Below are 227,500 nucleotides of genomic sequence, written 5' to 3'. Positions count from 1 at the left end.
TTCATGCTCCATTTCTGTAGAAAAAATAAAGTTTTGAATAGATTTTGTCCTTTTCATTATTTGTTTTTACACAATGTAGCAAATTAGTATGTATATATGCAACAATACTTTCCATTATAAACAAGGATTATTTTAAGTGTATGCATATGAACACACTGATTTACAACATTTAAATGTCCATCTTGGTCTCAAACCACCTATATATTATTTATATATGTGTGCTCAGACTCAAATGAGAAGTACAGACAACTCTCATCTTTTACCAAATATCTTGATGAAAACTTTTTCCTCCGGACACAACTTTTAAAATTATAAATATAAGATTCTTTAGAAAATTTATATGAACTTGAAATTCAGTTATCAAGATGTATGGTGAAAGATAAGTAGTATTCACATACTTTTCAAATTAGATGTATATGCAACTTTTCTCCAATATTTAGAGGGTATACATGCAGAATGTTATACTGCATGCAGCAGCTACCACAGGCATCTGAAGTGTGGATACCCCCCATTTATTTAAAAAAAATAAATACATTCTTTCAAATAAAAACATTCTTTTAATGTGTTCAGTCAATGGTCATTTATACTTAATCACAATCTGATTTAAAAGTTAATTTCAAATAATTTGTGTTCATGAATTTTCTTTGTATTTTTTTTTTTTTGCATTGTAATGTGTAATGTAATTCATTACTTTACCAAAGTAATTGTAATTTAATTAATTACTTATATGAATGAAAGTAACAGTAATTGTAAAGGTGAAAATTCCAATGTAATTGTAATTTAATGCGTTACATTTTAAAGTAATTGACCCCAGGTCTGGTCATGTATAGCATAATGAAAATACATTAGGTAAAAAACAAAATTTGAAGATAAAAGGGGGAAGAAAAAACAGGTATCCCTTTAAGACATATTTTCAAGGTAATAACTGTTAAAATAATGGGAATATTGAAGTCGATTGAGTACACTAAATCGACTTTTGATATCATATATATACAGATATATATGTGTATTATATATATTTGTATATATATATGTATATTGTATATATACACACACAATAATAATAACAATAGATATATCAAAGTCAATCGAGTATACTAAATTGACTTTTGATATATATATATATATATATATATATATATATCTTTAAAATAATGGGAACATCAAAGTCAAATGAGTATACTATATCAACTTTTGATGTTATACACACACACAGAGAGATATATATTAGAAATATCAAAGTCAATTGAGTATATATACTAATTTGACTTTATATACCATATATCATATTTAATATACTAATCTCTGAGTGTTGCATGTTGGTTTTAGTGCAGTATTTTCTATATATATATATATATATATATATATATATATATATATATATATATATATTATATAGTCTATATATAATAATTTATGTGTACTATTTCTGTTTTATATATTATATAGATATATATATATATATATATATATATATATATATATATATTTGAGTATGTACATGTGTGAGCTAATGATATAAGAGAGGGAGAGAAAATTTATTACACTATACAATATATATATATATCCCCCCCCCTCCTACTTCCTCAGTGAATGCTGGCAGTGCAGTTCTGAGCAATAAAGGATCTTGTTCATATATGTGATATTTCATGTATTAACAATTTTGCAGTGTCGTCTGCGCGGCTGGGGGCAATGTGTTTATGAGATTAATTTGTATTGTTCCTCATGTTGTTAAAATATTCAGCACATTACTTCATTATGTCATTTTTCTGTGCCAGACTTATGATTTTCAGTCAAAGTGTAACCTGTAATACGAACGTGTACCCCCACAAAAAAAAATACCAAAAGAATCTACGTATCCTCTATAACCATGAAAAAATTATCGTTTTATTCAACAAAATTCCATTAATGAGCAATAAAATTCTGCAAATATATATTCTTTATCACGATTTGAACTGAAAAAACTAGCGGAAGTCAACTGATTCGAATTTAAATTACCGTAGATAAAATTTTTCTCGCACGATCAGACTTAATTTCATACCGCCGGGCTCGACATTTTGTGTTCTTTCGGAATCTGATGTGTGCGCATACATTTAAAAATAGACTAATTTTCGATAGCCCTCGCGCATGTACCATATCCTAATAGAAAGAAACCGAAGCGAGATAAATAGAATACCCGTGACGTCACAGTTTCAGACGCAGTATTTCAAATATGGCTGACTGAGCAGGAGACGGGAAGTTTGATAGTGTCACATTTCCTCTGCTATTTCACAACGCGATTTATAATAACATCTGTAAGTTTAAACACACGACATACAGTAGATATATTATTTTGTATGTATATATGTATTCCATATGTGCATAAAATATAACTCCCACCTGTGCATGTGATTGTAAACGAACGGATGTCATGTAAATGTATACCACATTTGTAAACATGGGCTCTCACAACTCTTTTATTAAGAAAATAATAATATCATTATGAAAATAACTGTTACGAAAATAACATACCTTGAACTACATGTATAAAAGTAATGAAAAACAAATATCTGTATAGACCTACTATCTAGGGGTATGAGGGAACCGGATAAAAAGTGGAAGGGGGGGGGGCATGTGTTGAATTACAATTCCCTAGACTATAGTATACATATACTATTACTTTGAAATTTCAGTGACCTAAGAAATATATCAAACCTGAAATTTCGTGTTTCACACAAACATGTAGGTTGGCAAAACCTTTTTAAATAATGTAAATTAATCACAAGTCTGCATATGCCCTCTCATAGGCAAATGTATGCACTGTATGTATAAGTAAGATATGTATACTACACGTATGCCCTTCTCTTGACCCACATTTTGTAAATGAAACAGATATGATAAGTCTATCGCAGTTTATGAAAACATATATACATGTCATCTCATTGCAATTTATAATTTTGAAACATCAGTATTTAAATTTTAACTGAATATGTGTTGAGACACAGTTTTAAAATTCACATTGTCTGATGCAATCTAATTACTCAATGGTATAATATAGACCTAACTGTGCAAATATCAATTATGATGATCTTTTTTCTAGGCATCAGCCTGAAGACCGAGGGAGGTTAGATATGACCAGTGCAGGTTGAAGTGGATTTCGAGTCAACAAGTATAACAGCAAGAGAGGTACTATATTTTTTTTGATAAACATTTGTAAAGACAATTCTGAGTATATCAGATATTCATCTTTTTTGCTATATTTAAATATATTTATCTATATTTTGAACAGGTACTCCATTTACAGTGATGATGACATATCCCCTGGACCCCCACAACTCCACAAATTTAAAAATGTTTGATCAAGTTCCGAAGATTAAAGAACTACTGCAAAATTTGGGACTGGATGAAAAACATTAATTCACTTATATGAGCTCAGAGCAGTGGATGTTATACAACATACTTTAAACTAAATTGTGAATTTAAGGGAAAACAAGTACATGTCATGTACTCGTATATTACAAACTGTACATGCCTTTTGAAAGACAATAATATTGCATAGATGTAAAGGAAATTTCAATGTTGATTATTCTTTCTTAGATATATTAGTAAAAAATGTGCACATGATAGAATATCAATTTTATAACTTCAATCAATGTGTTTGAATTTTCCTTGTAATTCAAAATTTAGTTGAAACATACATCATAGATACATTAATGTATATCAAATTTTTAGAAAAGTTTCATAATGGAACTAATTCACCCCCCCCCCCTTATACATACAGTGAACATAGACCTTCACCTGGGGAAAACTTCAGTTAGTTAATGCAATATACATGTACATGCATTCTCAGTTATCCAATAGTGAGTTTTTGGTTCCATGTGAAACTACAATGAGAAATTTTAAACTTATGAAAGACACACCTATCTGTGAGGGTAAGATGACTCAGATGAACTTAAATGTAGTGATCCATGGACAGTCCATGGGTCTCTTTCCATTGATATTAATTATTTATTGAAATATGAAATGGTTATTTAAACATATTTGGTGTATTATACTGTATAGTGATATAAATTTCTATCAAAAAATATGTATAGGTAATAGATTTGGTCCAGTTATTACAAGAAATTGTATGAAAAATAACTAAATATTTAGGCAATCATTGTGAGTGCGAAAAGGTCAACTGCAATAGCACACACTATATATCATTCTTAAATGGCTCATAGAAACTTCTAGTATTGTGAGTTTGAATGCTCAATATGGTAATTTGGGAATGCTTAATCATTCAAGGTCAATAGTTTATCTCTGCTGACTGTATCTCTTAAAATTCATTTCTAGAAGGGAGGGGGTAGGGTTACAAAATCTGACATAGTTTCAGATTAAACCTCATTTGGCATATTTTTTTCTATTCAATATTTTAGATACTACTTGACTTATTGTAAAAATGAAATAAAATCAGAAATTTTATGAGCAGAATTTTGTTGTTGTCAGAAAACGTATGCCTGATAGTATTTGAGAAATGTCATATTTTGGGTAAATTTGGCCAATTGCCAAGTCGAATCATGCCAATGTTTTCCTTAGATGCATTTTGAATTTCTAATCCATGTTGATTTTTTATCTGTTTGTGTTTAATTTACATAACTATATATGAAAAACAATATTTCTGGTGTCAATAAAAAATTTTTATTGGCTTTTGTGTTAATTTGCTCAATTTTGGCATTTTTGCCTTTTGGGGCTGCAAAAGAGGGGATTTCAATCTCGCTTTCCTCGAAAATTAACCTGATTACTTTTGTTGATTTTTTTATATGTTTTAGGATAAAGTCAAAATGTTACAATAAATAAAATTGAAAAAAATTCAATGAGCGGTTTTTTGGGGGCTAGCTATCAATAGCTACTTTAATCAAACTAAAATATGATAAAATGAAGTCGAGATTCGAAAATATAAAGGATTTTGAAAATAAAGATAAAAAGAGGGTCCAATCCTGAACCAAAATCGAGGTCCAATCCGGCACGTTTATCGTGGAAATGACCACAGTCCAATCCTGCACATTAGCAAATGTTCAAGTCAAGATATCTATCTAACCAAGGCAATTTAAGGGACAAATCGCATACACTGGTTCAAGTTTTCATCAAAAGATATGTGCAGAGTCTATTTTACCGAAAGTATCTTTCTTAAAATGCATGAAAACATGATTAGAAACATCTTCGCCCGCTTCGAATTCTATCGAGGCAACATCGTCAACTTCGATCAATGAATTTAGAGTTGTACGTGTACATGAGTAAGAATTCCAACAACCAATCAACTTAATGATGCCTCCCTGGCCAGGCAGTATTTTAAATTCATAAATTCGTCGTCTAATAAGTCGGTAAAATGAAGAGTTTTAAGAGCCTACCTTTGTTTGGAAATGCCGTCTGCCATCTTGTTTTGTCCAATCCTGCACACGATCATGACAGTGATCCTCCAATTTTCAAAATAAAAAGGAGATATTTTGATCAATGTAGACCTACGCTTTGTGTAATTTTTCGCGAAGCACTACACATGAAATAAAATAACCCTCGTTTGTTTTTGTATTGCTGAAATACATACTAAAATTCTTGATCACTCGCGAATTCCTTATCGCGAGATTAGACGCCCACGACGCATTTCGCGATTTTTCGAACTCGCGAAAAATAAAGAATATACAGTAGTAGTTCTTCAGAATTTTATTTTCTTATTCTTTACATCATCGCTATATTTGGACTAGATCTGTCGTATTAAGATTATTTACTCGAACAATCGTCAAATTCGCTTGTGTACCTGTTATAAATATATTTTCTCAGGTCACACAATAAAGGTGCAAGCCACAGGTACGATTGCACCGAAAAAAAATTAAAAAGAGGGTGCGTGTTTTTTATCAATACACAAGTGTAAGTTTATTATCTAAACAGAGAATTGTTTTACATGACTTTATAGATAATCAAACGACAAAACTAGTCGCTTTACAATCGATAAATTGAATAAAAATCCCACAACTGGCCACTCGTGACATGTCATTTATTGCGGAGCCTTCTTTTGTAAGGCTGGGCTTTTGCAGGAAAGATTTCAAAAGTTGATTATCTCTTAAATTATAAAGTAATACAATAGATATGAAAACAAAAGTTTATTTTCTTAGATAACATCTGAGCTGGTTTAGAAGGTGTAGCGCGCTCGTGCTGTATAATATACAATGTACATAATTTATATTTCAAAATAATATACATATGTTCCGCAAAAACTAGAAGTTGCAACAGTCACTTACCTTCGTTATCCAGAGCATTACTTAATCAACAAAACTAAAAATTAAAATTAAATAAAACGAACACATAAAAATGTAACTAAAACTTGCAACTTCATAAGTATCGTTTGTATTTAAATTTGGATATCAGTTCGATTTGTTTGGTTTTTTTAATTCGATTTCATATCGCAGTTTACAGGTATCCATTTAAACATAGTAATACAAAATGAAATATTCTATTGCAAAGAGGAAAAAACTAATATGATTTGAAAAGTAAAGTTTTCAATACAAATTTTTAAAAAACCTTTTTATGACTTTTATTGTAAAAACTTATATACATGTATATGTTAAAGGTGTTGAGAATCACACGTAAAATGGCACAAATTCTGGTAAATACAATTATGGCCTTTTAAAACACGATCCTAGTGAAGGCCCTTACGGAGTCAATTCTTTAAATGAAAGGTGAAGATAACGAACAGTGATCAATCTCATAAATCCCATAAGCAATACAAAATAGATAGTTGGGCAAACACGGACCCCTGGACAAACCAGAGGTGGGATCAGGTGCCTAGAAGGAGTAAGCATCACCTGTCGACCGAACACACCCGCCATGAGCCCTGTACATATATTTGAAAAGACAATTAAAGATATGACTACAACAAGACAGGGATTTGTGTAAGTCATAACAAACGACATTGTCCGGCATCACACGCTATTTTCTCTACTGGAACAGAATCCGACGTCTCTGTTATTATAATTATATGCGATGAAATATACACAAAATTGTGTACTGAATTTTAAAAAAAAACAACGTTCTATTCATATTCATGCAATAAGCTATCTTGTCCCCATTTAATCTGAATAGCTAGTTACTGAACTGTGTCTGGTTGTTTTTACACACCATAATTCCTCTACGTCACTGTACGAGTACTGTTCATTCTTAATTGTGATTCGACCAAATTAATTCTAGTTTCCGTAGCTATCTGTATTTTGTTATCTGGTTTCTGTCGAAGTGACTCTTGATAAGACTGTAACGCCCCGTGTAAGTCCCCCACAACATGTTGACAGATCCCCAGTATCTGCCAGGACATGTCTCTACCTTCTAAATCTACATATCTCCCATCATCATAGAGCAGTAGGATGTGTAGGTCTGTCAGTGCCTGTAGATATTGTGACCTGTTACCTAGTCTGTAGTGACATAGGACAGATAACATGTGCACGGTCACAAAGGGAGATAAATATAAAGCTGTCATTCCGTTCATTTGACTGACTTCTTGTTCCAACCTTAATTCTTCAATAAAGGTTAACTTACTGTAGTACTTAACATTTCTTGCCCAAGCCTTCCTAAACTTAGTTAACATAGACTGACCACCTACCGCCTCACTGTATCTCTGTATGTTTACAGTATTATACATGATATGAGGCTGTGAGAGTCTCTGCTTCACTGTATATGTGACAGCTAGCGCTGTTTGATATCTACCGGTATCGTACAAGTATAACGCTAAATATAAACCATCAGATACACAACCTAACTTTAAAACTAGACCCAACATGTGAATTATTGACCTCTCATTGCTGTGTCTCTTTTTCTGAGACACATACAAACATTGTGCTTTTAGTGACATGGAAGATGATACAAGTACATTTACCAAACTACCATGGTATGCAGTATTTTGACAGGTTGAGAATAACTGATTTATAACATTTAAATGCATCATGTTTGAAAGGAAATCCGATACAAAGACTATACCTCTACCACTACTGCTTTCAATAAAAAAAGCAATATCAATATCTATTTCTGACTTGAGGTAACTTTCCCCTGTCTGCATTACAAAGTATGGATCGGAGACGGCCGGGATCAGAATCTCTCTAAGAGTGGGACTACGTAACAGGAAGGCAACGCCAATGTTGTAAAATGTTTCTAATTTTTGATACAGGAATATTTGTTGCGCCCCGACAACTTTTCCTGCAAACATGTTGTTCTCTGGAATAAAGAAATTTGGAAGGTAACCGGTATATACACACTGCAACAAAGATTTGAAACAAAACCACACATGTTGGAGCAATGTTGATGGTAACCATGGAGTTGAAGAGCTCTCTTGAATTCTCCAAAATAATATTGTTTTCATAAAATATGAACATAGTAAATCATCAAAAATCACTTCCTTCAGAATTATTTTCATAATTCCGTAACAGAGAAACTGGCAATGGTTCATAGAGTACACTAGCCTTTGCTCTGCTTGTGAAAAAGAAATTCTCCACTCCAAGTCTGAGTTTTCATGTGTCTGTCTGTTTCCGATAGGAACAAAATGAAATCCTTCATCGATAATTGATTTCAGTACACTACACGATGGCCATACGCGAATCAAACATCTATCAACCCAGGGAAAGGCTGGTAAGGGCCAATGACGGGAATGGAAACACAGGGCGACATCAGTCTCTATAGATCCATAAGTGTAGTTGTGACATGGACCGTGCAGTTTCTCACCTTCATCGGCTGGATTCAATCCATTCATTAACTGATGGAAACTCATCCGGAGTAATGAACTTGAAATGTATTCAGTATTGTTTCTCTCAAGTAGTGAGGACATGACAATTTGGCGATTTGATGGCGTGAGTAGTTGTAATCTGGCAAATCCCGGGGGAGTATCGGAGGTCTCCATATAGATAAGTGTATGTCTGGGTGGGTGATAAAACGTTGACTGAGACATCCCACATATCACCTTATGATCAGGGAACCATACCATGTAATCCCTGTCAGATGATTTAAACCTAAATCCTTCCCTATAACTACCACTCAGCATCCTTCTATCTCCTTTATATAACTGTGAAGGTTTCCGTATCATTTCCCCCGTGTCCCATATATCCCTTCTGAAGGTCACTTCTGTCGGTGTCCCTATCTCACGACACACACACACATACAGGGTTTCTGATACACGGGGAATCTGGTCCATCCTGTAACGATTCTTTAACGTTAATTGACACAATACAATGTCATGTTCACAACCAGTATATATCACATCCTTCCTCGGACTTTGCGAATTTTATTTATAGACAATAGGAAATACCCGTCTTCGGTTACTTTCCTTTTGAACATAAGATCTATCTATATTCTATTTATAGAATGTTAAAAATTACCAGCTACGGTTTATCTATGCTGCTGTCTGGTATATATCGATCACAATGATCAGTAGAATACAAAGATAGATAAAGTGCAGTTTACAATGTTAAATCATAGACATAAATCACCTGATCTTGTTTTGTTTTTCAATCTACATAACTTGTTTATATTAATTACTAAAAAATTCAAAATTATCAAAGCTTCTGTGTAGGTTACATATAATTCTACATTTTAGTGTGTCCCTGATGTACAGCGTTTTACCCAGCTCATTCCAATAATAGACAATGCACTATTTCAAATAAAAATAATGAATTAAACAAATATCAAAAGAACACGGTATATATTACTGTTGCATGCAATATTTCATTTTCAAAATACACATCAAAAACATATACATGTATATTAGTGTTATAAGCAATATTGAATATTACAAAAAATACCAGATACATGATTAGTATCCCAGGCGCGGATACAGAAGACCCCCCCCCCCCGCCGCACCACTACAATTAAGATTAAGGAGGTATGCTACACCAGAGAAATTTGATGTAGATGAAAAGTGAAGGATATGTACAACAATATATATAAGTTGAAAATTTTCAAATTTACTTTATTTTGTCAAAAAATACAGTTTTTGTAGAAGGTAATCTGAAAAAACTTTAAAACCCCTGCTGGACTCGAACCTGCGACCTGTAGTTTAACAGTCGGTATTCTAACCTACTGACCTACTCGGTTAGGTATTTAAATGGAAAAGGAAAAGTCAAATATTGCTGATATCGATTTTTTCATCCATGTTTTTAAAGGAAGTCAGCCATTATGACTATGTAGAGTACTACCTTAACAGAAAATACTAGACAATACTCATGAATATTTTCATGTAGTTTCAGATTTAAATTTCTTTAAGTTCTTATGTGGTATACATTAAAACAACCCTGAAAATTACTTTAAGCGATCCTCATGTCATGTGAAACATTTCTGGATCCGCGCCTGTATATATAAACTCTCTTTTTGTGAATTTGGAACGGTTTATTAGCTCCACCAGTCTGCATCCAGTACCATCCACTCAATAAAATTCTGATACATTTCTTTCCAATCCTGGAAATTTGTAATGTTAGATTACAGGTATCTGAATTTTAATTACTAAATATAAATTAATCAATATCAATCCAAAACCAAGTTGAAAGTAAAAATGCATTGTATTTCAAATCATGATTCACTCCTCGTTTGCTACTCCAGCATGCTAACTAGAGGTTTCTTCTTTTGACTTTAAAGCTGACATGAATTCTTAAATGCAATAGAATTCTCGGGTTCACCATATTTCTCTGCTGACCTGCTATATTAGTGTGACCACTACTATTAAATTCAAACTCAAACGATACAATTGTCTGTGAGAGTGACACATGAAAATGTGATGATAAAGAAGTCATCGATCTCATAACTACTATGGGAAATACAACGGCGAAGAACCGCAAGACTCAGCATGATGTACAAGTTTCATAACAACAAAGTGAAAGTAGACGTAACCAACAAACTGATACCACTGAACTGAACAAGAAATAGTAACAGTCAAGACATGCAGATTCCATCATGTAGAACCACAGGCAGGAAAGAATCTTTTTTATTCACGTACCATCAAAAAATGGAATATTTTGCCCATCTCAATAGTGCTGACGCGAAGTTTTGATTCCTTCACGACTCGGTTATGTTCATATTATATGCTGTGTGTATTCTGTCCAATTTCTATTGAATCCCAGTGCTTGTCATTTACAATACAGACAAATTTTGTGTCAGTGTAGTTCTGTTTTTCGTGCCGTCCGTCCGCGTATGAATACCGGTATGTACATTCCATAATCTCCACAGCATGGTTGACATTGCTTCGTGTACCAGCAACATCAATGACTAAGGCGTGTTATAGACACAAGATATATACATGCTATCCATACTTCAGGTGCCTGTGATCATAATTAGGAATGGGAAGATGATTTAATTAGGAGTATTATTGTCACCTCCTTAAAAATGCCTACAAATGAAGACTATGGAGTTTGAAAAAACAAAAATCTTTTAAAGGTCTTTACTATGTAGACATTGTACATATATATATATATATATATATATATATATATATATATATATATATATATATATATATATATATTTATATATATATATATATATAAGTTGAATAATGACATCTTCAGTTGCTTCTTGTCGCGGTGGACTCGAGGTTAGAGTATTCGCCCTGCATGCCGAAGGCTGGGGTTTGAATCCCGGTCTCGACAGACCCAAGTTGTTAAAACAGGTAATGACAGTTCCATCGTCAAACGCTCGGGATCAAGTGTGAATGTAACGGGTTCTTGGTTGAATAATGACATCTTCAGTTGCTCCTTTACACCCATACCAAGGATTTGTTTGTTTTAATATCTATATATAAATATATGTATTATATATAAAGCCCTAAAGGCCAACAACACTCAACCTCCAACAAAGTGTTGGATCTGAATGAAGATAAGAGGTCAAATAATCAAATAAAGCACTTAAAATGACCAACAACACAAACATTAGAAAATTGTCAAACTTTGAGATGCTTTGTTCCTTCTTCAGGACCACGGGATATTTACATAGAAATGAAAACTAACTGAATAAGAATATAAACTATCACAACTACAGAACCTGAGAACAGACTACTACATATTAAAATTATCGAGTGCAAGATGAAGCATATTGTTCCTGTCGTTGGTCAGATTAGTGCTTTATAATATATAATATAGCTAAATAACAAGGAACAATATACAATTATTATTAAACGTATTTAATAGAAAACATTGTTCACAATATATAAAATTATCAATGATCTTAAATATACTGTATCTACACAGGATTCCATGCATCATATGATGAAAATCAAAATTTAATTTAATTTTCATTAATATTTTCTAGTCTTAATTTTTTTATATGCATTTGTGTACAATATGTCAAACAAAAAAACAATGTTCAATTGTGTGGTCTTATGCACATAATAAGTCGGACTTAATCATAATGATAGAAGTTGGAAAGCAATACAAGTAAGTTTATACACAACAATACCTACAAATAAATTTACTAGATTTTGCAACACCATCATTTGACATTTTCAAACAAATTAAAGAATTCTCACATAATTTATTGTAGAGGAGAGAGAAAGAGCAGGGAGAAAGGCGAGTGAGAGAGAAAACATACATGTATATGGTGCTATAATCTTTATTAGTTAGTTCTAATTATCCCTTTTTCATATTTAAAAAAATTCTTGTTAATGAAAATATGATGACAAACCGAAGACTGATGCATAAACTGTACAGTGAGATGAGATACGACACAGTTAAGTAGAAATCACTTACACGAGAATGCTTCACAGAAATAAAATCACTTTCACGTAAACCTTATCGCGCCAGCACGTGAACTCACATAAACCTTATCACGGCAGCACGTGAACTCACGTAAACCTTATAGCGGCAGCACATGAACTATAACACACAAGTTATCCTAACACAGGTGTGCTGTCCGTAAACATTCTGGTGCGCACATTACACGTGAAATAAAACCACTCACTCTACTGCAAGCTTCATCAAATCTGAATGCAACCAGAGATGCATTGTCAATTTAAATAAAGATTCCTATTGAGTCAACACCAGAGTTCTTTAATTTAAGCCAGGCTTGAGAATCGGTGAATTCCATATAGCAGAACTTGTCCTCTTGTTGAATCGAGCTTTTTTCTTGACAAACAGTTCATTGAGATCAGGTGGCTCAATCTCTGTGAACAGAATATTCAAATCCGGCGGATGATAGTGTTGTTGAATTAATGCAGCCTTTAGAGATGCCCCTGAAAAAGAAGAAGCAAATTCACACTATTTATTTTTCTTCCTTGAATTTCTAATCGTAGAATATCTCAGACTCCTCTACAGTTGAGCTAATAATCAAATAACACAGCAGTGTAATATGGAATACTGCACTCAAAGTATCTGTTATTTGGAGCAGAAGTATTTCATTTTTATTAATAGTAAGAGCGTAGAAAGTTAAGCATCTCTACAAGTGTACAGGTAACTTTTCAATGCGAGAAGATACAGAAAATGTACATATTTTAGCGCATTTAGAATTTGGGGAAGTCGGAGCTGGAGTACTCATTGGTGTACATATGTAGCCATGATTTAAAGCTTACTCTGTGTTTGATTATGAATGAATTGAGATTTTCGTAATTAAGTGAACTCTTAAATTAGTGTTTTTGATTCACTGCAAAATTCAATCTCGCTTTAAGTAGCTATAGATACAATGAATTCATTATTAACAACACTGAATGCTTTGCAATGTTCCGATAAATGAACTGTAATAACTACGACTGAAAACAATCATTGATTAATTCATTCTGTTCCATACGTTTTATGTCATTTCTTTGAGAAATAAACAAAGTCAATGAAACAAGATGTGTTTGTAAAACTCTGATTCCCCAGAATTACAACAGTGGAATCAGGTCAAAATTAAGGTCACAGATTGAGGTGTCAATGGAAAGGTCTTGCCACAATCAATGCACATTCCAAATATGAAAGCACTACCTCTTATGGTGTACAAGATATGACCAAAATTAAACAAAGTTCAAGATTTTTGCCATAAAATGAAATTTAAAGCTGCATGATCCAATGTTGATGTATTATTTTTGTACATAAATTACTTTCAAGCAGATTAATTAGTGTTTAAAGTTATAAACTTTCCCTTCATTACATACTTGAAAACATTTGCATGTAAAAGAAACAAGGGCCACATTGCTCACCTGAGTTACCTGATGACTTTCCATATATATTTGCATGTAAAACCTTAGTCCGTATTGTGACCCCAACCTACCCCTGAAGGCCATGATTTTTACAAACTTGAATCTGCACTACGTCAGGAAGCTTTCATGTAATGTAAACTTTTCTGGCTCATTGGTTCTTGAGAAGATGATTTTTAAAGATTTTCTATATTTATTTTCATGTAAAACTTTGATCCCCAATTGTGACCCCAATCTACCCCCAGGGGCCATGATTTGAACAGACTTAAATCTGCACTAAGTCAGGAAGCAATCATGAAAATTTCAGCTCCTCTGGCCAAGTGGTTCTTGAGAAGAAGATTTTTAAATGACCCAACCCTATTTTTGTGATTATCTCCCCTTTGAAGGGGGCATGGCCCTTTATTTGAACAAACTTGAAAGCCCTTTACCCAAGGATACTTTTGGCCAACTTTGGTTATAATTGGTCCAGTGGTTTTGGAGAAGAAGATAAAAATGTGAAAACTTTATGGCGACGCCGACAGACAACGGACAAATTTTGAATTTTGATCAGAAAAGATCACTTGAGCCGAAGGCTCAGGTGAGCTAAAAAGTGAAAAGATTATTTAGAATGGTACGCATAAATCATTCGGGACACTGGGGCCTTTCACCAAAACAGTTTTTTCGGTCAGAGACTCAAGGAGTGCGTTAGAGATAGCCGTTCTTCGTATGAGTACAAATTCCTGTCGATCTCGAACGCCGAGTACGTAACCCAACAACGGGTTCTAGGTGCAAGAATTCATACCACCTCTGTAAGTAGTGTGGTCGAGGAACAAAGAACACGTTCATGCGCACATGTTCTCGTCGTTCGTGACTCTAAGAACGGAGCACGAGAACAACGGGAAGTGTGACCTCGAACGCACTCAAGGTGTTCCGGATGAAACATAAATTAGACAGTGCTAAACAGCCCTACGCGCATCAGGGAAATCCCAACATAATGTATTAACTTAGATACAACTGTCTAATTCTAAGGCTGAAAAAGCGTAAAACAACGAACTACTAAGAGGTATTTGCTATTTATTTCTATTAAACTTATGACACGGTACTGTAAATACCAGCTTTACACAGTTAAGACCACTGATGATCTGAAAGTTTGAACTGCAGACGTGACTGTTATTTGAAATGGCTGAGATACGGTTGTTTGTAAACACCGATTTCAAGTCAAGTAGTTCTGGTTCAAACAGGTAAAATAATATATCTATCACATGTCGTACAACATCATAAATACTTATGGGCAATGAATTAACAGCAGTTTAACAAGGTGGAAAAAATTGTCGAAATTCGGACCATACAACTTTAGGAGTAAATTTGTTATTCATGCAAATTTATTCTTAATGGTATTAGGGTAACTGGGTAGTACTCTCGCCTCTCATCGCTGCGACCCGAGTTCGATCCCCGTGATTGACGGTGGTTGTATGTCGCGGTCGCCCGCTTGGACACGTGGGTTTCCTCCCACATAAATGATCCCCTAGCGCAAACATCCATGCATCAAAAGATCCCATTGGAAGTGAACTTTCCAGTTTTCATGGGTAATCCTTGGTATTTATGTATCTTTATACCGAATAAACATTTATTTATTCATTTAGACAGACAGGCCAAAAATCAATCAGCTTTTCTCCGCGAGTCATAGTCACTAAAATTCTAGAACAGGGTTAATAATTTTTTTAAAACATCACCCCTATTCAAAGGTTCAAATATAATCTATTACCTAGGGCCCAAGTTGGGACTTTCTTTTTCGGAGCCTCATCTTCATCAGTGGAATCGTCTGAATGCAGATCAGATATATCGTAACTTTCTAGGGAGACCTTTTTCGGAAAACAGGTCTTAACACACATATTAAATTACACAGAATATTATGTATACTAAATTGGGGAAAAAAACACCTGCAAAAGCATGAATTTCAAATGCTTTATTATTGCAGGTTTCAGTCAATATACTGTACATTCTATGAAGAACAAATCTACACTTATTTTGTACAATTTAACGTCCCCTTTCTCTTTGGGAGAGAGCATTTTAAGTTGAGAATTGTGCCGAATCCATTTGCAAAGCTTATATTATGATAGAATTTCTTCAAATTGAAACTTTATTTCAAAAGAACTTTTTGATATAGGAAGAAAGAACGTTTTAAAAAAAACTTACGAGTCTGGATTGGATATTTTCTCCTGGCTGTTGATTGGTTGTTCGACGATCAGCGTGGAATTGAGATTGGGCTTTGGTAATCCCGTGATGACAGTATGGGCAGTCATGTTGTGTTTATTTACTATAGACTCTATGGCTCTCTCGTGTTCCTTCAGGTCCTGTCTGAATCTCTCTTCTTCCAGCATGTGCTTCTTCTCCTGCAAAAGGCAGAAAACAAAAGAATTCAAACACTGGATCATAACACCATTTAAGACCAAGGCAGGGTGTCATGCCACTTTTGGTCTAAAAAAATATAGGATTATACGATTATTATTTTTTTGCAGTTTATAGGGCAAATATAAGAATTTTTACAGCAGATTTAACCACAAGTTTGTTATATTGAGCTGACAGAAGGACTGACATTGATCAGCATGACAATTTCAAAATGTTAGAAGTGGATAAATTGAACATTTAAAATAAAATAGAAAGGTTTGAAATTGCTTATTTGAAACTAATATTAATGAATTGGAGAAAAATATGATCTAGATGACATGGTATAATTTAGTTCATAGTTGCCCAGGCCATTTGGTTTTTATAAGCCAGCCATACTTAAAGTGACAATCATCAAATGGATTGCCGATTCAGTAAATGTTATTCATAATAAGAATATGCTAATATGTAAATTTAAGAAGATTCGAGATAATTATTTCAGTTTCTTTAAAAAAGCCATTTTCTTAGTATTGCTTTGTCAAAATAACAAAAAGACATATTTGAATGTATCATTGGTATGATTGTATCAATAAACATTGCTTAAATTTTGCTGCCCTGGCTACACCTGATAGATGGTATCAACTACAAGGTACTTTTCCAGAAAGAGTTTATCTGATCTTAATGCAATTATAATGTGAAGAAATAACTTTTTTATCAATGATTAACACATTCATATATATTCTTTTTATCATTTTTGAAAATAGGACTGTCATTTCTATGGATATATAGCGCTTTATATAGATTTTAATGATTTATAAGGAAATTATAGGAACCTTAAAGTTTATAGGTAATATAGGAATAGATAGGGACTTGACTCCTGCCAAGGTGTGTCATATCCTTTTTTTCTCTATATTTCACGTAGCCAACTTTTTTATCATTATTTTACAAGAAACACTTGCAATAATCAAAAACTGGCTTTCTTTAGAGTACAAGTTCTTCATTATCAGTGATGCAATTGAGATGCCAGATTTCTTTATAATGATACATGCATTTTACAGAAAAGAACAAAATAATAAACAAAATGTATTGGCGACAATTTGTGGTTTTTCCTCTTTCGTACTGATTTGTAATTTGCAGAAAATTATTTTTGGAAGTTTGTTTGGGTGTGCCTGTGGGCTTTTCCATGGCTCGAGATTTTTCAAACGTGGCTGGATGGAGAAAAAGCATGCAATGGTCTATGCCTTTTTAACAAAGATTCACTTTTTCACTTTCTCCAAATGCAGAAATCAAATAATGATATTCACTGAATCAGTGTTCGAAATTAACCATAGACCGATAGACCAAGTCTATGTCAAATGACACCAGTCTATGTCATTTGTAATTGAAATTTCTAGATTTAAGGCAATAAAGTTATACCAAAGGACCCAGCATGGTCAGGAAAGGAAGATATTGTTATGGAAATTGAAAGAAAATTGCTCTCTAAGTACATTAGAAGTAAATGAAAATGTTATAAATTTGTGTTATTTTTTTCAATGTTGCGGTCTATGACGATTCCATGAGGTCTATGTCATCTTGTTTTGGCATAGACCTGTGGTCTATACCAAGTTTCAAACCAATTTCGAACACTGTTGACTCTCCTAGAAACCCTTGTCATACCAATTCCTTGATTTTCTCCATCTTCTGTTTCAGCTCCAGGTCCTTCTGTTTTCATTCGCCATATCAAGCCTTTCTCTATCTCTCCTCTCCTTTGCCAGCTGCCTCTCTCTGTAGTAGAAAAAAAGGAAATGATCAACATTCTCTGAAGTTTCTTTGATAACATTTCAGCATTTATCAGGCATATAATTACATGTGCACCCAGACCAGTGAACGCAAGTCAGAGTCAGGTAAAGGCAGCAAGTCACAGTCAGATCTAGGTCCACAAGTCACAGACAGATCAAGGTCCAAAAGTCATAGTCAGATCAAAGACTACAACAAGTAACAGTCATATTAAGGTCCAAAAGTCACTTAGATCAAGGTCCACAAGTTACATTCAGATCAAGGTCCACAAGTCATAGTCAGATCAAGGTCCAGAAGTCACAGTCAGATCAAGGTCCAGAAGTCACATTCAGATCAAGGTCCACAAGTCATAGTTAGATCAAGGTTCACAAGTCACAGTCAGATCAAGGTCCACAACAAGTCACATTCAGAACAAGGTGCACAAGTCACAGTCAGATCAAGGTCCACATCTTCTGTTTCAGCTCCAGGTCCTTCTGTTTTCGTTTCGCCATATCAAGCCTTCCTCTATCTCTCCTCTCCTTTGCCAGCTGCCTCTCTCTGTAGTAAAAAAATAGGAAATTATCAACATTCTCTGAAGTTTCTTTGATAACATTTCAGTATTTATCAGGCATATAATTACATGCGCACCCAGACCAGTGAACGCAAGTCAGAGTCAGGTAAAGGCAGCAAGTCACAGTCAGATCTAGGTCCACAAGTCACAGACAGATCAAGGTTCAAAAGTCATAGTCAGATCAAGGACTACAACAAGTAACAGTCAGATCAAGGTCCACAAGTCACAGTCAGATCAAAGTCCAAAACAAATCATATTCAGATCAAGGTCCACATGTCACAGTCAGATCAAGGTCCACAAGTCACATTTAGATCAAGGTTCACAAGTCATATTCAGATCAAGGTCCACAAGTCATAGTCAGACCAAGGTCAACAAGTCACAGTCAGATCAAGTTCCACAGGTCACATTCAGATCAAAGTCCACAACAAGTCATATTCAGATCAAGGTCCACAAGTCACAGTCAGATCAAGGTCCACAACTCACAGTTAGATCAAGGTCCACAAGCCATAGTCAGATCAAGGTCCACAAGTCACAGTCAGACCAAGGTCTACAAGTCACATTCAGATCAAGTTCCACAAGTCACAGTCAGATCAAGGACCACAATAAGCCACAGTCAGATCAAGGACAACAAGTCAAACGCATGTCCTGTGGACCAGAACTTATTCCGGTGGATAATGTTTCCACTATTAGAGTGTGATTCCTGGTAGAAAATCGGTGAAACAACCAGTTCTCACAGAGGAAAAGAAAGTTGACGCTAAAAAGTATGAGGAAACAAAGCTACAAAGAAAATAATAAGCGTGTTTGACAGAAGAACTACCCCTGGCTTATATACAATAATGATCTCATATTTTGCATCTGGTGCAGAAAGGAAAACATTGCAAATGGTGAGTTTGTGTCTAGCACGGATAATTTCACGAAAATAGAAAATTGTGTAAGCATTTTACCCTATTTAAAAAAAACCCACAAACGGCCGCATCAGACATTGAGAATGTATGAGCATCAGTTAACAACCCTAGTTTTTACTTGCTTTAGGATGAGAGTAATGATGAAGAACTAGAAGAATTAAAACTTTGGAGGATTCCGAGGAATCTGACTGAACTGACAGAATTAAAGGTTCAAAAAGGTATTCAACTCGCATCTTAAATGCTTATTGTAATATTTAATAAAAATGTTCAAACTTGAAATTTTCAATCATGTTGAATCATTCTTGCATAGCATTTGGGCTAGTAGATTTTTGTTTGGGCTACCAAATTTTGAACTTTTGCTTACCCAATGGGCTTGTGGTAAAAAATCACCAAAGACCCAATTATAAGTTAACGCCCCCAATTTTTACCTGTATGATAATCAATGGTAAGCCGACTGTCAATCAAAAATTTAACAATATACCTCAAGGGGAGTGACATCTGCAGAGTGGTTCTTCAGAAGATTTTTAAATGACCCCATCCTATTTTTACATTTGTGTGATTATATCCCCTTTGAAGGGAGCATGGCTCTTCATTTGAACAAACTTGAAATCCCTTCCCCCAAATATGCTTTTTGCCAAGTTTGGTTGATATTGGTTCTGGAGAAGAAGTCGAAAATTTGAAAAGTTTACAGACAAAAAACAGACAAGAGACGATCAGAAAAGCTCATTTGAGCTTTCAGCTCAGGTGAGCTAAAAATGTAAACATGTGACGTAGATGTGAACAATGTGTGTATCAATATTGAAAAATGTAGTACATTTTTCTAATGGCTGAGAATTCTGACAAAAATGTAAGTAGAATGTAAATATTAAAAATAAATTTTATTTTGAAAATGCATGAGGATATGAATTGCAACACTTCATGCTGGCATTTCTAATCTAAACATTTCTATAAGTAACCTTAAGGAATGCTGTAATGTTAAACTCTATGTACATACACTGTAAATATGACTGAATGTCTGCTGTTTACATCTCTTACGATAAATTATCACTACTGGTATCAAATGATAAATGTTTTGATAGAGGTGTTAGAAAAACTGTTGTGGTTTTGAATTATCATAAAAAAAATATATGATACAGTTGTATCCTGTCCTGATAATCTATTTGGAACATACTGTGTCCATTCTTACTGATAGTTTGTCTGTGGTGGAGATACTTATTAAAAATTTGTCTTTGTTGGAGATATTTTTTAATTATGTGTCTGTGCTGGAGATTTTTATTAGTAACTTGTCTGTGTTGGAGATATTTATATACTTATTGATAATTTCTGTGTGTTGGATACTTATTTAAAAATTGTCTGTCTTGGAAATATATGGTACAAGGGGTAGGGGTTTTGGTACCACGTTGAACCCAAACTGGCCATACTCATTAAAGGACAAATCTCATGTTTTCAAAGTATACAACATTACATGCATTTCGTCTTCTTTATGCTTATAGTAATTAATTCTAATAGATTGTTCTTCGAAATTTTGCGATAATTAACAGGTAACAGTAAGATTAAGGTCCACAAGTCACTTAGATCAAGGTCCACGAGTTACAGTCAGATCAAGGTCCAGAAGTCACAGTCAGATCAAGGTCCACAAGTCACAGTCAGATCAAGGAGCACAAGTCAGAGTCAGATCAAGGTCCACAAGTCACAGTCAGACTAATGTCCACAACAAGTCACAGTCAGATCAAGGTCCACAACAAGTCACAGTCAGATCAAGGTCCACACGTCACAGTCAGATTAAGGTCCACAAGTCACAGTCAGATCAAGGTACATAAGTCACAGTCAGATTAAGGTCCACAAGTCACAGTCAGATCAAGGTCCACAAGTCACATCCAGATTAAGGTTCACAACTCCTAGTCAGATCAAGGTCCACAAGTCACAGTCAGATCAAGGTCCACAAGTCACATTCAGATCAAGGTTCACAACAAGTCAAAGTCAGATCAAGGTGCACAACACGTCACAGTCAGACTAATGTCCACAACAAGTCACAGTCAGATCAAGGTCCACAACAAGTCACAGTCAGATCAAGGTCCACAACAAGTCACATTCAGATCAAGGTCCACAAGTCACAGTCAGATCAAGGTCCACAAGTCACAGTCAGATCAATGAGCACAAGTCACAGTCAGATCAAGGTCCACAAGTCACAGTCTGATCAAGGTTCACAACAAGTCACAGTCAGATCAAGGTCCACAAGTCACAGTCAGATCAAGGAGCACAAGTCACAGTCAGATCAAGGTCCACAAGTCACAGTCAGATCAAGGAGCACAAGTCACAGTCAGATCCCGGTTCACAACACGTCACAGTCAGACTAATGTCCACAACAAGTCACAGTCAGATCAAGGTTCACAACAAGTCACAGTCAGATCAAGGTCCACAACAAGTCACAGTCAGATCAAAGTCCACAAGTCACAGTCAGATTAAGGTCCACAAATCACAGTCAGATCAAGGTACATAAGTCACAGTCAGATTAAGGTCCACAAGTCACAGTCAGATCAAGGTCCACAAGTCACATCCAGATTAAGGTTCACAAGTCCTAGTCAGATCAAGGTCCACAAGTCACAGTCAGATCAAGGTCCACAAGTCACATTCAGATCAAGGTTCACAAGTCCTAGTCAGATCAAGGTCCACAAGTCACAGTCAGATCAAGGACCACAAGTCACAGTCAGATCTAGGACCACAAGTCACAGTCAGATAAAGGTCCACAAGTCACAGTCAGATCAAGGTCCACAACAAGTCACAGTCAGATCAAGGTCCACAAGTCACAGTCAGATTAGGGTCCACAAGTCACAGTCAGATCAAGGTACATAAGTCACAGTCAGATTAAGGTCCACAAGTCACAGTCAGATCAAGGTCCACAAGTCACATCCAGATTAAGGTTCACAACTCCTAGTCAGATCAAAGTCCACAAGTCACAGTCAGATCAAGGTCAACAACAAGTCACAGTCAGATCAAGGTCCACAACAAGTCACAGTCAGATTAAGGTCCACAACAAGTCACAGTCAGATCAAGGTCCACAACAAGTCACAATCAGATCAAGTTCCACAAGTCACAGTCAGAATAAGGTCCACAAGTCACAGTCAGATCAAGGTCCACAAGTCACATCCAGATTAAGGTTCACAACTCCTAGTCAGATCAAAGTCCACAAGTCACAGTCAGATCAAGGTCCACAAGTCACATTCAGATCAAGGTCCACAAGTCACAATCAGATCAAGGTCCACAACAAGTCACAGTCAGATCAAGGTCCATAACAAGTCACAGTCAGATTAAGGTCCACAACAAGTCACAGTCAGATCAAGGTCCACAAGTCACAGTCAGATCAATGAGCACAAGTCACAGTCAGATCAAGGTTCACAAGTCACAGTCTGATCAAGGTTCACAACAAGTCACAGTCAGATCAAGGTCCACAAGTCACAGTCAGATCAAGGAGCACAAGTCACAGTCAGATCTAGGTCCACAAGTCACAGTCAGATCAAGGAGCACAAGTCACAGTCAGATCACGGTTCACAACACGTCACAGTCAGACTAATGTCCACAACAAGTCACAGTCAGATCAAGGTTCACAACAAGTCACAGTCAGATCAAGGTCCACAACAAGTCACAGTCAGATCAAAGTCCACAAGTCACAGTCAGATTAAGGTCCACAAATCACAGTCAGATCAAGGTACATAAGTCACAGTCAGATTAAGGTCCACAAGTCACAGTCAGATCAAGGTCCACAAGTCACATCCAGATTAAGGTTCACAAGTCCTAGTCAGATCAAGGTCCACAAGTCACAGTCAGATCAAGGTCCACAAGTCACATTCAGATCAAGGTTCACAAGTCACAGTCAGATCAAGGTCCACAAGTCACAATCAGATCAAGGACCACAAGTCACAGTCAGATCTAGGACCACAAGTCACAGTCAGATCAAGGTCCACAAGTCACAGTCAGATCAAGGTCCACAACAAGTCACAGTCAGATCAAGGTCCACAAGTCACAGTCAGATTAGGGTCCACAAGTCACAGTCAGATCAAGGTACATAAGTCACAGTCAGATTAAGGTCCACAAGTCACAGTCAGATCAAGGTCCACAAGTCACATCCAGATTAAGGTTCACAACTCCTAGTCAGATCAAAGTCCACAAGTCACAGTCAGATCAAGGTCCACAACAAGTCACAGTCAGATCAAGGTCCACAACAAGTCACAGTCAGATTAAGGTCCACAACAAGTCACAGTCAGATCAAGGTCCACAACAAGTCACAATCAGATCAAGTTCCACAAGTCACAGTCAGATTAAGGTCCACAAGTCACAGTCAGATCAAGGTCCACAAGTCACATCCAGATTAAGGTTCACAACTCCTAGTCAGATCAAAGTCCACAAGTCACAGTCAGATCAAGGTCCACAAGTCACATTCAGATCAAGGTCCACAAGTCACAATCAGATCAAGGTCCACAACAAGTCACAGTCAGATCAAGGTCCATAACAAGTCACAGTCAGATTAAGGTCCACAACAAGTCACAGTCAGATCAAGGTCCACAACAAGTCACAATCAGATCAAGTTCCACAAGTCACAGTCAGATCAAGGTCCACAAGTCACATTCAGATCAAGGTCCACAAGTCACATTCAGATCAAGGTCCACAAGTCACAGTCAGATCAAGGACCACAAGTCACAGTCAGATCAAGGACCACAACAAGCCACAGTCAGATCAAGGACAACAAGTCAGACGCATGCCCTGTGGACCAGTATATATTCAGGTGGATAGTGATTCCACTATTAGAGTGTGATTCCTGGTAGGAAATCGGTGAAACAACCAGCTCTTACAGAGGAAAAGAAAGTTGGCGCTAAAAAGTATGAGGAAACAAAGCTACAAAGAAAATGATAAGCGTGTTTGACAGAAGAACTGCCCCTGGCTTATATACAATAATGATCTCATATTTTACATCTGATGCAGAAAGGAAAACATTGCAAATTGTGAGTTTGTGTCCAGCACGGATAATTTCACGAAAATAGAAAATTGCGTAAGCATTTTTCCCTATTTTAAAAAAAACACAAACGGCGCATCAGATATTGAGAATGTATGAGCATTAGTCAACAACCCTAGTTTTTACTTGCTTTAGGATGAGAGTAATGATGAAGAACTAGAAGAATTAAAACTTTGGAGGATTCCGAGGAATCTGACTGAACTGACAGAATTAAAGGTTCAAAAAGGTATTCAACTCGCATCTTAAATGCTTATTGTAATATTTAATAAAAATGTTCAAACTTGAAATTTTCAATCATGTTGAATCATTCTTGCATATCATTTGGGCTAGTAAAGTTTTGTTTGGGCTACCAAATTTTGCACTTTTACTTGCCCAATTGGCTTGTGGTAAAAAATCACCAAAGACCCAATTATAAGTTAACGCCCCCAATTTTTACCTGTATGATAATCAATGGTAAGCCGACTGTCAATCAAACATTTAACAATATACCTCAAGGGGAGTGACATCTGCAGAGTGGTTCTTCAGAAGATTTTTAAATGACCCCATCGTATTTTTACATTTGTGTGATTATATCCCCTTTGAAGGGAGCACGGCTCTTTATTAGAAGAAACTTGAAATCCCTTCACCCAAATATGCTTTTTGCCAAGTTTGGTTAAAATTGGTTCTGGAGAAGAAGTCGAAAATTTGAAAAGTTTACAAACAAACAACAGACAAGAGACGATCAGAAAAGCTCATTTGAGCTTTCAGCTCAGGTGACCTAAAAATGTAGACATGTGACGTAGATGTGAACAATGTGTCTATCAATATTGAAAAATATAGTACATTTTTCTAATGGCTGAGAATTCTGACAAAAATATAAGTAGACTGTAAATATTAAAAATAAATTTTATTTTGAAAATACATGAGGATATGAACTGCAACACTTCATGCCGGCATACTGTTCATGAAGCACCAATATGTTTCATGAAGTATGTTGGGGTAAAGCGATGCAGTTCATGTCCTCATGATGTGTTTTTCAAAAATGAAATTTAATTCTTTAATCTCTCCTTCCCATGAATAACCACGTTACCTCCAAAGTATCCCTCTGGGTCTTTATATTTCAGAACTTCTATGGCAGGGGATTCCCCATTGAGATCATCTTGTCCAGCGTAGCTCTCCCGTTCTTCACAGAATATGAAACTCATACACCACTGCTGCCAGGACTTCCAGGATAAATATCTCTCTTTAAAACCAGCAGCATTGTTGAATAAACTAAAGGACAGATAAACATAGTTCAATTAATAGCTTGCTACTGACTATCAATAAAACTACTGTACAGAAGGAAACATTCGCCCCCTTTTTATTTTTGCCCCCTTTGACCTTGTTGTCAGTGAGTGAAAATAAGACTGGACGAAACTATTTTCTCTATTATCTCTTCTTTACACAACTGTGTATGGGTGAATCTAAAACTGGGCGAAACCATCTATAAGTGTAGAGAAGTAACCCTGTATACAGTTTGCAAACTTTCACTTGGAAAATACCTGTGAAATAGGCGTATTTATGAATGGTTTCTAATCTAAATATTTCTATAAGAAACCTTAAGGAATGCTGTAATGTTAAACTCTATGTACATACACTGTATATATGACTGAATATCTGCTGTTTACATGTAAAACTTATACGGTACCAATTTTGATGCACCAGATGCGCATTTCGACAAATAATGTCTCTTCAGTGATGCTCAACCGAAATGTTGGAAATCCGAAATAACTATGAAGTTTTAGATCTAAATATAGCCAAAAACAGCGTGCCAAACAAGTGGAGCCAAATTCATCTCAGGATAAGAGCTGTGCATGAGGGAGATAATCCTTAATTTTGAAGTGAATTTCTAAATTTTATAACAGCAATTAAATATACATCCGTATTTTCAAGCTAGTAACGAAGTATTTAGCTACTGGGCTGTAGAGACCCTCGGGGACTAACAGTCCACCAGCAGAGGCCTCGACCCAGGGGTCATAATGTAAAACTTATACGGTACCAATTTTGATACACCAGATGCGCATTTCGACAAATAATGTCTCTTCAGTGATGCTCAACTAAAATGTTTGAAATCCGAAATAACTATGAAGTTTTAGATCTAAATATAGCCAAAAATAGCGTGCCAAACAAGTGGAGCCAAATTCGTCCAAGGATAAGAGCTATGCATGAAGGAGATAATCCTTAATTTTGAAATGAATTTCTAAATCTCTTACGATAAATTATCACTACTGGTGTCAAATGATAAATGTTTTGATAGAGGTGTTAGAAAAACTGTTGTGGTTTTGAATTATCATGTAAAAAATATATGATAAAGTTGTATCCTGTCCTGATAATCTATTTGGAACATACTGTGTCCATTCTTACTGATAGTTTGTCTGTGGTGGAGATACTTATTAGAAATTTGTCTTTGTTGGAGATATTTTTTTAATTATGTGTCTGTGCTGGAGATTTTTATTAGTAACTTGTCTGTGTTGGAGATATTTGTATACTTATTGATAATTTCTGTGTGTTGGATACTTATTAAAAAATATCTGTCTTGGAGATATATGGTACAAGGGGTAGGGGTTTTGGTACAATGTTGAACCCAAACTGGTCATACTCATTAAAGGACACATCTCATGGTTTCAAAGTATACAACTTATTTCAAATTCAAGTTTACACCCTGTATTTCCTACAGCTATACTTCTACTATTGCATCCAAACTTTTTAATTATAAACAAACTTTGCAGTGCTTAGATATAGACCATCTTATACGTAATCCACCAACATGTTCTTGTTCTTCATTTTCGTTCAACTACAGTCCAGCTGGACATGCCATTACTGGTGATGTTGATATAGTTGAAAATGAGGACCTCAAATCACTTATTCTTAAAGGTCCTAAATACAGAGAACCTCGGTCTTTTAATTGGCGAAGGAACTTCATCTCTATTATGAGTTCTGTCGAAGATGATGCCAGACGATGGGCTAAATATGAAAAAGAAGAACTTGATACATTGTCAGAATGGGTTAAAAGCATAAGAGGGATATTAAAATCCCGCATTAGACACATGAAAACAAAATTACGTACCATCTATCCTTCTGTGTTTAGTAAACCAGAAGTGATAAAAGAATTAAATAGGTTACATGAGGAATATGTTTTGGTTCCAGCTGACAAAGCTAGTCACAACATTGTCTTTGTTTGTAAGGCTCATTATTACAACTGTATTTTAAATGAACTTGGCATTAATTCCACTTTTGGTAATCATACTTATACTCCAACTGCCCTTTCAAAAGACGAAATTCTTCAAAACCATGCTTCAGTTTTAGACACATTTAATATTCCAGTCAATGGGTCGAATGAATATGAGTTACCGTACCTATACTGGATTCCTAAACTACATAAAAACCCTTACAAACAAAGATACATTGCTGGATCCAGTAAGTGCTCTACCAAGCCCCTATCTTTGCTCCTCACGAAAATGTATACAGCTGTGAAGGAGAAACTTCAAACTTACTGTGCGACTACATATGCCAGAAGTGGTGTTAATCAAATGTGGATTCTAAAAAATTCTAAAGAACTTTTAGTAAACTTGAAATCACAGAAATTTTCCCAAATCAATAGCATTAAAACCTATGACTTTTCAACAGTATACACGACCATTCCTCACGATAAATTAAAGACTAGACTTTTTGACATCATAGACAGTTGCTTCTTCAACAAAAACGGAAAACGGAAATATTCATATCTAGTGATCAGTTATTCAAAAACTTACTTTGTTAAACACCACTCTGATTCCACGCAAAAGTACTCTGCAGTTGAAATAAAAAATATGCTAGAGTTCCTCATTGACAATATCTTCGTGGTCTTTGGTGATCAGGTCTTCCAACAGTCTGTTGGAATTCCCATGGGCACGAATTGTGCTCCTTTGTTAGCTGACCTGTTTTTATATTCATATGAAGCAGAATTTATTCAAAAACCTCTACGTGAGAAGAAAACATCTCTCGCTGTGACCTTCAATTCGACTTTTTGATATATCGATGACGTTTTGTCTATTAACAATGATAGCTTTCATTCATATGTCGATTTGATATATCCCCGTGAGCTCGAAATAAAGGACACCACAGAGTCGTCCACTTCTGCTTCATACTTAGATATTTTATTGAAAGTAGACATTAACGGCAAACTAACAACTCAACTGTATGACAAACGGGATGATTTCAGCTTCTCCATCGTCAACTTCCCACATTTATGTAGCAATATTCCATTATCACCTACATATGGTGTTTATATATCTCAACTGATTTGATATGCAAGAGCTTGTTCTGGGTATAGTCAGTTTTTAAATCGAGGTAAGCTACTGACAAACAAGTTGATGGTACAGGGATTTCAACAGTCTCGATTAAAGTCAGCATTTCGCAAATTCTATGGTCGTTATAACGATCTAGTTCGTCAATACAACCTCGCATTGGGTCAAATGCTGTCTGATGTGTTTCATACCGATTGTTAAGCCGTTCTTGGCACACTGATTTTGACTGCGGATAACTCCGTCTACCTGATCAGGATATGGGGCTCACGGCGGGTGTGACCGGTCAACAGGGGATGCTTACTCCTCCTAGGCACCTGATCCCACCTCTGGTGTGTCCAGGGGTCCGTGTTTGCCCAACTATCTATTTTGTATTGCTTGTAGGAGTTATGAGATTGATCAATGTTCGTTATCTTCACCTTGCATACAACATTACATGCATTTTGTGTTCTTTATACTTATAGTAATTAATTCAAATATATTATTCACCAAAATTTTGCGATAATTAACCGCTATATAGACTTAAATCTAAGCCCCCATTTCAAAAAGTCTAGTTAATTAGGTAGGTAGTCACGTGGTACAGTGACGTCACATGCGCACTTCGGATAGTGAAAGTACTGCGACATATTATTAAAAACTCAACTTTTAGGGGCCTAATTTATTTACCATGGGCAGCATTTAAATCAATGTTCACAAATTGTCCAAGTTTTATATGTATTCGCCACCAGTACACACATATAACGATGTAAATGCTCAAATATAGCGAGTAAAGCGTGTATGAAATCGGCAATATTGTGAGTAAATAATGTTTATATGGATCGCTGTCTACAAACTCTTTGGTGATGTTATTTCTTTATACATCTGTAACTGGCGCTGTTTTTCTAAAATAAACAGTGCAATCATTATTTACTTTTGGATTAGACAAATTATGATACGTTAAATTGTTGACAACTAGGCCCTATGCCAAGCTATTGTCACGAGTGCATTTCGAAAAGAAAAAGACAGCACACACACAAATCATTAAAAATAATCAAATTTTATTTTGATAAAGCAATCTTATTACTATTTTTGAATTGTGATCTGCACGTCTTTAGGAAGTACGAAGTGGGAGCACGGCGTTATAGCACTCAAGATGCTATATATACGAGTTCAATAAGGAAATTATTTTATAATTCAATTTAAAGTTAGGAAATACAATATTCTATTATTTGTATAATTACAAGTTCAATTATTTTGTATCTTTAATTTTGTTTGTTTGTAAATCTACCAGTTGGTAGAAGTTACATTGTATCGTCGATATATGTTGTTCCAAGGTGAAGGTCAGTTGATCCGAGTGTGTATTGAATTTGAAGAGCAAAACAGAATGTATGTCATAGGCCTACCAGTGCTTATAGCTTCAATTTATCCATTTTCTCGTAGTTTATCAGGATCTCTGTACAAGCGGTTTTTGAAAAGGTGACTGGGTGTGTTTTTTAAGGTAAAGTTCTTGCTCCAACAACAAAATTTAAATTATCCACGTCTTTTTTCTCGTACCTTCCTTCGAAAAATTGAAAAATACTCAGTCTAAATCCTTTCTACCGACAACTAGTACACCCAAGCACGACACAAAACATCTTAATGCGTTATTATTTACAAGCCGTCAACGTGATAATTGGTTTTTTGTCGATTAAATCTAATCTCTTTATGAAATGGCTAATAGATGTTTTCAAACCCGAGGGCGCATATGACGTCACACAAAATGGCGCGTAAACTAGCGAAAGAAAATATGCATATCACAAGATTTGAATTTCATCGCTTTCAAACTCGAAAACTACGCAGAATATTTCATTTAAAACACAAAGTAGTTTTAGGCATAAAAAGAGTTAATTTTCCTGAAAAAATGAAAAAGTTTAGAAAACATGCGTTGGGTCCTTTGAATATCTTTATCATTTGAGAGGCTTGTTTGATGTGACTGATCCTCTTACTTTCTGATTGCATAGCTGCGTTGAGATTCATTAGTAGACATATATCTAGAGACTATGTACTGCAATGGAACTGCCATCAACAGTAGTCCCAGCTGTAAACCTGCTATTCGGTCTATAGGCATTGTGCTTTATTACCAATCCATTCTTCTGAAACAAAATGAAGGATACAATATGAAAATCATTCTAAATTTCTTCTTTATGTATGAAACAGTTCAGATTTGGAGTTTAAAAATTTTCAGCAATATAGATTCCTTTTTCAAAATTTTCATATTTTGCTGCAATGCATTACAAACACACACATATATATAGTATGTATTTTCTCAATAAACCAGATTATTGGCCTGAAGTAAATTTTTACAATGGACGATTCTATTTATTATGGAATTTTTTTTTATCATTTTGGCAGTGTTCAAGCTTGAGAAATATGTTTCTAAGATGATGATTGTGTTAGAAGTTTTAGTATATAGGGTTTTGTAGGCTGTGCACCATTCCCAGACAGCATGAACAACCAACCCACTATGACTCTGACATTCCTCAGCAGTGATGAAACACTATTCCCACTATACACCCATTTTAACACATACACTCATGTCAGTGACAGGAAGGGACAAAATGCAATGGACAACACCAGCATTCGACCCTGAGCCCCGTGAATCTCTAGTCAGGCACTCTTCCTATGGAGCTATCTGGCAAACCGGAGATCGGACCCCACTGACCGCCACATTCCTCCCTCCTTAAATGTCTTCACACTTAAAGACCCAAACCCAGGATCTTAATCCTTTGGAAGGCATTTTCACTAGGGGTGAAACGATGCATCGCGATGCGGCTAAATCGCGATATAGTGGTCTCGATTTGATGTTCGATTTATTCTGGGTCTGTTTCGGTTCGATACGGTTCTAGAATCATTGCACACATTGTTTTTGATAACATGGTTTCTGATTGGTCAATGGAATAGAAAATTGTCTAATCAACGTATGAGTGAACTTTGCTGAGTCAAAATGGACGCAGTCGGGTTGAAAAATTTACCCCAAACATATAGATCTTGGGTATGGCGACATTTCAGCTTTAGGACGAATGATAAGAGTGTTGCTTTATGTTAAACTCTTTTATATTATGTTGAATTTATTTGTAGAGAGCAATAAATACAATGAAACATAAAAGTCTTAGCATTATAAAGAATGTGTTACTTGCTATGGTATAATTGGTATCGAATCGAAAATCATCGAATCGAGAGTGAAGTATCGAAAAGGCCACTATTAGAAAATTGTTTTTTGGGCGTTTGCCTACTCTACCCCTTTGATGATGGGTAGGTAGGTAGGCTTCTTTTTTTGGTCTGGATTAATTTTTTTGTGTGCATTAAATATTGTTCTCCCACATACGTCAGTGCTGCTTGAATTTTTTGTACATCGTCTACAGATATCTGTATATTTTGTTTGCTATATTATATCTCTTCATTAGCGAAGTTCTTTGTCATTAATTAAATATGCTTTTAAATGTACATATGTGCCAGCCTTATATTCAGCTCTATCATATTTATATATCTGCTTTGGTATATAACATCATTATTCATCAGTACACCACTTTGCACCACTTTATAAATAAGAATTAGTTTTGCTTTGCACTTTTGTATTGTTCTGTGTATGCAAGGTTACTGGAATCTCCGCTATACCCCAGAAAAACCGTTATACACAGAAAAAAGTACACTATACCCAATACTGCGATCACATACTTAAGGAATCCTAAGATGGGTTGAGAAATGGCTATCTGGAAAAAATGGTACAATGAATTGGTACCGTTACCGTTATACAGCCAATTCATAGAAAAATCCAATACATCCGGCGCCATATGCCGGCGCCATTGTTTGTGACGTATTATAAGGTATACCACGCCCGATTAAATTAAAGAGATACAAATACACACTAATATAAATAAGGAAGTTAGCCATAAGGAAAACATGAATTTGAAGTTTATTTAAACATGCATAGTTTCCATATGTTCCCAGCTCTAGCCACGTGGAGGCCTCCTTTCTGTAGAGTCATAATTTCTTTCTTTTTTTAACGAAAAAATTTAAAGCCAAAGGACCAAAATCATGAAGAACACAACATACAAAAATTTAAAACACATAAAACATCTTTAAATCTACGTTTATAAAGAAGAAATCCATTTATAATTTATTTTTTGCTTATGTTAAAATAAACAATTTTGAAACCAAAGGAAACCAAACTATAAAGAATATAAGAAACAAAAATTTAAAACATCTTTAGTTTTACATTTACAAACAAGAATTTCATTGGCAAGTTGTTTTCTGCTTATGTTAGATAAAAATATTAAAACCAAAGGACAAAAACTATAAATACTAGAGACAAAAATTAAAAATACACGAAACATCTTTAGTTTTACATTTACAAATAAGAATTTCATTGGTATTTTATTATTAAAACTGTTAAGTACCCCGTCTATTAAGAAGATTTTTATTGGAAGTTTATTTAGAAGACTTATTAGTGATAACATGCTTCCAGCTAAATATAATTCAGTATCAACAACGTTCTTCAATGTATTTATTCCATGTCAAAAATTGTTACTTTCTGGAAATGCAGGGGTTTGATAAAACGAACAAAACATATATGGCAGGACAATGGAATTTCTTTGAATAGCGAGGCTTTAAACATTTACGCAATGCAAATTCGTTTGGTAGAAAAATCGAAAACATAGCTCATTTTTAAAGTATCTTCCTTCAACATGTCAGTCAGTATATTAAAAGATCTACATTGGAAATGGTTTGGAGACAGGTTGTGGTTTTAAATGGATTATTCATTTTTTAAAATAATAATGTAGTAAATTTTTAGAACTTAGAGTAGGGTTACTTTCAGGCTTATTCCTCCCCCGCCGGACGGGTGTGTCCAGTGAATACAGCTTGATATTATGTAGGTTAGAACTTAGAGAAGGGTTACTTTCAGGCTTATTCCTCCCCCGCCAGACGGCTGTGTCCAGTGAATACAGCTTGATCTTGTGTAGGTTAGGAAGAAATTCAATTGTTTCATTAAATGTTTGTAATTCTATGATAATGTTATTGTACAAATATAGTATTTACATTTTTTTATCTAGTGCATTTTTATGGCATTGGTCCTTTGGCTTTAATACTTTCTTTTTTACAAACATAGATAAAACAGAAAAAATGTATTATGTTAATGAAATACCATAGATTTTTTTGTGTAATTTACATTGTTGTTCAATACATTCTTTATGGTTCTGGTTATTGCGCTTCACTAATTTTATTTCACACAATAGAAAAACAAATTATCAACAACTGAAATTGGTTAATGTTAGTATCACAAAATTTATTTACTTTTGATATAATTTTTTTATATGTTCTAGTCTTCATGGTTTTGGTCCTTTGGCTATATTTTTTCCATTTCAAAATCAGAAAGTATGGCTCTATAGAAAGGAGGCCTCCACGTGGCTAGAGCTGGAAACATATGGAAACTATGAATGATTCAAAAATTCATATTTTTCTTATGGCTAACGTCCTGATTTGTATAAATATGATGGTGGTTACAAAGTGGTAAATTGCTTGCTTATTAAAAACCATTTTATTATAGAGCAATGCATTGAAATCACTGACTGATTTATGTATCATTATTTTCTTCTTTTTTTTCCCCTCATTAATATACATTTGACTATATTCCATATAGCACAAAGAAATTTATATTACTCATCAAATCATACATATTTTATGTATAAAAATAGCAAAATACCAAATGCCTGAGGTGTCATTGGAGGTTTATATAGGGTTTCAATACACAGGGTCTTCTGTCAGTAGTTGTGTATACACAAAGGGGTGTTAAACAGGCTACAGTAACAGGATATGGGAGTCATGTGTTGGTAGCTGTGTATACACAATGGGGTGTCTTCAAAGAGTCAAGTTGTATCATTTACTTTCAATAATAAATGGCCTTTATTGCGATCAAAAATATGATAAATGAAATCAATCACTTCTCAGCATTAAATTTAAAACACGAGTCAACTCATATGTATTTTACTATCTTATTCATTGAAAACAACTGTGATATCACAAAGCTGGCTTGTTTCTTGTCTGGTGTCTGAACAACAGCTTTAGTGAGCATTTTTGTGACTTTTAGTCCAGTGAGGTTTTGTCCTGTGACTTTTTATCCTATCTCATCAAAAGTCATCATTGTGACTTTTTATCCTATCTGATTAAAAGTCATCATTGTGACTTTTTGTCCTGTGACTTTTTGTCCTACGGATTTTGTGACTTTCTGTCCTGTGTCTTTTTGTCCTGTGACTTTCTGTCCGTAATCTAAATAACATTATACAGATTTTTAGCGGAATTTTATACTTTGATGCATATATTTTTTCTTTGAGCAGTCACTTACAATTCGCATCTTACAGTTCAACCATCTCGTGCTTAAAGAAAAAAGGTTTTAATGACTGATCCATACACAAATAAAGGAATCAGCATTATGATCTTCATGAGATGGCATGAAATTCTCATCGTTGGATAAAGCAGAATTATATATATATACACACAATACAGAGTGTCTAGCTAAAACCCAGATTTCTTTTTATGCTGATAGATAGATAGATAGATAGATAGATAGATAAATTCTCAGTTAATGTACACAAATCTTTTTTCTGAAAAAGCAATTAAAGAATTCCAAAACTGTCCTTCTATACTTATTCATATTGCTAAATGTTTGCAGAAAAGACAAGATAAATATAATTATATGCATGTAATTATAACGCGTTTCATTTTTTACACAATGTCAAACATAAGCACCCTCAATACCAAGTAAATTAACACAATGTACGTTTCCCTGAGATCATGCATTCATTTTTGAAAGAGGATATTGCGTTAGTGTCTCTATCAATACGTATAATGTCTGATACGAAATTATGCTGCCAGAATATTGAACACATCAATGGAAACCGTGTTAAGATATTGTTGTCAAACATTATAAACTCAGATATAAAGGAAATCATACACATTGTAGAAACCTCAAGTGTCTGCACTCATGGGGTTCCAAAACAGATAACGCACACGTTACGTACATTTCACGTTTGCATAACTCATTTTCCATACTTAATTTTGGTAGGTGTCGACTTTCGTCATTATTACCGCTCTGTTGCGTGACATTTTCTGCAAATATGAATAGAGATGAAATTGTCTATATGGGGCTATTATAATCATCAAATACTAGTATTGCCTTAACAATAAATATCCGTTGACCAGGGGGTATCATCGTTTTTCAAAGGAAAGGGGGTCGGAATCACAAATTGAAAGTTTATTGGCTTCTCAAAACATCTTGACAAGCAGAAAAAATGGTGGATAATTTTTATATAAATGCTCAATCGTCTTTATTCACAACTCTCAAGCACAGGCACTCGACGTTTTAAATATCTATAATAAAAATAATGTCTTCCTGTAAACATAATATTGTCAATATATTATGTATACAGGAAGACAATTTTTAATATAGATATTTAAAACGTCGAGTGCCTGTGCTCTCAAGCTATAAATCGTATTTGTAAAGGATTTCATGGGATCACATTGAAACATCATATCTAATAGGAAAACCATCATTTACAACTGATATTTCATACAACATTTTTACGTTCCTTCAATCTAGCATTGCTAACATACGTACGTGTATGTTACAAACAAATATTTTATAATCTAAATCTTGATTATAATCAATGCAAACAATACATATTAATGTTTGGAATATTTGACACTATCATTCTCTGACAGTGGAAATAATGTATCATGATTGATGGAATGTAAACGTCGATCTTCAATACAATTGAGTAGTTTATGATACTATAAGAAATGTACGCACCATCCCCCCATAATGTCGTAATTATATGTAGTCAGAACCATCATCTACAATTTCAGAAATGGGAAGAATATCGTCTAAAAATTGGCATATCCATGTTCAATTTGTTTCCATCACCAGATTTCAAAATCAGTGATCTCGTCAAACTTGTATCCAATTACTAATGTTTGCATCGTTTCTCATTTCATTCGAATCTTAAACATAAAGAACTTCAAAACCACACGGTCATATACTTTGTGCAAAGTTAGACAAATTTTTAACACAATTTCGTATGATTTGAGAACGTATACTATTCAGTAACGTAGGTTTCGAACAATGCATTGTTGCTTAAACAAAGGTTAAGGACATTTCATATTTTTTTATATTCGATAACAAATACGCAAGATGAATGAAACGTACAGTATTTCATGTTTCATGTATTATACTATTTTTACCAGGCATATATTGCATTGAAAAACTCGTTTTTTCAAAACATGAAATACTGTACGTTTCATTCTTATCCATACGCTAAGAGAACACAATATTAAAATTTGGATAAATCAAAGGCTATATTCTCTTTTAAAAATGAAACCTATGGATCGGCGACATGACTTTAGAAGATACACATTTACAGAGCTCCGGTTAATTTCTTACCACAAAAAGTATTTATCTCCTGATTTTCAAATCACTGAGTATTTTGCTTTTCAGAAAAATTCAAAAGTGTATTTTGTTAATTTACTGATTATCTTTTGCACAGAAGATGTCACCAGATAAACGATACTTCTTCTGTTAAACTTGAACTTAAAGTTTATACTAAAAGGCCGCTCCAGCTATTTACGGGGAAAATCCTTTGTAGTTCTTTTTATTAAAACTATTCATTGTCATTTGGAATTTGATATTTATCATTGATGCATTAAATTTGAATATGTCAGACACTCAAGTCACATGATTATGATCCAATTTTGTATATCATTCGTCCACGATTGATAATACAAGGTTTTTTTCCCCTGTGCTTTCGACCGCACACTAACTCTTTAAGAAAGAAAGTATAACAAGTAGTCCTATATAATAGTGTTTTGAGTTAACTCTTCCAATTTTTCAAAATTGTGATTGTCATCCAAACGTATTTCATATCGCTAAATATCATGTATGATCAAGCCCTGGGCTAACCTCAATTCATATAAATAGATATTTCATATTTATATCATACTACATGTATCACAAATACGCGGACTAATAAGCATTACTTTGGGAGTGTAAAGCGTATTTACATTCACTAATGAGTCATTATACGCAGGATTTTCAACTTAAATGCGTGTTTGGTAAAATTGAATGAGTATTTACGCTGATACGCACCTTATCTTGAGCTCTGCGGCGATTTACCAAATTGAAAAATACACAATAGAACTTATTATTTTTAACTCATTCATGCTATCTAACTTCATCAAAAAATCTCACATAATGTTGTTATGCGTACCTTTTATATATCACTGATAATGAAATATAAAATACCTGCTCTGGCTTGTAACGTACGTTTCATTTCTGTACATAACGGTATTCCTTACTACAGTAGTTGGCCATAAGTAAGTTCACAAAGAGAATTTTCTCTATATATTTAATGCAAATCTATCTTTTTTTTCTAATTCTTCTCTTACACCCCCCCCCCCCCCCCGCCAAAAAAAAATACACATACTTATATAAAGAGTATATACTCTCAAATTAAGATTCGTGTTAAAATCGTCATATCTTTACAATATATTATAATATATTTATTCTTAAATTATTCGATGCTACTGTGAATACTTCTGAGATCAGTGCTTTTGATTTCATCAAAATTGATGAAGAAATGCATTCAGAAAAATTGTTTAAAAGTCTATGATTTTGTATTAAATATATAGTGGACATTTTCTTTGGAAACTTATTTATGGCCTAGTACTGTATATTATATTTACATACCAATGGATAAATATATGTTAATTTCCAGTTATGGCAACCATTTCTTTTAAAAATGCTCATTGAATTTCTAAATGGAATAGGTATGTACTAATAAAACAATTTCGGTTTTTTTAACCCCCCAAAAAAGAGAAAACAAATACTACGTTAAAGGAGCCTGCATGTACATGTCTATTTTATACTTGCATACTGTACTTACTAAACTATAATTATACTGATTTGAATAGTTTTATATGCATTCACGCAACAATATCATTTTCAGCTATTTCTGAAACAGTTGGGTTAACTTATCTAATATATCATGTTGTTAATTTAAATCCTGTCTAAAATCAGTATTTCAAGTATAAATGTAATTATAGATGTGTGCAGTGCAGAAGTGTTAAGTTTGCCAGTATCAGTACCTCTGAATGATTGTTATTTATTTTCATTGTTATAATTAATTGCTTGTTTAACCTGTGGTGCATGCCCTCCTCCTCCCCCCCCCTCCCCGGGAAATAAGCAATATACATAGCTTATAGTGTAAACAATTTGTAAGGAAGAAATCTTGTCTTGCATGAAAATTATTAAATTACATACTCATGCCTGTTTTTGAGATTACAAAGTGTTTGAAATAATTAAATACTGGTGATATTTAATTTTAAAAAAATTAAAAATCCATTGAATTCATTTTGGTGACAAAATGGCAGGTGATGGGGCATCAACTTACATTAAAAAATAAAAAAATAAATAAACATATATTTGAATTATAAACTTAAAAAAACCCACCAACATTTAAGCTAGATCATCGTCTTTAATTTAATCGGGCGTGGTATACCTTATAATACGTCACAAGCAATGGCGCCGGCAAATGGCGCCGGATGTATTGGATTTTTCTATGAATTGGCTGTATAACGGTAACGGTACCAATTCAGTGTACCATTTTTTTCCAGATAACCATTTCTCAACCCATCTAAGAGGATTCCCTAGGTATGTGATCGCAGTATTGGGTATAGTGTACTTTTTTCTGTGTATAGCGGTTTTTTGAGGGTATAGCGGAGATTCCTAGCACGGTGTATGCACCCTTTACTTCTTAGTCATCCTCTGCTTTCTGCTGGTAGGCATGCAGTGTTATATATTCCATTGAACATGTCTGACACATGGAACTAGTGTGACAACTGTTTTATGTAGATTTGAAATTTCTAAATGAAATATATAAGTACTACTCAGTAACATAAAAACATGATGAGTGGATTTTATTTCAGAGTTTTTCTTCGGTATAGAATGTAAAGTAGCAGTCTAAAACATTGCAAACAATATGGATTTTGTATCTTTTTTCAAATTCTAAGAAAAGCTTTGAAATAAATGTTAGATGCATTTCTGCATGAACTATTAACCAGGCACTGCAAGCATCGTGTAACCTGGTGGTTCCAACTAGCATAGAATCTGTTATAATGCCTTTGTTTAAGAAAATAAATTTAACAGATGTAATAGAGTGAAATTTTACATGTTTTTAATACTTTATTTCAGGGATTTTATTTATTGAAAATAAATTGCTTTAATTCAATTTCTTTACAGAGTTTTGAAATTTGATATGAGAATAAGGTTTTATCTAATTGAAATCATTATTATAACTATGACTTGTGTTTGTCTTGTTATTTCATTACTTATTAAATTTTACTGCTTACTATGCAGAACAGGTTTTTCTTTAGGATAATTGTTACTATTTATAGATCACTCTAGCTTGGTCACATGGTTTTTAGGAGGGAAATTTCTTTTGAGGACAGGTATTCTTGTTTTCATGCTTAAGTGGCACAGAAGGGTTGTTCGATAAAAGTTTCATATAGTAGCTTGTTCTTTACTAGTGGATTGATTTATTGGATGGAGATTTATTCTATTTGATCAGTTAGAACATCAACACATTCTATAAAGTAGGAGGATTTCTTAATGTTTGCACCGACCTTTGCACCTCATGGGAGGGTCATGCAACAATCATCACCACAATAAAGATAAAACCCACGACACCGGAGTTATTGTTATTATTACACCCGGTTACACAGATATGTACTTCGACATGTGCTCTATGTTGTGTCTACGTTCGTCAGCCGCAGTTGAATCCGTGTCAAACTCAAGCAGTCTATTGGCTTTGCTTCGTTCCTTTGAGTTTTTAAACTCTATATTTACGCATAAAGTTGCGTACGATTTTCTCCTCTTCAGGTCGGACATTTTGAAACAAACCATCAAGGAAGTGCTTGAAGCGAAGCAAGGTGACTGTCAAGCGCTTTACTGACTCGGACGGCTAAAATCCGGCTCGAACTCGGTTCTGTTCCGCACCGGACAATAACCAAAAAAAAAACATCGCTGTTGGACCAATAAATTTTTTGGGGTCGGCGACCTTTTGAGAGGGTCGGGCGGTTAACGCCCAACAAACAATTTTTAATAGTGGCCAAATTGAATCGAATCGAGAAGGTACTGTATCGTTTCACCTTTAAATTTCACCTCAATCGGAACTCCTCGAATGTCTCGCACACTCGACATAAATCTCGGATGTAATACGATGGCATCCATGAGCGAATTTGATGCATTGCTGTGACGTCACAATTGACAATGCATCAATTTCGCTCATGGATGCCATCGTATTACATCCGAGATCTATGTCCAGTGCACGAGACATTCGAGGAGTTCCGATTGATCTTCACCTGTCAGTTCCAAGGGCTGGTGCACAACACCAAATACAACAAGAAAGGAGAAAATGCAACAGACCAGACTGAGATATGAACCCAGATCCCAGAATCTCTAGTCTCATTTGCACAATGCACAGGAGTTTGAAATTTTATCAATAAAGTCAATAAAATTCACTTCATTGACCAAGCCATCAGCTATGTGTGAGCATAGCGAACAGGAATGAAACGCCGTTTTGGAGAAATCAAGAATTTCGCTTTGAACCGCCGCGCAATGAATGTAACACGTCAGTATTTATCACTAACAACATTTGCCAACTTAAATTTGCCTCCTAACCCCTCTCTTATGCTGTCAGTATTTACTTTATTCGATTCCGTGTAAACAATGACTTTACCGAGGACCCATTGCAATACGTCACATTCACTCCGGGCCTGACATTTTTGTAATCCAATGATTTCGTGCAGATGCAACTTTCTCCACAATTATCACCCTTTGTTTTTAAACTCTGAACATAGTTTCTGACCTCAAAATATAATAATTGATATGACTGAGGATTTTATATGTTGTGATTTATTTCATTTGATTAAAATGTATGCTAACGCATAGCTCATGGCTTGGTCAATCAAGTGAATTTTATTGACTTTATTAATAAAATTTCAAATTCCTGTGCACAATACGTTAAATTTTATTGATTTTATTGATAGTGACACGTGAGTAGAGAGAAGAGAACAATAAAATAAGGAGACTAAAATGGCTTGATGTAGAGCTAGCACCATGTCTATAGAAATGATAAATCTTTTAAAAACTAAACCATAAAAATCATCAACAAAGAATACAAAATTATTTATTCCAAACGGTAGCCATGTAGTTTTATTTGTCTTCGAATCTAGTATCGCCGATGTGTTGCGCTTAAAAGAAAAAGATTGTCTCGGCTCAAATACGACATAAAACAACATACCTCTAGGCTCATCAATCTTTCACAAGCATTGATAACGTATCAATTATGTAAGAATTTCTCTAACCTGTTCAAATTCCCCTCCGTCTTATTGAAATTGACACGATAATATCCTCGGTTTTCCAATTTTGTTAGTCTTCCATAATCAACAAAGTCGTCGGTAACAAATAAGTTTGGACTAAAATGTAACTTTCAATCTTAATACTGCTAAATTCAGGAACAAATCATGAAATGCCACGATATTGTTGACATCGACTATTTTCTGGTTGTCGTAAATTTAACTGGTTCCCTTCTAAGAGCCTCCTAAATACAGTTTTTAATTAAGCCTAGCACACATTTGATTTTGTGGGGCATTTATAGCTTTAAAAAAACTTCTGAGCCACTATTTATTGTTGAAAGTTAGTTTGAATGTCGTAAGAATTCTTGAGTACTACCATAAACCCCCAGAACAGAGGGCATGTGAAGCTCACGTACGTGTGGTAGCCTATTTTAAGGTGATCCTCATATGACTTATCAATATTAATGGTTAAAAGTGCAAAATCTGTTTTAATTTTCATTCAATACAGCGAAATTTAATCAATAACCAAAGAAAATATATATGTTGCCACATTTTTAAAGACGTCAGACATAAAAAAAAACAAAAAAAACTAAGGCTATGTTAACATCAGAAAATTACACATTTTCGTTATATAGAATAATTAAAATAGATAAAAACTTGTTAAAATTACAAATTTTAAATGTCAACAGTTTGAAAAAGGTTAATTCATAAATATGTATAAATTAATTGTGGATATCAGGGAAATCATGTATGATAGACATACAGTAGAAGAAATACCAGTATAGAAGCTAGTGCCCTTAACAACATTTTTTTAATTACAAAGAACTGATTATCTATGGAAAATATAAACTTTTTCAAAATCAATAGTTTACCAATTTTTTTATTCTATGCAGTGAATAAATTTCCTCTGAAAGATATATTTCTATCATGCACAAAATTTGATTTGATAAAGATTTTTGCAAAAACCTATGACATCACATGATGATCGATTAACCTTAAGCAACGAAATACCGTGTAACAAGCTTCATTTGTGTGCATAGCTGAATAACACAGATCGGTTCTTGCATAGTTTTATCTTCGTCATATCTGGACAATGACCAGGGGCGGATCCAGGAATTGCAGTTACGGGGGGCGCCACTTTATGAGGCAGGGGGTCTGGGGGCCGCCTTGAGGCCCCCAGTGGGTCCAGAGCGAACCCCTGGTGGGGGCCCAGGGGGCGAAGCTACCGAAAGCTCTTGGATTTTATAGGGCTTGAAATATGTCTCCTATTTAAGTCATTTGTACTATTTTCTATCATTTTTAATAAGGTGAAATTAATAAAATGACGCAAATTTCAAGGCTTTTGGAAAATATTAAGTTCTCCCAATTAAAAAATTCAAGAAATTAAAAGATTTTGTCATTTATTTCTTCGGGAGTGGAAGAAATTATTGCTTCTTTTATCGTTTAGTACATTTTTCTAAACAAGATAGGCCAATACCACGATTTAACTTAAATTTGAAAATTTTAGGGGGGGGGGGGTAAGCCCCCCGCCCCCTTAAATCCGCCACTGATGACAACGTTGAACAAAATTAACCTTCAGGTCACAAAATGAAAAACTTAACCTTATCTACAAAGTAATTTATTAGTAGAGCTCTTCTAATTGGGTAAACTCGATTAAGATTCGGCTTGGCTGAATATTTGGACTGACGCCTTCACCGAACCTCGGAGGAGTTCATCATAATTCATGTCTATCAAATTTCAGAGTTTAAAAAGATATATTAGGAGTAATGTCAATTTCTAAAATTTCACATAGGCAAATTTTCAAGGTCTTGTCTTAAAATTTAAAATGGAACAAAAAAGTGGGACTGAAGACCAAATTTTTAAATCATTGGCGAAAATAATGAATTTTTATACAAAATTTCGAGTAAATTAATTTAAACTTTATTTTAACAATCAGGATCCAGTTGCACGAACGTTAGTTAAAGTTAACTGGCCGTTAAAATTGAGTTAACGCGCCGTTAAAGTTAACTGCAAGTTGAACGGGTTGCACGAAATTTAACTGACAGTTAAAACTCCGTTAAGTTGCTGATTTAACAGACAGATTTAACTGAGGTACGGGAGGTACATTAAACTATTTAACTAACAGTTAAAACAGGAATGGCGGACTTTTTATTGTTTGACAACTTGTGAGAGGAAAGAAAAGAGCGGGTTTACAGGGAAAGACAAAGCATGGGAGACCTCAGCGATAAACGAATAGCTTCAAGATTTCGACTTAAGCGCGAGTCTATATATTTAATTTATCTCGGACCTTTTGCGTAATGACTTAATGAGAGCAACAGGACGTAGCCAGTCCATCTCGGTTGAGATGTAGCTAGTAATTCTTTTCTTTTTAACTCTCATAATATAGATAGTTTGAAGCTACAAATGTACACATTCAACAATCCCATGTACAAAACAACGAACTAGCATATTTTTATATGAAAAAATGAAATTCAAGTGACGTTGATTAACATGAAATATTATGAAAACATAACCTCAATAATACAATATTTAGTACAATGCTAGCTTGTACAGTTAGTGTAATTTAGGCCTTTGTTTCATACTATGATAATTGCTTAATCTTTTTTCTCCGAATATATGCATACATGACGTAGATCTACCTTCATTTCTTATTTGAAAGCAGTTTACGTGCACATATACAACATTTGAAATTCGATTATAAAGGGGTCTTAGCAGATTGTGTATTAGGGCCTACCTTAGAAGTACATGTAGCTTATAGTTTATCGATATTTTGAACACGTCAACCGTTTTTGTTGTTGTTGTTTTGCAAAAATATTACGTCACTTTGAAGTGAACAGTGACTTCACATCTGACGTAACAATTGTATTACCTTGTAAGCTTATGATCAAATGTACTTCTCTTTTTCTAAATTACTTCATAAAACGTACCCGATAAGGCATTCCATAAAAAATCAATCAGAAAAGGAGTTGAGGGGCTGTAAACCAGAATTTTCCTTTTCCACGTGAAGCTGAAGTGAAGTGTTTGTGATATACAGAAATAATTGATCACAGGCACCTGCATGGAGTATGGATATTATTCACACACACCCCCCCTTCCGATTTTTCTTTGCGGCGATAATTTTCCCCTATCTATTTCATTTCATTTCATATAAATGTTTAACGTGTTGTTTATTGGTGTTTTGTTTTTGTTAAGCTTTAGAGATTAGCCGGGAAGCTTCTAACGGTACAGTATATAATAAATGTGTATTTCATACCGCGCCGGTGTTGTAGTGTAGGCTTTTGCCCCGCATAGACTTCCCCCCGAAAAAAACGGATCCGGGATGGATTTTCCCCATAGGAAAACCGCACCAACATATGATTCCCCCTATGTTCAAAATCAGTATAGAGTTTCCCCCCAGGCGGAAAAACCGCCCTGGTATTGAATTTTTCCCCTCCTATTCTATACTGGGACGGTTTTTCCTAGGGGGGGGGGATTGGGCCCGGAATAATTCTTCCTAGGGGGAAATTTTATGCCAGGCCCAACTTTCTGGGGGGAATGTCTATCCCGGACCCGTTTTTCCGGGGGGGGGGATCTATGCGGGGAAAAGCCTATACTACAACATAGAAAGTCAATCTCCGTTGAGTGTACATATGTAGTAATTTTTATATCCATGTTGTAGGTAATGCTTGCTCTTCGATTTTATGCTTCGGGGAGTTTTCTTGAGGTAATTGGAGAAACGATGGGTGTAAACAAAGGCACGGTAAGCAGAGCTATCAAAAATGTCACCGAAGCTTTCCTGTCTAAAAAAGACCAGTTTCTGCGGTGACCTACACAAGATGATATAATGAAGTCGAAGAGAACCTTTTTTATGCGTGGAGGATTCCCAGGGGTAATTGGATTTGTCGAAGGTACTCATATAAGGATACAAGCTCCAACTCTAGACGAACCAACTTACGTCAACAGAAAAGGGTGGCACTCAATCAATGTGCAAGCTATATGTGACCATGAAGGTAGGTATACTTCATGCCACAAACCGTGAATTTCATACTTTCCTTTTCAACCGGTTATGATTATACATCTTATATGTAATCATTACAATACGTGTTACTGTACCATATCCATCATCGTCGTATCAGGACAAATAATCAACATACTTCGTGTAACAAAAAGATATTGTATTTTAGGAAAATTGATTAACATTGACGCTAAATGGCCAGGAAGTACACATGATAGTCACATCTTCCGAATGCCCGATGTCAGTTTGTATCTCGAGAGCCACAATCGAAGCGTTGATGATGGAATTCTATTGGGCGACAGTGGTTACGCATGCTCTGGGTATCTGTTAACACCATACCTGCACCCTGCAACACCCTCACAAGAAGCATATTCAATTCTATTTGGAAAAATATAACAACCAAAGTAATAAATTACAACATTTGATTTAGTTTCAAGTCTCAGCTACCCCTTCCCTTCAAGATTTCGGAATTGAGAGCTTTGATATTTATTTTTCTTTGCGCTTGTTAAGATTTTTAGACAATATTGTGAAGTTAACTCTCCCCCCCCCCACCCTGAAAAACAATGACACGTGTCCGATTAGATCTATATTGTCACATACTTTCGTCGTTCTTTTTACTTCCAGATTTTCAGTTATTTTTTCAATTTCTTGGTAGTAATTGTATCATTACTTGGAAAGAGTAAACATCAAATACAACCATACAATATGACGAAATGTTATAAATTTATTTTAAAAAGTGTTCTCTATAAAATAGAAGAAACTAAACTTTAATTAATTTACGTGTATTCATCATAAGTATAACACAACCTCCTGAAACTCAGCACAAATAAAGAATTTGTCTCCGTAAGCTGCACTATCTCCTGTTCTTAATATTTATATTATCTCCCTCATGCATAGTTCTTATCCTTGGACGAATTTGGCTCCACTTTTTTGGCAGGCTGTTTTTGGCTATATTTAGCTCTAAAACTTCATAGTTATTTCGGATTTCAAACATTTCGGTTGAGCATCACTGAAGAGACATTATTTGTCGAAATGCGCATCTGGTGCGTCAAAATTGGTACCGTATAAGTTTTACATATATGTAACAGCCTGCATGTCAATGATACCAAATCTCAAATAATTAAAAGTTTATTAGAATATCTTTTTACACCCAGTGACGCCATTTTTCTCTCAACACTTCTATCCCCCTATTGTACGTCCCAGTACAAAGTATAAGAAAAATTGACTGAAAATATTTGAAGGTCGTAAGTGCCAGTTACTTTCATTTTAAGTTTGCCCCTTTCCCTCAGGATTTCTGAATTTAGAGCTTTGATTTTTAAACAGATGAGTTTCTAAATCTTGTAAGGTAGATCTAATTATTTTTGCCTCATTATCCCTGGAACTGAGTTTCAAAATAAAATACTAAAGAAAATAGTTTAGTTCATTTTTCAAAAATAATGACATTGATCTGTAATATCAAGAATACAAAGAATATACATTTTGTTCTTCTCTCTTAACAATTTTCCCCATTTCCTTCAAAGTTTGAAATTCCAAAAAATCTCGACATAGGACCTTCTAATACTACAGCGTCGAAATATGACTTAACTATCTACTAGTCAATATTACGTTTTAACTCTATCAGGGAGAGGGTACTAACCTCATAAGCAGCAATTCTTCATATCCATAGTTAAATGATTTCTGACGTTCTAAGTTTCAAAATGAAAAGGAGATATTTTGATCAATGCAGGCCGTTTACGCTTTTGATAATTTCACGAGAAGCACTACACATGAAATAAAATAACTCTCGTTTGTTTTTGTATTGCTGAAATACATACTAAAATTCTTTATCACTCGCGAATTCATTATCATTTGACGCATTTCGCGATATTTAGAACTCGCGAAAAATAAGGAACGTACAGTAGAAGTTCTTCAAAATTTTATTTTCTTATTCTTTGCATCATCGCTATATTTGGACTAGATCTGTCGTATCAAGATTGTTTACTCGTACAATCGTCAAATTCGCTTGTATACTCGTTATAGATATATTTTATCAGGTCACTCAATGAAGGTGAGAGCCACAGGTACGATTGGACCGAATTTTTAAAAAAGAGTGCGTGTTTTTTATCAATACATAAGTGTAAGAGAAATGTTTTACATGACTTTATAGATAATCAAACAACAAAACTGGCCGCTGTAAAATCGATCAATTGAATGACAACCCCGCAACTGACCACCCGTAACATGTCATTTACTGCGCGCCTTATTTTGTAAGGCTGGACTTTTGCAGGTAAGATTTCAAAAGTTGATTATCTCTTAAATCATAAAGTAATAAAAGAGATATGAAAAAAGTTTATTTTGTTAGATAACATCTGAGCTGGTATAGAAGGTGTAGCACGCACTGTATATAATTTCTATTTCAAAATAGTATACATATGTTCCGCAAAAACTAGAAGTTGCAACAGTCACTTCCCTTTGTTATCCAGAGCATTACTTAATCAACAAAAACTAATAACAAAATAAAACGAACAAATAAAAATGTAACTAAAACTTAAAACTTCCTATGTCTAATTTGTATTCAAATTTGGATATCAGTTCGATTTGTTTGGTTTTTTTCAATTCGATTTCATATCGCAGTTTACAGGTATCCATTTAAACATAGTAATACAAAATGAAATATTATATTGCAAAGAGGAAAATCTAAAATGATTTGAAAAGTAATTTTTCAATACACATTTTTGAAAATTCTTTTTATGGCTTTTATTATAAAAACTTATATACATGTATATATACATCCAAATTGGTACCGTATAAGTTTTACATCCTAAAGGTGTTCAGAATCACACGTAAAACGGCACAAATTCTGGTTATACAATTATGGCCTTTCAAAACACGATCCTAGTGAAGGCCTTTACAGAGTCAATTCTTAAAATGAAAGGTGAAGATAACGAACAGTGATCAATCTCATAAATCCCATAAGCAATACAAAATAGAGAGTTGTGCAAGGCATTTAAAGATATCACTACAACAAGACAGGGAGTTTTGTAAGTCATAACAAACGACATTGTCCGCCATCACACGCTATTCTCTCTACTGGAACAGAATCCGACGTCTCTGTTATTATAATTATATGCGATGAAATATAAACAAAATTGTGTACTGAAAATTCAAAAAACGTTATATTCATATTCATGCAATAAGCTATCTTGTCCCCGTTTAATCTGAATAGCTAGTTACTAAACTGTGTCTGGTTGTTTTTACACGTAACATAATTCTTCTACGTCACTATCCGAGTACTGTTCATCCTTAATTGTGATTGAACAAAATTAAGTCTAGTTTCCGTAGCTATCTCTATTTTGTAATATGGTCTCTGTCTAAGTGACTCTTGATAAGACTGTAATGCCCCGTGTAAGTCCCCCAAAACATGTTGACAGATCCCCAGTATCTGCCAGGGGAGGTCTCTATTGTCTAACTCTACGTATCTCCCATCATCATAGAGCAGTAGGGTGTGTAGGTCTGTCAGAGCCTGTATATATTGTGACCTGTTACCTAGTCTGTAGTGACATAGGACAGATAACATGTGCACGGTCACAAAGGGAGATAAATGTAAAATCTCCATTCCGTTCATTTTACTGACTTCTTGTTCCAACCTTAATTCTTCAATAAAGATAAACACACTTTTGAACGTAACATTTCTTGCCCAAGCCTTCCTATATTTAGTTAAGATAGACTGACCACCTACCACTTCACTGTATCTCTGTCTGTCTACACTACTATACATGATATGAGGCTGTGAGAGTCTCTGGTTCACTCTATCTGTGACAGTTAGCGCTGTTTGATATCTACCGGTATCGTACAAGTATAACGCTAAATATAAACCATCAGATACACAACCTAACTTTGAAACTAGATCTAACATGTGAATTATTGACCTCTCATTGCTGTGTCTCTTTTTCTTAGACACAAACAAACACTGTGCTTTAAGTGACATGGAAGTTGATATAAGCACACTTATCAACATATCATGATATACAACATTCTGAAATCCGATTCAGCGACCACCCTTGTACAACTAAAACTTTCACCATAAAAAGCAATATCGATATCTATTTCTGACTTGAGGTAGCTTTCCTCTGTCGGCATTACAAAGTATGGATCGGAGACGGCCGGGATCAGAATCTCTCTGAGAGTGGGACTATGTAACAGCAAGGCAATGCCTATTTCGTAAAATCTTTCTAACTCTTGATACAGGAATATTTGTTGTGCCCCGACAACTTTTCCTTCAAACATGTTGTTCTCCGGAATAAAGAAATTTGGAAGGTAACCGGTATATACACACTGCATCAATGATTTGAAACAAAACCACACATGTTGAAGTAATGTTGATGGTAACCATGGAGTTGAAGAGCTCTCTTGAATTCTCCAAAATAATATTGTTTTCATAAAATACGAACACAGTAATTCGTCAGAAATCACTTCTTTCAGAATTATTTTCATAATTCCGTAACAGAGAAACTGGCAATGGTTCATAGAGTACACTAGCTTTTGCTCTGCTTGTGAAAAAGAAATTCTCCATTCCAAGTCTAAATTGTCATGTGTCTGTCTGTTTGCGATAGGAACAAGATGAAATCCTTCATCAATAATTGATTGCAGTACACTACGCGATGGCCATGCGCGAGTCAAACATCTATCAACCCAGGGAAGGGCTGGTAATGGCCAATGATGGGAATGGAAACACAGCGCGAAATCAGCCTCTATAGATCGATAAGTGCAGTTGTGACATGGACCGTGCAGGTTTTCACCTTCAATGGCTGGATTAAATCCTTTCATTGCCTGATGTAACCTCATCCTGAGTAATGAACATGAAATGTATTCAGTATTATTTCTCTCCAACAGTGATGACATGACAATTTCTTGATTTGACGGTGTGAGTAGTTGTAATCTGGCGAATCCCGGGGGAGTATCAGAGGTCTCCATATAGATAAGTGTATGTCTGGGTGGATGATAAAACGTTGACTGAGACATCTCACATATCACCTTATGATCAGGGTACCACTGCATGAAATCAAAGTCAGATGATTTAAACCTAAATCCCTCCCTACGACTACCACTCAGCATCTGTGTCACACCTTTATATAACTGTAAGGGTTTCCGTATTATTTCCCCCGTGTCCCATATATCTCTTCTGAAGGTCACTTCTGTCGGTGTCCCTATCTTACGACACATACCCACATACAGGACTTCTGATACACGGGGAATCTGATCCATCCTGTAACGATTCTTTAACGTTAATTGACACAATACAATGTCATGTTCACAACCAGTATATATCACATCCTTCCTCGGACTTTGCGAATTTTATTTATAGACAATTGGAAATACCCATCTTTGGCTACTTTTCTTTTCAACATAAAATCTTTCTATTTATAGAAAATTGAAAATTACCAGCTACGGCTTATCTATGCTAATGTCTGGTATACATCGATCACAATGATCAGTAGAATACAAAGGGATATAAAGTACAGGTTACAATGTTGAATCATAGACATAAATCACCTGATCTTGTTTTGTTTATCAATCTACAGAACTGATTTATATTAATTACTAGAAAATTTAAAATCATCAAGGCAACTGTGTAGGTAAGAGGGAAAGGCAACCCAAAAGATTTTTACATGAAAAATGATAGGATTAATCATATGATAAAGATTTGTCATAAAATTCTGTTGATATATGGCCTAGATAAGCTTCAGTACTAATTTGAAAACGTCAAAAATTGAAATTCCCGTTATCTATAGAGGCTGCCATGATGTGTAACTCTTTTGTATTCAAGATCACAAAAATAAATAATTTTGACGTCACACCGTCTGTTCCGGTTTTGATGAGATTTTAAGATCATCCACAGGTGCTTGGGTTCAGGATACATGAGTTGAATTATTGTTTTTCTTGAAAATATTTCTAATGCATGTCAACAACGTCCTGCATACCCATTAAGTCCAAAATAATTCAAAATAAGCCCTTTAAAAATACCCTCACTGGTTATTATAGGCTAAAAGAACTTATAATAACTAGTGAGGGTATTTTTTTAACAAGAGGCCCATGGGCCACATCGCTCACCTGAGTCACCTTGGTCCATATCAGAAGATTTTCCATATCTATTTGCATGTAAAACCTTATTCCCTATTATGGCCCCAAACCTACCCCTGGAGGCCAAAGTTTTTGCAAACTTGAATCTACACTATGTCAGAAAGCTTTCATGTAAATGTGAACTTCTTTGGTCCAATGGTTCTTGAGAAGAAGATTTTTAAAGATTTTTCCTATATATTTGTATGTAAAACTTTGATCACCTATTGTGGCCCCATCCTACCCCAGGGGGCCATGATTTTAACAAACATGAATCTGCACTATATCAGAAAGCTTTCATATAAATCTCAGCTTTTCTGTCTTAGTGGTTCTGGGAAGAAGATTTTTAAAGATTTTTCCTATATATTTGCATGTAAAACTTTGACCCCTATTGTGGCCCCATCCGACCCCCGGTGGCCATGATCTTAACAATTTAGAATCTGCACTATATCAGGAAGCTTTCATAAAAATCTAAGCTTTTCTGGCTCAGTGGTTCTTGAGAAGATTTTAAAAGATTTTTCCTATAAATTTGTATGTAAAACTTTGATGCCCCCCTTGAGGCCCCATCCAATCCCCGGGGTCCATGATTTTAACAAACTTGAATCTGCACTATATCAACAACAACAAAAACGAAAAAAAACAACAACAAAAACAAACAACAACAAAAAAACTTTGACCCCCTATTGTGACCCCATCCGATCCCCGGGGGCCATGATTTTAACAATTTAGAATCTGTACTATATCAGGAAGCTTTCATATAAATCTCAGCTTTTCTGGCTCAGTGGTTCTTGGGAAGAAGATTTTTCCTATATATTTGTATGTAAAACTTTGATCCCCTATTGTGGCCCCATCCGACCCCCGGGGGCCATGACTTTAACAATTTAGAATCTACACTATATCAGGAAGCTTTCATATAAATATCTGCTTTTTAGGCTCAGTGGTTCTTGAGAAGAAGATTTTAAAAGATTTTTCCCTATATATTTGTATGTAAAACTTTGATCCCCTATTGTGGCCCCATCCGACCCCCGGGGGCCATTATTTTAACAATTTAGAATCTGCATTATATAAGGAAGCTTTCATATAAATCTCAGCTTTTCTGGCTCAGTGGTTCTTGAGAAGAAGATTTTTAAAGATTTTCCCTATATATTTGTATGTAAAAACTTGATCCCCTATTGTGACCCCATGATTTTAACAATTTAGAATCTGCACTACCTAATAAAGCTTATCTATAAATTTCATCTTTTCTGGCCCAGTGGTTCTTGAGAAGAAGATTTTTTAATGACCCTACCCTATTTTTACCTTTTCTTGATTATAACAATTTAGAATTCCCTTTACCTAAGGATGTTTTGTGCCAACTTCGGTTGAAATTGGCCCAGTGGTTGTTGAGAAGAAGTTGAAAATGTGAAAAGTTTACAAACGGACGGACGCCGGAATACGGGTGATCAGAAAAGCTCACTTGAGCTTTCAGCTCAGGTGAGCTAAAAAGGGCTTATTTTGAATTACATGTATTTTGGACTTTATGGGTATGCAAGACGTTGAAATGCATTAGAAATATTTTCAACAACAAAAAATAAATCAACTCATGTAGCTTATTTGTAGCTTATTTGGAGGGGGTCCTGAACCCAAGCAACTGTGAGATCATCAAAGATGTGCATGTGGTAGATCTTACGAATAAATAGGTTGATGCCTTCCTGGCAACCAGTTAATTACACTAATGCGAAGGGGAGATGTGAAAAAAGGTTGGGTTTTCTTTTTCGAAATTCCCGACTCAATCAAGTCATTTGAAAAGAAAAGACTACGTAAAATGTCGATCCATCATTTGCGTAATGACAAGTTGAGGTTCAAGACATTTGTATGAAGAACGTTTACCGTCTGCCTTGTCTGCGATTCGACTGAATGTCTTCCTTTCTCAATTTCTTCTTGCGAAAGAACGGGCTCAAATCTATACGACTCCAAACGTAACTGTTCGTGACTTATCATGTTTACAGTGCTGCTGATAAAATAAACCGGAATGGACGATGTGACGTCATAAATTAAACTTAAATGGCCACTCCCTTAGCGGCGGGTAATTTAAAATACATGATAGATTAATATTGATTTAATTGTTAAGCAAGGATTTTTGTTGTTAAAGACTGTCAATTACGATATCAGTAAGTAATACTTTATTCATAAAAGCAACTATGTGGTTAGAGTTGCCTTTCCCTCTACATTTTAGGATGTCCTTGATTTACAGCGTTTTACCCAGCTCATTCCAATAATAGACAATGCACTATTTCAAATCAAAATAATGAATTAAACAAATATCAAAAGAATACGGTATATATTACTGTTACATGCAATATTTCATTTTCGAAATACACATCAAAAGCATATATATTAGTGTTATAAGCAATCTTGAATTTTACAAAAAAAATATCAGATACATGATCAGTATCCCAGGCGCGGATACAGAGGATCCCCCCGCACCACTACAATTAAGATTAACAGGAAATACTAGACAATACACATGAATATTTGCCTATTTTCATGGAGTTTCAGATTTAAACTTCTCTAACTTCTTACATTAAAACAACCCTGAAAAAATTACTTGAAGCAAATTTCATCTAATGTGGCACATTTCTGGATCCGCTCCTGTATATTTACATGTAAAATCATTTTGTGAACTTGGAATGGTGTATTAGCACCAATATAATTCTGATACATTTGTTTTCAATTCTGGAAATGTTAGATTACAGGTATCTGAATTTTAATTACTAAATATAAATTAACCATTTCAATCCAATAAAAATACGTTGTATTTCAAATCATCATTCACGCCTCATTTGCTACTCCAGCATGCTATCTAGGACTTTCTTCTTTTACGTTAAAGCTGACATGAATTCTTAAATATAATAGAATTCTCGGGTTCACCATATATCTCTGCTTATTTGCCATATTAGTGTGACCACTACTATTAAATTCGAACTCAAACGATACAGTTGCCTGTGAGTGTGACACATGAAAAGGTGATGATAACGAAGTCATCGATCTCATAACTCCTATGGGAAATACAACGGCGAAGAACAGCAAGACTCAGCATGATGTACAAGTTTCATAACAACAAAGTGAAAGTAGACGGAACCAACAAACTGATACAATCTAATTAAAATTAGACCTTTCATCTCGCTTTCATCTTACGAGCGACAAACAGAAACGAAGAGCGAGATGAAAGGTCTAATTTTAATTAGATTGCAAACTGCTACCACTGAACTGAACAAGAAATAGTAAGTAACAGTCAATCCATGCAGATTCCATCATGTAGAACCACAGGCAGGAAAGAATCTTTTTATCCACGTACCATCAAAAAATACAATATTTTGCCCACCTCAATAGTGTTGAGGCCAAGTTTTGATTCCTTCACGGCTCGGTTATATTCATATTATATGCTGTGTGTATTCTGTCCAATTTCTACTGAATCCCAGTGCTTGTCATTTACAATGCAGATAAGTCTTGTGTCAGTGTAGTTGTTTTTAGTGCCGTCCGTCCGCGTATGAATACCGGTATGTACATTCCACAATCTCCACAGCATTGTTGACATTGCTTCGTGTGAGGGGTGGATTGTATGTACCAGAAACATCAATGACTAAGGGGTGTTATAGACACAATACCTAAACATGCTATCCATACTTCCGGTGCCTGTGATTAGGAATGGGAAGATGATTTAATTAGGAGTATTATTGTCACCTCCTTAAAAATGCCTAAAAATGAAGACTATGGAATTTGAAAAAACAAAAATCTTTCAAAGGTCATTACTATGTAGACATTGTACATGTATATATATATATATATATATATATATATATATATATATATGTGTGTGTGTGTGTGTGTGTGTGTGTGTGTGTGTGTGTGTGTGTGTGTGTGTGTGTGTGTTGAATAATGACATATTCAGTTGCTTCTTGTCGCGGTGGCCTCGAGGTTAGAACATTTGCCCTGCATGCCGACGGCTGGGGTTTGAATCCCGGCCTCGACAGACCCAAGTTGTTAAAACAGGTAATGACAGTTCCGTCGTCAAACGTTCGGTATCAGGTGTGAATGTCACGGGTTCTTGGTTGAATAATGACATCTTCAGTTGCTCCTTTACACCCATACCAAGGATTTGTTTGTTTTAATATCTATATATAAATATATGTATTATATATAAAACCCTAAAGGCCAACAACACTCAACATCCAACAAAGTGTTGGATCTGAATGTAGATAAGAGGTCAAATAATCAAATAAAGCACTTAAAATGACCAACAACACAAACATTAGAAAATTGTCAAACTTTGAGATGCTTTGTTCCTTCTTCAGGACCACGGGATATTTACAGAGAAATGAAAACTAACTGAATAAGAATACAAACTATCACAACTACAGAACCTGAGAACAGAGTACTACATATTGAAATTATCGAGTGCAAAATGAAGCATATTGTTCCTGTCGTTGGTCAGATTAGTGCTTTATAATATATAATATATCTAAATAACAAGGAACAATATACAATTAATATTAAACGTATTTAATAGGAAACACTGTCCACAATATATAAAATTATCAATGATCTCCTTAAATATACTGTATCTACACAGGATTCCATGCATCATATGATGAAAATCAACATGGAATTTAATTTTCATTAATATTTTCTAGTCTTAATTTGTTATATGCATTTGTGTACAATGTGTTAAACAAAAAACAATGTTCAATTGTGTGGTCTTATGCACAAAATAAGTCTGACTTAATCATAATGATAGAAGTTGGAAAGCAATACAAGTAAGTTTATACACAACAATACTTAGAAATAAATTTAGTAGATTTTGCAACACCATCATTTGACATTTTCAAACAAATTAAAGAATTCTCACATAATTTATTGTAGAGGAGAGAGAAAGAGCAGGGAGAAAGGCGAGTGAGAGAGAAAACATATCTGGTGCTATAATCTTAATTAGTTAGTTCTAATTATCCCTTTTTCATATCTAATAAATTATTGTCAATGAAAATATGATGACAAACCGAAGACTGATGCATAAACTGTACAGTGAGATGAGATACGACACAGTTAAGTAGAAATCACTTACATGAGAATGCCTCACAGAAATAAAATCACTATCATGTAAACCTTATCGCGGCAGCACGTGAACTCACATAAACCTTATCGCGGCAACACGTGAACTCACGTAAACCTTATAGTGGCAGCACGTGAACTATAGCACACAAGTTATCCTAGCACAGGTGTGCTGTCCGTGAACATACTGGTGCGTACATTACAGGTGAAATAAAACCACTCACTCTACTGCAAGCTTCATCAAATCTGAATGCAACCAGAGATGCATTGTCAATTTAAATAAAGATTTCTATTGAGTCAACACTATAGTTCTTTAATTTAAGCCAGGCTTGAGAATCGGTGAATTCCATATAGCAGAACTTGTCCTCTTGTTGAATCGAGCTTTTTTCTTGACAAACAGTTCATTGAGATCAGGTGGCTCAATCTCTGTGAACAGAGTATTCAAATCCGGTGGATGATAGTGTTGTTGAATTAATGCAGCCTTTAGAGATGCCCCTGATAAAAAAGAAGCAAATTCACATTATTTATTTTTCTTCCTTGAATTCCTAATCGTAGATTATCTGCAGGCTCCTCTACAGCTGAGCTAATAATCAAATAGCACAGCAGTGTATCATAGAATACTGCACTCAAAGTATCCGTTATTTTGGAGCAGAAGTCTTTCATTTTTATTAATAGTAAGAACGTAGAAAGTTCAGCATCTCTATAACAAGTGTACATGTAACTCTTCAATGCGAGAAGATACAGCACGTGTACTTATTTTAGCGCATTTAGAATTTGGGGCAGTCGGAGCTGGGGTACATATGTAACCATGATTTAATGCTTACTCTGTGTTTGATAATGAATGAATTGAGATTTTCCTAATTAAACGAACTCTTAAATTAGTGTTCTTGATTCACTGCAAAAGTCAAAATTTCAATCCCGCTTTAAGTAACTACAGATACAATGGAATAATTATTAACAACACTGAATGCTTTGTAATGTTCCAATCAAAGAACTGTCATAACTACGACTGAAAACTATCTTTGAGAAATAAACAAAACTCTGATTCCCCAGAATTACAACAGTGTAATCAAGTCGAAGGTCAATATTAAGGTCACCAATTGTGGTGTCAATGGAAAGGTCTTGCCACAAGCAATGCACATTCTAAATATGAAAGCACAACATCTTATGGTGTATAAGATACGGCCATAGTTAAACAAAGTTCAAGCTTTTTGCCATAGAATGAAATTTAAAACTGCATGATCCGATGTTCATGTATTATTTTTGTATATAAATTACTTTCAAGCAGATTAATTAGTGTTTAAAGTTTTCAACTTTCCAGGGTTTGACACTAAGGCACGTCCGACCGACCGAGTCTACTAAATGGAAGGTCCGGTCAGGTAAAATGTCGATTTCCTAGTCCGACTGGTCGTGTTGAGAAAATAAACAAGAAACTTTATTTTAAACCATAAGATATCTTATTTTTAACTTAAAAAAATAACTGTAAAAAGTTTGCGAGCAATTTTGAACCGCGTGATAACAAAATCTCTATTTTTAGTTCTAATATATAAGTCGCTGTCGGAAGTGATGTTTTACGACATTTACTCTTTGTTAATGGGTGTAAAGTTATATTTCGGATAAATAAATATAAACTGAATTTATTTTCATTTGAAGGGGAAAAAAAACTCCAGTTTATTTTAATTGAATATAAGAAAGTGTCTATCAAATGAATAAATTAAATCGTAAATAGCCATTTTTCGTTGTTGACACATGTGGGGGAATGTCTCGACTTCTCGTCCTCAGGAAGGATGTTCCGAGAAGAAGAAAAAGGAGTAGGTTGGGAAGAAACAAAGCAGGACTTATGAAAAAGAAATTTTAAAAAAGCTGTTGATGTCATTTTATTCTAACAAAAGACTAAAGAATTTCTGTGCCGGGTAGAATTTAAAGAAAAAGAAAATGCGTTTGAAAATAAAAGCATCAAATTGAATGACGAGACTATAGATGTTTTTGAGACAATTAAGTACGTTTTAGGTTAAACTTAACGTTTGTCATCAGGGTTTCTTTTCTCTGGAAAGTTGGTCAGGGTTAGTGGATGTAAGGTTAGGTCTAGTAAAAATCATTTGAAGTAGCCCGACTGGTCTAGTGCTCAAGAAAGTAAATGTCGAACCCTGCTTTCCCTTAATTACATGCTTGAAAACATTTGCATGTAAAAGAAAACAGTGAAAAAATTATTTAGAAAGTAAATACAGTGTGATACACATAAATCATTCGGAACAACAAAAACTGTTTTTCGGTGAGAGACCCAAGGTGTTCCGGATGAAACATAAATTAGACAGTGTTAGGCATCTACACGGATAAATAGATCCACGGCCCACGCGCATCAGGAAACACCAACATGATGTATTAACATCTATGTCTAATTTTAAGGCTGAAAGAGCATAAAACAACAAAATACTAAGAGGTATTTGTTATTTCTTTCTATTAAACTTATGACAGAGTTACTGTAAATACACAGCTTTACAGAGATAAGACCACCGATCATGATGATCTGAAAGTTTGAACTGCACACTTGACTGCCACTTGAAATGGCTGAGTGACGGTTGTTAGTAAACACCGATTTGAAGTCAAGTAGTTCTGGTTCAAACAGGTGAAATAATGTATCCCATATCGTACAGCCTCATCAATACTTACGTGCGATGATTTAACAGCAGTTTAACAAGGTGGGAACAAAATTGTCAAAATTCGGACCATTCAACTTTAAGAGTAAATTTGATATTCATGCAAATTTAGTCTTAATGTCATTAGGGTCTCTGGGTAGCGTTCTCGCTTCTCACCGCTGCGACCTGAGTTCGATCCCTGTGATAGGCGGTGGCTGTGTATGTCGCGGTCACCCGCTCGGACACGTGGGTTTCCTCCCACATAAATGACCCCCTAACGCAAACATCCATGCATCATTAAAGGACCCCATGGGAAATGAGCTTTCCAGCTTCCATGGGTAATCCTTGGTATTTATGTATGTATATACCGAATAAACATTTATTTATTCATTTAGACAGACAGCCCAAAAATCAATCAGCTTTTCTCCGCAAGTCATACTTACTAAAAATCTAGAACAGGGTTAACAATTTTAACCCTTTTTTAAAACACCACCCAAATTCAGAGGTTCAAATATAATCTATTACCTAGGGCCCAAGTTGGGACTTTATTTTTAGGAGCCTAGTCTTCATCAGTGGAGTCGTCTGAATGCAGATCAGATATATCGTAACTTTCTAGAGAGACCTTATTCGGAAAACAGGTCTTAGCTGGCGTCATTTCATATCTGCAACACACATTTCAAATTACACAGAATAATGAATACACTAAACTGCAACACACATATCAAATTACTCAGAATCTTATTTATACTAAATTCAGGGCGTCAAGCCACTTTGGTCTAAAAAATATAAGATTATGGGAATTATTTTTGGTCGTTTATATGGCAAATATAGGGATTTTTCAGCATATTTATAGGAATAAATGAGTTTTTTAATGAAAGAATTTGTATAAAAATCTAGCAAGCATAGTATCTTACAGGAGAAGATATCAAACATAAACAAAGACAAAATCCTTTCAGATGTGGACAGTTTTCCATCTAATAGACAGTTCTTATACAATCATCATAGTTATTCTCTTCATAACAATCCCATTAAATATCAATCTGGCATCAGCTCCTGAATTTCTTGTTTTCATTTTTGAAAATAGGACTGTCATAGTATGTATGATGGATATGTATATATGCTACATATATAGGGCTTTATAGGGATTGTAATGACTTATAGGGAAAACATAGGAACTTGACACCCTGTAAATTGAAAAAAAAAATCAACAAAAGCATGGATTTCAAATGCTTTAGGTTTCAGTCAATATAATGTACGTTCTATGAAGAACAAATCTACACTTATTTTGTACAATTTAACATCCCCTTTGTCTTTGGGAGAGAGCATTTTAGTTGAGAATTGTGCTGAATCCATTTGCAAAGCTTATATTACAATAGAATTTGTTCAAATTGAAACCTTATTTGAAAAGAACTTTGATATAGGAAGAAAGTACGTAAAAAAAAAAAATAACTTACGAGTCTGGATTGGGCATTTTTTCCTGGCTGTTGATTGGTTGTTCGATGGTCAGCATGTAATTGAGATTGGGCTTTGGTAATCCCGTGATGATAGTATGGGCAGCTATGTTGTGTTTATTTACTATAGACTGTATGGCTCTCTCGCGCTCCTTCAGTTCCTGCCTGCGTTTCTTTTCTTCCAGCATGCGCTTCTTCTCCTGCAAAAGGCAGAAAACAAAAGAATTCAAACTCTGGATCATAACACCATTTAAGACCAAGGCAGGGTGTCATGCCACTTTTTGTCTAAAAAATATAGGATTATAAGAATTTTTTGCAGTTTATAGGGCAAATATAAGGATTTTTACAGCAGATTTAACCAAACGTTTGTTATATTGAGGTGACAGAAGGACTGACATTGATCAGCATGACAGTTTCAAAATGTTAGAAGTGCAGTCTTCGAAATTAAGCGGTAGCCCGATGGCTAGTAAAATCGGGATACCAAAAATTATTAACGCGCATGCCCGTTGGGCCAGTACATATTTCCGGCGGAGATTATGATTCCGAAATTAGCTCGAAATTAGAGTGTGATTTCTGGTTGAAAATCGGTGAAAAACCAGTTCTTACAGAAGAAGAGAAATTTGGCGCTAAAAAGTATGAGGAATCAAAGCGACAAAGAAAATGATCAGCATGTTTGGCCCATGGCTTGAATACAATGGTCTCGTATTTTGCATCTGGTGCAGAAAGGAAACCATTGGAAATTGTGAGTTCGTGTTCGTCTCAGATAATTCTGAATTGATTCTGTAAGTGAACACGAATATTGAAAATGGCGCAAGCATTTTACCCCAAAGTGAAAAACAACAAGCGGCCGGATCAGACGTTCAGAATGTATGAGAATCAGTTGACAACCCTAGTTTTTTGTTTGTTTTTTTACTTATTTAGGACGAGAGTGGTGATGAAGAACTAGACGAATTAAAACATTGGAGGATTCCGGAGAATCTGACTGAAAAGACAGAATTAGAAGTTGAAAGAGGGCTGTTCTGAACTCTTGTCTTAAACTTGTATTGTAATACCTAATAAAAATGTTCAAACTTGAAATTTTGAATCATGTTGAATCATTCTTGTATTGCATTTGGGCTAGTAAATTTTTATTTGGGCTACCAAATTTTGCACTCTTACTTGACTGATGGGCTTGTGGTAAAAATCATTAAGCGCGAGGACTGGAAGTGGATAAATTGAACATTTAAAGGGACTGGGTCACGATTTTTGAGAAAATTAATTTTCATTTTTGATGTTAAACATTATAAATATAACTCATTCAATGTTGACAGCCAAAATTTTGACCTTCTGAATGCAAGAATAAAAGGAATATTTTAGCCTTAAATCTGTGTTGTGTAAACAAAGACTCGAGCTTTTTATGTAAACAAACAAACCAGTGAAATATTAATTTTGTAATATAAAGCATCATAATTTTGCATATTCACAAATTTTAACTTTTAGATGTCGCATTTTACCCAACGATTGCTTGAAATGTGAAAGTTATGATAAACTTGGATGGATATCCATTTCTTTTGAAAAATTCGTAAACAATAACATACCACAATCTTTGTTTACAAAACAAATGATAAACTCTCTAAAATGAGCTTCTATAATAATGTATAACATTAATTTTCATGTGAAATCTTTTAAACACCTTAGACAGTAGATTTTGATTATTAAAAGTGAAAAACAAAATTTTGGGGAAATTCGTGAATCAGTCTCTTTAAAATAAAATAGAAAGGTTTGAAATTGCTTATTTGATATTAATGAATTGGAGAAAAATATGATCTAGATGACATGGTATAATTTAGTTCATATTTACAGTCCATTGATTTTAAAAGCAAGCCATACTTAAAGTGACAATCACCAAATGGATTGCCGATTCAGTAAATGTTATTCATAATAAGAATATGGTAAAATTTAAATTTAAGAAGTTTCGAGATAATTATTTCAGTTTCTTAAAAAATAACAAAAAGACATATTTGAATGTATCATAGGTATGATTGTATCAATAAGCATGGCTTCAATTTCGCTGCCCTGCCTACAACTGATAGATGGTATCAACTACAAGGAACTTTGCCAGAAAGAGCTTATCTGATCTTAATGTAAATATAATGTGAAGAGGTTTGAAATAACTTCTTTATCAATGATTAAGACATTCATATATATTCTTTTTATCATTTTTGAAAATAGGACTGTCGTTTCTATGGATATATAGGGTTTGATATGGATTTTAACGATTTATAGGGAAAATATAGGAACCTTAAAGTTTATAGGTAATAGAGGAAGAAATAGGGACTTGACTCCTGCCAAGGTGTCTCATATCCTTTTTTCCCTACATTTCACTGTGCCAACTTTTTTATCATTATTTTATAAGAAACACTTGCAATAATCAAAAACTGGCTTTCTTTAGAGTACATGTTCTGCATTATCAGTGGTGCAATTGAGATGTCAGATTTCTTTATAATGATGCATGCATTTTACAGAAAGGAACAAAATGATAAACAAAATGTATTGTCGACAATTTGTGGTTTTTCCTCTTTCATACGGATTTGTATTTTGCAGAAAATTATTTTTTGTTAGTTTGTTTTGGGTGTGCCTGTGGGCTTTTCTGTGGTTCGAGATTTTTCAAACGTGGCTGGATGGAGAAAAACATGCAATGGCGTATGGCTTTTTAACAAAGATTCACTTTTTCACTTTCTCCAAATGCAGAAATCCACTGAATCAGTGTTCGAAATCAACCATAGACCGATAGACCAACTCTATGTCATCTTGTTTTGGCATAGATCTGTGGTCTATACCAAGTTTCAAACCAATTTCAAACACTGCTGACTCTCCTAGAAACCCTTGTCATACTAATTCCTTGATTTTCTCCATCTTCTGTTTCAGCTCCAGGTCCTTCTGTTTTCCTTTCTCCATATCAAGCCTTTCTCTCTCTGCCCTTTCCTTTGCCAGCTGCCTCTCTCTCTGTAACAAAAAAAGGGGGAAATTATCAACATTCTCTGAAGTTTCTTTGTTAACATTTCAGTATTTATCAGGCATATAATTACATGTGTACCCAGACCAGGGAATGCAAGTCAGAGTCAGACAAAGGATTGCAAGTGAGTCAGATCAAGGACCACAAGTGACAGTCAGATCAAGGTCCACAACAAGTGACAATCAGATCAAGGTCCACAAGTCACAGTCAGATCAAGGTCCACAAATCACAGTCAGATCAAGGACCATAAGTCACAGTCAGATCAAGGATTGCAAGTCATAGTCAGATCAAGGTCCACAAGTCACAGTCAGATCAAGGTCCACAACAAGTCACATTCAGATCAAGGTCCACAAGTCACAGTCAGATCAAGGATTGCAAGTCATAGTCAGATCAAGGTCCACAAGTCACAGTCAGATCAAGGTCCACAAGTCACAGTCAGGTCAAGGTCCACAACAAGTCACAGTCAGATCAAGGTCCACAAGTCACAGTCAGATCAAGGTCCACAACAAGTCACAGTCAGATCAAGGTCTACAACAAGTCACATTCAGATCAAGGTCAACAAGTCACAGTCAGATCAAGGTTCACAACAAGTCACAGTCAGATCAAGGTCCACAAGTCACAGTCAGATCAAGGACCACAAGTCACAGTCAGATCAAAGTCCACAACAAGTCACAGTCAGGTCAAGGTCCACAACAAGTCACAGTCAGATCAAGGTCCACAAGTCACAGTCAGATCAAGAACCACAAGTCACAGTCAGATCAAAGTCCACAACAAGTCAGTCAGATTAAGGTCCACAAGTTCAAAGCATTTTTTTCTTGACTTTTGTTGATTAAAAAGCACAAAGTGATAGTTTTCAAATTTTCCCAATCTGAACATTTCATGCGTCAATTTTCCCAATACTCCAGACACTGGACCAAATTTGAAAATGATAAGAAAACACATTTATTTTGTTACCTTCTAGAGTGAAGTGCATATTTTCATGTACGTTAAAATATGAAAATCATTTTTACAACTAAATGATACCAATATCAGTGTAATCAGTATAATTGTTCATTTATTATTATTATAGCATGTTAGAATCATTGTGATACATATCGTACGGTCTGTAATGTGAAGTAAGCATATTGTTGCACCCCTACAATGATGAGACTTTTAAAAGATTTTTTATGAGACAATTAAATCCCTTTTACTTCAAATGTAACGTTTGTAGTTTGAGATAAGTATTTAGATATATAGAAACTATCAGGGGGTTTTCAGGATGTTGGTCAGGGTTAGTGGATGTAAGGTCAGGTCTAGTAAAAATCATTTGAAGTAGCCCAACTGGTCTAGTGCTCAAAATAGTAAACGTCAAACCCTGTCTTGATTCACATTGTTTCTAATCAAGCTATCTCTCCGCTCTAAGTTTCTGTCTTTCTCTGATTTTCTCTTCCTCGATCTTCTTCAATCTCTTACCTCTCCTCTCTAAGTTTCTGTCTTTCTCGGATTTTTTTCTTCAATATCTTACCTCTCCTCTCTAAGTTTCTGTCTTTCTCGGATTTTCTCTTCCTCGATCTTCTTCAATGTCTCGTGTTCCGCTACTCTCTCCCGCTCAAACTCTGCCATCCTCTCCTCGAACTTCTTCCTCTCCTCTGCTTTCTTTTTCAGTCTCTCCTGCTCCTCAAATTCCTTTTTCCTCTGCATGAACTCGATATTTCTCTGCTCCATCTCCTCCTACAGTATAAATACATGCACAGTAAAGATGTACTGAAGGTTTACTCAAGATTTCTCTCCATATATCACATACAAACTACTGTAAATGTGCCTATTTCCAATGCAATGTGTAGTGTCTAATTACGTGATGTCAGTATTTTTAATAGATAGCTTAACTATGGAAATGGTGTAAGAGGGGGCAAGTTACACGATAATCTTGTAATCATGAATTTAGTGTAAATTATCCCCACTTGTAAATTTCCACATTTACAGTAATCATAATCCTACATTTAAAACACCTTTCGTTGTGATTGTTTAATATATTTCAGTGGTACAGTAGACCCTGTTTAATCTGTCACTCGTGTAAACACTTTCACTGAATATTTCAACTCTGTTTCCATTGTTCTCTACATCCCGTTTTATCATTGACCTCCCAGCGCATGTAACTAAACATGAATACTATTTTGTCAACTTACTTCCAATATATCAGAACGGATGGGCATATTCCTATGAGAATGTACACCAATCCTCATTCCTACATATAGAAACTTTTTTGCCTGATTTATATATTTGAATGTCTATTGAAAACTCATAATAGCTTGTTATTTTGCTCTTATCCATATCTCCACTTCAAAATTATAGAACTGTCCAGGAAAGCATGCACATTTTATTTAATCAGAATTCAGTAGATTCAGGGGACTTGGACCCTTGGGTTTAACATCGAGTTTGGTTTGTTACAACTATTCATTGGATTAATCTTGAGCTATCGTTTATCGAATTTGGCAATGTGCGAGATGTTGAAGAGGTCAAGTTCAGGAGCCACGTTTCGGAGGGATGTACCGTATTTGCTAAATGCAATGGCGTGACACCCCAACCCACCCCAACCCCCAATTAATTGTTTTTATGCGCGTATTGTGATCAGCACATTCAAATTAATGACAGTCCCTGTCTGATCTAGATAATTCTGAACGAAAGGATGTCTGGGGTCTGTCTTAAGACACCTAGTGAGTCCAGGGCAAACCCTAGATATGGGGGTGGGGGAGAGGGCGAAGTCCCCTGAAACAAGTGCGTTCTGACAAAATAAAACGTACATTCATGCTTTTTCGACATTTCTATACAAAATAAACAAAATATCATGTTTGTGAAGGGAGGGGAGTCGCCCGGCGCAATATTCGTCATTGCTAGCTATACATACAGGTATGTTCTACTAGTCCTTATATGGAACCGGTCGCGGTAGTTCAGTGATATACGTAACCGTGAGGTCGCATGTTCGAGTTCTACTCGTATCACGGCTGCATCAAACCTTAAACATTAATATATCTAATACTTCGCCAAACGCATAGCTACTTAAAAGTGAAAATCGCCGATAAAGTGACCTTAAAAGCAGACACCCGGTGTTGCGACTGACGTTGGCACGTTAACGTAACTGTGCGCTGAGCATAGTAAGTCTATTTATGTTACGTCACCGGCCTACAGCTGGTGACGGCTAAGTATAAATGGGACCTAAACTAATGAAATCCTTCGTAACAAATCAACATAAACAATCCCTCGGATACAATACAAATGAAAAATTTTGCAATGCAAATAGAATGCAAAACCAAAAAATTAGATAATACAAATGGAAAATATAGAATACAAATGGTAAATTATACAATATGAATAGAAACTAGAGAATACAAATTTTTTTAAAAATGACAATGCAAATGGAAATTATAGAATGCAAATGAAAAATTATACAATGCAAATGAAAAATATAGAATACAAATGGAGAAGATAAAATATTGCAACGTTTGACATGTCATAGGGAGGTCTGCCTCCATTTTTGTTCGACAGAGTTTTTTTTACGTTATTATTACAAATGCAAGTTCTAAAGTTGGCTATTTATATTTGAAAAGATCGATATGTTGTTGTTTGGTTGTATATTGATTAACATCCCACTCGAGGATTTTTTTTACTCGTATGGAGACGTCACCATTGCCGGCGAAAGGCTGCAAAATTTAGGCCTAAGCTCGGCTCTTACGACCTCTGAGCAGGGAGGGATCTTTATCGTGCCTTATGTGCTGCACATGTCACGGGGCCTCGGATTTTGTGGTATCATCCTAATGACCCCCCCCCCCCCCCCACACACACACACACCATTTAGTCGCCTCTTAAAATCAAGGAGTACCAGGAACCTATTCTAATACAGAACGATATATAGTATTAGTAAATAGTGTTGGAAAAGTAAGATTCACTCGATGAATTGAAGTGAAGGGTGAACTCTTGCCCCTTTCCTTCAGGATTTTGGAATTTAGGCCTTTGATTTTTTTTCCATAATACATGTACGCTTGTTAATTTTTAAAGACAATATTGTGACGTTAACTTCTCCACCCCCATCCCCGGAATAGACAATGATAAGAGTCTTATTAAATTTATATTGTCACATACCTTCATCGTGCTTTTTAGTTCAAGATTTTTCAGTTATTTTTTAAATTCTCGGTATCAATTGTATCAAAACTTGGAAAGAGTAAACATCATCTACAACCCTGTTTATTGAAAGGTGAAGATAACGAGCAGTGATCAATCTCATAACTTCTATAAGCAATACAAAATAGATAGTTTTTTTTTTTTTTTTTTTTTTTTTTTTTTTTTTTTTTGCTAAACACTATATATTATGAGTTGTTAGCAAAAGATCATTTCTAAATCTTTAAGGTCTAATAAAGAACAGAAATCATTCATAAATCTTTAAATTTCTCAATGTTTGAAGGCGTAAAAGATCAAAATATCATATTTGAATTTTTAATTTGCAAAATGTATAAAACTGCACCCTAGTACACAGATAACTAATAAATAACAAGTCAAAATAATAATCCTTTATTTGCGTAATACGTTACATTCACATCAATGGAAATGTAATCAACGAGAGACAAAGCTGTGTGTTGTGGGGAAAACAGAAAGTATTATTTTCTCCCTCACTTTGTTCGTCCGAATAAAATACTCTGAATTTGTATGTATAAATATGAAAAACATAAAACACCATGTTTGGAATGCTGCTCGTTAGAACGTTTTTATTAAACATAAACTAATCCCAACCGCCTTATAAATACACCAACAGCACATATATCATATCAAAACTAACTGGCTTCCATAATACTTGCTATACCTGACTCACGTTCTAACCGAGCTGTAGAGTGACCTATTCGAACACGCATTCCTATTTAATATCTGATCATACCACGTGACACACAGACACCAGAATGCTCACACAGCACTTTGCATTGAAAGTCAATATCCATAACGAAAATAATATTAAATGCATGCATTTGGAAAGGCAATTAAAGACATGAACACAACAAAACAGGGATTTCTGTAAGTCATAAGGAACGACAATGCCCGGTATCACACGTTATTCTCTCTACTGGAATCCAAACTCTCTGTTATTATATGTGAAAGGTTAGGGTTAGGGTTAGGCTAACCCTAACCCTAACCCTAACCCTAAACCCTAACCCTAACCCTAACTGAAATGTTTGCAATTTTTCTATTCATATTAATGCAGTAACCAATTTTGTCCTCGTTTAATCTGAATAGCTAGGTACTAAACTCTGTCTGATTTATTTTTACACATACATGTACCATAATTCCTCTACGTCACTGTCCGAGTACTGTTCAACCTTAATTGTGATTTGACCAAATTAATTCTAGTTTCCGTGGCCATATGTATTTTGTGGCGCGATATCTGTCTAAGTGACTCTTGATAAGACTGTAACGCCGCGTGTAAGTCCCCCACAACATGTTGACAGATCCCCAGTATCTGCCAGGACAGGTCTCTATGGTGTAAAAGTACGTATCTCCCATCATCATAGAGCAGTAGGGTGTGTAGGTCTGTCAGTGCCTGTAGATATTGTGACCTGTTCCCTATTCTGTAGTGACAAAGGACAGATAACATGTGTATGGTCACTAAGGGAGATAAATATAAAAACGTCATTCCGTTCATTGTACTGACTTCTTGTTCCAACCTTAATTCTTCAATATAGGTAAAGTCTTCAGATAACACAATAGTTCTTGCCCAAGCCTTCCTCAACTTTGTTAACATTGATTGACCACCTACCACTTCACTGTATTTCTGTCTGTCTACTGTATCGTGATACATGACATGGGACTGTGAGAGTCTCTGCTTCACTCTATCTGTGACAGTTAGCGCTGTTTGATATCTACCGGTATCGTACAAGTATAGCGCTAAATATAAACCATCAGATACACAACCTAACTTTGAAACCAGACCTAACATGTGAATTATTGACCTATCATTGCTGTGTCTCTTTTTCTTAGACACAAACAAGCACTGTGCTTTTAGTGACATGGAAGTTGAAACAAGCACACTTATCAACATATCATGGAATACAACATTCTGACAGGTTGAGAATAACTGATCTATTATGTTTAAATGCATCATGTTTGAAAGGAAATCCGATACAAAGACTCTACTTGAACAACTAAAACTTTCACAATAAAAAGCAATATCAATATCTATTTCTGACTTGAGGTAGATTGCCCCTGTCGGCATTACAAAGTATGGATCCGAGACGGCCGGGGTTAGAATCACTCTGATAGTGGGACTATGTAAAAGGAAGTCAACGTGCTTTTCGTAAAATCTTTCTAACTTTTGATACAGGAAAGTTTGTTGCGCCCTGACAACTTTTCCTGCAAACATGTTGTTCTCCGGAATAAAGAAATTTGGAAGGTAACCGGTATATACACACTGCATCAAGAATTTGAAACAAAACCACACATGTTGAAGCAATGTTGATGGTAACCATGGAGTTGAAGAGCTTTCTTGAATTCTCCAAAATAATATTGTTTTCATACAATATGAACACAGTAAATCGTCAGAAATAACTTCCTTCAGAATTGTTTTCATAATTCCGTAACAGAGAAACTGGCAATGGTTCATAGAGTACACTAGCTTTTGCTCTGCTTGTGAAAAAGAAATTCTCCACTCCAAGTCTGAGTTTTCATGTGTCTGTCTGTTTGCGATAGGAACAAGATGAAATCCTTCATCGGTAATTGATTGCAGTACACTACGCGATGGCCATGTGCGAATCAAACATCTATCAACCCAAGGAAGGGCTGGTGAGGGCCAATGACGGGAATGGAAACACCGGGCGACATCAGCCTCTATAGATAAAAAAGTGTAGTTGTGACATGGACCGTGCAATTTCTCACCTTCATTGGCTGGATTAAATCCTTTCATTGACTGATGTAACCTCATCCTGAGTAATGAACTTGAAATGTATTCAGCATTGTTTTTCTCCAGTAGTGAGGAAATGACAATTTCTCGATTTGACGGTGTGAGTAGTTGTAATCTGGCGAATCCCGGAGGAGTATCAAAGGTATCCATATAGATAAGTGTATGTCTGGGTAGATGATAAAACGTTGACTGAAACATCTCACATATCACCTTATGATCAGGGTACCACTTCATGAAATCAAAGTCAGATGATTTAAACCTAAATCTCTCCTTTTGACTACCACTCAGCATCTCTTTCTCTCCTTTATATAACTGTGAAGGTTTTTGTATCATTTCCCCCGTGTCCCATATATCCCTTCTCAAGGTCACTTCTGTCGGTGTCCCTATCTCACGACACACCCCCAAATACAGGACTTCTGATACACGGGGAATGTGGTCCATCCTGTAACGATTCCTTAATGTTAATTGACACAATACAATGTCATGCTCACTACCAGTATATATAACAACCTTCCTCTGACTTTGTGAATTTTATTTATAGACAATCGGAAATACCCGTCTTCGTCTACTTTTCTTTTGAACATAAGAACTATCTATATTCTATTTATAGAAAATTAAAAATTACCAGCTACGGCTTATCTATGCTGTTGTCTTGTTAATATTGATCACAATGATCAGCAGAATACAAAGGTAGATAAAGTACAGGTTACAATGTTAAATCATAGACATGAATCACCTGACCTTGTTTTGTTTATCAATTTACAGAACTGATTTATATTAATTACTATAAAATTTAAAATCATCAAGACTACTGTGTAGGTTAAAGGGAAAGGCAACCCAAAAGATTTTTACATGAAAAATGATAGGATTAATCATATGATAAAGATTTGTCATAAAATTCTGTTGATACAGTGTATATGGCCTAGATAAGCTTCAGTACTAATTTGAAAACGTCAAAAATTGAAATTCCCGTTATCTATAGAGGCTGCCATGATATGTAACTCTTAGGTATTCAAGATCACAAAAATCAATAATTTTGACGTCACACCGTCTGTTCCAGTTTTGATGAGATTTTAAGATCATCCACAGGTGCTTGGGCTCAGGACCCCCCCCCCCCCCCCGCCCAATAAGCTACATGAGTTGAATTATTGTTTTTCTTGAAAATATTTCTAATGCATGTCAACAACGCCCTGCATACCCATTAAGTCCAAAATAATTCAAAATAAGCCCATTAAAAAAATACCCTCACTGGTTATTATAAAAGAACTTATAATAACCAGTGAGGGTATTTTTTAAAAAAAGGCTCATTTTGAATTACATGTATTTTGGACTTTATGGGTATGCAAGACGTTGACATGCATTAGAAATATTTTCAACAAAAAAAATAAATCAACTCATGTAGCTTATTTGGAGGGGGTCCTGAACCCAAGCAACTGTGAGATCATCCAAGATGTGCATGTGGTAGATCTTACGAATAAATAGGTTGATGCCTTCCTGGCAACCAGTTAATTACACTAATGCGAAGGGGAGATGTGAAAAAAGGTTGGGATTTCTTTTTCGAAATTCCCGACTCAACCAAGTCATTTGAAAAGAAAAGACTACGTAAACTGTGGATCCATCATTTGTGTAATGACAAGTTGAGGTTCAAGACATTTGTATGAAGAACGTTTACCGTCTGCCTTCTCTGCGACTCGACTGAATGTCTTCCTTTCTCAATTTCTTCTTGCGAAAGAGCGGGCTCAAATCTATACGACTCCAAACTTAACTGTTCGTGACTTGTCATGTTTACAGTGCTGCTGATGAAATAAACCGGAATAGACGGTGTGACGTCATAAATTAAACTTCAATGGCCACTCTCTTAGCGGCGGGTAATTTAAAATACATGATAGATTAATATTGATTTAATTGTTAAGCAAGGATTTTTGTTGTTAAAGGCTGTCAATTACGATATCAGTAAGTAATACTTTATTCATAAAAGCAACTATGTGGTTAGGGTTGCCTTTTCCTCTACATTTTAGGGTGTCCCTGATTTACAGCGTTTTACCCAGCTTATTCCAATAATAGACAATGCACTATTTCAAATCAAAATAATGAATTAAACAAATATCAAAAGAATACGGTATACTAATGTTACATGCAATATTTCATTTTCGAAACACACATGAAAAGCATATACATGTATATTAGTGCTATAAGCAATATTGAAATTTACAAAAAAATATCAGATATATGATTAGTATCCCAGGCGCGGATACAGAGGATCCCCCTGCACCACTACAATTAAGATTAACAGGAAATACTAGACAATACACATGAATATTTGCCTATTTTCATGGAGTTTCAGATTTAAACTTCTTTAACTTCTTAAATTAAAACAACCTTGAAAAAATTACTTGAAGCAAATTTCATCTAATATGGCACATTTCTGGATCCGCTCCTGTATATTTACATGTAAAATCATTTTGTGAACTTGGAATGATGTATTAGCACCACCAGTTTACATCCACTCAATAAAATTCTGATACGTTTCTTTTCAATTCTGGAAATGTTAGATTACAGGTATCTGAATTTTAATTACTAAATATAAATTAATTATTTCAATCCAATAAAAATACATTGTATTTCAAATCATCATTCACGCCTCATTTGCTACTCCAGCATGCTATCTAGAGGTTTCTTCTTTTTACGATAAAGTTGACATGAATTCTTAAATATAATAGAATTCTCAGGTCCACCATATTTCTCTGCCTATCTGCCATATTAGTGAAACCACTACTATTAAATTCGAACTCAAACGATACAATTGCCTGTGAGTGTGACACATGAAAAGGTGATGATAACGAAGTCATTGATCTCATAACTAAGATGGGAATTACAACTACGAAGAAAAGCAAGACTCAGCATGATGTACAAGTTTCATAACAACAAAGTGAAAGTAGACGGAACCAACAAACTGATACAATCTAATTAAAATTAGACCTTTCATCTCGCTTTCATCTCACGAGCGACAAACACAAACGAAGAGCGAGATGAAAGGTCTAATTTTAATTAGATTGCAAACTGCTACCACTGAACTGAACTATAAATAGTAAGTAACAGTCAATCCACGCAGATTCCATCATGTAGAACCACAGGCAGGAAAGAATCTTTTTATCCACGTACCATCAAAAAATAGAATATTTTGCCCACCTCAATAGTGTTGAGGCCAAGTTTTGATTCCTTCACGGCTCGGTTATGTTCGTATTATATGCTGTGTGTATTCCGTCCAATTTCTACTGAATCCCAGTGCTTGTCATTTACAATGCAGATAAGTCTTGTGTCAGTGTAGTTGTTTTTAGTGCCGTCTGTCCGCGTATGAATACCGGTATGTACATTCCACAATCTCCACAGCATGGTTGACATTGCTTCGTGTGAGGGGTGGATTGTATGTACCAGAAACATCAATGACTAAGGGGTGTTATAGACACAATACCTAAACATGCTATCCATACTTCAGGTGCCTGTGATTAGGAATGGGAAGATGATTTAATTAGGAGTATTATTGTCACCTCCTTAAAAATGCCTAAAAATGAAGACTATGGAGTTTGAAAAAACAAAAATCTTTTAAAGGTCATTACTATGTAGACATTGTACATGTATATATATATATATATATATATATATATATATATATATATATATATATATAAGTTGAATAATGACATCTTCAGTTGCTCTAGTCGCGGTGGCCTCGAGGTTAGAGCATTCGCCCTGCATGCCGACGGCTGGGGTTTGAATCCCGGCCTCGACAGACCCAAGTTGTTAAAACAGGTAATGACAGTTCCGTCGTCAAACGTTCGGTATCAGGTGTGAATGTCAAGGGTTCTTGGTTGAATAATGACATCTTCAGTTGCTCCTTTACACCCAGACCAAGGATTTGTTTGTTTTAATATCTGTATATAAATATATGTATTATATAATATAAAGCCCTAAAGGCCAACAACACTCAACATCCAACAAAGTGTTGGATCTGAATGTAGATAAGAGGTCAAATAATCAAATAAAGCACTTAAAATGACCAACAACACAAACATTAGAAAATTGTCAAACTTTGAGATGCTTTGTTCCTTCTACAGGACCACCGGATATTTACATAGAAATGAAAACTAACTGAATAAGAATACAAACTATCACAACTATAGAACCTGAGAACAAACAACAACATATTCAAATTATCGAGTGCAAGATCAAGCATATTGTTTGTGTCGTTGGTCAGATTAGTGCTTTATAATATATAATATATCTAAATAACAAGGAAAACTATACAATTAATATTAAACGTATTTAATAGGAAACAATGTCCACAATATATAAAATTATCAATGATCTCCTTAAATATACTGTATCTACACAGGATTCCATGCATCATATGATGAAAATCAACATGGAATTTAATTTTCATTGATATTTTCTAGTCTTAATTTATTATATGCATTTGTGTACAATATGTTAAACAAAAAACAATGTTCAATTGTGTGGTCTTATGCACAAAATAAGTCGGACTTAATCATAATGATAGAAGTTGGAAAGCAATACAAGTAAGTTTATACACAACAATACCTACGAATAAATTTAGTAGATTTTGCAACACCATCATTTGACATTTTCAAACAAATTAAAGAATTCTCACATAATTTATTGTAAAGGAGAAAGAAAGAGCAGGGAGAAAAGCGAGTGAGAGAGAAAACATATCTGGTGCTATAATCTTAATTAGTTAATTCTAATTATCCCTTTTTCATACCTAAAAAATTCTTGTCAATGAAAATATGACGACAAACCGAAGACTGATGCATAAACTGTACAGTGAGATGAGATACGACAAAGTTAAGTAGAAATCACTTACATGAGAATGCTTCACACAAATAAAATCACTCTCACGTAAACCTTATAGCGGCAGCACGTGAACTCACGTAAACCTTATAGCAGCAGCACGTGAACTATAGCACACAAGTTATCCTAGCACAGGTGTGCTGTCCGTGAACATTCTGGTGCGCACATTACAGGTGAAATAAAACCACTCACTCTACTGCAAGCTTCATCAAATCTGAATGCAACCAGAGATGTATTGTCAATTTAAATAAAGATTTCTATTGAGTCAACACTGGAGTTCTTTAATTTAAGCCAGGCTTGAGAATCGGTGAATTCCATATAGCAGAACTTGTCCTCTTGTTGAATCGAGCTTTTTTCTTGACAAACAGTTCATTGAGATCAGGTGGCTCAATCTCTGTGAACAGAATATTCAAATCCGGTGGATGATAGTGTTGTTGAATTAATGCAGCCTTTAGAGATGCCCCTGATAAAGAAGAAGCAAATTCACATTATTTATTTTTCTTCCTTGAATTCCTAATCGTAGAATTTCTGCAGGCTCCTCTACAGCTGAGCTAATAATCAAATAGTACAGCAGTGTATCATAGAATACTGCACTCAAAGTATCCGTTATTTTGGAGCAGAAGTATTTCATTGTTATTAATAGTAAGAGCGTAGAAAGTTAAGCATCTCTATAACAAATGTACAGGTAACTCTTCAATGCGAGAAGATACAGAACGTGTACTTGTTTTAGCGCATTTAGAATTTGGGGCAGTCGGAGCTGGGGTACATATGAAGCCATCATTTAATGCTTACTCTGTGTTTGATAATGATTGAATTGAGATTTTCGTAATTAAACGAACTCTTAAATTAGTGTTTTTGATTCACTGCAAAAGTCAAAATTTAAATCCCGCTTAAGTAACTACAGATACAACGGATTCATTATTAACAACACTGAATGCTTTGTAATGTTCCAATCAAAGAACTGTAATAACTACGACTGAAAACTATCTTTGAGAAATAAACAAAACTCTGATTCCCCAGAATTACAACAGTGTTATCAGGTCGAAGGTCAATATTAAGGTCACCGATTGTGGTGTCAATGGAAAGGTCTTGCCACAATCAATGCACATTCTAAATATGAAAGCACTACCTCTTGTGGTGTATAAGATACGACCAAAGTTAAACAAAGTTAAAGTTTTTTGCCATAGAATGAAATTTAAAACTGCATGATCCGATGTTCATGTATTATTTTTGTACATAAATTACTTTCAAGCAGATTAATTAGTATTTAAAGTTTTCAACTTTCCAGGGTTTGACACTAAGGCACGTCCGACCGACCGAGTCTACTAAATGAAAGGTCCGGTCAGGTAAAATGTCGATTTACTAGTCCGACTGGTCGTGTTGAGAAAATAAACAAGAAACTTTATTTTAAACCATAAGATATCTTATTTTTAACTTTAAAAAATAACTGTAAAAAGTTTGCGAGCAATTTTGAACCGCGTGATAACAAAATCTCTATTTTTAGTTCTAATATATAAGTCGCTGTCGGAAGTGATGTTTTACGACATTTACTCTTTGTTAATGGGTGTAAAGTTATATTTCGGATACATAGATATAAACTGAATTTATTTTCATTTGAAGGGGGAAAAAAACCCAGTTTAATTTAATTGAATATAAGAAAGTGTCTATCAAATGAATAAATTAAATCGTAAATAGCCATTTTCGTTGTTGACACATGTGGGGGAATGTCTCGACTTCTCGTCCTCAGGAAGGATGTTCCGAGAAGAAGAAAAAGGAGTAGGTTGGGAAGAAACAAAGCAGGACTTATGAAAAAGAAATTTTAAAAAAGCTGTTGAGGTCATTTTATTCTAACAAAAGACTAAAGAATTTCTGTGCCGGGTAGAATTTAAAGAAAAAGAAAATGACTTTGAAAATAAAAGCATCAAATTGAATGACGAGACTATAGATGTTTTTGAGACAATTAAGTACGTTTTAGGTTAAACTTAACGTTTGTCATCAGGGTTTCTTTTCTCTGGAAAGTTGGTCAGGGCTAGTGGATGTAAGGTTAGGACTAGTAAATATCATCTGAAGTAGCCCGACTGGTCTAGTGCTCAAGAAAGTAAATGTTGAACCCTGCTTCCCCTTAATTACATGCTTGAAAACATTTGCATGTAAAAGAAAACAGTGAAAAGATTATTTAGAAAGTAAATACAGTGTGATACACATAAATCATTCGGAACACCTCCGGCCCTTCACCAAAAACTGTTTTTCGGTGAGAGACCCAAGGTGTTCCGGATGAAACATAAATTAGACAGTGTTAGGCATCTACATGGATAAATAGCTCCACGGCCCACGCGCATCAGGGAAACACCAACATGATGTATTAACTTCTATGTCTAATTTTAAGGCTGAAAGAGCATAAAACAACAAAACACTAAGAGGTATTTGCTATTTCTTTCTATTAAACTTATGACAGAGTTACTGTAAATACACAGCTTTACAGAGATAAGACCACCGATCATGATGATCTGAAAGTTTGAACTGCACACTTGACTGCCACTTGAAATGGCTGAGTGACGGTTGTTAGTAAACACCGATTTGAAGTCAAGTAGTTCTGGTTCAAACAGGTGAAATAATGTATCCCATATCGTACAGCCTCATCAATACTTACGTGCGATGATTTAACAGCAGTTTAACAAGGTGGGAACAAAATTGTCAAAATGCGGACCATTCAACTTTAAGAGTAAATTTGATATTCATGCAAATTTAGTCTTAATGTCATTAGGGTCTCTGGGTAGCGCTCTCGCTTCTCACCGCTGCGACCTGAGTTCGGTCCCTGTGATCGGCGGTGGCTGTGTATGTCGCGGTCGCCCGCTCGGACACGTGGGTTTCCTCCCACATAAATGACCCCCTAACGCAAACATCCATGCATCATTAAAGGACCCATTGGAAATGAGCTTTCCAGCTTCCATGGGTAATCCTTGGTATTTATGTATGTATATACCGAATAAACATTTATTTATTCATTTAGACAGACAGGCCAAAATCAATCAGCTTTTCTCCAGGAGTCATACTTACTAAAATTCTAGAACAGGGTTAACAATTTAAACCCTTTTTTAAAACACCACCCAAATTCAGAGGTTCAAATATAATCTATTACCTAGGGCCCAAGTTAGGACTTTCTTTTTCGGAGCCTCATCTTCATCAGTGGAGTCGTCTGAATGCAGATCAGATATATCGTAACTTTCTAGGGAGACCTTTTTCGGAAAACAGGTCTTAGCTGGCGTCATTTCATACCTGCAACACACATTTCAAATTACACAGAATAATGAATACACTAAACTGCAACACACATATCAAATTACACAGAATCTTATTTATACTAAATTCAGGGCGTCAAGCTACTTTCGTCTAAAAGATATAGGATTATGGGAATTATTTTTGGTCGTTTATATGGCAAATATAGGGATTTTTCAGCAGATTTATAGGAATAAATGGGTTTTTTATGAAAGAATTTGTATAAAAATCTAGCAAGCATAGTATCTTTCAGGAGAAGATATCAAACATAAACAAAGACAAAATCCTTTCAGATGTGGACAGTTTTCCATCTAATAGACAGTTCTTATACAATCATCAGAGTTATCCTCTTCATAACAATCCCATTAAATATCAATTTGGCATCAGCTCCTGAATTTCTTGTTTTCATTTTTGAAAATAGGACTGTCATAGTATGTATGAAGGATATGTATATATATGTATATATGCTACATATATAGGGCTTTATAGGGATTGTAATGCCTTATAGGGAAAACATAGGAACTTGACACCCTGTAAATTGAAAAAAATAAACAAAATCATGGATTTCAAATGGTTTTGGTTTCAGTCAATATAATGTACATTCTATGAAGAACAAATCTACACTTTTTTTGTACTATTTAACATCCCCTTTCCCTTTGGGAGAGAGCATTTTTAGTTGAGAATTGTGTCGAATCCATTTGCAAAGCTTATATTACAATAGAATTTGTTCAAATTGAAACCTTATTTGAAAAGAACTATATAGGAAGAAAGAACGTGTAAAAAAAAACCAACTTACGAGTTTGGACTGGGCATTTTCTCCTGGCTGTTGATTGGTTGTTCGACGGTCAGCGTGGAATTGAGATTGGGCTTTGGTAATCCCGTGATGACAGTATGGGCAGCCATGTTGTGTTTATTTACTATAGACTGTATGGCTCTCTCGCGCTCCTTCAGTTCCTGCCTGCGTCTCTCTTCTTCCAGCATGCGCTTCTTCTCCTGCAAAAGGCAGTAAACAAAAGAATTCAAACTATGGATCATAACACCATTTAAGACCAAGGCAGGGTGTCATGCCACTTTTTGTCTAAAAAATATAGGATTATAAGAATTTATTTTGCAGTTTATAGGACAAATATAAGGATTTTTACAGCAGATTTAACCACAAGATTGTTATATTGATCTGACAGAAGGACTGACATTGATCAGCATGACAGTTTCAAAATGTTAGAAGTGCAGTCTTCGAAATTAAGCGGTAGCCCGATGACCGTGGCTAGTAAAATTGTTATTATTAACGCGCATGCCCGTTGGGCCAGTACATATTTCCGGCGGATATTATGATTCCGAAATTAGCTCGAAATTAGAGTGTGATTTCTGGTTGAAAATCGGTGAAAAAACCCAGTTCTTACAGAAAAAGAGAAAGTTGGCGCTAAAACGTATGAGGAATCAAAGTGGCAAAGAAAATGATCAGCATGTTTGGCAGAAGAACTGCCCCTGGCTTGAATACAATGATGGTCTCGTATTTTGCATCTGGTGCAGAAAGGAAACCATTGGAAATTGTGAGTTCGTGTTCGTCTCAGATAATTCAGAATTGATTCTGTAAGTGAACACGAATATTGAAAATGGCGCAAGCATTTTAACCCAAAGTGAAAAACCACAAGTGGCTGGATCAGACGTTCAGACTGTATGAGAATTAGTTGACATCCCTAGTTTTTTTTTTAACTTATTTAGGATGAGAGTGATGATGAAGAACTAGAAGAACTAAAACATTGGAGGATTCCGGAGAATCTGACTGAAATGACAGAATTAGAAGTTGAAAGAGGGCTTGGACTCTTGTCTTAAACTTGTATTGCAATACCTAATAAAAAGTTCAAACTTGAAATTTCGAATCATGTTGAATCATTCTTGTATTGCATTTGGGGTAGTAAAATTTTATTTGGGCTACCAAATTTTGCACTCTTACTTGCCTGATGGGCTTGTGGTAAAAATCATTAAGCGCAAAGACTGGAAGTGGATAAATTGAACATTTAAAATAAAATAGAAAGGTTTGAAATTGCTTATTTGATATTAATGAATTGGAGAAAAATATGATTTAAATGACATGGTATAATTTAGTTCATATTTACAGTCCATTGATTTTAAAAGCAAGCCATACTTAAAGTGACAATCACCAAATGGATTGCCGATTCAGTAAATGTTATTCATAATAAAAATATGGTAAAATGTAAATTTAAGAAGTTTCAAGATAATTATTTCAGTTTCTTAAAAAGCCATTCTCTTACTATTGTTTTGTCAAAAATAACAAAAAGACATATTTGAATGTATCATAGGCATGATTGTATCAATAAGCATGGCTTAAATTTTGCTGCCCTGGCTACAACTGATAAATGGTATCAACTATAAGGTACTTTGCTAGAAACAGATTATCTGATCTTAATGCAAATATAATGTGAAGAGGTTTGAAATAACTTCTTTATAAATGATTAAGACATTCATATATATTCTTTTTTGAAAATAGGACTGTCATTTCTATGGATATATAGGACTTTATATGGATTTTAATGAATTATAGGGAAAATATAGGAACCTTAAAGTTCATAGGTAATATAGAAATACATAGGGACTTGACTCCTGCCAAGGTGTGTCAAATCCTTTTTTTCCCTACATTTCACTGAGACAACTTTTTTATCATTATTTTATAAGAAACACTTGCAATAATCAAAAACTGGCTTTCTTTAGAGTACATGTTTTGCATTATCAGTGATGCAATTGAGATGCCAGATTTCTTTATAATGATGCATGCATTTTACAGAAAGGAACAAAATAATAAACAAAATGTACTGATGACAATTTGTGGTTTCTCCTCTTTCATACTGATTTGTATTTTGCAGAAAATTATTTTTGGAAGTTTGTTTGGGTGTGCCTGTGGGTTTTTCCATGGCTCGAGATTTTTCAAACGTGGCTGGATGGAGAAAAAGCATGCAATAGACTATGCCTTTTTAACAAAGATTCACTTTTTCACTTTCTTCAAATGCAGAAATCAAATAATGAAATCCACTGAATCAGTGTTCGAAATCAACCATAGACTGAAAGACCAACTCTATGTCAAATGACACCAGTCTATGCCATTGTAATTGAAATTTTCTAGATTTAAGGCAATAAAGTTATCCCAAAGGACCCAGCATGGTCAGGAAAGGAAGATATTGTTATGGAAATGGAAAGAAAGTTGCTCTCTAACTACATTAGAAGTCAATGAAAATGTTATAAATTTGTGTTATTTGTTTTAATGTTGTGGTCTATGACAATTCCATAAGGTCTATGTCATCTTGTTTTGGCATACACCTATGGTCTATACCAAGTTTCAAACCAATTTCGAACACTGCTGACTCTCCTAGAAACCCTTGTCATACCAATTCCTGGATTTTCTCCATCTTCTGTTTCAGCTCCAGGTCCTTCGGTTTTCGTTTCGCCATATCAAGCCTTTCTTTATCTCTCCTCTCCTTTGCCAGCTGCCTCTCTCTGTAGTAAAAAAAAAAGGAAATTATCAACATTCTCTGAAGTTTCTTTGATAACATTTCAGTATTTATCAGGCATATAATTACATGTGCACCCAGACCAGTGAACGCAAGTCAGAGTCAGGTAAAGGCAGCAAGTCACAGTCAGATCTAGGTCCACAAGTCACAGACAGATCAAGGTCCAAAAGTCATTGTCAGATCAAGGACTACAAAAAGTAACAGTCAGATTAAGGTCCAAAAGTCACTTAGATCAAGGTCCACAAGTTACAGTCAGATCAAGGTCCACAAGTCATAGTCAGATCAAGGTCCACAAGTCACAGTCGGATCAAGGTCCACAAGTCATAATTAGATCAAGGTCCACAAGTCACAGTCAGATCAAGGTCCACAACAAGTCACAGTCAGATCAAGGTCCACAAGTCACAGTCAGATCAAGGTCCACAAGTCACAGTCAGATCAAGGTCCACAAGTCACAGTCAGATCAAGGTCTACAAGTCACATTCAGATCAAGGTCAACAAGTCATAGTCAGATCAAGGTCCACAAGTCACAGTCAGATCAAGGTCCACAAGTCACAGTCAGATCAAGGTCCACAAGTCACAGTCATATCAGGATCCACTAGTCACAGTCAGATCAAGTTCCACAAGTCACATTCAGATAAAGTTCCACAAGTCAAAGTCAGATCAAGGACCACAATAAGCTACAGTCAGATCAAGGACAACAAGTCAAACGCATGCCCTGTGGACCAATACATATTCTGGTGGATAGTGATTCCACTATTAGAGTGTGATTCCTGGTAGGAAATCAGTGAAACAACCAGTTCTTACAGAGGAAAAGAAAGTTGGCGCTAAAAAGTATGAGGAAACAAAGCTACAAAGAAAATGATAAGCGTGTTTGACAGAAGAACTGCCCCTGGCTTATATACAATACTGATCTCATATTTTGAAATCTGGTGCAGAAAGGAAAACATTGCAAATTGTGAGTTTGTGTCCAGCACGGATAATTTCACGAAAATAGAAAATTGCGTAAGCATTATATCCTATTTTTTAAAAAAAAACACAAACGGCCGCATCAGACATTGAGAATGTATGAGCATTTGTTCCTAGTTTTTACTTGCTTTAGGATGAGAGTAATGATGAAGAACTAGAAGAATTAAAACTTTGGAGGATTCCGAGGAATCTGACTGAACTGACAGAATTAAAGGTTGAAAAGGGTATTCAACTCGCATCTTAAATGCTTATTGTAATATTTAATAAAAATGTTCAAACTTGAAATTTTCAATCATGTTGAATCATTCTTGCATAGCATTTGGGCTAGTACATTTTTGTTTGGGCTACCAAATTTTGCACTTTTACTTGCCCAATGGGCTTGTGGTAAAAAAATCACCAAAGACCCAATTTTAAGTTAACGTCCCCAATTTTTACCTGTATGATAATCAATGGTAAGCCGACTGTCAATCAAACATTTAACAATATACCTCAAGGGTAGTGACATCTGCAGAGTGGTTCTTCAGAAGATTTTTAAATGACCCCATCGTATTTTTACATTTGTGTGATTATATCCCCTTTGAAGGGAGCATGGCTCTTTATTTGAACAAACTTGAAATCCCTTCCCCCAAATATGCTTTTTGCCAAGTTTGGTTGAAATTGGTTCTGCAAAAGAAGTCGAAAATTTGAAAAGTTTACAGACAAACAACAGACAACAGACGATCAGAAAAGCTCATTTGAGCTTTCAGCTCAGGTGACCTAAAAATGTAAACATGTGACGTAGATGTGAACAATGTGTGTATTAATATTGAAAAATATAGTACATTTTTTAATGGCTGAGAATTCTGACAAAAATATAAGTAGACTGTAAATATTAAAAATAAATTTTCTTTTGAAAATACATAAGGATGTGAACTGCAACACTTCATTCGGGCATACTGTTCATGAAGCACCAATATGTTTCATGAAGTATGTTGGGGTAAAGCGATGCAGTTCATGTCCTCATGATGTGTTTTTCAAAAATGAAATTTAATTCTTTAATCTCTCCTTCCCATGAATAACCAGGTTACCTCCAAAGTATCCCTCTGGGTCTTTATATTTCAGAACTTCTATGGCAGGGGCTTCCCCATTGAGATCATCTTGTCCAGCGTAGCTCTACCGTTCTTCACTGAATATGAAACTCATACACCACTGCTGCCAGGACTTCCAGGATAAATATCTCTCTTTCAAACCAGCAGCATTGTTGAATAAACTAAAGAACAGATAAACATAGTTCAATTAATAGCTTGCTACTGACTATCAATAAAACTACTGTAGAGAGGGAAACATTCGCCCCTTTTTTATTTTTGCCCCCTTTGACCTTGTTGTCAGTGAGTGAAAATAAGACTGGACGAAACTATTTTCTCTATTATCTCTCCTTTACACAACTGTGTCTGGGTGAATCTAAAACTGGGCGAAACCATCTATAAGTGTAGAGAAGTAACCCTGTATACAGTTTGCAATCTTTCACTTGGAAAATACCTGTGAAATAGGCGTATTTATAAATGGTTTCTAATCTAAACATTTCCATAAGAAACCTTAAGGAATGCTGTAATGTTAAACTCTATGTACATAAACTGTTGTGGTTTTTAATTATCATGTAAAAATATATGATACAGTTGTATCCTGTCCTGATAATCTATTTGGAACATACTGTGTCCATTCTTACTGATAATTTGTCTGTGGTGGAGATACTTATTAGAAATCTGTCTTTGTTGGAGATATTTTTTAATTATGTGTCTGTACTGGAGATTTTTATTAGTAAATTGTCTGTGTTGGAGATATTTATATACTTATTGATAATTTCTCCGTGTTGGATACTTATTAAAAAAGTGTCTGTCTTGGAGATATATGGTACAAGGGGTAGGGGTTTTGGTACCACGTTGAACCAAAACTGGTCATACTCATTAAAGGACACATCTCATGTTTTCAAAGTATACAACATTACATGCATTTCGTCTTCTTTATGCTTATAGTAATTAATTCTAATAGATTGTTCGCCGAAATTTTGCGATAATTAACCACTATACAGACTTAAATCTAAGCCCCGATTTCAAAAAGTCTAGTTAATTAGTTAGGTAGTCACGTGGTACAGTGACGTCACATGCGCCCTTCGGATTGTGAAAGTACTGCGACATATTATTAAAAACTCAACTTTTAGGGGCCTAATTTATTTACCATGGGCAGCATTTAAATCGATGTTGACAAATTGTCCAAGTTTTATATGTATTCGACACCAGTACACCCATATAACGATGTAAATGCTCAAATATAGCGAGTAAAGCGTGTATGAAATCGGCAATATTGTGAGTAAATAATGTTTATATGGATCGCTGTCTACAAACTATTTGGTGATGTTATTCCTTTATACATCTGTAACTGGCGCTGTTTTTCTAAAATAAACAGTGCAATCATTATTTACTTTTGGATTAGACAAATTATGATACGTTAAATTGTTGACAACTAAGCCCTATGTCAAGCTATTGTCACGAGTGCATTTCGGAAAGAAAGAAAAAGACAGCACACACACAAATCAATAAAAATAATCAAATTTAAAGTGGTAATCACATTATTTTATTTTGATAAAGCAATCTTATTACTATTTTTGAATTGTGATCTGCACGTCTTTAGGAAGTACGAAGTGGGAGCACGGCGTTATAGCTTATTGACGCACTTAAGATGCTATATATACGAGTTCAATAAGGAAATTATTTTATAATTCAATATTTCAGCAATATACATTGCTTTTTCAAAATTTTGATATTTTGCTGCAATGCATTACAAACACACACATATATAGTATGTATTATCTCAATAAACCAGATTATTGACCTGAAATAAATTTTCACAATGGACAATTCTATGTACTATGGAAATTTTTTATCATTTTGGCAGTGTTCAAGCTTGAGAAATATGTTTCAAAGATGATGATTGTGTTAGAAGTTTTAGTATATAGGGTTTTGTAGGCTGTGCACCATTCCCAGACAGCATGAACAACCAACCCACTATGACTCTGACATTCCTCAGCAGTGATGAAACACTATTCCCACTATACACCCATTTTAACACATACACTCATGTCTGTGACAGGAAGGTACAATATGCTATGGACAACACCAGCATTCGAACCTGAGCCCCGTGAAGCTCTAGTCAGGCACTCATCCTATGGAGCTATCTGGCAAACCGAAGATCAGACCCCACTGACCGCCACATTCCTCCCTCCTTAAATGTCTTCACACTTGAAGACCCAAAGCCAGGATCTTAATCCTTTGGAAGGCATTTTCACTAGGGGTGAAACGATGCATCGCGATGCGGCCAAATCGCGATATAGTGGTCTCGATTTGATGTTCGATTTATTCTGGGTCTGTTTCAGTTCGATACGGTTCTAGAATCATTGCACACATTGTTTTTGATAACATGGTTTCTGATTGGTCAATGGAATAGAAAATTGTCTAATCAACGTATGAGAAAACTTTGCTGTGTCAAAATGGACGCAGTCGGGTTGAAAATTTTGCCCCAAACATATAGATCTTGGGTATGGCGACATTTCAGCTTTAGGACGAATGATAAGAGTGTTGCTTTATGTTAAACTCTTTTATATTATGTTGAATTTATTTGCAGAGAGCAATAAATACAATGAAACATAAAAATCTTAGCATTATAAAGAATGTGTTACTTGCTATGGTATGATTGGTATCGAATCGAAAATCATCGAATCGGGAGTGAAGTATCGAAAAGGCCACTATTAAAAAATTGTTTGTTGGGCGTTTGCCTACCCTACCCCTTTGATGATGGGTAGGTAGGTAAGCTTCTTTTCTTTTTTTTTTTGGTCTGGATTAATTTTTTTTCGTGCATTAAATATTGTTCTCCCACATACGTCAATCCTGCTTGAATGTTTTGTACATCGTCTACAGATATCTGTATATTTTGTTTGCTATATTATATCTCTTCATTAGCTAAGTTCTTTGTCATTAATTAAATATGCTTTTAAATGTACATATGTGCCAGCCTTATATTCAGCTCTATCATATTTATATATCTGCTTTTGTATATAACATCACTTTTCATCAGTACACCACTTTGCACCACTTTATAAATAAGAATTAGTTTTGCTTTGCACTTTTGTATTGTTCTGTGTATGCAGGGTTACTGGAATCTCCGCTATACCCCAGAAAAACCGCTATACACAGAAAAAAGTACACTATACCCAATACTGCGATCACATACCTAGGGAATCCTCTTAGATGGGTTGAGAAATGGTTATCTGGAAAAAATGGTACACTGAATTGGTACCGTTACCGTTATACAGCCAATTCATAGAAAAATCCAATACATCCGACGCCATTTGCCGGCGCCATTGCTTGTGACGTTTTATAAGGTATACCACGCCCGATTAAATTAAAGAGATACAAATACACACTAATATAAATAAGGAAGTTAGCCATAAGGAAAACATGAATTTGAAGTTTATTTAAACATTCATTATTTCCATATGTTCCCAGCTCTAGCCACGTGGAGGCCTCCTTTCTGTAGAGCCATAATTTCTTCTTCTTTTTTCGAAATGAAAAATTTAAAGCCAAAGGACCAAAATCATGAAGAACACAACATACAAAAATTTAAAACACATAAAACATCTTTAAATTTACGTTTATAAACAAGAAATCCATTTATAATTTATTTTTTGCTTATGTTAAATAAACTATTTTGAAACCAAAGGAAACCAAACTACAAAAAATATAAGAGACAAAAAATTGAAAGATCTTTAGCTTTACATTTACAAACAAGAATTTCATTGGCAAGTTGTTTTCTGCTTATGTTAGATAAAAATACTAAAACCAAAGGACCAAAACTATAAATACGAGAGACAAAAATTAAAAATACACGAAACATCTTTAGTTTTACATTTACAAATAAGAATTTCATTGGTATTTTATTATTAAAACTGTTAAGTACCCCGTCTATTAAGAAGATTTTTATTGGAAGTTTATTTAGAAGACTTATTAGTGATAACATGCTTCCAGCTAAATATAATTCAGTAGTTAGTGATGTTAACAACGTTCTTCAATGTATTTATTCCATGTCAAAAATTGTTACTTTCTGGAAATGCAGGGGTTTGATAAAACCAACAAAACATATATGGCAGGACAATGGAATTTCTTTGAATAGCGAGGCTTTAAAAATTTACGCAATGCAAATTCGTTTGGTAGTAAAATCGAAAACATAACTCATTTTTAAAGTATCTTCCTTCAACATGTCAGTCAGTATATTAAAAGATCTACATTGGAAATGGTTTGGAGACAGGTGGTGGTTTTAAATGGATTATTCATTTTTTTAAATTATAATGTACTAAATTTTTAGAACTTAGAGTAGGGTTACTTTCAGGCTTATTCCTCCCCCGCCAGACGGGTGTGCCCAGTGAATACAGCTTGATATTATGTAGGTTAGAACTTAGAGAAGGGTTACTTTCAGGCTTATTCCTCCCCCGCCAGACGGCTGTGTCCAGTGAATACAGCTTGATCTTGTGTAGGTTAGGAAGAAATTCAATTGTTTCATTAAATGTTTGTAATTCTATGATAATGTTATTGTACAAATATAGTATTTACATTTTTTTTATCTAGTGCATTTTTATGGCTTTCGTCCTTTGGCTTTAATACTTTCTTTTTTACAAACATAGATAAAACAGAAAAATTGTATTATGTTAATGAAATACCATAGATTTTTTTGTGTAATTTACACTGTTGTCCAATACATTCTTTATGATTTTGGTTATTGCGCTTCACTAATTTTATTTCACACAATAGAAAAACAAATTATCAACAACTGAGATTGGTTAATGTTAGTATCACAAAATTTATTTATTTTTGATATAAATTTTTTGTATGTTCTACTCTTCATGGTTTTGGTCCTTTGGCTATATTTTTTTCATTTCAAAATCAGAAATTATGGCTTTATAGAAAGGAGGCCGCCACGCGGCTAGAGCTGGAAACATATTGAAACTATGAATGATTCAAAAATTCAAATTTTTCTTATGGCTAACGTCCTGATTTGTATAAATATGATGGTGGTTACAAAGTGGTAAATTGCTTGCTTATTAAAAAACCATTTTATTATAGACCAATGCATTGAAATCACTGACTGATTTATGTATCATTATTTTCTTCTTTTTTTTCCCCTCATTAATATACATTTGACTATATTCCATATAGCACAAAGAAATTTATATTTCTCATCAAATCATACATATTTTATGTATACAAATAGCAAAATACCAAATGCCTGAGGTGTCATTGGAGGTTTATATAGGGTTTCAATAAACAGGGTCTTCTGTCAGTAGTTGTGTATACACAAAGGGGTGTTAAACAGGCTACAGTAACAGGATATGGGAGTCATGTGTTGGTAGCTGTGTATACACAATGGGGTGTCTTCAAAGAGTCAAGTTGTATCATTTACTTTCGATAATTAATGGCCTTTATTGGGATCAAAAATATGATAAATGAAATCAATCACTTCTCAGCATTAAATTTAAAACACGAGTCAACTTCTATGTATTTCTCTATCTAATTCATTGAAAACAACTGAGATATCACAAAGCTGGCTTGTTTCTTGTCTGATGTCTGAACAACAGCTTTAGTGAGCATTTTTGTGACTTTTAGTCCAGTGAGGTTTTGTCCTGTGACTTTTTATCCTATCTCATCAAAAGTCATCATTGTGACTTTTTATCCTATCTCATCAAAAGTCATCATTGTGACTTTTTGTCCTACGGATTTTGTGACTTTCTGTCCTGTGTCTTTTTGTCCTGTGACTTTCTGTCCGTAATCTAAATAACATTATACAGATTTTTAGCGGAATTTCATACGTTGGTGCATATATTTTTTCTTTGAGCAGTCACTTACAATTCGCATCTTACAGTTCAACCATCTCATGCTTAAAGAAAAAAGGTTTTAATGACTGATCCATACACAAATAAAGGGATCAGCATTATGATCTTCATGAGATGGCATGAAATTCTCATCGTTGGATAAAGCAGAATTATATATATATACACACAATACAGAGTGTCTAGCTAAAACCCAGAATTCTTTTTATGCTGATAGATAGATAGATAGATAGATAGATAGATAGATAGATAGATAGATAGATAGATAGATAGATAAATTCTCAGTTAATGTACACAAATCTTTTTTTCTGAAAAAACAATTAAAGAATTCCCAAACCGTCCTTCTATACTTATTCATATTGCTAAATGTTTGCAGAAAAGACAAGATAATATAATTATATGCATGTAATTATAAGCGTGTCATTTTTTACACAATGTCAAACATAATCACCCTCAATACCAAGTAAATTAACACAATGTACGTTTCCTGAGATCATGCATTCATTTTTGAAAGAGGATATTGCGTTAGTGTCTCTATCAATACGTATAATGTCTGATACGAAATTATGCTGCCAGAATATTGAACACATAAATGGAAACCGTGTTAAGATATTGTTGTCAAACATTATAAACTCAGATATAAAGGAAATCATACACATTGTAGAAACCTCAAGTATCTGCACTCATATGGTTCCAAAACAGATAACGCACACGTAACGTACATTTCACGTTTGCATAACTCATTTTCCATACTTAATTTTGGTATGTGTCGACTTTCGTCATTATTTCCGCTCTGTTGAGTGACATTTTCTGCAAATATGAATAGAGATGAAATTGTCTATATGGGGCTATTATAATCATCAAATACTAGTATTGCCTTAACAATAAATATCCGTTGACCAGGAGGTATCATCGTTTTTCAAAGGAAAGGGGGTCGGAATCACAAATTTAAAGTTTATTGGCTTCTCAAACCATCTTGACAAGCAGAAAAAATGGTGGATAATTTTTATATAAATTCTCTATCGTCTTTATTCGCAACTGTCAAGCACAGGCACTCGACGTTTTAAATATCTATAATAAAAATAATGTCTTCCTGTTAACATAATATTGTCAATATATTATGTATACAGGAAGACAATTTTTTAATATAGATATTTAAAACGTCGAGTACCTGTGCTCTCAAGCTATAAATCGTATTTGTAAAGGATTTGATAGGACCACATTGAAACATCATATCTAATAGGAAAACCATCATTTACAACTAATATTTCATACAACATTTTTACGTTCCTTCAATTTAGCATTGCTAACAGACGTACGTGTATGTTACAAACAAATTTTTTATAATCTAAATCTTGATTATAATCAATGCAAACAATACATATTAATGTTTGGAATATTTGACACTATCATTCTCTGACAGTGGAAATAATGTATCATGATTGATGGAATGTAAACGTCGATCTTCAATACAATTGAGTAGTTTATGATACTATAAGAAATGTACGCACCATCCCCCCATAATGTCGTAATTATATGTAGTCAGAACCATCATCTCCAGTTTCAGAAATGGGAAGAATATCGTCTAAAAATTGGCATATCCATGTTAAATTTGTTTCCATCACCAGATTTCAAAATCAGTGATCTCGTCAAACTTGTATCCAATTACTAATTCTTGCATCGTTTCTCATTTCATTCGAATCTTAAACATAAAGAACTTCAAAACCACACGGTCATATACTTTGTGCAAAGTTAGACACATTTTTAACACAATTTCGTATGATTTGAGAACGTATACTATTCAGTAACGTAGGTTTCGAACAATGCATTGTTGCTTAAACAAAGGTTAAGGACATTTCATATTTTTTTATATTCGATAACAAATACGCAAGATGAATGAAACGTACAGTATTTCATGTTTCATGTATTATACTATTTTTACCAGGCACATATTGCATTGAAAAACTCGTTTTTTCAAAACATGAAATACTGTACGTTTCATTCTTATCCATACGCTAAGAGAACACAATATTAAAATTTGGATAAATCAAAGGCTATATTCTCTTTTAAAAATGAAACCTATGGATCGGCGACATGACTTTAGAAGATACACATTTACAGAGCTCCGGTTAATTTCTTACCACAAAAAGTATTTATCTCCTGATTTTCAAATCACTGAGTATTTTGCTTTTCAGAAAAATTCAAAAGTGTATTTTGTTAATTTACTGATTATCTTTTGCACAGAAGATGTCACCAGATAAACGATACTTCTTCTGTTAAACTTGAACTTAAAGTTTATACTAAAAGGCCGCTCCAGCTATTTACGGGGAAAATCCTTTGTAGTTCTTTTTATTAAAACTATTCATTGTCATTTGGAATTTGATATTTATCATTGATGCATTAAATTTGAATATGTCAGACACTCAAGTCACATGATTATGATCCAATTTTGTATATCATTCGTCCACGATTGATAATACAAGGTTTATTTCCCCTGTGCTTTCGACCGCACACTAACTCTTTAAGAAAGAAAGTATAACAACTAGTCCTATATGATAGTGTTTTGAGTTAACTCTTCCAATTTTTCAAAATTGTGATTGTCATCCAAACGTATTTCATATCGCTAAATATCATGTATGATCAAGCCCTGGGCTAACCTCAATTCATATGAATAGATAATTCATATTTATATCATACTACATGTATCACAAATACGCGGACTAATAAGCATTACTTTGGGAGTGTAAAGCGTATTTACATTCACTAATGAGTCATTATACGCAGGATTTTCAACTTAAATGCGTATTTGGTAAAATTGAATGAGTATTTACGCTGATACGCACCTTATAGATCTGGAGCTCTGCGGCGATTTACCAAATTGAAAAATACACAATAGAACTTATTATTTTTTAACTCATTCATGCTATCTAACTTCATCAAAAAATCTCACATAATGTTGTTATGCGTACCTTTTATATATAACTGATAATGAAATATAAAATACCTGCTCTGGCTTGTAACGTACGTTTCATTTCTGTACATAACGGTATTCCTTACTACAGTAGTTGGCCATAAGTAAGTTCACAAAGAGAATGTTCTCGATATATTTAATGCAAATCTATCTTTTTTTCTAATTCTTCTCTTACCCCCCCCCCCCGCCAAAAAAAATTACACATACTTATATAAAGAGTATATACTCTCAAATTAAGATTCGTGTTAAAATCGTCATATCTTTACAATATATTATAATATATTTATTCTTAAATTATTCGATGCTACTGTGAATACTTCTGAGATCAGTGCTTTTGATTTCATCAAAATTGATGAAGAAATGCATTCAGAAAAATTGTTTAAAAGTCTATGATTTTGTATTAAATATATAGTGGACATTTTCTTTGGAAACTTATTTATGGCCTAGTACTGTATATTATATTTACATACCAATGGATAAATATATGTTAATTTCCAGTTATGGCAACCATTTCTTTTAAAAATTCTCATTGAATTTCTAAATGGAATAGGTATGTACTAATAAAACAATTTCGGTTTTTTTTAACCCCCCAAAAAAGAGAAAACAAATACTACGTTAAAGGAGCCTGCATGTACATGTCTATTTTATACTTGCATACTGTACTTACTAAACTATAATTATACTGATTTGAATAGTTTTATATGCATTCACGCAACAATATCATTTTCAGCTATTTCTGAAACAGTTGGGTTAACTTATCTAATATATCATGTTGTTAATTTAAATCCTGTCTACAATCAGTATTTCAAGTATAAATGTAATTATAGATGTGTGCAGTGCAGAAGTGTTAAGTTTGCCAGTATCAGTACCTCTGAATGATTGTTATTTATTTTCATTGTTATAATTAATTGCTTGTTTAACCTGTGGTGCATGCCCTCCTCCTCCCCCCCCCCACCCCCGGGAAATAAGCAATATACATAGCTTATAGTGTAAACAATTTGTAAAGAAGAAATCTTGTCTTGCATGAAAATTATTAAATTACATACTCATGCCTGTTTTTGAGATTACAAAGTGTTTGAAATAATTAAATACTGGTGATATTTAATTAAAAAAAATTAAAAATCCATTGAATTCATTTTGGTGACAAAATGGCAGGTGATGGGGCATCAACTTACATTAAAAAATAAAAAAAATAAACATATATTTGAATTATAAACTTAAAAAAACCCACCAACATTTAAGCTACATCATCGTCTTTAATTTAATCGGGCGTGGTATACCTTATAACACGTCACAAGCAATGGCGCCGGCAAATGGCGCCGGATGTATTGGATTTTTCTATGAATTGGCTGTATAACGGTAACGGTACCAATTCAGTGTACCATTTTTTCCAGATAACCATTTCTCAACCCATCTAAGAGGATTCCCTAGGTATGTGATCGCAGTATTGGGTATAGTGTACTTTTTTCTGTGTATAGCGGGTTTTTTTGTTTTTGTTTTTTTTAGGGTATAGCGGAGATTCCTAGCACCGGTGTATGCACCCTTTACTTCTTAGTCATCCTCTGCTTTATGCTGGTAGGCATGCAGTGTTATATATTCCATTGAACATGTCTGACACATGGAACTAGTGTGACAACTGTTTTATGTAGATTTGAAAGTTCTAAATGAAATATATAAGTACTGCTCAGTAACATAAAAACATGATGAGTGGATTTTATTTCAAAGTTTTTCTTCGGTATAGAATGTAAAGTAGCAGTCTAAAACATTGCAAACAATATGGATTTTGTATCTTTTTTCAAATTCTAAGAAAAGCTTTGAAATAAATGTTAGATGCATTTCTGCATGAACTATTAACCAGGCACTGCAAGCATCGTGTAACCTAGTGGTTCCAACTAGCATAGAATCTGTTATAATGGCTTGGTTTAAGAAAATAAATTTAACAGATGTAATAGAGTGAAATTTCACATGTTTTTAATACTTTATTTCAGGGATTTTATTTATTGAAAATAAATTGCTTTAATTCAATTTCTTTACAGAGTTTTGAAATTTGATATGAGAATAAAGTTTTATCTAATTGAAATCATTATTATAACTATGACTTGTGTGTCTTGTTATTTCATTACTTATTAAATTTTACTGCTTACTATGCAGAACAGGTTTTTCTTTAGGATAATTGTTACTATTTATAGATCACTCTAGCTTGGTCACATGGTTTTTAGGAGGGAAATTTCTTTTGAGGACAGGTATTCTTGTTTTCATGCTTTAGTGGCACAGAAGGGTTGTTCGATAAAAGTTTCATATAGTAGCTTGTTCTTTACTAGTGGATTGATTTATTGGATGGAGATTTATTCTATTTGATCAGTTAGAACATCAACACATTCTATAAAGTAGGAGGATTTCTTAATGTTTGCACCGACCTTTGCACCTCATGGGAGGGTCATGCAACAATCATCACCACAATAAAGATAAAACCCACGACACCGGAGTTATTGTTATTATTACACCCGGTTACAATGGCGCCCAACGTGAATATTGTGCATTTGATGTAACAACGCCCTCTACGCATTCCGGAAATAGCTGTTCCACGGTTCAGTGTCGAGGACTTCTATTCAGTGTACACTTCCGGTTGTGATTTGGGACAAAACGTGTTGACAGTTTCATACTTCATCAGAAGACAGGTTTGGAAATTAAACAAACAAACAACCGTAGACTTATTGATTTTTATGTGATTAGTTTATGCTACGACAACGTATGTACTAGCTTGCAAGCTGACATTTCTTCAGTTCTAAAGAACATTGCATTAGTTGTGTTATTGCCGTTGTGGTAAACAACAAATTTGTAGTGTCTTTGAACATAGTTTACATTAGAATTTATTTACAATTATCGTTTTGGTGAATGTGAATATTTCTGATTCTTTTCCTGAACAATTTATTTTGTTTAATATTTTGTAAGTACTTTGATTATCGATTTGAACTTGATACTTTAGTGATATATATTACTTGTATTTTTCTTTGATACCTTACTACACCAACAGACATACACTTACTACAAGGTCAAGGTTACCGGATCCGGAAGTAAGGGTAGTTAATATAAACAAGGTAAACAAGTGTAGTTGCATACATATCTTGTATATTTTTGTATGTTATTTTTTTCTTTTTTTCATTTTTTTGTTTTTTTTTTTTTTTGGTTTCTAAGAATTATATTGAACATTTCATGTTAGGAAACACAGTTTGCATATCATTTTAAAAGTAAACATTTTTCACATTTAATTTAAATCAATTTTGTTTACATTTAAACATTCATAAAATCTATTTTGGATATAAGATAAACTTAAAACTCCTAGCAAAAAATAAATAAAACTCGGTTATGATTGAGATGTGAAAGTGGTTTAGTAAATTGCATGCATTTAAGAAATAACAGTTTGTTCATCTAATCCTACCCATGCACATATATTCCTTCCTTACTTTCCTGTAATCTGCCAATCCAAAACAAAACTTTGTGGTTTGTGTTAGGGAATTTATTTAGTGTCTAGTTTGAGTATTTGTCTATATTGCCAGGTGAAACTTTGATTAGTTGGTGTTTAGAGTATATTTGGTCTTAGGATATTGTGTATTTTGTGGATTTCTATTCAAGGTTAGACCAGAGTGACCAGCTTAGTCATTTAGTTTAAAATTATTTTCTGAAATCTTAAACCTAGTACCGATACACTTATATCAAACTTAAAGTCTATAATTTTTCGTGGTTTGCATTCGCGTTTGTATACCGGCATATTTGACGTGTACCTGTATATACAATCGAAGTGTAGCAGGACAGCAGAGATCTTTTTGACTAGGTAAGCTTATTTTTTTGTCTTTGTGTTGTATACATATTTGATTATTCAGAACTATTGATAAATGTTTGAATGGTGTTTAGTGTAAATATCTTGTAAATATTTTGTTGTTCTGAATTTATACATTGTACTCTATTTTCATTTGTTGAAATTTGGATCATTGTACGGAGTCCATCATGGCTGAAGGAGGAGAAAAGCCGATAACAAAGCAACCAACGAGTCCTACTACGACGCAACCTTTGGACATAATTATGTATGACCAGATGCTGAAAACATTTAAGGCTATGGGATTGAATCCGAAGGGAGATAACCCAGTTGAAATGGATAAATGGATTAAGGATTACATTGAGCATTCGAAAGGTCAACCTGATGTCAAACCGAAAGTTCCAGCAATCAGTCTTCCAACAGATGGAACAGGAGCAATACCAAAGACTAAAGCTGTTACTTTATCTCCATACCCCCCAAAGGTTAGAACTTTTTCTGGTGGTGATAACAAAGGAGAAGTGGCTTATGACATTTGGCGTTACGAAGTGAAGATGGTGTTGAGAGATTCAGGTTACACCAAGGAGCAGAAGGAATTCGCAATACGTCGTTCTTTGACAGGATCAGCAGCCCGTATGTTGATATATCAAGGACTGGACAAGCCATTAAGTGAAATCTTAGAAACTTTAGACAGTGTTTATGGTAGTGTGGACAATAAGGAACAATTAATGGCAGAATTCTACAGTGCAAAACAAAGAGAAGATGAAGATATCTCTGCATGGAGTGGCAGGCTAGAGGATATCATTGGAAAAGGCTTAGAAAAAGGAATAGTAAAACATTCAGAAGTCAACAGTATGTTGCATGGAATGCTTTGGATGGGATTGAGAGATAACTTGAAGGATATTAGTGGACACAAATACGACACCATTAAAGACTTCAACAAGCTGCGCATTGCGTTACGACAGTTAGAAAAAGATCACATGAAGCCAGCAAAGCCAAAGACAGCAAAAGCAGCCATTACTACAGATACGTCAGATAAAGATGAAATCTTAGAACTCAAGGGAATGGTACAGCAGCTGACGCATAAAGTCACCGAGTTACAAGGACAACAGCAGCAATACAGAGGAAATAATTATAGAGGCAAAGGAAAAGGAGGAACAAACAGACCACCTAGACAGCAACAAGATAATGCAGATTATCAGTATCAACAGCAAGACACATCACAAGGAGGAGCTGCAGAAAATAGTGACAACACTGTCTACTGCTACAAATGTAAGCAGCCAGGTCATATTCAGATTGGATGTCGTGTGAGATTGGACCATACAAAGAAGCCTTTAAACTCGAGGAAGCCTGGACGAGGGGGCCAGTACTAGGCTTTAGTAGAAGGATTAATGGTCCCACTATAACGAACAATAAAGTATGCACATCTATACCTCCAGGAATGTTTGGAAAACCAACAGAGACAGAAATTATCTTAGAAGGAAAGAGAATTACAGCTCTGTTAGACACGGGATCAACAGTATCAACTATTAGCAAATCATTCTACACAAAACAACTATCACACTTTATCGAGATGAGACACTTGAATCAGATTTTGAATATTGAGTGTGCAGGAGGTACACAGTTACCCTATGAGGGATATATTGAGGCAGATATCAAAACGCCTGGAAACAGTAACATGGAGACTAGAAACATAATGCTGATAGTACCCGATACTCAATACAGCCAACATATTCCAGTACTGTTAGGTACAAATGTATTGCAGTCAATGATTGAACACCTAAAAGAAGAACATGGTGTTAGATATCTACAGACAGCTTCTCTTACCACACCCTGGTTTATGACATTGAGATGTTTGACACTCAGAGAGAAGGAACTTAAGAATAATGATAACAGACTGGCGGTAGTGAAAACTTCTTATAGAGTAACTTTACCACCGAATTCAGTGACTGAAGTTGAAGGTTTCTACGACAAGGAGTTACCATACCAATGTACAGCTTCTCTACTACAATCAACTGTATTGTCACCAGACTATAGAGATTTTGATGTCGAGCAAGCTCTAAGACCATATCACTACAGGAACAATGGAATCGTCTCTGTGAAGCTTGCTAATACTACAACAAGGACTTTGACAATTCCATCAAGGGGTATTATATGCGAAATCCAACCAGTCACGATACAGAAACAGCCCATAATGTCTGAAGTATCTGAGATGTTCAACCCATTAGAGGATATTAACATAACAGAGAGTGACCTATCAGATGACCAGTTGGAGAAGGGCAAACATCTACTATTGCAGTTCTCGGATATCTTTAGTAAAGGAGATCAGGATGTAGGACATACAGAAAGAGTGAAGCATAGAATAGACTTGCTGGATGATACACCTTTCAAACAGAGGTATAAGAAACTTCCTGCATCCATGTACGATGAAGTGAGGTCACATCTGAGACAGCTACTTGACATTGGAATCATACGACCATCACATTCTCCATATGCATCTAATGTTGTACTCGTGAGAAAGAAGAATGGAAACCTACGACTATGCGTCGATTACAGGCAACTGAATCGATTGACCAAGAAGGACAGTTATGCACTGCCAAGAGTCGAGGATCTTTTAGATTGCATAGCGGGAAATAAATTCTTTTCCATCATAGACATGAAATCCGGCTACCATCAGGTGGAGATTCTGGAGGACCATAAGGAGCGTACAGCATTCTCCGTTGGACCATTAGGATTTTATGAGTACAATCGTATGCCGTTTGGACTTACAAATTCACCAGCGACATATCAGAGATTGATGGAGAACATTCTAGCTGACCTCAACTTGAAAATATGCTGTGTGTTCATAGACGATGTCATCATATTTGGCAAGACATTTGAGGAACATCTCCATAACATACAGCTTGTATTCAACAAAATACAGGAGGCCACACTTAAACTTGCACCATCCAAGTGCCAATTTTTCAAAAGGAAAGTTAAATTTATTGGTCACATTGTTTCGGAGAAAGGTATTGAGATAGATCCAGACAAGACCGAGAAAGTAGTAAACTGGCCAAAACCCAAAACACCAGAGGATGTACGCAGATTTCTTGGTTTTGTCGGCTATTACAGACGATTCATAGAGAACTTTAGCAGAGTAAGCAGACCATTGACCGACTTAATGCCATCACCTCTCTCAAAGAAATCTAAAGGAAAGAAACTAAAGAAAGAGTGGCATTGGGAATTTGAACAGGACAAAGCTTTCGAGACGCTCAAGACTCACTTAGTTTCTTCACCGATATTAGGATATGCTGACAGCACCTTACCTTATGAGCTGCATACAGATGCATCAGGTGATTCTCTAGGAGCAGTCCTTTATCAGGAACAGAATGGAGCGAAGCGAGTCATTAGTTATGCCAGTCGAGGACTCAACAAATCAGAGAAAAATTATTCTCCACATAAGAGAGAATTCTTAGCGCTGAAGTGGGCAATCTGTGACAAGTTTAAAGACTATCTCTATGGCCAACAGTTTACAGTCTTAACTGATAACAATCCAGTTACATATGTGTTGACAACAGCCAAACTAGATGCGACTGGACATCGATGGTTAGCAGCTCTTGCTTCCTTCAACTTTGACATCAAATATAGAGCTGGAAGGAATAATACAGATGCTGATGCTCTTAGCCGTTTGCCAACTATCAACATCGACACTGTACAAGCCATTTGTCACTCTACTGTACCAGTCTATGTGGAAACTCTTACTCTGTCACCATCAATAGTATTAGATGATGAAGATCCACGAGGGACCAGCACAGGAAACATCATTGATTGGTGTAAAGCACAGGATCTGGATCCTGATATAAAGAGGATGAAGGACTATGTACAATCCAATGTGAAACCTTCAAGGAAAGAAATAGGATCTAACTCCCTACTGCGACAATTTCAAAATTTAAGGTTAATAGATGGAGTTTTGCATCGAGTAACAACAACAGATGAAGGAATTAAACATCAACTGGTTTTACCCATTGCTCATGCATCAACTGTAATGGAAGCTCTTCATAATGACATGGGACACCCTGGTAAAGACAGAACCCTTTCACTCATTAAAGATAGGTTCTATTGGCCTGGAATGCATAGTGATGTTGAGACGTGGATCACCGAATGTGGAAGATGTACTAGGAGGAAGACACCAACTAATCAACGAGCTCCTCTAGTGAACATCGTGACCAGTGCACCACTAGAATTGGTATGCATGGATTACCTGACTGGAAGCATCCAAGGGAGGTTATCAACACATGTTGGTGATCACGGATCACTTTACTAGGTATGCATTAGCTATCCCAACCAGGAACCAATTAGCAAGGACAACTGCAGAAGCATTCTTTAATCATTTTATTGTTCATTACGGAATACCTGCCAGAATTCATTCTGACCAAGGTGCCAACTTTGAGAGTAAGGTGATTAAAGAATTATGTACCATTGCAGGGATGAGCAAATCAAGGACCACCAGTTATCACGCGATGAGTAATGGAATGTGCGAGAGGTTTAACCGGACTCTGCTTGATATGCTTGGTTCACTTCCATCCACCAAGAAGGCTAATTGGAAGGCATACGTCAATCCGTTAGTACATGCCTATAATTGCACTCGCCACGAGAGCACTGGACAAACGCCATACTTACTGATGTTTGGTAGAATCCCAAGATTGCCCGTGGACATGACTTTTGGCCTTAGAGAAAATGAGAAGGAACCTACTACTCAGTATGTAACCGACTTGCGGAGTAAAATCCAAAAAGCATACGAAATAGCAGCAGAAGCATCTGAGAAAGCAAGGACCAAGCAGAGAGACACCTACAACACTAAGGTGAGAGGTGGAACGGTGAAAGTTGGAGATCGAGTACTAGTAAAAATAGTTGCTTTTGATGGTAAGCACAAGTTGGCTGATAGATGGGAGCAGGAGCCTTACACAGTCATTGCACAGCCAAATGGTGATATTCCTGTTTTTACTGTCAGAAGAGAAAATGGTGAAGGACGTACTCGAACTCTACATCGCAACCTTTTACTTCCAGTGGGTTTCATTCATGATGCACCAACACCAGCTCCAAGGAAATCAAGGGTTAAGCCTGCAGCAGCAAAAGTTAGTGAGGAACCAGAGAATACTCATCAAGAAGAATCTGGGGAGAGTGACTCAGAAGATGATTCTTCATGGGGATTCATAGTTAGTCAGGTAGAGCAAGGAGACAGCAGTTCAGTGATGCTGATGATTCTGAGATTGCTCATGAGACTAATAACGTTTCATTTCAGAATGCTAGCGCTAGCGATACGGAGATTGCTCAGGAAGAAGTTCCGGATGCAGCAATATCTCAGACAGAAGCAAAACAGACCGAAGAAGTTCCTCTAAGGAGATCTACCAGACAGCGGAAATTACCTGTCCGCTATCAAACTGACGACTTCCTGCTGAATAAATCTGCAACACTTGTACCATCTACTCGGAAAGAAGATTGGGAAAAGAAAGTATTTTGTATAACTTCTTTAGCATCAAATTCTTCTTTACTTTCCAATTTGCAGGAAGAAGCAGGCAGAGCAATTCTTGAAATTCTATCAAACAAATAAAAATTGTTGTGCAGTTTAAAAGGTACATGCCGAGACGTCATTTTTCAACACAGGGGAGTATGTAATAGAGTGAAATTTTACATGTTTTTAATACTTTATTTCAGGGATTTTATTTATTGAAAATAAATTGCTTTAATTCAATTTCTTTACAGAGTTTTGAAATTTGATATGAGAATAAGGTTTTATCTAATTGAAATCATTATTATAACCATGACTTGTGTTTGTCTTATTTCATTACTTATTAAATTTTACTGCTTACTATGCAGAACAGGTTTTTCTTTAGGATAATTGTTACTATTTATAGATCACTCTAGCTTGGTCACATGGTTTTTAGGAGGGAAATTTCTTTTGAGGACAGGTATTCTTGTTTTCATGCTTAAGTGGCACAGAAGGGTTGTTCGATAAAAGTTTCATATAGTAGCTTGTTCTTTACTAGTGGATTGATTTATTGGATGGAGATTTATTCTATTTGATCAGTTAGAACATCAACACATTCTATAAAGTAGGAGGATTTCTTAATGTTTGCATCGACCTTTGCACCTCATGGGAGGGTCATGCAACAATCATCACCACAATAAAGATAAAACCCACGACACCGGAGTTATTGTTATTATTACACCCGGTTACACAGATATGTACTTCGACATGTGCTCTATGTTGTGTCTACGTTCGTCAGCCGCAGTTGAATCCGTGTCAAACTCAAGCAGTCTATTGGCTTTGCTTCGTTCCTTTGAGTTTTTAAACTCTATATTTACGCATAAAGTTGCGTACGATTTTGTCCTCTTCAGGTTGGACATTTTGAAACAAACCATCAAGGAAGCGCTTGAAGCGAAGCAAGGTGACTGTCAAGCGCTTTACTGACTCGGACGGCTAAAATCCGGCTCGAACTCGGTTCTGTTCCGCACCGGACAATAACCAAAAAAAAAACATCGCTGTTGGACCAATAAATTTTTTGAGGTCGGCGACCTTTTGAGAGGGTCGGGCGGTTAACGCCCAACAAACAATTTTTAATAGTGGCCAAATTGAATCGAATCGAGAAGGTACTGTATCGTTTCACCTTTAAATTTCACCTCAATCGGAACTCCTCGAATGTCTCGCACACTCGACATAAATCTCGGATGTAATACGATGGCATCCATGAGCGAATTTAATGCATTGCTGTGACGTCACAATTGACAATGCATCAATTTCGCTCATGGATGCCATCGTATTACATCCGAGATCTATGTCCAGTGCACGAGACATTCGAGGAGTTCCGATTGATCTTCACCTGTCAGTTCCAAGGGCTGGTGCACAGCACCAAATATAACAAGAAAGGAGAAAATGCAACAGACCAGACCGAGATATGAACCCAGATCCCAGAATCTCTAGTCTCATTTGCACAATGCACAGGAGTTTGAAATTTTATCAATAAAGTCAATAAAATTCACTTCATTGACCAAGCCATCAGCTATGTGTGAGCATAGCGAACAGGAATGAAACGCCGTTTTGGAGAAATCAAGAATTTCGCTTTGAACCGCCGCGCAATGAATGTAACACGTCAGTATTTATCACTAACAACATTTGCCAACTTAAATTTGCCTCCTAACCCCTCTCTTATGCTGTCAGTATTTACTTTATTCGATTCCGTGTAAACATTGACTTTACCGAGGACCCATTGCAATACGTCACATTCACTCCGGGCCTGACATTTTTGTAATCCAATGATTTCGTGCAGATGCAACTTTCTACACAATTATCACCCTTTGTTTTTAAACTCTGAACATAGTTTCTGACCTCAAAATATAATAATTGATATGACTGAGGATTTTATATGTTGTGATTTATTTCATTTGATTAAAATGTATGCTAACGCATAGCTCATGGCTTGGTCAATCAAGTGAATTTTATTGACTTTATTGATAAAATTTCAAATTCCTGTGCACAATAAGTTAAATTTTATTGATTTTATTGATAGTGACACGTGAGTAGAGAGAAGAGAACAATAAAATAAGGAGACTGAAATGGCTTGATGTAGAGCTAGCACCATGTCTATAGAAATGATAAATCTTTTAAAAACTAAACCATAAAAATCATCAACAAAGAATACAAAATTATTTATTCCAAACGGTAGCCATGTAGTTTTACATGTCTTCGAATCTAGTATCGCCGATGTGTTGCGCTTAAAAGAAAAAGATTGTCTCGGCTCAAATACGACATAAAACAACATACCTCTAGGCTCATCAATCTTTCACAAGCATTGATAACGTATCAATTATGTAAGAATTTCTCTAACCTGTTCAAATTCCCCTCCGTCTTATTGAAATTGACACGATAATATCCTCGGTTTTCCAATTTTGTTAGTCTTCCATAATCAACAAAGTCGTCGGTAACAAATAAGTTTGGACTAAAATGTAACTTTCAATCTTAATACTGCTAAATTCAGGAACAAATCATGAAATGCCACGATATTGTTGACATCGACTATTTTCTGGTTGTCGTAAATTTAGCTGGTTCCCTTTTAGGAGCCTCCTAAATACAGTTTTTAATTAAGCCTAGCACACATTTGATTTTGTGGGGCATTTATAGCTTTAAAAAAAATTCTGAACCACTATTTATTGTTGAAAGTTAGTTTGAATGTCGTAAGAATTCTTGAGTACTACCATAAACCCCCAAAACAGAGGGCATGTGAAGCTCACGTACGTGTGGTAGCCTATTTTAAGGTGATCCTCATATGACTTATCAATATTAATGGTTAAAAGTGCAAAATCTGTTTTAATTTTCATTCAATACAGCGAAATTTAATCAATAACCAAAGAAAATATGTATGTTGCCACATTTTTAAAGACGTCAGACATAAAAAAAAAAAAAAAAAAAAAAAAAACTAAGTCTATGTTAACATCAGAAAATTACACATTTTCGTTATATATAATAATTAAAATAGATAAAAACTTGTTAAAATGACAAATTTTAAATGTCAACAGTTTGAAAAAGTTAATTCATAAATATGTATAAATTAATTGTGGATATCAGGGAAATCATGTATGATAGACATACAGTAGAAGAAATACCAGTATAGAAGCTAGTGCCCTTAACAACATTTTTTTAATTACAAAGAATTCATTATCTATGGAAAATATAAACTTTTTCAAAATCAATAGTTTACCAATTTTTTTATTCTATGCAGTGAATAAATTTCCTCTGAAAGATATATTTCTATCATGCACAAAATTTGATTTGATAAAGATTTTTGCAAAAACCTATGACATCACATGATGATCGATTAACCTTAAGCAACGAAATACCGTGTAACGAGCTTCATTTGTGTGCATAGCTGAATAACACAGATCGGTTCTTGCATAGTTTTATCTTCGTCATATCTGGACAATGACCAGGGGCGGATCCAGGAATTGCAGTTACGGGGGGCGCCACTTTATGAGGCAGGGGGTCTGGGGGCCGCCTTGAGGCCCCCAGTGGGTCCAGGGCGAACCCTTGGTGGGGGCCCAGGGGGCGAAGCTACCGAAAGCTCTTGGATTTTATAGGGCTTGAAATATGTCTCCTATTTAAGTCATTTGTACTATTTTCTATCATTTTTAATAAGGTGAAATTAATAAAATGACGCAAATTTCAAGGCTTTTGGAAAATATTAAGTTCTCCCAATTAAAAAATTCAAGAAATTAAAAGATTTTGTCATTTATTTCTTCGGGAGTGGAAGAAATTATTGCTTCTTTTATCGTTTAGTACATTTTTCTAAACAAGATAGGCCAATACCACGATTTAACTTAAATTTGAAAATTTTAGGGGGGGTAAGACACCCCCCCCCCCTTAAATCCGCCACTGATGACAACGTTGAACAAAATTAACCTTCAGGTCATAAAATGAAAAACTTAACCTTATCTACAAAGTAATTTATTAGTAGAGCTCTTCTAATTGGGTAAACTCGATTAAGATTCGGCTTGGCTGAATATTTGGACTGACGCCTTCACCGAACCTCGGAGGAGTTCATCATAATTCATGTCTATCAAATTTCAGAGTTTAAAAAGATATATTAGGAGTAATGTCAATTTCTAAAATTTCACATAGGCAAATTTTCAAGGTCTTGTCTTAAAATTTAAAATGGAACAAAAAAGTGGGACTGAAGACCAAATTTTTAAATCATTGGCGAAAATAATGAATTTTATACAAAATTTCGAGTAAATTAATTTAAACTTTATTTTAACAATCAGGATCCAGTTGCACGAACGTTAGTTAAAGTTAACTGGCCGTTAAAATTGAGTTAACGCGCCGTTAAAGTTAACTGCAAGTTGAACGGGTTGCACGAAATTTAACTGACAGTTAACACTCCGTTAAGTTGCTGATTTAACAGACAGATTTAACTGAGGTACGGGAGGTACATTAAACTATTTAACTAACAGTTAAAACAGGAATGGCGGACTTTTTATTGTTTGGCAACTTGTGTGAGGAAAGAAAAGAGCGGGTTTACAGGGAAAGACAAAGCATGGGAGACCTCAGCGATAAACAAATAGCTTCAAGATTTCGACTTAAGCGCGAGTCTATATATTTAATTTATCTCGGACCTTTTGCGTAATGACTTAATGAGAGCAACAGGACGTAGCCAGTCCATCTCGGTTGAGATGTAGCTAGTAATTCTTTTCTTTTTAACTCTCATAATATAGATAGTTTGAAGCTACAAATGTACACATTCAACAATCCCATGTACAAAACAACGAACTAGCATATTTTTATATGAAAAAATGAAATTCAAGTGACGTTGATTAACATGAAATATTATGAAAACATAACCTCAATAATACAATATTTAGTACAATGCTAGCTTGTACAGTTAGTGTAATTTAGGCCTTTGTTTCATACTATGATAATTGCTTAATCTTTTTTCTCCGAATATATGCATACATGACGTAGATCTACCTTCATTTCTTATTTGAAAGCAGTTTACGTGCACATATACAACATTTGAAATTCGATTATAAAGGGGTCTTAGCAGATTGTGTATTAGGGCCTACCTTAGAAGTACATGTAGCTTATAGTTTATCGATATTTTGAACACGTCAACCGTTTTTGTTGTTGTTGTTTTGCAAAAATATTACGTCACTTTGAAGTGAACAGTGACTTCACATCTGACGTAACAATTGTATTACCTTGTAAGCTTATGATCAAATGTACTTCTCTTTTTCTAAATTACTTCATAAAACGTACCCGATAAGGCATTCCATAAAAAATCAATCAGAAAAGGAGTTGAGGGGCTGTAAACCAGAATTTTCCTTTTCCACGTGAAGCTGAAGTGAAGTGTTTGTGATATACAGAAATAATTGATCACAGGCACCTGCATGGAGTATGGATATTATTCACACACCCCCCCCCCCCTTCCGATTTTTCTTTGCGGCGATAATTTTCCCCTATCTATTTCATTTCATTTCATATAAATGTTTAACGTGTTGTTTATTGGTGTTTTGTTTTTGTTAAGCTTTAGAGATTAGCCGGGAAGCTTCTAACAGTACAGTATATAATAAATGTGTATTTCATACCGCGCCGGTGTTGTAGTGTAGGCTTTTGCCCCGCATAGACTTCCCCCCGAAAAAAACGGATCCGGGATGGATTTTCCCCATAGGAAAACCGCACCAACATATGATTCCCCCTATGTTCAAAATCAGTATAGAGTTTCCCCCCAGGCGGAAAAACCGCCCTGGTATTGAATTTTTCCCCTCCTATTCTATACTGGGACGGTTTTTCCTAGGGGGGGGATTGGGCCCGGAATAATTCTTCCTAGGGGGAAATTTTATGCCAGGCCCAACTTTCTGGGGGGAATGTCTATCCCGGACCCGTTTTTCCGGGGGGGGGATCTATGCGGGGAAAAGCCTATACTACAACATAGAAAGTCAATCTCCGTTGAGTGTACATATGTAGTAATTTTTATATCCATGTTGTAGGTAATGCTTGCTCTTCGATTTTATGCTTCGGGGAGTTTTCTTGAGGTAATTGGAGAAACGATGGGTGTAAACAAAGGCACGGTAAGCAGAGCTATCAAAAATGTCACCGAAGCTTTCCTGTCTAAAAAAGACCAGTTTCTGCGGTGACCTACACAAGATGATATAATGAAGTCGAAGAGAACCTTTTTTATGCGTGGAGGATTCCCAGGGGTAATTGGATTTGTCGAAGGTACTCATATAAGGATACAAGCTCCAACTCTAGACGAACCAACTTACGTCAACAGAAAAGGGTGGCACTCAATCAATGTGCAAGCTATATGTGACCATGAAGGTAGGTATACTTCATGCCACAAACCGTGAATTTCATACTTTCCTTTTCAACCGGTTATGATTATACATCTTATATGTAATCATTACAATACGTGTTACTGTACCATATCCATCATCGTCGTATCAGGACAAATAATCAACATACTTCGTGTAACAAAAAGATATTGTATTTTAGGAAAATTGATTAACATTGACGCTAAATGGCCAGGAAGTACACATGATAGTCACATCTTCCGAATGCCCGATGTCAGTTTGTATCTCGAGAGCCACAATCGAAGCGTTGATGATGGAATTCTATTGGGCGACAGTGGTTACGCATGCTCTGGGTATCTGTTAACACCATACCTGCACCCTGCAACACCCTCACAAGAAGCATATTCAATTCTATTTGGAAAAATATAACAACCAAAGTAATAAATTACAACATTTGATTTAGTTTCAAGTCTCAGCTACCCCTTCCCTTCAAGATTTCGGAATTGAGAGCTTTGATATTTATTTTTCTTTGCACTTGTTAAGATTTTTAGACAATATTGTGAAGTTAACTCTCCCCCCCCCCCACCCACCCTGATAAACAATGACACGTGTCTGATTAGATCTATATTGTCACATACTTTCGTCGTTCTTTTTACTTCCAGATTTTCAGTTATTTTTTCAATTTCTTGGTAGTAATTGTATCATTACTTGGAAAGAGTAAACATCAAATACAACCCTACAATATGACGAAATGTTATAAATTTATTTTAAAAAGTGTTCTCTATAAAATAGAAGAAACTAAACTTTAATTAATTTACGTGTATTCGTCATAAGTATAACACAACCTCCTAAAACTCAGCACAAATAAAGAATTTGTCTCCGTAAGCTGCACTATCTCCTGTTGTTAATATTTGTATTATCTCCCTCATGCATAGCTCTTATCCTTGGATGAATTTGGCTCCACTTTTTGGCACGCTGTTTTTGGCTATATTTAGCTCTAAAACTTCATAGTTATTTCGGATTTCAAACATTTCGGTTGAGCATCACTGAAGAGACATTATTTGTCGAAATGCGCATGTGGTGCATCAAAATTGGTACCGTATAAGTTTTACATATATGTAACAGCCTGCATGTCAATGATACCAAATCTCAAATAATTAAAAGTTTATTAGAATATCTTTTTACACCCAGTGACGCCATTTTTCTCTCAACACTTCTATCCCCCTATTGTACGTCCCAGTACAAAGTATAAGAAAAATTGACTGAAAATATTTGAAGGTCGTAAGTGCCAGTTACTTTCATTTTAAGTTTGCCCCTTTCCCTCAGGATTTCTGAATTTAGAGCTTTGATTTTTAAACAGATGAGTTTCTAAATCTTGTAAGGTAGATCTAATTATTTTTGCCTCATTATCCCTGGAACTGAGTTTCAAAATAAAATACTAAAGAAAATAGTTTAGTTCATTTTTCAAAAATAATGACATTGATCTGTAATATCAAGAATACAAAGAATATACATTTTGTTCTTCTCTCTTAGCAATTTTTCCCATTTCCTTCAAAGTTTGAAATTCCAAAAAATCTCGACATAGGACCTTCTAATACTACAGCGTCGAAATATGACTTAACTATCTACTAGTCAATATTACGTTTTAACTCTATCAGGGAGAGGGTACTAACCTCATAAGCAGCAATTCTTCATATCCATAGTTAAATGATTTCTGACGTTCTAAGTTTCAAAATGAAAAGGAGATATTTTGATCAATGCAGGCCGTTTACGCTTTTGATAATTTCACGAGAAGCACTACACATGAAATAAAATAACTCTCGTTTGTTTTTGTATTGCTGAAATACATACTAAAATTCTTGATCACTCGCGAATTCATTATCATTTGACGCATTTCGCGATATTTAGAACTCGCGAAAAATAAGGAACGTACAGTAGAAGTTCTTCAAAATTTTATTTTCTTATTCTTTGCATCATCGCTATATTTGGACTAGATCTGTCGTATCAAGATTGTTTACTCGTACAATCGTCAAATTCGCTTGTATACTCGTTATAGATATATTTTATCAGGTCACTCAATGAAGGTGAGAGCCACAGGTACGATTGGACCGAATTTTTAAAAAAGAGTGCGTGTTTTTTATCAATACATAAGTGTAAGAGAAATGTTTTACATGACTTTATAGATAATCAAACAACAAAACTGGCCGCTGTAAAATCGATCAATTGAATGACAACCCCGCAACTGACCACCCGTAACATGTCATTTACTGCGCGCCTTATTTTGTAAGGCTGGACTTTTGCAGGTAAGATTTCAAAAGTTGATTATCTCTTAAATCATAAAGTAATAAAAGAGATATGAAAAAAGTTTATTTTGTTAGATAACATCTGAGCTGGTATAGAAGGTGTAGCACGCACTGTATATAATTTCTATTTCAAAATAGTATACATATGTTCCGCAAAAACTAGAAGTTGCAACAGTCACTTCCCTTTGTTATCCAGAGCATTACTTAATCAACAAAAACTAATAACAAAATAAAACAAACAAATAAAAATGTAACTAAAACTTAAAACTTCCTATGTCTAATTTGTATTCAAATTTGGATATCAGTTCGATTTGTTTGGTTTTTTTCAATTCGATTTCATATCGCAGTTTACAGGTATCCATTTAAACATAGTAATACAAAATGAAATATTATATTGCAAAGAGGAAAATCTAAAATGATTTGAAAAGTAATTTTTCAATACACATTTTTGAAAATTCTTTTTATGGCTTTTATTATAAAAACTTATATACATGTATATATACATCCAAATTGGTACCGTATAAGTTTTACATCCTAAAGGTGTTCAGAATCACACGTAAAACGGCACAAATTCTGGTTATACAATTATGGCCTTTCAAAACACGATCCTAGTGAAGGCCTTTACAGAGTCAATTCTTAAAATGAAAGGTGAAGATAACGAACAGTGATCAATCTCATAAATCCCATAAGCAATACAAAATAGAGAGTTGTGCAAGGCATTTAAAGATATCACTACAACAAGACAGGGAGTTTTGTAAGTCATAACAAACGACATTGTCCGGCATCACACGCTATTCTCTCTACTGGAACAGAATCCGACGTCTCTGTTATTATAATTATATGCGATGAAATATAAACAAAATTGTGTACTGAAAATTCAAAAAACGTTCTATTCATATTCATGCAATAAGCTATCTTGTCCCCGTTTAATCTGAATAGCTAGTTACTAAACTGTGTCTGGTTGTTTTTACACGTAACATAATTCTTCTACGTCACTATCCGAGTACTGTTCAACCTTAATTGTGATTGAACAAAATTAAGTCTAGTTTCCGTAGCTATCTCTATTTTGTGATATGGTCTCTGTCTAAGTGACTCTTGATAAGACTGTAATGCCCCGTGTAAGTCCCCCACAACATGTTGACAGATCCCCAGTATCTGCCAGGGGAGGTCTCTATTGTCTAACTCTACGTATCTCCCATCATCATAGAGCAGTAGGGTGTGTAGGTCTGTCAGAGCCTGTATATATTGTGACCTGTTACCTAGTCTGTAGTGACATAGGACAGATAACATGTGCACGGTCACAAAGGGAGATAACAATGGAACTGGTATTCCGTTCATTTTACTGACTTCTTGTTCCAACCTTAATTCTTCAATATAGGTAAAGCCTTGAAAGAACATAATATCTCTTGCCAAAGCCTTCCTAAACTTAGTTAGCATTGATTCACCACCTACCACTTCACTGTATCTCTGTCTGTCTACTGTATCGTGATACATGACATGGGACTGTGAGAGTCTCTGGTTCACTCTATCTGTGACAGTTAGCGCTGTTTGATATCTACCGGTGTCGTACAAGTATAACGCGAAATATAAACCATCAGATACACAACCTAACTTTAAAAATAGACCTAACATGTGAATTATTGACCTATCAGTGGAGTATCTCTTCTTCTTTGACGGAAACAAACACTGTGCTTTTAGTGACATGGAAGTTGATACAAGCACATATATCAACATATCATGGTATACAGCATTCTGACAGGTTGAGAATAACTGATCTATTACATTTAAATGCATCATGTTTGAAAGGAAATCCGATACAATAACTATACTTTTAGTACGGTCGCTTTCATCATCAAAAGCAATATCGATATATATTTCTGACTTGAGGTAACTTTCCCCTGTCGGCATTACAAAGTATGGATCGGAGACGGCCGGGATCAGAATCGCTCTGAGAGTGGGACTATGTAACAGGAAGGCAATGCCTATTTCGTAAAATGTTTCTATCTTTTGATACAGGAATATTTGTTGTGCCCCGACAACTTTTCCTTCAAACATGTTGTTCTCCGGAATAAAGAAATTTGGAAGGTAACCGGTATATACACACTGCATCAATGATTTGAAACAAAACCACACATGTTGAAGTAATGTTGATGGTAACCATGGAGTTGAAGAGCTCTCTTGAATTCTCCAAAATAATATTGTTTTCATAAAATACGAACACAGTAATTCGTCAGAAATCACTTCTTTCAGAATTATTTTCATAATTCCGTAACAGAGAAACTGGCAATGGTTCATAGAGTACACTAGCTTTTGCTCTGCTTGTGAAAAAGAAATTCTCCATTCCAAGTCTAAATTGTCATCTGTCTGTCTGTTTGCGATAGGAACAAGATGAAATCCTTCATCAATAATTGATTGCAGTACACTACGCGATGGCCATGCGCGAGTCAAACATCTATCAACCCAGGGAAGGGCTGGTAATGGCCAATGATGGGAATGGAAACACAGCGCGAAATCAGCCTCTATAGATAGATAAGTGCAGTTGTGACATGGACCGTGCAGGTTTTCACCTTCAATGGCTGGATTAAATCCTTTCATTGCCTGATGTAACCTCATCCTGAGTAATGAACATGAAATGTATTCAGTATTATTTCTCTCCAACAGTGATGACATGACAATTTCTTGATTTGACGGTGTGAGTAGTTGTAATCTGGCGAATCCCGGGGGAGTATCAGAGGTCTCCATATAGATAAGTGTATGTCTGGGTGGATGATAAAACGTTGACTGAGACATCTCACATATCACCTTATGATCAGGGTACCACTGCATGAAATCAAAGTCAGATGATTTAAACCTAAATCCCTCCCTACGACTACCACTCAGCATCTTTCTCTCTCCTTTATATAACTGTGAAGGTTTCCGTATCATCTCCCCCGTGTCCCACAGATCCCTTCTGAAGGTCACTTCTGTCGGTGTCCCTATCTTACGACACACACCCACATACAGGACTTCTGATACACGGGGAATCTGATCCATCCTGTAACGATTCTTTAACGTTAATTGACACAATACAATGTCATATTCACAACCAGTATATATCACATCCTTCCTCGGACTTTGCGAATTTTATTTATAGACAATTGGAAATACCCATCTTTGGCTACTTTTCTTTTCAACATAAAATCTTTCTATTTATAGAAAATTGAAAATTACCAGCTACGGCTTATCTATGCTAATGTCTGGAATACATCGATCACAATGATCAGTAGAATACAAAGGGATATAAAGTACAGGTTACAATGTTGAATCATAGACATAAATCACCTGATCTTGTTTTGTTTATCAATCTACAGAACTGATTTATATTAATTACTAGAAAATTTAAAATCATCAAGGCAACTGTGTAGGTAAGAGGGAAAGGCAACCCAAAAGATTTTTACATGAAAAATGATAGGATTAATCATATGATAAAGATTTGTCATAAAATTCTGTTGATATATGGCCTAGATAAGCTTCAGTACTAATTTGAAAACGTCAAAAATTGAAATTCCCGTTATCTATAGAGGCTGCCATGATGTGTAACTCTTTTGTATTCAAGATCACAAAAATAAATAATTTTGACGTCACACCGTCTGTTCCGGTTTTGATGAGATTTTAAGATCATCCACAGGTGCTTGGGTTCAGGATACATGAGTTGAATTATTGTTTTTCTTGAAAATATTTCTAATGCATGTCAACAACGTCCTGCATACCCATTAAGTCCAAAATAATTCAAAATAAGCCCTTTAAAAAATACCCTCACTGGTTATTATAGGCTAAAAGAACTTATAATAACTAGTGAGGGTATTTTTTTAACAAGAGGCCCATGGGCCACATCGCTCACCTGAGTCACCTTGGTCCATATCAGAAGATTTTCCATATCTATTTGCATGTAAAACCTTATTCCCTATTATGGCCCCAAACCTACCCCTGGAGGCCAAAGTTTTTGCAAACTTGAATCTACACTATGTCAGAAAGCTTTCATGTAAATGTGAACTTCTTTGGTCCAATGGTTCTTGAGAAGAAGATTTTTAAAGATTTTTCCTATATATTTGTATGTAAAACTTTGATCACCTATTGTGGCCCCATCCTACCCCAGGGGGCCATGATTTTAACAAACATGAATCTGCACTATATCAGAAAGCTTTCATATAAATCTCAGCTTTTCTGTCTTAGTGGTTCTGGGAAGAAGATTTTTAAAGATTTTTCCTATATATTTGTATGTAAAACTTTGACCCCTATTGTGGCCCCATCCGACCCCCGGTGGCCATGATCTTAACAATTTAGAATCTGCACTATATCAGGAAGCTTTCATATAAATCTAAGCTTTTCTGGCTCAGTGGTTCTTGAGAAGAAGATTTTAAAAGATTGTTCCTATAAATTTGTATGTAAAACTTTGATGACCCCCTTGAGGCCCCATCCAATCCCCGGGGTCCATGATTTTAACAAACTTGAATCTGCACTATATCAACAACAACAAAAACGAAAAAAAAAACAACAACAAAAACAAACAACAACAAAAAAACTTTGACCCCCTATTGTGGCCCCATCCGATCCCCGGGGGCCATGATTTTAACAATTTAGAATCTGTACTATATCAGGAAGCTTTCATATAAATCTCAGCTTTTCTGGCTCAGTGGTTCTTGGGAAGAAGATTTTTCCTATATATTTGTATGTAAAACTTTGATCCCCTATTGTGGCCCCATCCGACCCCCGGGGGCCATGACTTTAACAATTTAGAATCTGCACTATATCAGGAAGCTTTCATATAAATATCTGCTTTTTAGGCTCAGTGGTTCTTGAGAAGAAGATTTTAAAAGATTTTCCCTATATATTTGTATGTAAAACTTTGATCCCCTATTGTGGCCCCATCCGACCCCCGGGGGCCATTATTTTAACAATTTAGAATCTGCATTATATAAGGAAGCTTTCATATAAATCTCAGCTTTTCTGGCTCAGTGGTTCTTGAGAAGAAGATTTTTAAAGATTTTCCCTATATATTTGTTTGTAAAAACTTGATCCCCTATTGTGACCCCATGATTTTAACAATTTAGAATCTGCACTACCTAATAAAGCTTATCTATAAATTTCATCTTTTCTGGCCCAGTGGTTCTTGAGAAGAAGATTTTTTAATGACCCTACCCTATTTTTACCTTTTCTTGATTATAACAATTTAGAATTCCCTTTACCTAAGGATGTTTTGTGCCAACTTCTGTTGAAATTGGCCCAGTGGTTGTTGAGAAGAAGTTGAAAATGTGAAAAGTTTACAAACGGACGGACGCCGGAATACGGGTGATCAGAAAAGCTCACTTGAGCTTTCAGCTCAGGTGAGCTAAAAAGGGCTTATTTTGAATTACATGTATTTTGGACTTTATGGGTATGCAAGACGTTGAAATGCATTAAAAATATTTTCAACAACAAAAAATAAATCAACTCATGTAGCTTATTTGTAGCTTATTTGGAGGGGGTCCTGAACCCAAGCAACTGTGAGATCATCAAAGATGTGCATGTGGTAGATCTTACGAATAAATAGGTTGATGCCTTCCTGGTAACCAGTTAATTACACTAATGCGAAGGGGACATGTGAAAAAAGGTTGGGTTTTCTTTTTCGAAATTCCCGACTCAATCAAGTCATTTGAAAAGAAAAGACTACGTAAAATGTCGATCCATCATTTGCGTAATGACAAGTTGAGGTTCAAGACATTTGTATGAAGAACGTTTACCGTCTGCCTTGTCTGCGATTCGACTGAATGTCTTCCTTTCTCAATTTCTTCTTGCGAAAGAACGGGCTCAAATCTATACGACTCCAAACGTAACTGTTCGTGACTTGTCATGTTTACAGTGCTGCTGATAAAATAAACCGGAATGGACGATGTGACGTCATAAATTAAACTTAAATGGCCACTCCCTTAGCGGCGGGTAATTTAAAATACATGATAGATTAATATTGATTTAATTGTTAAGCAAGGATTTTTGTTGTTAAAGACTGTCAATTACGATATCAGTAAGTAATACTTTATTCATAAAAGCAACTATGTGGTTAGAGTTGCCTTTCCCTCTACATTTTAGGATGTCCTTGATTTACAGCGTTTTACCCAGCTCATTCCAATAATAGACAATGCACTATTTCAAATCAAAATAATGAATTAAACAAATATCAAAAGAATACGGTATATATTACTGTTACATGCAATATTTCATTTTCGAAATACACATCAAAAGCATATATATTAGTGTTATAAGCAATCTTGAATTTTACAAAAAAAATATCAGATACATGATCAGTATCCCAGGCGCGGATACAGAGGATCCCCCCGCACCACTACAATTAAGATTAACAGGAAATACTAGACAATACACATGAATATTTGCCTATTTTCATGGAGTTTCAGATTTAAACTTCTCTAACTTCTTACATTAAAACAACCCTGAAAAAATTACTTGAAGCAAATTTCATCTAATGTGGCACATTTCTGGATCCGCTCCTGTATATTTACATGTAAAATCATTTTGTGAACTTGGAATGGTGTATTAGCACCAATATAATTCTGATACATTTGTTTTCAATTCTGGAAATGTTAGATTACAGGTATCTGAATTTTAATTACTAAATATAAATTAACCATTTCAATCCAATAAAAATACGTTGTATTTCAAATCATCATTCACGCCTCATTTGCTACTCCAGCATGCTATCTAGGACTTTCTTCTTTTACGTTAAAGCTGACATGAATTCTTAAATATAATAGAATTCTCGGGTTCACCATATATCTCTGCTTATTTGCCATATTAGTGTGACCACTACTATTAAATTCGAACTCAAACGATACAGTTGCCTGTGAGTGTGACACATGAAAAGGTGATGATAACGAAGTCATCGATCTCATAACTCCTATGGGAAATACAACGGCGAAGAACAGCAAGACTCAGCATGATGTACAAGTTTCATAACAACAAAGTGAAAGTAGACGGAACCAACAAACTGATACAATCTAATTAAAATTAGACCTTTCATCTCGCTTTCATCTTACGAGCGACAAACAGAAACGAAGAGCGAGATGAAAGGTCTAATTTTAATTAGATTGCAAACTGCTACCACTGAACTGAACAAGAAATAGTAAGTAACAGTCAATCCATGCAGATTCCATCATGTAGAACCACAGGCAGGAAAGAATCTTTTTATCCACGTACCATCAAAAAATACAATATTTTGCCCACCTCAATAGTGTTGAGGCCAAGTTTTGATTCCTTCACGGCTCGGTTATATTCATATTATATGCTGTGTGTATTCTGTCCAATTTCTACTGAATCCCAGTGCTTGTCATTTACAATGCAGATAAGTCTTGTGTCAGTGTAGTTGTTTTTAGTGCCGTCCGTCCGCGTATGAATACCGGTATGTACATTCCACAATCTCCACAGCATTGTTGACATTGCTTCGTGTGAGGGGTGGATTGTATGTACCAGAAACATCAATGACTAAGGGGTGTTATAGACACAATACCTAAACATGCTATCCATACTTCCGGTGCCTGTGATTAGGAATGGGAAGATGATTTAATTAGGAGTATTATTGTCACCTCCTTAAAAATGCCTAAAAATGAAGACTATGGAATTTGAAAAAACAAAAATCTTTCAAAGGTCATTACTATGTAGACATTGTACATGTATATATATATATATATGTGTGTGTGTGTGTGTGTGTGTGTGTGTGTGTGTGTGTGTGTGTGTGTGTGTTGAATAATGACATCTTCAGTTGCTTCTTGTCGCGGTGGCCTCGAGGTTAGAACATTTGCCCTGCATGCCGACGGCTGGGGTTTGAATCCCGGCCTCGACAGACCCAAGTTGTTAAAACAGGTAATGACAGTTCCGTCGTCAAACGTTCGGTATCAGGTGTGAATGTCACGGGTTCTTGGTGGAATAATGACATCTTCAGTTGCTCCTTTACACCCATACCAAGGATTTGTTTGTTTTAATATCTGTATATAAATATATGTATTATATATAAAACCCTAAAGGCCAACAACACTCAACATCCAACAAAGTGTTGGATCTGAATGTAGATAAGAGGTCAAATAATCAAATAAAGCACTTAAAATGACCAACAACACAAACATGAGAAAATTGTCAAACTTTGAGATGCTTTGTTCCTTCTTCAGGACCACGGGATATTTACAGAGAAATGAAAACTAACTTAATAAGAATACAAACTATCACAACTACAGAACCTGAGAACAAACAACAACATATTCAAATTATCGAGTGCAAAATGAAGCATATTGTTCCTGTCGTTGGTCAGATTAGTGCTTTATAATATATAATATAGCTAAATAACAAGGAACAATATACATTTATTATCAAACGTATTTAATAGGAAACACTGTCCACAATATATAAAATTATCAATGATCTCCTTAAATATACTGTATCTACACAGGATTCCATGCATCATATGATGAAAATCAACATGGAATTTAATTTTCATTAATATTTTCTAGTCTTAATTTGTTATATGCATTTGTGTACAATGTGTTAAACAAAAAACAATGTTCAATTGTGTGGTCTTATGCACAAAATAAGTCTGACTTAATCATAATGATAGAAGTTGGAAAGCAATACAAGTAAGTTTATACACAACAATACTTAGAAATAAATTTAGTAGATTTTGCAACACCATCATTTGACATTTTCAAACAAATTAAAGAATTCTCACATAATTTATTGTAGAGGAGAAAGAAAGAGCAGGGAGAAAGGCAAGTGAGAGAGAAAACATGTCTGGTGCTATAATCTTAATTAGTTAGTTCTAATTATCCCTTTTTCATATCTAATAAATTCTTGTCAATGAAAATATGATGACAAACCGAAGACTGATGCATAAACTGTACAGTGAGATGAGATACGACACAGTTAAGTAGAAATCACTTACATGAGAATGCCTCACAGAAATAAAATCACTATCACGTAAACCTTATCGCGGCAGCACGTGAACTCACATAAACCTTATCGCGGCAACACGTGAACTCACGTAAACCTTATAGTGGCAGCACGTGAACTATAGCACACAAGTTATCCTAGCACAGGTGTGCTGTCCGTGAACATTCTGGTGCGTACATTACAGGTGAAATAAAACCACTCACTCTACTGCAAGCTTCATCAAATCTGAATGCAACCAGAGATGCATTGTCAATTTAAATAAAGATTTCTATTGAGTCAACACTAGAGTTCTTTAATTTAAGCCAGGCTTGAGAATCGGTGAATTCCATATAGCAGAACTTGTCCTCTTGTTGAATCGAGCTTTTTTCTTGACAAACAGTTCATTGAGATCAGGTGGCTCAATCTCTGTGAACAGAGTATTCAAATCCGGTGGATGATAGTGTTGTTGAATTAATGCAGCCTTTAGAGATGCCCCTGATAAAAAAGAAGCAAATTCACATTATTTATTTTTCTTCCTTGAATTCCTAATCGTAGATTATCTGCAGGCTCCTCTACAGCTGAGCTAATAATCAAATAGCACAGCAGTGTATCATAGAATACTGCACTCAAAGTATCCGTTATTTTGGAGCAGAAGTCTTTCATTTTTATTAATAGTAAGAACGTAGAAAGTTCAGCATCTCTATAACAAGTGTACATGTAACTCTTCAATGTGAGAAGATACAGCACGTGTACTTATTTTAGCGCATTTAGAATTTGGGGCAGTCGGAGCTGGGGTACATATGTAACCATGATTTAATGCTTACTCTGTGTTTGATAATGAATGAATTGAGATTTTCCTAATTAAACGAACTCTTAAATTAGTGTTCTTGATTCACTGCAAAAGTCAAAATTTCAATCCCGCTTTAAGTAACTACAGATACAATGGAATCATTATTAACAACACTGAATGCTTTGTAATGTTCCAATCAAAGAACTGTCATAACTACGACTGAAAACTATCTTTGAGAAATAAACAAAACTCTGATTCCCCAGAATTACAACAGTGTAATCAAGTCGAAGGTCAATATTAAGGTCACCAATTGTGGTGTCAATGGAAAGGTCTTGCCACAAGCAATGCACATTCTAAATATGAAAGCACAACATCTTATGGTGTATAAGATACGGCCATAGTTAAACAAAGTTCAAGCTTTTTGCCATAGAATGAAATTTAAAACTGCATGATCCGATGTTCATGTATTATTTTTGTATATAAATTACTTTCAAGCAGATTAATTAGTGTTTAAAGTTTTCAACTTTCCAGGGTTTGACACTAAGGCACGTCCGACCGACCGAGTCTACTAAATGGAAGGTCCGGTCAGGTAAAATGTCGATTTCCTAGTCCGACTGGTCGTGTTGAGAAAATAAACAAGAAACTTTATTTTAAACCATAAGATATCTTATTTTTAACTTAAAAAAATAACTGTAAAAAGTTTGCGAGCAATTTTGAACCGCGTGATAACAAAATCTCTATTTTTAGTTCTAATATATAAGTCGCTGTCGGAAGTGATGTTTTACGACATTTACTCTTTGTTAATGGGTGTAAAGTTATATTTCGGATAAATAAATATAAACTGAATTTATTTTCATTTGAAGGGGAAAAAAAACTCCAGTTTATTTTAATTGAATATAAGAAAGTGTCTATCAAATGAATAAATTAAATCGTAAATAGCCATTTTTCGTTGTTGACACATGTGGGGGAATGTCTCGACTTCTCGTCCTCAGGAAGGATGTTCCGAGAAGAAAAAAAGGAGTAGGTTGGGAAGAAACAAAGCAGGACTTATGAAAAAGAAATTTTAAAAAAGCTGTTGATGTCATTTTATTCTAACAAAAGACTAAAGAATTTCTGTGCCGGGTAGAATTTAAAGAAAAAGAAAATGCGTTTGAAAATAAAAGCATCAAATTGAATGACGAGACTATAGATGTTTTTGAGACAATTAAGTACGTTTTAGGTTAAACTTAACGTTTGTCATCAGGGTTTCTTTTCTCTGGAAAGTTGGTCAGGGTTAGTGGATGTAAGGTTAGGTCTAGTAAAAATCATTTGAAGTAGCCCGACTGGTCTAGTGCTCAAGAAAGTAAATGTCGAACCCTGCTTTCCCTTAATTACATGCTTGAAAACATTTGCATGTAAAAGAAAACAGTGAAAAAATTATTTAGAAAGTAAATACAGTGTGATACACATAAATCATTCGGAACAACAAAAACTGTTTTTCGGTGAGAGACCCAAGGTGTTCCGGATGAAACATAAATTAGACAGTGTTAGGCATCTACACGGATAAATAGATCCACGGCCCACGCGCATCAGGAAACACCAACATGATGTATTAACATCTATGTCTAATTTTAAGGCTGAAAGAGCATAAAACAACAAAATACTAAGAGGTATTTGTTATTTCTTTCTATTAAACTTATGACAGAGTTACTGTAAATACACAGCTTTACAGAGATAAGACCACCGATCATGATGATCTGAAAGTTTGAACTGCACACTTGACTGCCACTTGAAATGGCTGAGTGACGGTTGTTAGTAAACACCGATTTGAAGTCAAGTAGTTCTGGTTCAAACAGGTGAAATAATGTATCCCATATCGTACAGCCTCATCAATACTTACGTGCGATGATATAACAGCAGTTTAACAAGGTGGGAACAAAATTGTCAAAATTCGGACCATTCAACTTTAAGAGTAAATTTGATATTCATGCAAATTTAGTCTTAATGTCATTAGGGTCTCTGGGTAGCGTTCTCGCTTCTCACCGCTGCGACCTGAGTTCGATCCCTGTGATCGGCGGTGGCTGTGTATGTCGCGGTCACCCGCTCGGACACGTGGGTTTCCTCCCACATAAATGACCCCCTAACGCAAACATCCATGCATCATTAAAGGACCCCATGGGAAATGAGCTTTCCAGCTTCCATGGGTAATCCTTGGTATTTATGTATGTATATACCGAATAAACATTTATTTATTCATTTAGACAGACAGCCCAAAAATCAATCAGCTTTTCTCCGCAAGTCATACTTACTAAAAATCTAGAACAGGGTTAACAATTTTAACCCTTTTTTAAAACACCACCCAAATTCAGAGGTTCAAATATAATCTATTACCTAGGGCCCAAGTTGGGACTTTATTTTTCGGAGCCTAGTCTTCATCAGTGGAGTCGTCTGAATGCAGATCAGATATATCGTAACTTTCTAGAGAGACCTTTTTCGGAAAACAGGTCTTAGCTGGCGTCATTTCATATCTGCAACACACATTTCAAATTACACAGAATAATGAATACACTAAACTGCAACACACATATCAAATTACTCAGAATCTTATTTATACTAAATTCAGGGCGTCAAGCCACTTTGGTCTAAAAAATATAAGATTATGGGAATTATTTTTGGTCGTTTATATGGCAAATATAGGGATTTTTCAGCATATTTATAGGAATAAATGAGTTTTTTAATGAAAGAATTTGTATAAAAATCTAGCAAGCATAGTATCTTACAGGAGAAGATATCAAACATAAACAAAGACAAAATCCTTTCAGATGTGGACAGTTTTCCATCTAATAGACAGTTCTTATACAATCATCATAGTTATTCTCTTCATAACAATCCCATTAAATATCAATCTGGCATCAGCTCCTGAATTTCTTGTTTTCATTTTTGAAAATAGGACTGTCATAGTATGTATGATGGATATGTATATATGCTACATATATAGGGCTTTATAGGGATTGTAATGACTTATAGGGAAAACATAGGAACTTGACACCCTGTAAATTGAAAAAAAAAATCAACAAAAGCATGGATTTCAAATGCTTTAGGTTTCAGTCAATATAATGTACGTTCTATGAAGAACAAATCTACACTTATTTTGTACAATTTAACATCCCCTTTGTCTTTGGGAGAGAGCATTTTAGTTGAGAATTGTGCTGAATCCATTTGCAAAGCTTATATTACAATAGAATTTGTTCAAATTGAAACCTTATTTGAAAAGAACTTTGATATAGGAAGAAAGTACGTAAAAAAAAAAAATAACTTACGAGTCTGGATTGGGCATTTTTTCCTGGCTGTTGATTGGTTGTTCGATGGTCAGCATGTAATTGAGATTGGGCTTTGGTAATCCCGTGATGATAGTATGGGCAGCTATGTTGTGTTTATTTACTATAGACTGTATGGCTCTCTCGCGCTCCTTCAGTTCCTGCCTGCGTTTCTCTTCTTCCAGCATGCGCTTCTTCTCCTGCAAAAGGCAGAAAACAAAAGAATTCAAACTCTGGATCATAACACCATTTAAGACCAAGGCAGGGTGTCATGCCACTTTTTGTCTAAAAAATATAGGATTATAAGAATTTTTTGCAGTTTATAGGGCAAATATAAGGATTTTTACAGCAGATTTAACCAAACGTTTGTTATATTGAGGTGACAGAAGGACTGACATTGATCAGCATGACAGTTTCAAAATGTTAGAAGTGCAGTCTTCGAAATTAAGCGGTAGCCCGATGGCTAGTAAAATCGGGATACCAAAAATTATTAACGCGCATGCCCGTTGGGCCAGTACATATTTCTGGCGGAGATTATGATTCCGAAATTAGCTCGAAATTAGAGTGTGATTTCTGGTTGAAAATCGGTGAAAAACCAGTTCTTACAGAAGAAGAGAAATTTGGCGCTAAAAAGTATGAGGAATCAAAGCGACAAAGAAAATGATCAGCATGTTTGGCCCATGGCTTGAATACAATGGTCTCGTATTTTGCATCTGGTGCAGAAAGGAAACCATTGGAAATTGTGAGTTCGTGTTCGTCTCAGATAATTCTGAATTGATTCTGTAAGTGAACACGAATATTGAAAATGGCGCAAGCATTTTACCCCAAAGTGAAAAACAACAAGCGGCCGGATCAGACGTTCAGAATGTATGAGAATCAGTTGACAACCCTAGTTTTTTGTTTGTTTTTTTACTTATTTAGGACGAGAGTGGTGATGAAGAACTAGACGAATTAAAACATTGGAGGATTCCGGAGAATCTGACTGAAAAGACAGAATTAGAAGTTGAAAGAGGGCTGTTCTGAACTCTTGTCTTAAACTTGTATTGTAATACCTAATAAAAATGTTCAAACTTGAAATTTTGAATCATGTTGAATCATTCTTGTATTGCATTTGGGCTAGTAAATTTTTATTTGGGCTACCAAATTTTGCACTCTTACTTGACTGATGGGCTTGTGGTAAAAATCATTAAGCGCGAGGACTGGAAGTGGATAAATTGAACATTTAAAGGGACTGGTTCACGATTTTTGAGAAAAATAATTTTCATTTTTGATGTTAAACATTATAAATATAACTCATTCAATGTTGACAGCCAAAATTTTGACCTTCTGAATGCAAGAATAAAAGGAATATTTTAGCCTTAAATCTGTGTTGTGTAAACAAAGACTCGAGCTTTTTATGTAAACAAACAAACCAGTGAAATATTAATTTTGTAATATAAAGCATCATAATTTTGCATATTCACAAATTTTAACTTTTAGATGTCGCATTTTACCCAACGATTGCTTGAAATGTGAAAGTTATGATAAACTTGGATGGATATCCATTTCTTTTGAAAAATTCGTAAACAATAACATACCACAATCTTTGTTTACAAAACAAATGATAAACTCTCTAAAATGAGCTTCTATAATAATGTATAACATTAATTTTCATGTGAAATCTTTTAAACACCTTAGACAGTAGATTTTGATTATTAAAAGTGAAAAACAAAATTTTGGGGAAAATCGTGAATCAGTCTCTTTAAAATAAAATAGAAAGGTTTGAAATTGCTTATTTGATATTAATGAATTGGAGAAAAATATGATCTAGATGACATGGTATAATTTAGTTCATATTTACAGTCCATTGATTTTAAAAGCAAGCCATACTTAAAGTGACAATCACCAAATGGATTGCCGATTCAGTAAATGTTATTCATAATAAGAATATGGTAAAATTTAAATTTAAGAAGTTTCGAGATAATTATTTCAGTTTCTTAAAAAATAACAAAAAGACATATTTGAATGTATCATAGGTATGATTGTATCAATAAGCATGGCTTAAATTTCGCTGCCCTGGCTACAACTGATAGATGGTATCAACTACAAGGAACTTTGCCAGAAAGAGCTTATCTGATCTTAATGTAAATATAATGTGAAGAGGTTTGAAATAACTTCTTTATCAATGATTAAGACATTCATATATATTCTTTTTATCATTTTTGAAAATAGGACTGTCGTTTCTATGGATATATAGGGTTTGATATGGATTTTAACGATTTATAGGGAAAATATAGGAACCTTAAAGTTTATAGGTAATAGAGGAAGAAATAGGGACTTGACTCCTGCCAAGGTGTCTCATATCCTTTTTTCCCTACATTTCACTGTGCCAACTTTTTTATCATTATTTTATAAGAAACACTTGCAATAATCAAAAACTGGCTTTCTTTAGAGTACATGTTCTGCATTATCAGTGATGCAATTGAGATGTCAGATTTCTTTATAATGATGCATGCATTTTACAGAAAGGAACAAAATGATAAACAAAATGTATTGTCGACAATTTGTGGTTTTTCCTCTTTCATACGGATTTGTATTTTGCAGAAAATTATTTTTTGTTAGTTTGTTTTGGGTGTGCCTGTGGGCTTTTCTGTGGTTCGAGATTTTTCAAACGTGGCTGGATGGAGAAAAACATGCAATGGCGTATGGCTTTTTAACAAAGATTCACTTTTTCACTTTCTCCAAATGCAGAAATCCACTGAATCAGTGTTCGAAATCAACCATAGACCGATAGACCAACTCTATGTCATCTTGTTTTGGCATAGATCTGTGGTCTATACCAAGTTTCAAACCAATTTCAAACACTGCTGACTCTCCTAGAAACCCTTGTCATACTAATTCCTTGATTTTCTCCATCTTCTGTTTCAGCTCCAGGTCCTTCTGTTTTCCTTTCTCCATATCAAGCCTTTCTCTCTCTGCCCTTTCCTTTGCCAGCTGCCTCTCTCTCTGTAACAAAAAAAGGGGGAAATTATCAACATTCTCTGAAGTTTCTTTGTTAACATTTCAGTATTTATCAGGCATATAATTACATGTGTACCCAGACCAGGGAATGCAAGTCAGAGTCAGACAAAGGATTGCAAGTGAGTCAGATCAACGACCACAAGTGACAGTCAGATCAAGGTCCACAACAAGTGACAATCAGATCAAGGTCCACAAGTCACAGTCAAATCAAGGTCCACAAATCACAGTCAGATCAAGGACCATAAGTCACAGTCAGATCAAGGATTGCAAGTCATAGTCAGATCAAGGTCCACAAGTCACAGTCAGATCAAGGTCCACAACAAGTCACATTCAGATCAAGGTCCACAAGTCACAGTCAGATCAAGGATTGCAAGTCATAGTCAGATCAAGGTCCACAAGTCACAGTCAGATCAAGGTCCACAAGTCACAGTCAAGTCAAGGTCCACAACAAGTCACAGTCAGATCAAGGTCCACAAGTCACAGTCAGATCAAGGTCCACAACAAGTCACAGTCAGATCAAGGTCTACAACAAGTCACATTCAGATCAAGGTCAACAAGTCACAGTCAGATCAAGGTTCACAACAAGTCACAGTCAGATCAAGGTCCACAAGTCACAGTCAGATCAAGGACCACAAGTCACAGTCAGATCAAAGTCCACAACAAGTCACAGTCAGGTCAAGGTCCACAACAAGTCACAGTCAGATCAAGGTCCACAAGTCACAGTCAGATCAAGAACCACAAGTCACAGTCAGATCAAAGTCCACAACAAGTCAGTCAGATTAAGGTCCACAAGTTCAAAGCATTTTTTTCTTGACTTTTGTTGATTAAAAAGCACAAAGTGATAGTTTTCAAATTTTCCCAATCTGAACATTTCATGCGTCAATTTTCCCAATACTCCAGACACTGGACCAAATTTGAAAATGATAAGAAAACACATTTATTTTGTTACCTTCTAGAGTGAAGTGCATATTTTCATGTACGTTAAAATATGAAAATCATTTTTACAACTAAATGATACCAATATCAGTGTAATCAGTATAATTGTTCATTTATTATTATTATAGCATGTTAGAATCATTGTGATACATATCGTACGGTCTGTAATGTGAAGTAAGCATATTGTTGCACCCCTACAATGATGAGACTTTTAAAAGATTTTTTATGAGACAATTAAATCCCTTTTACTTCAAATGTAACGTTTGTAGTTTGAGATAAGTATTTAGATATATAGAAACTATCAGGGGGTTTTCAGGATGTTGGTCAGGGTTAGTGGATGTAAGGTCAGGTCTAGTAAAAATCATTTGAAGTAGCCCAACTGGTCTAGTGCTCAAAATAGTAAACGTCAAACCCTGTCTTGATTCACATTGTTTCTAATCAAGCTATCTCTCCGCTCTAAGTTTCTGTCTTTCTCTGATTTTCTCTTCCTCGATCTTCTTCAATCTCTTACCTCTCCTCTCTAAGTTTCTGTCTTTCTCGGATTTTTTTCTTCAATATCTTACCTCTCCTCTCTAAGTTTCTGTCTTTCTCGGATTTTCTCTTCCTCGATCTTCTTCAATGTCTCGTGTTCCGCTACTCTCTCCCGCTCAAACTCGGCCATCCTCTCCTCGAACTTCTTCCTCTCCTCTGCTTTCTTTTTCAGTCTCTCCTGCTCCTCAAATTCCTTTTTCCTCTGCATGAACTCGATATTTCTCTGCTCCATCTCCTCCTACAGTATAAATACATGCACAGTACAGATGTACTGAAGGTTTACTCAAGATTTCTCTCCATATATCACATACAAACTACTGTAAATGTGCATATTTCCAATGCAATGTGTAGTGTCTAATTACGTGATGTCAGTATTTTTAATAGATAGCTTAACTATGGAAATGGTGTAAGAGGGGGCAAGTTACACGATAATCTTGTAATCATGAATTTAGTGTAAATTATCCCCACTTGTAAATTTCCACATTTACAGTAATCATAATCCTACATTTAAAACACCTTTCGTTGTGATTGTTTAATATATTTCAGTGGTACAGTAGACCCTGTTTAATCTGTCACTCGTGTAAACACTTTCACTGAATATTTCAACTCTGTTTCCATTGTTCTCTACATCCCGTTTTATCATTGACCTCCCAGCGCATGTAACTAAACATGAATACTATTTTGTCAACTTACTTCCAATATATCAGAACGGATGGGCATATTCCTATGAGAATGTACACCAATCCTCATTCCTACATATAGAAACTTTTTTGCCTGATTTATATATTTGAATGTCTATTGAAAACTCATAATAGCTTGTTATTTTGCTCTTATCCATATCTCCACTTCAAAATTATAGAACTGTCCAGGAAAGCATGCACATTTTATTTAATCAGAATTCAGTAGATTCAGGGGACTTGGACCCTTGGGTTTAACATCGAGTTTGGTTTGTTACAACTATTCATTGGATTAATCTTGAGCTATCGTTTATCGAATTTGGCAATGTGCGAGATGTTGAAGAGGTCAAGTTCAGGAGCCACGTTTCGGAGGGATGTACCGTATTTGCTAAATGCAATGGCGTGACACCCAACCCACCCCAATCCCCAATTAATTGTTTTTATGCGCGTATTGTGATCAGCACATTCAAATTAATGACAGTCCCTGTCTGATCTAGATAATTCTGAACGAAAGGATGTCTGGGGTCTGTCTTAAGACACCTAGTGAGTCCAGGGCAAACCCTAGATATGGGGGTGGGGGAGAGGGCGAAGTCCCCTGAAACAAGTGCGTTCTGACAAAATAAAACGTACATTCATGCTTTTTCGACATTTCTATACAAAATAAACAAAATATCATGCTTGTGAAGGGAGGGGAGTCGCCCGGCGCAATATTCGTCATTGCTAGCTATACATACAGGTATGCTCTACTAGTCCTTATATGGAACCGGTCGCGGTAGTTCAGTGATATACGTAACCGTGAGGTCGCATGTTCGAGTTCTACTCGTATCACGGCTGCATCAAACCTTAAACATTAATATATCTAATACTTCGCCAAACGCATAGCTACTTAAAAGTGAAAATCGCCGATAAAGTGACCTTAAAAGCAGACACCCGGTGTTGCGACTGACGTTGGCACGTTAACGCAACTGTGCGCTGAGCATAGTAAGTCTATTTATGTTACGTCACCGGCCTACAGCTGGTGACGGCTAAGTATAAATGGGACCTAAACTAATGAAATCCTTCGTAACAAATCAACATAAACAATCCCTCGGATACAATACAAATGAAAAAGTTTGCAATGCAAATAGAATGCAAAACCAAAAAATTAGATAATACAAATGGAAAATATAGAATACAAATGGTAAATTATACAATATGAATAGAAACTAGAGAATACAAATTTTTTTTAAAAATGACAATGCAAATGGAAATTATAGAATGCAAATGAAAAATTATACAATGCAAATGAAAAATATAGAATACAAATGGAGAAGATAAAATATTGCAACGTTTGACATGTCATAGGGAGGTATGCCTCCATTTTTGTTCGACAGAGTTTTTTTAACGTTATTATTACAAATGCAAGTTCTAAAGTTGGCTATTTATATTTGAAAAGATCGATATGTTGTTGTTTGGTTGTATATTGATTAACATCCCACTCGAGGATTTTTTTTACTCGTATGGAGACGTCACCATTGCCGGCGAAAGGCTGCAAAATTTAGGCCTAAGCTCGGCTCTTACGACCTCTGCGCAGGGAGGGATCTTTATCGTGCCTTATGTGCTGCACATGTCACGGGGCCTCGGATTTTGTGGTATCATCCTAATGACCCACCCCCCCCCCCCACACACACACACACACACCATTTAGTCGCCTCTTAAAATCAAGGAGTACCAGGAACCTATTCTAATACAGAACGATATATAGTATTAGTAAATAGTGTTGGAAAAGTAAGATTCACTCGATGAATTGAAGTGAAGGGTGAACTCTTGCCCCTTTCCTTCAGGATTTTGGAATTTAGGCCTTTGATTTTTTTTCCATAATACATGTACGCTTGTTAATTTTTAAAGACAATATTGTGACGTTAACTTCTCCACCCCCATCCCCGGAATAGACAATGATAAGAGTCTTATTAAATTTATATTGTCACATACCTTCATCGTGCTTTTTAGTTCAAGATTTTTCAGTTATTTTTTAAATTCTCGGTATCAATTGTATCAAAACTTGGAAAGAGTAAACATCATCTACAACCCTGTTTATTGAAAGGTGAAGATAACGAGCAGTGATCAATCTCATAACTTCTATAAGCAATACAAAATAGATAGTTTTTTTTTGTTTTGTTTTTTGTTTTGTTTTTTTTGCTAAACACTATATATTATGAGTTGTTAGCAAAAGATCATTTCTAAATCTTTAAGGTCTAATAAAGAACAGAAATCATTCATAAATCTTTAAATTTCTCAATGTTTGAAGGCGTAAAAGATCAAAATATCATATTTGAATTTTTAATTTGCAAAATGTATAAAACTGCACCCTAGTACACAGATAACTAATAAATAACAAGTCAAAATAATAATCCTTTATTTGCGTAATACGTTACATTCACATCAATGGAAATGTAATCAACGAGAGACAAAGCTGTGTGTTGTGGGGAAAACAGAAAGTATTATTTTCTCCCTCACTTTGTTCGTCCGAATAAAATACTCTGAATTTGTATGTATAAATATGAAAAACATAAAACACCATGTTTGGAATGCTGCTCGTTAGAACGTTTTTATTAAACATAAACTAATCCCAACCGCCTTATAAATACACCAACAGCACATATATCATATCAAAACTAACTGGCTTCCATAATACTTGCTATACCTGACTCACGTTCTAACCGAGCTGTAGAGTGACCTATTCGAACACGCATTCCTATTTAATATCTGATCATACCACGTGACACACAGACACCAGAATGCTCACACAGCACTTTGCATTGAAAGTCAATATCCATAACGAAAATAATATTAAATGCATGCATTTGGAAAGGCAATTAAAGACATGAACACAACAAAACAGGGATTTCTGTAAGTCATAAGGAACGACAATGCCCGGTATCACACGTTATTCTCTCTACTGGAATCCAAACTCTCTGTTATTATATGTGAAAGGTTAGGGTTAGGGTTAGGCTAACCCTAACCCTAACCCTAACCCTAAACCCTAACCCTAACCCTAACTGAAATGTTTGCAATTTTTCTATTCATATTAATGCAGTAACCAATTTTGTCCTCGTTTAATCTGAATAGCTAGGTACTAAACTCTGTCTGATTTATTTTTACACATACATGTACCATAATTCCTCTACGTCACTGTCCGAGTACTGTTCAACCTTAATTGTGATTTGACCAAATTAATTCTAGTTTCCGTGGCCATATGTATTTTGTGGCGCGATATCTGTCTAAGTGACTCTTGATAAGACTGTAACGCCGCGTGTAAGTCCCCCACAACATGTTGACAGATCCCCAGTATCTGCCAGGACAGGTCTCTATGGTGTAAAAGTACGTATCTCCCATCATCATAGAGCAGTAGGGTGTGTAGGTCTGTCAGTGTCTGTAGATATTGTGACCTGTTCCCTATTCTGTAGTGACAAAGGACAGATAACATGTGTATGGTCACTAAGGGAGATAAATATAAAAACGTCATTCCGTTCATTGTACTGACTTCTTGTTCCAACCTTAATTCTTCAATATAGGTAAAGTCTTCAGATAACACAATAGTTCTTGCCCAAGCCTTCCTCAACTTTGTTAACATTGATTGACCACCTACCACTTCACTGTATTTCTGTCTGTCTACTGTATCGTGATACATGACATGGGACTGTGAGAGTCTCTGCTTCACTCTATCTGTGACAGTTAGCGCTGTTTGATATCTACCGGTATCGTACAAGTATAGCGCTAAATATAAACCATCAGATACACAACCTAACTTTGAAACCAGACCTAACATGTGAATTATTGACCTATCATTGCTGTGTCTCTTTTTCTTAGACACAAACAAGCACTGTGCTTTTAGTGACATGGAAGTTGAAACAAGCACACTTATCAACATATCATGGAATACAACATTCTGACAGGTTGAGAATAACTGATCTATTATGTTTAAATGCATCATGTTTGAAAGGAAATCCGATACAAAGACTCTACTTGAACAACTAAAACTTTCACAATAAAAAGCAATATCAATATCTATTTCTGACTTGAGGTAGACTGCCCCTGTCGGCATTACAAAGTATGGATCCGAGACGGCCGGGGTTAGAATCTCTCTGATAGTGGGACTATGTAAAAGGAAGTCAACGTGCTTTTCGTAAAATCTTTCTAACTTTTGATACAGGAAAGTTTGTTGCGCCCTGACAACTTTTCCTGCAAACATGTTGTTCTCCGGAATAAAGAAATTTGGAAGGTAACCGGTATATACACACTGCATCAAGAATTTGAAACAAAACCACACATGTTGAAGCAATGTTGATGGTAACCATGGAGTTGAAGAGCTTTCTTGAATTCTCCAAAATAATATTGTTTTCATACAATATGAACACAGTAAATCGTCAGAAATAACTTCCTTCAGAATTGTTTTCATAATTCCGTAACAGAGAAACTGGCAATGGTTCATAGAGTACACTAGCTTTTGCTCTGCTTGTGAAAAAGAAATTCTCCACTCCAAGTCTGAGTTTTCATGTGTCTGTCTGTTTGCGATAGGAACAAGATGAAATCCTTCATCGGTAATTGATTGCAGTACACTACGCGATGGCCATGTGCGAATCAAACATCTATCAACCCAAGGAAGGGCTGGTGAGGGCCAATGACGGGAATGGAAACACCGGGCGACATCAGCCTCTATAGATAAAAAAGTGTAGTTGTGACATGGACCGTGCAATTTCTCACCTTCATTGGCTGGATTAAATCCTTTCATTGACTGATGTAACCTCATCCTGAGTAATGAACTTGAAATGTATTCAGCATTGTTTTTCTCCAGTAGTGAGGAAATGACAATTTCTCGATTTGACGGTGTGAGTAGTTGTAATCTGGCGAATCCCGGAGGAGTATCAAAGGTATCCATATAGATAAGTGTATGTCTGGGTAGATGATAAAACGTTGACTGAAACATCTCACATATCACCTTATGATCAGGGTACCACTTCATGAAATCAAAGTCAGATGATTTAAACCTAAATCCCTCCTTTTGACTACCACTCAGCATCTCTTTCTCTCCTTTATATAACTGTGAAGGTTTTTGTATCATTTCCCCCGTGTCCCATATATCCCTTCTCAAGGTCACTTCTGTCGGTGTCCCTATCTCACGACACACCCCCAAATACAGGACTTCTGATACACGGGGAATGTGGTCCATCCTGTAACGATTCCTTAATGTTAATTGACACAATACAATGTCATGCTCACTACCAGTATATATAACAACCTTCCTCTGACTTTGGGAATTTTATTTATAGACAATCGGAAATACCCGTCTTCGTCTACTTTTCTTTTGAACATAAGAACTATCTATATTCTATTTATAGAAAATTAAAAATTACCAGCTACGGCTTATCTATGCTGTTGTCTTGTTAATATTGATCACAATGATCAGCAGAATACAAAGGTAGATAAAGTACAGGTTACAATGTTAAATCATAGACATGAATCACCTGACCTTGTTTTGTTTATCAATTTACAGAACTGATTTATATTAATTACTATAAAATTTAAAATCATCAAGACTACTGTGTAGGTTAAAGGGAAAGGCAACCCAAAAGATTTTTACATGAAAAATGATAGGATTAATCATATGATAAAGATTTGTCATAAAATTCTGTTGATACAGTGTATATGGCCTAGATAAGCTTCAGTACTAATTTGAAAACGTCAAAAATTGAAATTCCCGTTATCTATAGAGGCTGCCATGATGTGTAACTCTTAGGTATTCAAGATCACAAAAATCAATAATTTTGACGTCACACCGTCTGTTCCAGTTTTGATGAGATTTTAAGATCATCCACAGGTGCTTGGGCTCAGGACCCCCCCCCCCCCCCCCCCCCGCCCAATAAGCTACATGAGTTGAATTATTGTTTTTCTTGAAAATATTTCTAATGCATGTCAACAACGCCCTGCATACCCATTAAGTCCAAAATAATTCAAAATAAGCCCTTTAAAAAAATACCCTCACTGGTTATTATAAAAGAACTTATAATAACCAGTGAGGGTATTTTTTAAAAAAGGGCTCATTTTGAATTACATGTATTTTGGACTTTATGGGTGTGCAAGACGTTGACATGCATTAGAAATATTTTCAACAAAAAAAATAAATCAACTCATGTAGCTTATTTGGAGGGGGTCCTGAACCCAAGCAACTGTGAGATCATCCAAGATGTGCATGTGGTAGATCTTACGAATAAATAGGTTGATGCCTTCCTGGCAACCAGTTAATTACACTAATGCGAAGGGGAGATGTGAAAAAAGGTTGGGATTTCTTTTTCGAAATTCCCGACTCAACCAAGTCATTTGAAAAGAAAAGACTACGTAAACTGTGGATCCATCATTTGTGTAATGACAAGTTGAGGTTCAAGACATTTGTATGAAGAACGTTTACCGTCTGCCTTCTCTGCGACTCGACTGAATGTCTTCCTTTCTCAATTTCTTCTTGCGAAAGAGCGGGCTCAAATCTATACGACTCCAAACTTAACTGTTCGTGACTTGTCATGTTTACAGTGCTGCTGATGAAATAAACCGGAATAGACGGTGTGACGTCATCAATAAAACTTCAATGGCCACTCTCTTAGCGGCGGGTAATTTAAAATACATGATAGATTAATATTGATTTAATTGTTAAGCAAGGATTTTTGTTGTTAAAGGTTGTCAATTACGATATCAGTAAGTAATACTTTATTCATAAAAGCAACTATGTGGTTAGGGTTGCCTTTTCCTCTACATTTTAGGGTGTCCCTGATTTACAGCGTTTTACCCAGCTTATTCCAATAATAGACAATGCACTATTTCAAATCAAAATAATGAATTAAACAAATATCAAAAGAATACGGTATACTAATGTTACATGCAATATTTCATTTTCGAAACACACATGAAAAGCATATACATGTATATTAGTGCTATAAGCAATATTGAAATTTACAAAAAATATCAGATATATGATTAGTATCCCAGGCGCGGATACAGAGGATCCCCCTGCACCACTACAATTAAGATTAACAGGAAATACTAGACAATACACATGAATATTTGCCTATTTTCATGGAGTTTCAGATTTAAACTTCTTTAACTTCTTAAATTAAAACAACCTTGAAAAAATTACTTGAAGCAAATTTCATCTAATATGGCACATTTCTGGATCCGCTCCTGTATATTTACATGTAAAATCATTTTGTGAACTTGGAATGATGTATTAGCACCACCAGTTTACATCCACTCAATAAAATTCTGATACGTTTCTTTTCAATTCTGGAAATGTTAGATTACAGGTATCTGAATTTTAATTACTAAATATAAATTAATTATTTCAATCCAATAAAAATACATTGTATTTCAAATCATCATTCACGCCTCATTTGCTACTCCAGCATGCTATCTAGAGGTTTCTTCTTTTTACGTTAAAGTTGACATGAATTCTTAAATATAATAGAATTCTCGGGTCCACCATATTTCTCTGCCTATCTGCCATATTAGTGAAACCACTACTATTAAATTCGAACTCAAACGATACAATTGCCTGTGAGTGTGACACATGAAAAGGTGACGATAACGAAGTCATTGATCTCATAACTAAGATGGGAATTACAACTACGAAGAAAAGCAAGACTCAGCATGATGTACAAGTTTCATAACAACAAAGTGAAAGTAGACGGAACCAACAAACTGATACAATCTAATTAAAATTAGACCTTTCATCTCGCTTTCATCTCACGAGCGACAAACAGAAACGAAGAGCGAGATGAAAGGTCTAATTTTAATTAGATTGCAAACTGCTACCACTGAACTGAACTATAAATAGTAAGTAACAGTCAATCCACGCAGATTCCATCATGTAGAACCACAGGCAGGAAAGAATCTTTTTATCCACGTACCATCAAAAAATAGAATATTTTGCCCACCTCAATAGTGTTGAGGCCAAGTTTTGATTCCTTCACGGCTCGGTTATGTTCGTATTATATGCTGTGTGTATTCTGTCCAATTTCTACTGAATCCCAGTGCTTGTCATTTACAATGCAGATAAGTCTTGTGTCAGTGTAGTTGTTTTTAGTGCCGTCTGTCCGCATATGAATACCGGTATGTACATTCCACAATCTCCACAGCATGGTTGACATTGCTTCGTGTGAGGGGTGGATTGTATGTACCAGAAACATCAATGACTAAGGGGTGTTATAGACACAATACCTAAACATGCTATCCATACTTCAGGTGCCTGTGATTAGGAATGGGAAGATGATTTAATTAGGAGTATTATTGTCACCTCCTTAAAAATGCCTAAAAATGAAGACTATGGAGTTTGAAAAAACAAAAATCTTTTAAAGGTCATTACTATGTAGACATTGTACATGTATATATATATATATATATATATATATATATATATATATATATATATATAAGTTGAATAATGACATCTTCAGTTGCTCTAGTCGCGGTGGCCTCGAGGTTAGAGCATTCGCCCTGCATGCCGACGGCTGGGGTTTGAATCCCGGCCTCGACAGACCCAAGTTGTTAAAACAGGTAATGACAGTTCCGTCGTCAAACGTTCGGTATCAGGTGTGAATGTCAAGGGTTCTTGGTTGAATAATGACATCTTCAGTTGCTCCTTTACACCCAGACCAAGGATTTGTTTGTTTTAATATCTGTATATAAATATATGTATTATATAATATAAAGCCCTAAAGGCCAACAACACTCAACATCCAACAAAGTGTTGGATCTGAATGTAGATAAGAGGTCAAATAATCAAATAAAGCACTTAAAATGACCAACAACACAAACATTAGAAAATTGTCAAACTTTGAGATGCTTTGTTCCTTCTACAGGACCACGGGATATTTACATAGAAATGAAAACTAACTGAATAAGATTACAAACTATCACAAGTACAGAACCTGAGAACAGACAACAACATATTCAAATTATCGAGTGCAATATCAAGCATATTGTTTGTGTCGTTGGTCAGATTAGTGCTTTATAATATATAATATATCTAAATAACAAGGAACACTATACAATTAATATTAAACGTATTTAATAGGAAACAATGTCCACAATATATAAAATTATCAATGATCTCCTTAAATATACTGTATCTACACAGGATTCCATGCATCATATGATGAAAATCAACATGGAATTTAATTTTCATTGATATTTTCTAGTCTTAATTTATTATATGCATTTGTGTACAATATGTTAAACCAAAAAAATGTTAAATTGTGTGGTCTTATGCACAAAATAAGTCGGACTTAATCATAATGATAGAAGTTGGAAAGCAATACAAGTAAGTTTATACACAACAATACCTACGAATAAATTTAGTAGATTTTGCAACACCATCATTTGACATTTTCAAACAAATTAAAGAATTCTCACATAATTTATTGTAAAGGAGAAAGAAAGAGCAGGGAGAAAAGCGAGTGAGAGAGAAAACATATCTGGTGCTATAATCTTAATTAGTTAATTCTAATTATCCCTTTTTCATACCTAAAAAATTCTTGTCAATGAAAATATGACGACAAACCGAAGACTGATGCATAAACTGTACAGTGAGATGAGATACGACAAAGTTAAGTAGAAATCACTTACATGAGAATGCTTCACAGAAATAAAATCACTCTCACATAAACCTTATAGCGGCAGCACGTGAACTCACGTAAACCTTATAGCAGCAGCACGTGAACTATAGCACACAAGTTATCCTAGCACAGGTGTGCTGTCCGTGAACATTCTGGTGCGCACATTACAGGTGAAATAAAACCACTCACTCTACTGCAAGCTTCATCAAATCTGAATGCAACCAGTGATGTATTGTCAATTTAAATAAAGATTTCTATTGAGTCAACACTGGAGTTCTTTAATTTAAGCCAGGCTTGAGAATCGGTGAATTCCATATAGCAGAACTTGTCCTCTTGTTGAATCGAGCTTTTTTCTTGACAAACAGTTCATTGAGATCAGGTGGCTCAATCTCTGTGAACAGAATATTCAAATCCGGTGGATGATAGTGTTGTTGAATTAATGCAGCCTTTAGAGATGCCCCTGATAAAGAAGAAGCAAATTCACATTATTTTTCTTCCTTGAATTCCTAATCGTAGAATATCTGCAGGCTCCTCTACAGCTGAGCTAATAATCAAATAGCACAGCAGTGTATCATAGAATACTGCACTCAAAGTATCCGTTATTTTGGAGCAGAAGTATTTCATTTTTATTAATAGTAAGAGCGTAGAAAGTTAAGCATCTCTATAACAAGTGTACAGGTAACTCTTCAATGCGAGAAGATACAGAACGTGTACTTGTTTTAGCGTATTTAGAATTTGGGGCAGTCGGAGCTGGGGTACATATGTAACCATGAGTTAATGCTTACTCTGTGTTTGATAATGAATGAATTGAGATTTTCCTAATTAAACGAACTCTTAAATTAGTGTTTTTGATTCACTACAAAAGTCAAAATTTCAATCCCGCTTAAGTAACTACAGATACAATGGAATCATTATTAACAACACTGAATGCTTTGTAATGTTCCAATCAAAGAACTGTCATAACTACGACTGAAAACCATCTTTGAAAAATAAACAAAACTCTGATTCCCCAGAATTACAACAGTGTTATCAGGTCGAAGGTAAATATTAAGGTCACCGATTGTGGTGTCAATGGAAAGGTCTTGCCACAAGCAATGCACATTCTAAATATGAAAGCACAACCTCTTATGGTGTATAAGATACGGCCATAGTTAAACAAAGTTCAAGCTTTTTGCCATAGAATGAAATTTAAAACTGCATGATCCGATGTTCATGTATTATTTTTGTACATAAATTACTTTCAAGCAGATTAATTAGTGTTTAAAGTTTTCAACTTTCCAGGGTTTGACACTAAGGCACGTCCGACCGACCGAGTCTACTAAATGAAAGGTCCGGTCAGGTAAAATGTCGATTTACTAGTCCGACTGGTCGTGTTGAGAAAATAAACAAGAAACTTTATTTTAAACCATAAGATATCTTATTTTTAACTTAAAAAAATAACTGTAAATTGTTTGCGAGCAATTTTGAACCGCGTGATAACAAAATCTCTATTTTTAGTTCTAATATATAAGTCGCTGTCGGAAGTGATGTTTTACGACATTTACTCTTTGTTAATGGGTGTAAAGTTATATTTCGGATAAATAAATATAAACTGAATTTATTTTCATTTGAAGGGGAAAAAAAACTCCAGTTTATTTTAATTGAATATAAGAAAGTGTCTATCAAATGAATAAATTAAATCGTAAATAGCCATTTTTCGTTGTTGACACATGTGGGGGAATGTCTCGACTTCTCGTCCTCAGGAAGGATGTTCCGAGAAGAAGAAAAAGGAGTAGGTTGGGAAGAAACAAAGCAGGACTTATGAAAAAGAAATTTTAAAAAAGCTGTTGAGGTCATTTTATTCTAACAAAAGACTAAAGAATTTATGTGCCGGGTAGAATTTAAAGAAAAAGAAAATGCGTTTGAAAATAAAAGCATCAAATTGAATGACGAGACTATAGATGTTTTTCAGACAATTAAGTACGTTTTAGGTTAAACTTAACGTTTGTCATCAGGGTTTCTTTTCTCTGAAAAGTTGGTCAGGGCTAGTGGATGTAAGGTTAGGTCTAGTAAAAATCATTTGAAGTAGCCCGACTGGTCTAGTGCTCAAGAAAGTAAATGTCGAACCCTGCTTTCCCTTAATTACATGCTTGAAAACATTTGCATGTAAAAGAAAACAGTGAAAAGATTATTTAGAAAGTAAATACAGTGTGATACATATAAATCATTCGGAACACCAAAAACTGTTTTTCGGTGAGAGACCCAAGGTGTTCCAGATGAAACATAAATTAGACAGTGTTAGGCATCTACATGGATAAATAGCTCCACGGCCCACGCGCATCAGGAAACACCAACATGATGTATTAACATCTATGTCTAATTTTAAGGCTGAAAGAGCATAAAACAACAAAATACTAAGAGGTATTTGCTATTTCTGTCTATTAAACTTATGGCAGAGTTACTGTAAATACACAGCTTTACAGAGATAAGACCACCGATCATGATGATCTGAAAGTTTGAACTGCACACTTGACTGCCACTTCAATTAGCTGAGTGACGGTTGTTAGTAAACACCGATTTGAAGTCAAGTAGTTCTGGTTCAAACAGGTGAAATAATGTATCCCATATCGTACAGCCTCATCAATACTTACGTGCGATGATTTAACAGCAGTTTAACAAGGTGGGAACAAAATTGTCAAAATTCGGACCATTCAACTTTAAGAGTAAATTTGATATTCATGCAAATTTAGTCTTAAAGTCATTAGGGTCTCTGGGTAGCGTTCTCGCTTCTCACCGCTGCGACCTGAGTTCGATCCCTGTGATCGGCGGTCGCTGTGTATGTCGCGGTCGCCCGCTCGGACACGTGGGTTTCCTCCCACATAAATGACCCCCTAACGCAAACATCCATGCATCATTAAAGGACCCCATGGGAAATGAGCTTTCCAGCTTCCATTGGTAATCCTTGGTATTTATGTATGTATATACCGAATAAACATTTATTTATTCATTTAGACAGACAGGCCAAAAATCAATCAGCTTTTCTCCGCAAGTCATACTTACTAAAAATCTAGAACAGGGTTAACAATTTTAACCCTTTTTTAAAACACCACCCAAATTCAGAGGTTCAAATATAATCTATTACCTAGGGCCCAAGTTGGGACTTTATTTTTCGGAGCCTCGTCTTCATCAGTGGAGTCGTCTGAATGCAGATCAGATATATCGTAACTTTCTAGAGAGACCTTTTTCGGAAAACAGGTCTTAGCTGGCGTCATTTCATATCTGCAACACACATTTCAAATTACACAGAATAATGAATACACTAAACTGCAACACACATATCAAATTACTCAGAATCTTATTTATACTAAATTGAGGGCGTCAAGCCACTTTGGTCTAAAAAATATAAGATTATGGGAATTATTTTTGGTCGTTTATATGGCAGATATAGGGATTTTTCAGCATATTTATAGGAATAAATGGGTTTTTTAATGAAAGAATTTGTATAAAAATCTAGCAAGCATAGTATCTTACAGGAGAAGATATCAAACATAAACAAAGACAAAATCCTTTCAGATGTGGACAGTTTTCCATCTAATAGACAGTTCTTATACAATCATCATAGTTATTCTCTTCATAACAATCCCATTAAATATCAATCTGGCATCAGCTCCTGAATTTCTTGTTTTCATTTTTGAAAATAGGACTGTCATAGTATGTATGTTGGATATGTATATATGCTACATATATAGGGCTTTATAGGGATTGGAATGACTTATAGGGAAAACATAGACCCTGTAAATTGAAAAAAAAAATCAACAAAAGCATGGATTTCAAATGCTTTAGGTTTCAGTCAATATAATGTACGTTCTATGAAGAACAAATCTACACTTATTTTGTACAATTTAACATCCCCTTTGTCTTTGGGAGAGAGCATTTTAGTTGACAATTGTGCTGAATCCATTTGCAAAGCTTATATTACAATAGAATTTGTTCAAATTGAAACCTTATTTGAAAAGAACTTTGATATAGGAAGAAAGTACGTAAAAAAAAAAAACCAACTTACGAGTCTGGATTGGGCATTTTCTCCTGGCTGTTGATTGGTTGTTCGATGGTCAGCATGTAATTGAGATTGGGCTTTGGTAATCCCGTGATGATAGTATGGGCAGCTATGTTGTGTTTATTTACTATAGACTGTATGGCTCTTTCGCGCTCCTTCAGTTCCTGCCTGCGTTTCTCTTCTTCCAGCATGCGCTTCTTCTCCTGCAAAAGGCAGAAAACAAAAGAATTCAAACTCTGGATCATAACACCATTTAAGACCAAGGCAGGGTGTCATGCCACTTTTTGTCTAAAAAATATAGGATTATAAGAATTTTTTGCAGTTTATAGGGCAAATATAAGGATTTTTAAAGCAGATTTAACCAAACGTTTGTTATATTGAGGTGACAGTAGGACTGACATTGATCAGCATGACAGTTTCAAAATGTTAGAAGTGCAGTCTTCGAAATTAAGCGGTAGCCCGATGGCTAGTAAAATCGGGATACCAAAAATTATTAACGCGCATGCCCGTTGGGCCAGTACATATTTCCGGCGGAGATTATGATTCCGAAATTAGCTCGAAATTAGAGTGTGATTTCTGGTTGAAAATCGGTGAAAAAACCAGTTCTTACAGAAGAAGAGAAAGTTGGCGCTAAAAAGTATGAGGAATCAAAGCGACAAAGAAAATGATCAGCATGTTTGGCAGAAGAACTGCCCATGGCTTGAATACAATGGTCTCGTATTTTGCATCTGGTGCAGAAAGGAAACCATTGGAAATTGTGAGTTCGTGTTCGTCTCAGATAATTCTGAATTGATTCTGTAAGTGAACACGAATATTGAAAATGGCGCAAGCATTTTACCCCAAAGTGAAAAACCACAATCGGCCGGATCAGATGTTCAGAATGTATGAGAATCAGTTGACATCCCTAGTTTGTTTGTTTTTTTTACTTATTTAGGACGAGAGTGGTGATGAAGAACTAGACGAATTAAAACATTGGAGGATTCCGGAGAATCTGACTGAAATGACAGAATTAGAAGTTGAAAGAGGGCTGTTCTGAACTCTTGTCTTAAACTTGTATTGTAATACCTAATAAAAATGTTCAAACTTGAAATTTTGAATCATGTTGAATCATTTTTGTATTGCATTTGGGCTAGTAAAATTTTATTTGGGCTACCAAATTTTGCACTCTTACTTGACTGATGGGCTTGTGGTAAAAATCATTAAGCGCGAAGACTGGAAGTGGATAAATTGAACATTTAAAGGGACTGGTTCACGATTTTTGAGAAAAATAATTTTCATTTTTGATGTTAAACATTATAAATATAACTCATTCAATGTTGACAGCCAAAATTTTGACCTTCTGAATGCAAGAATAAAAGGAATATTTTAGCCTTAAATCTGTGTTGTGTAAACAAAGACTCGAGTATTTTTATGTAAACAAACAAACCAGTGAAATATTAATTTTGTAATATAAAGCATCATAATTTTGCATATTCACAAATTTTAACTTTTAGATGTCGCATTTTACCCAACGATTGCTTGAAATATGAAAGTTATGATAAACTTGGATGGATATCCATTTCTTTTGAAAAATTCGTAAACAATAACATACCACAATCTTTGTTTACAAAACAAATGATAAACTCTCTAAAATGAGCTTCTATAATAATGTATAACATTAATTTTCATGTGAAATCTTTTAAACACCTTAGACAGTAGATTTTGATTATTAAAAGTGAAAAACAAAATTTTGGGGAAAATCGTGAATCAGTCTCTTTAAAATAAAATAGAAAGGTTTGAAATTGCTTATTTGATATTAATGAATTGGAGAAAAATATGATCTAGATGACATGGTATAATTTAGTTCATATTTACAGTCCATTGATTTTAAAAGCAAGCCATACTTAAAGTGACAATCACCAAATGGATTGCCGATTCAGTAAATGTTATTCATAATAAGAATATGGTAAAATGTAAATTTAAGAAGTTTCGAGATAATTATTTCAGTTTCTTAAAAAAATAACAAAAAGACATATTTGAATGTATCATAGGTATGATTGTATCAATAAGCATGGCTTAAATTTTGCTGCCCTGGCTACAACTGATAGATGGTATCAACTACAAGGTACTTTGCCAGAAAGAGCTTATCTGATCTTAATGTAAATATAATGTGAAGAGGTTTGAAATAACTTCTTTATCAATGATTAAGACATTCATATATATTCTTTTTATCATTTTTGAAAATAGGACTGTCATTTCTATGGATATATAGGGTTTGATATGGATTTTAACGATTTATAGGGAAAATATAGGAACCTTAAAGTTTATAGGTAATATAGGAATAAATAGGGACTTGACTCCTGCCAAGGTGTCTCATATCCTTTTTTCCCTACATTTCACTGTGCCAACTTTTTTATCATTATTTTATAAGAAACACTTGCAATAATCAAAAACTGGCTTTCTTTAGAATACATGTTCTGCATTATCAGTGATGTAATTGAGATGTCAGATTTCTTTATAATGATGCATGCATTTTACAGAAAGGAACAAAATAATAAACAAAATGTATTGTCGACAATTTGTGGTTTTTCCTTTTTCATACGGATTTGTATTTTGCAGAAAATTATTTTTTGTTAGTTTGTTTTGGGTGTGCCTGTGGGCTTTTCTGTGGTTCGAGATTTTTCAAACGTGGCTGGATGGAGAAAAACATGCAATGGCGTATGGCTTTTTAACAAAGATTCACTTTTTCACTTTCTCCAAATGCAGAAATCCACTGAATCAGTGTTCGAAATCAACCATAGACCGATAGACCAAGTCTATGTCATCTTGTTTTGGCATAGACCTGTGGTCTATACCAAGTTTCAAACCAATTTCAAACACTGTTGACTCTCCTAGAAACCCTTGTCATACTAATTCCTTGATTTTCTCCATCTTCTGTTTCAGCTCCAGGTCCTTCTGTTTTCCTTTCTCCATATCAAGCCTTTCTCTCTCTGCCCTTTCCTTTGCCAGCTGCCTCTCTCTCTCTGTAGCAAAAAAAAGGGAAATTATCAACATTCTCTGAAGTTTCTTTGTTAACATTTCAGTATTTATCAGGCATATAATTACATGTGTACCCAGACCAGGGAATGCAAGTCAGAGTCAGACAAAGGATTGCAAGTGAGTCAGATCAAGGACCGCAAGTGACAGTCAGATCAAGGTCCACAACAAGTGACAGTCAGATCAAGGTCCACAACAAGTGACAGTCAGATCAAGGTCCACAAGTCACAGTCAGATTAAGGTCCACAAATCACAGTCAGATCAAGGACCATAAGTCACAGTCAGATCAAGGTCCACAAGTCACAGTCAGATCAAGGTCCACAACAAGTCACAGTCAGATCAACGTCTACAACAAGTCACATTCAGATCAAGGTCAACAAGTCACAGTCAGATCAAGGTTCACAACAAGTCACAGTCAGATCAAGGTCCACAAGTCACAGTCAGATCAAGGACCACAAGTCACAGTCAGATCAAAGTCCACAACAAGTCACAGTCAGGTCAAGGTCCACAACAAGTCACAGTCAGATCAAGGTCCACAAGTCACAGTCAGATCAAGAACCACAAGTCACAGTCAGATCAAAGTCCACAACAAGTCAGTCAGATTAAGGTCCACAAGTTCAAAGCATTTTTTTCTTGACTTTTGTTGATTAAAAAGCACAAAGTGATAGTTTTCAAATTTTCCCAATCTGAATATTTCATGCGTCAATTTTCCCAATACTCCAGACACTGGACCAAATTTGAAAATGATAAGAAAACACATTTATTTTGTTACCTTCTAGAGTGAAGTGCATATTTTCATGTACGTTAAAATATGAAAATCATTTTTACAACTAAATGATACCAATATCAGTGTAATCAGTATAATTGTTCATTTATTATTATTATAGCATGTTAGAATCATTGTGATACGTATCGTACGGTCTGTAATGTGAGGTAAGCATATTGTTGCACCCCTACAATGATGAGACTTTTAAAAGATTTTTTATGAGACAATTAAATCCCTTTTACTTCAAATGTAACGTTTGTAGTTTGAGATAAGTATTTAGATATATAGAAACTATCAGGGGGTTTTCAGGATGTTGGTCAGGGTTAGTGGATGTAAGGTCAGGTCTAGTAAAAATCATTTGAAGTAGCCCAACTGGTCTAGTGCTCAAAATAGTAAACGTCAAACCCTGTCTTGATTCACATTGTTTCTAATCAAGCTACCTCTCCGCTCTAAGTTTCTGTCTTTCTCTGATTTTCTCTTCCTCGATCTTCTTCAATCTCTTACCTCTCCTCTCTAAGTTTCTGTCTTTCTCTGATTTTCTCTTCCTCGATCTTCTTCAATCTCTTACCTCTCCTCTCTAAGTTTCTGTCTCTCTCGGATTTTTTCTTCAATATCTTACCTCTCCTCTCTAAGTTTCTGTCTTTCTCGGATTTTCTCTTCCTCGATCTTCTTCAATGTCTCGTGTTCCGCTACTCTCTCCCGCTCAAACTCGGCCATCCTCTCCTCGAACTTCTTCCTCTCCTCTGCTTTCTTTTTCAGTCTCTCCTGCTCCTCAAATTCCTTTTTCCTCTGCATGAACTCGATATTTCTCTGCTCCATCTCCTCCTACAGTATAAATACATGCACAGTAAAGATGTACTGAAGGTTTACTCAAGATTTCTCTCCATATATCACATACAAACTACTGTAAATGTGCATATTTCCAATGCAATGTGTAGTGTCTAATTACGTGATGTCAGTATTTTTAATAGATAGCTTAACTATGGAAATGGTGTAAGAGGGGGCAAGTTACACGATAATCTTGTAATCATGAATTTAGTATAAATTATCCCCACTTGTAAATTTCCACATTTACAGTAATCATAATCTTGCATTTAAAACACTTTTGGTTGTGATTGTTATTTAATATATTTCAATGGTACAGTAGACCCTGCTTAATCTGTCACCCGTGTAAACAATTTCACTGAATATTTCAACTCTCTGTTTCCATTGTTCTTTACATCCCGTTTTATCATTGGCCTCCCAGCGCAGATAACTAAACATGAATACTATTTTGTCAACTTACTTCCAATATATCAGAACGGATGGGCATATTCCTATGAGAATGTACACCAATCCTCATTCCTACATATAGAAACTTTTTTGCCTGATTTATATATTTGAATGTCTATTGAAAACTCATAATAGCTTGTTATTTTGCTCTTATCCATATCTCCACTTCAAAATTATAGAACTGTCCAGGAAAGCATGCACATTTTATTTAGTCAGAATTCAGTAGATTCAGGGGACTTGGACCCTTGGGTTTAACATCGAATTTGGTTTGTTACAACTATTCATTGGATTAATCTTGAGCTATCGTTTATCGAATTTGGCAATGCGCGAGATGTTGAAGAGGTCAAGTTCAGGAGCCACGTTTCGGAGGGATGTACCGTATTTGCTAAATGCAATGGCGTGACACCCCAACCCACCCCAACCCCCGAATTAATTGTTTTTATGCGCGTATTGTGATCAGCACATTCAAATTAATGACAGTCCCTGGCTGATCTAGATAATTCTGAACGAAAGGATGTCTGGGGTCTGTCTTAAGACACCTAGTGAGTCCAGGGCAAACCCTAGATATGGGGGTGAGGGAGAGGGCGAAGTCCCCTGAAACAAGTGCGTTCTGACAAAATAAAACGCACATTCATGCTTTTTTCGACATTTCTATAAAAAATAAACAAAATATCATATTTGTGAAGGGAGGGGAGTCGCCCGGCGCAATATTCGTCATTGCTAGCTATACATACAGGTATGCTCTACTAGTCCTTATATGGAACCGGTCGCGGTAGTTCAGTGATATACGTAACCGTGAGGTCGCATGTTCGAGTTCTACTCGTATCACGGCTGCATCAAACCTTAAACATTAATATATCTAATACTTCGCCAAACGCATAGCTATTTAAAAGTGAAAATCGCCGATAATGTGACCTTAAAAGCAGACACCCGGTGTTGCGACTGACGTTGGCACGTTAACGCAACTGTGCGCTGAGCATAGTAAGTCTATTTATGTTACGTAACCGGCCTACAGCTGGTGACGGCTAAGTATAAATGGGACCTAAACTAATGAAATCCTTCGTAACAAATCAACATAAACAATCCCTCGGATACAATACAAATGAAAAAGTTTGCAATGCAAATAGAATGCAAAACCAAAAAATTAGATAATACAAATGGAAAATATAGAATACAAATGGTAAATTATACAATATGAATAGAAACTAGAGAATACAATTTTTTTTAAAAAATGACAATGCAAATGGAAATTATAGAATGCAAATGAAAAATTATACAATGCAAATGAAAAATATAGAATACAAATGGAGAAGATAAAATATTGCAACGTTTGACATGTCATAGGGAGGTATGCCTCCATTTTTGTTCGACAGAGTTTTTTTAACGTTATTATTACAAATGCAAGTTCTAAAGTTGGCTATTTATATTTGAAAAGATCGATATGTTGTTGTTTGGTTGTATATTGATTAACATCCCACTCGAGGATTTTTTTTTACTCGTATGGAGACGTCACCATTGCCGGCGAAAGGCTGCAAAATTTAGGCCTAAGCTTGGCTCTTACGACCTCTGAGCAGGGAGGGATCTTTATCGTGCCTTATATGCTGCACATGACACGGGGCCTCGGATTTTCTGGTATCATCCTAATGACCCCCCACCATTTAGTCGCCTCTTAAAATCAAGGAGTACCAGGAACCTATTCTAATACAGAACGATATATAGTATTAGTAAATAGTGTTGGAAAAGTAAGATTCACTCGATGAATTGAAGTGAAGGGTGAACCCTTGCCCCTTTCCTTCAGGATTTTGGAATTTAGGCCTTTGATTTTTTTTCCATAATACATGTACGCTTGTTAATTTTTAAAGACAATATTGTGACGTTAACTTCTCCACCCCCATCCCCGGAATAGACAATGATAAGAGTCTTATTAAATTTATATTGTCACATACCTTCATCGTGCTTTTTAGTTCAAGATTTTTCAGTTATTTTTTAAATTCTCGGTATCAATTGTATCAAAACTTGGAAAGAGTAAACATCATCTACAACCCTGTTTATTGAAAGGTGAAGATAACGAACAGTGATCAATCTCATAACTTCTATAAGCAATACAAAATAGATAGTTTTTTTTTTTGTTTTTTTTTTGCTAAACACTATATATTATGAGTTGTTAGCAAAAGATCATTTCTAAATCTTTAAGGTCTAATAAAGAACAGAAATCATTCATAAATCTTTAAATTTCTCAATGTTTGAAGGCGTAAAAGATCAAAATATCATATTTGAATTTTTAATTTGCAAAATGTCGAAAACTGCACCCTAGTACACAGATAACTAATAAATAACAAGTCAAAATAATAATCCTTTATTTGCGTAATACGTTACATTCACATCAATGGAAATGTAATCAACGAGAGACAAAGCTGTGTGTTGTGGGGAAAACAGAAAGTACTTATTTTCTCCCTCACTTTGTTCGTCCGAATAAAATACTCTGAATTTGTATGTATAAATATGAAAAACATAAAACACCATGTTTGGAATGCTGCTCGTTAGAACGTTTTTATTAAACATAAACTAATCCCAACCGCCTTATAAATACACCAACAGCACATATATCATATCAAAACTAACTGGCTTCCATAATACTTGCTATACCTGACTTACGTTCTAACCGAGCTGTAGAGTGACCTATTCGAACACGCATTCTATTTAATATCTGATCATACCACGTGACACACAGACACCAGAATGCTCACACAGCACGTTGCATTGAAAGTCAATATCCATAACGAAAATAATATTAAATACATGCATTTGGAAAGGCAATTAAAGACATGAACACAACAAAACAGGGATTTCTGTAAGTCATAAGAAACGACAATGCCCGGTATCACACGTTATTCTCTCTACTGGAATCCAAAGTCTCTGTTATTATATGTGAAAGGTTAGGGTTAGGGTTAGGCTAACCCTAACCCTAACCCTAACCCTAACTGAAATTTTTCTATTCATATTAATGCAGTAACCAATTTTGTCCTCGTTTAATCTGAATAGCTAGGTACTAAACTCTGTCTGATTTATTTTTACACATACATGTACCATAATTCCTCTACGTCACTGTCCGAGTACTGTTCAACCTTAATTGTGATTTGACCAAATTAATTCTAGTTTCCGTGGCCATATGTATTTTGTGGCGCGATATCTGTCTAAGTGACTCTTGATAAGTCTGTAACGCCGCGTGTAAGTCCCCCACAACATGTTGACAGATCCCCAGTATCTGCCAGGACAGGTCTCTATGGTGTAAAAGTACGTATCTCCCATCATCATAGAGCAGTAGGGTGTGTAGGTCTGTCAGTGTCTGTAGATATTGTGACCTGTTACCTAGTCTGTAGTGACAAAGGACAGATAACATGTGTATGGTCACTAAGGGAGATAAATATAAAAACGTCATTCCGTTCATTGTACTGACTTCTTGTTCCAACCTTAATTCTTCAATATAGGTAAAGTCTTCAGATAACACAATAGTTCTTTCCCAAGCCTTCCTCAACTTTGTTAACATTGATTGACCACCTACCACTTCCCTGTACCTCTGTCTATTTACTCTATTGTAATACATGATATGAGGCTGTGAGAGTCTCTGCTTCACTCTATCTGTGACAGTTAGCGCTGTTTGATATCTACCGGTATCGTACAAGTATAGCGCTAAATATAAACCATCAGATACACAACCTAACTTTGAAACCAGACCTAACATGTGAATTATTGACCTATCATTGCTGTGTCTCTTTTTCTTAGACACAAACAAGCACTGTGCTTTTAGTGACATGGAAGTTGAAACAAGCACACTTATCAACATATCATGGAATACAACATTCTGACAGGTTGAGAATAACTGATCTATTATGTTTAAATGCTTCATGTTTGAAAGGAAATCCGATACAAAGACCCTACTTGAACAACTAAAACTTTCACAATAAAAAGCAATATCAATATCTATTTCTGACTTGAGGTAGATTGCCCCTGTCGGCATTACAAAGTATGGATCGGAGACGGCCGGGGTTAGAATCTCTCTGATAGTGGGACTATGTAAAAGGAAGTCAACGTGCTTTTCGTAAAATCTTTCTAACTTTTGATACAGGAATGTTTGTTGCGCCCCGACAACTTTTCCTGCAAACATGTTGTTCTCCGGAATAAAGAAATTTGGAAGGTAACCGGTATATACACACTGCATCAAGAATTTGAAACAAAACCACACATGTTGAAGCAATGTTGATGGTAACCATGGAGTTGAAGAGCTTTCTTGAATTCTCCAAAATAATATTGTTTTCATACAATATGAACACAGTAAATCGTCAGAAATAACTTCCTTCAGAATTATTTTCAGAATTCCGTAACAGAGAAACTGGCAATGGTTCATAGAGTACACTAGCTTTTGCTCTGCTTGTGAAAAAGAAATTCTCCACTCCAAGTCTGAGTTTTCATGTGTCTGTCTGTTTGCGATAGGAACAAGATGAAATCCTTCATCGGTAATTGATTGCAGTACACTACGCGATGGCCATGTGCGAATCAAACATCTATCAACCCAGGGAAGGGCTGGTGAGGGCCAATGACGGGAATGGAAACACCGGGCGACATCAGCCTCTATAGATAAAAAAGTGTAGTTGTGACATGGACCGTGCAATTTCTCACCTTCATTGGCTGGATTAAATCCTTTCATTGACTGATGTAACCTCATCCTGAGTAATGAACTTGAAATGTATTCAGCATTGTTTCTCTCCGGTAGTGAGGAAATGACAATTTCTCGATTTGACGGTGTGAGTAGTTGTAATCTGGCGAATCCCGGAGGAGTATCAAAGGTATCCATATAGATAAGTGTATGTCTGGGTGGATGATAAAACGTTGACTGAGACATCTCACATATCACCTTATGATCAGGGTACCACTTCATGAAATCAAAGTCAGATGATTTAAACCTAAATCCCTCCTTTTGACTACCACTCAGCATCTCTTTCTCTCCTTTATATAACTGTGAAGGTTTTTGTATCATTTCCCCCGTGTCCCATATATCCCTTCTGAAGGTCACTTCTGTCGGTGTCCCTATCTCACGACACACACCCACATACAGGACTTCTGATACACGGGGAATGTGGTCCATCCTGTAACGATTCTTTAACGTTAATTGACACAATACAATGTCATGCTCACTACCAGTATATATAGCAACCTTCCTCTGACTTTGGGAATTTTATTTATAGACAATCGGAAATACCCGTCTTCGTCTACTTTTCTTTTGAACATAAGAACTATCTATATTCTATTTATAGAAAATTAAAAATTACCAGCTACAGCTTATCTATGCTGTTGTCTTGTTAATATTGATCACAATGATCAGCAGAATACAAAGGTAGATAAAGTACAGGTTACAATGTTAAATCATAGACATAAATCACCTGACCTTGTTTTGTTTATCAATTTACAGAACTGGTTTATATTAATTACTATCAAATTTAAAATCATCAAGACTACTGTGTAGGTTAAAGGGAAAGGCAACCCAAAAGATTTTTACATGAAAAATGATAGGATTAATCATATGATAAAGATTTGTCATAAAATTCTGTTGATACAGTGTAAATGGCCTAGATAAGCTTCAGTACTAATTTGAAAACGTCAAAAATTGAAATTCCCGTTATCTATAGAGGCTGCCATGATGTGTAACTCTTAGGTATTCAAGATCACAAAAATCAATAATTTTGACGTCACACCGTCTGTTCCAGTTTTGATGAGATTTTAAGATCATCCACAGGTGCTTGGGTTCAGACCCCCCCCCCCCCACCCCGCCCAATAAGCTACATGAGTTGAATTATTGTTTTTTCTTGAAAATATTTCTAATGCATGTCAACAACGCCCTGCATACCCATTAAGTCCAAAATAATTCAAAATAAGCCCTTTAAAAAAATACCCTCACTGGTTATTATAAAAGAACTTATAATAACCAGTGAGGGTATTTTTTTTAAAAAGGGCTTATTTTGAATTACATGTATTTTGGACTTTATGGGTATGCAAGACGTTGACATGCATTAGAAATATTTTCAACAACAAAAATAAATCAACTCATGTAGCTTATTTGGAGGGGGTCCTGAACCCAAGCAACTGTGAGATCATCCAAGATGTGCATGTGGTAGATCTTACGAATAAATACGTTGATGCCTTCCTGGCAACCAGTTAATTACACTAATGCGAAGGGGAGATGTGAAAAAAGGTTGGGTTTTCTTTTTCGAAATTCCCGACTCAACCAAGTCATTTGAAAAGAAAAGACTACGTAAACTGTGGATCCATCATTTGCGTAATGACAAGTTGAGGTTCAAGACATTTGTATGAAGAACGTTTACCGTCTGCCTTCTCTGCGACTCGACTGAATGTCTTCCTTTCTCAATTTCTTCTTGCGGAAGAGCGGGCTCAAATCTATACGACTCCAAACTTAACTGTTCGTGACTTGTCATGTTTACAGTGCTGCTGATGAAATAAACCGGAATAGACGGTGTGACGTCATAAATTAAACTTCAATGGTCACTCTCTTAGCGGCGGGTAATTTAAAATACATGATAGATTAATATTGATTTAATTGTTAAGCAAGGATTTTTGTTGTTAAAGGCTGTCAATTACGATATCAGTAAGTAATACTTTATTCATAAAAGCAACTATGTGGTTAGGGTTGCCTTTTCCTCTACATTTTAGGGTGTCCCTGATTTACAGCGTTTTACCCAGCTTATTCCAATACTAGACAATGCACTATTTCAAATCAAAATAATGAATTAAACAAATATCAAAAGAATACGGTATACTAATGTTACATGCAATATTTCATTTTCGAAACACACATGAAAAGCATATACAGTACACGACACGAGTTTTATGCGTGTTCCACGCAACGCGGTGGAACAAATTTGCCCCAAACACGGTGGACCTTTAAAATTGTCGGCACCTTTGAAGTCCTATTTTTCCGCGCGAGCAAGACATTGAAGTCCACGGAGGATCTCCGTGGATGACACCGCGCATCTCCGTGGATGTCACCTGTACCTCCGTCGATGCCACCGTGTACCTCCGTGTGATAAAACAAAGAAATAATTTCCGAAATATTCACCCAAAAAACCTTTTCGCTTGGCCAGCATGCATGCCCCCACCCCATTAATTATTTAGAAATTAGCTATCAATCATTCAATTCTTGTAATTGTTGTTTAATGATACGTTGGTGTTTTCGGTACATATCCCTATGTAGACTTCCCTGCAGACGTTCACATGTACATGTATATAGCTGACCTTAATCACATATTCCTAATTACAATGAAAACTTTACGTAAAAATAAACCATTGCTTATGGTACACATTTCTTTGAAATGCTATTTATCAAATTGAAATTACTGGCATGTGATTGTCGTTGTTCATGACCCTTCTTTTATTTGGCGAAATTGTGCTGCACGTGCCGTGAAACAATGTACCGACGAGTGGTAGGAATAACACATGTTTACATTGGATATGGATTTCATTATGTACTCAACTGTGAAGCAATGTGAGCAAAGAATCAATTTTTTTTCCACCTAAACAAATGAATATTAAAAATATCTTTACTTTTAAACAAACCTTTAGAAAACTTCGTACTTTCATTAAGAAAATAAGAAAATAAAATGTGCTCCCCTACCTATAATACCCATACATGTATTATTTATTAAATGTATATATAAAAGCCTTTTGTCTTTATATTTTTGTATACCATTGCATAATGATGATGAGATCCAATAAATTGAATTAAGTACATGTAGTCTTGAAATATCACAAAGTATACAGTTGACAACGATTGAAATAAAAATGCAGACGTTTTCTCGTTTATTCAGTAACTCAATAACTAATTGCGCGTCTTCTGAATGAAAGTTGTAAAACAAACGTACTAGGTTTTGGTCAGTTATAACATAATACAGGGGTAAAATTCATCTAATCTCCGCTAGCAGTGGGTTTTGAGTCAACTGTACCTTCGTGGACGAATAATCTCGGCTAGCGAAGATGGAAAAAAAAAAAGCCTAAATAGTCCGCTTGCATTAACATGTACAACTGTATTATGAAGGTGAAATCGAAGAATTATCCAGTAAATCCAATGGTGTTGCAGTATGTATAGCATGTATTTATTTTAATTTTGACTGAGAGGGAGATAGACAGCTAAGCACGTAACATCGTTCTAGAAGAAGGGGAGGGGGGGCTCATTCATTAGTCCTAACCCGGACCAGCCGAAAAATTTAACATGTAAAGAAAACAAAATGGGAAATTAAAAAAATAGATCAGAATGAAAGGGGATGAATAATTAATCAAAAAGAAATTATACTTTCCTAACCCGGACCAGCCGAAAAATTTAACATGTAAAGAAAACAAATTGGAAATTAAAAAAATAGATCAGAATGAAAGGGGATGAATAATTAGTCAGAAAGAAATTATACTTTCAAGATTTATACTGAACGTATTAAACTTCCCGTATCTGCATACATTCATGAATATTATAATCAATGATTACCACTTGAATTCTCTCTCTCTCTCTCTCTCTCTCTCTCTCTCTCTCTCTCTCTCTCTCTCTTGCTTTCATTATCTAATGCATCTAAAGATTAAATTAAAGATTTTAATAATCGATAGCGTATATGAATAAAAGCAAATAATCGTTAAGTCATTTCTGCTTATATTGATATTAGTTTTTTTTTTTCATGAACTAGTTGCATTTGACATCGAGGATTTACATCCTTAAATATTGATTACAAGCACATAGAATCGGAGAGAGTGTACTTTGAAAACTTGAAAGTTAAGGATTTAGCCGTGTAGCTTATAGCGACCTACCCACTGCACGATTTAAGAAATTGAAGTCGGAAGGGGAAATTGAGACAGTTTCAGACTACTACCCCCCCCCCCCCCCCCACCACACACACACACACATGGTCCCAATTTAAGGTTTTCGTAATCGGACAATTTAAGCACCATTTTTGTTGTTATTTTATTGCTTGTCAAGAACTTTACACAACTTAACCGACAACATACCCCTTCTGATACATTGAAAAATATAAGTAATGTTAGCACGGGCCTCTATAAAGTTCAATCTGCAGTTTGGTCATACTTCGTCATTCAATAACTTATTCAAAATAAAAAAAAATGTTTGTCGGGTTAGCGGTACTATGATGTATGACTATAACAATGACCTGTGTATAACTTGTACATTCCATGCAAATTTGAAGGGGTTTTCGCCTCAGTAGAACAATGGGGGTCAGCTAATCCGTGTATTTGAAATCAACAGAAGTGCTTAGCTTCTTGCGGAAAGTGTGAAATATATTGGGTCGGTGCAAGATACCCGTGATCTTAGACTAGATCTGATATCGCGCCGACCCAATACATTTCACACTTTTCATGAAAAGTCAAAACCCAGACTAGCTAACCGTAATTTAGTTATACTGTGACAAAGACCCAAGGAATTTGCATGGTATATACTTATCATACAAAAATCATTGCATTATCCAGACACTCCCGATGAACTTTTTTTTTTATGAAAACCTCTATCAAAGTACATCGAACATAAGTCTCGGTCAAATGTAATTAACTCGGGATTTTAAAAATGAATCATTCGATGGTTTGTATTTTTGCTTCTATTAATTACGTAATAAATTAACTCCAATTTGTTAATCATCGACAATACTATAATTTCTATATTGGATCAAGTTATATTTGTCAAGATGCATATCGACACAATATGATGGAAGTAATTATGTTAAACAGCGCATTTGTCAGAGAGAGAGAGAGAGAGAGAGAGAGAGAGAGAGAGAGAGCACATCAGTAATTATTAAATATCCCTATCACATGTTGTACATGTATGTTTTTTCATTTAATGAATATACTAATTCGCATTCAAAACAGGAATTGCCTGCAAGTATACATTATTTAAACATAGAATTTAAGAACATTTTAATGAAGAAAGAAGACTAAACGAAAAAATTCAAAACCAGGTTTTCTTAAAAACATAATATATAGTGTTTGGTATCGTTGGAATTGGCTCAAAATGCTGAAAAACAATATAAGTATCATGGGGGGAAATATTGACATTTTTTTCTTTTCTTAAAATTCCACCCTTATCTTGATTATTTGGCCTGCGGCACATTTTCCCATCTCCCGCAAGGCGCCCGTGGCCAGAACAAAGCGCTTAGCAGCTGTGTGTATTCGCAAATAACACACACCGTGGAACACAGAGGACACGGTGTATCTCCGTGGATTTTCCACCGTGGTCTTTCCACGGTGGGGTGTATAAAACTCGTGTCGTGTACTGTACATGTATATTAGTGTTATAAGCAATATTGAAATTTACAAAAAATATCAGATATATGATTAGTATCCCAGGCGCGGATACAGAGGATCCCCCCGCACCACTACAATTAAGATTAACAGGAAATACTAGACAATACACATGAATATTTGCCTATTTTCATGGAGTTTCAGATTTAAACTTCTTTAACTTCTTAAATTAAAACAACCTTGAAAAAATTACTTGAAGCAAATTTCATCTAATATGGCACATTTCTGGATCCGCTCCTGTATATTTACATGTAAAATCATTTTGTGAACTTGGAATGATGTATTAGCACCATCAGTCTACATCCACTCAATAGAATTCTGATACGTTTCTTTTCAATTCTGGAAATGTTACATTACAGGTATCTGAATTTTAATTACTAAATATAAATTAATCATTTCAATCCAATAAAAATACATTGTATTTCAAATCATCATTCACGCCTCATTTGCTACTCCAGCATGCTATCTAGAGGTTTCTTCTTTTTACGTTAAAGCTGACATGAATTCTTAAATATAATGGAATTCTCGGGTCCACCATATTTCTCTGCTTATCTGCCATATTAGTGTAACCACTACTATTAAATTCGAACTCAAACGATACAATTGCCTGTGAGTGTGACACATGAAAAGGTGATGATAACGAAGTCATTGATCTCATAACTAAGATGGGAATTACAACTACGAAGAAAAGCAAGACTCAGCATGATGTACAAGTTTCATAACAAAGTGAAAGTAGACGGAATCAACAAACTGATACAATCTAATTAAAATTAGACCTTTCATCTCACGAGCGACAAACAGAAACGAAGAGCGAGATGAAAGGTCTAATTTTAATTAGATTGCAAACTGCTACCAGTGAACTGAACTATAAATAGTAAGTAACAGTCAATCCATGCAGATTCCATCATGTAGAACCACAGGCAGGAAAGAATCTTTTTATTCACGTACCATCAAAAAATAGAATATTTTGCCCACCTCAATAGTGTTGAGGCCAAGTTTTGATTCCTTCACGGCTCGGTTATATTCATATTATATGCTGTGTGTATTCTGTCCAATTTCTACTGAATCCCAGTGTTTGTTATTTACAATGGAGATAAGTCTTGTGTCAGTGTAGTTGTTTTTAGTGCCGTCTGTCTGCGTATGAATACCGGTATGTACATTCCACAATCTCCACAGCATGGTTGACATTGCTTCGTGTGAGGGGTGGATTGTATGTACCAGAAACATCAATGACTAAGGGGTGTTATAGACACAATACCTAAACATGCTATCCATACTTCAGGTGCCTGTGATTAGGAATGGGAAGATGATTTAATTAGGAGTATTATTGTCACCTCCTTAAAAATGCCTAAAAGTGAAGACTATGGAGTTTGAAAAAACAAAAATCTTTTAAAGGTCATTACTATGTAGACATTGTACATGTATATATATATATATATATATATATATATATATATATATATATATATATATATAAGTTGAATAATGACATCTTCAGTTGCTTCTAGTCGCGATGGCCTCGAGGTTAGAGCATTCGCCCTTCATGACAACGGCTGGGGTTTGAATCCCGGCCTCGACAGACCCAAGTTGTTAAAACAGGTAATGACAGTTCCGTCGTCAAACGTTCGGTATCAGGTGTGAATGTCACGGGTTCTTGGTGGAATAATGACATCTTCAGTTGCTCCTTTACACCCATACCAAGGATTTGTTTGTTTTAATATCTATATATAAATATATGTATTATATAATATAAAGCCCTAAAGGCCAACAACACTCAACATCCAACAAAGTGTTGGATCTGAATGTAGATAAGAGGTCAAATAATTAAATAAAGCACTTAAAATGACCAACAACACAAACATTAGAAAATTGTCAAACTTTGAGATGCTTTGTTCCTTCTTCAGGACAACCGGATATTTACATAGAAATGAAAACTAACTGAATAAGAATACAAACTATCACAACTACAGAACCTGAGAACAAACAACAACATATTCAAATTATCGAGTGCAATATCAAGCATATTGTTTGTGTCGTTGGTCAGATTAGTGCTTTATAATATATAATATAGCTAAATAACAAGGAACAATATACATTTATTATCAAACGTATTTAATAGGAAACACTGTCCACAATATATAAAATTATCAATGATCTCCTTAAATATACTGTATCTACACAGGATTCCATGCATCATATGATGAAAATCAACATGGAATTTAATTTTCATTAATATTTTCTAGTCTTAATTTGTTATATGCATTTGTGTACAATATGTTAAACAAAAAAAAATGTTAAATTGTGTGGTCTTATGCACAAAATAAGTCTGACTTAACCATAATGATAGAAGTTGGAAAGCAATACAACTAAGTTTATACACAACAATACCTACAAATAAATTTGGTAGATTTTGCAACACCATCATTTGACATTTTCAAACAAATTAAAGAATTCTCACATAATTTATTGTAAAGGAGAAAGAAAGAGCAGGGAGAAAGGCGAGTGAGAGAGAAAACATATCTGGTGCTATAATCTAAATTAGTTAGTTCTAATTATCCCTTTTTCATATCTAAAAAATTCTTGTCAATGAAAATGTGATGACAAACCGCAGACTGATGCATAAACTGTACAGTGAGATGAGATACGACACAGTTAAGTAGAAATCACTTACATGAGAATGCTTCACAGAAATAAAATCACTCTCACGTAAACCTTATAGCGGCAGCACGTGAACTCACGTAAACCTTATAGCAGCAGCACGTGAACTATAGCACACAAGTTATCTGGTGCGCACATTTCAGGTGAAATAATACCACTCATTCTACTGCAAGTTTCATCAAATCTGAATGCAACCAGAGATGCATTGTCAATTTAAATAAAGATTTCTATTGAGTCAACACTAGAGTTCTTTAATTTAAGCCAGGCTTGAGAATCGGTGAATTCCATATAGCAGAACTTGTCCTCTTGTTGAATCGAGCTTTTTTCTTGACAAACAGTTCATTGAGATCAGGTGGCTCAATCTCTGTGAACAGAATATTCAAATCCGGTGGATGATAGTGTTGTTGAATTAATGCAGCCTTTAGAGATGCCCCTGATAAAGAAGAAGCAAATTCACATTATTTTTCTTCCTTGAATTCCTAATCGTAGAATATCTGCAGGCTCCTCTACAGCTGAGCTAATAATCAAATAGCACAGCAGTGTATCATAGAATACTGCACTCAAAGTATCCGTTATTTTGGAGCAGAAGTATTTCATTTTTATTAATAGTAAGAGCGTAGAAAGTTAAGCATCTCTATAACAAGTGTACAGGTAACTCTTCAATGCGAGAAGATACAGAACGTGTACTTGTTTTAGCGTATTTAGAATTTGGGGCAGTCGGAGCTGGGGTACATATGTAACCATGAGTTAATGCTTACTCTGTGTTTGATAATGAATGAATTGAGATTTTCCTAATTAAACGAACTCTTAAATTAGTGTTTTTGATTCACTACAAAAGTCAAAATTTCAATCCCGCTTAAGTAACTACAGATACAATGGAATCATTATTAATAACACTGAATGCTTTGTAATGTTCCAATCAAAGAACTGTCATAACTACGACTGAAAACCATCTTTGAAAAATAAACAAAACTCTGATTCCCCAGAATTACAACAGTGTTATCAGGTCAAAGGTAAATATTAAGGTCACCGATTGTGGTGTCAATGGAAAGGTCTTGCCACAAGCAATGCACATTCTAAATATGAAAGCACAACCTCTTATGGTGTATAAGATACGGCCATAGTTAAACAAAGTTCAAGCTTTTTGCCATAGAATGAAATTTAAAACTGCATGATCCGATGTTCATGTATTATTTTTGTACATAAATTACTTTCAAGCAGATTAATTAGTGTTTAAAGTTTTCAACTTTCCAGGGTTTGACACTAAGGCACGTCCGACCGACCGAGTCTACTAAATGAAAGGTCCGGTCAGGTAAAATGTCGATTTACTAGTCCGACTGGTCGTGTTGAGAAAATAAACAAGAAACTTTATTTTAAACCATAAGATATCTTATTTTTAACTTAAAAAAATAACTGTAAATTGTTTGCGAGCAATTTTGAACCGCGTGATAACAAAATCTCTATTTTTAGTTCTAATATATAAGTCGCTGTCGGAAGTGATGTTTTACGACATTTATTCTTTGTTAATGGGTGTAAAGTTATATTTCGGATAAATAAATATAAACTGAATTTATTTTCATTTGAAGGGGAAAAAGAAACTCCAGTTTATTTTAATTGAATATAAGAAAGTGTCTATCAAATGAATAAATTAAATCGTAAATAGCCATTTTTCGTTGTTGACACATGTGGGGGAATGTCTCGACTTCTCGTCCTCAGGAAGGATGTTCCGAGAAGAAGAAAAAGGAGTAGGTTGGGAAGAAACAAAGCAGGACTTATGAAAAAGAAATTTTAAAAAAGCTGTTGAGGTCATTTTATTCTAACAAAAGACTAAAGAATTCCTGTGCCGGGTAGAATTTAAAGAAAAAGAAAATGCGTTTGAAAATAAAAGCATCAAATTGAATGACGAGACTATAGATGTTTTTCAGACAATTAAGTACGTTTTAGGTTAAACTTAACGTTTGTCATCAGGGTTTCTTTTCTCTGAAAAGTTGGTCAGGGCTAGTGGATGTAAGGTTAGGTCTAGTAAAAATCATTTGAAGTAGCCCGACTGGTCTAGTGCTCAAGAAAGTAAATGTCGAACCCTGCTTTCCCTTAATTACATGCTTGAAAACATTTGCATGTAAAAGAAAACAGTGAAAAGATTATTTAGAAAGTAAATACAGTGTGATACATATAAATCATTCGGAACACCAAAAACTGTTTTTCGGTGAGAGACCCAAGGTGTTCCAGATGAAACATAAATTAGACAGTGTTAGGCATCTACATGGATAAATAGCTCCACGGCCCACGCGCATCAGGAAACACCAACATGATGTATCAACATCTATGTCTAATTTTAAGGCTGAAAGAGCATAAAACAACAAAATACTAAGAGGTATTTGCTATTTCTGTCTATTAAACTTATGGCAGAGTTACTGTAAATACACAGCTTTACAGAGATAAGACCACCGATCATGATGATCTGAAAGTTTGAACTGCACACTTGACTGCCACTTCAATTAACTGAGTGACGGTTGTTAGTAAACATCGATTTGAAGTCAAGTAGTTCTGGTTCAAACAGGTGAAATAATGTATCCCATATCGTACAGCCTCATCAATACTTACGTGCGATGATTTAACAGCAGTTTAACAAGGTGGGAACAAAATTGTCAAAATTCGGACCATTCAACTTTAAGAGTAAATTTGATATTCATGCAAATTTAGTCTTAATGTCATTAGGGTCTCTGGGTAGCGTTCTCGCTTCTCACCGCTGCGACCTGAGTTCGATCCCTGTGATCGGCGGTGGCTGTGTATGTCGCGGTCGCCCGCTCGGACACGTGGGTTTCCTCCCACATAAATGACCCCCTAACGCAAACATCCATGCATCATTAAAGGACCCCATGGGAAATGAGCTTTCCAGCTTCCATGGGTAATCCTTGGTATTTATGTATGTATATACCGAATAAACATTTATTTATTCATTTAGACAGACAGGCCAAAAATCAATCAGCTTTTCTCCGCAAGTCATACTTACTAAAAATCTAGAACAGGGTTAACAATTTTAACCCTTTTTTAAAACACCACCCAAATTCAGAGGTTCAAATATAATCTATTACCTAGGGCCCAAGTTGGGACTTTATTTTTCGGAGCCTCGTCTTCATCAGTGGAGTCGTCTGAATGCAGATCAGATATATCGTAACTTTCTAGAGAGACCTTTTTCGGAAAACAGGTCTTAGCTGGCGTCATTTCATATCTGCAACACACATTTCAAATTACACAGAATAATGAATACACTAAACTGCAACACACATATCAAATTACTCAGAATCTTATTTATACTAAATTGAGGGCGTCAAGCCACTTTGGTCTAAAAAATATAAGATTATGGGAATTATTTTTGGTCGTTTATATGGCAAATATAGGGATTTTTCAGCATATTTATAGGAATAAATGGGTTTTTTAATGAAAGAATGTGTATAAAAATCTAGCAAGCATAGTATCTTACAGGAGAAGATATCAAACATAAACAAAGACAAAATCCTTTCAGATGTGGACAGTTTTCCATCTAATAGACAGTTCTTATACAATCATCATAGTTATTCTCTTCATAACAATCCCATTAAATATCAATCTGGCATCAGCTCCTGAATTTCTTGTTTTCATTTTTGAAAATAGGACTGTCATAGTATGTATGTTGGATATGTATATATGCTACATATATAGGGCTTTATAGGGATTGGAATGACTTATAGGGAAAACATAGACCCTGTAAATTGAAAAAAAAAATCAACAAAAGCATGGATTTCAAATGCTTTAGGTTTCAGTCAATATAATGTACGTTCTATGAAGAACAAATCTACACTTATTTTGTACAATTTAACATCCCCTTTGTCTTTGGGAGAGAGCATTTTAGTTGAGAATTGTGCTGAATCCATTTGCAAAGCTTATATTACAATAGAATTTGTTCAAATTGAAACCTTATTTGAAAAGAACTTTGATATAGGAAGAAAGTACGTAAAAAAAAAAACCAACTTACGAGTCTGGATTGGGCATTTTCTCCTGGCTGTTGATTGGTTGTTCGATGGTCAGCATGTAATTGAGATTGGGCTTTGGTAATCCCGTGATGATAGTATGGGCAGCTATGTTGTGTTTATTTACTATAGACTGTATGGCTCTTTCGCGCTCCTTCAGTTCCTGCCTGCGTTTCTCTTCTTCCAGCATGCGCTTCTTCTCCTGCAAAAGGCAGAAAACAAAAGAATTCAAACTCTGGATCATAACACCATTTAAGACCAAGGCAGGGTGTCATGCCACTTTTTGTCTAAAAAATATAGGATTATAAGAATTTTTTGCAGTTTATAGGGCAAATATAAGGATTTTTAAAGCAGATTTAACCAAACGTTTGTTATATTGAGGTGACAGAAGGACTGACATTGATCAGCATGACAGTTTCAAAATGTTAGAAGTGCAGTCTTCGAAATTAAGCGGTAGCCCGATGGCTAGTAAAATCGGGATACCAAAAATTATTAACGCGCATGCCCGTTGGGCCAGTACATATTTCCGGCGGAGATTATGATTCCGAAATTAGCTCGAAATTAGAGTGTGATTTCTGGTTGAAAATCGGTGAAAAAACCAGTTCTTACAGAAGAAGAGAAAGTTGGCGCTAAAAAGTATGAGGAATCAAAGCGACAAAGAAAATGATCAGCATGTTTGGCAGAAGAACTGCCCATGGCTTGAATACAATGGTCTCGTATTTTGCATCTGGTGCAGAAAGGAAACCATTGGAAATTGTGAGTTCGTGTTCGTCTCAGATAATTCTGAATTGATTCTGTAAGTGAACACGAATATTGAAAATGGCGCAAGCATTTTACCCCAAAGTGAAAAACCACAATCGGCCGGATCAGATGTTCAGAATGTATGAGAATCAGTTGACAACCCTAGTTTGTTTTTTTTTTTACTTATTTAGGACGAGAGTGGTGATGAAGAACTAGACGAATTAAAACATTGGAGGATTCCGGAGAATCTGACTGAAATGACAGAATTAGAAGTTGAAAGAGGGCTGTTCTGAACTCTTGTCTTAAACTTGTATTGTAATACCTAATAAAAATGTTCAAACTTGAAATTTTGAATCATGTTGAATCATTTTTGTATTGCATTTGGGCTAGTAAAATTTTATTTGGGCTACCAAATTTTGCACTCTTACTTGACTGATGGGCTTGTGGTAAAAATCATTAAGCGCGAAGACTGGAAGTGGATAAATTGAACATTTAAAGGGACTGGTTCACGATTTTTGAGAAAAATAATTTTCATTTTTGATGTTAAACATTATAAATATAACTCATTCAATGTTGACAGCCAAAATTTTGACCTTCTGAATGCAAGAATAAAAGGAATATTTTAGCCTTAAATCTGTGTTGTGTAAACAAAGACTCGAGTATTTTTATGTAAACAAACAAACCAGTGAAATATTAATTTTGTAATATAAAGCATCATAATTTTGCATATTCACAAATTTTAACTTTTAGATGTCGCATTTTACCCAACGATTGCTTGAAATATGAAAGTTATGATAAACTTGGATGGATATCCATTTCTTTTGAAAAATTCGTAAACAATAACATACCACAATCTTTGTTTACAAAACAAATGATAAACTCTCTAAAATGAGCTTCTATAATAATGTATAACATTAATTTTCATGTGAAATCTTTTAAACACCTTAGACAGTAGATTTTGATTATTAAAAGTGAAAAACAAAATTTTGGGGAAAATCGTGAATCAGTCTCTTTAAAATAAAATAGAAAGGTTTGAAATTGCTTATTTGATATTAATGAATTGGAGAAAAATATGATCTAGATGACATGGTATAATTTAGTTCATATTTACAGTCCATTGATTTTAAAAGCAAGCCATACTTAAAGTGACAATCACCAAATGGATTGCCGATTCAGTAAATGTTATTCATAATAAGAATATGGTAAAATGTAAATTTAAGAAGTTTCGAGATAATTATTTCAGTTTCTTAAAAAAATAACAAAAAGACATATTTGAATGTATCATAGGTATGATTGTATCAATAAGCATGGCTTAAATTTTGCTGCCCTGGCTACAACTGATAGATGGTATCAACTACAAGGTACTTTGCCAGAAAGAGCTTATCTGATCTTAATGTAAATATAATGTGAAGAGGTTTGAAATAACTTCTTTATCAATGATTAAGACATTCATATATATTCTTTTTATCATTTTTGAAAATAGGACTGTCATTTCTATGGATATATAGGGTTTGATATGGATTTTAACGATTTATAGGGAAAATATAGGAACCTTAAAGTTTATAGGTAATATAGGAATAAATAGGGACTTGACTCCTGCCAAGGTGTCTCATATCCTTTTTTCCCTACATTTCACTGTGCCAACTTTTTTATCATTATTTTATAAGAAACACTTGCAATAATCAAAAACTGGCTTTCTTTAGAGTACATGTTCTGCATTATCAGTGATGCAATTGAGATGTCAGATTTCTTTATAATGATGCATGCATTTTACAGAAAGGAACAAAATAATAAACAAAATGTATTGTCGACAATTTGTGGTTTTTCCTCTTTCATACGGATTTGTATTTTGCAGAAAATTATTTTTTGTTAGTTTGTTTTGGGTGTGCCTGTGGGCTTTTCTGTGGTTCGAGATTTTTCAAACGTGGCTGGATGGAGAAAAACATGCAATGGCGTATGGCTTTTTAACAAAGATTCACTTTTTCACTTTCTCCAAATGCAGAAATCCACTGAATCAGTGTTCGAAATCAACCATAGACCGATAGACCAAGTCTATGTCATCTTGTTTTGGCATAGACCTGTGGTCTATACCAAGTTTCAAACCAATTTCAAACACTGTTGACTCTCCTAGAAACCCTTGTCATACTAATTCCTTGATTTTCTCCATCTTCTGTTTCAGCTCCAGGTCCTTCTGTTTTCCTTTCTCCATATCAAGCCTTTCTCTCTCTGCCCTTTCCTTTGCCAGCTGCCTCTCTCTCTCTGTAGCAAAAAAAAGGGAAATTATCAACATTCTCTGAAGTTTCTTTGTTAACATTTCAGTATTTATCAGGCATATAATTACATGTGTACCCAGACCAGGGAATGCAAGTCAGAGTCAGACAAAGGATTGCAAGTGAGTCAGATCAAGGACCGCAAGTGACAGTCAGATCAAGGTCCACAACAAGTGACAGTCAGATCAAGGTCCACAACAAGTGACAGTCAGATCAAGGTCCACAAGTCACAGTCAGATTAAGGTCCACAAATCACAGTCAGATCAAGGACCATAAGTCACAGTCAGATCAAGGTCCACAAGTCACAGTCAGATCAAGGTCCACAACAAGTCACAGTCAGATCAACGTCTACAACAAGTCACATTCAGATCAAGGTCAACAAGTCACAGTCAGATCAAGGTTCACAACAAGTCACAGTCAGATCAAGGTCCACAAGTCACAGTCAGATCAAGGACCACAAGTCACAGTCAGATCAAAGTCCACAACAAGTCACAGTCAGGTCAAGGTCCACAACAAGTCACAGTCAGATCAAGGTCCACAAGTCACAGTCAGATCAAGAACCACAAGTCACAGTCAGATCAAAGTCCACAACAAGTCAGTCAGATTAAGGTCCACAAGTTCAAAGCATTTTTTTCTTGACTTTTGTTGATTAAAAAGCACAAAGTGATAGTTTTCAAATTTTCCCAATCTGAATATTTCATGCGTCAATTTTCCCAATACTCCAGACACTGGACCAAATTTGAAAATGATAAGAAAACACATTTATTTTGTTACCTTCTAGAGTGAAGTGCATATTTTCATGTACGTTAAAATATGAAAATCATTTTTACAACTAAATGATACCAATATCAGTGTAATCAGTATAATTGTTCATTTATTATTATTATAGCATGTTAGAATCATTGTGATACGTATCGTACGGTCTGTAATGTGAGGTAAGCATATTGTTGCACCCCTACAATGATGAGACTTTTAAAAGATTTTTTATGAGACAATTAAATCCCTTTTACTTCAAATGTAACGTTTGTAGTTTGAGATAAGTATTTAGATATATAGAAACTATCAGGGGGTTTTCAGGATGTTGGTCAGGGTTAGTGGATGTAAGGTCAGGTCTAGTAAAAATCATTTGAAGTAGCCCAACTGGTCTAGTGCTCAAAATAGTAAACGTCAAACCCTGTCTTGATTCACATTGTTTCTAATCAAGCTACCTCTCCGCTCTAAGTTTCTGTCTTTCTCTGATTTTCTCTTCCTCGATCTTCTTCAATCTCTTACCTCTCCTCTCTAAGTTTCTGTCTCTCTCTGATTTTCTCTTCCTCGATCTTCTTCAATCTCTTACCTCTCCTCTCTAAGTTTCTGTCTTTCTCGGATTTTTTTCTTCAATATCTTACCTCTCCTCTCTAAGTTTCTGTCTTTCTCGGATTTTCTCTTCCTCGATCTTCTTCAATGTCTCGTGTTCCGCTACTCTCTCCCGCTCAAACTCGGCCATCCTCTCCTCGAACTTCTTCCTCTCCTCTGCTTTCTTTTTCAGTCTCTCCTGCTCCTCAAATTCCTTTTTCCTCTGCATGAACTCGATATTTCTCTGCTCCATCTCCTCCTACAGTATAAATACATGCACAGTAAAGATGTACTGAAGGTTTACTCAAGATTTCTCTCCATATATCACATACAAACTACTGTAAATGTGCATATTTCCAATGCAATGTGTAGTGTCTAATTACGTGATGTCAGTATTTTTAATAGATAGCTTAACTATGGAAATGGTGTAAGAGGGGGCAAGTTACACGATAATCTTGTAATCATGAATTTAGTATAAATTATCCCCACTTGTAAATTTCCACATTTACAGTAATCATAATCTTGCATTTAAAACACTTTTGGTTGTGATTGTTATTTAATATATTTCAATGGTACAGTAGACCCTGCTTAATCTGTCACCCGTGTAAACAATTTCACTGAATATTTCAACTCTCTGTTTCCATTGTTCTTTACATCCCGTTTTATCATTGGCCTCCCAGCGCAGATAACTAAACATGAATACTATTTTGTCAACTTACTTCCAATATATCAGAACGGATGGGCATATTCCTATGAGAATGTACACCAATCCTCATTCCTACATATAGAAACTTTTTTGCCTGATTTATATATTTGAATGTCTATTGAAAACTCATAATAGCTTGTTATTTTGCTCTTATCCATATTTCCACTTCAAAATTATAGAACTGTCCAGGAAAGCATGCACATTTTATTTAGTCAGAATTCAGTAGATTCAGGGGACTTGGACCCTTGGGTTTAACATCGAGTTTGGTTTGTTACAACTATTCATTGGATTAATCTTGAGCTATCGTTTATCGAATTTGGCAATGCGCGAGATGCTGAAGAGGTCAAGTTCAGGAGCCACGTTTCGGAGGGATGTACCGTATTTGCTAAATGCAATGGCGTGACACCCCAACCCACCCCAACCCCCCAATTAATTGTTTTTATGCGCGTATTGTGATCAGCACATTCAAATTAATGACAGTCCCTGGCTGATCTAGATAATTCTGAACGAAAGGATGTCTGGGGTCTGTCTTAAGACACCTAGTGAGTCCAGGGCAAACCCTAGATATGGGGGTGAGGGAGAGGGCGAAGTCCCCTGAAACAAGTGCGTTCTGACAAAATAAAACGCACATTCATGCTTTTTTCGACATTTCTATAAAAAATAAACAAAATATCATATTTGTGAAGGGAGGGGAGTCGCCCGGCGCAATATTCGTCATTGCTAGCTATACATACAGGTATGCTCTACTAGTCCTTATATGGAACCGGTCGCGGTAGTTCAGTGATATACGTAACCGTGAGGTCGCATGTTCGAGTTCTACTCGTATCACGGCTGCATCAAACCTTAAACATTAATATATCTAATACTTCGCCAAACGCATAGCTATTTAAAAGTGAAAATCGCCGATAATGTGACCTTAAAAGCAGACACCCGGTGTTGCGACTGACGTTGGCACGTTAACGCAACTGTGCGCTGAGCATAGTAAGTCTATTTATGTTACGTCACCGGCCTACAGCTGGTGACAGCTAAGTATAAATGGGACCTAAACTAATGAAATCCTTCGTAACAAATCAACATAAACAATCCCTCGGATACAATACAAATGAAAAAGTTTGCAATGCAAATAGAATGCAAAACCAAAAAATTAGATAATACAAATGGAAAATATAGAATACAAATGGTAAATTATACAATATGAATAGAAACTAGAGAATACAATTTTTTTTTTAAAAATGACAATGCAAATGGAAATTATAGAATGCAAATGAAAAATTATACAATGCAAATGAAAAATATAGAATACAAATGGAGAAGATAAAATATTGCAACGTTTGACATGTCATAGGGAGGTCTGCCTCCATTTTCGTTCGACAGAGTTTTTTTAACGTTATTATTACAAATGCAAGTTCTAAAGTTGGCTATTTATATTTGAAAAGATCGATATGTTGTTGTTTGGTTGTATATTGATTAACATCCCACTCGAGGATTTTTTTTTACTCGTATGGAGACGTCACCATTGCCGGCGAAAGGCTGCAAAATTTAGGCCTAAGCTTGGCTCTTACGACCTCTGAGCAGGGAGGGATCTTTATCGTGCCTTATATGCTGCACATGACACGGGGCCTCGGATTTTGTGGTATCATCCTAATGACCCCCCACCATTTAGTCGCCTCTTAAAATCAAGGAGTACCAGGAACCTATTCTAATACAGAACGATATATAGTATTAGTAAATAGTGTTGGAAAAGTAAGATTCACTCGATGAATTGAAGTGAAGGGTGAACCCTTGCCCCTTTCCTTCAGGATTTTGGAATTTAGGCCTTTGATTTTTTTTCCATAATACATGTACGCTTGTTAATTTTTAAAGACAATATTGTGACGTTAACTTCTCCACCCCCATACCCGGAATAGACAATGATAAGAGTTTTATTAAATTTATATTGTCACATACCTTCATCGTGCTTTTTAGTTCAAGATTTTTCAGTTATTTTTTAAATTCTCGGTATCAATTGTATCAAAACTTGGAAAGAGTAAACATCATCTACAACCCTGTTTATTGAAAGGTGAAGATAACGAACAGTGATCAATCTCATAACTTCTATAAGCAATACAAAATAGATAGTTTTTTTTTTTTTTTTTTTTGCTAAACACTATATATTATGAGTTGTTAGCAAAAGATCATTTCTAAATCTTTAAGGTCTAATAAAGAACAGAAATCATTCATAAATCTTTAAATTTCTCAATGTTTGAAGGCGTAAAAGATCAAAATATCATATTTGGATTTTTAATTTGCAAAATGTCGAAAACTGCACCCTAGTACACAGATAACTAATAAATAACAAGTCAAAATAATAATCCTTTATTTGCGTAATACGTTACATTCACATCAATGGAAATGTAATCAACGAGAGACAAAGCTGTGTGTTGTGGGGAAAACAGAAAGTACTTATTTTCTCCCTCACTTTGTTCGTCCGAATAAAATACTCTGAATTTGTATGTATAAATATGAAAAACATAAAACACCATGTTTGGAATGCTGCTCGTTAGAACGTTTTTATTAAACATAAACTAATCCCAACCGCCTTATAAATACACCAACAGCACATATATCATATCAAAACTAACTGGCTTCCATAATACTTGCTATACCTGACTTACGTTCTAACCGAGCTGTAGAGTGACCTATTCGAACACGCATTCTATTTAATATCTGATCATACCACGTGACACACAGACACCAGAATGCTCACACAGCACTTTGCATTGAAAGTCAATATCCATAACGAAAATAATATTAAATACATGCATTTGGAAAGGCAATTAAAGACATGAACACAACAAAACAGGGATTTCTGTAAGTCATAAGGAACGACAATGCCCGGTATCACACGTTATTCTCTCTACTGGAATCCAAAGTCTCTGTTATTATATGTGAAAGGTTAGGGTTAGGGTTAGGCTAACCCTAACCCTAACCCTAAACCCTAACCCTAACTGAAATTTTTCTATTCATATTAATGCAGTAACCAATTTTGTCCTCGTTTAATCTGAATAGCTAGGTACTAAACTCTGTCTGATTTATTTTTACACATACATGTACCATAATTCCTCTACGTCACTGTCCGAGTACTGTTCAACCTTAATTGTGATTTGACCAAATTAATTCTAGTTTCCGTGGCCATATGTATTTTGTGGTGCGATATCTGTCTAAGTGACTCTTGATAAGACTGTAACGCCGCGTGTAAGTCCCCCACAACATGTTGACAGATCCCCAGTATCTGCCAGGGGAGGTCTCTATTGTCTAACTCTACGTATCTCCCATCATCATAGAGCAGTAGGTTGTGTAGGTCTGTCAGTGTCTGTAGATATTGTGACCTGTTACCTAGTCTGTAGTGACAAAGGACAGATAACATGTGTATGGTCACTAAGGGAGATAAATATAAAAACGCCATTCCGTTCATTGTACTGACTTCTTGTTCCAACCTTAATTCTTCAATATAGGTAAAGTCTTCAGATAACACAATAGTTCTTGCCCAAGCCTTCCTCAACTTTGTTAACATTGATTGACCACCTACCACTTCCCTGTACCTCTGTCTATTTACTCTATTGTAATACATGATATGAGGCTGTGAGAGTCTCTGCTTCACTCTATCTGTGACAGTTAGCGCTGTTTGATATCTACCGGTATCGTACAAGTATAGCGCTAAATATAAACCATCAGATACACAACCTAACTTTGAAACCAGACCTAACATGTGAATTATTGACCTATCATTGCTGTGTCTCTTTTTCTTAGACACAAACAAGCACTGTGCTTTTAGTGACATGGAAGTTGAAACAAGCACACTTATCAACATATCATGGAATACAACATTCTGACAGGTTGAGAATAACTGATCTATTATGTTTAAATGCATCATGTTTGAAAGGAAATCCGATACAAAGACCCTACTTGAACAACTAAAACTTTCACAATAAAAAGCAATATCAATATCTATTTCTGACTTGAGGTAGATTGTCCCTGTCGGCATTACAAAGTATGGATCGGAGACGGCCGGGGTTAGAATCTCTCTGATAGTGGGACTATGTAAAAGGAAGTCAACGTGCTTTTCGTAAAATCTTTCTAACTTTTGATACAGGAATGTTTGTTGCGCCCCGACAACTTTTCCTGCAAACATGTTGTTCTCCGGAATAAAGAAATTTGGAAGGTAACCGGTATATACACACTGCATCAAGAATTTGAAACAAAACCACACATGTTGAAGCAATGTTGATGGTAACCATGGAGTTGAAGAGCTTTCTTGAATTCTCCAAAATAATATTGTTTTCATACAATATGAACACAGTAAATCGTCAGAAATAACTTCCTTCAGAATTATTTTCAGAATTCCGTAACAGAGAAACTGGCAATGGTTCATATAGTACACTAGCTTTTGCTCTGCTTGTGAAAAAGAAATTCTCCACTCCAAGTCTGAGTTTTCATGTGTCTGTCTGTTTGCGATAGGAACAAGATGAAATCCTTCATCGGTAATTGATTGCAGTACACTACGCGATGGCCATGTGCGAATCAAACATCTATCAACCCAGGGAAGGGCTGGTGAGGGCCAATGACGGGAATGGAAACACCAGGCGACATCAGCCTCTATAGATCGATAAGTGTAGTTGTGACATGGACCGTGCAATTTCTCACCTTCATTGGCTGGATTAAATCCTTTCATTGACTGATGTAACCTCATCCTGAGTAATGAACTTGAAATGTATTCAGCATTGTTTCTCTCCAGTAGTGAGGAAATGACAATTTCTCGATTTGACGGTGTGAGTAGTTGTAATCTGGCGAATCCCGGAGGAGTATCAAAGGTATCCATATAGATAAGTGTATGTCTGGGTGGATGATAAAACGTTGACTGAGACATCTCACATATCACCTTATGATCAGGGTACCACTTCATGAAATCAAAGTCAGATGATTTAAACCTAAATCCCTCCTTTTGACTACCACTCAGCATCTCTTTCTCTCCTTTATATAACCGTGAAGGTTTTTGTATCATTTCCCCCGTGTCCCATATATCCCTTCTGAAGGTCACTTCTGTCGGTGTCCCTATCTCACGACACACACCCACATACAGGACTTCTGATACACGGGGAATGTGGTCCATCCTGTAACGATTCTTTAACGTTAATTGACACAATACAATGTCATGCTCACTACCAGTATATATAACAACCTTCCTCTGACTTTGGGAATTTTATTTATAGACAATCGGAAATACCCGTCTTCGTCTACTTTTCTTTTGAACATAAGAACTATCTATATTCTATTTATAGAAAATTAAAAATTACCAGCTACAGCTTATCTATGCTGTTGTCTTGTTAATATTGATCACAATGATCAGCAGAATACAAAGGTAGATAAAGTACAGGTTACAATGTTAAATCATAGACATAAATCACCTGACCTTGTTTTGTTTATCAATTTACAGAACTGATTTATATTAATTACTATCAAATTTAAAATCATCAAGACTACTGTGTAGGTTAAAGGGAAAGGCAACCCAAAAGATTTTTACATGAAAAATGATAGGATTAATCATATGATAAAGATTTGTCATAAAATTCTGTTGATACAGTGTAAATGGCCTAGATAAGCTTCAGTACTAATTTGAAAACGTCAAAAATTGAAATTCCCGTTATCTATAGAGGCTGCCATGATGTGTAACTCTTAGGTATTCAAGATCACAAAAATCAATAATTTTGACGTCACACCGTCTGTTCCAGTTTTGATGAGATTTTAAGATCATCCACAGGTGCTTGGGTTCAGAACCCCCCCCCCTCCCCCCCCCCCCCCCCCCGCCCAATAAGCTACATGAGTTGAATTATTGTTTTTCTTGAAAATATTTCTAATGCATGTCAACAACGCCCTGCATACCCATTAAGTCCAAAATAATTCAAAATAAGCCCTTTAAAAAAATACCCTCACTGGTTATTATAAAAGAACTTATAATAACCAGTGAGGGTATTTTTTTTAAAAAGGGCTTATTTTGAATTACATGTATTTTGGACTTTATGGGTATGCAAGACGTTGACATGCATTAGAAATATTTTCAACAACAAAAATAAATCAACTCATGTAGCTTATTTGGAGGGGGTCCTGAACCCAAGCAACTGTGAGATCATCCAAGATGTGCATGTGGTAGATCTTACGAATAAATAGGTTGATGCCTTCCTGGCAACCAGTTAATTACACTAATGCGAAGGGGAGATGTGAAAAAAGGTTGGGTTTTCTTTTTCGAAATTCCCGACTCAACCAAGTCATTTGAAAAGAAAAGACTACGTAAACTGTGGATCCATCATTTGCGTAATGACAAGTTGAGGTTCAAGACATTTGTATGAAGAACGTTTACCGTCTGCCTTCTCTGCGACTCGACTGAATGTCTTCCTTTCTCAATTTCTTCTTGCGGAAGAGCGGGCTCAAATCTATACGACTCCAAACTTAACTGTTCGTGACTTGTCATGTTTACAGTGCTGCTGATGAAATAAACCGGAATAGACGGTGTGACGTCATAAATTAAACTTCAATGGTCACTCTCTTAGCGGCGGGTAATTTAAAATACATGATAGATTAATATTGATTTAATTGTTAAGCAAGGATTTTTGTTGTTAAAGGCTGTCAATTACGATATCAGTAAGTAATACTTTATTCATAAAAGCAACTATGTGGTTAGGGTTGCCTTTTCCTCTACATTTTAGGGTGTCCCTGATTTACAGCGTTTTACCCAGCTTATTCCAATACTAGACAATGCACTATTTCAAATCAAAATAATGAATTAAACAAATATCAAAAGAATACGGTATACTAATGTTACATGCAATATTTCATTTTCGAAACACACATGAAAAGCATATACAGTACACGACACGAGTTTTATGCGTGTTCCACGCAACGCGGTGGAACAAATTTGCCCCAAACACGGTGGACCTTTAAAATTGTCGGCACCTTTGAAGTCCTATTTTTCCGCGCGAGCAAGACATTGAAGTCCACGGAGGATCTCCGTGGATGACACCGCGCATCTCCGTGGATGTCACCTGTACCTCCGTCGATGCCACCGTGTACCTCCGTGTGATAAAACAAAGAAATAATTTCCGAAATATTCACCCAAAAAACCTTTTCGCTTGGCCAGCATGCATGCCCCCACCCCATTAATTATTTAGAAATTAGCTATCAATCATTCAATTCTTGTAATTGTTGTTTAATGATACGTTGGTGTTTTCGGTACATATCCCTATGTAGACTTCCCTGCAGACGTTCACATGTACATGTATATAGCTGACCTTAATCACATATTCCTAATTACAATGAAAACTTTACGTAAAAATAAACCATTGCTTATGGTACACATTTCTTTGAAATGCTATTTATCAAATTGAAATTACTGGCATGTGATTGTCGTTGTTCATGACCCTTCTTTTATTTGGCGAAATTGTGCTGCACGTGCCGTGAAACAATGTACCGACGAGTGGTAGGAATAACACATGTTTACATTGGATATGGATTTCATTATGTACTCAACTGTGAAGCAATGTGAGCAAAGAATCAATTTTTTTTTCACCTAAACAAATAAATATTAAAAATATCTTTACTTTTAAACAAACCTTTAGAAAACTTCGTACTTTCATTAAGAAAATAAGAAAATAAAATGTGCTCCCCTACCTATAATACCCATACATGTATTATTTATTAAATGTATATATAAAAGCCTTTTGTCTTTATATTTTTGTATACCATTGCATAATGATGATGAGATCCAATAAATTGAATTAAGTACATGTAGTCTTGAAATATCACAAAGTATACAGTTGACAACGATTGAAATAAAAATGCAGACGTTTTCTCGTTTATTCAGTAACTCAATAACTAATTGCGCGTCTTCTGAATGAAAGTTGTAAAACAAACGTACTAGGTTTTGGTCAGTTATAACATAATACAGGGGTAAAATTCATCTAATCTCCGCTAGCAGTGGGTTTTGAGTCAACTGTACCTTCGTGGACGAATAATCTCGGCTAGCGAAGATGGAAAAAAAAAAAGCCTAAATAGTCCGCTTGCATTAACATGTACAACTGTATTATGAAGGTGAAATCGAAGAATTATCCAATAAATCCAGTGGTGTTGCAGTATGTATAGCATGTATTTATTTTAATTTTGACTGAGAGGGAGATAGACAGCTAAGCACGTAACATCGTTCTAGAAGAAGGGGGGGGGGGGCTCATTCATTAGTCCTAACCCGGACCAGCCGAAAAATATAACATGTAAAGAAAACAAAATGGGAAATTAAAAAAAATAGATCAGAATGAAAGGGGATGAATAATTAATCAGAAAGAAATTATACTTTCCTAACCCGGACCAGCCGAAAAATTTAACATGTAAAGAAAACAAAATGGGAAATTAAAAAAAATAGATCAGAATGAAAGGGGATGAATAATTAATCAGAAAGAAATTATACTTTCAAGATTTATACTGAACGTATTAAACTTCCCGTATCTGCATACATTCATGAATATTATAATCAATGATTACCACTTGAATTCTCTCTCTCTCTCTCTCTCTCTCTCTCTCTCTCTCTCTCTTGCTTTCATTATCTAATGCATCTAAAGATTAAATTAAAGATTTTAATAATCGATAGCGTATATGAATAAAAGCAAATAATCGTTAAGTCATTTCTGCTTATATTGATATTAGTTTTTTTTTCATGAACTAGTTGCATTTGACATCGAGGATTTACATCCTTAAATATTGATTACAAGCACATAGAATCGGAGAGAGTGTACTTTGAAAACTTGAAAGTTAAGGATTTAGACGTGTAGCTTATAGCGACCTACCCACTGCACGATTTAAGAAATTGAAGTCGGAAGGGGAAATTGAGACAGTTTCAGACTACTACCCCCCCCCACCCCCCACCCCCCACCACACACACACACACATGGTCCCAATTTAAGGTTTTCGTAATCGGACAATTTAAGCACCATTTTTGTTGTTATTTTATTGCTTGTCAAGAACTTTACACAACTTAACCGACAACATACCCCTTCTGATACATTGAAAAATATAAGTAATGTTAGCACGGGCCTCTATAAAGTTCAATCTGCAGTTTGGTCATACTTCGTCATTCAATAACTTATTCAAAAAATCAAAAAAATGTTTGTCGGGTTAGCGGTACTATGATGTATGACTATAACAATGACCTGTGTATAACTTGTACATTCCATGCAAATTTGAAGGGGTTTTCGCCTCAGTAGAACAATGGGGGTCAGCTAATCCGTGTATTTGAAATCAACAGAAGTGCTTAGCTTCTTGCGGAAAGTGTGAAATATATTGGGTCGGTGCAAGATACCCGTGATCTTAGACTAGATCTGATATCGCGCCGACCCAATACATTTCACACTTTTCATGAAAAATCAAAACCCAGACTAGCTAACCGTAATTTAGTTATACTGTGACAAAGACCCAAGGAATTTGCATGGTATATACTTATCATACAAAAATCATTGCATTATCCAGACACTCCCGATGAACATTTTTTTTTATGAAAACCTCTATCAAAGTACATCGAACATAAGTCTCGGTCAAATGTAATTAACTCGGGATTTTAAAAATGAATCATTCGATGGTTTGTATTTTTGCTTCTATTAATTACGTAATAAATTAACTCCAATTTGTTAATCATCGACAATACTATAATTTCTATATTGGATCAAGTTATATTTGTCAAGATGCATATCGACACAATATGATGGAAGTAATTATGTTAAACAGCGCATTTGTCAGAGAGAGAGAGAGAGAGAGAGAGAGAGAGCACATCAGTAATTATTAAATATCCCTATCACATGTTGTACATGTATGTTTTTTCATTTAATGAATATACTAATTCGCATTCAAAACAGGAATTGCCTGCAAGTATACATTATTTAAACATAGAATTTAAGAACATTTTAATGAAGAAAGAAGACTAAAAGAAAAAAATTCAAAACCAGGTTTTCTTAAAAACATAATATATAGTGTTTGGTATCGTTGGAATTGGCTCAAAATGCTGAAAAACAATATAAGTATCATGGGGGGAAATATTGACATTTTTTTCTTTTCTTAAAATTCCACCCTTATCTTGATTATTTGGCCTGCGGCACATTTTCCCATCTCCCGTAAGGCGCCCGTGGCCAGAACAAAGCTCTTAGCAGCTGTGTGTATTCGCAAATAACACACACCGTGGAACACAGAGGACACGGTGTATCTCCGTGGATTTTCCACCGTGGTCTTTCCACGGTGGGGTGTATAAAACTCGTGTCGTGTACTGTACATGTATATTAGTGTTATAAGCAATATTGAAATTTACAAAAAATATCAGATATATGATTAGTATCCCAGGCGCGGATACAGAGGATCCCCCCGCACCACTACAATTAAGATTAACAGGAAATACTAGACAATACACATGAATATTTGCCTATTTTCATGGAGTTTCAGATTTAAACTTCTTTAACTTCTTAAATTAAAACAACCTTGAAAAAATTACTTGAAGCAAATTTCATCTAATATGGCACATTTCTGGATCCGCTCCTGTATATTTACATGTAAAATCATTTTGTGAACTTGGAATGATGTATTAGCACCATCAGTCTACATCCACTCAATAGAATTCTGATACGTTTCTTTTCAATTCTGGAAATGTTACATTACAGGTATCTGAATTTTAATTACTAAATATAAATTAATCATTTCGATCCAATAAAAATACATTGTATTTCAAATCATCATTCACGCCTCATTTGCTACTCCAGCATGCTATCTAGAGGTTTCTTCTTTTTACGTTAAAGCTGACATGAATTCTTAAATATAATGGAATTCTCGGGTCCACCATATTTCTCTGCTTATCTGCCATATTAGTGTAACCACTACTATTAAATTGAAACTCAAACGATACAATTGCCTGTGAGTGTGACACATGAAAAGGTGATGATAACGAAGTCATTGATCTCATAACTAAGATGGGAAGTACAACTACGAAGAAAAGCAAGACTCAGCATGATGTACAAGTTTCATAACAACAAAGTGAAAGTAGACGGAATCAACAAACTGATACAATCTAATTAAAATTAGACCTTTCATCTCACGAGCGACAAACAGAAACGAAGAGCGAGATGAAAGGTCTAATTTTAATTAGATTGCAAACTGCTACCAGTGAACTGAACTATAAATAGTAAGTAACAGTCAATCCATGCAGATTCCATCATGTAGAACCACAGGCAGGAAAGAATCTTTTTATTCACGTACCATCAAAAAATAGAATATTTTGCCCACCTCAATTGTGTTGAGGCCAAGTTTTGATTCCTTCACGGCTCGGTTATATTCATATTATATGCTGTGTGTATTCTGTCCAATTTCTACTGAATCCCAGTGTTTGTTATTTACAATGGAGATAAGTCTTGTGTCAGTGTAGTTGTTTTTAGTGCCGTCTGTCTGCGTATGAATACCGGTATGTACATTCCACAATCTCCACAGCATGGTTGACATTGCTTCGTGTGAGGGGTGGATTGTATGTACCAGAAACATCAATGACTAAGGGGTGTTATAGACACAATACCTAAACATGCTATCCATACTTCAGGTGCCTGTGATTAGGAATGGGAAGATGATTTAATTAGGAGTATTATTGTCACCTCCTTAAAAATGCCTAAAAGTGAAGACTATGGAGTTTGAAAAAACAAACATCTTTTAAAGGTCATTACTATGTAGACATTGTACATGTATATATATATATATATATATATATATATATATATAAGTTGAATAATGACATCTTCAGTTGCTTCTAGTCGCGATGGCCTCGAGGTTAGAGCATTCGCCCTTCATGACAACGGCTGGGGTTTGAATCCCGGCCTCGACAGACCCAAGTTGTTAAAACAGGTAATGACAGTTCCGTCGTCAAACGTTCGGTATCAGGTGTGAATGTCACGGGTTCTTGGTGGAATAATGACATCTTCAGTTGCTCCTTTACACCCATACCAAGGATTTGTTTGTTTTAATATCTATATATAAATATATGTATTATATAATATAAAGCCCTAAAGGCCAACAACACTCACCATCCAACAAAGTGTTGGATCTGAATGTAGATAAGAGGTCAAATAATTAAATAAAGCACTTAAAATGACCAACAACACAAACATTAGAAAATTGTCAAACTTTGAGATGCTTTGTTCCTTCTACAGGACCACGGGATATTTACAGAGAAATGAAAACTAACTGAATAAGAATACAAACTATCACAACTACAGAACCTGAGAACAAACAACAACATATTGAAATTATCGAGTGCAACATGAAGCATATTGTTCCTGTCGTTGGTCAGATTAGTGCTTTATAATATATAATATAGCTAAATAACAAGGAACAATATACATTTATTATCAAACGTATTTAATAGGAAACACTGTCCACAATATATAAAATTATCAATGATCTCCTTAAATATACTGTATCTACACAGGATTCCATGCATCATATGATGAAAATCAACATGGAATTTAATTTTCATTAATATTTTCTAGTCTTAATTTGTTATATGCATTTGTGTACAATGTGTTAAACAAAAACCAATGTTCAATTGTGTGGTCTTATGCACAAAATAAGTCTGACTTAATCATAATGATAGAAGTTGGAAAGCAATACGAGTAAGTTTATACACAACAATACTTAGAAATAAATTTAGTAGATTTTGCAACACCATCATTTGACATTTTCAAACAAATTAAAGAATTCTCACATAATTTATTGTAGAGGAGAAAGAAAGAGCAGGGAGAAAGGCGAGTGAGAGAGAAAACATATCTGGTGCTATAATCTTAATTAGTTAGTTCTAATTATCCCTTTTTCATATCTAAAAAATTCTTGTCAATGAAAATATGATGACAAACCGAAGACTGATGCATAAACTGTACAGTGAGATGAGATACGACACAGTTAAGTAGAAATCACTTACATGAGAATGCCTCACAGAAATAAAATCACTCTCACGTAAACCTTATAGCGGCAGCACGTGAACTATAGCACACAAGTTATCCTAGCACAGGTGTGCTGTCCGTGAACATTCTGGTGCGCACATTACAGGTGAAATAAAACCACTCACTCTACTGCAAGCTTCATCAAATCTGAATGCAACCAGAGATGCATTGTCAATTTAAATAAAGATTTCTATTGAGTCAACACTAGAGTTCTTTAATTTAAGCCAGGCTTGAGAATCGGTGAATTCCATATAGCAGAACTTGTCCTCTTGTTGAATCGAGCTTTTTTCTTGACAAACAGTTCATTGAGATCAGGTGGCTCAATCTCTGTGAACAGAGTATTCAAATCCGGTGGATGATAGTGTTGTTGAATTAATGCAGCCTTTAGAGATGCCCCTGATAAAAAAGAAGCAAATTCACATTATTTATTTTTCTTCCTTGAATTCCTAATCGTAGATTATCTGCAGGCTCCTCTACAGCTGAGCTAATAATCAAATAGCACAGCAGTGTATCATAGAATACTGCACTCAAAGTATCCGTTATTTTGGAGCAGAAGTATTTCATTTTTATTAATAGTAAGAACGTAGAAAGGTCAGCATCTCTATAACAAGTGTACATGTAACTCTTCAATGCGAGAAGATACAGAACGTGTACTTATTTTAGCGCATTTAGAATTTGGGGCAGTCAGAGCTGGGGTACATATGTAGCCATGATTTAATGCTTACTCTGTGTTTGATAATGAATGAATTGAGATTTTCCTAATTAAACGAATTCTTAAATTAGTGTTTTTGATTCACTGCAAAAGTCAAAATTTCAATCCCGCTGCTTAAGTAACTACAGATACAATGGATTCATTATTAACAACATTGAATGCTTTGTAATGTTCCAATCAAAGAACTGTCATAACTACGACTGAAAACTATCTTTGAGAAATAAACAAAACTCCGATTCCCCAGAATTACAAGTGTTATCAGGTCGAAGGTCAATATTAAGGTCACCGATTGTGGTGTCAATGGAAAGGTCTTGCCACAATCAATGCACATTCTAAATATGAAAGCACTACCTCTTATGGTGTATAAGATACGGCCATAGTTAAACAAAGTTCAAGCTTTTTGCCATAGAATGAAATTTAAAACTGCATGATCCAATGTTCATGTATTATTTTTGTACATAAATTACTTTCAAGCAGATTAATTAGTGTTTAAAGTTTTCAACTTTCCAATGTTTGACACTAAGGCACGTCCGACCGACTGAGTCTACTAAATGAAAGGTCCGGTCAGGTAAAATGTCGATTTACTAGTCCGACTGGTCGTGTTGAGAAAATCAACAAGAAACTTTATTTTAAACCATAAGATATCTTATTTTTAACTTTAAAAAATAACTGTAAAGAGTTTGCGAGCAATTTTGAACCGCGTGATAACAAAATCTCTATTTTTAGTTCTAATATATAAGTCGCCGTCGGTAGTGATGTTTTACGACATTTACTCTTTGTTAATGGGTGTAAAGTTATATTTCGGATAAATAGATATAAACTGAATTTATTTTCATTTGAAGGGAAAAAAAAAACCCCAGTTTATTTTAATTGAATATAAGAAAGTGTCTATCAAATGAATAAATTAAATCGTAAATAGCCATTTTTCGTTGTTGACACATGTGGGGGAATGTCTCGACTTCTCATCCTCATGAAGGATGTTCCGAGAAGAAGAAAAAGGAGTAGGTTGGGAAGAAACAAAGCAGGGCTTATGAAAAAGAAATTTTAAAAAAGCTGTTGAGGTCATTTTATTCTAACAAAAGACTAAAGAATTCCTGTGCCGGGTAGAATTTAAAGAAAAAGAAAATGCGTTTGAAAATAAAAGCATCAAATTGAATGACGAGACTATAGATGTTTTTGAGACAATTAAGTACGTTTTAGGTTAAACTTAACGTTTGTCATCAGGGTTTCTTTTCTCTGGAAAGTTGGTCAGGGCTAGTGGATGTAAGGTTAGGTCTAGTAAAAATCATTTGAAGTAGCCCGACTGGTCTAGTGCTCAAGAAAGTAAATGTCGAACCCTGCTTTCCCTTAATTACATGCTTGAAAACATTTGCATGTAAAAGAAAACAGTGAAAAGATTATTTAGAAAGTAAATACAGTGTGATACACATAAATCATTCGGAACACCTCCGGCCCTTCACCAAAAACTGTTTTTCAGTGAGAGACCCAAGGTGTTCCGGATGAAACATAAATCAGACAGTGTTAGGCATCTACATGGATAAATAGCTCCACGGCCCACGCGCATCAGGGAAACACCAACATGATGTATTAACATCTATGTCTAATTTTAAGGCTGAAAGAGCATAAAACAACAAAATACTAAGAAGTATTTGCTATTTCTTTCTATTAAACTTATGGCAGAGTTACTGTAAATACACAGCTTTACAGAGATAAGACCACCGATCATGATGATCTGAAAGTTTGAACTGCACACTTGACTGCCACTTCAATTAGCTGAGTGACAGTTGTTAGTAAACACCGATTTGAAGTCAAGTAGTTCTGGTTCAAACAGGTGAAACAAGAGGTACTGTGAGCAATGCTCACTAAGAATACCCCCCGCTTACCCCAATCTCCCAAAGGGTGTTGGTAATAGGTATAAACTACCTCTTTTCTGAGTGTAAAAAACAAATGGCATGACAAACCGAACCATATTGCTACTTCGATGTCCAGTGCACGTGACCTTTGACCTTTTGACCCCAAAATCGATAGGGAACATCTTCATCCCATGGGTAGTCCATATGTATGATATGGTGACTGTAGGTGGAAAGGATAACGCTTTAGAGCCCGGAAACCATATTGCTACTTCGATGTCCAGTGCGCATGACCTTTGGACCCCAAAATCGATAGGGAACATCTTCATCCCATGTGTAGTCCATATGTATGATATGGTGACTGTAGGTGGAAAGGATAACGCTTTAGAGCCCGGAAACCAGATTCCTACTTCGATGTCCAGTGCGCTTGACCTTTGACCTTTTGACCCCAAAATCGATAGGGAACATCTTCATCCCATGGGTAGTCCATATGTATGATATGTTGACTGTAGGTGGAAAGGATAACGCTTTAGAGCCCGGAAACCATATTCCTACTTCGATGTCCAGTGCGCTTGACTTTTGACCCCAAAATCGATAGGGAACATCTTCATCCCATGGGTAGTCCATATGTATGATATGGTGACTGTAGGTGGAAAGGATAACGCTTTAGAGCCCGGAAACCATATTGCTACTTCGATGTCCAGTGCGCTTGACCTTTGACCCCAAAATCGATAGGGAACATCTTCATCCCATCGGTAGTCCATATATATGATATGGTGACGGTAGGTTTAAAGGATAATGCTTTAGAGTCCGGAAACCATTGCGTCTACAGACGGACGGACGGAGGGACAGACAGACGGACAACCTGATTCCAGTATACCCCCCCCCCAACTTGTTGCGGGGGGTATAATAATGTATCCCATATCGTACAGCCTCATAAATACTTACGTGCGATGATTTAACAGCAGTTTAACAAGGTGGGAACAAAATTGTCAAAATTCGGACCATTCAACTTTAAGAGTAAATTTGATATTCATGCAAATTTAGTCTTAATGTCATTAGGGTCTCTGGGTAGCGCTCTCGCTTCTCACCGCTGCGACCTGAGTTCGATCCCTGTGATCGGCGGTGGCTGTGTATATCGCGGTCGCCCGCTCGGACACGTGGGTTTCCTCCCACATAAATGACCCCCTAACGCAAACATCCATGCATCATTAAAGGACCCCATTGGAAATAAGCTTTCCAGCTTCCATGGGTAATCCTTGGTATTTATGTATGTATATACCGAATAAACATTTATTTATTCATTTAGACAGACAGGCCAAAAATCAATCAGCTTTTCTCCGCAAGTCATAACTTACTAAAAATCTAGAACAGGGTTAACAATTTTAACCCTTTTTTAAAACACCACCCAAATTCAGAGGTTCAAATATAATCTATTACCTAGGGCCCAAGTTGGGACTTTCTTTTTCGGAGCCTCGTCTTCATCAGTGGAGTCGTCTGAATGCAGATCAGATATATCGTAACTTTCTAGAGAGACCTTTTTCGGAAAACAGGTCTTAGCTGGCGTCATTTCATATCTGCAACACACATTTCAAATTACACAGAATAATGAATACACTAAACTGCAACACACATATCAAATTACTCAGAATCTTATTTATACTAAATTCAGGGCGTCAAGCCACTTTGGTCTAAAAAAAATATAGGATTATGGGAATTATTTTTGGTCGTTTATATGGCAAATATAGGGATTTTTCAGCATATTTATAGGAATAAATGGGTTTTTTAATGAAAGAATTTGTATAAAAATCTAGCAAGCATAGTATCTTACAGGAGAAGATATCAAACATAAACAAAAGACAAAATCCTTTCAGATGTGGACAGTTTTCCATCTAATAGACAGTTCTTATACAATCATCAGAGTTATTCTCTTCATAACAATCCCATTAAATATCAATTTGGCATCACCTCCTGAATTTCTTGTTTTCATTTTTGAAAATAGGACTGTCATAGTATGTATGATGGATATGTATATATCTGTATATATGCTACATAGATAGGGCTTTATAGGGATTGTAATGACTTATAGGGAAAACATAGGAACTTGACACCCTGTAAATTGAAAAAAATAAACAAAAGCATGGATTTCAAATGCTTTAGGTTTCAGTCAATATAATGTACATTCTATGAAGAACAAATCTACACTTATTTTATACAATTTAACATCCCCTTTCTCTTTGGGAGAGAGCATTTTTAGTTGAGAATTGTGTCGAATCCATTTGCAAAGCTTATATTACAATACAATTTGTTCAAATTGAAACCATATTTGAAAACTTTGATATAGGAAGAAAGAACGTAAAAAAAAACAACCAACTTATGAGTCTGGATTGGGCATTTTCTCCTGGCTGTTGATTGGTTGTTCGACAGTCAGCATGGAATTGAGATTGGGCTTTGGTAATTCCGTGATGACAGTATGGGCAACCATGTTGTGTTTATTTACTATTGACTGTATGGCTCTCTCGCGCTCCTTCAGTTCCTGCCTGCGTCTCTCTTCTTCCAGCATGCGCTTCTTCTCCTGCAAAAGGCAGTAAACAAAAGAATTCAAACTATGGATCATAACACCATTTAAGACCAAGGCAGGGTGTCATGCCACTTTTTGTCTAAAAAATATAGGATTATAAGAATTTTTTGTGCAGTTTATAGGGCAAATATAAGGATTTTTACAGCAGATTTAACCACAAGTTTGTTATATTGAGCTGACAGAAGAACTGACATTGATCAGCATGACAGTTTCAAAATGTTAGAAATGCAGTCTTCGAAATTAAGCGGTAGCCCGATGACCATGGCTGGTAAAATCGGGATTGGGCTACCAAAAATTATTAACGCGCATGCCCGTTGGGCCAATACATATTTCCGGCGGAGATTATGATTCCAAAATTAGCTCGAAATTAGAGTGTGATTTCTGGTTGAAAATCGGTGAAAAAACCAGTTCTTACAGAAGAAGAGAAAGTTGGCGCTAAAAAGTATGAGGAATCAAAGCGACAAAGAAAATGATTAGCATGTTTGGCAGAAGAACTTCCCCTGGTTTGAATACAATGGTCTCGTATTTTGCATCTGGTGCAGAAAGGAAACCATTGGAAATTGTGAGTTTGTGTTCGTTTCAGATAATTCAGAATTGATTCTGTAAGTGAACACGAATATTGAAAATGGCGCAAGCATTTTACCCTAAAGTGAAAAACCACAAGCAGCCGGATCAGACGTTCAGAATATATGAGAATTAGTTGACAACCCTAGTTTTTGTTTTACTTATTTAGGATGAGAGTGATGATGAAGAACTAGACTAATTAAAACATTGGAGGATTCCGGAGAATCTGACTGAAATGACAGAATTAGAAGTTGAAAGAGGGCTTGGACTCTTGTCTTAAACTTGTATTGTAATACCTAATAAAAATGTTCAAACTTGAAATTTCGAATCATGTTGAATCATTCTTGTATTGCATTTGGGCTAGTAAAATTTTATTTGGGCTACCAAATTTTGCACTCATACTTGCCTGATGGGCTTGTGGTAAAAAGTATTAAGCGCGAAGACTGGAAGTGGATAAATTGAACATTTAAAATAAAATAGAAAGGTTTGAAATTGCTTATTTGATATTAATGAATTGGAGAAAAATATGATCTAGATGACATGGTATGATTTAGTTCATATTTACAGTCCATTGATTTTAAAAGCAAGCCATACTTAAAGTGACAATCACCAAATGGATTGCTGATTCAGTAAATGTTATTCATAATAAGAATATGGTAAAATGTAAATTTAAGAAGTTTCGAGATAGTTATTTCAGTTTCTTAAAAAGCCATTCTCTTAGTATTGTTTTGTCAAAAATAACAAAAAGACATATTTGAATGTATCATAGGTATGATTGTATCAATAAGCATGGCTTAAATTTTGCTGCCCTGGCTACAACTGACAGATGGTATCAACTACAAGGTACTTTGCCAGAAAGAGCTTATCTGATCTTAATGCAAATATAATGTGAAGAGGTTTGAAATAACTTCTTTTTTCAATGATTAAGACATTAATATATATTCTTTTTATCATTTTTGAAAATAGGACTGTCATTTCTATGGATATATAGGGCTTGATATGGATTTTAATGATTTATAGGGAAAATATAGGAACCTTAAAGTTTATAGGTAATATAGGAATAAATAGGGACTTGACTCCTGCCAAGGTGTGTCATATCCTTTTGTTCTCTATATTTCACTGAGCCAACTTTTTTTTTCATTATTTTATAAGAAACACTTGCAATAATCAAAAACTGGCTTTCTTTAGAGTACATGTTCTGCATTATCAGTGATGCAATTGAGACGCCAGATTTCTTTATAATGATGCATGCATTTTACAGAAAGGAACAAAATAATAAACAAAATGTACTGATGACAAATTGTGGCTTTTCCTCTTTCATACGGATTTGTATTTTGCAGAAAATTATTTTTGGAAGTTTGTTTGGGTGTGCCTGTGGGCTTTTCCATGGCTCGAGATTTTTCAAACGTGGCTGGATGGAGAAAAACATGCAATGGCCTATGCCTTTTTAACAAAGATTCACTTTTTCACTTTCTCCAAATGCAGAAATCCACTGAATCAGTGTTCAAAATCAACCATAGACCGATAGACCAAGTCTATGTCAAATGACACCAGTGTATGCCATTTGTAATTGCAATTTTCTAGATTTAAGGCAATAAAGTTATCCCAAAGGACCCAGCATGGTCAGGAAAGGAAGATATTGTTATGGAAATGGAAAGAAAATTGTTCTCTAAGTACATTAGAAGTAAATGAAAATGTTATAAATTTGTGTTATTTTTTTCAATGTTGCGGTCTATGACGATTCCATGAGGTCTATGTCATCTTGTTTTGGCATAGACCTGTGGTCTATACCAAGTTTCAAACCAATTTCGAACACTGCTGACTCTCCTAGAAACCCTTGTCATACCAATTCCTTGATTTTCTCCATCTTCTGTTTCAGCTCCAGGTCCTTCTGTTTTCGTTTCGCCAAATCAAGCCTTTCTCTATCTCTCCTCTCCTTTGCCAGCTGCCTCTCTCTGTAGTAAAAAAAATAGGAAATTATCAACATTCTCTGAAGTTTCTTTGATAACATTTCAGTATTTATCAGGCATATAATTACATGCGCACCCAGACCAGTGAACGCAAGTCAGAGTCAGGTAAAGGCAGCAAGTCACAGTCAGATCTAGGTCCACAAGTCACAGACAGATCAAGGTTCAAAAGTCATAGTCAGATCAAGGACTACAACAAGTAACAGTCAGATTAAGGTCCACAAGTACCTTAGATCAAGGTCCACAAGTTAAAGTCAGATCAAGGTCCACAAGTCATAGTCAGATCAAGGTCCACAAGTCACAGTCAGATCAAGGTCTACAAGTCACAGTCAGATCAAGGTCCACAAGTCACAGTCAGATCAAGGTCCACAAGTCACAGTCAGATCAAGGTTTACAACAAGTCAAAGTCAAATCAAGGTCCACAAGTCACATTCAGATCAAGGTCCACAACAAGTCACAGCCAGATCAAGGTCTACAACAAGTCACATTCAGATCAAGGTCCACAAGGCATAGTCAGATCAAGGTCCACAAGTCACAGTCAGATCAACGTCCACAAGTCACAGTCAGATCAAGGTCCAGAACAAGTCACAGCCAGATCAAGGTCCACAACAAGTCAAAGTCAGATCAAGGTCCACAAGTCACAGTCAAATCAAGGTCCACAAGTCACAGTCAGATCAAGGTCCACAACAAGTCACATTCAGATTAAGGTCCACAAGTCACAGTCAGATCAAGGACCACAAGTCACAGTCAGATCAAGGTCCACACGTCACAGTCAGATCAAGGTTCACAACAAGTCAAATTCAGATCAAGGTCCACAAGTCACAGTCAGATCAAGGTCCACAACAAATCACAGTCAGATCAAGGTCAACAACAAGTCACAGTCAGATTAAGGTCCAAAAGTCACATTCAGATCAAGGTCCAGAAGTCATAGTCAGATCAACTTCCACAAGTCACAGTCAGATCAAGTTCCACAAGTCACAGTCAGTTCAAGGTCCACAAGTCACAGTCAGATCAAGGTCCACAAGTCACAGTCAGATCAAAGTCCGCAACAAGTCATATTCAGATCAAGGTCCACATGTAACAGTCAGATCAAGGTCCACAAGTCACATTTAGATCAAGGTCCACAAGTCACATTCAGATCAAGGTCCACAAGTCATAGTCAGATCAAGGTCAACAAGTCACAGTCAGATCAAGTTCCACAGGTCACATTCAGATCAAAGTCCACAACAAGTCATATTCAGATCAAGGTCCACAAGTCACAGTCAGATCAAGGTCCACAAGTCACATTCAGATCAAGGTCCACAACTCACAGTTAGATCAAGATCCACAAGTCATAGTCAGATCAAGGTCCACAAGTCTTAGTCAGATCAAGGTCCAAAAGTCACATTCAGATCAAGTTCCAAAAGTCACAGTCAGATCAAGGTCCACAAGTCACAGTCAGATCAAGGTCTACAAGTCACAGTCAGATCAAGGTCCACAAGTCACAGTCAGATCAAGGACCACAATAAGCCACAGTCAGATCAAGGACAACAAGTCAAACGCATGTCCTGTGGACCAGTACTTATTCCGGTGGATAATGATTCCACTATTAGAGTGTGATTCCTGGTAGAAAATCGGTGAAACAACCAGTTCTCACAGAGGAAAAGAAAGTTGGTGCTAAAAAGTATGAGGAAACAAAGCTACAAAGAAAATAATAAGCGTGTTTGATAGAAGAACTACCCCTGGCTTATATACAATAATGATCTCATATTTTGCATCTGGTGCAGAAAGGAAAACATTGCAAATTGTGAGTTTGTGTCTAGCACGGATAATTTCACGAAAATAGAAAATTGCGTAAGCATTTTACCCTATTAAAAAAAAACCCACAAACGGCCGCATCAGACATTGAGAATGTATGAGCATCAGTTAACAACCCTAGTTTTTACTTGCTTTAGGATGAGAGTAATGATGAAGAACTAGAAGAATTAAAACTTTGGAGGATTCCGAGGAATCTGACTGAACTGACAGAATTAAAGGTTGAAAAAGGTATTCAACTCGCATCTTAAATGCTTATTGTAATATTTAATAAAAATGTTCAAACTTGAAATTTTCAATCATATTGAATCATTCTTGCATAGCATTTGGGCTAGTAAATTTTTGTTTGGGCTACCAAATTTTGCACTTTTACTTGCCCAATGGGCTTGTGGTAAAAAATCACCAAAGACCCAATTTTAAGTTAACGCCCCAAATTTTTACCTGTATGATAATCAATGGTAAGCCGACTGTCAATCAAACATTTAACAATATACCCCAAGGGGAGTGACATCTGCAGAGTGGTTCTTCAGAAGATTTTTAAATGACCCCATCGTATTTTTACATTTGTGTGATTATATCCCCTTTGAAGGGAGCATGGCTCTTCATTTGAACAAACTTGAAATCCCTTCACCCAAATATGCTTTTTGACAAGTTTGGTTGAAATTGGTTCTGGAGAAGAAGTCGAAAATTTGAAAAGTTTACAGACAAACAACAGACAACAGACGATCAGAAAAGCTCATTTCAGCTTTCAGCTCAGGTGACCTAAAAATGTAAACATGTGACATAGATGTGAACAATGTGTGTATCAATATTGAAAAATGTAGTACATTTTTCTAATGGCTGAGAATTCTGACAAAAATATAAGTAGAATGTAAATATTAAAAATAAATTTTATTTTGAAAATGCATGAGGATATGAATTGCAACACTTCATGCTGGCATACTGTTCATGAAGCACTAATTTGTTTCATGAAGTATGTTGGGGTAAAGCGATGCAGTTCATGTCCTCATGATGTGTTTTTCAAAAATGAAATTTAATTCTTTAATCTCTCCTTCCCATGAATAACCACGTTACCTCCAAAGTATCCCTCTGGGTCTTTATATTTCAGAACTTCTATGGCAGGGGATTCCCCATTGAGATCATCTTGTCCAGCGTAGCTCCTCCGTTCTTCACTGAATATGAAACTCATACACCACTGCTGCCAGGACTTCCAGGATAAATATCTCTCTTTAAAACCAGCAGCATTGTTGAATAAACTAAAGGACAGATAAACATAGTTCAATTAATAGCTTGCTACTGACTATCAATAAAACTACTGTACAGAGGGAAACATTCGCCCCCTTTTTATTTTTGCCCCCTTTGACCTTGTTGTCAGTGAGTGAAAATGAGACTGGACGAAAATATTTTCTCTATTATCTCTCCTTTACACAACTGTGTCTAGGTGAATCTAAAACTGGGCGAAACCATCTATGAGTGTAGAGAAGTAACCCTGTATACAGTTTGCAAACTTTCACTTGGAAAATACCTGTGAAATAGGCGTATTTATAAATGGTTTCTAATCTAAACATTTCTATAAGAAACCTTAAGGAATGCTGTAATGTTAAACTCTATGTACATACACTGTAAATATGACTGAATATCTGCTGTTTACATCTCTTACGATAAATTATCACTACTGGTATCAAATGACAAATGTTTTGATAGAGGTGTTAGAAAAACTGTTATCATTTTGAATTATCATGTAAAAAATATATGATACAGTTGTATCCTGTCCTGATAATGTATTTGGAACATACTGTGTCTATTCTTACTGATAATTTTTCTGTGGTGGAGATACTTATTAGAAATTTGTCTTTGTTGGAGATAATTTTTAATTATGTGTCTGTACTGGAGATTTTTATTAGTAACTTGTCTGTGTTGGAGATATTTATATACTTATTGATAATTTCTCCGTGTTGGATACTTATTAAAAAAGTGTCTGTCTTGGAGATATATGGTACAAGGGGTAGGGGTTTTGGTACCACGTTGAACCCAAACTGGTCATACTCATTAAAGGACACATCTCATGTTTTCAAAGTATACAACATTACATGCATTTCGTCTTCTTTATGCTTATAGTAATTAATTCTAATAGATTGTTCGCCGAAATGTTGCAATAGTTAACCACTATACAGACTTAAATCTAAGCCCCGATTTCAAAAAGTCTAGTTAATTAGGTAGGTAGTCACGTGGTACAGTGACGTCACGTGCGCCCTTCGGATTGTGAAAGTACTGCGACATATTATTAAAAACTCAACTTTTAGGGGCCTAATTTATTTACCATGGGCAGCATTTAAATCGATGTTGACAAATTGTCCAAGTTTTATATGTATTTGCCACCAGTACACCCATAAAACGATGTAAATGCTCAAATATAGCGAGTAAAGCGTGTATGAAATCGGCAATATTGTGAGGAAATAATGTTTATATGGATCGCTGTCTACAAACTGTTTGGTGATGTTATTCCTTTATACATCTGTAACTGGCGCTGTTTTTCTAAAATAAACAGTGCAATCATTATTTACTTTTGGATTAGACAAATTATGATACGTTAAATTGTTGACAACTAAGCCCTATGTCAAGCTATTGTCACGAGTGCATTTCGGAAAGAAAGAAAAAGACAGCACACACACAAATCAATAAAAATAATCAAATTTAAAGTGGTAATCACATTATTTTATTTTGATAAAGCAATCTTATTACTATTTTTGAATTGTGATCTGCACGTCTTTAGGAAGTACGAAGTGGGAGCACGGCGTTATAGCCTATTGACGCACTTAAGATGCTATATATACGAGTTCAATAAGGAAATTATTTTATAATTCAATATTTCAGCAATATACATTGCTTTTTCAAAATTTTGATATTTTGCTGCAATGCATTACAAACACACACACATATATAGTATGTATTTTCTCAATAAACCAGATTATTGGCCTGAAATAAATTTTTACAATGGACAATTTTATGTACTATGGAATTTTTTTATCATTTTGGCAGTGTTCAAGCTTGAGAAATATGTTTCAAAGATGATGATTGTGTTAGAAGTTTTAGTATATAGGGTTTTGTAGGCTGTGCACCATTCCCAGACAGCATGAACAACCAACCCACTATGACTCTGACATTCCTCAGCAGTGATGAAACACTATTCCCACTATACACCCATTTTAACACATACACTCATGTCTGTGACAGGAAGGTACAATATGCTATGGACAACACCAGCATTCGAACCTGAGCCCCGTGAATCTCTAGTCAGGCACTCATCCTATGGAGCTATCTGGCAAACCGAAGATCAGACTCCTCTGACCGCCACATTTCTCCCTCCTTAAATGTCTTCACACTTGAAGACCCAAACCCAGGATCTTAATCCTTTGGAAGGCATTTTCACTAGGGGTGAAACGATGCATCGCGATGCGGCCAAATCGCGATATAGTGGTCTCGATTTGATGTTCGATTTATTCTGGGTCTGTTTCGGTTCGATACGGTTCTAGAATCATTGCACACATTGTTTTTGATAACATGGTTTCTGATTGGTCAATGGAATAGAAAATTGTCTAATCAACGTATGAGTAAACTTTGCTGTGTCAAAATGGACGCAGGCGGGTTGAAAATTTTGCCCCAAACATATAGATCTTGGGTATGGCGACATTTCAGCTTTAGGACGAGTGATAAGAGTGTTGCTTTATGTTAAACTCTTTTATATTATATTGAATTTATTTGCAGAGAGCAATAAATACAATGAAACATAAAAATCTCAGCATTATAAAGAATGTGTTACTTGCTATGGTATGATTGGTATCGAATCGAAAATCATCGAATCGAGAGTGAAGTATCGAAAAGGCCACTATTAAAAAATTGTTTGTTGGGCGTTTGCCTACCCTACCCCTTTGATGATGGGTAGGTAGGTAGGCTTTTTTTTTTTTTGGTCTCGATTAATTTTTTTTCGTGCATTAAATATTGTTCTCTCACATACGTCAATGCTGCTTGAATTTTTTGTACATCGTCTACAGATATCTGTATATTTTGTTTGCTATATTATATCTCTTCATTAGCTAAGTTCTTTGTCATTAATTAAATATGCTTTTAAATGTACATATGTGCCAGCCTTATATTCAGCTCTATCATATTTATATATCTGCTTTTGTATATAACATCACTACTCATCAGTACACCACTTTGCACCACTTTATAAATAAGAATTAGTTTTGCTTTGCACTTTTGTATTGTTCTGTGTATGCAGGGTTACTGGAATCTCCGCTATACCCCAGAAAAACCGCTATACACAGAAAAAAGTACACTATACCCAATACTGCGATCACATACCTAGGGAATCCTCTTAGATGGGTTGAGAAATGGTTATCTGGAAAAAATGGTACACTGAATTGGTACCGTTACCGTTATACAGCCAATTCATAGAAAAATCCAATACATCCGGCGCCATTTGCCGGTGCCATTGCTTGTGACGTTTTATAAGGTATACCACGCCCGATTAAATTAAAGAGATACAAATACACACTAATATAAATAAGGAAGTTAGCCATAAGGAAAACATGAATTTGAAGTTTATTTAAACATTCATTATTTCCATATGTTCCCAGCTCTAGCCACGTGGAGGCCTCCTTTCTGTAGAGCCACAATTTCTTCTTTTTTTTCGAAATGAAAAATTTAAAGCCAAAGGACCAAAATCATGAAGAACACAACATACAAAAATTTAAAACACATAAAACATCTTTAAATTTACGTTTATAAACAAGAAATCCATTTATAATTTATTTTTTGCTTATGTTAAATAAACAATTTTGAAACCAAAGGAAACCAAACTATAAAGAATATAAGAGACAAAAAATCAAAAGATCTTTAGCTTTACATTTACAAACAAGAATTTCATTGGCAAGTTGTTTTCTGCTTATGTTAGATAAAAATATTAAAACCAAAGGACCAAAACTATAAATACGAGAGACAAAAATTAAAAATACACGAAACATCTTTAGTTTTACATTTACAAATAAGAATTTCATTGGTATTTTATTATTAAAACTGTTAAGTACCCCGTTTATTAAGAAGATTTTTATTGGAAGTTTATTTAGAAGACTTATTAGTGATAACATGCTTCCAGCTAAATATAATTCAGTAGTTAGTGATGTTAACAACGTTCTTCAATGTATTTATTCCATGTCAAAAATTGTTACTTTCTGGAAATGCAGGGGTTTGATAAAACCAACAAAACATATATGGCAGGACAATGGAATTTCTTTGAATAGCGAGGCTTTAAAACATTACGCAATGCAAATTCGTTTGGTAGTAAAATCGAAAACATAGCTCATTTTTAAAGTATCTTCCTTCAACATGTCAGTCAGTATAATGAAAGATCTACATTGGAAATGGTTTGGAGACAGGTGGTGGTTTTAAATGGATTATTCATTTTTTAAAATCATAATGTAGTAAATTTTTAGAACTTAGAGTAGGGTTACTTTCAGGCTTATTCCTCCCCCGTCAGACGGGTGTGTCCAGTGAATACAGCTTGATATTATGTAGGTTAGAACTTAGAGAAGGGTTACTTTCAGGCTTATTCCTCCCCCGCCAGACGGCTGTGTCCAGTGAATACAGCTTGATTTTGGGTAGGTTAGGAAGAAATTCAATTGTTTCATTAAATGTTTGTAATTCTATGATAATGTTATTGTACAAATATAGTATTTACATTTTTTTATCTAGTGCATTTTTATGGCTTTGGTCCTTTGGCTTTAATACTTTCTTTTTTACAAACATAGATAAAACAGAAAAATTGTATTATTTTAATGAAATACCATAGGTTTTTTTTGGTGTAATTTACACTGTTGTCCAATACATTCTTTATGATTTTGGTTATTGAGCTTCACTAATTTTATTTCACACAATAGAAAAACAAATTATCAACAACTGAAATTGGTTAATGTTAGTATCACAAAATTTATTTATTTTTGATATAATTTTTTTGTATGTTCTACTCTTCGTGGTTTTGGCTATAATTTTTTCATTTCAAAATCAGAAATTATGGCTCTATAGAAAGGAGGCCGCCACGTGGCTTGAGCTGGAAACATATGGAAACTATGAATGATTCAAAAATTCATTTTTTCTTATGGCTAACGTCCTGATTTGTATAAATATGATGGTGGTTACAAAGTGGTAAATTGCTTGCTTATTAAAAAAACATTTTATTATAGAGCAATGCATTGAAATCACTGACTGATTTATGTATCATTATTTTCTTTTTTTCCCCTCATTAATATACATTTGACTATATTCCATATAGCACAAAGAAATTTATATTTCTCATCAAATCATACATATTTTATGTATACAACTAGCAAAATACCAAATGCCTGAGGTGTCATTGGAGGTTTATATAGGGTTTCAATAAACAGGGTCTTCTGTCAGTAGTTGTGTATACACAAAGGGGTGTTAAACAGGCTACAGTAACAGGATATGGGGGTCATGTGTTGGTAGCTGTGTATACACAATGGGGTGTCTTCAAAGAGTCAAGTTGTATCATTTACTTTCAATAATTAATGGTCTTTATTGGGATCAAAAATATGATAAATGAAATCAATCACTTCTCAGCATTAAATTTAAAACACGAGTCAACTTCTATGTATTTTACTATCTAATTCATTGAAAACAACTGTGATATCACAAAGCTGGCTTGTTTCTTGTCTGGTGTCTGAACAACAGCTTTAGTGAGCATTTTTGTGACTTTTAGTCCAGTGAGGTTTTGTCCTGTGACTTTTTATCCTATCTCATCAAAAGTCAACATTGTGACTTTTTACTCTATCTAATCAAAAGTCATCATTGTGACTTTTTGTCCTGTGACTTTTTGTCCTACGGATTTTGTGGCTTTCTCTCCTGTGTCTTTTTGTCCTGTGACTTTCTGTCCGTAATCTAAATAACATTATACAGATTTTTAGCGGAAATTTATACTTTGATGCATATATTTTTTCTTTGAACAGTCACTTACAATTCGCATCTTACAATTCAACCATCTCATGCTTAAAGAAAAAAAGATTTTAATGACTGATCCATACACAAATAAAGGGATTGGCATTATGATCTTCATGAGATGGCATGAAATTCTCATCGTTGGATAAAGGAGAATTATATATATATACAAACAATACAGAGTGTCTAGCTAAAACCCAGAATTCTTTTTATGCTGATAGATAGATAGATAGATAGATAGATAGATGGATAGATAAATTCTCAGTTAATGTACACAAATCTTTTTTCTGAAAAAACAATTAAAGAATTCCAAAACTGTCCTTCTATACTTATTCATATTGCTAAATGTTTGCAGAAAAGACAAGCTAAATATAATTATATGCATGTAATTATAACGCGTTTCATTTTTTACACAATGTCAAACATAAGCACTCTCAATACCAAGTAAATTAACACAATGTACGTTTCCCTGAGATCATGCATTCATTTTTGAAAGAGGATATTGCGTTAGTGTCTCTATCAATACGTATATTGTCTGATACGAAATTATGCTGCCAGAATATTGAAAACATCAATGGAAACCGTGTTAAGATATTGTTGTCAAACATTATAAACTCAGATATAAAGGAAATCATACACATTGTAGAAACCTCAAGTGTCTGTACTCATGGGGTTCCAAAACAGATAACGCACACGTAACGTACATTTCACGTTTGCAAAACTCATTTTCCATACTTAATTTTGGTATGTGTCGACTTTCGTCATTATTTCCGCTCTGTTGAGTGACATTTTCTGCAAATATGAATAGAGATGAAATTGTCTATATGGGGCTATTATAATCATCGAATACTAGTATTGCCTTAACAATAAATATCTGTTGACCAGGGGGTATTATCGTTTTTCAAAGGAAAGGGGGTCGGAATCACAAATTGAAAGTTTATTGGCTTCTCAAAACATCTTGACAAGCAGAAAAAATGGTGGATAATTTTTTATATAAATGCTCTATCGTCTTTATTCACAACTCTCAAGCACAGGCACTCGACGTTTTAAATATCTATAATAAAAATAATGTCTTCCTGTAAACATAATATTGTCAATATATTATGTTTACAGGAAGACAATTTTTTATTATAGATATTTAAAATGTCGAGTGCCTGTGCTCTCAAGCTATAAATCGTATTTGTAAAGGATTTGATGGGACCACATTGAAACATCATATCTAATAGGAAAACCATGATTTACAACTGATATTTCATACAACATTTTTACGTTCCTTCAATCTAGCATTGCTAACAGACGTACGTGTATGTTACAAACACATTTTTGATAATCTAAATCTTGATTATAATCAATACAAACAATACATATTAATGTTTGGAATATTTGACACTATCATTCTCTGACAGTGGAAATAATGTATCATGATTGACGGAATGTAAACTTCGATCTTCAATACAATTGAGTAGTTTATGATACTATAAGAAATGTACGCACAATCCCCCCATAATGTCGTAATTATATGTAGTCAGAACCATCATCTACAATTTCAGAAATGGGAAGAATATCGTCTAAAAATTGGCATATCCATGTTCAATTTGTTTACATCACCAGATTTCAAAATCAGTGATCTCGTCAAACTTGTATCCAATTACTAATTTTTGCATCGTTTCTCATTTCATTCGAATCTTAAACATAAAGAACTTCAAAACCACGCGGTAATATACTTTGTGCAAAGTTAGACAAATTTTTAACACAATTTCGTATGATTTGGTAACGTATACTATTCAGTAACGTAGGTTTCGAACAATGCATTGTTGCTTAAACAAAGGTTAAGAACATTTCATAAATTTTTATATTCGATTACAAATACGCAAGATGAATGAAACGTACAGTATTTCATGTTTCATGTATTATACTATTTTTACCAGGCATATATTGCATTGAAAAACTCGTTTTTTCAAAACATGAAATACTGTACGTTTCATTCTTATCCATACGCTAAGAGAACACAATATTAAAATTTGGATAAATCAAAGGTTATATTCTCTTTTAAAAATGAAACCTATGGATCGGCGACATGACTTTAGAAGATACACATTTACAGAGCTCCGGTTAATTTTTTACCACAAAGAGTATTTACCCCCTGATTTTCAAATCAATGAGTATTTTGCTTTTCAGAAAAATTCAAAAGTGTATTTTGTTAATTTACTGATTATCTTTTGCACAGAAGATGTCACCAGATAAACGATACTTCTTCAGTTAAACTTGAACTTAAAGTTTATACTAAAAGGCCGCTCCAGCTATTTACGGGGAAAATCCTTTGTAGTTCTTTTTATTAAAACTATTCATTGTCATTTGGAATTTGATATTTATAATTGATGCATTAAATTTGAATATGTCAGACACTCAAGTCACATGATTATGATCCAATTTTGTATATCATTCGTCCACGATCGATAATACAAGGTTTTTTTCCTGTGCTTTAGACCGCACACTAACTCTTTAAGAAAGAAAGTATAACAAGTAGGCCTATATAATAGTGTTTTGAGTTAACTCTTCCAATTTTTCAAAATTGTGATTGTCATCCAAACGTATTTCATATCGCTAAATATCATGTATGATCAAGCCCTGGGCTAACCTCAATTCATATGAATAGATAATTCATATTTATATCATACTACATGTATCACAAATACGCGGACTAATAAGCATTACTTTGGGAGTGTAAAGCGTATTTACATTCGCTAATGAGTCATTATACGCAGGATTTTCAACTTAAATGCGTATTTGGTCAAATTGAATGAGTATTTACGCTGATACGCACCTTATCTGGAGCTCTGCGGCGATTTACCAAATTGAAAAATACACAATAGAACTTATCATTTTTTAACTCATTCATGCTATCTAACTTCATCAAAAAATCTCACATAATGTTGTTATGCGTACCTTTTATATATCACTGATAATGAAATATAAAATACCTGCTCTGGCTTGTAACGTACGTTTCATTTCTGTACATAACGGTATTCCTTACTACAGTAGTTGGCCATAAGTAAGTTCACAAAGAGAATTTTCTCTATATATTTAATGCAAATCTATCTTTTTTTTCTAATTCTTCTCTTACACCCCCCCCCCGCCAAAAAAATTACACATACTTATATAAAGAGTATATACTCTCAAATTAAGATTCGTGTTAAAATCGTCATATCTTTACAATATATTATAATATATCTATTCTTAAATTATTCGATGCTACTGTGAATACCTCTGAGATCAGTGCTTTTGATTTCATCAAAATTGATGAAGAAATGCGTTCAGAAAAATTGTTTAAAAGTCTATGATTTTGTATTAAATATATAGTGGGCATTTTCTTTGGGAACTTACTTATGGCCTAGTACTGTATATTATGTTTACATATCAATGGATAAATATATGTTAATTTCCAGTTATGGCAACCATTTCTTTTAAAAATTCTCATTGAATTTCTAAATGGAAGAGGTATGTACTAATAAAACAATTTCGGGGTTTTTTTAACCCCCCAAAAAAGAGAAAACAAATACTACGTTAAAGGAGCCTGCATGTACATGACTTTTTATACTTGCATACTGTACTTACTAAACTATAATTATACTGATTTGAATAGTTTTATATGTATTCACGCAACAATATCATTATCAGCTGTTTCTGAAACAGTTGGGTTAACTTATCTAATATATCAGGTTGTTAATTTAAATCCTGTCTACAATCAGTATATCATGTATAAATGTAATTATAGATGTGTGCAGTGCAGAAGTGTTAACTTTGCCAGTATCAGTACCTCTGAATGATTGTTATTTATTTTCATTGTTATAATTAATTGCTTGTTTAACCTGTGGTGCATTTCCCCCCCTCCTCACCCCGGGAAAAAAGCAATATACATAGCTTATAGTGTAAACAATTTGTAAGGAAGAAATCTTGTCTTGCATGAAAATTATTCAATCACTTAAATTACATACTCATGCCTGTTTTTGAGATTAAAAAGTGTTTGAAATAATTAAATACTGGTGATATTTAATAAAAAAAAAAATTAAAAATCCATTGAATACATTTTGGTGACAAAATGGCAGGTGATGGGGCATCAACTTACATTAAAAAATTAAAAAATAAACATATATTTGAATTTATAAACTTAAACAAAACCACCAACATTTAAGCTACATCATCGTCTTTAATTTAATCGGGCGTGGTATACCTTATACTACGTCACAAGCAATGGCACCGGCAAATGGCGCCGGATGTATTGGATTTTTCTATGAATTGGCTGTATAACGGTAACGGTACCAATTCAGAGTACCATTTTTTCCAGATAACCATTTCTCAACCCATCTAAGAGGATTCCCTAGGTATGTGATCGCAGTATTGGGTATAGTGTACTTTTTTCTGTGTATAGCAGTTTTTGGGGTATAGCGGAGATTCCTAGCACCGGTGTATACACCCTTTACTTCTTAGTCATCCTCTGCTTTATGCTGGTAGGCATGCAGTGTTATATATTCCATTGAACATGTCTGACACATGGAACTAGTGTGACAACTGTTTTATGTAGATTTGAAATTTCTAAATGAAATATATAAGTACTCCTCAGTAACATAAAAGCATGATGAATGGATTTTATTTCAAAGTTTTTCTTGGGTATAGAATGTAAAGTACCAGTCTAAAACATTGAAAACAATATGGATTTTGTATCTTTTTTCAAATTCTAAGAAAAGCTTTGAAATAAATTTTAGATGCATTTCTGCATGAACTATTAACCAGGCACTGCAAGCATCGTGTAACCTGGTGGTTCCAACTAGCATAGAATCTGTTATAATGGCTTGGTTTGAGAAAATAAGTTTAACAGATATGTACTTCGACATGTGCTCTATGTTGTGTCTACGTTCGTCAGCCGCAGTTGAATCCGTGTCAAACTCAAGCAGTCTATTGGCTTTGCTTCGTTCCTTTGCGTTTTTAAACTCTATATTCACGCATAAAGTTGCGTACGATTTTGTCCTCTTCAGGTCGGACATTTTGGATAGTTGGTAAAATGGGTAGTAAAAACCGGGCCGGGCCGGATCAGATCACCTTCGTAATCCGAATTATTTAGTTTTCTTCGTTACTTTATTTTCGTTTGATGTGAAACTTCTTAATCATAATCTGGATGATACATTGGATCTTCGCTACAAAAATTACCGCATAATTTTGCTTCACTGTGAAAATATCAATGTTTGTTTATTTCAGGTTGGTAAAATGGGTAGCGATGGAAAATACACATTTTTCTGCGATTACAGTTGAACTATCTGACACAACAATGAAACTGCACATGATTTAGATAAATATTATGATAATTTATCACCAAAATGCTGTAGTACTTGTTATGCGAGTCTTATATATTTAATATTCACGATTTATTAAAACCCGGGCCAAAAGGAAACCGGATACGGTAACCCAGGCCAGATATTAAAATTCCGAATAAAATGAGGATGTTAGCTATCACGAGCACGATCTCATGAAACGTGACATTGCACGGTTCTTATCACTTGGAGGTATCAACATAAGAACCATCTTTTTAATTTAAATTTTAACGTAACTATCATTAAGTTACTTACGACGGCGTATTCGTGCCAATTTAACCTAGCAGAAAAAATAAAAATAATCGTTTCTACGATTTATTAAATGGTAGAAACGATGTAAAAAGTCGTTTCTACGATTTAGAAAGTCGTTTCTACGATTTAAAAAGTCGTTTCTACGATTTAGAAAGTCGTTTCTACGATTTAAAAAATCGTTTCTACGATTTAGAAAATCGTAGAAACGATGTAAAAAGTCGTTTCTACGATTTAGAAAGTCGTAGAAACGATTTAGAAAGTCGTAGAAACGATTTTAAAAGACGTTTCTACGATTTTTAGGTTTCGGGTGACATTGCAATTGCTTGTCGTCTGTCATCGTACGTTAACAATATTGAACATTTTTAACTTCTTGATAACTATGATCATTCCAATTCCTTTCAAATTTGGTATGAAGCATCTTTGGGACAAAGGGGACATAAATGGTAAATTTCAGGACTGGCCTTAAAGACAGGGCAAAAACTGCCACAGAATTGAATAATTTTCAACAATCTTCTTCTCTACCACCACATATATGTAAGAAAAACTAAATGCATAGTGGTGTAGAGCAGGAAGGCCTACCAAAATTGCAATTTTCATGATCCTCAAATTTAACTTAAAATTTAACAAGCATATGCAGACTTACTTCAGTGTCATTTTGAAAATAAAATTTATGTACATATACTGTGTTGTTAATTGTTTCATTTAAAAATTAGATATATAATACCATCATTTTATATTAGAATATCTTGATGTTTTAAGATGTTTTTAAAATATATATCTTTTATTAATGAAGAAATGAATACTAGCACTATAAATACAATATTTTAAGTCATTATTATACAGATCATAATCAGTATGGTTAAAATGTTTTTAATTTTTAATAAATTACCATTTTTTATTATTTATAATTTTAATCAGGCTTGGTATACAAAGTAATTAATTGCTCTCCATATAATCCTCTTTAAACTCTATCTTCAGTTTAAATATTCATAAAGTAGGCATAATTTATCAGTCGGTGATATTTTTTTAGGACCATTATTATTCGTTAATTAATCAAAGCATTAGCAATTAAATCGGAATAAATAACGCCGACCCGGGTCGACCGCATCCGGTTTCCTTTTGGCCCGGGTTTGGAAAATTCGCCGATAATTAAGATAAAAGGCATTTAAATGGTCAAATAATGCATTAAGTATCAATTTCAACTCTATGTGAATTGAAAAAATGCTAGGTTTTCAACAGCAGATGCATATTATACAGAAAATATGCAATAATGTGTGTTTTGGTCTCGCTACCCATTTTACCAACCAGTTTTCATACAATCATTGAATTCCTTACCTATAGGTAATATTATGTGCTAAAATTTGTGGCGAAGACTAAATGTATCATTGAGAATATATTCCGTAAGTTTCAAAAGAAACAATGACATATCAACGAAGAAAACTAAAAAAATTCGTATTACGAAGGTGATCTGACCAGGCCCGGCCCGGCCCAGTTTTTACTACCCATTTTACCAACTATCGACATTTTCAAACAAACCATCAAGGAAGCGCTTGAAGCGAAACAAGGTGACTATCAAGCGCTTTACTGACTCGGACGGCTAAAATCCGGCTCGAACTCGGTTCTGTTTTGCACCGGACAATAACCAAAATAAAATATCGCTGTTGGACCAATAAATTTTTTGGGGTCGGAGACCTTTTGAGAGGGTCGGGTGGTTAACGCCCAACAAACAATTTTTTAATAGTGGCCAAATCGAATCGAATCCAGAAGGTACTGTATCGTTTCACTTTTAATTTTCACCTCAATCGGAACTCCTCGAATGTCTCGCACACTCGACATAAATCTCGGATGTAATATGATGGCATCCATGAGCGAATTTGATGCATTGCTGTGACGTCACAATTGACAATGCATCAAATTCGCTCATGGATGCCATCGTATTACATCCGAGATCTATGTCCAGTGCGCGAGACATTCGAGGAGTTCCGATTGATCTTCACCTGTCAGTTCCAAGGGCTGGTGCACAGCACCAAATACAACAAGAAAGGAGAAAATGCAACAGACCAGACCGAGATATGAACCCAGATCCCAGAATCTCTAGTCTCGTTTGCACAATACACAGGAGTTTGAAATTTTATCAATAAAGTCAATAAAATTCACTTGATTGACCAAACCATCAGCTATGTGTGAGCATAGCGAACAGGAATGAAACGCCGTTTTGGAGAAATCAAGAATTTCGCTTTGAACCGCCGCGCAATGAATATAACACGTCAGTATTTATCACTAACAACATTTGCCAACTTAAATTTGCCTCATAACCCCTCTCTAATACTGTCAGTATCTACTTTATTCGATTCCGTGTAAACATTGGCTTTACCGAGGACCCATTGCAATACGTCACATTCACTCCGGACCTGACATTTTTGTAATCCAATGATTTCGTGCAGATGCAACATTCTACACAATTATCGCCCTTTGTTTTAAACTCTGAACATAGTTTCTGACCTCAAAATATAATAATTGATATGACTGAGGATTTTATATGTTGTGATTTATTTCATTTGATTAAAATGTATGCTAACGCATAGCTCATGGCTTGGTCAATCAAGTGAATTTTATTGACTTTATTGATAAAATTTCAAATTCCTGTGCACAATACGTTAAATCTTATTGATTTTATTGATAGTGACATGTGAGTAGAGAGAAGAGAACGCTAAAATAAGGAGACTAAAATGGCTTGATGTAGCACCATGTCTATAGAAATGATAAATCTTTTTAAAAACTAAACCATGAAAATCATCAACAAAGAATACAAAATTATTTATTCCAAACGGTAGCCATGTAGTTTTACTTGTCTTCGAATCTAGTATCGCCGATGTGTTGCGTTTAAACGAAAAAGATTGTCTCGGCTCAAATACGACATAAAACAACATTATCATACCTCTAGGCTCATCAATCTTTCACAAGCATTGATCACGTATCAATTATGTAAGAATTTCTCTAACCTGTTCAAATTCCCCTCCGTCTTATTGAAATTGACACGATAATATCCTCTGTTTTCCAATTTTGTTAGTCTTCCATAATCAACAAAGTCGTCGGTAACAAATAAGTTTGGACTAAAATGTAACTTTCAATCTTAATACTGCTAAATTCAGGAACAAATCATGAAATGCCACGATATTGTTGACATGGACTATTTTCTGGTTGTCGTAAATTTAACTGGTTCCCTTCTAGGAGCCTCCTAAATACAGTTTTTAATTAAGCCTAGCACACATTTGATTTTGTGGGGCATTTATAGCTTTAAAAAAATCCTGAGCCACTATTTATTGTTGAAAGTTAGTTTGAATGTCGTAAGAATTCTTGAGTACTACCATAAACCCCAAAAACAGAGGGCATGTGAAGCTCACGTACGTGTGGTAGCCTATTTTAAGGTGATCCTCATATGACTTATCAATATTAATGGTTAAAAGTGCAAAATCTGTATTAATTTTCATTCAATACAGCGAAATTTAATCAATAACCAAAGAAAATATGTATGTTGCCACATTTTTAAAGATGTCAGACATAAAAAAAAACCTAAGTGTATGTTAACATCAGAAAATTACACATTTTCGTTATATAGAATAATTAAAATAGATAAAAACTTGTTAAAATGACAAATTTTAAATGTCAACAGTTTGAAAAAAGTTAATTCATAAATATGTATAAATTAATTGTGGATATCAGGGAAATCATGTATGATAGACATACAGTAGAAGAAATACCAGTAAAGAAGCTATTGCCCTTAACAACATTTTTTTAATTACAAAGAATTGATTATCTATGGAAAATATAAACTTTTTCAAAATCAATAGTTTACCAATTTTTTTATTCTATGCAGTGATTAAAATTCCTCTGAAAGATATAATTCTATCATGCGCAAAGTTTAATTTGATAAAGATTTTTGCAAAAACCTATGACATCACACGATGATCGATTAACGTTAAGCAACGAAATACCGTGTAACGAGCTTCATTTGTGTGCATAGCTAAATAACACAGATCGGTTCTTGCATAGTTTTATCTTCGTCATATCTGGACAATGACCAGGGGCGGATCCAGAAATTGTAGTTACGGGGGCGCCACTTTATGAGGCAGGGGGTCTGGGGGCCGCCTTGAGGCTATATTTAGCTCTAAAACTTCATAGTTATTTCGGATTTCAAACATTTCGGTTGAACATCACTGAAGAGACATTATTTGTCGAAATGCGCATGTGGTGCATCAAAATTGGTACCGTATAAGTTTTACATATATGTAACAACCTGCATGTCAATGATACCAAATCTCAAATAATTAAAAGTTTATTAGAATATCTTTTTACACCCAGTGACGCCATTTTTCTCTCAACACTTCTATCCCCCTATTGTACGTCCCAGTACAAAGTATAAGAAAAATTGACTGAAAATATTTGAAGGTCGTAATTGCCAGTTACTTTCATTTTAAGTTTGCCCCTTTCCCTCAGGATTTCTGAATTTAGAGCTTTGATTTTTAAACAGATGAGTTTCTAAATCTTGTAAGGTAGATCTAATTATTTTTGCCTCATTATCCCAGGAACTGAGTTTCAAAATAAAATACTAAAGAAAATAGTTTAGTTCATTTTTCAAAAATAATGACATTGATCTGTAATATCAAGAATACAAAGAATATACATTTTGTTCTTCTCTCTTAACAATTTTCCCCATTTCCTTCAAAGTTTTAAATTCCAAAAAATCTCGACATAGGACCTTCTAATACTACAGCGTCGAAATATGACTTAACTATCTACTAGTCAATACCACGTTTTAACTCTATCAGGGAGAGGGTACTAACCTCATAAGCAGCAATTCTTCATATCCATAGTTAAATGATTTCTGACGTTCTAAGTTTCAAAATGAAAAGGAGATATTTTGATCAATGCAGGCCGTTTACGCTTTTGATAATTTCACGAGAAGCACTACACATGAAATAAAATAACTCTCGTTTGTTTTTGTATTGCTGAAATACATACTAAAATTCTTGATCACTCGCGAATTCATTATCATTTGACGCATTTCGCGATATTTAGAACTCACGAAAAATAAAGAACCTACAGTAGAAGTTCTTCAAAATTTTATTTTCTTATTCTTTGCATCATCGCTATATTTGGACTAGATCTGTCGTATCAAGATTGTTTACTCGTACAATCGTCAAATTCGCTTGTATACTCGTTATAAATATATTTTCTCAGGTCACTCAATGAAGGTGAGAGCCACAGGTACGATTGGACCGAATTTTTAAAAAAGAGTGCGTGTTTTTATCAATACATAAGTGTAAGAGAAATGTTTTACATGACTTTATAGATAATCAAACGACAAAACTGGCCGCTGTACAATAGATCAATTGAATGACAACCCCACAACTTACCACCCGTAACATGTCATTTACTGCGCGCCTTATTTTGTAAGGCTGGGCTTTTGCATGTAAGATTTCAAAAGTTGATTATCTCTTAAATAATAAAGTAATACAATAAATATGAAAAAAGTTTATTTTGTTAGATAACATCTGAGCTGGTATAGAAGGTGTAGCACGCACTGTATATAATTTCTATTTCAAAATAGTATACATATGTTCCGCAAAAACTAGAAGTTGCAACAGTCACTTCCCTTCCTTATCCAGAGCATTACTTAATCAACAAAAACTAAAAATAAAATAAAACGAACAAATAAAAATGTAACTAAAACTTAAAACTTCCTATGTCTAATTTGTATTCAAATTTGGATATCAGTTCGATTTGTTTGGTTTTTTCAATTCGATTTCATATCGCAGTTTACAGGTATCCATTTAAACATAGTAATACAAAATGAAATATTCTATTGCAAAGAGGAAAATCTAAAATGATTTGAAAAGTAATTTTTCAATACACATTTTTGAAAATCCTTTTTATGACTTTTATTATAAAAACTTATATACATGTATATATACATCCAAATTGGTACCGTATAAGTTTTACATGCTAAAGGTGTTCAGAATCACACGTAAAACGGCACAAATTCTGGTTATACAATTATGGCCTTTCAAAACACGATCCTAGTGAAGGCCTTTACAGAGTCAATTCTTACAATGAAAGGTGAAGATAACGAACAGTGATCAATCTCATAAATCCCATAAGCAATACAAAATAGAGAGTTGGGCAAACACGGACCCCTGGACACACCAGAGGTGGGATCAGGTGCCTAGGAGCAGTAAGCATCCCCTGTCGACCGATCACACCCGCCGTGAGCCCTATACATGTATTTGGAAAGACAATTAAAGATATGACTACAAGACAGGGATTTGTGTAAGTCATAACAAACGACATTGTCCGGCATCACACGCTATTTTCTCTACTGGAACAGAATCCGACGTCTCTATTATAATTATATGCGATGAAATATAAACAAAATTGTGTACTGAACATTCAAAAAAACGTTCTATTCATATTCATGCAATAAGCTATCTTGTCCCCATTTAATCTGAATCGCTAGTTACTAAACTGTGTCTGGTTGTTTTTACACGTAACATAATTCTTCTACGTCACTATTCGAGTACTGTTCATCCTTAATTGTGATTGAACAAAATTAAGTCTAGTTTCCGTGGCTATCTGTATTTTGTGGCGCGGTATCTGTCTAAGTGACTCTTGATAAGACTGTAACGCCCCGTGCAAGTCCCCCACAACATGTTGACAGATCCCCAGTATCTGCCAGGACAGGTCCCTCGTGTATAAAAGTGCGTATCTGCCATCATCATAGAGCAGTAGGGTGTGTAGGTCTGTCAGTGCCTGTAGATATTGTGACCTGTTACCTAGTCTGTAGTGACATAGGACAGATAACATGTGCACGGTCACAAAGGGAGATAAATATAAATACCCCAGTCCGTTCATTTTACAGACTTCTTGTTCCAACCTTAATTCTTCAATAAAGGTAAAGTTTGCATTGAAACTAATATCTCTTGCCCAAGCCTTCCTAAACTTAGTTAACATAGACTGACCACCTACCGCCTCACTGTATCTCTGTCTGTCTACTGTATCGTAATACATGATATGGGACTGTGAGAGTCTCTGCTTCACTGTATCTGTGACAGCTAGCGCTGTTTGATATCTACCGGTGTCGTACAAGTATAACGCTAAATATAAACCATCAGATAAACAACCTAACTTTGAAACTAGATCTAACATGTGAATTATTGACCTATCAATTGTGTATCTCTTTCTCTTAGACACAAACAAACACTGTGCTTTTAGTGACATGGAAGTTGATTCAAGCACACTTATCAACATATTATGGAATACAACATTCTGACAGGTTGAGAATAACTGATCTATTACGTTTAAATGAATCATGTTTGAAAGGAAATCCGATACAACGACCATACTTCTACAACTAAAACTTCCACCATCAAAAGCAATATCGATATCTATTTCTGACTTGAGGTACCTTTCCCCTGTCGGCATTACAAAGTATGGATCGGAGACGGCCGGGATCAGAATCTCTCTGAGAGTGGGACTATGTAGGAGGAAGGCAACGCCCATTTTGTAAAATCTTTCTAACTTTTGATACAGGAATTTTTGTTGCGCCCCGACAACTTTTCCTGCAAACATGTTGTTCTCCGGAATAAAGAAATTTGGAAGGTAACCGGTATATACACACTGCATCAATGATTTGAAACAAAACCACACATGTTGAAGTAATGTTGATGGTAACCATAAAGTTGAAGAGCTCTCTTGAATTCTCCAAAATAATATTGTTTTCATAAAATACGAACACAGTAATTCGTCAGAAATCACTTCCTTCAGAATTATTTTCATAATTCCGTAACAGAGAAACTGGCAATGGTTCATAGAGTACACTAGCTTTTGCTCTGCTTGTGAAAAAGAAATTCTCCATTCCAAGTCTAAATTGTCATGTGTCTGTCTGTTTGCGATAGGAACAAGATGAAATCCTACATCAATAATTGATTGCAGTACACTACGCGATGGCCATGCGCGAGTCAAACATCTATCAACCCAGGGAAGGGCTGGTAATGGCCAATGACGGGAATGGAAACACAGCGCGAAATCAGTCTCTATAGATAGATAAGTGTAGTTGTGACATGGACCGTGCAGGTTTTCACCTTCAATGGCTGGATTAAATCCTTTCAATGCCTGATGTAACCTCATCCTGAGTAATGAACATGAAATGTATTCAGTATTATTTCTCTCCAACAGTGATGACATGACAATTTCTTTATTTGACGGTGTGAGTAGTTGTAATCTGGCGAATCCCGGGGGAGTATCAGAGGTCTCCATATAGATAAGTGTATGTCTGGGTGGATGATAAAACGTTGACTGAGACATCTCACATATCACCTTATGATCAAGGTACCACTGCATGAAATCAAAGTCAGATGATTTAAACCTAAATCCCTCCTTACGACTACCACTCAGCATCTTTCTCAATCCTTTATATAACTGTGAAGGTTTCCGTATCATCTCCCCCGTGTCCCACAGATCCCTTCTGAAGGTCACTTCTGTTGGTGTCCCTATCTTACGACACACCCCCACATACAGGACGTCTGATACACGGGGAATCTGATCCATCCTGTAACGATTCTTTAACGTTAATTGACACAATACAATGTCATGTTCACAACCAGTATATATCACATCCTTCCTCGGACTTTGCGAATTTTATTTATAGACAATTGGAAATACCCATCTTTCGCTACTTTTCTTTTCAACATAAAATCTTTCTATATTCTATTTATAGAAAATTGAAAATTACCAGCTACGGCTTATCTATGCTAATGTCTGGTATACATCGATCACAATGATCAGTAGAATACAAAGGGATATAAAGTACAGGTTACAATGTTGAATCATAGACATAAATCACCTGATCTTGTTTTGTTTATCAATCTACAGAACTGATTTATATTAATTACTAGAAAATTTAAAATCATCAAGGCGACTGTGTACGTAAGAGGGAAAGGCAACCCAAAAGATTTTTACATGAAAAATGATAGGATTAATCATATGATAAAGATTTGTCATAAAATTCTGTTGATATATGGCCTAGATAAGCTTCAGTACTAATTTGAAAACGTCAAAAATTGAAATTCCCGTTCTCTATAGAGGCTGCCATGATGTGTAACTCTTTTGTATTCAAGATCACAAAAATAAATAATTTTGACGTCACACCGTCTGTTCCGGTTTTGATGAGATTTTAAGATCATCCACAGGTGCTTGGGTTCAGGACCCCCCCCCCCCCCCCCCCCCCCCCCCCTCCGAATAAGCTACATGAGTTGAATTATTGTTTTTCTTGAAAATATTTCTAATGCATGTCAACAACGTCCTGCATACCCATTAAGTCCAAAATAATTCAAAATAAGCCCTTTAAAAAATACCCTCACTGGTTATTATAGGCTAAAAGAACTTATAATAACTAGCGAGGGTATTTTTTTAACAAGAGGCCCATGGGCCACATCGCTCACCTGAGTCACCTTGGTCCATATCAGAAGATTTTCCATATCTATTTGCATGTAAAACCTTATTCCCTATTATGGCCCCAAACCTACCCCTGGAGGCCAAAGTTTTTGCAAACTTGAATCTACACTATGTCAGAAAGCTTTCATGTAAATGTGAACTTCTTTGGTCCAATGGTTCTTGAGAAGAAGATTTTTAAAGATTTTCCCTATATATTTGTATGTAAAACTTTGATCCCCTATTGTGGCCCCATCCTACCCCAGGGGGCCATGATTTTAACAAACATGAATCTGCACTATATCAGAAAGCTTTCATATAAATCTCAGCTTTTCTGTCTTAGTGGTTCTGGGAAGAAGATTTTTAAAGATTTTTCCTTAGTATGTAAAACTTTGATGCCCCCCCCCCCTTGAGGCCCCATCCAATCCCCGGGGTCCATGATTTTAACAAACTTGAATCTGCACTATATCAACAACAACAAAAACGAAAAAAAAACAACAACAAAAACAAACAACAACAAGAAAACTTTGACCCCCTATTGTGGCCCCATCCGATCCCCGGGGGCCATGATTTTAACAATTTAGAATCTGTACTATATCAGGAAGCTTTCATATAAATCTCAGCTTTTCTGGCTCAGTGGTTTTTGGGAAGAAGATTTTTCCTATATATTTGTATGTAAAACTTTGATCCCCTATTGTGGCCCCATCCGACCCCCGGGGGCCATGACTTTAACAATTTAGAATCTCCACTATATCAGGAAGCTTTCATATAAATATCTGCGTTTTAGGCTCAGTGGTTCTTGAGAAGAAGATTTTAAAAGATTTTCCCTATATATTTGTATGTAAAACTTTGATCCCCTATCGTGGCCCCATCCGACCCCCGGGGGCCATTATTTTAACAATTTAGAATCTGCATTATATAAGGAAGCTTTCATATAAATCTCAGCTTTTCTGGCTCAGTGGTTCTTGAGAAGAAGATTTTTAAAGATTTTCCCTATATATTTGTATGTAAAAATTTGATCCCCTATTGTGGCCCCATCCGACCCCCGGGGGCCATGATTTTAACAATTTAGAATCTGCACTACCTAATAAAGCTTATCTATAAATTTCATCTTTTCTGGCCCAGTGGTTCTTGAGAAGAAGATTTTTTAATGACCCTACCCTATTTTTACCTTTTCTTGATTATCTCTCCTTGGAAGGTGGCCTGGCCCTTTATTTTAACAATTTAGAATTCCCTTTACCTAAGGGTGTTTTGTGCCAACTTCGGTTGAAATTGGCCCAGTGGTTGTTGAGAAGAAGTTGAAAATGTGAAAAGTTTACAGACGGACGGACGCCGGAATACGGGTGATCAGAAAAGCTCACTTGAGCTTTCAGCTCAGGTGAGCTAAAAAGGGCTTATTTTGAATTACATGTATTTTGGACTTTATGGGTATGCAAGACGTTGAAATGCATTAGAAATATTTTCAACAACAAAAATAAATCAACTCATGTAGCTTATTTGGAGGGGGTCCTGAACCCAAGCAACTGTGAGATCATCAAAGATGTGCATGTGGTAGATCTTACGAATAAATAGGTTGATGCCTTCCTGGCAACCAGTTAATTACACTAATGCGAAGGGGAGATGTGAAAAAAGGTTGGGTTTTCTTTTTCGAAATTCCCGACTCAATCAAGTCATTTGAAAAGAAAAGACTACGTAAAATGTCGATCCATCATTTGCGTAATGACAAGTTGAGGTTCAAGACATTTGTATGAAGAACGTTTACCGTCTGCCTTGTCTGCGATTCGACTGAATGTCTTCCTTTCTCAATTTCTTCTTGCGAAAGAACGGGCTCAAATCTATACGACTCCAAACGTAACTGTTCGTGACTTGTCATGTTTACAGTGCTGCTGATGAAATAAACCGGAATGGACGATGTGACGTCATAAATTAAACTTAAATGGCCACTCCCTTAGCGGCGGGTAATTTAAAATACATGATATATTAATATTGATTTAATTGTTAAGCAAGGATTTTTGTTGTTAAAGACTGTCAATTACGATATCAGTAAGTAATACTTTATTCATAAAAGCAACTATGTGGTTAGAGTTGCCTTTCCCTCTACATTTTAGGATGTCCCTGATTTACAGCGTTTTACCCAGCTCATTCCAATAATAGACAATGCACTATTTCAAATTAAAATAATGAATTAAACAAATATCAAAAGAATACGGTATATATTACTGTTACATGCAATATTTCATTTTCGAAATACACATCAAAAGCATATATATTAGTGTTATAAGCAATCTTGAATTTTACAAAAAAATATCAGATACATGATCAGTATCCCAGGCGCGGATACAGAGGATCCCCCCGCACCACTACAATTAAGATTAACAGGAAATACTAGACAATACACATGAATATTTGCCTATTTTCATGGAGTTTCAGATTTAAACTTCTCTAACTTCTTACATTAAAACAACCCTGAAAAAATTACTTGAAGCAAATTTCATCTAATGTGGCACATTTCTGGATCCGCTCCTGTATATTTACATGTAAAATCATTTTGTGAACTTGGAATGGTGTATTAGCACCAATAGAATTCTGATACATTTGTTTTCAATTCTGGAAATGTTAGATTACAGGTATCTGAATTTTAATTACTAAATATAAATTAACCATTTCAATCCAATAAAAATACGTTGTATTTCAAATCATCATTCACGCCTCATTTGCTACTCCAGCATGCTATCTAGGACTTTCTTCTTTTTACGTTAAAGCTGACATGAATTCTTAAATATAATAGAATTCTCGGGTTCACCATATATCTCTGCTTATTTGCCATATTAGTGTGACCACTACTATTAAATTCGAACTCAAACGATACAGTTGCCTGTGAGTGTGACACATGAAAAGGTGATGATAACGAAGTCATCGATCTCATAACTCCTATGGGAAATACAACGGCGAAGAACAGCAAGACTCAGCATGATGTACAAGTTTCATAACAACAAAGTGAAAGTAGACGGAACCAACAAACTGATACAATCTAATTAAAATTAGACTTTTCATCTCACTTTCATCTTACGAGCGACAAACAGAAACGAAGAGCGAGATGAAAGGTCTAATTTTAATTAGATTGCAAACTGCTACCACTGAACTGAACAAGAAATAGTAAGTAACAGTCAATCCATGCAGATTCCATCATGTAGAACCACAGGCAGGAAAGAATCTTTTTATCCACGTACCATCAAAAAATAGAATATTTTGCCCACCTCAATAGTGTTGAGGCCAAGTTTTGATTCCTTCACGGCTCGGTTATATTCATATTATATGCTGTGTGTATTCTGTCCAATTTCTACTGAATCCCAGTGCTTGTCTTTACAACGCAGATAAGTCTTGTGTCAGTGTAGTTGTTTTTAGTGCCGTCTGTCCGCGTATGAATACCGGCATGTACATTCCACAATCTCCACAGCATGGTTGACATTGCTTCGTGTGAGGGGTGGATTGTATGTACCAGAAACATCAATGACTAAGGGGTGTTATAGACACAATACCTAAACATGCTATCCATACTTCAGGTGCCTGTGATTAGGCATGGGAAGATGATTTAATTAGGAGTATTATTGTCACCTCCTTAAAAATGCCTAAAAATGAAGACTATGGAGTTTGAAAAAACAAAAATCTTTCAAAGGTCATTACTATGTAGACATTGTACATGTATGTATATATATATATATATATATATATATATATATATGAATGTGTGTGTGTGTGTGTTGAATAATGACATCTTCAGTTGCTTCTTGTCGCGGTGGCCTCGAGGTTAGAACACTCGCCCTGCATGCCGACGGCTGGGGTTTGAATCCCGGCCTCGACAGACCCAAGTTGTTAAAACAGGTAATGACAGTTCCGTCGTCAAACGTTCGGTATCAGGTGTGAATGTCACGGGTTCTTGGTTGAATAATGACATCTTCAGTTGCTCCTTTACACCCATACCAAGGATTTGTTTGTTTTAATATCTATATATAAATATATGTATTATATATAAAGCCCTAAAGGCCAACAACACTCAACATCCAACAAAGTGTTGGATCTGAATGTAGATAAGAGGTCAAATAATCAAATAAAGCACTTAAAATGACCAACAACACAAACATTAGAAAATTGTCAAACTTTGAGATGCTTTGTTCCTTCTTCAGGACCACGGGATATTTACAGAGAAATGAAAACTAACTGAATAAGATTACAAACTATCACAAGTACAGAACCTGAGAACAGACTACTACATATTGAAATTATCGAGTGCAAAATGAAGCATATTGTTTGTGTCGTTAGTCAGTTTAGTGCTTTATAATATATAATATATCTAAATAACAAGGAACAATATACAATTAATATTAAACGTATTTAATAGGAAACACTGTCCACAATATATAAAATTATCAATGATCTCCTTAAATATACTGTATCTACACAGGATTCCATGCATCATATGATGAAAATCAACATGGAATTTAATTTTCATTAATATTTTCTAGTCTTAATTTGTTATATGCATTTGTGTACAATGTGTTAAACAAAAACCAATGTTCAATTGTGTGGTCTTATGCACAAAATAAGTCTGACTTAATCATAATGATAGAAGTTGGAAAGCAATACGAGTAAGTTTATACACAACAATACTTAGAAATAAATTTAGTAGATTTTGCAACACCATCATTTGACATTTTCAAACAAATTAAAGAATTCTCACATAATTTATTGTAGAGGAGAAAGAAAGAGCAGGGAGAAAGGCGAGTGAGAGAGAAAACATATCTGGTGCTATAATCTTAATTAGTTAGTTCTAATTATCCCTTTTTCATATCTAAAAAATTCTTGTCAATGAAAATATGATGACAAACCGAAGACTGATGCATAAACTGTACAGTGAGATGAGATACGACACAGTTAAGTAGAAATCACTTACATGAGAATGCCTCACAGAAATAAAATCACTCTCACGTAAACCTTATAGCGGCAGCACGTGAACTATAGCACACAAGTTATCCTAGCACAGGTGTGCTGTCCGTGAACATTCTGGTGCGCACATTACAGGTGAAATAAAACCACTCACTCTACTGCAAGCTTCATCAAATCTGAATGCAACCAGAGATGCATTGTCAATTTAAATAAAGATTTCTATCGAGTCAACACTAGAGTTCTTTAATTTAAGCCAGGCTTGAGAATCGGTGAATTCCATATAGCAGAACTTGTCCTCTTGTTGAATCGAGCTTTTTTCTTGACAAACAGTTCATTGAGATCAGGTGGCTCAATCTCTGTGAACAGAGTATTCAAATCCGGTGGATGATAGTGTTGTTGAATTAATGCAGCCTTTAGAGATGCCCCTGATAAAAAAGAAGCAAATTCACATTATTTATTTTTCTTCCTTGAATTCCTAATCGTAGATTATCTGCAGGCTCCTCTACAGCTGAGCTAATAATCAAATAGCACAGCAGTGTATCATAGAACACTGCACTCAAAGTATCCGTTATTTTGGAGCAGAAGTATTTCATTTTTATTAATAGTAAGAACGTAGAAAGGTCAGCATCTCTATAACAAGTGTACATGTAACTCTTCAATGCAAGAAGATACAGAACGTGTACTTATTTTAGCGCATTTAGAATTTGGGGCAGTCAGAGCTGGGGTACATATGTAGCCATGATTTAATGCTTACTCTGTGTTTGATAATGAATGAATTGAGATTTTCCTAATTAAACGAATTCTTAAATTAGTGTTTTTGATTCACTGCAAAAGTCAAAATTTCAATCCCGCTGCTTAAGTAACTACAGATACAATGGATTCATTATTAACAACACTGAATGCTTTGTAATGTTCCAATCAAAGAACTGTCATAACTACGACTGAAAACTATCTTTGAGAAATAAACAAAACTCCGATTCCCCAGAATTACAAGTGTTATCAGGTCGAAGGTCAATATTAAGGTCACCGATTGTGGTGTCAATGGAAAGCTGTTGCCACAATCAATGCACATTCCAATTATGAAAGCACTACCTCTTATGGTGTATAAGATACGGCCATAGTTAAACAAAGTTCAAGCTTTTTGCCATAGAATGAAATTTAAAACTGCATGATCCAATGTTCATGTATTATTTTTGTACATAAATTACTTTCAAGCAGATTAATTAGTGTTTAAAGTTTTCAACTTTCCAATGTTTGACACTAAGGCACGTCCGACCGACTGAGTCTACTAAATGAAAGGTCCGGTCAGGTAAAATGTCGATTTACTAGTCCGACTGGTCGTGTTGAGAAAATCAACAAGAAACTTTATTTTAAACCATAAGATATCTTATTTTTAACTTTAAAAAATAACTGTAAAGAGTTTGCGAGCAATTTTGAACCGCGTGATAACAAAATCTCTATTTTTAGTTCTAATATATAAGTCGCCGTCGGTAGTGATGTTTTACGACATTTACTCTTTGTTAATGGGTGTAAAGTTATATTTCGGATAAATAGATATAAACTGAATTTATTTTCATTTGAAGGGAAAAAAAAAACCCCCAGTTTATTTTAATTGAATATAAGAAAGTGTCTATCAAATGAATAAATTAAATCGTAAATAGCCATTTTTCGTTGTTGACACATGTGGGGGAATGTCTCGACTTCTCATCCTCAGGAAGGATGTTCCGAGAAGAAGAAAAAGGAGTAGGTTGGGAAGAAACAAAGCAGGGCTTATGAAAAAGAAATTTTAAAAAAGCTGTTGAGGTCATTTTATTCTAACAAAAGACTAAAGAATTTCTGTGCCGGGTAGAATTTAAAGAAAAAGAAAATGCGTTTGAAAATAAAAGCATCAAATTGAATGACGAGACTATAGATGTTTTTGAGACAATTAAGTACGTTTTAGGTTAAACTTAACGTTTGTCATCAGGGTTTCTTTTCTCTGGAAAGTTGGTCAGGGCTAGTGGATGTAAGGTTAGGTCTAGTAAAAATCATTTGAAGTAGCCCGACTGGTCTAGTGCTCAAGAAAGTAAATGTCGAACCCTGCTTTCCCTTAATTACATGCTTGAAAACATTTGCATGTAAAAGAAAACAGTGAAAAGATTATTTAGAAAGTAAATACAGTGTGATACACATAAATCATTCGGAACACCTCCGGCCCTTCACCAAAAACTGCTTTTCGGTGAGAGACCCAAGGTGTTCCGGATGAAACATAAATTAGACAGTGTTAGGCATCTACATGGATAAATAGCTCCACAGCCCACGCGCATCAGGGAAACACCAACATGATGTATTAACATCTATGTCTAATTTTAAGGCTGAAAGAGCATAAAACAACAAAATACTAAGAAGTATTTGCTATTTCTTTCTATTAAACTTATGGCAGAGTTACTGTAAATACACAGCTTTACAGAGATAAGACCACCGATCATGATGATCTGAAAGTTTGAACTGCACACTTGACTGCCACTTGAAATGGCTGAGTGACGGTTGTTAGTAAACACCGATTTGAAGTCAAGTAGTTCTGGTTCAAACAGGTGAAACAAGAGGTACTGTGAGCAATGCTCACTAAGAATACCCCCCGCTTACCCCAATCTCCCAAAGGGTGTTGGTAATAGGTATAAACTACCTCTTTTCTGAGTGTAAAAAACAAATGGCATGACAAACCGAACCATATTGCTACTTCGATGTCCAGTGCACGTGACCTTTGACCTTTTGACCCCAAAATCGATAGGGAACATCTTCATCCCATGGGTAGTCCATATGTATGATATGGTGACTGTAGGTGGAAAGGATAACGCTTTAGAGCCCGGAAACCATATTGCTACTTCGATGTCCAGTGCGCATGACCTTTGGACCCCAAAATCGATAGGGAACATCTTCATCCCATGTGTAGTCCATATGTATGATATGGTGACTGTAGGTGGAAAGGATAACGCTTTAGAGCCCGGAAACCAGATTCCTACTTCGATGTCCAGTGCGCTTGACCTTTGACCTTTTGACCCCAAAATCGATAGGGAACATCTTCATCCCATGGGTAGTCCATATGTATGATATGGTGACTGTAGGTGGAAAGGATAACGCTTTAGAGCCCGGAAACCATATTCCTACTTCGATGTCCAGTGCGCTTGACTTTTGACCCCAAAATCGATAGGGAACATCTTCATCCCATGGGTAGTCCATATGTATGATATGGTGACTGTAGGTGGAAAGGATAACGCTTTAGAGCCCGGAAACCATATTGCTACTTCGATGTCCAGTGCGCTTGACCTTTGACCCCAAAATCGATAGGGAACATCTTCATCCCATCGGTAGTCCATATATATGATATGGTGACGGTAGGTTTAAAGGATAATGCTTTAGAGTCCGGAAACCATTGCGTCTACAGACGGACGGACGGACGGAGGGACAGACGGACAACCTGATTCCAGTATACCCCCCCCCCCCCCCCCCAACTTGTTGCGGGGGGTATAATAATGTATCCCATATCGTACAGCCTCATAAATACTTACGTGCGATGATTTAACAGCAGTTTAACAAGGTGGGAACAAAATTGTCAAAATTCGGACCATTCAACTTTAAGAGTAAATTTGATATTCATGCAAATTTAGTCTTAATGTCATTAGGGTCTCTGGGTAGCGCTCTCGCTTCTCACCGCTGCGACCTGAGTTCGATCCCTGTGATCGGCGGTGGCTGTGTATATCGCGGTCGCCCGCTCGGACACGTGGGTTTCCTCCCACATAAATGACCCCCTAACGCAAACATCCATGCATCATTAAAGGACCCCATGGGAAATAAGCTTTCCAGCTTCCATGGGTAATCCTTGGTATTTATGTATGTATATACCGAATAAACATTTATTTATTCATTTAGACAGACAGGCCAAAAATCAATCAGCTTTTCTCCGCAAGTCATAACTTACTAAAAATCTAGAACAGGGTTAACAATTTTAACCCTTTTTTAAAACACCACCCAAATTCAGAGGTTCAAATATAATCTATTACCTAGGGCCCAAGTTGGGACTTTCTTTTTCGGAGCCTCGTCTTCATCAGTGGAGTCGTCTGAATGCAGATCAGATATATCGTAACTTTCTAGAGAGACCTTTTTCGGAAAACAGGTCTTAGCTGGCGTCATTTCATATCTGCAACACACATTTCAAATTACACAGAATAATGAATACACTAAACTGCAACACACATATCAAATTACTCAGAATCTTATTTATACTAAATTCAGGGCGTCAAGCCACTTTGGTCTAAAAAAAAATATAGGATTATGGGAATTATTTTTGGTCGTTTATATGGCAAATATAGGGATTTTTCAGCATATTTATAGGAATAAATGGGTTTTTTAATGAAAGAATTTGTATAAAAATCTAGCAAGCATAGTATCTTACAGGAGAAGATATCAAACATAAACAAAGACAAAATCCTTTCAGATGTGGACAGTTTTCCATCTAATAGACAGTTCTTATACAATCATCAGAGTTATCCTCTTCATAACAATCCCATTAAATATCAATCTGGCATCAGCACCTGAATTTCTTGTTTTCATTTTTGAAAATAGGACTGTCATAGTATGCATGAAGGATTAATAGAATCCTTCATTAGTACGAGTGTGGGATAGGGAAATTCCACCGAGGGGACAAGATTCGCAGTCTAGGACGAGGCTTTGCCGAGTCCAAGACAGCGAATCTTGTTCCAGAGGTGGAATTTCCCTATCCCACACGAGTAAATAATGAAGGATTATTTTTCTCACATTTTACCTACAGTTTAGTGCATAAATTTAGGAGCTTTGAGAAAATTCTAAATTATCAAAATCCTCATTTGAACTTCGATGCAAAAACTAATTAGATAGGCAGAAAGAGCATACCCGAAAATGGTTTACACTGTAAGTGTAAACTAAAAAACCCAAGGTTGTCCAACGGAAAGCTATATACATTAAAATTTAAAGATAACAATACAAAATATTTTTGCTTCACCGTGTAACGTAAATCTTCACCGTGTAACGTAAATCATAGAAAATATATGACGTCACAATCAAATGACGTCGCAGCAGTGTGAGACAGAAAAATCTCACATGGCTGTCTCACATGGGTAAAGTCTATCTCACACTGGTGATAATGTGAGAAATGTATATATGCTACATATATAGGGCTTTATAGGGATTGTAATGACTTATAGGGAAAACATAGGAACTTGACACCCTGTAAATTGAAAAAAAATAAACAAAAGCATGGATTTCAAATGCTTTAGGTTTCAGTCAATATAATTTACGTTCTATGAAGAACAAATCTACACTTATTTTGTACAATCTAACATCCCCTTTGTCTTTGGGAGAGAGCATTTTAGTTGACAATTGTGCTGAATCCATTTGCAAAGCTTATATTACAATAGAATTTGTTCAAATTGAAACCTTATTTGAAAACTTTGATATAGGAAGAAATAACATAAAAAAACAACCCAACTTACGAGTCTGGATTGGGCATTTTCTCCTGGCTGTTGATTGGTTGTTCGACAGTCAGCGTGGAATTGAGATTGGGCTTTGGTAATCCCGTGATGACAGTATGGGCAGCCATGTTGTGTTTATTTACTATAGACTGTATGGCTCTCTCGCGCTCCTTCAGTTCCTGCCTGCGTTTCTCTTCTTCCAGCATGCGCTTCTTCTCCTGCAAAAGGCAGTAAACAAAACAATTCATACTATGGATCATAACACCATTTAAGACCAAGGCAGGGTGTCATGCCACTTTTTGTCTAAAAAATATAGGATTATAAGAATTTTTTTTTTTGCAGTTTATAGGGCAAATATAAGGAATTTTACAGAAGATTTAACCACACGTTTGTTATATTGAGCTGACAGAAGGACTGATATTGATCAGCATGACAGTTTCAAAATGTTAGAAGTTCAGTCTTCGAAATTAAGCGGTAGCCCGATGACCGTGGCTAGTAAAATCGGGATACCAAAAATTATTAACGCGCATGCCCGTTGGGCCAGTACATATTTCCGGCGGAGATTATGATTCCAAAATTAGCTCGAAATTAGAGTGTGATTTCTGGTTGAAAATCGGTGAAAAAAACAGTTCTTACAGAAGAAGAGAAAGTTGGCGCTAAAAAGTATGAGGAATCAAAGCGACAAAGAAAATGATCAGCATGTTTGGCAGAAGAACTGCCCCTGGCTTGAATACAATGATGGTCTCGTATTTTGCATCTGGTGCAGAAAGGAAACCATTGGAAATTGTGAGTTCGTGTTCGTCTCAGAAAATTCAGAATTGATTCTGTAAGTGAACACGAATATTGAAAATGGTGCAAAGTGAACAAGAGGCCCATGGGCCACATCGCTCACCTGAGTCACCTTGGTCCATATCAGAAGATTTTCCATATCTATTTGCATGTAAAACCGTAGTCCCTATTATGGCCCCAAACCTACCCCTGGAGGCCAAAGTTTTTGCAAACTTGAATCTACACTATGTCAGAAAGCTTTCATGTAAATATGAACTTCTTTGGCCCAATGGTTCTTGAGAAGAAGATTTTTAAAGATTTTCCCTATATATTTGTATGTAAAACTTTGATCCCCTATTGTGGCCCCATCCTACTCCAGGGGGGCATGATTTCAACAAACCTGAATCTGCACTATATCAGAAAGCTTTCATATAAATCTCAGCTTTTCTGGCTTAGTGGTTCTGGGAAGAAGATTTTTAAAGATTTTTCCTATATATTTGTATGTAAAACTTTGACCCCCTATTGTGGCCCCATCCGACCCCCGGGGGGGGGGCCATGATCTTAGCAATTTATAATCTGTACTATATCAGGAA

General features: G+C 35.2%; 12 protein-coding genes, 3 long non-coding RNA genes and 3 pseudogenes across 17 annotated transcripts in view; 4 read left to right on the top strand and 14 right to left on the bottom strand.

The window, feature by feature from the left end:
* Window positions 1-43, top strand: part of LOC130052540 (uncharacterized) — a 5,694-nt gene extending 5,651 nt beyond the window's left edge. Inside the window, exon 3 of the long non-coding RNA XR_008800877.1 lies at window positions 1-43. This exon is cut by the window's left edge and continues 583 nt beyond it. This is a non-coding gene — a long non-coding RNA (uncharacterized LOC130052540).
* Window positions 1-4,667, top strand: part of LOC130052541 (uncharacterized) — a 10,568-nt gene extending 5,901 nt beyond the window's left edge. Inside the window, exons 1-3 of one of the 2 annotated variants that reach the window (XR_008800878.1) lie at window positions 1,605-2,294; window positions 3,080-3,165; window positions 3,269-4,667. This is a non-coding gene — a long non-coding RNA (uncharacterized LOC130052541). Of the gene's footprint in view, window positions 1-1,604; window positions 2,295-3,079; window positions 3,166-3,268 lie in introns of those variants that run through there. The other variant, XR_008800879.1, reaches the window with a different exon arrangement.
* A 1,432-nt stretch (window positions 4,668-6,099) lies between these two features.
* Window positions 6,100-9,274, bottom strand: LOC125673790 (uncharacterized). Its single transcript, XM_048910606.2, has one exon. It carries the CDS (start codon window positions 9,182-9,184, stop codon window positions 7,142-7,144), a length of 2,043 nt encoding a protein of 680 aa, XP_048766563.2. The 5' UTR covers window positions 9,185-9,274; the 3' UTR covers window positions 6,100-7,141.
* A 2,873-nt stretch (window positions 9,275-12,147) lies between these two features.
* Window positions 12,148-18,327, bottom strand: LOC125677711 (uncharacterized; annotated as a pseudogene).
* A 7,447-nt stretch (window positions 18,328-25,774) lies between these two features.
* On the bottom strand, window positions 25,775-31,133 carry LOC130053481 (uncharacterized). The gene is made up of 2 exons (XM_056160794.1): window positions 31,012-31,133; window positions 25,775-25,997 (listed from the first exon to the last, which is right to left on the bottom strand). The coding sequence occupies exons 1-2, from the start codon at window positions 31,131-31,133 to the stop codon at window positions 25,775-25,777; spliced, it is 345 nt and encodes a 114-aa protein (XP_056016769.1).
* A 14,919-nt stretch (window positions 31,134-46,052) lies between these two features.
* On the top strand, window positions 46,053-46,859 carry LOC130053480 (putative nuclease HARBI1; annotated as a pseudogene).
* A 1,416-nt stretch (window positions 46,860-48,275) lies between these two features.
* Window positions 48,276-51,785, bottom strand: LOC130052539 (uncharacterized). Its single transcript, XM_056157709.1, has one exon. It carries the CDS (start codon window positions 51,705-51,707, stop codon window positions 50,454-50,456), a length of 1,254 nt encoding a protein of 417 aa, XP_056013684.1. The 5' UTR covers window positions 51,708-51,785; the 3' UTR covers window positions 48,276-50,453.
* Window positions 51,786-57,085: 5,300 nt separating this feature from the next.
* On the bottom strand, window positions 57,086-60,914 carry LOC130052538 (uncharacterized). The gene is made up of 2 exons (XR_008800876.1): window positions 60,809-60,914; window positions 57,086-58,142 (listed from the first exon to the last, which is right to left on the bottom strand). It is a non-coding gene; the product is annotated as an uncharacterized LOC130052538 (long non-coding RNA).
* Window positions 60,915-64,524: 3,610 nt separating this feature from the next.
* LOC130052537 (putative uncharacterized protein DDB_G0271982) lies at window positions 64,525-66,432 on the bottom strand. The gene is made up of 2 exons (XM_056157708.1): window positions 66,234-66,432; window positions 64,525-64,717 (listed from the first exon to the last, which is right to left on the bottom strand). Exons 1-2 carry the CDS (start codon window positions 66,407-66,409, stop codon window positions 64,603-64,605), a joined length of 291 nt encoding a protein of 96 aa, XP_056013683.1. The 5' UTR covers window positions 66,410-66,432; the 3' UTR covers window positions 64,525-64,602.
* A 10,125-nt stretch (window positions 66,433-76,557) lies between these two features.
* Window positions 76,558-135,099, bottom strand: LOC130052536 (inner centromere protein-like). Its single transcript, XM_056157707.1, has 6 exons — window positions 135,018-135,099; window positions 129,630-129,835; window positions 83,192-83,300; window positions 80,587-80,783; window positions 79,654-79,790; window positions 76,558-76,977 (listed from the first exon to the last, which is right to left on the bottom strand). The coding sequence occupies exons 1-6, from the start codon at window positions 135,021-135,023 to the stop codon at window positions 76,796-76,798; spliced, it is 837 nt and encodes a 278-aa protein (XP_056013682.1). The 5' UTR covers window positions 135,024-135,099; the 3' UTR covers window positions 76,558-76,795.
* On the top strand, window positions 109,418-110,276 carry LOC125662377 (putative nuclease HARBI1; annotated as a pseudogene).
* Window positions 112,149-115,227, bottom strand: LOC125677709 (uncharacterized). The gene has a single exon (XM_048915859.2). The coding sequence runs from the start codon at window positions 115,129-115,131 to the stop codon at window positions 113,086-113,088; it is 2,046 nt and encodes a 681-aa protein (XP_048771816.2). The 5' UTR covers window positions 115,132-115,227; the 3' UTR covers window positions 112,149-113,085.
* Window positions 135,100-139,381: 4,282 nt separating the features above from the next.
* On the bottom strand, window positions 139,382-148,551 carry LOC130052535 (inner centromere protein-like). Its single transcript, XM_056157706.1, has 5 exons — window positions 148,352-148,551; window positions 146,841-146,949; window positions 143,958-144,154; window positions 143,037-143,173; window positions 139,382-140,375 (listed from the first exon to the last, which is right to left on the bottom strand). Exons 1-5 carry the CDS (start codon window positions 148,549-148,551, stop codon window positions 140,194-140,196), a joined length of 825 nt encoding a protein of 274 aa, XP_056013681.1. The 3' UTR covers window positions 139,382-140,193.
* Window positions 148,552-161,461: 12,910 nt separating this feature from the next.
* Window positions 161,462-175,897, bottom strand: LOC130052534 (inner centromere protein-like). The gene is made up of 6 exons (XM_056157704.1): window positions 175,764-175,897; window positions 170,428-170,633; window positions 168,916-169,024; window positions 166,034-166,230; window positions 165,114-165,250; window positions 161,462-162,451 (listed from the first exon to the last, which is right to left on the bottom strand). Exons 1-6 carry the CDS (start codon window positions 175,767-175,769, stop codon window positions 162,270-162,272), a joined length of 837 nt encoding a protein of 278 aa, XP_056013679.1. The 5' UTR covers window positions 175,770-175,897; the 3' UTR covers window positions 161,462-162,269.
* LOC130052532 (uncharacterized) lies at window positions 173,420-176,279 on the bottom strand. Its single transcript, XM_056157702.1, has one exon. It carries the CDS (start codon window positions 176,227-176,229, stop codon window positions 174,184-174,186), a length of 2,046 nt encoding a protein of 681 aa, XP_056013677.1. The 5' UTR covers window positions 176,230-176,279; the 3' UTR covers window positions 173,420-174,183.
* On the bottom strand, window positions 173,420-214,923 carry LOC130052533 (uncharacterized). The gene is made up of 2 exons (XM_056157703.1): window positions 212,502-214,923; window positions 173,420-173,493 (listed from the first exon to the last, which is right to left on the bottom strand). The coding sequence occupies exon 1, from the start codon at window positions 214,825-214,827 to the stop codon at window positions 212,782-212,784; it is 2,046 nt and encodes a 681-aa protein (XP_056013678.1). The 5' UTR covers window positions 214,828-214,923; the 3' UTR covers window positions 173,420-173,493; window positions 212,502-212,781.
* On the bottom strand, window positions 183,515-205,644 carry LOC130053479 (inner centromere protein-like). The gene is made up of 7 exons (XM_056160793.1): window positions 205,487-205,644; window positions 194,663-194,844; window positions 191,874-191,928; window positions 191,674-191,782; window positions 189,061-189,257; window positions 188,123-188,259; window positions 183,515-184,516 (listed from the first exon to the last, which is right to left on the bottom strand). The coding sequence occupies exons 1-7, from the start codon at window positions 205,642-205,644 to the stop codon at window positions 184,335-184,337; spliced, it is 1,020 nt and encodes a 339-aa protein (XP_056016768.1). The 3' UTR covers window positions 183,515-184,334.
* A 5,162-nt stretch (window positions 214,924-220,085) lies between the features above and the next one.
* Window positions 220,086-227,500, bottom strand: part of LOC125677706 (inner centromere protein-like) — a 39,955-nt gene continuing 32,540 nt past the window's right edge. For both annotated transcript variants that reach the window (XM_048915855.2, XM_048915856.2), the window contains exons 17-19: window positions 226,161-226,357; window positions 224,694-224,830; window positions 220,086-221,078 (exon numbers count right to left, since the gene is read on the bottom strand). In XM_048915855.2, coding sequence (XP_048771812.2) covers window positions 220,897-221,078; window positions 224,694-224,830; window positions 226,161-226,357 — 516 coding nt within the window. In that variant the 3' untranslated portion in view covers window positions 220,086-220,896. The remainder of the gene's footprint in view (window positions 221,079-224,693; window positions 224,831-226,160; window positions 226,358-227,500) is intronic.

The sequence above is a fragment of the Ostrea edulis genome, chromosome 3 (genome assembly GCF_947568905.1).
Source record: "Ostrea edulis chromosome 3, xbOstEdul1.1, whole genome shotgun sequence".
Lineage (NCBI taxonomy): Eukaryota > Metazoa > Mollusca > Bivalvia > Ostreida > Ostreidae > Ostrea > Ostrea edulis.
The sequence above is the reverse complement of the archived record's forward strand: the minus strand, read 5'-3'. Positions and strand labels throughout refer to the sequence as shown.

Excerpts from the sequence above, each read along its gene's own strand:
- LOC130052539 (XM_056157709.1), bottom strand. The coding sequence starts at position 51,707 with ATGGATCAGATTCCCCGTGTATCAGAAGTCCTGTATGTGGGTATGTGT.
- LOC130052532 (XM_056157702.1), bottom strand. The coding sequence starts at position 176,229 with ATGGACCACATTCCCCGTGTATCAGAAGTCCTGTATGTGGGTGTGTGT.
- LOC125673790 (XM_048910606.2), bottom strand. The coding sequence starts at position 9,184 with ATGGACCAGATTCCCCGTGTATCAGAAACCCTGTATGTGTGTGTGTGT.
- LOC130052533 (XM_056157703.1), bottom strand. The coding sequence starts at position 214,827 with ATGGATCAGATTCCCCGTGTATCAGACGTCCTGTATGTGGGGGTGTGT.
- LOC130052537 (XM_056157708.1), bottom strand. The coding sequence starts at position 66,409 with ATGCAGAGGAAAAAGGAATTTGAGGAGCAGGAGAGACTGAAAAAGAAA. Across the intron at positions 64,718-66,233 it reads CAGAAACTTAGAGAGGAGAG|AGAGAGGCAGCTGGCAAAGG; the intron begins GTAAGATATTGA and ends TTTGTTACAGAG.
- LOC130052535 (XM_056157706.1), bottom strand. The coding sequence starts at position 148,551 with ATGGAGCAGAGAAATATCGAGTTCATGCAGAGGAAAAAGGAATTTGAG. Across the intron at positions 143,174-143,957 it reads AAAATGCCCAATCCAGACTC|ATATGAAATGACGCCAGCTA; the intron begins GTAAGTTGGTTT and ends TGTGTGTTGCAG. Across the intron at positions 140,376-143,036 it reads AGTCCCAACTTGGGCCCTAG|GGGCATCTCTAAAGGCTGCA; the intron begins GTAATAGATTAT and ends CTTCTTTATCAG.
- LOC130052534 (XM_056157704.1), bottom strand. Across the intron at positions 166,231-168,915 it reads TGGAGAAAATCAAGGAATTA|GAGAAGAAGCGCATGCTGGA; the intron begins GTATGACAAGGG and ends TGCCTTTTGCAG. Across the intron at positions 162,452-165,113 it reads AGTCCCAACTTGGGCCCTAG|GGGCATCTCTAAAGGCTGCA; the intron begins GTAATAGATTAT and ends CTTCTTTATCAG.
- LOC130052536 (XM_056157707.1), bottom strand. Across the intron at positions 83,301-129,629 it reads CAGAAACTTAGAGAGGAGAG|AGAGAGGCAGCTGGCAAAGG; the intron begins GTAAGATATTGA and ends TTTTTACTACAG. Across the intron at positions 79,791-80,586 it reads AAAATGCCCAGTCCAAACTC|GTATGAAATGACGCCAGCTA; the intron begins GTAAGTTGGTTT and ends TGTGTGTTGCAG.
- LOC130053481 (XM_056160794.1), bottom strand. The coding sequence starts at position 31,133 with ATGCCTATAGACCGAATAGCAGGTTTACAGCTGGGACTACTGTTGATG. Across the intron at positions 25,998-31,011 it reads CGCAGCTATGCAATCAGAAA|TTTATTCAACAATGCTGCTG; the intron begins GTAAGAGGATCA and ends TCTGTCCTTTAG.
- LOC130053479 (XM_056160793.1), bottom strand. The coding sequence starts at position 205,644 with ATGTCCGACCTGAAGAGGACAAAATCGTACGCAACTTTATGCGTGAAT. Across the intron at positions 191,929-194,662 it reads CCCAGAGGGATACTTTGGAG|ATCTGACTGTGACTTGCTGC; the intron begins GTAACGTGGTTA and ends TTGTGGACCTAG. Across the intron at positions 189,258-191,673 it reads TGGAGAAAATCAAGGAATTG|GAGAAGAAGCGCATGCTGGA; the intron begins GTATGACAAGGG and ends TGCCTTTTGCAG.
- LOC125677709 (XM_048915859.2), bottom strand. The coding sequence starts at position 115,131 with ATGGATCAGATTCCCCGTGTATCAGAAGTCCTGTATGTGGGTGTGTGT.